The sequence below is a fragment of the Macaca mulatta genome, chromosome 16 (assembly GCF_049350105.2).
Source record: "Macaca mulatta isolate MMU2019108-1 chromosome 16, T2T-MMU8v2.0, whole genome shotgun sequence".
Classification (NCBI taxonomy): Eukaryota; Metazoa; Chordata; class Mammalia; order Primates; family Cercopithecidae; genus Macaca; species Macaca mulatta.
The window spans coordinates 44,815,750-45,058,626 of record NC_133421.1 but is presented as its reverse complement, the minus strand read 5'-3'; the positions used below and the strand labels follow the sequence as shown (position 1 = coordinate 45,058,626).

The 242,877-nt window shown below is 41.3% G+C and overlaps 6 protein-coding genes, 1 long non-coding RNA gene, 1 other non-coding gene and 6 pseudogenes across 17 annotated transcripts; 10 read left to right on the top strand and 4 right to left on the bottom strand.

Annotated features, from left to right (window-relative positions):
- The first annotated feature begins 8,340 nt into the window (after positions 1-8,340).
- PEX12 (peroxisomal biogenesis factor 12) lies at positions 8,341-12,020 on the top strand. Its single transcript, XM_015119089.3, is given in 4 exon segments — positions 8,341-8,542; positions 8,545-8,999; positions 9,302-9,855; positions 10,709-12,020. Coding segments are annotated over 4 exon segments (1,491 nt in total). The 5' UTR covers positions 8,341-8,460; the 3' UTR covers positions 11,109-12,020.
- Positions 12,021-12,572: 552 nt separating this feature from the next.
- Positions 12,573-19,369, bottom strand: LOC106993965 (uncharacterized). Its single transcript, XR_001440336.3, has 2 exons — positions 18,970-19,369; positions 12,573-13,007 (listed from the first exon to the last, which is right to left on the bottom strand). It is a non-coding gene; the product is annotated as an uncharacterized LOC106993965 (long non-coding RNA).
- LOC114673300 (Z30 small nucleolar RNA) lies at positions 13,129-13,223 on the bottom strand. The gene has a single exon (XR_003724020.1). It is a non-coding gene; the product is annotated as a Z30 small nucleolar RNA (small nucleolar RNA).
- A 9,965-nt stretch (positions 19,370-29,334) lies between the features above and the next one.
- SLFN14 (schlafen family member 14) lies at positions 29,335-38,319 on the top strand. Its single transcript, XM_001112128.5, has 4 exons — positions 29,335-30,508; positions 32,885-33,013; positions 34,075-34,789; positions 37,028-38,319. The coding sequence occupies exons 1-4, from the start codon at positions 29,449-29,451 to the stop codon at positions 37,860-37,862; spliced, it is 2,739 nt and encodes a 912-aa protein (XP_001112128.3). The 5' UTR covers positions 29,335-29,448; the 3' UTR covers positions 37,863-38,319.
- An 11,555-nt stretch (positions 38,320-49,874) lies between these two features.
- Positions 49,875-108,049, top strand: SLFN12L (schlafen family member 12 like). 2 transcript variants are annotated; one of them, XM_015119079.3, is made up of 6 exons: positions 49,875-50,150; positions 66,892-67,582; positions 96,243-97,321; positions 98,580-98,690; positions 101,932-103,229; positions 107,735-108,049. In XM_015119079.3, exons 2-5 carry the CDS (start codon positions 67,257-67,259, stop codon positions 102,480-102,482), a joined length of 2,067 nt encoding a protein of 688 aa, XP_014974565.1. In that variant the 5' UTR covers positions 49,875-50,150; positions 66,892-67,256; the 3' UTR covers positions 102,483-103,229; positions 107,735-108,049. The 2 variants fall into 2 exon arrangements, with proteins under 2 accessions (XP_014974565.1, XP_014974566.1); XM_015119080.3 differs by lacking the exons at positions 49,875-50,150; positions 66,892-67,582 and adding an exon at positions 85,512-86,289.
- On the bottom strand, positions 57,820-59,541 carry LOC715800 (serine/threonine-protein phosphatase 4 regulatory subunit 2 pseudogene; annotated as a pseudogene). The gene has a single exon (XR_013407162.1). The product of XR_013407162.1 is annotated as a serine/threonine-protein phosphatase 4 regulatory subunit 2 pseudogene (transcript).
- Positions 62,796-63,533, top strand: LOC715751 (schlafen family member 11-like; annotated as a pseudogene).
- On the top strand, positions 73,360-74,995 carry LOC106993970 (mitochondrial import receptor subunit TOM20 homolog pseudogene; annotated as a pseudogene).
- On the bottom strand, positions 76,629-77,749 carry LOC106993962 (TAF5-like RNA polymerase II p300/CBP-associated factor-associated factor 65 kDa subunit 5L pseudogene; annotated as a pseudogene).
- A 12,655-nt stretch (positions 108,050-120,704) lies between the features above and the next one.
- On the top strand, positions 120,705-130,813 carry LOC715706 (schlafen family member 13). 2 transcript variants are annotated; one of them, XM_001114211.5, is made up of 5 exons: positions 120,705-120,743; positions 124,120-125,198; positions 125,891-126,022; positions 127,517-128,240; positions 128,437-130,813. In XM_001114211.5, exons 2-5 carry the CDS (start codon positions 124,133-124,135, stop codon positions 129,206-129,208), a joined length of 2,694 nt encoding a protein of 897 aa, XP_001114211.2. In that variant the 5' UTR covers positions 120,705-120,743; positions 124,120-124,132; the 3' UTR covers positions 129,209-130,813. The 2 variants fall into 2 exon arrangements, with proteins under 2 accessions (XP_001114211.2, XP_014974564.2); XM_015119078.3 differs by lacking the exon at positions 125,891-126,022.
- A 5,281-nt stretch (positions 130,814-136,094) lies between these two features.
- Positions 136,095-165,912, top strand: SLFN12 (schlafen family member 12). Of its 2 annotated transcripts, none has more exons than XM_001114157.5 (4): positions 136,095-136,636; positions 147,240-148,318; positions 149,582-149,689; positions 164,243-165,912. In XM_001114157.5, the coding sequence occupies exons 2-4, from the start codon at positions 147,280-147,282 to the stop codon at positions 164,836-164,838; spliced, it is 1,743 nt and encodes a 580-aa protein (XP_001114157.5). In that variant the 5' UTR covers positions 136,095-136,636; positions 147,240-147,279; the 3' UTR covers positions 164,839-165,912. The 2 variants fall into 2 exon arrangements, with proteins under 2 accessions (XP_001114157.5, XP_077826927.1); XM_077970801.1 differs by lacking the exon at positions 136,095-136,636 and adding an exon at positions 137,022-137,376.
- Positions 165,913-167,944: 2,032 nt separating this feature from the next.
- On the top strand, positions 167,945-169,687 carry LOC100424598 (tRNA-uridine aminocarboxypropyltransferase 2-like; annotated as a pseudogene). The gene is made up of 2 exons (XR_013406296.1): positions 167,945-168,915; positions 169,258-169,687. The product of XR_013406296.1 is annotated as a tRNA-uridine aminocarboxypropyltransferase 2-like (transcript).
- Positions 169,688-191,831: 22,144 nt separating this feature from the next.
- On the top strand, positions 191,832-192,368 carry LOC144335913 (ubiquitin-fold modifier 1 pseudogene; annotated as a pseudogene).
- A 3,688-nt stretch (positions 192,369-196,056) lies between these two features.
- On the top strand, positions 196,057-222,387 carry SLFN11 (schlafen family member 11). Of its 5 annotated transcripts, none has more exons than XM_077970799.1 (7): positions 196,057-196,182; positions 202,325-202,482; positions 202,980-203,096; positions 206,213-207,279; positions 209,657-209,785; positions 218,906-219,629; positions 219,827-222,387. In XM_077970799.1, exons 4-7 carry the CDS (start codon positions 206,232-206,234, stop codon positions 220,596-220,598), a joined length of 2,673 nt encoding a protein of 890 aa, XP_077826925.1. In that variant the 5' UTR covers positions 196,057-196,182; positions 202,325-202,482; positions 202,980-203,096; positions 206,213-206,231; the 3' UTR covers positions 220,599-222,387. The 5 variants fall into 5 exon arrangements, with proteins under 5 accessions (XP_077826925.1, XP_028692037.2, XP_077826926.1 ...); XM_028836205.2 differs by lacking the exon at positions 196,057-196,182 and adding an exon at positions 201,923-202,052; XM_028836204.2 differs by lacking the exon at positions 202,980-203,096 and having other exon boundaries at positions 196,069-196,182.
- The last annotated feature ends 20,490 nt before the right edge of the window (positions 222,388-242,877 follow it).

Genomic DNA, 242,877 nt, shown 5'->3' with positions numbered 1-242,877 from the left:
TGAACTCTGTGAGTCAGAAAGTGTTTAAGTATTTTAAAACTTCATTCTTAAAAAAGTGATCAGAAGTACATTAAAATTTTGTATAACATACTCATGTATTATTATTTCCTGTTATTAAAATAGAGGAATAGGGGAAATTGGAAAGCCAGGTATAAAGAGAGATAATGTAAACACTTATGGTAAATCAGATAGCTGCATAATGTTATAGAATATTTTATGACAGAAAATTCATAAAGTGTTAAGTAAAAATAGGATACAAAACAATATAGTATATGGTATGACTATATATGTATAGAAAAAAAAGGCTAGGATAGGCCAGTCATGGTGGCTCACACCTGTAATCCCAGCCCTTTAGGAGACTGAGGTGGGCAGATCACCTGAGGTCAAGAGTTTGAGACCAGCCTGGCCAATGTGGTGAAACCCCGTCTCTACTGAAAAAACAAAAATTAGCTGGTGTGGTGGCACATGCCTATAATCCCGGCTACTCAGGAGGCTGAAGCAGGAGAATGACGTGATCCCAGGAGGTGGAGGTTGCAGTGAGCCAAGATCTCGCCACTGCACTCCAGCCTGGGTAACAAAACCAGACTCGTCTCAAAAAAAAAAAAAAAAAAAAAAAAAAAGCTTGGATATTCAGCACAATGTTAAAAGTGGTTATTGCGGAATAGTGAGAGTTTTACTTTTCTTCCTAATATTTTTCTGTACTTTTCAAATACAATGAACATGTATTTATTTATATGATTGGGATGTGCCTTTTAAATCATATTGTTGAAAAATATGATACAGAAAAATGCTTTGAAATGATAAGAATAAAAGAAAGATACAAAACTCTAAATCCAGAGGCGTATATATACCTATTAGTGGTTCTCTCTGGGTGCTGATTACAAATGTTATCTTCTTTATATTTGTTTTATTTTCCAATCCTTTCTCTGAAAAATGCATATATTTTAAGGAAAAATGAACCAATGCTATTTTCAAAATACAGCATCAATCGAAAAGCTTTTCCAACCTCATTCTCTTCCACTTTTAGGTGAAAGTATTGACCAATCTCCCTTCTTTTCACCTTTTGGGACCATCACGGGCTCATAATCTAATGGGAGATCACTCAAGAAACTGTTGAAATGATCCAGCCACATGATGATGGTGGTTTAAACAAGTAACTGTTGATATTTATTGAGTATGATTTTATGTCAGTTACTCTGCTAAGTACATTTTTACATCCTCACTACCTACCTGATAACCAGGCAGGTACCATTACTTCCTCTATTTTAAGAGATACAGAGAAGTTAAAAGGTAGAATTAAGATGGCCGGGCATGGTGGCTCACGCCTGTAATTCCAACACTTTGGGAGGCCAAGGCGGGCGGATCACGAGGTCAGGAAATCGAGACCATGCTGGCTAACACGGTGAAACCCCGTCTCTACTAAAAATACAAAAAAGTTAGCCAGGTGTGGTGGCAGGCAACTGTAGTCCCAGCTACTGGGGAGGCTGAGGCAGGAGAATGGCGTGAACCTGCCAGACGAAGCTTGCAGTGAGCTGAGATCGTACCACTGCACTCCAGCCTGGATGACAGAGCAAGACCCTGTCACACACACACACACACAAGGTAGAATTAAGATTTGAACCCAGGAAGTCTGACACTAGTACTGATAAGGCTTATGTTTTAGGTTTGGGCAAGGGATGAATGGTGGTACTCGTCACTGAAAATAGGAAAATATAAGAGATGGCAGAAGTTTGGGGAATGAGAGGGAGGTGATGAGTTCATTTTATATGTTAGGTTAGAGTGAAGATCTCTATCCAAGAGGTACTTAATTATATGTGTCTGAAGATAAGGAATGATCTGGAGTTAAATTTGTGAACTGTGAGCATACAGATGATAATTCAATCTGTAGGCATGAACATTATTCATGAAGAATGTGGAGAGCTTGGGGAAGAAACAGATAAACCCAAAAATGCAAAGAGAACTGAGAAGGAGCAGTCAGAGAGGTAGGAGGAAAAGCAGAATAGTATATTTTAGGATGTTTTCGGAGTTTCATGAAAGTAGGGACTATATCAATCTGTTCACTCTTACCCATGTGAGGCCTAGCCCCATCACACACACACACAAATTAATATATGTTGAATAAATGCATAAATAAGTGATCAACAATATTAGTTGCTATAGACAGGAGAAGGAAGGGGTAAAAAGTGTCTACAGGATTTAGCAACATGGAGGTATTTGATGTTATTGCTGAGAAATCAGTAGAGATACGAAGGCAAAAGTCATACTACAGATGTTTGAGGATGGATTAGAAGTGAGGAAATAAAAACAGGAATTGCAGATAATCCTAAGAAAGTATGACCAAAGAAAGAAGAGATGGTATCTGAGGAAAAGAGCAGCAAGGATTTTTTCTTTCTTGAGGCAGGGTGTTGCACTGTTGCCCAAGCTGGAGTGCAGTGGTACCATTACAACTCACTGCAGCCTCGACCTCCCAGGCTCAAGCAGTCCTCCCACCTAGCCTCCCAAGTAGCTGCGACTACAGGCGTGCGTCACTACGCCTAGCTAATTTTTTTTTTCTTTTTTGTAGAGGGGTGGGGAGGTCCTGCCATGTTGCGCAGGCTGGTCTGGAACTCCTGGGCTCAAGTGATCCTCCTGCCTTGGCCTCCCCAAATGCTGGGATTATAGGTGTGAGCCACCAAACTCAGCCAATTTTTTAAAGTTTAGTTCTATACTCGTATATTTTCTCTACACTAACACTCTAGCATACCATGGGTTTAATTATGTTTCTTACATATATGGCTCCAAAATCTCTATCTCTAGCCTAGACCTATTCCCCAAATTTCATCACCAAATCGATAACTATACTGCTGGGTAATTCTGTATTTATGGCCCACCAAAGTTAAATCATAAGGAGATGGAGGAGGTTAGAAAAACCTGGTTACAGAGTTGGACACAGCGGTTTACACCTATGATCCCAGCACTTCGGTAGGTTGAGGTGGGAGGATCACTTGAGCCCAAGAGTTTGAGGCTGTAGTGAGCCATGATCATGCCACTGCACTCCAGCCTGGGTGACAGAGTGAAACCATCTCTAAAAAAAGAAAGAGAAAGAGAGACAGGGGGAGACAGGGGGAGAAAGAGAGCGGGGACGGGGAGAGAGAGAGAGAGAGAGAGAAACCTGGTTCAAGGTACAACTCCTAGCAGATAGACATAGATTTCGTAAAGATGTCATTAGAAAAATCTTTAAGAGGCTGGCCATGGTGGCTCATGCCTGTGATCACAGCACTTTGGGAGGCCAAGGCAGGTAGATCACCTGAGGTCAGGACTTTGAACCCAGTCTGGCCAACATGGTGAAAACTTGACTCTACTAAAAATACAAAAATGAGCCAGGCATGGTGACACATGCCTGTAGTCTCAGGTACTAGGGAGGCTGAGGCAGGAGAATCACTTGAACCTGAGAGGAGGAGGTTGCAGTGACCTGAGATTGTGCCGCTACACTCCAGCCTGGGCGATAAAGCGAGCCTCCATCTCGGGGAAAAAAAAAAAAAAGAAAAAGAAAAAGAAAAAAGAAAACTTTTTAAGAGCTTTGATTCATACCTCTCTGCTGTTCAAAAACTTTCAACTTCTCATTGCCTAACATGTTTGAAAGCTATTCTTCCCCCAGTTTCCTCTATCTGTGTGCTCCTTTCTTTGCTTTTCTCATCAATAAAATGGAGGAAGATAGTAACCATAATATTGAACAATGAAATAAATTACATGTAAGGCACTTAGAACTATGGCAGGCACATAGCATGGACTATGGAACTATTTCCTATAATTGTGACTATTTTAATAAATTGCACTGAGCTGCACAAACCAGAAATCTAGGGGTCATTCCTGATTTCCCTTTCCTTCAACTGCCACATCCAATCCATCTCCAGTTGTCAATTCTACCTTTAAAACCTCAAAGCCGTGGCTGGGCACTGTGGCTCACGCCTGTAATCCCAGCACTTTGGAGGCCGAGGCGGATGGATCACAAGGTCAGGAGTTCGTAACCTGCCTGGCCAAGATGGTGAAACCCCATCTCTACTAAAATTAGCTGGGCATTGTGGCAGGTGCCTGTAATCTCAGCTACTGGGGAGGCTGAGGTACAGAATTGCTTGAACCCGGAAGGCGGAGGTTGCAGTGACCTGAGGTTGCGCCACTGCACTCCAGCCTGGGCAACACAGCAAGACTCTGTCTCAAAAAAAACAAAAACAAAAACAAAAACAAAAACAAACAAACAAACAAAAAACAAGTAACAAAAAAATCTCAAAGCCATCCAACTCCCTCTATTCAATCTCATGAATCCAAGCCACCATCACCTTTTGCCTGGACTATTAGAAGCCTATAAGTCTTCTCTCTACCATTGTCCACATAGTGGCCAGGTTGTTTAACTTTTTTGGATGTATAACATACATTTAAAAACGTGCATATCTAGCCTGATGCGGTGGCTCACACCCACAATCCCAGCACTTTGGAAGGCAGAGGCAGGGGGATCACTTGAGGCCAGGAGTTTGAGACCAGCCTGGCCAACATGGCAAAACTCTGTCTCTACTAAAAATACAAAATTTAGCTGGGCTTGATGGCACATGCATGTAGTCCCAGCTACTCGGGGGGTGTGAGGTGGGAGAATCACTTGAACCCGCGAGGCGGAGGTTGCGTGAGCCGAGATTGCACCCCTGCACTCCAGCCTCGGCTACAAAGGGAGACTCTATCTCAAGAAAACACAACAAAAACAAAAATGTGCATATATCATAAATGTAAAGCTTGATGTAAATATTGCACACCCACAAAACCATCAGAGACATCTTTAAAAAATATAAACCTGGCCAGGCACAGTGGCTCACACCTGTAATCCCAGCACTTTGGGAGGCCAAGGCGGGTGGATCACAAGGCCAGGAGTTCGAGACCAGCCTGGCCAACATGATGAAACCCCGTCTCTACTGAAAATACAAAAATTGTAAACCCGGGAGGCGGAGCTTGCAGTGAGCCGAGATCCGGCCACTGCACTCCAGCCTGGGCGACAGAGCGAGACTCCGTCTCAACAACAACAAAAAAACAAAAACAAAAACAAAAAAAACAAAAATTAGCTGGGCGTGGTGGTAGGTGCCTGTAATTCCAGCTACGTGGGAGGCTGAGGCAGGAGAATCGCTTGAACCCGGGAGGCGGAGGCTGCAGTGAGCCATCACACCATCGCATTCCAGCCTGGGCAACAAGAGCAAAACTCCGTTTCAAAAAAAAAAAAAAAAAAAATATATATATATATATGTATATATATACACACACACACTATACACACACCTGATCTCATCTCTGGTGTGTGAATCCTTGATTGGCTTGCTTCCCATTGCACTTGGACTAAAATCCAGGGTCGTTCCCATGGCCTGTGAGTCCCTGCATGGTTTGACCTGTCTACCTCTCTAACATCATTTTATGCCTTTCAGTCACTGCTCATTTCCTCATCATTTCACATTTCGCTAGCTATAATAGCCCTCAAACACACCAAGCTCTTTCCCACCTTAAGGTCTTCACAATATTGTTCCTTCTGCCTAATATTCTTTTCCCCAACTCTTCATATGGCCGGCTCCTCATAATTCAGGTTTGTTATGTCCTCAGAAGGACATTCCGATCATCCAGTCTAAAAGAGTTGGGCCTCCCAGACCTCTTATTCGACTTGCAATTTTTTTTTTTTTTGATACAGAGTCTTGCTCTGTTCCCCAGGCTGGAGTGCAGTGGTGTGATCTCAGGTCACTGCAACCTCCGCCTCCTGGGTTCAAGCGATTCTCCTGCCTCAGCCTCGAGTAGCTGGAATAACAAGCATCCGCCACCACTGCACCACTACTCCAAGCTAATTTTTGTATTTTTAGAGATGGTTTCGCCATGTTGGCTAGGCTGGTCTCAAACTCCTGACTTCAAATGATCCACCTGTCTCAGCCTCCCAAAGTGCTGGGATTACAGGTACGAGTCACTGTACCTGGCCCTACCTTTCCTTTTTCTTTTTTCTTTTCTTTTTTTTGGAGACAGAGTCTCGTTCTGTCACCCAGGCTGAAGTGCAATGGCGCAATCTCGGCTCACCACAACCTCCGCTTCCTGGGTTCAAGATTCTCCTGCCTCAGCCTCCCGAGTAGCTGGGATTACAGGCATGTGCCACTACGCCCGGCTAATTTTTTGTATTTCTAGTAGAGACGGGGTTTCTCCATGTTGGTGAGGCTGGTCACGAATTCGACCTCAGGTGATCCACCCGCCTCGGCCTCCCAAAGTGCTGGGATTATAGGCGTGAGCCACCGTGCCCGGTCTCCTTTTTCTTATGCCATTCATTTAGTTAACTTCTGGAGTACTTCCATGGGACTATCAATCAAGACATCTTGCCTTCCCCTGGCTAAGAGTAAAAGAGAGGGTGGAGAGTGAACTTGAACCAAGAGGTCAGTCGAAATTTGTATCATGAGCACAGACACAAACAGAAATTAGTGGAATCTCGTTCATTGCCAACAATGTTGCCTGGATAAGTACTTCTAATTCCTGTTAGGCAGTCCCAATAGTATTGTTACTTTCTTATTCTTTAGGGCTGGCTTTACCTATTTTTGTGAGGTATTCCATACACTTCTATAAATTCCGTTTTAGTTTAAATTAGCCTGTTTGTTTCTTTTGCTTGTAACCAAAAATCCCTAAGTGATAAAAATGTTTAATTTCCTGCTTTAGTTGATGCTACTTCTCAACTTTGTATTTTTGCTATTCACTTAAGAAAAGCTTGCACATAACAGTTACTATTAAACAAGCACCTAATATGTATCCAGGTGCTTTATATCGATAAACTATGTCCAGTCTTAAAACTCTGCAAGGTAAAAATCATGTATCAAGGCCGGGCGCGGTGGCTCAAGCCTGTAATCCCAGCACTTTGGGAGGCCGAGACGGGCGGATCACGAGGTCAGGAGATCGAGACCATCCTGGCTAACACGGTGAAACCCCGTCTCTACTAAAAAATACAAAAAACTAGCCGGGCGAGGTGGCGGGCGCCTGTAGTCCCAGCTACTCGGGAGGCTGAGGCAGGAGAATGGCGTAAACCCGGGAGGCGGAGCTTGCAGTGAGCCGAGATCGCGCCACTGCACTCCAGCCTGGGTGACAGAGCCAGACTCCGTCTCAAAAAAAAAAAAAAAAAAAAAAAAAAAAAAAAAAAAAAAAAAAAAAAATCATGTATCAATATGATGGATTTTGGTAGAGTAAAAAACACTTTTTATAACTATAATTAAGGACAATTTGCAAGACTTTCTCTCCTATTGGAATAACTAAATCCAAACCTTGTTTTTGAGGGTTCTCATTATGCAAACCAATTATTTTTATAACATAAGGGCCTCTAGGGCAGTAAACAATACTTTCTATTCCCAGTTATTTAGCCCAGAGGTGGCACTTCCCAGAGGAAGGGAGGAGAGGTGGAACTCTCATAAGCCTGTGTCAGCCAACTCCAGCGAGACAAAGCTGTACATAATGTAAAAGTACTTTACAAACCTTAAGGTAAATCACATTCGTTTTGGCATAAAAACGGCATGAAGGGAACCTTTCTGTCAAGTGTTCCCAGTGCATGCTAGTTACAATTCATAAAGCTCCCTGTTTTAGCACTGTATTCACATCGCTGGTGGTGACATATCCAACTGTGTTCAAGGACGGAGACCATTTTCTTCCAGTATAGCAAGAGCATGGAGTTATGCTTGAATATAGCCAAAACCTGGAAGACGTTAAACTACCAGCTTGGATGAAAATTAACCGTCTCAAGTACTGAGGAACAAGCATGAACCTTTCTCAATCCAATCATCCTTCCTTATAATTGGCGGCAATAAATCTAAGGCTCCTATCTCCTGCTTTGTCGCTTTAAATCCTTTCTGGAAGGCGAAGACATATAAATTAACCACCATCCCTGCCGCGCGTGTACAGCAAGGTCCTTTCCACCTCCAGATTCCCTTCCTCCCTCCGCCCCTAGCTCCATCGCCTGCAGGAGGAACACAGGGCTCAGCAACTGGCCCGAGCTCTGGCTCCCGGCGCCAGACGTCTGCGCGGTGCCCCAAACAGCTTGTCAAAAGGACCTCGCAGAGAGAGGTTCAGAGCTGTAGCTTTCAAACAGCGAGGCTACCATGCAGACCCAGCTACGAAAACTAAAGCAAACCAGCTGAATATTCATAGCCAAAACCAGACCGCAAGACCCCTCTTCTATTTCAGCGGGGCGGGAGCGGAAGTTCGGGTGGGTCATAGTTCTCTAGTTCCGGTTTCCGGGCCGCAGTCGGGACTAGAGTGCCTCTCTTCCGCCAGGCGTCCCTGAGGTCTCGGTGGTTTCTATTTCCGGGTGCGGCTTCTGTCATAAAGCGGAGACCTCCCTTCAAACGTGGCGTCGTGGGTTCTTTGCGCCTCGCGTGGGGTCAGCGAGCAAGGACGGGCGCGGGCGGCGATACTCAAAGCCAACAGCTGGAGCTAGCCTTCATGTCCCGGGCTTACAGTGACACGACTGAATCCTTAAGAGTCGGCTGGCTTTTGAGCTCTCACGATTGGAGAGGAGGGGGTTTTCTGGTTCGCAGCTCGACAGGATCGCGTCCCCCACAGTCACGCTCTGCCCTGAGGTGCAGCATTTGACAAGTTACCCCCTCGCACATACCACTTCCACCCAGATCCGAGTTAACTTTGTTATTAACCTTCTTGAGACTCCCCTCCGCCTCCAGAACAGGTCTTTTTTCCCCAGTTCATTTTTCCCCTTAAGATTGAGTTTCGAGTTTCAGATATTATGCAGAAAGTTTACCTTTAAGACTGAGCACGCATCTGATACCCTTCCTCCCGAAAAAGTTCATGCTCACGAGAGAGTTTGTGGGAAAAGTGAAAGCCAGTACACACAGGAAGCTATGGCTGAGCACGGGGCTCACATCACAACTGCTTCTGTAGCTGATGACCAGCCATCCATCTTTGAGGTGGTAGCACAGGACAGTTTAATGACAGCAGTGAGACCCGCTCTTCAGCATGTGGTCAAGGTAAGGTATTAATTCTTGGAAAGGTTTTAGGGACAACTGGGTAAAAACCAACGAATAATTTGTGCTTATTTGGTAGCCTAGCGTTTGAAATAGCCAATTTGCAAATAACTCGTATCCCATGACTTAAGAGTTATTGAGTCTGTGTTATGTGTAGAGACCTGTAGTGAATACCCAGCATTTCAGGGTCCAAAAGTGACTTAAGACAAAATGTGTAGACTTTAGAGGAAAAGGGGGAATGTAAATAGAAGGTGTAGAACTTGTGTAATGGAATGAATTTTACTTACTGCTTTATTTTGCTTTAGGTTCTTGCAGAATCAAATCCCACCCACTATGGCTTCTTGTGGAGGTGGTTTGATGAAATCTTTACTCTGCTAGATCTTCTGGTCCAGCAGCATTACCTGTCTAGAACCAGTGCCTCATTTTCTGAAAACTTTTATGGCTTAAAGAGAATTGTAATGGGGGACACTCACAAGTCTCAGAGACTGGCTAGCGCTGGTCTCCCAAAGAAGCAGCTTTGGAAATCAATTATGGTCCTGGTTCTTCTTCCCTATCTGAAAGTGAAGCTGGAGAAGCTGGTTTCTAGCCTGAGAGAAGAGGATGAATATTCTATTCATCCCCCTTCTTCCCGCTGGAAACGATTTTACAGAGCCTTCCTGGCAGCCTACCCATTTGTGAATATGGCCTGGGAAGGATGGTTTCTTGTACAACAACTTCGATACATCCTAGGAAAAGTTCAGCATCACTCACCACTGCTGAGGCTGGCTGGAGTTCGGCTAGGTCGACTGACAGTTCAGGATATACAAGCTCTGGAGCACAAACCAGCTAAGGCCAGCATGATGCAGCAGCCAGCCAGGAGGTAAGGCCTTAACATTTCCAAAAGATCTTTAGTTAGTAAATTCTAAAATCTTATCCCAGTTTTGTGAAATTCACCTGTTAACTTTGTGGTATTGCATAAAGTCACAGAAAAGCTATTCCTTGTGTCCATAAAATAAGGACTGTCATCCTGGTAACCTTTATCATACTAGGTATACTTTAGTGCATACTTGCTATGTCCCAGGTTCTGTGCTAGGTGCTTTCTTTACATACATTATCTTAATCCTCAACACAACCCAATGAAGTAAATGTATTAGCTCACAGTTGAGGAAACTAAACCCAAGCAGTTAAGTACCTTGCCAAGGTCATGTAGCTACATAGCTAGAAGGTGGCAGAGCTGGGATTCAAGCCAAATCAATACAATTCTAAAGACTGTGCTCTGTGAGCCACTGCACCCTGCCTAAGACTGTGCTCTTAATCATATTGTTGTTGTGCTCCTTCTAGTTCATATTTATGTTCTCCTACAAGTTCAAATATATACATTCCTCAATACTGCTAAGTTTTTTGTTAAGTGAATTTTTTTTTTCTGGATCACTATCTTCCACTAAAAAAAGGGAGGAGATTTATATAATCAAATTCTCTACTGATTTCTCTTTCAAAACACAAAACCAAACCCTAATCATTTGTTACTAAAAACAAAGCTTAGCTCCTATGCCCCTAAAATACTGTAAGTTAGAAAGAATAATTTAGAATAGATCCTTAAGGAGATAGTCTACCAACCATTCAGTCCCAGTGATTCTGATGAAAAATGTAAGAACTGCATTTATGTTAGTCACTTTGTAATTATACCTAAATAAAGTTTCTCTCTTTGCCTCCTTGTTCTTTTCTCCCAACAGTGTTAGTGAGAAGATAAAGTCAGCTCTGAAGAAAGCTGTGGGGGGTGTTGCCTTATCCCTGTCTACTGGCCTTTCTGTGGGTGTATTCTTCTTGCAGTTCCTTGACTGGTGGTACTCATCTGAAAATCAAGAAACCATCAAGTCATTGACTGCCCTGCCTACTCCACCACCACCTGTACACCTAGACTATAACTCTGATTCTCCCCTCTTACCCAAAATGAAGACTGTGTGCCCACTGTGTCGTAAAACCCGGGTGAATGATACTGTTCTTGCCACCTCTGGCTATGTGTTTTGTTACCGCTGTGTGTTTCATTATGTGAGGAGTCACCAAGCTTGTCCCATCACAGGTTATCCAACAGAAGTACAACATCTGATTAAACTCTACTCCCCCGAGAACTGAAAAGGAATTGTGTCTTATCCTCACAACAAAAATATTGCGCTATAATGCCACAGAGCTGGTTTCAGTATGGTACTGAGTTGACACTTCTCAGCCTCAATTCATAACTATATGAACTTTAAATGACTATATGGATTTCTTTAAAAGGATATGGCCATTTGATCCTAACCTTTTAGCCTGCTCTCCAGAACCCTACTTACAGTTGACCAAACTGCTTAAAGTAGAAGAATCAGGACTGGCAGGGGATATGAGGGCCAGTGTAGAGATTAAACAGAATAATGAGTACACAAGTTTTTGTCTATCCCTTTCCTTAAAATATAAGAAGTACAGAAGCTCTTGGGAAAAATAGACTACATAAAAAATAAAGTGAACAGTGAGTTGTTAGCAAGCCTTTTTAGAAAAGAAAGCATTTACTTGCCTGTCTGTAAGGTGGAAATTTCATCAGTTTGTAAACGATAAGAAATGTAGACCTGCTCTTGATAGAAATGCTTAGAAACACTTTAGGGGGGGAAAAAAGCTCCTTCCATATACTGTGACCCATTTGTTAAGTGACATCTATAGTTTATCAGCTTTTAAGGATAAAAAAGGACATCTTAAAAGTTGGATATTTAGGATATTTAAGGATATTCCTGTATGAGCTCTCCATATCTTTCTTGAGAAACTGGTTAAAAAAGGAATAGGGGTTGAGTGTTACAAAGAGACTAGTCTGAAGATTCCTGTATAAAAGCAAAGCTAACAAGCAATGAAGATGTGAAGCAAAATACTAATCTAATTGTGTAAAGAAAGGATATTTTAATAAGTTCTTTCTGCTTGCTGCTAAGAGTTTGCTAAACTGTCATGAATTATTCTGGTTATTACTAAAGTTTCTATGAAACACTTAAGTAGATTTTAAGAATAAATGTTTCTGGAAAAGAACTTCCATGTTGTTATGATTTTGTAGAAATGTAAAGATTACTTGAGGTGTTTAAAATAATTTTTCATTCAGACTACTGTTGACTTTTTGAGGTGTTTTTATATTGACGTTTTGCCAATTCAGTTGTTGGAACAAAAATCCTCTGCTCCAACAATAATTCAGCCTCATGCGAAATACCTTGCATCAACTTAAGAAACACTTAAGTTGCCTATGTAGAAGCATTTATGCCATTGGATTGGCAGGCTGGTGAAAACATGGTTTAAAAAAAAAATCATCACTAGAAGAGGAAGGATGAAAATGATTTTTGAGAGCCTCTGCTAACATAGGTGTTTTCCAATACTTTAACTCATTTTACCAATTCAAAGCACATTCTCTGATAGCACAGAGGTGATAAAGCTAAAACTTTAAATAGAATATCCCATGGATTTTAACATTAAGGCATTTATGATATTAGCTGAGACAATAAAAAAAATGTAAACTTTTATATGCCATAAGAAAAGTGTAATGGATTTTAAAATTCTCTTTAAACCTCAAAATTTTTACTAAAGCAAATATCATGGTTAAGTAAACATTTTTTATTTTTTATTTTTTTTACTGAGACAGAGTCTCACTCTGTTGCCACGGCTTGAGTGCAGTGGCGTGATCTCAGCTCACTGCACCCTCCACCTCCTGGTTTCAAACAATTCTCTCACCTCAGTCTCCCAAGTAGCTGTGATTACAGGTGTGCGCCACCACACCCGGATGATTTTTGTATTTTTAGTAGAGGCAGGGTTTTGCCATGTTGGCCCGGCTGGTGTTGAACTCCTGACCTCAAGTGATCCGCCCGCCTTGGCCTCCCAAAGTGCTGGGATTACAGGCATGAGCCACCGTGCCCAGCCAATTAAATGTTTTAAATACAGTAATAAGTGAATAATAGAATTGAGCCAGATTCAAGATTGAAATGATGTAGTCCTCCGTGAAGAATTCAAAGCAAGATTTTTCATCTCAACCTAAGAAGGAAAACATGAGTATCAGTAATTCAAACGAACATAAAAGAAACACCTTAAACATGATAAAACCAGTGTCCAAACAGGATATAACACACCTGTGTGGAAAAACCACAACCAGAATCAGCTCAGAGAGAAGATTAAGAGATCATACCCTGGTCAAAGCCAACACTGAAGCAATGGCAATACCAGGTCAGACTACTTCACTCATCATCGCATCGCTGCATTTCATCTTGTATTACCTAAGAGCAACCCACTGCCCTAGTTTCACATCCAAGAAAACACAGGCTTACCTATGAGAAAAATAAAGCCTTCTATTCAGGTAAGTTTCAACCATGGGTTTCTAATTAATATTTCTTTTCTTTTTTTTTTTTTTTAAAAGACAGGGTCTTACTCTGTCACCCAGGCTGGAGTGCAACGGCCTGATCATGGCTCATTGCAGTCTCAACCTCCCCAGGCTCAGGTGATCATCCCACCTTAGCCTCCCAAGTAGCTGGGCCTACAGTCACAGGCCACCACACGTGGCTAATTTTTGTACTTTTTGTAGAGACAGGGTTTTACCATGTTGGCCAGGCTGTTCTCAAACTCCTGGACTCAAGCAATCCACCCTCTTCAGCCTTCCAAAGTGCTTGGATTACAGGCGTAAGCCACCATGCCTGACTTGTTTTCAATTAATATTTATTTTTATTTTTTATTTTGAGACAAGGTTTCACTCTGTCAACCAGGCTGGAGTGCAGTGGTGTGATCATGGCTCACTGTAGTCTCAAACTCCTGGGCTCAGGCGATCCTCCCAGGTGGCTAGGATTACAGGTGCACGTCACCACCCCTGGCAAAGTCTTTTTCAATTTTTTGTAGAGACAGGGTCTTGGTATGTTTCCCAGGCTGTTTTCAAACTCCTGGCTTCAAGTGATCCTCCCACCTTGGCCTCCCAAAACCCTGGGATCACAGGCTTGAGCCTATAAGCCTACCCTTAGCCTAGTTCAAAAGCAAAAGCTTTAGAAAATATATTTTCTTTTCTTTTTTTAAAATTTATGTCCTTTTTGTAGAGACAGGATCTTGCCCTGTCACCTAACCTGGAGTGCAGTGGCATGATCATGGCTCACTGTGGCCTCAAACTGCTTGGGCTCATGCTATCCTCCCACCCCAGCCTTCTGAGTAGCTGACATCTTAGGTGAGCACCACCACACCCAGGTAATTAAAAAAAAAATGTTTGTAGAGACAGGGTCTTGCTATGTTGCCCAGGCTGGTCTCAAACTGCTGGGCTTAAGTGATCCTCCCTCTTTGGCCTTCCAAAATGCTAGATTACAGGTGTAAGCCACTGTACCTGGCCTAGAAAAGATTTTTTTTTTTTTTTTTGAGACGGAGTCTCACTGTTTCCCAGGCTGGAGTGCAGTGGCACAATCTTGGCTCACTGCAGCCTCTGCCTCCTGGGCTCAAGCAATTCTCCTGCCTCAGCCTCCCAAATAGCAGGGACTACAGGCATGTGCCACTACGCCCAGCTAATTTTTGTATTTTTAGTAGAGACAGGGTTTCACCATGTTGGCCAGGCTGGTCTTGAACTCCTGACCTCAAGTGATCTGCCAGCCTTGGCCTCCCAAAGTGCTGGAATTACAGGCATGAGCCACTACACCCGGCCTAGAAAAGATTTTCTACTAAATTTCTTTATAAATTCCAGTTCATTTAATATGCAATTTGATTTATAATTCTTCTGCCAACAAAGATTAAAATTACAGTCATAAAAGTTTTTAAACCAGAATCTTCTTTTTTTTTGTTTTTCCTGAGACAGAGTCTCACTCTGTCGCCCAGACTGAAGTGCAATGGCCCGATCTCGGCTCACTGCAAGCTCCACCTCCCGGGTTCACGCCATTCTCCTGCCTCAGCCTCCTGAGTAGCTGGGACTACTGGCACCCACCATCATGCCCGGCTAATTTTTTTTGTAATTTTAGTGGAGACGGGGTTTCACTGTGTTAGCCAGGATGGTCTCGATCTCCTGACCTCGTGATCCGCCCGCCTCGACCTCCCAAAGTGCTGGGATTACAGGCGTGAGCCACCGCGCCCGGCTAAACCAGAATCTTCTATCTGAGGAGTCGAAGAACCCAGAGAGGCTATGATTTGCCAAAGATCCATAGGAGATTAACTGCAGAGCTAGAAAGAGAACTTGAGGTATGATTACCAGATTTATAGTTTTTCAGTAACAACTAAATAAAAGGTTCAATTTCATTTCTCTTTAGGGTCCTACCTTTAGATTTACTAATGAGGAAGGACATGGAAGATAAAGAAAGCAAGGTGAAGCATGGGTAATTCACAATCTGAAAAATCAATTTGTGAATGAAAAAGCTGACCTCCACTCCACTCCACTCCACTCTCCACTCCACTCCCTCACTCTGTCGCCCAGGCTAGAGTGCAGTGGTGCAATCTTGGCTCACTGCAACCTCTGCCTCCTGGGTTCAAGTGATTCTCCTGCCTCAGCCTCCCGAGTAGCTGAGACTGCAGGTGAGCACCACCATGCCTAGCTAATTTTTGTATTTTTTAAGTAGAGATGGGCTTTCACCCTATTGGCCAGGCTGGTCTTGAACTCCTGACCTCGTGATCTGCCTGCCTCAGCCTCCCAAAGTGCTGGAATTATGAGCGTGAGCCACCACGCCCGGCCTCTTTATTTTATTTTTTGAGACAGATTCTCACTTTGTCACCCAGGCTGGAATGCAGTGGTGCTATCTCAGCTCACTTTTGCCTCTGCCTCCCGGGTTCAAGCAGTCCTACTTCAGCCTCCCAGGTAGCTGGGATTACAGGCATGCACAACCAGGCCTAACTAATTTTTGTATTTTCAGTAGAAACGGGGTTTTGCCATGTTGGCCAGGCTGGTCTTGAACTCCTCACCTCAAGTGATCTGCCCACCTCAGCATCCCAAAGTGCTGGGATTACAAGCGTGAGCCACCCCACCTGGCCTCTCCAGACTTTCAAAATGATATTGTCAGTATCTAAAAATCTTGGGGCCACCATATACTGCCTTCAGCCGTCTCTCAACATCCATAGACTGATATTCCCTAGTTAAAACTGACAGCTGTTGGTCTGTGTTCACCATTCAGCAACTAAGCTCCATAAAGAGGAAAAACTAGGTTGGGCACAGTGGTTCGCACCTGTAATCCCAGCACTTTGGGAGGCTGAGGCAGGCAGGTCACCTGAGGCCAGGAGTTCCAGACCAGCCTGTTCAATGTGGCGAAACCCCATCTCTATTAAAAATACAAAAATTAGCTGGGCATGGTGGTGGACGCCTGTAATCTCAGCTACTTGGGAGGCTGAGGCACAAGAATCACTTGAACCAGGGAGGCAGAGGTTGCACTGAGTCGAGACTGTACCACTGCATTCCAGCCTGGGCGATAGACTGAATCTCTGTCTCAAAAGAGGGAAAGTAACTTACGAAGTGCCTGTTACACAAGGGTTATGCTTGACCTTTTAACTTATCATCTACAGGTGAAATGAGTACACATTAGAAATAAGAGACCGGGCGCGGTGGCTCATGCCTGTAATCCCAGCACTTTGGGAGGCCAAGGCGGGTGAATCACCTGAGGTTAGGAGTTCGAGACCAGCCTGGCCAACATGGTGAAATCTGTCTCTACTAAAAGTACAAAAGTTAGCAGGTGCATGTAATGCCAGCTACTCAGGAGGCAGGACAATAGCTTGAACCTGGGAGGCGGAGGTTGCAGTGAGCTGAGATTGCACCACTGCACTCCAGCCTGGGCGACAAGAGCGAGACCCTGTCTCAAAAAAAAAAAAAAAAAGAAAGAAATAAGAAAACAGAGGCTGAGAGAGCTTAATAATTTAAATAAATCTGCCAGAAATAATGAAACTTGTGAGCAAAGTCAAGCTCTGAACCAATGAGTGCTTGACTCTAAAACCCACGTTCCTTTTGGCAGACAATACTGCTATCTCAATGGGCCTCCTGCCTCCAGTTTCTCTCCCATCCAATGTACTTTGAATCTTACAAACATACTAACCGTTATATATGGAGGTATGATTAAGTCATTACTCACTACTCACAAGCATTCAATTGCTCCCCATAGTCTAGGAAATAAAGTCCCACGACTTTGTTTAGCAATCAAGATGTTTCAAAACAGACCCAAATTTATCCTTAAATACACCATAAATAAAGCAAACATGTCTTTTGTTTGTTTGTTTTTCTGAGATAGAGTCTCGCTCTGTCACCCAGGCTGGAGTGCAGTGGTGCAATCTTGGTTCACTGCAACCTCCGCCTCCTGGGTTCAAGCGATTCTCCTGCCTCAGCTTCCAAAGTAGCTGGGATAACAGGCATAAGCCACCATGCCCAACTAATTTTTGTATTTTTAGTAGAGACGGGGTTTTGCCATGTTGGCCAGGCTGGTCTTACCTGACCTCAAGTGATCCACCTGCCTTGGCCTCCCAGGTGCTGGGATTACAGGCATGAGCCACCGCACCTGGCCTTCAAACATATCTTACAGTCTAATCAACCCAGATTTTCCTTAGTCCTCATATTGGCTCTATTTGACCTTATGCCCTCCATCTGCAAAGTCTTTTCCCCTCTGTAGAAATCCTTTCTATACTTCAAAATCCTATCCCTGCAGTTTGCAACCCTCCAAAATGCCATCTTTTGCATGAAGCCTTTTTTCATCAATCCAACAGGAGGTACCTGTCCTCCTTCTGAATTATGAAAGCACGTTAATATCTGTTTTCTGGTACCTATTTCACTTTGTATTTTAAGATCCAGACAGCCAGCCTACCATGTAATTCAAGATCTTTACAAGTCTAATCCCTCCCTATCTGCTCCATGGTCAGCTGGGCAAACCTCCCATGTGCTCCAGCCACATGATGGCAGGTACGCCTTCCTAGTTCCTGGAGTGCCTTCTCCACCCCTTTCGATGGGGAGAAAACCTAAGTATACTTTTTTTTTTTTTTTTAAGATTTTTAACATTTATTTGGATTCTTAGTTTGTGGGAAAAGAATAAGATAGTCACATCTAGATTGTTACATAGTTCAAGCTTTTTAAGGGGGATATTTAAACATAGAGTATATAACTTTAAAATGCTGTATAGTTACCATAAAATAACAGCAACGAGAAACTAGCACTGTTCTACCTGTCTTCTCCCCACAACCCAGGTGTGGGGAGATTTGCCTTATCACTCAAAAAACGAGTGAAGAGTAATCATCCCAAGTTTAGGTTGAAGGGGGTGAGATGACAGCCAGAGATTAAAAGCTCACATATCCATAAGCAAGGTCCCAGTCAGGCATCTGGAACCGCAAAGGGACGGCTCTGTGCTGGCTGAGTAAAAGGCGCTTTCGTGGAGGGATAAATACCCACCCTAAGTATACTTTTTAAACTTCACTCAAGACCGGGCGCGGTGGCTTTCGCCTGTGATCCCAGCACTTTGGGAGGCCGAGACGGGTGGATCACGAGGTCAGGAGTTCAAGACCAGCCTGGCCAACATGGTGAAACCCCATCTCTACTAAAGATACAAAAATTAGCCGGGCATGGTGGTGTGCGCCTGTAATCCCAGCTACTTGGAAGGCTGAGGCAGAGAACTGCTTGAACCTGGGAGGCGGAGGTTGCAGTGAGCCGAGATCGCGCCACTGCACTCCAACCTGGGAGACAGAGCGAGACTCCCGTCTCAAAAAAACAAAACAAAAATAAGCTTTACTCAAATATCACTTTCCGTTAAATGTCCCTAATTACTTCAATCATCCCCCCTTCTCTCACAGCACTTTCTTCAACCACAGCACGCATCACAGGCCAACTACTCACCAGTTCACGTTTTCCGCCCTCACTCCCACTTGCCCAATCACAGAGTTCCTAAAGAACCAGGACTATGTTCTACTGGCCTTTGTAGCCACTGCACTCGGAATGGTGCCTAGTACACAGGAATGAGCGACTGTTCCTACTAAACCCTAAGCTCCTAGATTATAAAAGCATGAACACGTTATAAATCCGACTTACCTCCAACATTTCACGTAGGTAAAGACCATACCTCAAGCACCTCCAAGCCCTCATTCTCCCAGCCTCTACCTCATGGCGCTCTGCACAGCCATCTGCGCACAACCAGTGCTTACACACAGGAGGCCCTCAAAATAATACTAAAAATCTAAGGTCCAAATCTCACGAACTCCCGGGAAGACAGAGTAAGGCCAGAGCCAAGGCTTGAACCAAACACCCAGGCAGGGGTCTGCACCCCGCTTTTTTAACTCGTAAAACTCCTACGACCTGGACTGTCTCAGGAAGCCTGTTCTGGCCTGAGGAGGATGAAGGTAGCCAAGCTCTCCAGATTTCAGTCCCAGGTCAAACATGTTTCCCGCGTCCCTCGCCTCTGCTTCTCCGCCCGGCTCTGGTCTTACAGCCTAGCGTGGCTCTCGCCGAACAACCAATCCCACGGCGGACATCGGGTCACGTGGGCGACCCTGAGGCGTGGCTGGTGCGAGGAGCAGCCAATCGAAGGTCGAGGCGAACGTCAGGGGTGGAGCGAAAGCGATGGCGGACGCATCTTTTTCGTCGTCTCTTTGCGTCGCTATTTCTACCCTGAGAGTTAAGCCAATCGCTTTCCAAGTTCTGAGCAATTCTCTCCCGCCCCCTCCACAATTCTCCGCCCTCGGCAGTCGGGGCCACTGTTAGGCAGAGTGATTTCGCCAGTACCCTATTTCGTAACTGGGAATGAGCATCTGAGGCAGGATTATAGTAGTGTGTGTGTGCCCTGGGATTGCGGGAAGAAATGGTTTTGGGTTTTTTGTTTTGTTTTGTTTTGTTTTGAGACAGGGTCTCACTCGAGTCGCCCAGGCTGGAGTGCAGTGGCGCGATCTCCTCTCACTGTCACCTCCGCCTCCCAGGCTCAAGCGATTCTCCTACTTCAGCCCTACGAGTAGCTTGGATTACAGACAGGCGTCACCACTCCCGGCTAGTTTTCTTTCTTTTTTTTTTTCCGAGATGGAGTTTCTCTCTGTCGCCCAGGCTGCAGTGTAGTGGCACGATCTCGGCTCACTGCAACCTCCCTCTCACAGGTTCAAGCGATTCTCGTGCCTCAGCCTCCCAAGTAGCTGGGATTACAGGCACCCACCATCATGCCCGGCTAATTTTTGTACTTTTGTAGAGACAGAGTTTCACCGTGTTGGCCAGGCTGGTCTTGAACTCCTGACCTCAGGTGATCCGCCCGCCTCGGCCTCCCAAAATTCTGGGATTACAGGCGTGAGCCACCGCGCCCGGCATCAACTGTATTTAGATTGGTGGGGGGCAGAGAGTGAAAGCAGAGAAAGCTATTGCAATGGTCCAAGTGAGAGCTAATAGGAGCTTAAATTAGACCGGCAGTGGAAATAGAGGAGTGGCATATGAAAGGCGAATGAGGATTGTGATGAATGTTAGATAGGGATGGGTAGAAGGACACGAAGAAATAAAATGGAGAGTCTTCAGTACCAGACCGACTCTAGGCCTCTTTCGTTCGTTAAGGATTGGAGAGATTAGACAGTGAAGACAATGTGCCTTTGCGTGTGCTATTTCTTCTACCTGGCTTATCTTTCTCCCATTTATCTCCCTTTCTCTCAACCTGTTGCCTTCTTTCTTTTTTTTTGAAATGAAAGGTCTCACATATTTTTTACTGAACCCAGCCAACCAACGCGTTCATAACAGATTCAGAGAGTAAAAATATATTCCCAATAAAAATATTCAACTCCCCAGATAGTGGTGACATTTTCAGCTTGATATGGTAATGTGATTGTGACCGTCAGACAGCATAAATATATGTGCCATTTCATGTGCAATTCCTTATAGACCCAGCTTGGTTCTTCTCCAATGTCTCCTTTTGGAGTTTTACCTGATTTTATTATCGATTTTCATCCAAATCCACTGGAGAATGGGACGATTTTGCTTTTTTTTTTTTTTTTTTTGCCAGGAATCACTTAATCCTGAAAGTCTTGTGAGAAGACATGGCAAGAAGCAGAGTCAAGCACACACCATGATGGCAGAGAAAGGAAGAGAGGGGCCAACCTGTTGCTTTCTTACTTACAGGTTCCAGCCCACAAATCATCTCATTTAGGAAATCTTTTCTGATGCTCACTCATAGTTATTGTCACTCCTAGAACACCTAGAGAACACTGCTCATACATTGCAAACTCTCCAGAGTGGCACTGGGGTGTAGTGGTCATGTATGTGGACTATTTTGGCAAGTAACTTGAATTCTTTGTTCTTCAGTATCACTATTTGTAAAAAGGAGGATAATAATAACATCTACCTGACAGAACTGTTACAAGATCAATGACAACAATGCCTAATACATAGAGTGCTCAATGTTATCGTATATGTTGTACTGTCATGAGTTGCTTAGTACATGGTTTCCCTCTTTAGGTTGTGAATGATCTCAGCTCAGCTTACTGCAACCTCCGCCTCCTGGGCTCAAGCGATTCTCCTTGCTCAGCCTCCCAAATAGCTGGGATTACAGCGTGCACTACCACACTACCACACCGGGCTGATTCTTACATTTTTAGTAGAGATGGGGTTTCGCCATGTTGGCCAGGCTGGTCTCGAACTCTTGACCTCAAGTGATCCACCCACCCACCTTGGCCTCCCAAAGTGCTGGGATTACAGTCGTGAGCCACCGAGCCCAGCTGGGATGTGTGTCTTATTCTTCCAGCTAATGCTAAGGCTATGTGGCAGGATGAGAGTAATTGGGCTTTGGATTCAGATAGATCAGTGTTCAACTCTCAGCTCTGCTACTTACGAGATGTGTAACTTTGAGCTTTACCGCAATGAACTCAGTTTTTTTCATTTATGTAATGTGAAATAATGCATGTCTTGCAAGTTATTCTGAGGATTATATTTGAGAATGAAAGTTGCATATTTGGCTCAAGGAAGGCAAGCTTTTATTTTGATGGGTAGCCCTAAATTGTAGCACCATGTTTAGAACATTGTAAGTGCTCAACAATTGGTTATCATTATTATTATTTGAGACAGAGTCTTGCTGTGTCACCCAGACTAGAATGCAGTGGTGCAATCTCGGCTCACTGCAACCTCCGCCTCCTGGGTTCAAGCAATTCTCATGCCTCAGCCTCCCAAGTAGCTGGGATTACAAGCGCGTGCCACCATGCCCCGCTAATGTTTGTATTTTTAGTAGAGATGAGATTTCACCATGTTGGTTAGGCTGGTCTTGAACTCCTGACCTCAAGTGATCTGCCTGCCTTGGCCTCCCAAAGTGTGGGATTACAGGCGTGAGCCACTGTGCTAAGCCAACAATTGATTATTGAATGAAAATGACAGTACATGCCGGGCACCATATGCTGCAAAGAGCACATGACAATACACATTTACTCTTTATGTATATCATCTCACTTCATTCTGACAAATATTCTGTGGAGGAGGCTCTGTTATTATTTCCAGTTTACACAGAAGAAATCAGAGGCTTAGGTTAGTTTAACAAAGTTCTCATAGCTAGAATGTGGCAGAGCTGGGATTTGAACACCTTAGGCGCCCCAAAATAGCTGATTGAATGAAAGAATGAATGAAAGTGAGGAAACTTACACGGAGTCAGGTAGTGGCATAATGGAGCCCTTGGTCACTATTCTATTTATACTCTTTGGATCATCTCTATGAAAGAACTGAGGTGAGATGGAGGCACCTGCGGGTAAAGAGACCAACTTTTCCCCTTTAGTTGCTATTTGACAGTTTATGTCTGATGAACATGCAGGCTTGTGTCTGGTGAACATAAGTACAACTGTTGATAAACAGAAATGCTTAGTGAATAAACACATCTTAAATAAATTTGGGGTTCTTGTTCTTAGCAATCATCAATAGCATGGCCAGATGAATTTTCCTGAGACAGGAAAAAGCATGATCTAAGTTACTAATTTCAAATTGCTTTGTATCAGGAACATTTGCTTGGGAGCTATCAAAGCCAAGATGTGAAGTCCTCCCTGGCCTGACAACCTAACTATTCATAACCAAGGGACTTGACTAAGGAACTTTGAAGAAGGAAAAGAAGTTCCCATTGCTCATTTTCCACGTTATTCCCTGCTTCTCCTGATTTGATCCCCAGTACTACCCTGCAGAAGAACAAGGAGAAAACAGTAATCTAGTTCCTAGTTCTCCTGACCAAATGATGTTATTCCTCTTGACTGGGAAGAAAATGGGGAGATACTTATAAGACTTCTGATTTTGAAGGCTTTCAAGCAATCCAGGATCCCAGACTTGAAAGAGTGGAAGAATACAAGTCTTTGAATTAGACAGACCTAGTTTTGAATCTTCACTCTTCCACTCACTGGCCATATAGTCTCAGTTTTTGTGTGATGTGTAGTGCTCCCAGCATTGTCTCTTGCATCTGGTAAGCATATTTTCAGTAAATGGTGGTCATTTTTAGCCTTTGAAATGTAAATAATATCAGAGGGATTTCAATATGAAAGTGAGGCTAAGAATTAAGGTAAACAGGAGAATTAAAAGTGAGACTGGATTCAGAAGTGACACGAATGAAAAATGAGTTAAAGTCAAAGCTGAGAGCAGGCCTTTGGAGGTTTTTATGTTGCTGTGCGAATTATACATCATAGTACCCATTCTGACTCCTCTCCTGGAAACTCCATTTAGCCAAACATGTACAAGGAGTGATGCCAGCAGAGCAGAACTTTGTAGGGCAGTGGCCTCAGCTAACGACGATGACAAAAATAGGGATGTCCAGAGACTTATTTAAGGATGTCATTTCATCATAAACGAATTGAAGTAGAGACACAGAGTAGTTTGCTGGTTTGATTTAGAGGGAGAGAGGTATATTAGTATTCTGTGGCTGCTGTAACAAATCACCACAAATTTGGTGGCTTAAGACAACAGAAACGAGGCTGGGCGCGGTGGCTCACGCCTGTAATCCCAGCACTTTGGGAGGCCGAGGTGGGCAGATCATGAGGTTAGGAGATCGAGACCATCCTGGCTGACACGGTGAAACCCCATCTCTACTAAAAATACAAAAAATTAGCCAGGCGCGATGGCGGGCGCCTGGAGTCCCAGCTACTTGGGAGGCTGAGGCAGGAGAATGGCCTGAACCCGAGAGGCGGAGCTCACAGTGAGCCGAGATCACACCACTGCAGTCCAGCCTGGGCGAAAGAGTGAGACTCCATCTCAAAACAAAACAAAACAAAACAAAAAAAACAACAGAAACGTATTGTTTTATGAAAGCTTATTTTAGGTTCAGGAGTACATGTGTAGGTTTATTATACGGGTAAACTCACATCACGGGGGTTTGTTGTACAGATAATTTAATTACCCAGGTATTAAGCCTACTACCCAATAGTTATTTCTTCTGCTCCTCTCCCTCCTCCCGCCCTCCAACCTCAGGTAGGTCCCAGTATCTGTTGTTCCCCTCTTTGTGTCTATGTGTTCTCATCATCGAGCTCCCAGTTTTAAGTGAGAACATACAGTATTTGGTTTTCTGTTCCTGTATTAGTTTGCTAAGGATAATGGCCTCTAGCTCCATTCATTTGGTTATTTTTGTTGTTTTTGTTTTTGCTTTTGTTTTTTGAACAGCTAGAAGTTCAACATCAGTTTCACTGAGTTGAAATTAAAGTGTTGGCATGGGCCAGGCATGGTGGCTCACACCTGTAATCCCAGGACGTTGGGAGGCTGAGGCAGGCAGATCACATGAGGTCAGGAGTTCGAGACCATCCTGGGCAACATGGCGAAACCCTGCTTCTATTAAACTTACATAAATTAGCCAGGCATGGTGGTGCGCACCTGTAATCCCAGCTACTCTGGAGGCTGAGGTGGGAGAATTGCTTGAACCCAGGAGGCAGAGGTTGCAGTAAGCCGAGATCACGCCACTGCACTCCAGCCTGAGCAACAGAGCAAGACTCTGTCAAAAAAAAAAAAAAAAAAGAAAAGAAAAGAAAAATAAAATAAAATAAAATAAAGTGTTGCCATGGACCTGCTGGAAGAGGGGATACTCTTCCAGCTTCTGGTAGCTGCTGGCGTTCCTTTACTTATAGCTGCATCACTCCAGTCTCTGCTTCTATGATCACATTGCCTCCTCCCCTTTTGTGTGTATCAAAGCTTGACCCAGTTTAGCCACCATCCTCAAATGAGATAACTAACTGCCTCCCATCTGTTGTTGTTTTTTTTCTTTTTTTGAGATGGAGTCTTGCTCTGTCTCGTAGGCTGGAGGCTGGAGTGCAGTGGCGCAATCCCAGCTCACTGCAACCTCCGCCTCCCAGGTTCAAGTGATTCTCCTACCTCAGCCTCCTGAGTAGCTGGGATTACAGGCGCCGGCCACCATGCCCGGCTAATTTTTGTATTTTTAGTAGAGACGGGGTTTCACCATGTTGGCCAGGCTGGTCTTGAACTCCTGACCTCGTGATCCACCTGCCTTGGCCTCCCAAAATGCTGGGATTACAAGCATGAGCCACTGTGCCCAGCATCTGTTTTTTTCTTTTTTTGTTTTGTTTTGTTTGTTTGTTTGTTTTTGAGACAGAGTCTTGCTCTGTTGCCCAGGCTGGAATGCAGTGGCACGATCTCAGCTCATTGCAACCTCTGCCTCCCGGATTCAAGCAATTCTCCTGTCCCAGCCTCCCCAGTAGCTGGAATTACAGGCGCCCACCACCATGCCCAGCTAATTTTTGTATTTCTAGTAGAGACGGGGTTTCACCGTGTCGGCCAGGCTGGTCTTGAACTCCTGACCTCAGGTGATCTTCCTGCCTCGGCCTCCCAAAATGCTGGGATTACAGGCATGAGCCACTGCCCCCAGCATCTGTTGGGTTTTCTTTTTCTTTCTTTCTTTTTTCTTTCTTTGTTTCTTTTCTTTTCTTTTTTTGAGTTGAAGTCTTGCTCTGTTGCCCAGGCTGGAATACAGTGGCACGATGTCGGCTCACTGTAACCTCTGTCTCCCAGGTTCAAGCAGTTCTCCTGTCTCAGCCTCTCCAGTAGCTGGGATTACAGGCACACAACACCATGCCAGGCTAATTTTTGTATTTTTAGTAGAGACAGGGTTTCACCATATTGGTCAGGCTGGTCTTGAACTCCTGACCTCAGGTGATCCACCCACCTTGGCCCCACAAAGTGCTGGGATTATCGGTGTGAGCCACCACGCCCAGCCCATCTGTTGGTTTTTACCATTTGTTTTTTAATTATGAAAAACAATTTATACTCATTATGAACCATTAAAAATACAGATCAGTTAAAGATAATGAAGGGAAGAAAAATAAATGGAAAAATTACCTTTAATCCTCCTATCCAGGGATAGCCAGCTCCTAATCTATGAGGATTTTTCTAGGCTGGGTCTTGTGTTTAACAAAGATGAAAAGTAGGAAAAAGAATAAAATTAAATAGAATAGAACAAACCATTTAGAAGGTAATTTAATAGGTTAATATTGCCCACAATGAGTATGTACAGGACAGCTTAATTGAAAATAAAAATAGAGCTTTGCACACAAAATTTTCCAGGGCTGAAGGTACTTGTATGATATGTGGAAATGAAGCTCAGTCTCTTAGAAGTGCTAAGTTTAACTTTTGCCTTTCACCCTTGCATTTTCTCATTACGACCTCATTCACTCCCTGAGGTCAGACCCTGGCCTGCTAATCTGCCCTGTCACAGGCTCTTCATGAGTCCTTATCAGCCTTCCTCAGTATGTCAGTGTTATGAAGAAGTGGGGAGTCTGCTCCTCCCAGGCTAATATCGAAGGGCAAAAGGGGCTGTGACAGAGGCAAACATTCAGACTACAGCCAGATGTGAAACTGAAGCAGCGAGAGGAAACACAAGAACATAGGTAAAAAAGAAAAAAAAAAAAAAAAGAAAAAAAAATTCTTTTTTTTCCCCATTTATCTAATTTTAGGTGCAGTCTACGTCTAAGGGCATGAGGGATTAGTAAAATGTATTTAAGGGAAAATTTGTGAAGGAAAATGAGTAAAAAAATTCTGGGAAGGCCGGGTATGGTGGCCCATCCCTGTAATCCCAGCACTTTGGGAGGCTCAGGTGGGTGGATCACCCGAGGTCAACAGTTCGAGACCAGCCTGGCCAACGTGGTGAAACCCCATCTCTACTAAAAATACAAAAATTTATCGAGAGTGGTGGCTCTTGCCTGTAGTCCCAGCTACTCTGGAGGTTGAGGCAGGAGAATCGCTTGAACCTGAGGGGCGGAGAGATCGTGCCACGGTACTCCAGCATGGGCACAGAGCCAAACTCTGTCTCAAAAAAAGAAAAAAAAAATTCTGGGAAATGTGGAAAGGATGTTCATCTGAAGCTAGAACCTCAGTAAATGTTGTATTTATCATAATTGTTATCAGTATTCAAATAACATTGATGAGACTTAGGAGTCACGAGACCATAGGGTCTGCTAGTTCAAAATCAATTAGATTTGTTTTGTGGGTCCCATCAGTGGAAGTTATGGGGAGACAAACTGCAGCTTAAAGTGAGGAGACCATTTCTAACACAGATGTCAGAGAACAGGAGAGACTAGAGGGACTATTTGATAGGTAGTGAGTTGCTCATCGCTGGAGGTTTGCATAGCAACTTGTTGGGAGTTGGGAATATTATAGAGGAGATTTTAGAATCCGATAGATTGTTGGACCGGAGGCTCTTTAAAGTCCTTTCTAATACTTCTGTGATTCTATGATATAAATAGAATGTTATGGGAAATTTCCCTAAGGAGCCATAAAAGACTACATTTACATGTACCTATAGAAGAGGCTCACATTCTAAAAACAATTCCCCAGGTCGACTCTGGTTTTCCTGAAGGAAGTGAGAAGGCAACCAAGAACAAACTGATGTCAGAGGAGTGCACATTTCTTGCCGGATGCCTGCTTTCTTCCTCTTGGTGAGTACGTACAACACCACAGGGCCCCTGCTTTGCAAAGATCATGCAGAAAGATGGATTCTCTTCTCCTAGGGGAATAATTTTGGTTGAGTTAGCAAATATTTTGTTTTGCAATTAACTAAAGGTAAGGGGATCTTTTCTAAAATATTTGTTTCAGAGCTCAAATTTCAGTTTAGGTGGTTGTTTTCTGGTCTAGGAAGCAAAAGAAGAGTGACAATAGTTTAGTGACCATGCCCCAAAAGCTCGTGTTCTTTTCCAAGTCTTAGGGGTTTCCGCAGCACAGGGCAGAACTATTAGAAGGAAAGGAAAATGCTGCTCTCACATCACACTATATATGAAGAAATGTACTTTTGAGATTTAGAACATGTGAAGAGTTAAAAAGGTTTCTGCATTTGGTATCAAATGACATTCTTTCAGGAGTAAAATAAAGCTTTTCAAAGTGCATGAAATACTACATAAAAATACCGAATTTTATTTATTTACTTTTATTTTCATTTTTTTAGACAGAGTCCCACTCTGCCACCCAGGCTGGAGTGCAGTTGTGCGATCATGGCTCACTGCAGCCTCAAACTCCTGGGCTCAAGAGATCCTCCCACCTCAGCCTCCTAGGTAGCTGGGACTGCAGGTGTGCACCACTATACCTGCCTAATGTTTAACATTTTAAAAATCTTTTGTAGAGATGGGGTCTTGCTATGTTGTCCATGCTGGTCTCAACTTCTGGCCGAAAGCAATCCTCTCACATCCACCTCCCAAAGTGCTGAGATTACAGATTGTGAGCTACCACACCCAGCCTATGTTTGTGTTTATAGCAAGATCTTCTACAGTACATATACTATAAAATGATACTTCCTTAGTTCTCTAGTGCCTTCCTTTCTTCCCTTTTTGAATTATAAATAAGAGCATCTTCTCACTTTGACTTCTATTTCTGCATATTCTTTAATACCTTCCTGGGCTCCTGTGCCAACCCATGCCCTTTACATCCAGGCTCAGTGTTGGTGTTTACTGATTTGAAATGCAAAACGGCTGAAAATGTTAGCAATTTAATTTTTCCATTATGACAAATATTAAGCATTCACCTTTATCTATGCCTACTTATTCTGGCAAGGCTAAGGATATTTGGCAAAATGATTAGAAAACAGCAGTACCAAAGATAATTTCCAGTTGGGTGTGGTGGCTCACATCTGTAATCCCAGCACTTTGGGAGGGAGGTCCAGGCAGGAGGATTGCAACACAGCAAGACTCCATCTCTCTCTCAAAAAAAAAAAGAAAGAAAGAAAGAAAAAGAAAAATTAGCCAGGCATGGCACGTGTCTGTAGTCTCAGCTACTAGGGAGACTAAAGTTGGAGAATCACTTGAGCTGGGAGGTTGAGGTTGCAGCCAACTATTATTGCGCCACTGCACTCCAGGCTGCACAAGAGAGCAAGATCCTGTCTCAAAAACAAACAAACAAACCCTAAAAACACAAAACAAACAAACAAACAACAACAAATATACATATATAGAGAGATGATTTCCAACATTAAAATGTATCTCCAGTAATTGATAGTTTTGAAGAAAATAATGTAATCTTTGGAATTCTTGTTAATGTAGAAACATTTCTATCCTGATTATAGGAACTCCTTTCTTTTATTGTTTGGAGCACAGAGGGGCTGCTGAAATGGAGAGTCTCAAGACTGATACTGAAATGCCCTATCCTGAGGTAATAGTAGATGTGGGCAAAGTGATTTTTGGGGAAGAAAACAGGAAGAAGATGACCAACAGCTATTTGAAAAGATCTGAGAATGCTAGAATTATCCGGGCTATATGTGCACTGTTAAATTCTGGAGGTGGTGTGATCAAAGCAGAGATTGATGATAAAACCTATAGTTACCAATGCCATGGGCTGGGACAGGATTTGGAAACTTCTTTTCAAAAGCTCCTTCCTTCAGGTTCACAGAAATACCTTGACTACATGCAGCAGGGGCACAATCTCCTCATTTTTGTGAAGTCATGGAGCCCAGATGTTTTCAGCCTTCCACTAAGGATTTGCAGCTTGCGCTCCAATTTATATCAGAGAGATGTGACTTCTGCTATCAACTTGAGTGCTAGCAGTGCCCTGGAGCTTCTCAGAGAGAAAGGTTTTAGAGCCCAAAGAGGAAGACCAAGGGTGAAGAAGTTGCATCCTCAGCAGGTTCTCGATAGATACATTCAGGAAGAGGAAGATATGAGGATATTGGCCTCAGAGTTTTTTAAAAAGGACAGACTCATGTATAAGGAGAAACTCAACTTTACTGAGTCAACACATGTCGAATTTAAAAGGTTCACCACCAAAAAGGTCATACCTCGGATTAAAGAAATGCTGCCTCATTATGTTTCTGCATTTGCCAACACTCAAGGGGGATATGTCCTCATTGGGGTGGATGATAAGAGCAAAGAAGTGGTTGGATGTAAGTGGGAAAAAGTGAATCCTGATTTATTAAAAAAAGAAATCGAAAACTGCATTGAAAAATTGCCTACATTCCACTTCTGCTGTGAGAAGCCAAAGGTAAATTTCACTACAAAAATCCTGAATGTGTACCAAAAAGATGTCCTGGATGGTTATGTCTGTGTGATTCAAGTGGAGCCCTTCTGTTGCGTGGTGTTTGCAGAGGCCCCAGATTCCTGGATCATGAAAGACAATTCTGTCACACGGCTGACAGCTGAGCAGTGGGTGGTCATGATGCTGGATACTCAGTCAGGTAAAGGGAAGTGAAGTCATTGTCCCCATCAGCAGGGAGGAACCCCTTTCTCTGCCTTTTGTGGATATTTGATCGTATATTTTAGTTAAAAAAAATAGAAATTTATATTTGCTTATAAGTGTTCTCCCATTACAGTGTTCCTTATCTAACATTTTTAGTTCTAAAGACTCAGAATATAAACCATTTGAGGTCAAGAAACGTTTGGATTCTATGGCCTAAACAACTTTTTTTTTTTTTTTTTTTTTTTTTTTTTTTTTTTTTTTTTTTTAAGACTCTGTCACCCAGGCTGGAGGGCAGTGGTGTGATCTTGGCTCACTGCAACCTCCACCTCCCAGCTGCAAGTGATTCTCCTGCCTCAGCCTCCCAAGTAGCTGGGATTACAGGCACACGCCACCATGCTGGCTAATTTTTGTATTTTTAATAGAGATGGGGTTTCGCCATGTTGCCCAGGCTGGTCTTGAACTTCTAACCTCACGTGATCCACTCACCTCAACCTCCCAAAGTGCTGGGATTACAGGTATGAGCCACCACTCCTGGCCAGCCTAAGCAACTTTTAAAGGAAAGTTACAGTATGCCATCAGCCATGAGTTAGGAAAGGTCTCCTTTTATTCTCTATAAACCTGTTGAAAAAATTGTGTAGGCTGATCATCCCAGTCAAAATTGGAATAACCTCATTTTAGAGATGATATTCTAGAGAAACACTGTTTAAGAATGACTCCGAGCCGGGCGCGGTGGCTCAAGCCTGTAATCCCAGCACTTTGGGAGGCCGAGGCGGGCGGATCACGAGGTCAGGAGATCGAGACCATCCTGGCTAACACAGTGAAACCCCGTCTCTACTAAAAAAAAAAATACAAAAAACTAGCCGGGCGAGGTGGCGGGCGCCTGTAGTCCCAGCTACTCGGGAGACTGAGGCAGGAGAATGGCGTGAATCTGGGAGGCGGAGCTTGCAGTGAGCTGAGATCTGGCCACTGCACTCCAGCCTGGGTGACAGAGCGAGACTCCGCCTCAAAAAAAAAAAAAAAAAAAAAAAAAAAAAGAATGACTCCGAGGCCAGACGCAGTCCTAGCACTTTGGGAGGCCGAGGTGGGCAGATTGCTTGAGCCCAGGAGTTTGAGACCAGCCTGGCCAACATAGTGAAGCCCCATCTCTCCCCCAAATATAAAAATTAGCCAAGCGTGGTGGTGTACCGCTGTAGTCCCAGCTACATGGGAGGGTGAGGTGGGGGGAATTGCTTGAGCCTGGGAGGTAGAGGTTGCAGTCAGCCGAGATCACCCACTGCACTCCAGCCTAAGCAACAGAGCAAGACCCTGTCTGAAAAAAAAAAAAAAAAAAAAATGACTCCACTATTCCACTAATTCTTTCAAGCAAAACATTGTTGACAAATGTGAACTGTTTCAGTAACATTAGGAGCTAATAACCTTAAGCCACTGGGCTTAGGGCACCACCAAGTGGGGGAAAATGACGCAAAAGAAGATGCGAACTAAGCCTATAGTCCTTTATGGATTATCTGCTTGCCTTCACGGCCAGTGTGTTCCAAATTTGATCAAGACTTGAGTGATTAGAGAATTTTACTGGGTCATTCTTTCTCTTGTTTTAAATTTGTTTGAGTTCACTTCTCTCCTCCTCTCCCCCAAAGATCCTGGCACTTTGGATTCCATCTAACCTTAGATGGGGACATAAATAACTGTAACAACTTTTTTTTTTTTTTTTTTTTTTGAGACAGGGTCTTGCTCTGTCACCTAGACTGGAGTGCAGTGGCACGATCTTAGTTCACTGCAGCCTCTGCCTCCCAGGTTCAAGCAATTCTCCCACCTCAGCCTCCCGAGTAGCTGGGATTACAGGCGCACCACCATGCCCAGCTAATTTTTGTATTTTTAGTAGGGACAGGGTTTCATCATGTTGGCCAGGCTGGTCTTTTACTCCTGACCTCAGGTGATCCACCCACCTCAGCCTCCCAAAGTGCTGGGATTACAGGTGTGAGCCACCACACCTGGCCAACACCATTTTTCAAATACTGTGCTTTAATCCTTGCTGATCCCCACTAGATGCTTTTTCTTCTTAGAGACAACCTGGAGTCAGAATATTGTAATTGAAATGAACCTGAGGGATTATTACTTCACTCCTGCATGAGAGAGAGGTGAAATGACTTGCCCAAGCCGAGTCACACAGTGACTTAGAATATGTATGATATGTCCCCTGCAGAAATCCCCAGACTTCCTTTCCTGACATATGTGAGCGGTCTGAGGCACAGTAAGTATGACGGCTCAGGCACCCATGCACATCACAGGTCTCCAGTAATAAGAGCCAAAAAAAGAGGCTTTTTTTTTTTTTACTTTTTATTTTTTGTTTGAAACAATTTTCCATGTAATTGTCTAGCTCCTTCCAGCTTGGCCACAGACTACAACTCTTACTTGATTTCATCAGCTTCATCTGCACGAAAAAGTCCTGGATATCCCATAAAAGTCCATGAATTTAAGGAGGGTCTGCAACGACATTTGTTTCCAGGTATTCATTCCCTCTTGATTTCAACTTAGGGGACTATTTGTTTTCTAAAATTGAGTTGGGAGGTATTAGTAGCAATGAGTTCAAGTGTTTCTCCTTAGAGAAGGTCAAATGAAGGACTTAGCAGACATAATGATCCTGAAATTTTACACACACATATATATCTATATCTTATAGATATATATGATAGATAATATCTATATATCTATATATTTGACCCTTGTTTCCAGTCATCTGATTCCCACTGTTACTATTTCTGTGTGCTTTCCAACTTCTCATAACATATGGCTTTTGTTTTCCAAATTTGAGAGTGCAGGGAATTTCTCAGGTCTCAACCATCAAAAAACTGCCCCCTGGCTTTCCAATGGAGAAGGAACTATTGGGTTATCTGAACTTCTTCTGAAGCAGGGTTTCTCAACCTTAGCACTATTGTCATTTGAGTCAGATAACTCTTTGCTGGGGGAGGGAGAGTCCTGTGAATTGTAGAATACTTAGCAGCATTCTGGCTGGTACCTACTACATACCAGTAGCTCTCCTACAATTGTGACAATAAAAAATTCTCAGGCTGGACACGGTGGCTCATGCCTGTAATCCCAGCACTTTGGGAGGCCGAGGCGGGTGACCTCACCTGAGGTCAGGAGTTCAAGACCAACCTAGCCAACATGGTGAAACCTGTCTCTATTAAAAATACAAAAATTAGCCAGGTGTGGTGGCGTGTGACTGTAATCTCAGCTACTCTGGAGGCTGAGGGAGAAGAATCGCTGGAACCAGGGATGCAGAGACTGCAGTGAGCCAAGATTATGCCACTGGACTCCAGTCTGGGTGACAGCGAGACACCATCTAAAAAAATACATATATATATATATTCTCTAGACATTGCCAAATATCCTTGGGGATGGGGGAGAGTTGGGGAGTAAAACTGCTCCTGGTTAAGAATCACAATTCTAAAGGAAAGCTCTTATTTTCCCAAGTGCACCAGGTATCACTTTTTTTCTGCAATGTTGCAGGAATACTTACCATATGCTTTTGTAAGTTTTGGTAACATCTATTCCTTGAATTTTCAGTGACACAGCAAGAGGTACAATTTAAACCGGAATCCCTCTGTAAGAAGCTGTTCTCAGATCATAAAGAACTGGAGGGATTAATGAAGACCCTGATACATCCTTGTTCTCGGGGGATTGTGATATTTTCTAGAAGCTGGGCTGGTGATGTTGGCTTCAGGAAAGAACAGAATGTCCTGTGTGATGCTCTCCTAATAGCAGTTAACAGCCCCATAGTACTCTATACAATCTTAATAGACCCCGATTGGCTTGGAGGACTTGAATATGCCCGAAACACAGCTCATCAGTTAAAGCAGAAACTGCAAGCTGTTGGTGGTTACACAGGGAAAGTGTGCATCATTCCAAGGCTGATACACCTGACCAGCACACAGAGTAGAGCTGGTGATATCCCGCTGCGCTACCCCAGGTCCTACAGTCTTGCTGATGAGGAGGAAATGGAAGACTTGCTACAGGCTCTTGTGGTGGTCTGCCTGTGCTCCAGATCTCTTCTGAGTGACCAGCTGGGCTGTGAGTTTTTCAACTTGCTCATAATGGAGCAGAGCCAGTTGCTTTCTGAGAGTCTTCAGGAGACACGTGAATTATTCATCCACTGCTTTCCAGGAATCAGGAAGACAGCCCTAGCCATAAAGATCATGGAGAAAATTAAGGACTTGTTTCACTGCAAACCAAAAGAAATCCTCTATGTTTGTGAAAGTGACTCCCTAAAGGATTTTGTGACGTAAGAGTTTTACCAACTACACACACACACAAATGTATTTAGTCAGTCTTTTCAAGAGTGTCACAAAAGTAATTTGTGTTTTTAGTTTAAGTTTTTTAGTGCCTCAGCTGCATAAGTGCAAGAGCCCAAACTATATACACATTTCCAAATAATCACAGAATTGAGCTGTAAACAGGTAATTTAGAATGTTCAACCCTAAACATCTCATTATAAATAACCCACATGTGCATAACTTAAATTTATAGAACCAGAAACTTTCTTTTTTCACAATCCTTAGCCTTAAATTTAAGAGAAGTAGAAATGAACCCATTCTGCTTTAAGTATAGTTTTTGTTTGATACGTAATGTCTTAAAGTCATAGGGTATTTCTGCTAATTAGACATTGTACCTAGCGAAACTTAAATTTAAATACAGCTTGATTTTGTTCATAAAATATTTTCATTTTTGACTTGTAAAATCAGTAATTTTAGAAAATATACAAATTCACTTCTGATTTAAATCTCTAACTTTTAATTTAGTAAAATGAATTGGTCATTATGGAATTCAGCAAATGAGGGTGAAATCATTATGATTTTTGGTTTGGTTTTGTTATTCAATACATCTTTTTGAGCACGGTTGATATGGTATCTACTGTGCTACATTTAGTGTTAGAGGAGAAAACATATTGAAGACCTTGCCATAAAAAAACCATGTGTGTATTGTATAATAATAAAGGCATGCTCATTTTAATTAATTAATTAATTAATTTATTTATTTATTTTTGAGACGGAGTCTTGCTCTGTCGCCCAGGCTGGAGTGCAGTGGCATGATCTCAGCTCGCTACAACCTCTGTCTCCTGGATTCAAGTGATTCTCCTGCCTCAGCCTCCTGAGTAGCTGGGATTACAAGTGTGCCTCACCATGCCTAGCTAATTTTTGTGTTTTTCATAGAGACGGGGTTTCACCATGTTGGCTAGGCTGGTCTTGAACTCCTGACCTCAAGTGTTCTGCCCACCTCCTTCTTGCAAAGTGCTGGGATTACAGGCGTGAGCCACTGTACCTGGTCTCATGCCCATTTTAACAGGCTAGAGGTTGGTTGGCAAATATTCCCCAGTGAAGGAGACCATTGGGCACACTGTTAAGAAGTCAGCAGGAGAAGTGAATCAAATGTGGGAGGGCCTTCTAGGAAAAGGGCATAACAAGTACAAAGACATAGAGACACTAGAGAACCAGAATGGTAGGTCCGACTAGAGTCGTGCAGAGTGTGGGTATATAGCAGGTGGTGATGTTGAAAAGGAGGCAGATGCCAGATTATGAGGGATCCTGTAGACTGTGCTGAGGACTACATTCTTTATTAAGATTTATAGCTAAGTTTAAAAATACTCCAGTAAAAAGGCTAACTCAACAAATATCTATTAAACCCTTAATGTAAGAGGGATACAAAGATGGCTAAGAATCAGTGCTTTTATTTGAGTCCACACAGTCCAAACCAGAAGAGAAGAACATAGTTATGATTCAAGGCATAGGGAGTAAAGGCCCTAGAAACTGCATATGTAAAATCATGGAATGTGTAGGGATGAGTGATGTTACTTGGATCCAAATTAAAGGAGGCAAAAACCAACCAAATTTGTTAAGAAAAAATACATACATGCTAAAGCATACTATAAAGGAAAATTGAGCTAAGTAAATGAGGTAGCTCCAAAGAGGCATAGCCCCGTAGATTTGGCACCCTACTTGATGTGTCATGGAACTCAGCATCCTCTTGATGTTTTTCTTACCCAAATCTAAAGAAGCTTTAGAGGAATTTGAACTAGTGCATGCTTTTTTGCACATAAAAGTTATGATATGCATCTAGGTAACTGTTCTCCAGCTCTAAAGAGGATAGAAAGTAAAGAAATGGTAGTGGTAGTAAGAGGTGTAACTTAACTTTGAGATTTCCTTTAGATGTAATGAACTTGTCTTCAGGATTGCCAGACAGTAGGAACAGACTGCTAATAGAAATAATACAATCTGTGACCTGGGTTCATTTCAGAAATTTCACATGCAGATTTAACTGGATAACCCCAAAGAGCAAGGTGTAAAATTATGCATTCGGTCTGTCAGGTAACTTGTAATTAGAACTGTTTTGTGATATTCACACTACTGAATCAATGACTCAGTCTGCAGAAGAGAATCAGCCTCTGATTCCATTCCAGAGAGTAATGAATGCTGATGTTCTCTTTGGTGATATGCCTCAAGCCTTGTTTTTTCCATCCTTACAGCCAACAAACCACCTGCCAAGCTGTGACCCGGAAAACTTTCATGCAAGGGGAGTTTCTAAAGATTAAACACATAGTGATGGATGAGACTGAGAATTTCTGCAGCAAATTTGGCAATTGGTACGTGAAGGCTAAGAACATCACCCATCCAAAGGCAAAGGGGGCTGGAAGTGAAAACCTTCACCATGGGGTTCTCTGGCTTTTTCTTGACCCTTTTCAAATCCATCATGCAGATGTCAGTGGCCTTCCCCCTCCATCTGCTCAGTTTCCTCGCAAAACAATCACCGGTGGGATCCACTGTGCTCTGGAAATAGCAAATGTTATGAAAGAAGAAATGAAGAGGATCAAAGAAAATCCTCCCTCCAACATATCTCCAGACACATTAGCATTGTTCAGGGAGACTGCCTATGAGGAAGCAATGTGTGCCCAGGGTCTGCCTGGAGTGTGTGAGACAAAGACTAATCTGACAACAGAACAAATAGCTAACTATGTGGCAGGAAAATGTCACAGCCTGTTCCAGTGTGGCTATCTGCCCAAAGATATAGCAATTCTGTGCAGGAGAGGGGAGGACAGAGGACGCTATAAGCTTGCACTGCTAAAAGCAATGGAATTAATTGAGACCCACAGAGCATCAGAGGTTGTATTTAGCCAGGCCACTGGTGTTTGCGGAAGCCACATTGTTTTAGACAGTATTCAGCAATTTTCAGGCCTGGAGAGGACTATCGTGTTTGGGCTTAGTCCAGAATGCGACCAGTCAGAGGAATTTCATAAGCTCTGCTTTGCTTCAAGAGCTATTAAACACCTCTACCTGCTTTATGAAAAGAGGGCAACCTTCTGAAAATTATTACAAATAATAGAGGAAGGCAGGAAGAGCAGAGTCCTTTCTCCTAGACAGGTGGCAGTGACTCCCTTTTAATATTACAAGTGAGGAAATCAAGGTACATCAGTATGGCCTGGAGCCACAGAAATGTCTCTTGGAGCTGAGCCTTCCACTCTATTTCAATGCCACTGGCCTTTTCACAGTCTCCTTCACCTCCTACCTATGCAATTACAATAGACTAAATTAGTCCCCTGTCTCTAGCTTTCCCATTCAATCCAGCTATCATCCATTAAACAGAGAAGTTCTCCTTAAATAGGGAACTGATTTTATGTAATACCTTGCTAACATATCTTCAGTGAGTCCCCACGGCCTTCAAACCTAACCAGTTTTCAAGACTTTCATTAATATGCCTTGACTTGCTCTCCCAACTACATCCCTTATTGTATCTCCATCTCCCAGTGTTTCTCATGCACCCCAGCCTATGTGGCATAGTTTTTGGGTGGTGGTATGGTGCCCTCCAGGCTGGATCTTTGACTGGATAGGTCTCAAAAGTAGCCAGTTGACTGGCACCTCATACTGGCTATGGGTCTCAAGCTTTCCAGGTCCAGAACTCGATTGCCTTTTTGTACCAAGTCTAGATCAGTTTCTTGGGGATGCTTTATGCTAATCAAGCTCACAAAGGACCAATGCATAAATGAAAATGCTACTCTGTTAATTTATACTGAGGGCCATAGTCATAAGTGGGTCAAATGCTTTTGCTAATCAATGCCCTCAACAGTAATTTAGGAAGCTAAATTATATGAACACAGCCTTACAGTAAGGGAATCTAGTAATTTGATTCAAATGTTAAAAGTCTTCAGGCCATATTAGACTATTGCAATATCTATTAGGTGGGTTCAAAAGTGCAAAAGCTGCAGTTACTTTTGCACCAACTTAATATAAAATAAGATTGCAATCATTTCTAAAATAAAGATATTTTTATCACAAGCACTAGACAAATTAGTTTACAGGTTTACAAGCTAAAGCAAATTTAGAATGCTAAGGATGACTAGTTTTTCATTATTCTCTGCCTTCAGATGAATTTTTTTTTTCTCTGTCTTGGTTTCTAAAGTTTCCAGGTTCACCACCAACCCTCTCTGTACTGCCCCCAACATTTTTTGCCTACATTTATTCTCTACGTATATGAATACACACATGTAGGCTAGAAACGCCTTATACTCTGGCCTGGAAAGTAGTCTTCCTATAAGAGGACTTTGCACATCTCTGATCTCTTCCATTATGACTTGGTGCTAATTTTTAAATCCAACTCTCAGAGTTTACCGGGACTCTGAGTGGCAACTTTACCACCGACACCACCCACACACATCCCTGACTCTTGGTCTGTGCCTGTGCCGTTTTCTCAGTCTTTAAACCCTTTTCTGTCCCCTCCACCTTTGAAATCCTTACTTGTCAATCACATCCTTGTTCAAATGCCTACTACCTCAATTAAACTTTTACTATCTCCTTAAGTGAAACTTTCCAATGTATATGATACATATGAGAAATAAAATAAAAATTCCCTTTTTCTAGTCAGCTCCTCAAATGGCTGAGCCAATTCTGTGCTCTTCAAGTTACTCTTGCTTTTGCAAGGATTTTTACATTGCTTTGGAAGTATTCCTATTTCCAAACTTTTTAACTTCTAGAAAAGTTTAGGATAACTTGATTGACTCTAGGTAGGCTTGAATCCAGGAGAACACGTGGAAATTTTGGTTATGATTTTAGATAAAGCCCCTCAGCCTCCCAAGAGGTGGAAGAGCAGGCAGGGTTTTGAGAAGCTCTCTTAGCTGCCTTTCTGAATTGCTTAGGCCCGTTAGAAGGGCTAGTCTGCACCTAGGCACGGATTGAAAAGAAAAAGCTCTCCCTTGCTTCCCACTGCTCTAATTACCTGCTGTTTCTTCCTTTTGACCTTTCCTTGGGGGCTTTAAGGTATTTTTGGGTAGGAGGAAATGAAGTTCAGCAATCGGTTTTGCAAAAGATGCCAGTGCATTGACATTCTGATGTAAGGAGATGTATGAATTCTATAAAAATAATTTAAAGAGTCAAAGTCAACAGGGTATGAAGGAGTATGAGTGGGACAGGGAATTGTTATATTTTAGTCATAAGCCTTAGTGCCATTTGACTTTTTAAAATATATGCATGCATCACATAATTTTTAATAACATAATTGATTTGTAAAGAATCGTTTCAAATATTGAATTTGAGAGTCTTTGTCAGTTCTTAGTCTAGTGAAACAACTCAATCAGGATGAAAGTAGAATAACTAACTCAGTGATTCTCAACCCTGGATGCTCATTACAATTTCCTAGGGAACGTAAAAAAAAAAATTCAGTGATCAGGCCAGACATCAGACTAATTGACCTTAGCAAGTCTGGATACAGGCTCGGGCATTGGTATTTATTAAATGTTGTCCAGGCAGGGTGCAGTGGCTTGTGCCTGTAATACCAGAACTTTGAGAGGCTGAGGTCGGGGGCAATCCCTTGAGGCCAGGAGACCAGCCTGGGCAACATAACAAGACCCCATCTCTACAAAAATGTTTTTTAAAAACTTAGCTGGGCATGGTAGTGCATGCTTTTAGTCCTAGCTACTCCAGAGGCCAAGGTGGGAGGATCACTTGAGCCCAGGAGTTTGAGGCTACAGTGAGCTATGATTACTCCACTACACTCCAGCCTGGGTTAGAGAGCAAGACTCTATCTCTTAAAAAAAAAGTCCAAATGATTCTAATATGTTACAAGGGTTGAGAACCATTGAACCCTTCTCCTAGTTTCTTATTTCTGTCCTCAAAAAATGTGTGCACATTTCTCTTCCTATTAAGACTGTGAGCTCCATGAGAGTAAGAGGATGAGTAGAGCAACTAGTACGGTGCCTGACACACGGCAGGTGCTCAGTAAATATTTGCTGAACTGTACTTGTAGCTTTTAGAAAACTAGAATCTACAATGATTCTATTCAATAGTATGAATTTCTAATGTTAGCGATTTCAAAGAAGTCAGTGTGGAGAATAATCTTTAACACTGTAATAATGAAGAATAAGGGAACAATAAAGGCAACTCAATTGTTTTTAGGCAACAGGTCAAATTAAGGATCTATGATGATAGTTCGTTAGATTCAAATGTAAGATTAGGAACTGGTGGGGACTAAGAATAATTGACTAACTGGGTTGTACTTAGAATTCTCAATGTTTTCTACAAAGTCTTAATATGGATGGATAAAGCAATTAACTAAATGAAATAACTAAGATAAAAGAGGAGCTTTAGAAGCTGTGAGAAGCTTCTAAAACTTACTCTTAAAAAGGGTAATATAATATTATTATGGAAATGGAGAAAAGCAAAATTAAAAGTTCTTAAATCAGGCTGGGTGCAGTGGCTCATGCTGGTAATCCTAGCACTTTGGGAGGCTGAGGCGGGTGGATCACCTGAGGTCAGGAGTTCGAGACCAGCCTGACCAACATAGAGAAACCCTGTCTTCACTAAAAGTACAAAATTAGCTGGGTGTGGTGGCGCATGCCTGTAATCCCAGCTACTCCGGAGGCTGAGGCAGGAGAATTGCTTGAACCTGGGAGGCGGAGGTTGCGGTGAGCTGAGATCGCACCACTGCACTTCAGCCTGGGCAACAAAGGGTGAAACTCTGTCTCAAAAAAAAAAAAAAAACATCTTGTTATCCGGGTGTAACTTTTTTTCATTTTTGCTTCTTTATTTCTATTCTTTGTTGATATGGAAAAATATTTTCACATAGTTATGATCAAGTTGTGCTGTCAACTTTATATCCTATATGTGTGCTTTTTCCATTTAATTGTTGTGTGAGGTATTGCTGTAGACTACATTATTGTTCCCAATATTTCATACCTGGCTATATCTATACCCTTTGTAGTTACTAATGTTAGAGGTAGAGATATTTTCCAGCCCTATAATATGGCCTTGGTCATGTGACTTGGAATGTTAGTAGTTGTGATGTGCACTGAGGCTGCACCTGGACTTCCAGCATTGGGTTTACTCTCTCGGGTTTCTGCTATTTCCATACAAAGAATGTACCCTGGATGGTGCTCCAGCCACTGAGATATGTGAATCCAACTCCAACTCAACTCATGGCCTGGAGCCAAGTTCCACCAGTCCTAACTAGCTCCACCAAAATCCAGCTGATCTGAAAGTGCATGAATGAGAAATAAAAGCTTATTATTTAATGACTGAGATTTCAAGGTTGTTTGTTTTGTAGCTGTAGCCGACTAATGCAGGCATTTCCTTATGTTGTAGCAGTCTTCAATATAATCATTTTTAATGGGTGCACCATATCCTAGCCAGATCATATGAAATTTCAATGATCATTCCCTTGTTATTTGTGTCACTAGCAATTTTACACCAATTAAAATTAAGCCAGGCACATACTCAGGCATACAACCTTTTCTTTTTCTGGTATAGTTATAAATCCCTGGAGATGGGTTTACTGGATGAAAAGGTGACCTGGATGAAAGAATCACCTTATTCAGATTAGTTCTGATGGGAAGTGAATAGAAAACCCCAATCACTGCATCTGATAACATATACATTTTGCTGCATTAACTAAGAGAACAAAATGCTGACATCAGGTTCTGATGACAAAAAAGGCAATGATATCTTGGAAACGGGTGACTCTAAAAGGGCTGCAAGGGAGCACAGAGAGTGAAACTAAGGCTCACCACCCTAACCCAGAGCTGCAGAGGAAGCACTTAACTTGGAGAACTATGGGTAGAAACATGAATTATATAAGTTCGACACTGTATTAAAAAAAAAAAATCTGTGGTCACTTAAAACTGACATAGGGTACAAAGAGAAAAGAAAAGATGCCTCTGACTATGAACAGAACCTTTTAATATATTTTTAATTAAATTTTTTTTTGAGACAGGGTCTGATTCTTTTTGCTCACATTGGGGTGCAGTAGCGCAATCACAGCTCTCTGCAGCCTCGACTTCCCAGGATCAGGCGATCCTCCCACCTCAGCTTCTGAGTAGCTGGGACTACAGGTGTGCGCCACCACGCCTGGATAATTTTGGCACTTTTTGTAGAGACAGGATTTTGCCATCTTGCCCAGGCTGGTCTCAAACTCCTGAGCTCAAGCAACCACTTGCCTCAGCCTCCCAAAGTGCTGGGATTACAGGTGTGAGCCACTGTGCCCAGCCGAAAGAGGACTTTTTAAAAGGAGAAACTCTGACATGGAGAAACTCATTTGAGAAACGAGGAGAAACTGCAGAGGTCAACTCGATCTTCTATGAAGCTGACTTGCCTCCGTTTCCCCAAGGTTTTGGGCAAGCTGAACATAAAATTATTTTCAAGAAGCTTCAATCTGAAATAAATACAAAGTTTATAATAAATGCATGCTACTATTTATTGAAATCTTACTATAATCAGCTACAATTTGCTAAATGCTTTGCATACATTCTCACAACAACTCTATGAAATATCTACACATTATCTCTACTTCGTAAATGATACAGCTGAAGCACAGAGAATTTCACTTTCTCAAAGTCACATATCAACTAAGTGGCCAAGCTTGTTAAATGTGACATTTAAATAGAATCCTTATTCTCATAATCCAAACTCTGAGAAGTTATAAATACTCTGAAAATATTCTCCAGTGTATGCTGGAATATTCAGAGTGAACAAGAATACTTATGTTTTCCATCAGGGTCCTCTGTCAAGCTCTTGTCTCTGGAAAGTTTTAGCCTTTATTGTAAGCACACAGCTGACTAGCCTATTCTGTTTCCTACACTTAATATCTGCAGTCATCACAGAGCCTCTTGATCATTCTGGAAAAATCGGAATTTCTTGATCTGCAAAGCTCAGGATCAGACTCTGGTCATCTTCCTGATCCATCCAAGGTCAGACCCTACTGACATGAACTGCCAGATCCCCTCTAAGACTGCTGCATCTTACCTTCTCCCCTTGCAACCTTGCAGGCATTTCCTGGTGATGTAGAATTATGATGTCCCCACCTTCCTTCCCTTAAAATCCCAGACAAATATAGGTACAACGTCAGAGCAGATATTGCTGATTATCAAAGGAAATGGGCATTTAGAAAGTTCCAGGGACAGTGTTTTCTCTCTGAATCTACCTCATTCACAAAGGGAAGTAGGGCCCTTAGCTGCCCCATTCAATATCTTCAGTTAACAGAAGGCAAACATGATTTTGAAAGAAACAGGATCAGTTTTCACTTTTGTTCCTTCTTTCATTCTCAATTTAAAATAGGTGTGAATGAGAAATTAAGACATAGCCACTATGTATTTTCTCTTGTTATTGTTTACTACTTCAGAGTTCTCTTGGACCAATTGCAGATAAAGTCCCTCATCCCTGCTTTAATCAGGGAAGGCTGTCTTTGCCCAGTTGTATAGCTTGAAAGAGGCGTGTGGTAGAGGGGGAGACAATGAAGGAAGCAGGTGCTTCCTTCCTAGCCAGCCAAATATGACAAACCCCACCAGCCAAAGGCTAATACATCAAAATACCTTTACAGTCCCATTGATGTCTCCTCTGACACATACAGTTACAACAAACATATATTAAGTGCTTAGTATGTGCTAGACATGGTGCAAATTGTTTTAAAAATATATCTTTTAAACCCCCAGCCAGTCTTTGAATTATGTATAGCAGTAAGGTAGGATAAGGCAGTGTAAGTGTTAAGAGCTTGAGTCCAGGGGTCAGATCAACTCTGGCATGGAATTCCAATTCTATTCTTAATTGGCTGGATGACCTTGAGCAAGTTACTTTACCTCTTTAAGATTCAGTTTTCTCATCTATAAAACAGAGATAAAATTCATACCTATGTCTTAAGGTAAATATGAAGATTGAAAGCTAATAGTACATTTAGGTTGACCATGGTGGCTGACACCTGTAATCCCAGCATTTTGCGAAGCCGAGGCAGGTGGATCACTTCAGCCCAAGAGTTTGAGACCAGCCTGGGTAACATGGTGAAACCCCATCTCCACAAAACAAACAAACGAACAAGCCCCCAAAATTTGTCAGGCATGGTGATGCGTGCCAGTAGTCTCAGCTACTTTGGGGGCTGAGGTGGGAGGACCACTTGATCAACCAGGAGGTTGAGGCTACAGAAAGCCGCTACACTGTAGCCTGGGGGACAGAGCATGATACTGCCTGAAAAAGTAAAAATAATAAATAAATATGACATTGGCTGGGCACGGTGGCTCATGCCTGAAATTCTAGCACTTTGAGAGGCTGAGGCAAGAAGATCACTTTAGGTCAAGAGTTCAAGACCAGCCTGGCCACCATGGTGAAACTCTGTGTCTACTAAAAATACAAAACAATTAGCTGGGTGTGGTGGCACGCACCTGTAATCCCAGATACTTGGGAGGCTGAGGCAGAAGAATCACTTGAGCCCGGGAGGCAGAGGTTGCAGTGAGCCAAGATCATGCTACTGCATTCCAGCCTGGACGACAGAGTGAGACTCCGTCTCAAAAAATAAACAAACAAACAAATAAATAAGACATTTAAATAAAGCATAGTATGTGGAAAGCTCTCAATAAATTTTAGATCTTAATAGTTCCAATTGACAGCTGAGAAGACTCTGACTTAAAAGATAAATACTTAGGGCCAGTTTTGATGGCTCACACCTGTGATCCCAGCACCTTAGGAGGCCAAAGCTGGAGGATTACTTGAGGCCAGGAGTTTGAGACCAGCCTGGGCAATATAGAGAGACCCTATCTCTATAAAAATCTTTTTTAAATTAGCAGGGTGTGGTGGCACGCTCCTGTAGTCCAGCTACTTGGGAGACTGAGGTGGAAGGATTGTCTAAGCCCGAGAGTTCAAGGTTACAGTGAGCCATGATCATACTACTGTACTCCAACCTGGAGAACACCACAAGACTCTAGCTCTAAAAATAAATAAATAAGTAAATAAATAAACAAATAAATCATAAATACCTTACCCAAGATCACAGCACTAGCAAGTTCTGAGTCTGAGATCTGAACCCGTGTCTGTCCGACTCCAAAGTCCATGTTAGCTTCTATGTTCTTCTGTTTGTACTTCAAAGTTAAAGGCATAAGTCTCCTTCTGTGTTGACAGTAATTCATTTGATTTTATGTTGAGACTTGGATCAAATACACTTAGAATACTGATGGCATTCTTAGCCTCTAAATTTTTCTACAAAATCAATATGATTACGTAAATGACTTACATAATAGGAAAATGTTCAGAGGATAGCATTTTGTATACTAAGAAACATAAAAGATATATCTGTCATTACAAGTTCTATATAATTACATTATAGAAAGATTAGAAAATAGAGAACCACAAAAGAAAATTCAATCCCTATTATTACCGCCGAATCATGCAACTGCTTTCACTTTTGCTTGTTCATTTCCTGGGCTAGTCTACTGGCAGATATATTTTAGCAGAGTTGTAATCATAGCATACATTCCATTTTATATCCTGTTTGGGTTGATTGTTCCAGTGACCCATTTCTTCTCTGCAGTCTCCCATATAGTATGTGAGGCATTTCCCACATTGCAGCCTAGGGAGAGGTGGTTCTCAGTGCCTTTGAGTAAGGAGCCAAGATTATCAGTGCAGTAGTGCTCCTTACGTTCCAACTGGTTTCATGAGCAGCCGGAACTCATGCCTATAGGGAAGAAGATGATGGGCAAGTAAAGGAGGAGAAAGCTCTTCACCTAACTCCATAAAATATGGGGTAGAGTGGGGTAGGGTGGGGTGGGGGCAGACATTTTAGGGAACTGCGCAACAGAGCAACACAATTAGGACAGAAGCAACCTTCTTTCCTTGCTTCCCCATGGGTCATTGTGGGAAGATGGTAAGTGAGTGTGCCCTCCTTGTGCAGTTGCCAGGCACAGAAATCAGGAGGTCTGTAAAGCAAACCTCTGTTTGGCTAAAGGTACTGAAGGGTGGCAGAATCGGTTGTCCCCAAATATGCCATTTTGGCACAAGGATTATTTTGAGCTAAAGGCACTTGAAAGTAGCAGATGCATATGAAGACACAAAGGCATAAAAATAATATAACGGACTTTGAGGACTCGGGGGAAGGGTGGGAGAAGGGTGAGGGATAAAAGGCTACACATTGGGTGCAGTGTACACTGCTCGGGTGATGGGTGCACCAAAATCTCAGCAATTACGACTGAAGAATTATCCATGTAACCAACACCACCTGTTCCCCCAAAACTGTTGAAATAATAATAATAATAAAAAGAAAATAGGCCGGGCGCGGTGGCTCAAGCCTGTAATCCCAGCACTTTGGGAGGCCGAGACGGGCGGATCACGAGGTCAGGAGATCGAGACCATCCTGGCTAACACGGTGAAACCCCGTCTCTACTAAAAAATACAAAAAACTAGCAGGGCAAGGTAGCGGGCGCCTGTAGTCCCAGCTACTTGGGAGGCTGAGGCAGGAGAATGGTGTGAACCCGGGAGTCAGAGCTTGCAGTGAGCTGAGATCCGGCCACTGCACTCCAGCCCAGGCGACAGAGCGAGACTCCGTCTCAAAAAAAAAAAAAAAAAAAAAAAAAAAAAAAAAAAAAAAAAAAAAAGAAGGTGCAAAAAGGGAATCTTAATCTTTTTTTCTTCCTGAAAACAGGAGATAAAAGTCCCATGTGAAAGATGCCGTCTCTGTACCAGGAGAAGAAAAAGCATTATTTGACAGGGGTCATAATCCTCTATAAACAGACCTTGCTAAAATAACCCTTATCCTCCTTTGCCTCCACACATAATTTAATGTAATTACTTTTCTACAGTTGCACTCTTTGCTCATCCTACTACACAAGCATTTAGGTTTCGGCACTTCTTCAATTTTCTGTAGGGGCTCCTATATGTAAAAATCTGTATGTTTTTCTCTTGTTAATCTGTCATAGGCCAATTTAATCCTCAGGCCTAGCCAAAATCCCTAAGAGAACAGAAGTAAAGTTTTGCCTCCCCTATAGTTTCTGGTAGTGAAAATGGGACCCTAGAAGGCTGGGATGCGCCAGTCACTTCAGAGCCTGTGGGTGGGATCCCGGAAGAGCTGACAGAACCTGCAAAAGGTAAAAATTCTTACCAAAGTCAGCTCCCCCACATATCTACCTGCAGTGCCCTGTAGAGAGGAGAACGTTAAACATTTTCCTTGTCTTTTCCTTTCCAAATTCAGATCGGCAGGAGAAAAACATTTGTAAGAATGAGTTCTTTGAATTGTAACTTTTATAAATTTGGTCTGGGTATGATCCACAGCCTCCCAGGAATAATAAAAAGTCCTTGTGTGCATTGTCGATGTCGTTTGTGCTGTTTGTCACAAGGAAGAAAATCATAAGATGAGATTCTTCTTTTTATGTCCCGAGAGCCTGGTTTTAAAATAGTCTCTCTGGTCTTCGCCGCCAGGGGGCGCAAGTGTTGCTGGTTTGCATCGGGGGGCCAGCCTGGAACCCAAGTTCTAAGATAAGCAGCATTTTCGTCCAACTGTGCCAGCTCTCAGAGAAGTTTGTCTTAATAAAAGGTCCCAGTCCATAAGAGGCGTTTGTCATCTGAACCTTCATTGTCTTTTTTATTTTTGAGACACGGTTTCACTCTGTCGCCCACGCTGGAGTGCAGTGGCGTGATCTCAGTCACTATAACCTCCACCTCAACAGGCTCAAGTGATTCTCCTGCCTCAGTCTCCCGAGTATCTGGAATTTCAGACGTGCGCCACCACGCCCGGCTAATTTTTGTATTTTTTGTAGAGACGGGGTTTCACCGTATTAGCCAGGCTGGTCTCGAACTCCTGACCTCAAGTGATCCGCCCACTGCAGCCTCCCAAAATACTGGGATTACAGGCGTGAGCCACCGCGCCCGGCAAAAGGGCTGCATGGCTTGCATCCTCCTTGGGGATGCCTCTTGCATCCGTGGTTAAGTGATAAAAGCCTTATTGATTTTAAGCTATAAAAACTTACTGGTTTTGAGTCATAATTAAGATAGGTACAGCTTTGAAGATTTGAACTTTTATATCTAAAAGGATTTTGTTTTTAAAGAAAGCTGTCATCCTAAACAAATATCTATGGAAAGATGAGATCGAAAGAAAATATTAATAGGCAAAAATGAGAACTTTTACCAAAAGTATTAAATTTTGTGTTTATGTATACCTAATTCATGGCTAAGATTTTAAATGAAAATTTTAAGATCTGCTTGTGTCAGTCTCTTTATGCTTATGTATGTGTGTTGTGTATATGTGATATTTCTCTATCTCCTGATGATATTGCACCGCTACTTGATAGTCTAATTCAGAATGTCTGGGGAAGGACCTTAGCATCTGAATTTTTAAAAAGCATGCCAAAGGATTTGGACAAGCAGCCAAGATTGGGAACTAATTATCTGATTAATGAATGACATCTCTAATTCAATTACCTCTAGTGCACAGCACCTTTTCTTATACCTAAAAATGATTGCTAAATCCACACTGTAATAATTTTTTCAATGTATAAAGATAGACACCCAAAAGAAATGGAACAAGAAACCAACAAGAGCTCAAGGGAATTGTGACTCCTGTGGGCTGTTGAGGGAGACAGCAGGTCAAAAATTAGCAGGAACTTGATTAGAACGATAGCAACAGTATTGGCAGCTAAATTAATAACAGTGAATCCAGCAGGAATTTCATCTCGGCTGCAGTTACAACTATTAGGATTATGTAGGCTACTATAAAAATTAAAAGAGAAAGTCAGTGAGATGCACCGTTTAATTTCCTTTCTGGCTCTTTCACTGTTTCTTTTCATTTTGTTTTTTCCCTTTTCCTTGCCAACAGAAAAATATTTCTTGAGTAACTCAGGCCTACTGTACGAGGTAACAATTCTCTCCTCCCTTTCCATCTTCTTCCTCTCCAGTTCCACTCCTGAGAGAGTAATCCTTAATAACAGTTTGGTGTGTATCCAAAAAAAACTTTTTTGTAGCATTGTTCTCCAGAGTGTTTGAAGGATTTCTTCTGATAAAGTTTCTTTAGTCTTTAGCCAGAACTAGTCTTTAACCCACTTACTCTACTGATAAGCAGGAAATAGCACTTTTTTTCCCCCTTGAAGCTAGAAAGGCAGGCCTAAAGTGAGTAGGAGCATTCTGAGAAATGGAAACTTAAAAAAGGCGGCAACCTTCCAGTTTCAGTCTCAGAAATACCAAAGCAGTCTTTTTCCTGGGCTTGTTTTTCTGCAGAGAGCTCAGATTTGAGAGCCATTTCTAGCCTTTGAGGGTTACCACTGTCCTCAGCCACAACTGCAGGGACTCCTAAGTATATCAGAACTCGTGGAACTTTCTCATCTTTTCAGCATCTCAACCCTGTGGAATCTTTTAATTCGCAAGGTAAGTACAGATTGTCCGGAGAGATCTAAGCCATGCCTATTCAATGGAATGCAGAGTCTCTCAAAGAGACCTCATAACTCTCAGATGAAAATCCCCTCTGTGGCTGTAGACCCTTCGAGACATACCCACTTTAAGCAAGAGAGGACGAAGTAGACACTTCACGTCTACACTTTTAATAAATAAATGAAATAGACAATGAGAGGAGCTGGCCCTTAGACTGGACTCACCTTGTAGCTGAGGCCTGGGATGTAGGACTCCAGCCCAGAGAGTCCCGCATCTTGGCTGGGCTGAGAAAGAGAGATGTAGAGGGTTCTCATAGTTCTGGGGAGCAAACCTTCAGATGAGACAAGGGAGGAGCCTTGGGAGGAAGGGATGCTTGTGAAGATTCTTTTTTTTTTGAGACAGGGTCTTGCTCTTTCACCCAGGCTGGCGTGCAGTGGCGCAATCACAACTCACTGCAGCCTCGACCTTCCAAGGCTCAAAGCATCTTCCCGCTTCAGCCTTTGAAAGTGCTGGGACTACAGGCACTGAGCACGAGGGTACCTGGCTAATTTTTTTTGTTTCTGTAGAGAGGAAGTCTTGCTAGATTGACCAGGCTGGTTTCAAACTCCTGACCTCAAGCAATCGTCCTGCCGTGGCCTCCCAATGTGCTGGGATTACAGGCGTGATCCACTGTACCCGGCCGTGCCTGTGAAGATTCTTTAGCAGTTAGCTGATTGCTTCATCGCTATGAAAAGGGTTTTCTTATTTTGATTTTTCTTTTTTTTGAGACAGGATCTCACTCTGTCACCCAGGCTGGAGTGCGGTGATGCAATCGTGGCTCACTGCAGTCTCGACCTCCCCAGGCTCAAGTGATCCTCCCATCTCAGACTCTCTGGAGGAGCTGAGACTATAGACCAGGCACCACCACACCCAGCTAATTTTTTTGTATTTTGTAGAGACTGGATTTCCCTGCTCAGACTGGTCTCAACCTCCTGGGCTCAAGCAATCTGCCCACCTTAGCCTCCCAAAGTGCTGGGATTACAGGCATGAGCCACTGAGCCCAACTGTGTTTTCTTGTTTTTCATAATATATATACTGTTTTGTTTTCAGAGAAACTTAAGCTGTGTTGACTGGGAAACTATGATCTAGTTGGATTGAGATGTAATTTTTGCAAGTGCGTCACTGCATTGGGTTATGTTGTTTACTGACATTAATTAAAGTAGATACTTGTGAAAGCCCTATGTGTTCTGTCTAGCTATGTTTTTACGTATGACTTTTGCTTGCCTGTGTTTAACAGAAATAGACCCATGTTGTTCTTGTTATCAAATGTGTTTTATAAAATAAATGCTATCACAAATACTAGGGAGATTATTCCAGAACGGTTATTCTTACCAGAGTAATGAAAACTCTCTTGTCTTCCAAGAGGCCTAATAATTTGGGAGACCAGTTTGCACAATGATTAAGAGTCTAGATTTTGGGCCGGGTGTGGTCGCTTATGCCTGTAATCCCAGCACTTTGGGAGGTCAAGGTGGGAGGATTGCTTGAGCCCAGAAGTTTGAGAACAGCCTGGGTAACATAGCAAGACCCCATCTCCACAAAACAAAAAAACAGAAAAACTAGCCAGGGCCGGGTGCGGTGGCTCACGCCTGTAATCCCAGCACTCTGGGAGGCCGAGGAAGGTGGATCATTTGAAGTCAGGGGTTTAAGACCAGACTGGCCAACATGGTAAAACACTGTCTCTACTAAAAATACAAAAATTACCTGGGAGTAGTGGTGCGTGCCGGTCATTCCAGCTACTCAGGAGGCTGAGGTGGAAGGATCACTTGAACCCAGGAGGTGGAGGGTGCAGTGAGCCGAGATCCCACCACTGCCTTCAAGCCTGGGCAGCAGAGCGAGAATCTGTCTCAAAAAGAAAAACAAGAAAACTAGCCAGGCATGGTGGCATACACCTGTAGTCCCAGCTACTTGGGAGGCTGAGGTGGGAGGACTGCTTGAGTTCAGGAGCTGAAGGCTGCAATGAGCTATGACTGCACCACTGCACTCCAGTCTGGATGACAGCGAGACCCTGTTGCTAAAAAAAAAAAAAAAAAAAAAAAAAAAAAAAAAAAAAAAGAGAGAGAGAGAGAGAGAGAGACAGAGTCTAGGTTTTAATTAGAAGCACTAGCATTTAGAATCAAATACTCCTGGATTTGAGCCTCACTCATATGACTCTGAATATGTCCCCCAACCTCCGCTTCCTCATTGATAAAATAAAGGTAACAGTATTTGTTGTGAGGAATCAATGAGATTATGTATATAAAGGTTTTGGTACAGTTCCTGGCTCAATAAATGTTAGCTCTTTCAGCTCATGAGGAGCACAAACATCAATCTTCCTACTATGCCCTTTGTTTTTAATCTGGACTTGATTGATTTGATCTTCTTATATCAGAATTCTTGATCCCAGGCCTTGGTAGAGATTTCTGCTTCTGGCTGCTTAAGCTTTGGCATATATCCGGGTTCTCTCTCCACATTTGGATCCTTTCTCCCTTTCAGTGTTTGGCTAAGCTACGGTTTTTAATCTGGGGTGAGAAGCCGTATCTCATAAACAGCTCCCACCAGTGACTGGGCCCATTCTGGTTCTTATCCATTGGATTGAGATGGAAGAGGAGCAATGAAAATAATAGACACGAATTGCCATCAATCGCCAGGCCCCTCGGCTTACTTCTAAATCTCTCTCAACTCTGCCGGCTTAATTCTAAATCTCTCTCAACTCTGCCTACTTCTCCATTGTCACCACCTTAGTCTACGTCACCATCTGTTCTCATTTGGGCTGCTGAAACCATATCCTGAAAGGTCTTTTCCATGACTGCTCTAGCCTGCTTCAGCTAGAAAGAACTTTAAAAAATGTTCGTCTGATGCCGTGTCTGCCTGCCTAACATCCTCCAATTTTTTTATCAAACAAGTTTTGTTTTTGCGCCTTTTATTTTTTTGAAATGGAGTCTCACCCCCTTTTGTGCAGGGGAGTGCAGTGGTACCATCTTGGCTCACCGCAACCTCCACCTCCCGGGTTCAAGCGATTCTCCTTCCTCAACCTCCCAAATACCTGGGATTACAGGCATGCGCCACCACGCCCAGCTAATTTTTGTATTTTTAGTAGAGTTGGGGTTTCACTATGTTGATCCACCTGCCTCAGCCTCCCAAAGTGTTAGGATTACAGGCGTGAGCCATCGTGCCTGACCTGTGCCTATTTTTTTTTTTTTTTGAGAGGGAGTCTGGCTCTGCCGCCCAGGCTGGAGTGCAGTGGCCAGATCTCAGCTCACTGCAAGCTCCGCCTCCCGGGTTTACGCCATTCTCTTGCCTCAGCCTCCCGAGTAGCTGGGACTACAGGCGCCCGCCACCTCGCCCGGCTAGTTTTTTTTTGTATTTTTTAGTAGAGACGGGGTTTCACCGTGTTAGCCAGGATGGTCTTGATCTCCTGACCTCGTGATCCGCCTGTCTCGGCCTCCCAAAGTGCTGGGATTACAGGCTTGAGCCACCGCGCCCGGCCATCTGTGCCTATTTTTAAAAACTATTCATTTATGTTTTCAAATTTCTTTTTTCTTTTTTTTTTTTTTTTTGAGACGGAGTCTGGCTCTGTCGCCCAGGGTGGAGTGCAGTGGCCGGATCTCAGCTCACTGCAAGCTCTGCCTCCCGGGTTTGCGCCATTCTCCTGCCTCAGCCTCCCGAGTAGCTGGGACTACAGGCGCCTGCCACCTCGCCCGGCTAGTTTTTTGTATTTTTTTTAGTAGCGACAGGGTTTCACCGTGTTAGCCAGGATGGTCTCGATCTCCTGACCTTGTGATCCTCCCGTCTCGGCCTCCCAAAGTGCTGGGATTACAGGCTTGAGCCACCGCGCCCGGCCCTCAAATTTCTTAATACATATTTTGATGGAAACAAATCTTTCTCAGGTATTATTTTAGAGGAAGAAATCTACTAGAGTTTTCTGTGTATTTATTTTTTTCTTTAGGTCTTAAAGGGAGAAGAATAGATGAGCAGTTCTTGAGGTTTCTATTTCATACAAAATAATTCAGACTTTTCGATTTCTATTTCTATTATTTTCTATTTGATACAAAATAATTTTAGATATAGAAGAGAGTTGCCAGACCGGGCCCGGTGGCTCACACCTATAATCCTAGCACTTTGGGAGGCCGAGGTGAGTGGATCACCTGAGGTCAGGATTTCACGACGATCCTGGCCAACATGATGAAACCCCGTCTAAAATAAATAAATAAATAATAAATAAATAAATATTAAAATAAATAAATAAATATTTAAAAATAAATAAATAAATAAATAAATAAATATTAGCCAGGCATGGTGGTGGGCACCTGTAATTCCAGTACTTGGGAGGCTAAGGCAGGAGACTCACTTGAACCTGGGAGATGGAGGTTGCAGTGAACCGAGATCGTGCCACTGCACTCCAGCCTGGGCAACAAGAGCGAAACTCCATCTCAAAAATAAATAAATAAATAAATAAATAAATAAAATAAAAGAAGAGAGCTGCCAATATGAAAATTTTATCCAAGGAAACCAATGGCATGCTATACTTGAAAGAATATGTCCATAGGAATAAACATTAAAACTTTAAAGCTTATATGTCACAAATGGCACTTTGCATAAATAATCTGACAAGGTTGTTTTAATGGTCATAAAATATAGAAGAAGACAGTTGTAAGTTTTATTACAAGGAGCATATCAGACATATGAGTAAGATTGTGAAAGATTTCACCTTCTACATAATTTCCTGCTTAGAAGTCTATTTCCTTTTTGCACCTGCATCAACCACCATTTTATTTGTTCATTTTTAAAAAATAATAAAGATGCTAGTGAAAAAAATAAAGACATTAGTGAGTTGTCTAAAAAGATGGAAAACTAGACAAAAAAGCAAAACAAGGAAAAACAAAACTTTTAATCTTATTAAGTAATCAAATAAATTGCTTTCTGATTTTTCAATTTCCTCCTGCCCTTACACTTATTATTCCCTTTATTTTGTATTCCTCTGTGATCTAGTTCTTATTCTAAGTTCTGTAAATGTTGATACAATTCACTCTACTTTTATCTTTCTCTTTAACCAATACAGGCATTTGGGGCTATGGATTTTTCTCCAGATATGTTTAAGCCATGTCATGGCAATTTGATGTGACCTAAACCATTTGTCCCCAGCAGGCAGATTCTTTGTATCTCTCACAGCACTGTGTTTAGTGTGAGCTTTCATTGAATGTTTCCTGCATGACTGAATCAAATAATGAAATGTTTTCATGGCATGCACGAATGCATAGTCAAGCAAAAGAGAAAGTGACTGTGCAGGTTGTGGCACAATTCCGAGAGTCTTAAGAGCCCCCTTCTCACTACAGCATGGCTAAGTTTTATTGATTTGCACAACCACTCTCAAATACAAGTTCTTTGAAATAAAAAAGACTAAGAATCATTGATCTTTCTTTTACTTCATTTGTCAGATTTACCACCTCCCTCAACCATCTTCATTTCCCCCACTATCCACCTAAGAATGTATAGTCCAAAAGTTTAACTTCTCTCTTCTTTCTGTTTTCCTTCTTTCTCTTTCTTTCTTTCTTTCTTTCTTTCTTTCTTTCTTTCTTTCTTTCTTTCTTTCTTTCTTTCTTTCTTTCTTTCTTTCTTTCTTTCTTTCTTTTTCTTTCTTTCTTTCTTTCTTTCTTTCTTTTTCTTTCTTTCCTTCCTTCCTTCTTTCTCTCTCTTTCTCTCTCTCTTTCTTTCTTCTCTCTCTCTCTCTCTCCCTCCCCACCCCTCCCCTCCCTCCCTCTCTCCCTCCCTTCCTTCCTTCTTTCTTTTTTTTGAAAAAGAGCGGGAGTCTCGCTCTGTCGCCACGCTGGAGTGCAGTGGCACAATCTCGGCTCACTGCAACCTCCACCTCCCGGGTTCAAGTGATTCTCCTGCCTCAGCCTCCCGAGTAGCTGGGACTACAGGAGCTTGCCACCATGCCCGGCTAATTTTTCGTATTTTTAGTAGAGACGGTGTTTCACCATGTTGGCCAAGATAGTCTTGATTTCTTGACCATGTGATCCACCTGCCTTGGCCTCCCAAAGAGTTTAACTACTTTCTTACCAATATTCTAAATGCCTATGTCCCACTCCCCTTCAAATTTTTTGGAGGTAAAGGATTTTTTAAAATTTTAAATAACATTAATATTTATTGCTTTATTTGAATATTAGTATTGAAAGCCCAAGCACTCAGTTTATACACAGAAATTATACAATTATATACCACTTCACAAAGGCAGTGAACACATTACATTCTACAAAATCTACTTTACAGAAATTTTAAAACTCTAAATATAAAAAGGTACAGCTGAAGAAACAGGTATAAATTTGGCAGCCAGTAATTTTGACAGGGAAGTTGCAGCTTCCATGACTTTAAATATGTAAATTTGAAAATATTGAATTTAGAGTAATCATTGTGCTTTGTGTTGATCTGAAAAATATAACACTGGCTGTCAAAGAAGCATGTTCAAAAATATTTAATTCACTTCAAAATGTCATACAAATTATGGTGGTTTCTATGCACCCCTAAAGCTTCAGTCATTTAGTTCAGGTGCATACTAAAGTAATATGTTAATTCTTCCAGTACAGTGGTGTTTCATACCATTCACATTTGCATACACTAGAATAATTTAGAAAGACGTGTAATATTCACAATGTTCAGAAAGCAAGCAAAAGATCAAGGAACCTGCTTGGTTCTTCTGACACGGTCTCATATCAGCTTCATAAACATTCATTCTACAAAATAGTAAGCTAACATTTGAACACAATTTCCAAGATAAAGCATATTTTCTCATAAATAATGAAGTCTTTTTCTCAGGCACCTCAGAAGTATACAAAAGAATTTGAGTTTGAACAGCTTTCTTGGAATGTGTTTAACACATTCCATTCAACAGACTCAAGACTTCCAGGGTTTCACAAGGGCCAGATTTTTTTTTTTTTCTGAGACAGAGTCTTGCTCTGTCACCCAGGCTGAAGTGCAGTGGCACCATCTTGGCTCACTGCAAGCTCCACCTCCTGAGTTCACGCCATTCTCCTGCCTCAGCCTCCCAAGTAGCTGGGACTACAGGTGCCTGCCACCACACCCAGCTATTTTTTTTTATTTTTCGTAGAGACGGGGTTTCACTGTGTTAGCCAGGATGGTCTCGATCTCCTGACCTCATGATCAGCTCGCCTTGGCCTCCCAAAGTGCTGGGATTATAGCATAAGGACCAGATTTTATTTCAGTTACTCAGAAGAGAAATAAAATGTCTTCTGAAAGAGGTGAACTCAATCATTACCAATAGAAAAAGTATCCACTGTTTTCATCTCTTATAGAAACAGAAAAATATAACATTCCCCCCTTAGATTAATTATATATATATATATAAAATATATGTATATATGACTTAAAGTTCCATTGTATGTAGCCAAACAATAAAATCTGGAAACCAGCATGAAACCCTATAATTCACACGTTAAAATGTTGAAACTATAACCAAAATATGCAAACTGCTAGAGCTATCAGAAAGAGACAAAAAGCTTCTTGCATATGTATAAACTAAATGTGATAATCTCAAAAAAGTTTTCAAAATTATAATTACCTTCCAGTTTCAAAACTTTAATCCTAAATTAAAAAAAAAAATCTATACACAAACCACTGATTTGCCCAGACCAAGAAAAGAAAGAAAGAAAGAAAGAAAGAAAGAAAGAAGGAAAGAAAGTCAGTGGGAAAGTAAGCAGGACCCAGAGGAGCTGATGTTCACAGTTCTTACATGTACAACTCTTTCAGGAATTATCCATAAAGTACTTCATTTTACAACCTGCTTCTTTTGTAAAACTAAAGGTCCACTTTATTCCATAAAAGTTTTATACAGTGTTAAAACCAGAACTGTATGTAAAATACTGCATCTAAATGTTTCTAAATAGTTAGTCTTGTTCCATTGGTTCATCGGTAACTTCTGTGGCTTCGTCATCATTTTCCATGGATGATTCTGAAAGAATCTCTCCAGTTTTACTGGGATTGGATCCAACTAATTCTTCTGTTTCACGACAGTCAGAAGAACCACTACTTTCAAGGCCTTCGTTTTCACTACCTTCCGAATGTAGTAAATCTTTCTCAGCTTGAGACACATCAGATTCCTCCATTTGATTATTTTCCTCAGAAGTCTCTTCGTTCACAGTTAAGGCATCATCAGATTCTTTTTCTTGATTTTTTTCTTTCTGGGATCATTTGTCTTGATGACATAAAAGACTCTTCTTCCTCTTCATCCTCTTCTTCATCCTCTTCTGGACAGTGCTGCTGGGTACAAGGGCTTTCTTTGTCTTTATCCTGAGATGATGATGCTTCTGTTTTTTCTACCATAGCTGAAGAAATTTCGCTGGAAGTCGTTTGACTGGCTGTTTCTCCGACTTCACCTTCTTTGTCAAACTTGAGTCTTTTTACCTTATGCCCCTCAGCTTCCACAGCATATTCATCTGGATGTTTATTTTTCAAAGGGCTCACCGAGGAAACTTCTGATTCAGATGTCAAAGAGTCACTGTGATTTTTCTCCTCATTTTGCTGCAAACTTGCCTCTTTGCTGTCTGTGCTCTCAGGCAAGCCATTTCTTGTCACGGGGGCTGACAAAGAAATCTTTGATCGATTAAGTGGCCTGGGTGTCCCAGGCCCATTTATATTAGACCTCTCAGTATAGCTTGGTGAATTTCCAGGAAACATAACACCATTCATTCGATTTAAACTATTGGAATTGTTTTTCTCTGAAGAAGGATAAACACAGCTAATAACCATCACATTCTTTTCTACTCCTCTAAGAAATTTGTCTGTTCCTGTATAGTTTCTCCTTGGATCTGTTAACAATTCACACAGTCGCTGAACAGTAAAAGGGATACCATTAAATCCAGCGACAATTTTCAGTATTCTTTCCTTCATTTTGTCAAAGGCAATATATTGGACATTAGGGTTGGGAGGACCTCTTGGCTCAGGAGCTGAAGTTCTGAAATCATCCATCACTTTCTCCAGTTTGAAAATAAAATAGCCTTTAAATTGGGACCCCTAAATCATTGTTTTTCCAGTCTTGGCTACGTGACAAACTGATCCAGGATAGGACAAACTTCCTTTCCCCGCCTCTTCTCAAAATCTCTCAGCGCCTCCTGGAGCCTCTCGACGTCCATGGCTTCCGGCGTCCCTCACAATCTCCGCCTCCCTCCGCGGGTCTCTCGGGACCGGAACGCCTCTCCCGATCCCCCCGACGCCCGCCCCCTCCCTCGCACACACTAGGCACGCAGGTGACGGGGGAGGGGGCCGGGGAACGAAGGGAGCCGGGGAAGCGTGCGAGAGAGCGAGACCCACAGAGCGCAGAGCGAGCACCTCCCCAAGCCGCTACCACCAACCCTCCCTTTTATTTTTTAATGTTATGAATTATTTCAAACTTACAAAGAATTAAAGAGAACAATGTAATAAACACCAATGTGTCTGCCACCCAAATTTAATAGATGAGGTCAGTTTGATGACTTATGGAAACTTTAAAAATATGCACAAAAGTAGAGAGAATGGGATAGTGAATTCCCACTTATCCCACTTATACTTATTAGTGAATTACCCACTTTCAATAATCATTGATATTTTGCCAATAAGTGATATCACTTATTGGCAAATTTTAACCCTTTCTCCCTATTTCTATCTAGTCAATCACAGCACCATTTCTAAATATCTCCCAGATGTGCTCAATTCTTTTCATCCCCACTGCTACCACTCAGGCCCCGGCCACCATCATACTCACAGGATTACTGCAGAACCTCCCTACTGGTTTCCTCCTCTTTAATTGGTTCTCCACCCTGGATTAATAATGTGCCTCTACCCCTTAAAAAATTAGAATACGGTAAAATTAACTTTTTTGATGTACAGTTCTATGAGTTTTAACACTTTTTTTCTTTTTCTTTTCTTTTCTTTTTTTTTTTTTTTGAGACAGAGTCTCACTCTGTCACCCAGGATGGAGTGCAGTGGCACGATCTCGGCTCACTGCAACCTCCACCTCCCAGGATCAAGTGATTCTCCTGCCTCAGCCTCCTGGGTAGCTGGGACTACAGGCGCGCGCCACCACGCTTGGCTAATTTTCTTATTTTCAGTAGAGATGGTGTTTCACCATGTTGATCAGGCTGATCTCCAACTCCTGACCTTGTGAGAGGTCTGCCTGCCTCGGCCTCACAAAGTGCTGTGATTACAGGCGTGAGCCGCCGCACCTGGCCCTAACACATTTTTTAGAGCTGTTAAGTCTTGCGATGTTGTCAGGATACAGAACAGTTCTATAACCATAAATAACTTATTTGTGCTACTCCTTTGTAATCGTATCCTCCCCCTTCTCATAACCTTTGGCAACCGCAGGTCTGTTTTTCGTCCATCACGTGTTTTTTAAAAACTTCTGTGTGTTCATGCCACTCCCATCCTTAAAACTCTTCTTTGGTTTTCCACTTTTGTAAGTAGTGGCCCTTTTCTAATTCCCTAGCCTCCTCTTTCACCATCTGTCACGTCACCACCCGCCCCCTATTGCTCTTTTTTTTTTCTTGAGACAGGGTCTCACTCTGTCACCCAGTCTGGAGTGCGGTGGCACAGTCTCAGCTTACTGCAACCTCTACCTCTCGGGTTCAAGCGATTCTCCTGCCCCAGCCTCCCGAGTAGCTGGGATTACAGAAGCCCACTACCACACCTGGCTAATTTTTTATATTTTTAGTAGAAACAGGGTTTTGCCATGTTGGCCAGGCTGGTCTCTAACTCCTGACCTCAGGTGATCTGCCTGCCTCAGCCTCCCAAAGTGCTGGGATTACAGATGTGAGCCACCGTGCCTGGCCCCCCATCACTCTTAAGTTCTGGCCGGACTGAGCATTTCCCTCCCTCCCTCCCTTCTCTCTCTCTCTCCTTTCCTTTTCTTTCTTTCTTTTCTCTCTTTCTTTCCTTCCTTCCTCTCTTTCCTTCCTTCCTTCCTTCCTCTTTCTTTCTTTCTTTCTTTCTTTCTTTCTTTCTTTCTTTCTTTCTTTCTTTCTTTCTTTCTTTCTTTCTTTCTTTCTTCTTTTCTTTCTTTCTTTCTCTTTCTTTTCTTTCTTTCCTTCTTTCTTTCTTTTTCTTTCTTTCTCTCCTTTCTTCCTTCCTTCCTTCTTTCCTTCCTTCCTTCCTTCCTTCCTTCCTTCCTTCCTTCCTTCCTTCCTTCCTTCCTTCCTTCCTTCCTTCTTTCCTTCCTTCCTTCCTTCCTTCCTTCTTTCTTTCTTTCCTCTTTCTTCTCTGTCTGTCTGTTGTTCTTTTCTGTTAAGACGGGGTCTTTCTCTGTCACCTAGACTGGAATGCAGTGGTGCAATCACAGGCTCACATGATCCTCCCGCCTCAGCCTCCTGAGTAGCTGGGACTACAGATGTTCACCACCACTCCTGGCTAATTTTTTAATTTTTACTTTTTAGAGATGGAGTCTTATTATGTTGTCCAGGCTAGTCTCAAACTCCTTGGCTCAAATGATCCTCCCACCTTGGCCTCCCAAAGTGCTAGGATTGAAGGCGAGAGCCATTGCACTGGCCTGAGTATTTCTTTATTGCTTTAATACACTATTTTCTTTGCTGATTTCAGGCCTTCTCACATACTATTCACTCTGATTTCATTGCTTTAATTCCTTCTCCTAATCATCGATTCCTTTACTGGGCTAATTTAGATCTTAGCTTAGATGCCTTTTTCTCCTGGAAGGTTTCCGTATTCATATTAGGTTGATGGTTGCTATTAAGTGCTTCCCCTTTCAGAGTACTTATTGTGCATTACTACAGTTGTTTTATTCAACCATATTTCCTCCAGACTATAAGCTCTGAGAGGTGGGGGGTATGTCCACCCTTGATTTGCTGCTGAATCTCCAGCCCCCAGCACTTAGCAGGAACTCAGTAAATATTTTTGCATAAATTAATAAATGTATTTTGTGTTTACCTACAGTCTACTTCTTTTTTTTTTTTTTTTTTTGAGAGAAAGTTTCCGTCTGTTGCCCAGGCTGGAGTGTACTGGCATGATGTTGGCTCACTGCAACCTCCACCTCCCAGGTTCAAGCAATTCTCCTGCCTCAGCCTCCCAAGTAGCTGGGATTACAGGCGCCCACCACCACGCCCAGCTAATTCACCACGCCTGGCTAATTTTTGTATTTTTAGTAGAGACGAGGTTTCACCCTGTTGGCCAGGCTGGTCTCGAACTCCTGACCTCAAGTGATCTGCCTGCCTTGGCCTCCCAAAGTGCTAGTATTACAGGTGTGAGCCACTGTGCCCAGCCAAAATCTACCAGGCTGCAGTGCAGTGGCGCGATCTCAGCTCACTGTAATCTTCTCCTCCTGGGTTCAAGCAATTCTCTTCCTCAGCCTCCTGAGTAGCTAGGACTACAGGCGCCCACCACCACGCCCAGCTAATTTTTGTATTTTTCTTGGAGACAGGGTTTTACCATGTTGGCCAGGCTGGTCTTGAACTCCTGACCTCAAGTGATCTGCCTGCCTTGGCCTCACAAAGTGCTGGAATTATAGGTGTGAGCCACAACGCCTAGCTGAGATTCGTGTTTTAATCGTTTTATTTGCAGAATGAACATAAATCATCTTTGATGGTAGAATTATCTTACCCAGGCTTATTCATCCATGTAGGAGAAATGACTGTTGGAGAAGTAAATAGTAAAAAATTGCAGAAAACTCAGAAAGACCAAGAAAGGGTATGAGTTATATGGGCCGCATGAAGTTTCTTAAACTCAGGGGAAGGAGTGATTCAGATGGCCAAGAAGGATGAGTGTCTCATGGAGATGGGACTGGATTTAGTACAGTCTCTGAGAGAGCTTATTCAGTCTTCAGATTTGCAAGCCTTTGTCGAGCCCAAGCAACAAGGAAGGTCTTATAACATTTTTGTTAAACGTTGGAGTAGTGATCCTTTCCCGGAAGACAGTTCCTTCAAGCCCCACAGTTGCAGCCTGAGATCTTCACTATACTGTAGATCTGGGACCTCTGTGCTTTTCATGGATTCAAGAAAGGCGTTCTATTCCCTAAAAACGAAGAAAAGGAATGCAAAAATCTTGGGGAAAGAATCTTCTGGTAAAAGTCTCGAGGTTATACATCAAGACCTCAATAACTTGGATCCTGCTGACTCAGTTTTCTAAAAAGACCATCTGGTATATGGTGAAATCTTGCCTTTTCCCGTATTTCAATTTGTAGAGTTTAAACAGTTTTCTGCCAAAACTGCCCAAGAACATGTAAAAAACACAATTCCAGAGTATGTGTCTGCATTTGCAAACACTGGGGGAGGCTATCTTTTTATTGGAGTGCAAGACAATTTGGCAATATCTATTGGAATTAAAAAATACATTTACCCTTTAGGACTTACATATACTTTTATATAATACACACACACACACACACACACATGCACACACATGTGCCTGCATACATACCAAATATACAAGGTTATTCATAACAGCAAAAGATTGGGGGAAAAATCCCAAGTGTCCATCAATAGGGACTAGCTGAATATAATACATCCATAAAAGAGCATGTTCGATGTTAAAAAAAAAAAAAAGAATAAGGAAGTTCTTTGTGTATTGATATGGAAAGGTATCCAATGTATATTGCTAAGTTATTCTCATGTCACGTAATTGTTCTTTGTTTGCCTGTGGCAAGCAGAAGATTTGTGTAATGGAGGGAGCCTCATACTGATCTGTAAGTGATGCAAGAATTCTGCTTCAGGACAGGTAGCTCTAAGGGTCTCTCAGTCCAAGATGGCTGAAAATTCACTGTTGAAAAAGTGGGTACTTACTGTATAAGAAAGGAGAAAATATTTGTTTGTATTTGAGTAAAGAAATTTTGGAAGCATAGGCAAGAAACTTTAAAAAAGTGTCTGTAGTAAGTGAGAAGGGTGAGACTGGGAAGGCAGGAAATGGGAAGATGGGAGTAGGAGTGCTTTGGTATTTGGCATGGAATATGTTCTAAAATTATTATTATTATTATGTGAGACAGAATTTCATTTTTGTCTCCCAGGCTGGAATGCAATGGCGCAATCTTGCACCAAAATTACGGGCCAAAGTACCGGTAATTCCTGCACTTTGGGAAGCCAAGGCGGGCAGATCACTTGAGATCAGGAGTTTGAGATCAGCCTGGCCAACATGGTGAAACCCTGTCTCTATTAAAAATACAAAAATTAGCCAGGCATGGTGGCATATGCCTGTAATCCCAGCTATCCAGGTAGCTGAGACACAAGAATTGCTTGAACCCAGGAGGCAGAAGTTACACTGAGCCAAGATCGCATTACTGTACTCCAGCCTGGGTGACAGAGTTCAAAAGAAAAGAATAGAGATGTTCTTAGTGCACTAATTGTTAGAATTGATTGACAATAATTTGGCTTCAGATTCAACATTGTCAGTGCTTCTCTTAGAAGAAAGATAATGACTGTCTCAAACAAATTTTGTCTATAACTGGGGTTATTGGTACTGAAGAAAGTCGGGCCTGGGGTGGTAGGTCTGAATCAAGTAGCCCCAAAGACCTTCCTCTTTTTTTTTTTTTTTTTTTGAGACAGAGTCTTACTCTAATCTTGTCTGCTTTATTTCATTAAGTTGATCTTTAATCTCTGATATCCTTTCTTTTGCTGGATCGATTTGGCTATTGATACTTGTGTATGCTTCACGAAGTTCTCGTGCTGTGTTTTTCAGCTCCGTCAGGTCATTTATGTTCTTCTCTAAACTGACTATTCTAGTTAGCAATTCGTCTTACCTTTTTTCAAGTTCTTAGCTTCCTTGTGTTGGATTAGAACATGCTCCTTTAGCTCGGAGGAGTTTGTTATTACCCACCTTCTGAAGCCTACGTCTGTCAATTCATCAAACTCATTATCTGCCCAGTTTTCTTCCCTTGCTGGCGAGGAGTTGTGAACCTCTGGAGGAGAGGAGGCATTTTGGTTTTTGGAATTTTCAGCCTTTTTGCGCTGGTTTCTCCCCATCTTCATGGATTTATCTATGTTTTGTCTTTGATGTTGGTGACTTTCGGATGGGTTGTCTGAGTGGATGTGCTGTTCCTTTCTGCTTGTTAGTTTTCCTTCTAACAGTCAGGCCTCTCTACTGCAGGTCTGCTGGATTTTGCTGGAGGTCTACTCCAGACCCTGTTTGCCTGGGTGTCACCAGTGGGGGCTGCCTGTTCATTCCTTTGGAAACTTCATCCCAGAGGGGCACATGCCAGATGCCAGCCAGAGTTTTCCTGTATGAGGTTTTTGTTGGCCCCTACTGGGAGGTGTCTCCCAGTCGGGATACACAGGGGCCAGGGAGGCCATCCTCCCTGGAGGCCATCTGACCCTTAGCAAGCTCGAACGCTGTGCTAGGAGATCTGCTGCTCTCTTCAGAGCTGTCAGGCAGGTACACTTAAGTCTTCTGACACTGCACCCACAGCCGCCTCTTCCCCTAGGTGCTCTGTCCCAGGGAGATGGGGGTTTTATTTATCTCCCCCAACTTCTTAACATCTCTAAAATCTGGATGTGTCTCATAATAGATACCATCTCCTACTCACTGTCATCCAGGTTGCAGGCATAATCAAGTTGTGTGAACGCCTGATACGAATGAGAAAGCACCGGCAACAATGAACAATAAACAATTACCAATAAAATTTGAGTAATTTCATTTGAAATTACCACTTACAAATCTTGATTCTGGTTTGTATTCTGACACTGCCACAACAGGGTAAAAACATTCTTGTTTTTCTCCCTTTGGACCCCATGATCATTGAAATATATATATATATTTTTCAAAACAAGATCTGGCTGTATCTCCTAGGCTGGAGTGCAGTGGCATAATCTCAGCTCACTGCAACCTCTGCCTCCTGGGCTCAAGCAATCCTCCCACCTCAGCCTCCTGGGGAGCTGGGACTATAGGCTTGCACCGTTGCGTCTAGCTCATTTTTGTATTTTTTCTAGAGACAGGGTTTCACCATGATGCCCAGGCTGGTCTTGAACTCCTGGGCTCAAGTGATCACCCATCTTGGCCTCTCAAAGTGCTAGGATTACAAGAGTGAGTCACCATACCAAGCCTAAAATAAGTTTATAACTCTGTAGCACAAGTATATTCTCATGTCATGTAATTGTTCCTTGTTTGCCCATGACAAAGAGAAGACCTTTTGTAATGGGGGGAGCCTCAGATTGATCTGTATATGATGCAAGAATGTTTCAGGAAAGATGGCTTCAAGGGTCTCCCAGTCGAGGACTGCAGACAATTAACTACCAATAAAAGCTTTTTACATGACTCCTTCTTCTCTGCAAATATCGTGCTAATGAGTACCTTCTTCCTGGGAAGGCTCCTGCTACCCCCATCAGTGGGGACTGTTCAGGGACATTTGGAGATTCATACACTTTGAGAGTAGGATGGGGAACAGGACTCATCTTTTTCAAGCAGCTGCAATGAGCCAGACACTTTATGTTACTTCATTTATTCCTCTCTATAGGAAATGCGCTATTCTTAGTTTTGTTTTACAAATGAGAGAGCAAAGTCTCAGAGAGGTTAGGGAATTTCCCAAGGTCAAAGGCATAATAAACACATGGGTTTAGATGAGGTTTACCAGATATTTCAAAGCTTCTTTTCCTTTATAATTGTAACATAATGTTTATAGAAGAATATTTGAAATATCTGTAATTAATAATCAAATATATTAATCAATTAATTATAACTAATTGTCATAATCTGTATGATTCTTCTGCTTCCCCTAATTTATCATTCTTTTCACATCTAGTGCCATCAGGACATTTGCGATGTACTCTGGAATCCCTCTGGAAGGAGCTGTCCTCACGGCATGAAGGATTAGAGGAGTTAATAAATAAGCAAACACAACCTTTCTCCTGGGGAATTATGATCCTCTCTAGAAGCTGGGCTGTGGACCTGAATTTGCAGGAGAAGCCAGGAGTCATCTGTGATGCTCTGCTGATAGCATGGAACAGCCCTGGCAGGGCCAGGACTACCGCACTTGCACTGCTCTTACTTGGAAGCAGAACCTGGTGAACCTGGGGGGGCTACACCAGGAAGGTGTGTGTCAGGGCCAAGGTCCTCTGCCTGAGTCCTGAGAGCAGCACAGAGGCCTTGGAGGCTGCAGTGTCTCCGATGGATTACCCCACGTCCTATAGCCTTGCGGGCACCCAGCACATGGAAGCCCTGCTGCAGTCCCTCGTGATTGTCTTGCTCGGCTTCAGGTCTCTCTTGAGTGACCAGCTCGGCTGTGAGGTTTTAAACCTGCTCACAGCCCAGCAGTATGAGATATTCTCCAAAAACCTCCGCAAGAACCGAGAATTGTTTGTCCATGGCTTACCTGGCTCAGGGAAGACCATCATGGCCATGAAGATCATGGAGAAGATCAGGAATGTGTTTCACTGTGAGGCACACAGAATTCTCTACGTTTGTGAAAGTCAGTCTCTGAGGAACTTCATCAGGTAAGCAATTGGACTTATGTCTCTAAGCATTATTTAATCTGGGTTTAATTTTCTCTGCTAAGTAACCTTGTTCCTTGAAAATTAAGTGGTAAAATTATCTGCGACAACAAACTGTGTTTAGGAGAGCAGAATGGGGTAATTTTTTCTACCTTTTTTAGCTAAAGAAAACCGACTCAGGTCGTTTTTCATTTTTTTGAGACAGAGTCTTGCTCTGTCACCCAGGCTGGAGTACAGTGGTGCCATCATGACTCACTGCAGCCTCAACCTCCTGAGGTCAAGCATTCCTCCCACTTCAGGCTCCTGAGAAGCTAGAACCCAGTTGCATGCCATCATGCCTGGATAATTTAAAAATATTTTTTGTAAAAACACTATGTAGCCCAGGCTGGAGTGATCATAGTTCAGTGTATCCCTGAACTCCTGGGCTGAAGTGATCCTCCTGCCTCAGCCTCCCCAATTGCTGGGATTATAGGCATGAGCCACTGTGCCAGGCTCAATTGGGTTTTGATGGTGCCTGCCTACCTCTGCAATCTGGCTTTAGCTAGCTGGGACTTACTTCATTAAAGATCTCAAAATCCACCCAGCCATGGTAAAATAAAACAAAATGCTTTTAAAATTTAAGTTAACTTTTTATTTTAGAATATTCATAGACTTACAGAAAAGTTGCAAAGATAGTACAGAAAGTTCCTGTGTACCCCTCACTCAGTTCCCTCTTTCATTACTACATTACTGTGGTTCACTTGTCACAACCATGGTACAGTGCTGTGAACTAAACTCCACAATTTATCTGGATTTCCCAGTTTTCTCCTATTGTGCTTTGTCTGTTCCAGGATCCCATCCAGGACACCATATGACATTTAGCAGTTATGTCTCCTTAGCTTCCTTGGATCTATGATAATTTTTCAGACTTTATTTTTGAAGATCTGGATAGTTTTGAGAAGCACTGTTCAGGCATTTTGTAGAATGTTCCTTTTGGGTTTGTCTCATGTTTTTCTCATAGTTAGGCTGGAGTTACAGGTTGTCAACTTAAAAATCACACAATTTATACGTTTAGAAAGGAGATTTTATTTATTATAAAGTGTTACAACCTGCAGGCTGGCCATCCTGATTGGGAGGAAGCTTAGGCAGAAAGGCAGCACTTTGAGAGAGGGGAGGATGGAACAGGGATTTGTGCTGAATGGCTTGGGAAACTATACATATTCATCAGGTTATAGGAGGAGCTATGAATACTCCTGAGAGGGGGTTGTGCATATGCATGGAGAGTAAACATGCTTATCGTGTGTATTGTTCCACGTTCACTTTTTAGTAGAGACAACTTTTTTGTTTTTTTGAGACGGAGTTTTGCTCTGTCACCCAGGCTGGAGTGCAATGGTATGATCTCAGCTCACTGCAACTGCTGCCTCCTGTGTTCAAGGAAATTCTCCTGCCTCAACCTCCCGAGTAGCTGGGACTACAGGCGTGTGTCACCATACCTGTCTAATTTTTGTGTTTTTAGTAGAGACGGGGTTTCGTCATGTTGGCCAGGCTGGTCTTGAACTCCTGACCTCAGGTGATCCACCTGTCTCAGCCTCCCAAAGTGTTGGGATTACAGGCGTGAGCCTCCGCGCCCAGCCAATAGAGACTTAACTTTTATATGTATTACAATTGGACCCTATATGTTTTGACTTTTATATCTATTACAATTAGACCCTATACATCAAAAGTCTTTTCAGGACAAGAAGGCACTCAAGTGCTCAGACTCGAAACCAGCCAGAACCTGTCCACGGTTGGTGGTCTTGTTATTAGGAGAAAGTTACAAAATCAGTCTCTTGTCCAGTCAAAAGCTGTAGTTATGACTGGTGGAGCAGGGGGTCAGTTGGTTCATGTCTGGCAGTGGATGAGCTGCAGTTGTTTTAATATTGCTTATCTCCAGGCCAGTGCTTGTTTAGCTGATAGAAGAAAAGAAAAAGCTTGTGGCCATTAGAACATAGTTTATTCTTTAAGTGTAGGGATGTGTGACTTAACTTGGTCCTATTTATAACTTGGTATCTTATTGCCACAAAGAGACTGTTTCATCAGTCTTATAATGTTTATTTTAATCTGAGTGCTGGTCAGTTGTTGTGTCTAAACTGCAAAAGAGAGCGGTTATAATGAGGTGCAGCTGACCGGCCATCCCATCATGCTTGCAAATTCAGCTTTTAAGGTTTTTCTGGGGTCCCCTTGGCCAAGAGGGGTTCTGTTCAGTGGTTAGGGGGCTTAGGATTTTATTTTTCATACTCAAGGTTTTCAAGAGGAGAACCACAGGGGTGAACTGTAATTGTCATCATATCATATCAAGCTTGTATGCGATCAACATGTCTTATCATGTTGATATTAACCTTGACCACATAAGTCAGGAAGTGTTTGCCAGGTTAATCCACTGTAGTTACTTTCCTCCCTCAAATGTCATAAGTGCAGTTCACACTCAAAGGGTGGGGATTGAAGTGCCACTTCCTTCATGTGGGGAGAGAGGATGAAGCTATTATACATACGTTATTTGGAAGTCTTCTGTATAGGAGACCATTTACTCATTCATTCAATCCTTTACTCATATGAATGAACTTATAGGTACTTATTTAATATTTTGTGTTATATTTGAATACTACATTATTTATTTAGTTGCTCAAATTGTTCTAGTATTAGCCATTGGAAGTTCTTTCTTTTTTAATTTATTTTATTTTGCTTTAAGTTCTGGGATACATGTGCAGAACATGCAGGTTTGTTACATAGGTATATATGTACCATGGTGGTTTGCTGCACCAATCAACCTGTCATCTAGGCTTTAAGCCCTGCATGCATTAAGTATTTGTCCTAATGCTCTCCCTCTCCTTGCCCCCCTACCCTCTGACAGGCCCCAGTGTGTGATGTTCCCCTTTGTGTGTCCGTGTGTTCTCATTGTTCAACTCCCATTCATGAGTGAGAACATGCGGTGTTTGGTTTTCTGTTCCTGTGTTAGTTTGCTGAGAATGATGGCTTCCAGCTTCATCCATGTCTTTGCAGAGGACATGAACTCATTCTTTTGTATGGTTGCATAGTGTGTATGTGCCACATTTTCTTAATCCAGTCTATCATTGATGGGCATTTGGGTTGGTTCCAAGTCTTTGCTATTGTAAATAGTCTGACAAAGGTCTAATATCCAGGGTCTACAAGGAACTTAAACAAATTTACAAGGACAAAAAAAAAAAAACATCAAAAAGTGGGCAAAGGATATGAAGAGACACTTCTCAATAAACATATGTGTGCATGTGTCTTTATAATAGAATGATTTATAATCCTTTGGGTATATACCCAGTAATGGGATTGCTGGGTCAAGTGGTGTTTCTGGTTCTAGGTCCTTGAGGAATTGCCACACTGTCTTCCACAATGGTTGAATTAATTTACACTCCCACTGACATTGTAAAAGCATTCCTATTTCTCCACATCCTCTCCAGCATCTGTTATTTTCTGACTTTTAATAATCGTCATTCTAACTGGCATGAAATGGTATCTCATTGTGGTTTTAATTTGCTTTTCTTTAATGACCAGCGATGATGAGCTTTTTTGCATATGTTTTTTGGGTGCATAAATGTCTTTTTATTTGAGACAGAGTCTTACTCTGTCACCCAGGCTGGAGGGCAGTGGTGCGATCTCGGCTTACTGAAACCTCTGCCTCCCGGGTTCAAGCAATTCTCCTCCCTCAGCCTCCTGAGTAGCTGGGATTAAGGGCACCCGCCATGGCACCTAGCTAATTTTTGTATTTTTATAGAGATGGGGTTTCACCATGTTGTCCAGGGTGGTCTCGAATTCCTGACCTCAAGTGATCCGCCCGCCTCAGCCTCCCAAAGTGCTGGGATTACAGACATGAGCCACTGCACCTGGTCATAAATGTCTTCTTTTGAGAAGTGTCTCTTCATATCCTTTGCCCACTTTTTGATGTTTTTTTTTTCCTTGTAAATTTGCTTAAGTTCCTTGTAGACCCTGGATATTAGACCTTTGTCAGATGGGTAGATTGCAAACATTTTCTCCCATTCTGTAGGTTGCCTGTTCAGTCTGATGATAGTTTCTTTTGCTGTGCAGAAGCTCTTTAGTTTGATTAGATTCCATTTGTCAATTTTAGCTTTTGGTGCAATTGCTTTTGTTTTAGTCATGAAGTCTTTGCCCATGCCTATGTCCTGAATGATATTGCCTAGGTTTTCTTCTAGTGTTTTTATGGTTTTGAGCTTTACATTCAAGTCTTTAATCCGTCTTGAGTTAATTTTTGTGTATGGTGTAAGGAAGGAGTATAGTTTCTGTTTTCTGCATATGGCTAGCCAGTTTTCCCAGCATAATTTATTAAATAGGGAATCCTTTCCCCATTGTTTGTTTTGTCAGTTTTGTTGAAGATCAGATGGTTGTAGATGTGTGGTGTTATTTCTTAGGTCTCTGTTCTGTTTCATTGGTTGATGTATCTGTTTTGGTACCAGTACCATGCTGTTTTGGTTACTGTAGGCTTGTAGTATAGTTTGAAGTTAGGTAGTGTGATGCCTCCAGATTTTTTCTTTTTGCTTAGGATTGTCTTGGCTATGTGGGCTCTTTTTATGTTTACAGTAGTTTTTTTCTAATTCTGCGAAGAAAGTCACTGGTAGTTTGATGGGAATGGCATTGAATCTATAAATTACTTTGGCAGTATGGCCATTTTCACAATATTGATTCTTCCTATCCATGAGCATGGAATGTTTTTCCATTTATTTGTGTCCTCTCTTATTTCCTTAAGGAGTGGTTTGTAGTTCTTGAAGAGGTCCTTCATGTCCCTTGTAAGTTGTGTTCCTAGGTATTTTATTCTCTTTGTAGCAATTGTGAATGGGAGTTCACTCATGATTTGGCTCTCTGCTTGTATACTGTTGGTGTATAGGAATGCTTGTGATTTTTTTTTCTCTGCCCCAGCCCTAAAATCAGCCATTTCTCCATGAAGCTCTGGTTCCTTTTATTGAAGAGTGGCAAAACCAAGATCTGTGCCCTCACTGCTATTTGTTTGTTTGCTTAATTTGTTGATGTTGACTATTCTGGCTTTTGCCAGATGTCACTGTATATGGCTGCAGTGCCCATGGCACACATTAGCCATGTGTAGCAAATTAGTGCTTGCTATGTGGCTGGTCCAAATTGAGATGATATGTAAGTGTAAAATATACACTGGGATTCAAAAACTTAGTGTGATAAAGAATGAAAAATTACATGAATCATTTTAAATGGATTACATGTCAAAATGATAATATTTTGGAAATATTTAGTTGAATAAAATATTTTATTAAAAGTAATGCTGCCTATTTATTTTTACCTTTAAAAAATGTGCTTACTATATTAAAATCACATTTATGTATTGCATGATATTTCTGTTGGATGGCACTAGTATATGGATCATTAAAATAGGTCTGCTAATTGTTAAAATTAATCTGCTCTTCATTAGACTAGACCAGTGGCTCTTAATAGAGTGGGGGTGGGGGTGGGGGTGGTGGATTTTGCCCTCCAAGGGACATAATATCTGGAGATACTTCCGATTGTCACCACTTGAGGGGAGTGTGTTAATGGTACCTAATGGGTGGAGGCCAGGGATACTGCTGAACATCCTAGAAGGTACAGGATAGCCCCCTACAAGAAAGAATTTTCCACCCCCTAATCTCAATAGTGCCAAGGCTGACAAATCCTGTACTATAAGAAGAAGGAGTATATTTCTACCCTCCTTAAATATGTATTCCAGAATGGAAGGGCAGAACTGGTTAGAGTTTTAATCTGATCACAGTGACGGAATGTTTTGCTTTAGGACAATTAATGCTGATGCACTGAGGTTCTTATATGCTGGGGAGCTGGAAAACGGAATGAAGAATCTTAGGGGATTCCATGCCCCCAGTAAGGACCCCAGTCTTTTTGATGCTGAAGTAATAGAGTTGCAAAAACTGTTCTTGTGAAGTGGTAGTGATATGTCGAAGACAACTAAGGGAAGTAGTTTCCTCAGAAAAGTAGACTATCTTCAGTGGATATTAGAAATAAGGACATTAATGTCTCTCAAATTCTATGGTCCTATGTTGATCAGTTTCAAGATGTTACTAAGTATTTATATAAATCTAGTAGAGGGGGTCTCTAAGAATCCCAGGGAAAAATTAAGAAATTAAGCCCAAAACATCTAATTCTTTAAATATGCGAACTCTTTAAGAAACAGTGGCGGGGTGCAGTGGCTCACGCCTGTAATCCCAGCACTTTGGGAGGCAGAGGCTGGTAGATCATGAGGTCAGGAGTTCGAGACCAGCCTGGCCAACATGATGAAACCCCGTCTGTACTAAAAATACAAAAATTAGCTGGGTGTGGTGGCAGGCGCCTGTAATCCCAACTACTTGGGAGGCTGAGTCAGGAGAATCGCTTGAACCCGGGAGATGGAGGTTGCAGTGAGCCGAGATGGTGCCACTACACCCCAGCCTGGGCAACAAAGAGCGAAACTCTCTCTCAAAAAAAAAAAAAAAAAAAAAAAAAAAAAAAAAAAAAAAAATTGCTGGGCGTGGTGGCTGTGCCTGTAATCCCAGCTATGCGGAAGGCTGCGGTGAAAGGATCATTTGAGTCTGGGAGGCGCAGGTTGTAGTGAGTTGAGATCAAGCCACTGCACTCCAACCTGGAGTGACAGAACAAGAATGTGTCTCAAAAACAAACAAGCAAAAAATCAAAACAGACAAATAAACAAAAACAAAAACACTCTCCAGGCATGGAGAAAATAATATAAACTCAGTGGTAATCCTATACGCATGACTCTCTCTGAAACTTGCACAAATATAATAAATGCATTAACGATTTTAATCTTCAGAACCCTGAATCTTGCTTTCGGAGTGCCTGTCCTGCAGGCGTCGGGTCTGCGCGGCTCCCTGTGCTCAGATGGTTCGTGAGCATCAGCTCCTTTCCCCCACCGCCGCAGTCCACACTCCGTGTTCTGGGGAAAAGGCTGGGTCGGAACGGAGCTGTCGCCGCTGAGGTATGCGGAGCCCTCTTCATCGGGTACTGCATCTACTTCGACCGCAGAAGACGAAGTGACCCAACTTAAAGAACAGGCTTCCAGAGGAAAGAAAGAAACAGAAGCTGGCCGAGGAGAGAGTTGAGCTTTCCAAGTTTGCTGACCTTAAAGATGCTGAAGCTGCTCAGAAATTCTGCCTTGAAGAGACACAGCTTTGGTGAAGAGATCCTAGCTCAAGGTGTAGGCCACCTGACAAATCCAAGTGCTGTGTGTGGACAGCCACAGCAGTTACTGCAAGTGCTACAACAAACTCCTCCACCACCAGTGATCCAGATGCTTCTGACAAAGCCCGTACCAGTTAATCAGACACTTCAGCGCTTGGCTGAAGACAATGTGGAATGAGAAACAAATGTCAACATAATAAAATCTCAGTTAAAATACTTTAAAAATTCTTTTTTTTTTTTTTAATTATACTTTAAGTTCTAGGGTACATGTGGATAACGTGCAGGTTTGTTACATATGTATACTTGTGCCATGTTGGCGTGCTGTATACATGACGACCCATCAACTCGTCAGCACCCATCAACTCGTCATTTACATCAGGTATAACACCCAATGCAATCCCTTCCCCCTCCCCCCTCCCCGTGATAGGCCCCCGTGTGTGATGTTCCCCTTCCCGAGTCCAAGTGATCTCATTGTTCAGTTCCCACCTATGAGTGAGAACACGCGGTGTTTGGTTTTCTGTTCTTGCGATAGTTTGCTGAGAATGATGGTTTCCAGCTGCATCCATGTCCAAAAATTCTTAACTTGGTAGTTGAGCATAAGGGCAAATATGCTTGTTATGAGCTATTCTATGCTGAAATCTACCAAAGTTAATGTTTACTTTGTGTAAATCCATTTGGTCTATTTTTTCCAGTGAAAAGCATATTTTGATGGAGATCTTTTCACTTTATAAGTACACTATGAGTTACTGAAATATCACAGATTTTGTTCATTTCTAAAACATGCGATTATAATGTACATATGGCCTTGCTTATGTTAAAAACACCCAGTGGTCAGTGTTGAAAAACAATATGAGGGGTGGTCTCCTCCCTTAATCTAAAAAAAAAAATTTTTCTAGAAATTAAAGTTTCCACATGGGAATCAGACTCTTTACTCATCATAATGAAATCCTTGAATTATACTGTTTCTGTTGCAATAATCAAAAATTCAAAGGCCATACTAACTGGAAGCAGACTCAGAAAATAGAAACAGGAAAACAATGGCTTAATTTAGTACATTCAATATTCTTGATATCCTTATCATTAACCATAATTTAATTAGAGTAATATTTTTGCTCCTTAATTTGTCAACATTGTATAAAGAATTTTCCATCCAAAGTAACGTGAGGCGGAGCTACCTGAATTTCAGTGGCGATAAGACAAAAATATTTTGACCCACAGCTTTTGCAGGACCACTCTGAAGGAAAGTTAACCCTGTGAGGTTTAATTTCTATCTTCCTTGGCCTACATTTTTTCTAAGGTAGTGATTTTTGGTGACCTGAAACCCAAGCTGCGCCTGTCCTTTTCAATGACTAAGTGGTTACAAACCAAAAAAGATTGAACACTGACTGACGAGGGAGAGCTGGCAACTCTACTTCCTGTGTTACTTCTCAAAGTGGGGTCTGGGAACACCCTGGGGTACTTGGATCCACAGGATATGCACTGGCCTCAGAAAGGCAATACCATCCAGTGTGGTGAGGGTGCAGGGACACCAGTGTTCTCACTACTGCTGCTGAGACTGTGAAATGGTACAACTTTCTGTGGGAAAAGTAATATTCATTACAGTTTACAATGCAGGCCCTTCGACTCAGTAATCCTACTTCTAATTATTTATACCCGAGCAATTGTGCACACACATAAGTGCATATTTGCTGCAAATCTCAGCTAAAGTCATATTAGCTAAAGGTCTTTAATTAGGCTTAGGGTTGTTATCCACATTTCAGAGAGTATAAATACTACCATTCATTATTAATGTTAAGGCAATGTTGCTAAAAATTGTTTTTACACCTTAGGTTAGGCATGTGCAGGAATTCAATGGCTACAAGTTACATGGCATTAGTCTGGCTTTAGCTATATGATGAAGAAAATTAGGAAGTCCTTTCTAAGATATGTCATGTTTGGTAAGGACATTCTAAGCAAATTAGGAAGGCAGGTGCATGGAAGAAAAAATGGTATTCATACCTCCTCCTCCAGAATATCACAAGCCAAATAGATGTGGGACATGACTACTTGATGGGACTCTGATTTTAACTTCTTGGATTGTAAGCTCCAAAGTTTCATACAGGAGTTGTCAAATCCAGCAGCAAGCGGCTTGCTATTGGGGGAGATTTCTGCAGTGTTCAACAGCTGCTAGGTGTTATAGACAGCATAGAAGCAGATGGTAGTGAGGGAGGGAGGCCCATCCTTGACTTGCTTAATGCTCTCCTGTAAGACCTCCAGGGCAGCCTCCTTCTGCAGAATAGGGCTGGGCGTGTCAGGGGCGTCCAAATCGTTATTCTCACTTGGGGAGGAGCTGCTACTTGCATACAGCTGGTAGTCTGTTGTCTTGGCAGGCTGCACGTCCAGATGAATATGTAAGGTGAGGACTTTGCACAGGGCGATATTGTTGTCACTTTGGAGGTAGCAGATAAGGTAGTTGTAGCTGTCTTCTTGGAGACGGACCACCTACTTTTAATCTAGGAATACTCGAAGCTTGAAGTTAGATAGGATGTCCTGGATAGTTTGAGTGGTCTGTAGCTGCTCAATGACCTCCTTCTGGCTAGTGTTCTGCAGAAACATTCCATGGAAGCGGCTGTAAAAACTTTCCACTGTGCTCTTTGGACCGTTCTGGACCAGGTTGAGATGAAGGTAGACAAAGAGAGGGTAGAGGAGAGGCTTCACTTCGTGGCTATGCTGTGAATCGGAATCGATGAGAAAAAATTCCGCTGTCGTCCAAACTGTACTTTATATTGCTGGGATTCTGCCTGGGGGCAGACAAGGGGCTGCAGACATTATGTTGGCACAACGAGATTCTGATTGTACTGTGAGATTGGCCACTATCTCTTCAGCAGTCTGTGGCAGCCGCGGTCCTTGCTTCAGGGGACCCTCTGAGTCCATGTACTGCCAGCGTTTGAGGTAGCAAGACACTACCATCTGGATCTGCTCTGTACGCACTCATTTCATGACTGAACATCCCAGGCGGCTCCGGCTCCTCCCACCGCGGCCCCCCGCAGCCTCCACCTCCCGGATCGAGTTGCTTCCGCCTCCGTTGTCTCTGCTCCGACTGCCGGCTCAGCTGGGCCTCCGAGCCCCGCGCCCCTCTGCCCCCGCCGCCGCTCTGGGCGACCGCTCCCTGACTCTTTCTTTTAATTATTATTATTTTTTAGAGGGTCTCGTTATGTTGTACAGGCTGATCTCAGACTCTTGGCCGAAGCGATCTTTCCACCTTGGCCTCCCAAAGTGCTGGGATTACAGGCATGAGCCACCTCGCCTGGCCCAAGAATCCTTTCTTTACTAAGATTTTTCATGAAGATTTAGAGGGTCTTAGTATTATTTAGTAACAAAAATACAAGAAAATCAAATGTAATGCTTCTAAAGTTATACCCTTTGTTAAAATTGTTTCATGAATCCAAGGTTTACACAATGCTTATGAATCTTCTCCCTGATTCTCCCTGGGGTGAAATAAACATTTTCTTTGAAAATCCAAAGAAGGCATTTTCAAGACTGTCGGATTGCTTTGGAACTTCTAAAATAACTACACTTAGTTACCAAGTCAGACCAGTGTATTCCCTGCACTAAATAGAACAGTATGAGAATATAAACGTGGCCTTCCACTAAATGGGGTTATAATGGAAAGAATATTAGCATGCTATCTTCCCTGCTCAGCCTCCTGAGTAGCTAGTACTACAGACAGTGCTGCTAAGCCTAGGTGGCTAGTTTTGTTTGTTTTTGTTTTTTGATGGAGTTTTACTCTTGTCGCCCAGGCTGGAGTGCAGTGGTGCATCTCGGCTCACTGCAACCTCCGCTTCCCGGGTTCAAGCGATTCTCCTGCCTCAGCCTCCCTAGTAGCTGGGATTATAGGTGTGTGCCACCACGCCCAACTAATTTTTGTATTTTTGGTAGAGACGGGGTTTCGCTATTTTACCCAGCGCTAGTCTTGAACTCCTGACCTCAGGCGATCCGCCCATCTCGGCCTCCCCAAGTGCTGGGATTACAGGCGTGAGCCACCGCGTCCAGCCTAGTTTTGTTTTTTGTAGAGACAGGAGTCTAGCTTTGTTGCCCAGGCTGCCTAGGCTCAACCAATCCTCCCGCTTTGGCCTCCCAAATTATTGGGATTACCGGCGTGAGCCACTGTGCCCAGCCTACAGTGGCTTTTGATACCCTGGGAAAACACAGCTAATTACGTGCGCCTACAGAGTTATTCCATTTGTACCGTCAGAGTAACGTTTTCAGCCGTTCTATTTCTCTGGCAAAACATTTTGGGCCCTCGGTGACTTTTTGCTGAATGGGTGACCCGCTCCCTGCACAAAGCCAAAAGAATCACTTGAGAGCTGAGGGTCTGGGGAGGCGCAAAGAGAAGGCTGAGAAGGCGATCTTGCTTTCATACACCTGCAAAGGGAAAGAGGAGCGCTGCACTCTCTCATTCCTGGGGAGGACAGGAAAATGCTGCCACCGTGGAGACAGACGACTACTGCGTGGACTTTAAATCCAGGGTGGGCGTGGGGCAGCGCTGGGGCTGGATCTTCCGCCCCGCTCCTTCCAGGGAGAAGGGAAGGGAGTCGAGGTCATGAGGGGAGGGAAGGGAAAGGAGGCGCCGGAGGGACGATGGGGCGGTGGGAAGTCGGAAGAAGGAAGGGTCGCGAGGGAGGGAAACAGGTCCAGGAGGAAATGCGGGGCTTCATTTTTTAAGGTGGTAGTGGATGCGCTGGTGGTTGTACACTTTTTTGTACGTCTGAAATATTTCATAATTAACATTTAAGAAATCTTTTTTTTTTTTTTTGAGACGGAGTCTTGCTCTGTCACCCAGGCTGGAGTGCAGTGGCCGGATCTCAGCTCACTGCAAGCTCCGCCTCTCGGGTTCACGCCATTCTCCTGCCTCAGCCTCCCGAGTAGCTGTGACTACAGGCACCCGCCACTTCGCCCGGCTAGTTTTTTGTATTTTTTAGTAGGACAGGGTTTCACCGTGTTAGCCAGGATGGTCTCGACCTCGTGATCCGCCCGTCTCGGCCTCCCAAAGTGCTGGGATTACAGGCTTGAGCCACCGCGCCCGGCCAAAATCATTGTTTTTTGAGTGGGTCTCACTCTTATCGCCAAAGCTGAAGTGCGGTGGTGCGATCACGGCCGATGCAGCCTTGATTTCCTGGGCTCGTAAGATTCACCCACCTTGGCCTCCCAAAGTGTCGGGATTACAGGCGTGAGCCACCGTGCCTGGACTAAGGAATAGTTCTGAACCTCATTCCCCAGGGATGGCCACAGGTGGTGTCGCCAGGATGTTTCCCTGGTAACTGGTCACGTCCTTAGTTCCCAGGGCTGCTCTCCTGCGTGCTGTGACAGCCATTTCGGGGGTGGGGGCGACCTCACTGCGCACCCAGGAATAGGCGAGACCTCAGCATCGGTCTGGTCTCGGTTTCCTGGTGGGGAATTTAATGCTCCTGAAGGCGCTGTAGACACTGTCATGTCTTGGCGTATTTGTTTTGTTTTGGTTTGTTTGTTTTTGTCTTTTTTTTCGAACCAGCTTTCTCCAGTCTCTTTCGCTCACGCTGCGCGCTTCAGATTCTGCCCTCATCCCAGCGGGTCTGGGGGTCCTCACCCTGACCAGTTGTTAGTGGGTGCAAAGGCCAGCGCCCGTTGGTGTCAGATCTCGGTCTAATCCTTGCCTGCCCCGAAAAGTGTTGGGTGGGCACCAATCTCTGCCGCTCGCAAGCAGAAGCGGACTGGTGGGGGTGGGATGGGGTTAGGAGGTGGGCGCGGGCCTAAGCTTCTGAGCGTAGCACCCCACCCCGGGCAGAGTCAAAGAAGGCGCCGGGAGTGGAGACACCTGCAGCAGGAGTCTCAAGTCCCACGCCATTGCCCTGGGGGATTGTTTTGGCCTGTGTTCTGGAGATGTCACAAACTGGGCGGGAGACCACAGCTGCAGGAAAAGGCGGCCAGTGCACAGAGCCTGCACTCTATTGCTTTATATGTTACTCTAAAAATAGCTATATTGAGCTATAATCGACATACTTGAAACTGCATGTATTCGAAGTGTACAATATGAAGGATATCGACCTACCTAGAAACCCTTGAAACCATCAGGGCACTTAAGACAATGAACCTACGGGGAGGACTGGGTAAGGAGAGTGAAGCACTTGCTAGTCCAAAATTGAAGGGAACACCAAAGAAACACCACCTCTCAGTGAACAAGATAAACAACATTTAAAAAATCAAAATTAATGTGGCCAGGCGTGGTGGCTCATGCCTGTAATCCCATCACTTTGAAAGGCCAAGGCGGGCGAATTGCATGAACCCAGGAGTTTGAGACCAATCTGGGCAACATAGCAAAGCCCCATCTCTACAGAAAACAAACAAAAATGAGTCAGTGTGGTGGGGCGCCCCTGTAGTCCCAGCTACTCCAGTGGCTCAGGATCATCTGAACCTGGGAGGTGAAGGCTGCCTTGAGCAGAGATCAGGCCACTGCACTCCAGCCTGGGTAACAAAGGGATACCGTCTCAAAAAATAAAAATAACTAAATAAATACATCAAAATTAACGCAAAAATTGGTGATGAATAAAACATAAAAATGTTAAATAAACACAGGCTCCAACCCTGCCTTTGCCTGGCCATGTGTCACTTTCCTCACCCCCGTCCTGGCCCTGAACTAGTCCTCCTCCCACCACAGAAGCCCTCCCTCCCCTGCTCCAGCATGCTCCCTTCCTGCATCCTAAATCAGGTGCCTGTACATTGCCTGCTTCTGGATCCTCCCGACTGTCCCATTGGTTTGCTGGTCTATTTGTGTGCCCAGGCACATTGCTGTCGTATTAGAGCTTTATTGTTTTTCAGGGTTGTTCAGCTATGTGTGCCTTATTGCACTGCCCAAGGCCTCCAGCACAAGCCGCAATGGAAGTGAAAGTAAAGAGTATCCTTGCCTCATTCCTAAAACTCCTGGGAGAGTGTTTAATATTTCCTCATTGAGTGTGATTTTTAAAAGTTTGTGTTTTATCAATAACCTTTAACAGATTAAGGATATTTCTTTTTTTCTAAGAAATAATTTTCTTGATCCTTTACTATACAAAATTTATTCAGATTATACCCATTTGAAGTGGTAAGATCACAGCTAGAGAACAGGTCACCCTGTAACAAATCTATTTACAAAATCCGTCATAAAAGCTTTTTTTGTTGTTTTTTACATTATATTACATATTTTCTTTTTTAAACTAGCATACAGCACAAAGCTAAACTGATTAGTAGTTCGCCCACTCCCAGTTTTGGGAGAAATACTATCTTTTTACAAAATCACGTACCCCGTAGGAAAAGAAATTCCCACACCCTGACAATTGCCACCCGACTTACTCTGCAAGCCATCTTCCTTCAAATCCCTCCTTCTCATACACACAAGTTGTCATGCACACATTGAATTCTTATTTTCTTTTTCCAGAAAGCTTAAGCTTTAAATACTACAATTTTATTTACAGATCTACACGTACAACAAAAACGAAAACAAGAACCACAACAAAGACACAGAAAAAAAAAAAAAAAGAAAACAAAATAACACTCTCAAAACATTACAAACCAGCTAGAAAGTATTCTGGTAATGTTTACAAATTAATTGCTATTTTTGTACAAAATTACTAAATAATGAAAATGTGAGTAGACTACATATCAACTTAAATAAAACGATTGCTATGCCCAACTCTCATATAAACACATACCTAACACTGTTTGACAGCTCATGTGTTGCCCTTTATACATTTTATGTTCTAAGGTTCATGCAATCATAATCTGCACACTTGTAACTTTTAGCCATTTTGTGTGTGAGCTTTAATAGCAGCAACTCAATGGTACCAGGAAACCTGCATACTTAGTACTTAAAGTAATGCAAATACTGTAGTACTAACCCACTTTGTGTGCCGGATACTAAGTCAAAAAGAAAATTACTTAATGCAAACAAAATACAGTATGGACATCTAATTAATGTACACCAGTTAAGCCCAGTAACTGGAAAAAAATCTTATGCGTGAAGGAACTTTTAAGACTTATTAGTATTCCTTTCATTTTTAAAACAATAAATACAGCATTACATTATGAAAAATTTCAACAAAACACACAACAACCTGGCCAGGTGAGCTCAGACTTTAGACTTTGGAAAAAAATCAGCTTTCTGCAGCTGGCAAAGAGAATTACACTAAGCTGGAAGCAGAGGCAGTTAACCAGATGAGATAAATATGGGAAATGGGGAAAAGTTTGTCATAAATGGTTTCCTATACAGGAAAAAACCCCACAGTGCATTTCCAGTAGGCACTTGACACAAAGCTCCCTCTCCCTCCCCCACCCCAATGCTTCATCTAGAACCATACCGACATTTTCTACCAAGTCCAGTGTGTGTGAGGGGAGGAAGCCAGGGATGGAAGCTGAAGAAGAAAAAAGGAAGATAGTCTGCACCTTTGTTTTTCTTCCCAAACGTACACCCACGCATACGCACACACAGAGTTTAGAGTGCTGGTGTCATCTACCTTGACCCCACCACCACTTTGCATATTGTGGAAATCTACCTGGGGTAAACTGGCTGGGGCTCCTGTGGTTTTGTGTGTGTGTGTGTGTGTTTTTCCTAAGGGGTATATTCAATTCAATTAAACATATGAATTGAGTGCCTACTACATGTCTACCATTGGGTCAGGCACATAGCATTTCAATTTAATTGTTCGTTTTGAGGTTTGTTCTTTATCTGACCCCCTCATCCCGCAGTCCTTAGCATCCAAGGAATGGACCCGAGATACCACCCCATATTCCCAGTGGGAGATGACCACTGCCACCTGCCTGAGGGAAAGCCATTCTTGGACATAACTGGTAGGATTTGCAGCTGACACAAAGCCTCCAACTTGGGACACCATTCCTGAAGAGTAAAGTAGGAGACGCCCTGGCATTGTTTTGGTTCATTTTCTACGTCCCCGACTTACCTTGGTCCAACTTATTCCTTCATAGAGGAAGGGGAACAGGGTCTGCCCAGAACTATTTCACCCCCCGACACAGTGGGAGCTCCCTGTTCCTGCCAGCTTAAGGAAATGCCACTCACACAACGGGGATGTCTTTCTCCCTAGAGGTCTCTCCATCAGACCCCACCCTGAGAAATGGTTTCCCTGAGTGCGGTGTTAAGAGAGCCCTTTCTCCCATCACAGGGGTCCGGGAAGCCCAAGGGTGGAGGGACTCATGCCTGCTGCTTCACCTCACCTGGTTCTCCTTTCCAATGGGCCACCCGTGTCAGCAAGCCACAGGACTGACTCGCTTCAAGCTCCTCCTCCTGGGAATGGAAGGACAATGGAACAAAGCTCCTTGCAGAGGCTGACAAACCTTAGATCACACAGGTTTACATGTTCTGATCAGTACAGGTTCTCTCCCTCTGCTTAAGTAATGTGAATTTGCAAAAACCGCTTCAAAGTAAACAATTAAATTGAAATGACGATGGGTACCACAGGAATGCTTAAATGTCCCCCATTGCTGGGGGCACTGGGGAGGAGGGGGCCGGTGGCTACGGAGCCCTTTGGAGGAAGGAGGAACAGGAAATGGTGGAAGTGTTGGTGGTGAGGATCTGGATGTCGGATATTTCTTTCTATTCCTAATTTGCTAAGGGTTCTTTTTAAAAATCATGACTGGTTGTGGGATTTTTGTCCCACTTGGAGCATAAGATGCTGTGCTGTATAAACTGTAATAATGTTCCACAGCTTGGTGTTCCTCTCTGGAAGTGGATGATAGTTTTCTGCCCCATTGATATTAGGCTTGGCAAGGTGACTTGTTTTGACCTATGGAATAAGTGCAAACGTCAGGTGTACTCTTTCTGAGCGTAACTTTCAAGAGTCAAATGCTTTTCTGGCATCTATTGAAATAATCGTGTGGTGCTCCTTTTTTCATTAATGCAGTGAATAGGCTGATTGATTTTCACATCTAAATCACTCTTGGATACCTGGAGTAAACCTCTGTTGGTCTTAATACAATTTTGGGGGTACATTGCTGCATTCATTTTACATATATATGTGTGTGTGTGTATATATATATAGACAGGGTTTCACTCTGTCACTCAGGCTGGAGTGCAGTAGCCTGATCACAGCTCACTGCAGCCTCAACAGCCGAAGTTCAAGTGGTCCTCCCATGATAGCCTCCTTAGTAGCTGGGACCACAAGTGCACTGCCACCACGCCCGGTTATTTTTAAAAATTATTTGTAGAGATGACGTCTCCTTATATTGCCAGGCTAGTCCTGAATTCCTGGGGTCAAGCGACCTTTCTGTCTCCTCCGCTCAAAGTGCTGGGATTATAGGGGTGAGTCACTGCGACGGCATAGGAACAACATCGTAATCTTTTTGCTTACTTCTTGGACGCCTTCTTGGTGCTCTGGGAAAATCCCTGCACTAAATTTTTTAAGTCAGTGACTGAAGAAGAGTTTCCTTACTTCAGTGAAACTGTTTCCTTAGAGCTGGCATGAGAATCAGATGAAATGAAGAAAAGCACAGCTATGTACTTTGTTTTGTTTTGTTTTGCTTTTGAGACAAAGTTTCGCTCTGTCGCCCAGGCTGGAATGCAGTGGCGCAATCTAGGCTCACTGCAACCTCTGCCTCCCAGGCTCAAGAGATTCTCCTGCCTCAGCTTCCCGAGTAACTGGGATTACAGGCGCGTGCCACCACGCCCGGCTAATTTTTGTATTTTTAGTAGAGACGGGGTTTCTTCATGTTGGCCAGGCTGGTCTTAAACTCCTGACCTCAGGTGATTCGCCCACCTCGGCCTCCCAAAGTGCTGGGATTACAGTCGTGAGCCACCGGGCCCTGCCAGCTATATACTTTCAATGTATGTGCTCATTCAATGTGAAGAAGTACTCTGCCTCTACCTTGAGATTCTAGATGGGACTTTCAATGGCAGGCCCTTAATTGAGTCCGGAGTGGGATGGAGCTAGGGAGAAAGGGCAATTCAGACTGGTGAACTCCTCAGTTAGTGAGTCACTTTGGTCTGTGTGCATTTCAAAAGGTATGGGTTTTCGCAACAATTCTTAGACGTGTTGCCTGGAGAATTCTGTATTATCGTAATTATCATAATTACCCACGAAAGCAATGTGGCAGGAGGGCTGTATCCAGTTGGAGGAGCCACTGGAATGTCCGAAGCCAACTAATGGGCCTAGATGGCCGCAATATACTCCCTACACCGCAAGGGGTCCCAATCTGTCTGTCTGGGAGCAACCCGCTCCTCGCACCTCCCTCCTCCCCTGTACAGTAGCAGCTGCTCTCCCCGCGTTTCTGGCGTCAATTGCGCTTTCAAGCAAGCGGATAGCAGTGCTGCGTCAATTTTGAGGACACAATTTTGCAAAGGCGCAGAGTCCCTAAAAGCGCGTGCGGCCACCACTTCCGGAGCGTCGGAGCATGGACTGCCCAATAGAAATGCAGCTGAGGGAGGGGCTAGCCGCTCATCAGACGCCGACAGCGGGAAAGTGGATAAGAACTCAGGTCCCCTTACTCGGTGAAGAGTGCACAGAAGTGGACGTCTCCAGGTTCGTTCTTTCTTTGTTCTCTTTAAATGACTTTTTTTTTTTTCCGCTTAGAAAATACAAATAGGTACAGACGAAACGGGAATTTCCGTTGATCCCGCAGAGCTATTCACGTGGGCGTTTAACTTTCAGTTGCTCAAGGGAAGGGCGCTGGCACCTGCGGTGCACTCGCGCCTGCAAGGTATCCTGTTTCCAGGGAATTGTGCGGAGATAAATTCGTCCCGTTCCATTGCCAAACCTTCCAGCCTCCGTTTCTTATTCCCAGGGGGGTCTGTTGGCTCCGGGACGAGGTGGGGTGCTGCCAGCGCAAAAAAAACAAAACAAAACAAAACAAAACAAAAAAAAACCTGCCGGGGCTGCTTTCTCTCCTTTCTGAGCATTTTGGCTCCTTGGCTCCTGTCTCTGTAGCAACGTCTGTCAAAACCGCAGGCTGTGGTGGACTTAGCAATGTCAGACTTGAAAGCTGTGGGTGACAAAACTTCTGCCCCTGCGTGGGCTGGGGAGCGCCTTAAAAAGCCGCAGGGCGGGCGAGGGGAGCCGCAGGGAGAGCCGCGGGGATCTGCGGTGTTGGAGCAGAGCTAGAGAAGCGGGGAGTGCTGTATGGACAGGCCAGACTTGGCAGGTATCCGTCGGATGGGGGTTGCCCATCCTCCTGGAGTCCTGAGCATTCAGGGAGTTGGGGAATGGGTTATTTAGGGAAATGTGACCGGGCACTGACGAACTGCGTCGCTAGATCCTGAAAGAAAAAAACCAGTCACCCTCTTGCGCTGCTGGTTTATCATCTAGAAGAGGGGAAGGGTGAGAGCAGTGCTGTCCCGAACTAAATGCAAAATGGTATCCGAGGAGGGCAAATCACAAATCACGCTCCATGCTTTTTGTTCCCCAGGAGGTAGCTCTTATGCTTCCTGTTCCGCCCTTGGGGGTTGTAGTTCTTTCCAACCTGCTGTTCTGGCATAACTCTAAGGAGATATGTATGCCACCCCCATTCCCATTAAAGATAGCCAACAATATAGCCTAAATCGTGAGTTCTGATAGAATTCTGATAGAATTTCCCCTATAGTCAAAAGTATAAAGGATTTCAGTGGAAACATCTAACCTGTAAACCTAGACCCAAGGTTTAAGGGAGGCCAGTGAATTTTAGGCCCTAGGGATTTGGTCGGCTCAGTCCCCAGCTCATTTTTATTTATTTTAATTAATTAATTAATTAATGAATTTTTAGCATTGTGTTCCAGATGTATGCCTGAAGCCAGAGGTTTTGAACCATGGAAAGTTTTACATGGCTGCAGGTGTTGGACTGGAGTGGCCAGGATCCCAGGCTAGTCCACGAGTGCTGAGTCCTCTATAAGATGGCTCAACTGAGCTCCCATGGGTTCCAAGTTTCCGAGGGGTATGGGCACCCTCCTTAAGCAATCTGAGGGTGAGATGTGATTTCTGTCCCCTTCTGTGTATGGTGGGTAAACCAAAAGGGTTCATCCAGAGCAAGGCCTGATGCAGACAGTGCAGGAAGGTGGGCAGGGAGGAAAGGGGACAGGACTCCAGTTACAGAGGCTGCAGGAAGAATTGGAGAGCAGGGGCTGCTTGGCCAGGCATTACCGGAAAATGGTAGGGCTGGGGCTGTGTGACTGGGCAGATGTGGAACCGATTCCCCTGCTGCTTTTGTGGGAGTAAAAAGATTAAAAAAGTTAGCCAGGTATGGTGGCACATGCCTGTAGTCCCAGCTACTCAGGAGGCTGAGGGTGGAGAATCATTTGAGCCCAGGAGTTCGAGGCTACAGTGAACCTTGATTGTACCACAGCACTCCAGCCTACGTGATAGAGTGAGACCCTGTTAAAAAAAAAAAAAAAGAAGAAAGCAAGAAAGAAAGAAAGAAGGAAATAAAGAAAAGAAAAGAAAATCTAGAGAAAATGGATAAATTCCTGGAAACTCACAACCTCTAAGAATGAACCAGGAAGAAGCAGCAATCCTGTACAGATAGATAATGAGTAAGGAAATTCAATGAGTAATAAAAAATCGACCAACCAAAAAAAGCCCTAGACAAGATGGATACACAGACAAATTCTACCAGAGGTACAAAACGACCTGGCACCAATCCAACTGAAACTGTTCTAAAAAATTGAGTAGGAGGACTCCTCCCTAAATCATATTCTATGAAATCAGTATATCCTGATACCACAATCTGACAAGGACACAAGAAAAAATAAAACTACAGGTCAATATCTCTGATAAACATAGATGCACAAACCCTCAGCAAAATTCTAGAAAACTGATTCCAGCAGCACATCAAAAAGCTAATTCACCACAATCAAGTGGGCTTTATTCCTGGGATGCAAGAATGGTTCAACATACGCAGATCAATAAATGTGATTCACCACAGAAACAGAATTAAAAGAAAAACTATGTGATCATCTCAATAGACACAGAAAAAGCATTCAATAAAATCCAACATCCCTTTGTGATTAACAACTCTCAACAAACCAGACATTGAAGGAACAGCCCTCAAAATAACAACAGCCATCTATGAGAAAATCCACAGCTAACATTATACTAAACAGGAAAAATGCTGGAAGCATTTCCCTTATGAACTAGAATAGTATCATGACATCTACTCTCACCATTCCTATTCAACATAATACTGGAAGTCCTAGCCAGAGCAATCCGGCAAGAAAAAGAAATAAAAGTAATCCAAATAGGAAAAGAGGGAGTCAAATTATCTGTCTTTGCTGATGATATGATTGTAGACCTAGAAAATCCTGAAGATTCTGCCAAAAACTCCTAGACCTGATGAATGACTTCAGCAAATTCTCAGGATAAAAAATAAATGTACAGGCCGGGCACGGTGGCTCATGCCTGTAATCCCAGCACTTTGGGAGGCCTAGTTGGGCAGATCACGAGGTCAGGAGATTGAGACCATCTTGGCTAACACAGTGAGACTCCGTCTCTACTAAAAAATACAAAAAAAAAAAAAAAAAAAAAAAAATTGGCCGGGCATGATAGTGGGCGCCTGTAGTCCCAGCTACTCAGGAGGCTGAGGCAGGAGAATGGCGTGAACTCAGGAGGTGGAGTTGGCAGTGAGCCGAGATTGCGCCACTGCACCCCAGCCTAGGTGACAGAGCAAGACTCCATCTCAAAATAAAATAAATAAATAAATAAATACATAAATGTACAAAATCAGTGGCATTTCTATACAACAATAATGTTCAAGCGGAGAACCAGATAAAAAACATAATCCCATTTATAGTAGCCAAAGGAAAATAAACTTAAGAATACACCTAATCAAGGAGGTGAAAGAACTTTACGAGGAGAGCTATCAAACACTGCTGAAAGAAATCACAGATAACACAAACAAATGCAAAAGCATTCCATGCTCATGGGTTAGAAGAATCAATAACATTAAAATGTTCACACTCCCCAAAACAATCTACAGATTCAATGCTATTCCTATGAAATTACCAATGTTATTTTCACAGAATTAGAAAAAATGATTTTAAAATGTGTATGCAACCAAAAAAGAGCCTGAATAGCCAAGGCAATCCTAAACAAAAAGAACAAAATGGGTAGGGAGCCTTACATCACATTACTGCATTTCAAACTACACTTCAAGGCTACAGTAACCAAAACATAGTACTAATACAAAAATAGACACGTAGACCAATGGAACAGAATAGAGCCCCCTGAAATAAAGCTTCACACCTACAACCAACTCATCTTTGATAAAGTCCACCAAAATAACCAATGGAGAAAGGACACCCTATTCAATAAATGGCTAACCATATGCAGAAGAATGAAACTGAATCCCTATCTCTCACCATATACAAAAATTAACTCAAAATTAAGACTTAAATGTAAGACCACAAACTATAAAAGTTCTAGAAGAAAACCTAGGAAATACTCTTCTAGACATTGCCTTAGGCAAATAATTTATAATAAAGATGTCAAAAGCAAATGCCACAAAATCAAAGATAGACAAATGAGACCTAATTAAACTAAACAGCTTCTGCACAGCAAAAGTCTCAACAGAGTAAACAGAGAACCTGTAGAATGGGAGACAATGTTTGCAAATCATGCATCCAACAAAAGACTAATATCCAGAATCTATAAGGAACTTAAATGAATCAGGAAAAAACCAAACAACTTCATTTAAAAAATGAGCAAAGGGCATGAACAGAAACTTCTCAAAAGAAGACATACAAGTTGCTAACAAACGTGAAAAATGTCAACATCACTAGTCACCAGAGAGCTGCAAAGTGAAATCACAATGAAATACCATCTCATACTAGTCAGAATGACTATACTAAAAAGTCAAAATATGTAGGAAAAATTAATGAAAAATCAAGAGTTGGTTTTTTGAAAAGATCAAGATTGACAAACCTTTAGCTAGACTAATGAAAGAAAAATCTCAACTAAAATCAGAAATGAAAGAAGGGACATTACTATTGATTTTATAGAAATCAAAAGGATTATAAGAGTGTACTGTGAAAAGTTGTATGCCAACAAATCAAATAACCTAGATGAAATGGACAAATTCCTAGAAACACATCACCTACCAACACTGAATCAGGAAAAGCCAAAAAATCCGAATAGACCTATGTCTAGTAAGGAGATAGAATCAGTAATCAAAAACCCAACCAAGAAAAGCCATGGACCAGATGGCTTCAGTAATAAATTTTACCTGAGTAAATATTTTTTTGTGCGCCTCTGTCAATATAAACAATTTGAATCAACCCAAATTAGCATTATCAGCACCATCCTGGCAATCCAATCTGACTTGATCCTGTGAAAGAAATCCTGCTCCAGGTGGTGAGAGCAATGCACTTGCCAGGCTATTCTCCTGGAATAGGACCTAGCCATGAGGTCCTAGGACAACCTCACAGGCACAAGTCCCAGGGTTTCTTGGGTGAAGGGCCATTGAGTTTCCCAAATGGAAGGAATGGGGATGTGGGTAGTTCTGTCCAGTCTGGGGCACCCTGCCAGGATGACACTGCTGGTGCTGATTGGTACCTGGCACTGAAAATGGCTTAGATAATTTCAAGGAGGGCATTCCAGAACACAGAAAGTGCTTTGAACCCCCTGAGGTTCAATGTCTAAGGTAGGAACTGAACCAAAGCTTCTCCTTCTGGTATCTTAAATGATTAGGACTCCTTGCTTGATTTCCTGCAGTTTGAAAACAACTGAAAAGATAAAGAAGATAGAAGGACTAATATTTTAAAATTTTACACAAACCTTAGATTTAGTAACTTATTAAATAGGACAATTTTTATTAGGTAATGGGAAAAAATAGATATATGAACAAAAATGAGGAAGTTTTACAATCAACATTTATGTAACTATATTATAAAGTAAATTATATTTGGATAACTATGAAATTTTTGATTATACAAAGTGTGAGTCTGATTACCTCTTATATTTTTAACTCCCACATAAAGTAATATCTATGAATAGTTAACCCATTTATGCTGGAGGTTGCGAACTATTCAAGCAGTCATAGAAAGACATTTAACTCAAAGTTGAAAGAAACTATGTTGCTGCAGTTTTAGGAAATCTTATTAAAATTGGGAAAAAATGATGTTCACTAACCTGAATATCCAAAATGTTATCAATAGCACTATAGGACTATAAAGTTACTACTTTAAACACATTCCAGTGAGAATTATTATGAGGTCAAACTTTATGTTTCTAAAGTTTCCATATAAAATTTATTTAATTTCTAAAATTAAATTAATATTTGAGCTCATTCATTTCTGTATAGAAGTTAAATCCTAATTATTTGCTATGTTTTCATTAACTATGAATTTTATGTAATTCTGAAATTATTTATTAGAATAAAATAATTGCTTGAGTGAAAAAAAAAAAAAAAAGAAAAGAAAACAACTGCTCTGGCCACTTCACTGCTTTGTTTCTAAATATTTCCCTAGATCTATGGTGAAATTAGTGCCAAGTACAAGTACAAAGCTCAGTGGGAGTAGCAGAGAGTGAAGGACAAATATGGGAGTTCTGGGATGGATGATAAAGAGTTTATCAGGCGACAAAGGTGGAGGAAAACGTTAGTCTCAGAGCACACCTATGCAAAAGCACAGAGTCCCCAAATCACATGTGGAGTGGTGACTACTCTGGTGCACAAGGAGTTGTGTCATTTATTGAACATCTAGTCTGGTCCCTGTAAATTGTTAAATGTTATATGGAATAGATGGTACTTTTTCCCTCTGTATGTTACTACCATGATTTGCATATAAATTCTCTTGATGTAACCCCAGTTGTCCAAATGATCTGGGGCCTCAATTTTATTATTGTTTACACATGATCAGAAATTTATAGAGACACAGGTGGTATCCACAACCTTAGCTGAGTATCTGCATGATATTGGTCTAGCAGTGGACAGGAATATTCTGACCCCTTTATAGCCCTTTCCTAGTGTAGTGATTACTACCTATGATGGACTTTACTCTCAACTGTCTCTAGGCCACTTGAAAAACCTACAATATTTTTAGATTTTCGTCTATAGCAATACAGTGATCCCAATAGATTTTAAAGGAAAAGAGCTAATGGATTAGGTATACATAGACTAAAGCACACTGTCTTAGTCTAGTCAGCCTGCCATAACAAAATACCATAAACTGAGTGGCTTTTAAATACCAGAAATTTATTACTCACAGTTCTGGAGGCTGGGAAGTCCAAGATCAAGATACCAGCATCATTGGATTCTAGTAAGGACCCTCTTCCAATTGCAGACTGTCAACTTCTTCTGTGTTTTTCGTATGGCAGAAGGGGTGAACTAGTGTTACGGGATCTTTGGGGTGTCGATTTTCTGGCCAGAAACCTCTGTGGCTGGTGGCACCTTTGCCAGAGTTCTTGTCCTGTGTCCAGGAAGAATGAGGTATGCAGACAAATGAAGGGTAAACAAGACTAAGATGAATTTTATTAAGTGTTAGGACAGCTCAACGGAGACCTGCAGTGAGTAACTCCTCTCTCTGCAGGCAGGTCATCCTGTGGAATGTTCAGCTGTCAGCAGAGGGGAGGCCCTGGGGAGGGTAGCTTCTCTCTGCTACTGGTCCTTCCTACGTCTGCTGCTCTCAGCAGAGAGGAGGCCCTGGGGACAGTTGCTCCTCTCTGCAGCTGTAGTCCCAACGTCTCTGCAGGTCTCTGAAGCTCTCAGCAGAGAGGATAGTTCCTCTCTGCAGCTTGTTGTCCTGTCCTCTCCTGCTATCAGCAGAGAGGGTAGTTCCTCTCTGAAGTTGGTCCTCTCTTCGTCTCTTCCTCCTCTGACCCTGCTCTGGCTGAGCCCAAGGCTTTTATGGACCTCAGAGTGGAGAAAGTGTGTGCCATCAGTCCACATGCAGCCCCAGAAGAGGCACCACAAGCCCCCACAGTCCACAGGACTGGCAGCCCGGTCCCCAGCCTTCAGGCCCTGAAGATGTGGCCCTACCAGGGACTACTTCCTTTGACCCAGGAATCTGTCTGCCTCCCACTACCATTTATGTCTCTGGAATTTGGCCAGTCTTTGCTCTCAGACCAGAGTGGGCATTGGTAGCAGGGAGAAGGAGAAGCCAGGCAGTGGGAGCAGCCACTTCTGAGCCTGCGAGGGCAGGGGAGTCTTCCCAGGCCCCAAGATTGCAGGGATGCCTGAATCTGCAATCTCGACTTGGGTGACTGCAGCTGCATGGGGCAGGGTTGTGGGGCAGGATTCCAGCATGCTCCTTAGAGCGGAAGGCCTGGGTCTACAGTGGTGGTCTGGGTGGCTGCAGAAGCACCTGGGAAGCTCACATCCCGGCTTGGAAGAGGCAGGGCTCCCATGGGCTCCAGAAAGTGTGCAACCCTAACTGCACCTCCCTGCTTCTGCCTTTGTGATGGCAGGCTGCCATTGCTAGCTTTCTAAGGTCCCTTTTAGAAGAGTACTAATCTCATTCATGAGGGATCCACCCTTTAATCTAATCACTTCCCAAAGGCCCCATCATGTTGGACATTAGAATTTCAACATATGAATTTTGGGAAGACACAAACATTCAAGGTAGGGCACAGGTGTTTTGTATATAAGAATATTACCTTGACTGGGCATGGTGGCTCACACCTGTAATCCCAGAATTTTGGGAGGCTGAGGCAGGCGGATCATCTGAGGTCAGGAGTTGGAGACCAGCCTGGCCAACATGGTGAAACCCTGTCTTTACTAAAAATACAAAAAAAAAAAAAAAAAAAAAAAAAAAAAAAAAATTAGCCAGGTGTGGTGGCAGGTGCCTGTAATCCTAGCTACTTGGGAGGCTGAGGCAGGAGAATCCCTTGAACCCAGGAGGCGGAGGTTGCAGTGACCTGAGATTGTGCCATTGCACTCCAGCCTGGGCAACAAGAGCAAAACTCCGTCACAAAACAAAACAAAACAAAACAAAACAAACAAACAAAAAACCCAATATTACCTGTAGGGTCCAGTCCTACAGGGTCTGTGGGTTTTTCTCCTCATGTGTGGAGATGAGACATCATAGAAATAAAGACACAGGACAAAGAGATAGAACAAAAACAACTGGGCCAGGTGGACACTACCACCAAGGTGTGGAGACCAGTAGTGGCCCCGAATGCCAGGCTGCACTGTTATTTATTGGATACAAGACAAAGGGGCAGGGTAAGGGGTGTGAGCCATCGCCAATGATAGGTAAGGTCATGTGAGTCACGTGTCGAGAGGACAGCTCATGCCATTATTTTTTCTATGCATTTCAAAGACTTTTAGTACTTTCACTAATTCTGCTACTGCTATCTAGAAGGCAGAGCCAGGTGTACAGCGTGGAACATGAAAGTGGACCAGGAACGTGACTGCTGAGGCATAGCATCACAGGGAGATGGTTAGGCCTCCAGATGGCTGCTCCACAAGAGGTGGTGGAGCAGTCTTCTCTAACTCCCCTGGGGAAGGCAGACTCCCTTTCCCGGTCTGCTGAGTAATGGGTGCCTTCCCCAGGCACTGACGCTACCACTAGACCAAGGTCCGCTAGGTAACAGGTGCCTTCCCAGGTGCTGGCGTTACCAGTAGACCAGGCAGCCCTCTAATGGCCCTGTCAGGGCGTGACAGAGGCTCACACTCTTGTCTTCTGGTCACTTCTCACTGTGTCCCTTCAGCTCCTATCTCTGTATGGCCTGTTTTTTTCTAGGTTATAATTGTAGAACAAAGATTATTATAGTATTGGAATAAAGAATAATACTACAAACTAATGATTAATGATAATCATATAGAATCATATCTATAATCTATTTTTAGTATACCTATTCTTAATTCTATATTTTTTCTTTATTATACTGGAACAGCTAGTGCCCTTGGTCTCTTGCCTTGGCACCTGGGTGGCTTGCCGCCCACAATTACCTCATTTAAAACATGGATGTTTGATAGGGAAAGGGCACAGTGAGTTGTTCTACTTTGCTTGAGATCAATGCCCAACATTTGTGAATCTAATTCATTCTTATAAGAATAAAAAATAATTAAGATTTTTTATTGCTGGACTCTCTTAGACCCTATCTGGCAGTTTTCCAAAAGGATTTCCCATAAAAGGAGATAATCAATGAAGGTAAAAGCTGAAATTACTAAAATAAAAAGTAAAGCAGAAATAATATGTATGACTAAAACCTGGTCCACTGGGAAGATAAAAACGTAGAATCCCTCCAGGGATTTACTTAAAGAAAGAAAAGAGAAAACAAATTGTACAATATTAGTGATGAGAAAGGACACAAGGACATATAAAGACAAAATTAAAATTATTAGAATAAGATCATATAAAACAGTTGTAACAAATTTGAAAATTCAGTAGGCATATAAATTATGACCGCCTGAGCTCAAAATTTGTCAGAAATTAGTTATCTCAGACTCATATACTTACCAGTCTAGTGGAAAATATACAGTAAAGGATTTTTCTGTGTTTGCCTCATAATGCAGAATGTGTTGTCTGTCTGGTTTAGCTCCTATTCTAACGACTCTGTCTATTTTACAGAAAAGAACTTCTGCTTGGAAACTGCTTAACTGCTGGGAAAATGAACATCAGTATTGATTTAGACACAAATTATGCTGAGCTGGTTCTAAATGTGGGAAGAGTCACTCTTGGAGAGAACAATAGAAACAAAATGAAGGATCGTCAACTGAGTAAACAGCAGAATGAAAATATCTCACGAGCTGTGTGTGCTCTGCTGAATTCTGGAGGGGGAGTGATCAAGGCTGAAGTTGAGAATGAAGACTACAGTTACAAAAAAGATGGAATAGGACTAGATTTGGAAAATTCTTTTAGTAATATGCTGCCATTTGTTCCTAATTTCCTGGACTTCATGCAGAATGGTAACTACTTTCACATTTTTGTGAAATCATGGAGCCTGGACACCTCTAGTCTGCAGATTGCCACGTTGAGCTCCAGTTTGTACAAGAGAGATGTAACGTCTGCAAAAGTCATGAATGCTTCTGCTGCACTGGAGTTCCTCAAAGACAAGGAAAAAACTGGAGGGAGAGCATATTTAAGACCAGAATTGCCCGCAAAGAGGGCCTGTGTTGATGTACAAGAAGAAAGTAACATGGAAGCCTTGGCTGCTGATTTTTTTAACAGAACAGAACTTAATTATAAAGAAAAATTGACCTTTACTGAATCCACACACGTTGAAATTAAAAACTTCTCAACAGAAAAGTTGTTACAACGAATTAGAGAGATTCTCCCTCAATATGTTTCTGCATTTGCAAATACTGATGGAGGATATTTATTCGTTGGTCTAAATAAAGATAAAGAAATAATTGGCTTTAAATCAGAGAAGAGTTACCTTACTAAGTTAGAAGAAGTAACAAAAAATTCCATTGGGAAACTGCCTGTGCATCACTTCTGTATGGAGAAGGGGACGATAAATTACTTATGCAAATTCCTTGGAGTATATGATAAAGGAAGTCTTTGTGGATATGTGTATGCACTCAGAGTGGAGCGCTTCTGCTGTGCAGTGTTTGCTAAAAAGCCTGATTCCTGGCACGTGAAAGATAACAGAGTGAAGCAGCTGACCGAGAAGGAATGGATCCAGTTCATGGTGGATTCAGAACGAGGTTGAGGAAGGAGGATTGGCAATAAGGACACACTTGGCTTGGGTGGCAGGAAGGTTTTATTGTATCTTTGGGATTAGGGACGAGATTAAAAGTCTTCAAATTTCCGCCGGGCGCAGTGGCTCACGCCTGTAATCCCAGCACTTTGGGAGGCCGAGACGGGCGGATCACGAGGTCAGGAGATCGAGACCATCCTGGCTAACACGGTGAAACCCCGTCTCTACTAAAAAATACAAAAAACTAGCCGGGCGAAGTGGCGGGCGCCTATAGTCCCAGCTACTCGGGAGGCTGAGGCAGGAGAATGGCGTGAACCTGGGAGGCGGAGCTTGCAGTGAGCCGAGATCCGGCCACTGCACTCCAGCCTGGGAGACACAGCGAGACTCCGTCTCAAAAAAAAAAAAAAAAAAAAAAAAAAAAGTCTTCAAATTTCAACATCTAATTTACTAATCTCTGGTGGATATAATCAATACTTCCCTGCCTCTTGTTTTCTTCTACACACTTAGAAGACAGATATTTCATACAATAAGTAAATATCTACTCTTAGTAGCCTTATCTGATGCAAAGATCTAGATGTTTCTTCTCTACCACATCTTTGCTCACTTTCAAGGAAAGCCTGTTCAATTCTTTTCCTTTTCCTTTCAGAGCTTAGTTTCTATAACTAACCATTGCTTTCTTTCGGGAACACTTACTCTTTTACTTACTTGCTCTTTCATCTTTCTTTACCCCCTTTCCATTTATTTCCTGTAAAGCCTTTTCCCTCTTCCTCTCACATTTATGAGCCAAAGAGTAACCCTAAGTTGTACCAATGAGCGAAGAATAATGCTGAGATTTTATCTGGTTTTGGAAAAGGAAAGACTCCAGTGAAATTAGACCAGAACTAGCAATTTAACAAAAATCTCTGAAAATGCAAGCTTGTCCCTCAGAATCTGCATAAAACCCAGCTTTCCTTCACTAGCCATCACATTCTTCTAATTTTAACTTCTTTTAAAATAAAGTCAGTTATATGGCAATGTATTAAGTTGCTATCAAAGCATTTTTACTGTTAATTTTCATTCCAAGTATAGAGTGTTTCAGCAGCATCAAGGGTTAATTTTACAATTTGTATCTGACCTAGGAATCTAACCACAATATGTAACCACAATATCTAATATTTTGTATTGGGAATGCAGGGTCAGTTCTAAGTAGAGTTTTCATTACTTAGGTTGAATCTCTCTTGTGCCAAATTAAGAGTGTGATTTTGTTTTCTAATATTGTTCCATAGTATATGAAGAACTGCCCTCTCCAGCGAGTACATCATCACCTGTCTCCCAGAGTTGTCCTCTTCGTGAATATATTAACTTCAAAATTCAGCCACGGAGATATCACCTTCCAGGTAGTTTAATTCTGGCTTCCATGGAGTTGTTGGTGCGACTATGTTTAAACCTCCTTCTCTTCAAACTAGCTCTGTCTTGACATTTGTTATGGAAGCACATTCTTGTGTTTATGGAAATTCTTTGGTGTTTTTAGTCATTGAATTTGTCAAATTCTATTTCTTTAGCTTTGGATTATAATTTTCTTGGTGTAATAGAAACTTCTTTACTTGAAAATAAGAGCAACCCAATTCAGCTTAGTTTAAGCAGAAAAGGAAGAATATACATCATGTCACTGAGCAGTCTGGACTGGCACCCAGCTTCAGGCAGGCTATATTCAGTTACTGAAGAAATACTCAGCATCTCTGATTTATTCACCTGTTGTTGTTGATAGGCAATGAGTTATTTCCTGTTTTCTGCTATGTGAACAGTGTTACCTTTAATATTCTTATTCAGTCTTTTGATGCATACATGCAAGAGTTTCTCTTGGGTGCCTAAGTAGGGGTAGAATTGTTGGTTCAGGCAGTGTGTGAATATTTAAGTAATAAGATAATGCCAATAAGATAATTTCCAAAATAGGTGGCTCACTTTACTCCCACCAGCAATATATTGGAAATGCCACATCTCTTCCAATGCCAGACTTCTCTCTTCATCTTTCTGCTTGTTCACCTCTTGAACTTCTTTTCTCCCTCAGTCAAATGGGTATAAAATGCTATCTCTTTTTGGTATGCCTTTACCTGGTTATTGATTGGGTTGAGCACCTCTCCATATGCTTATTGCCATAGAAGATATTGTATCTTCTATGAAGTGGCGATTCTGTCTTTTGCTCATTTTTGTAACAGGTTTTGTCTTTTACTTACTGATTTCTAGGAGCAATTCACATATTCTAACATAAAATTCTCATTTAGTCACAGATATTATGGATTTCAGATGTCTTCTCCAAGTTCATGACTTGCATCTTTTCTTTTTGCAAGGCATATTCTCCTTAGTAGTTTTAAATTGGATATAGTCAAACTTACCATTTGAAAATTTTGTGATTTAGTGCTCTTTGTGCCTTGTATAAGAGATCTTTCCCTACCCTGGGGTTATCAAGATATTTCTGTTTATTTTCTTTTAAAAATTTTAAAATTTTGCACTTAACATTTAAATATGTAATCCACATCCATAAGCAGTGATGTAGGGGGCTATTTCATTTTATCCCATGTGGATAACCACTTTTCCTAGATCCAGTTACTGAAAACTCAGTTTCACCCACTGATCTGTCACGCTACCTCTGGGATATTACTACATACAATTGACCCTTGAACAAAGCGGGGCTTAAGGGTATCAAACCCCTGATGATTTTTATCCATTGATTTCAATTTTCTGAGCCTGTAAGAGAATCAGGATATCTTTATCTTTTCATCTATTTTTTCTTTTGGGGGCTTTTAAAAAAGATATTATAGTAATTTTAAAGTCCCTCTTTGATGACTCCAGTATCTGAAGCACTTGCCAGTCTTTTTCTCTCATCCAGTTTTTCTCTTATTTTCTAGTAATTTGTTCTGATTTTTATCCTGTCTCTTAATTTTGTATAGTATCATGGATTACAAATTGTAGAGACTTCAGTAGATGTTGCATTTCTCCAGATAGGGTTACACATTTTTTTTTTTTTGGCAGGCAGGTAGAGCACCAGTGATTACTTTTATTCTTTTGAAGTTTTGTTTTATGCTTTTCTAGGTATAGTAGCTTTTAATTTTGCACAATTACTAGGTCATGGCTCTTCTGGGGTCTTAAAGTCTGGGATATTTACCAAGACCCCTCTACTTGGCTGGGAGTTGAATTCCAATTTGTGTCTCCTGAGCACCATGAAGCTGATGAAATTGATGTTCAGCTCTTTAATCTCCCAGTTGATCAGTTGATATTTTCTCCTTCCCTTTCCTTTCCTTTCCTTCCCTTTCCTTTCCTTTCCTTTCCTTTCCTTTCCTTTCCTTTCCTTTCCTTTCCTTTCCTTTCCTTTCCTTTCCTCCCCTCCCCTCCCCTCCCCTCCCCTTCCCTTCCCTTCCCTTCCCTTCCCTTCCCTTCCCTTTCCTTTCCTTTCCTTTCCTTCCCCTTCCCTTCCCCTTCCCTTCCCCTTCCCTTCCCCTTCCCTTCCCTTCCCCTTCCCTTCCCCTTCCCTTCCCTTCCCCTTCCCTTCCCCTTCCCTTCCCCTTCCCTTCCCCTCCCCTCCCTCCCCTCCCTTCCCTTCCCTTCCCTTCTTTTTGTGACAGGTTCTCACACTGTTGCCCAGGCTGGAATGCAGTAGCATGATTACAGTTAACTGCAGCTAATTTTTGTATTTTTTGTAGAGACAGGATTTTACCATGTTGCCCAGGCTGGTCTCAAACTCCTGGGCTCAAGCAATCCACCTGCCTCTGTCTCCTAAGTACTGGGATTACAGGCATGAGCCACTGCACCCAGCCCCAGTTTATATTTTCTTCTGTGTTTCATCTCACCTGTATTAGCCAGTGAGTTGAGGGAAATTTGTAGGTAGATTTTGGCTTCTCTGCAGTTTCATCTTCTCTGGGATTTTGCTTCTGAAATCCCAGCTCCTCTGGCCACCCTGAATTCTGACCTCTTTTTTCTTTAGCCTAGTAAAACTGCTGATTTCTGTGTGGGCTCTATTTACCAATGCTGTGATATGGAAAATCTCCTTAGGGAAAAAGCAGAGGTGAATGTGAAGCTACTTCCTGTGCTTCTTCTCTATTAAAGATTGTAGACCTTTAAGTCCTGCTTGTATTGGTTGCTCTCCAGTCCTTTAAATTATAGTTTTATGTTATATATACACATATATATATAAAATTTAAAAAATATATATAAATGTATATATTTTTTGAGACAGGGTCTTACCCTGTTGCCCAGGTTGGAGTGCAGTGGCATGATCTCAGCTCACTGCAGCCTCAACTTCCTGGGCTCAAGTGATCCTCCCACCTCAGCCTCCTGAGTAGCTGGGACTACCAACATGCACTACCGTGCTTGGCTAACTTTTTAAACTTTTTGTAGAGAAGAGGTCTTACAATGTTGCCCAGACTGGTGTTGAACACCTGGGCACAAGTGATCCTCCTGCCTCTGCCTCCCAAAGTGTTGTTATTACAAGTGTGAGCAACCATGCTTGGCCCTGATACACTTTTACACAGCTTTTATAGTTGCTTTTGGTGGGAGAATTAATCTGATACAAGCTGCTTTGTATTCATGGCTTAAGTTGGAAGTTCTCAATCTTTTATAATTTATCATTATTTCCCCATCTAGGGCTATCAGAAAAGATAACTTGTACTCCAGAAACCCTCTGCAGAAATTTGTTCTCACAGCATGAAGGACTTGAGCAATTAATATGTGAAGAAATGGGCTCTGTCAGTAAGGGCTCACTAATCTTCTCCAGGAGCTGGTCTTTGGATCTGGGCTTGCAAGAGAACCACAAAGTCCTCTGTGATGCTCTTCTGATTTCCCAGGACAAGCCTCCAGTCCTATACACCTTCCACACGGTACAGGATGAGGAGTTTAAAGGCTATTCTACACAAACTGCCCTAACCTTAAAGCAGAAACTGGCAAAAATTGGTGGTTACACTGAAAAAGTGTGTGTCATGACAAAGATCTTCTACTTGAGTCCTGAAGGCAAGACAAGCTGCCAGTATGATTTAAACTTGCAAGTAATTTACCCTGAATCCTACTATCGGACAACAACTCGAACAGTGAAAGACTTGGAAGAGGCTCTTTCAAATATCTTACCTGAGGAGAATCAAATCTTTTTGTTTGTTTGTTTGTTCATTTTGTTTTTGTTTGTTTGCTTTTTCTTAAGATGAATCTCGTTCTGTTGCCCAGACTGGAGTGCAGTGGCATGATCTTGGCTCACTGCAACCTCTGCCTCCTGGATTCAAGCAATTCCCTGCCTCAGCCTCCTGAGTAGCTGGGATTACAGGTGCCCGCCTCCACACCCAGCTATTTTGTTTTGTATTTTTAGTAGAGATGGGGTTTCACCATCTTGACCAGGCTGGTCTTGAACTCCTGACATCGTGATCCACCCGCCTCAGCCACCCAAAGTGCTAGGAGTACAGACGTGAGTCACCGCGCCCGGCCAGAGAATCAATTCTTTTACAGACCAATTCGCCTTTGACATTTTCCAGTGTCTCCCAGATAATCAGTATAGATAAGGATGTTTAAATCTTGTCCAATGCTCACTTGGATCATGGAAGATGGACTGGGCTACAGAAATATTTTTCATTATATATTTGATAACATTCTCTAATTCTCTAAAAATACGTCTTTGAAAACTTTGCAAGTTAAGCAACTTGACGTGATGTTGGAAAACTGGGATTAGCCTATGTTCACTTCTTCATAAGTTCTTTATAGATATTCCTTAAGGGATATTAGGAAAATTAATTATCTACACATGTTTTGCCATACCAAGATGTCATTTGACTATAAAGGAAATATCCGACATTCTTATCCAATGGACATGGAAAACATAGTTCTCTAATATCTTCTTGAAAACTACATTGCAATGAAATTCAGCCAATGAAGAGATTAATCAAAATGGAGAACTTGCGGAGGTAGGTAGATCACTTGAGGTCAAGAGTTGTCACAGGCTGGAGTGCAGTGGTGTGGTCACAGCTCATTGCAGCCTTGACCTCCCGACATCAAGAGATTCCCCTGCCTCAGACTCTTGAGTAGCTGGGACTACAGGCATACACCACCATGCCCAGCCAACTGTTATATGTTTTGTAGAGATGGGGTTTCCCCGTGTTGCCCAGGCTGGCTTGGAACTCCTGGAATTAAGCAATCCTCCTGCCTCAGCCTCCCAAAGTGCTGGAATTATAGGCACAAGTCATTGTGCTTGGCCCTCCATTAATTTTTAGAATGGCATAGGTAGTGGTAACTACTGTTAAATTTTCCTTCAGGCATGGGAGTGTGGGGTGTATGTTTTGGCTGAGACAAGGAGTATGCCAGGATGATAGGCTAAGCAGACAGTACACTCAGAAACATAATAGAATCCCTGATATCAGAGGAAAAAAGGCCAAATGTTCTGTGTCCAGTTTGTGCCTGAGAAGAGACAGTCCATGGATGTCACTGGGGCGAAGGTTTTTGTGTCAAGGGTGATGCCATGTCTGGTGCAGGAGTAAATTCATCTCTGATGGTAAGCTGGATCGGTGTCATCTGAGGCAGCATCATCTCCAGTCCTTTCTCTAAACACCACAAAATTTACATGAAGACTGGAATCACATCTTGCTGTTTCTCTGCTTAAAATTGAGCTCCAATGCAGGAAAATGTCATCTAGGATATAGGTCTTGAGTGTTTCTTTTAAGTGGATACAGACTCAGGTTGATGTGGGGCTTAGCATTTGCCATGATTGATTGAAACAATGGCTTGTATGGAGGGTTGGTGCCTCTAGATGGTAAAACAACAAAAGCACCCACATCAATAGTAAGATCAGCAGGCTGAGCATGACAGCTCATGCTTGTAATCCCAGCACTTTGGGATGCCAAGGAAGGTGGATTGCTTGAGCTCAGGCATTCAAGACCAGCCTGGGCAACATGGTAAAACCCTGTCTCTACAAAAACCATAAAAAATTAGCTGGGTGTGGTGGCGTGTGCCTGTGGTTGCAGCTACTCGGGAGGCTGAGGTGAGAGGATTGCCTGAACCCAGGAGGTAGAGGAGGGGAGTGATTCATGATCATGCCACTGCACTCCAGCCTGGGTAACAGAGTGAGACCCTGTCTCAGACGAAAACAAAAAGCAAGAACAAACAAACAAAACCAAAAAGATAAACAAAACAGAATGGTGTGCAGCTGCATTTGACAGAGTTTTGGTTTTTCTTGCTTGCTTGTTTTATGGTTGAAGTTTAGGCTCAAATGGGTCTCATATCAGATAAGCAGCTGCCTAGCCCATTGGACAATCACTATTAATTGGTCCCCAGAGAATATACACACTTGCTGTGTCCCCCTGATGGGAGGGGTTTGATATTGAAAATCTATAAAATTAAGTTAAAGCCTGGGGCAAGATAAAGACACATTGAGAGGTCCGTTTGTTGGACTGGAACTTTAAAAGAAGTTGTTTGGAGAGACTCTTATGTTTCTCAGTTAAAATGGTTATTTGGGACCTATTAGAGTCATGAAAGTTTCATTGAATGCCTCTTTCAGGAGCCCATTCAGGGTGTATTTTGCAATGTGAAATGTCTGCCTTGGTTATCACCTCGGTAATTGTAAGGCCTCATATGGTGGCCTTAATATACACAGGCATGTGATTTTGGATATCTAAGAGGAAAGAGGTTCTTAGTGTTCCTTAATCTAAAAGGGACAATTCATTAGGCAATGGCTCAACTCTTCATAAAGAATGTGGAGATGGGGCCATTTGTTGGCCAGGGCATCCAGCATTCAGTAATATTCCACCTAGCTCCATCACGTATGGTGGTGGGCAGTGGCATTCATATAGTTTGTGAACTTCTACTGCTCTTCACTCAGTCAATCCAAAGGAGCTTCCCAGGTAGCCAAGGGGTCTGGGGGAGAGGTGACCTCCTCCAGCACTATGGCATCTGGCAAGGGACCAAGGACACGGGACGTCACTCCCTTCTGCGTGTGAATATGCTAGAGACCCCAGGACTTGGTAGCCTCCTTGAGACAGGATAGAGACAAACCTGGGCCCTCTGAGGGGCTGAGCTTACAGGGTGCTGTTTCCATGACCGAAAGCATAACAGGTAGCCAGGTATGCAGGGTCACGGACTCAGAATCTGTGAGAGCCTCTATGTCCAAGAGAGCCCAGTATAGAGCTAGTCATTTGTGGTTTTAATGGCATATAGCATGAGGCTGAGAGCACTCAGGCAATTCGTAGCCATCACAGGTGGTCTAGACTTTAGGAGGCATGAGTAGAGCTTGTTAAAGTCTCCTCAGTAAAGGAATCTCTGCAGGCACCAATGGGTGTGTCTGTTGGTATTAATTTGGATAGCTTGTAGAGCCTTTTTTTTGAGGGGGCCACATTTAAAGTGGGTTGATTTATAAGTTACAGTATCAATGAGATTAAGTAAAATTTGTAAGTGAAGAATATTTTGCCATGAGAACACAAAAAGGATGAAAAGATGTTGCACTTTTATGTCCATATGAGTAGACTAAATGACATCTCCTTGGAGGAGGTTATTAATGTAATATCATATCTGTGCTCCCAGAGGAAGATGCATGCATTTAAGATCTTGTCTGTCCCTGTCTCTTTAAAAAGAAGGCCATCTGAAAAAGCCATATACTGTATGATTCCAACTATATGACATTTTGTAAAAGGCAAGATTATGGAGACAGTAAAATGATCAGTGGTTTCCAAGGATTAAGGGAGTGGGAGGAATGAATAGTTGACCCACAGAGGATTCTTAAGGCAATGAAAATTCTGTGTTTGATACTATATAATGGATATATGTCATTATACATTTTTCCGAACCCATAAAATGTACAAGAAGAATGAATGCTAATGTAGAAGTTCCAATGGATTTTGAGTGATTATGATGTATTAATTTAGATTAATTGATTGTAACAAATGTACCACGCTAATGGGAGATATTGCTAATGGGGGAGGCTATGCATGAATGCGGGCAGTGGGTATATGGAAAATCTTTGTACTTTCTGCTCAATGTTGCTGTGAACCTACTCTAGAAAAATTAAGTATTAAAAAGGATCTTGTTTGTAAGATGTGTGCATCAATGCAAAATTATGAAGGTACCGAAGTGTAGCCTGCAAGAGGTATATTGTGTCTCTTCCACAATAGAGGCAAACTACAGTGGAGTCTGTTGAAATTGGCATGGAATTGAACATATTGAACATATTAGCCAAGTCTGTAAGAACAGAGTATTTAGCAGTTATTGACTGGATAGAGTTAGTAATTTTAGTCATATTAGATACTGGATATGAGGCCCTAGTAGATAAGTCCACAGCATTAATGTTGTAGTTCTCCACCGTGAGGTGCCTGCTGCTTATTATCTTCCAGGTTTAAGAACAGGCAACACTGGGCTGTTAAATGGACAAGCAGCAGGGAATAATTATCCCCTTTATCCCTTTTATGTTATATAAATGAGGTTTTAGGTAACAACTTTCAGTCCTTCAAGGGCCTATTTTAACTTACCTTGAATGATATTAACTATTTTAACGGGATTTATATGATCCTATTTTATCAAGCCAATTTTGAGTGCCAAAAATTTAATTTTAATTTATTACTTATTGTGTCATGGAGTCTATGTTCAATGTGAGATACTTTAAGGCACTGAGTACAACAACTATGGGCAATTCAATCAAGATATAAAATAAGGCATAGCTATTTTTAAAAAGTGATTTAGCTATCTTTTAAATTTATTTGGGGTATAATGTTTAAATTTGTTGGAATCTCAGGCATAAGCATAATTTGAGTATTTATTAAGTCCATGAGGTTTCTCAATTGGTGCATTTTGGCAAATGTTAAAGTTAATTTAGAGCTTTCAGTTCTGGCCAGGCATGGTGGCTCATGCCTGTAATCCCAGCACTTTGGGAGGCCGAGACAGGCAGATCACTTGAGGCCAGGAGTTCAAGACCAATCTGGCCAACACATAGTGAAATCTTGTCTCTACTAAAAATTCCAAAAATTAGCTGGATGTGGTGGTGCACTCCTGTAGTCCAAGCTACTTGGGAAGCTGAGGCAGGAGAATCACTTGAACCTGGGAGGCGGAGGTTGCAGTGAGCCGAGATCACGCCACTGCACTCCAGCCTGGGTGACAGAGCAAGACTCCATCTCTAAAAACAAAAAACAAAAAACAAACAAACAAAAAAAACCCTTACAGTTCTAAATGCAATCACAACCTTATCTATCTTTTTGTTATATAAATTCTTTGGTATATAAATTTTGGATTTCCAATTGGGTGAAATTATGGATGTTTGTTTTAATTTAGATATACGTTTGATATCTATATCTATGTACATGTACAATCTATTCATTATGTCTATATTAACCTAAAAGCTCATCAATGACAGATTAGATAAAGAAAATGTGGTACATATACACCATGGACTACTATGCAGCCATCAAAAAGAATAAGATCATGTCTTTTGCAGGAACATGGATGGAACTGGAGGCCATTACCCTTAGCAAACTAACTCAGGAACAGAAAACCAAGTCCAGCATCTTCTCACTGATAAGTGGGAGCTAAATGAAAGAACTTATGAACACAAAAAGGAAACAACAGACACTGGGGTCTATTTGAGGGAGGAGGGAGAGAAGCAGAAAAGTTAACTATTGGGTATGGGCTTAATACCTGGGTGATGAAGTAATATGTATTAAAAAAACCCATGACACATGTTTACCTGTGTAATGAGCCTTCACATGTGCCCCCAAACCTAAAATAAAAATTGACAAAAATTATATCTACATATAATTCAGTTGGTTATTTTTTTTTCTCTCCCTGTGCTATAGTTTGGATGTTTGATCCCCTCCAAACCTCATGTTCAAATTTGATCCTCAGTGTTGGAGAGGGAGCCCAGTGGAAGGTGTTTGGGTCATGGGGGAAGATGTCTCATGAATAGATTAATGCCCTTTCTTGGGGTGAGTGAGTTCTGACTTTATTAGTTCCCATAAGAGCTGGTTGTTAAAAAGACTCTGGCACCTCTCCCTACTTTTGTTTCCTCTCTTGCCTTGTGATCTCTGCACACACTGGCTCCTCTTTGACTCCCGCCACGAGTGGAAGCAGCCTGAGGACATAACCGGATGCAGATGCCCAATGTTGAACTTTTCTAGACATCAGAATTGTGAGCCAAATGCATCCTTTTTCTTTATAAATTACGCAGCTTCAGGAATTCCTTATAACAACACAAAATAGACTAAGGCACCCTGAATTCAGGTTATTATGATTTTTTTTTTCTATTCCTCTCCCTCAGGCTGTTACAAAAAAACAAAAACAAAAACAAAAAACAAAACTGGGACTGCAACATACTCCCAAACTGAGAAAGTGCCAAGAAACCAAAGAATGGCTGAGACAAATCTAGGTTTGTGAGTAGATGAATTTATTAGGACTTACATACAAGGTATTCCTGGGTGGCAGCAGGACAGCTCCAGAGATCTGCCCCATCATCCAGCCCTAAGCTTCTTTTAAGCAAATATTCTGGCTCTTTGCCTACTGTTTGCAATGAGACTGTTTTCCTTGGTATGTTCCCAGACACATTCTGGGATGTTTGGGTTCTTAGGGATACCTACTCCTCAGGTAGGCATCATGGCCTTTGCTCAGTGCTCAGCCTTCAGGGTGCGAGCAGCAGATATGAACCCTTAAGTAATCTGGTCGGGGATCCATCACAAACAACCCCCTAGTTTTAGGTTGTTTTAGTTTCTATCTTTGGCTCATAAGAGGAAAGAATGGAGGAGAAATGGACACGGTGCTTCTTGACAGTAGCCTTTCCCTGCAGTCCCCTTTCTCCCACGTTTTCATTAAACAAAATATTTTAGAGTGGCTTGTATCTCTAGGGTAAAATTTTCCTTCTCTCTTTTACTCCTTTTGGTCTCCTTTATCCCAATCATTTTTTTCCTCTTTTGTTCTCTTGGATATTTACCTGATAACTCAGGTAAACACAGATTCAAGGAGCTAAGCAAATCCCAAACAAGACAAACTCAAAGAAATTTGTACCAAGACAAATTTTAATTAAATTTCTGAAAACTAAGGACATAAAATATATTTAAAGCAGCCAGTGAAAACACCTTCTTTATAGAGAATAACAATTTGAATGACGGTGGAATCACGGAGAACAGAAGGAAATGTCATAACATTTTTCAAGTACTGAATAAAAGGAACTCTCAACTCAGAATCCTACGCACAGAGAATGTTTTCTTTAGGAATGAAAGGAAAACCAAGGCATTCTCAGATGAAGAAAAATAAGAGAATTAATCGCCATCACGAAAAGACCTACTCTAACAGAACAGCTAAAAAAAGTTATCTAAACAGAGAGGCAATGAAAAAAAAAGAAGGAGTTACGGAACATAAGAAAAGAAGAAAGAACACAATAAATAAAAATATGGGTAAATGCAATAGGCTTGCTTTCTCTGCTTGAGTCTTCTAAATTATGTTTGACAGTTGGAGTAAAAATTATAACATTCTCTGATGTGGTTTTACATGTTTTTAGAGGAAATATTTAATATAATTTTATTATAAATAAGGAAATGTGGCTAAAAAGACATGACTGGAGGTAAAATTTCTATATTTCAGTAGAACTAGTAAAATGACACCAGTTCACTGTGAAAAATTATGTATGTATAATATAATACCTATTACAGCTTTTATAATTACTATAAAAGCTATACAAGGAGATACACTAAAAACGTAATAGATAACTCAGAATTCTGCGCAACATTCATAACCCATAAGAAGGCCGGGAAAAGAAAAATATTAAAAACACAGAGAAGAAATAGAAATCAAAAAATAAAATGGCATACTTAAGCCCAAACATATCAATAATTATATAATATATAAAAGGTCTAAATATACCAATTAAAGAACCATTTGGCAGAGTGGATTAACAATCATGACCCACTGTATGCTGTCTATAAGGAACTCACTTCAAATGTATGAAAGTTGAAAATAAAATGATGGAAAAAGACATATGTAGGACCAGGCATGGTGGCTCACACCTGTAATTCCAGCACTCTGGGAGGCCAAGGTGGTGGATCAATTGAGGCCAAGAGTTCAAGACCAGCCTAGCCAACATGGTGAAACCCCATCTCTACTAAAAATACAAAAATTAGGTGGGCTTGGTGGTGGGCGCCTGTAAGCTCAGCTACTTGGGAGGCTGAGGTGGGAGGATCACTTGAACCTGGGATGCTGAGGCTGCAGTGAGCCAAGATTGTGCCACTGCACTCCAGCCTGGGTGACAGAGCAAGGCTTCGTCTAAAAAACAAAACAAAGGCGAGCAGGCATGGCTATACTAATATCAGATAAAGTCAAGAAAATTACCAGAGACAGATAGGGACAGTATAATAATGATGAAAAGATCAGTTAACCAAGAAGATATGGCAATCTAAATGTATGTATATCGAACAACAGAGCTGCAAAATATGTGACACAAAAAGTGATAGCACTGAAAGGAGAAACAGACTTCGTAATTGTAGTTAGGGACGTCAACACCTTTGTACAGTACCTTGTAGTAGAAGTAGACCAAAAAATCTATAAGGCAGATTTGAGAGCAGCCTGCACAACACAGCAAGACCCCATCCTTAAAAAAAAATTGGGGGCGGGCGTGTTGGTGCACGCTTGTAGTTCTAGCTACTTGAGAGGCTGAAGTGGGAGGCTTGCTTGAGTCCAGGAAATGAGGTCACAGTGAACTATGATCATGCCACTGCACTCCAGCTTCAGTGACAGAGTGAGACCCCATCTTAAAGAAAATCTACAAGGATACAGAAGAACTTAACATCACCAGTCAACAGGATCTAACGACATATATAGAACATGCTACCCAACAACAGGAAAACATATATTCTTCTCAAATGCCTATGGAACATTTATCAAGATAGAACAGAACCTGAGCCATAAAACAAAGCTAAACAAATGTTAAAGAATTGAAATTATACTTAGAGTGTGTTCTATGACCAAAATGGAACCAAACTACAAATAAGTCAGGCGAACAAGATTAGAGGAAAAAAGAAGTAAAAAGAATGAACAAAACCTCCAAGAAATATGGGATAATGTAAAAAGACCAAACCTACAATTGATTGGGGTACCTGAAAGAGGTGGGGAGAATGGAACCAGGTTGGAAAACATACTTTAGGATATCATCCAAGAGAACTTCCCCATCCTAGCAAGACAGGCCAACATTCAAATTCAGGAAATGCAGTGAACCCCAGTAAGATATTCCATGAGAAGATAAACCCCAAGACACATAATCGTTCAGATTCTCCAAGGTCAAAATGAAAGAAAAAATGTTAAGGGTAGCCACAGAGAAAGGCCAGGTCACCTACAAAAAGAAGCCCATGAGACTAACAGCAGACTTCTCAACAGAAGCCGGAAGAGATTGGGGGGCAATATTCAACATTCTTAAGTAAAGAATTTCCAGCCCAGAATTTCATTTCCGGGCAAACTAAGTTTCATAAGCAAAGGAGAAAAAAGATCCTTTTTAGATAAAAAAAAAAAAAAAAAAAAAAAAAAAAAAAAAAAAAAAAAAAAAAAAGGCTGAGGGAATTCACAACCACCAGGCCTGCCTTTGCAAGAGCTCCTGAAGCAAGCACTAAATATGGAAAGGAAAAACCATCACCAGCCACTACAAAAACACACTGAAGTACTCAGACCAGTGACACTATGAAGCAACCATATAAACAAGTCTGCAAAATAACCAGCTAGCATCATGATGACAGGATCAAATTAACACATAAGAATATTAACCTTAAATGTAAATGGGCTAAATGCCCCAATTAAAGACAGAATGGTAAGCTGGATAGAGTCAAGACTCATTGGTATGCTGTATTCAACTCGTGTACAGACAAACATAGGCTCAAAAGAAAGAGATGGAGGAATATTTACCAAGCAGATGGAGAGCAGAAAAAAGCAGGGGTTGCAATCCTAGTCTCCGATAAAACTTTAAACCAATAAAGATAAAAAAAGACAAAGAAAGGCATTACATAATGGTAAAGGGATCAATGTAACAAGAAGAGCTAACTATCCTAAGTATATATACATCCAATACAGGAGCACCCAGATTCATAAAGCCAGTTCTTAGAGACCTGCAAAGAGACTTAGACTCCCACACAATAATAGTGGGAGACTTTAACACCCCACTGACGATATTAGACAGAACATTGAGACAGAAAATTAACAAAGATATTCAAGACTGGAACTCAACTCTGGATCAAGAGGAGCTGACAAATATCTACAGAACTCTCCATCCCAAAACAACAGAATATACATTCTTCTCATCACCACATGGCACTCACTCTAAAATCGATCACATAATTGGAAGTAAAACACTCCTCAGCAAGTGCAAAGCAACTGAAATCATAACAGTCTCTCAGATCACAGCACAATCAAATGAGAACTCAAGATTAAGAAATTTACTTAAAAATCACACAACTACATGGAAATTGAACAACCTGCTCCTGAATGACTCCTGAGTAAATAATGAAATTAAGGCAGGAATCAAGAAGATCTTTGAAACTAATGAGAACAAAGAGACGATGTACCAGAATCTCTGGGACGCAGCTTGATTAGGGTTCTCTTAGAGGGACAGAACTAATAGGGACAGAACTATTATATATATATCCTAATATATATAACTCGTGTATATATATATGAGTTTATTAAGTATTAACTTTCACAATCACAACGTCCCACAATAGCTTATCTGCAAGCTGAGGAGCAAGGAGAGACAGTCCGAGTACCCAAACTGAAGAATCCGAAGATGTAGGCCGGGAGGCTAGGCCTGTCTCTCCTTTTAACATTTTCCTGCCTGCTTTATATTCACTGGAAGCTGATTAGATTGTGTCCACCAGATTAAGAGTGGATCTGCCTTCCCCAGCCCACTGACTGAAATTTTAATCTCTTTTGGCAACACCCACACAGATACACCCAGGATTAATACTTTGTATCCCTCAATCCAATCAAGTTGACACTCAGTATTAACCATCACAAGTCCCCTCTTGTCAACTTGAACCCATACACATCTCCATTTGAGATTATACATAATCTTCAAATAAAGACAATAATGAAGTCATAATTCTGATTAGCATAATACAACTATCCTTCGTACAACCAGAAATGCACCAATCCCTAACCCAAATACTATTACATAAAGTTAACAATACTTAAATGCTGATATGAAGTAAATAAATCTTATGTCACGTGATAAAGGAAAAGGAAATAAAATGAAGATATTTTCTTAGTACAAGTGTATACATGCACAAACATGTTTTTAACAAAAGAAGGAGGAAATACTCATGACAATTACAGCCTTCATTTCTGCAGCTGGTTGTGGCCATAGCTGGTATTGATGACTGCTTTCTTCTACTACCCATTCTATATCTCTTTGTCTTCTGCAAGCACCTCAGCAGGTCATGGTTTTTGTTTTTTTTTTTTTCTCCCTGGTGGAGTGACCCAAACTTTCATTCCTGAAGGGTCTGGACCATTTGTAGTCCTGCCTGGATTGGGCTGTTGTAGTTTCCCATTGACCTTAATCACAGGGCATGGTAATACTAAGAGACTCCTTAGTGGATCTCCTGTATTCCATGAGTACTCTTCCTTACCTCCATTGTGGAGTGGTAGACTGATTTCATCTTGATAGTTTGGGCCAATCACCCCAGCCAACACTGCAAGTCCCTTCTTAGTCTGACTTAAAGGTAGGAGGAGCCCAAAGTGTCCAGGTGGCAATCTTAACTTCCAGTTTAATGGAATCATTGTGTCTCCCGGTAGCAGCATTCATCCCTCTGTAGCTAGGACGTCTAGGCCAGTATAACCTAATGTTGCGGGAACAGAAAGCAAAAATTTTGCTAGTGGATCACTAGGGGTGATGGTGAGTGTGCCGCTTCCACTTTCACCCCTTGATTCCTGGACCAGTGAATCCTGGCTATTGGAGAAACAGTACCATATATCGGATGCTGATTCAGAGCATACACAGCCTTTTGGAGAACTCTGCCCCAGCGCTGCAAAGTATTGTCACCTAGCTGGCATTTTAATTGTGACCTTAAAAGGCCATTCCACCGTTCTATCAATCCAGCTGCCTTAGGACGATGGGGAACATGTTAAAATCAGTGAATTCCATGAGCATGAGCCCACTGCTGCACTTCTTTAGCTGTGAAGTGAGTGCCTTGGTCAGAGGCAATGCTGTGTGGAATACTACAATGGTGGACAAGGCATTCTGTGAGTCTATCGATGGTAGTCTTGGCAGAAGCATTGCATACAGGATAGGCAAACCCATATCTGGAGTAAGTGTCTATTCCAGTGAGGACAAACCTCTGCCCTTTCCATGATGGAAGAGGTCCAATATAATTAACCTGCCACCAGGTGGCTGGCTGATCACCCCAAGGAATGGTGCTATATTGAGTGCTCGGTGTTGGTCTCTGCTGCTGACAAATTGGGCACTCAGCAGTGGCCATAGCCAGGTCAGCTTTGGTGAGTGGAAGTCCATGTTCCTGAGCCCATGCATAACCTCCATCCCTGCCACTACGGCAACTTTGGTTGCCCAGATCAATAAATTCAACCTGATCCAACTTTATGTTCCTTCCACCATTATCCCATGCCCTTAATACCCATTTCCATGCCTGTTCTCCAGATTGCTGTTTATATAAAGTAGGGAACTCAAATAGTTCTTTTTGAGTGTATCGCATCTCCTCATGGGTCACACTCTCAACCTCACCTCCAGGGGCCTGAAGGGACTTTAGTCTAGTTATAGGTCTAGAAGCAAACAGCAGTGTTGGGGTGGCTCCTGAGGAGGATCAACATTATCTTGCCTGGCAACTGCCTCAGGGAAGGCCATCACTGTTGCCTCAGGTAGCACAGGGTTTATCTCCTCAGACAAAGGAGGAAAGGCTGATGGCAGCATGGGTCGAGGAGGGGATGTTGCCACTACTTGGGATGGGGAAGCTGCTCCTTCTCACAAGGTTCATCAGAGTTTACAAACTCAGTGTCCCCAGCTTCATCAGGGTCGTCCCACACGTCCCCATTCCAAGTTGCAGGGTCCCATTCTTTTCCAATCAATGCCCTCACTTTAACAGTAGATACCTGGCGAGGCTGTGCATGTACCTTTTGTTGCAGGTCAGCCACTCGCACCAGAGCTTTGTTTTTCCACAATTTCAGCTCTTTCTCTGCAGGAGATAAGGCTGTCACTCAGGGCAATCTTAGGAGATTTGAGGCTCAGTATCTGCTTCTGAAGCCGGGAGACAGAATCCCTGAGCTCATCATTTTCTTTCATCACTTTATCTACTGAACTTAGGAGCAACCAATCCACTTCATTATGTTCCTTGGTTCTCCACATATGGTCAAAGGTATTATGTATAGAGTCACTAAACTCCTTGCCTCTCACGAGCGGTGACTCAAGAGTGCCAAATGCATTTACTTTGCACAACTCTCTAAACAGTTCATGGCAAGGACTGTCAGTGTTCTCCATATTATTAGAAGCAGAGTCCTTAGCATTTTTGGGTCTAATCGTATTAAGCAGCCAACTCCAGAAACCCCTAAATCAATGAAAAAATTCCATCCTTAATATTCTGTTCCTTTAGAACTACTCCTGGTACCAAAATCTGTATTAGTCAGGGTTCTCTTAGAGGGACAAAATTAATAGGATATATATATATATGTGTGTGTGTGTATGTGTGTGTGTGTGTGTGTGTGTGTGTATATATATATATATATATATATATATATATATATATATATAAAGGGAAGTTTATTAAGTGTTAACTTACACTATCATAAGGTCCCACAATAGGCTGTCTGCAAGCTGAGGAGCAAGGAGGGCTAGTCCAAGTTCCAGAACTGAAGAACTTGGAGTTCGATGTTCAAGGTCAGGATGCATCCAGCACAGGAGAAAGGTGGAGGCTGGGAGGATAGGCCCGTCTCGTCTTTTCACGTTTTTCTGCCTGCTTTATAGTCACTGAAAGCTGGTTAGACTGTGCCCACCAGATTAAGAGTGGATCTGCCTTACCCAGCCCACTGACTCAAAAGCAAATCTCTTTTGGCAACACCCTCACAGACACACCCAGGATCAATACTTTGTATCCTTTAATCCAATCAAGTTGACACTCAGTATTAACCATCACAGCTATACGTGGCTATTTATAGCGGTTCTATTTATAATTAACAAACCCAGGAAACAACCTGAATGTCTTTCAATGGGTTAGTGGTTAAACAAAAAGTGGTACATCCAAACAATGGAATACCACTCAGCGATCAAAAGAAATGAAAAATTAATAGACACAGCAGGGAAGAAACTCAAAGATATTATGCAAAGAAGCCAATCCCAAATGGTTACGTACTATTTGATTACAGTTATACAACATCCTGGAAAAGACAAAACTAGGGATAGAGAACAAATCTGTGCTTTGCAGGGACTGGAATTGGGGGAAAGCATTAGTGTGTGTGTGTGCGCGCACATGCACGTGTGTTGGTGGCTGTATTTTTTTTTTTGTGGTGCTTACATGATTCTAAGCATGTATTAATAGAACTATACATAAAAGGTAAATTTTACTGTACATGAAAAAGTAAATTCTACTGTATTTATGTTAATACTAAAAAAGGCATGCGAATGTGAAATGTGAGCTGGGAAAAAGAAGGCATCTCATATAAGATGAAAAAGAAAGTGAGTAACCTAATTTGCAAAGGCATAATTTCTACTTATGGAATCTGTGCTTAAGAAGGGTTCCTATGTAATTGGTCAGGCCTTGGATATATTGGTCATATCACCACTGCCTAGTCATTTTCCAGCTGTCTGTAAGGGAGAGGTTTGTTAACACCCATAACAGAGTGGGAACATCATGGTTTTGCCTTTTTTTTTTGGAAGACAGGGTCTTGCTTTGTTACCCAGGCTGAAGTGCAGTGGTGTGCTGGGTTTAAGTGATCCTCCTGCCTCAGCCTCCTGAGTAGCTGGGACCACAGGCGTGCACCACCATGCCTGGCTAATTTTTGTATTTTTGGTAGAGACGGGGCTTCACTATGTTTCCCAGCCTGGTCTCGAACTCTTGGATTCAAGTGGTCAGCCCACCTTGACCCCCACAAAGTGCTGGGATTACAGGTGTGAGCCACTGCACCTGGTCCCTATATTATCTTTAAAAATTTACTGATTTTGTATTTTTGTATTTATGTTTTTATTTTAGCAGAATAGATTTTGGAGGACAGAATGCAAATTAATATTTTTTCTCTAGGGATAGCAGATATCTCAACACAATTTATAAAATAGTCTCTCCTTTCCCCACTTAACTGCAATGCCACCTCTGTCATAGATTTTTCCATCAATATGTGAATTTTAGGCTCTGTCATTTATTCCATGCTCTATTTTTTCTAATTATTATTGCTATATAAGAAAATTTGATGTCTGCCCACAACGTGCTTTTTCTTTTGAAGAGTGTTTCGGGTCTTATATATAAATCTATAATCAGCATGTAATGTTCTAGGAAAATACTGCTGGGATTTAAAATGGAATCTTAATGGATCTACTCATCAATTGAGTGAGAATTAATTTTTTTTGTTTGTTTTTGAGATGGAGTTTCTCTCTTGTTGCCCAGGCTGGAGTGCAATGGCATGATCTTGGCTCACTGCAACCTCCGACTCCCAGGTTCAAGCGATTCTCCTATCTCAGCCTCTCAGCCTCCTGAGTAGCCGGGTTTACAGGCTAATTTTTTGTGTTTTTAGTAGAAACAGGGTTTACTCATGTTGGTCAGGCTGGTCTTGAACTCTTGACCTCAGCTGATCCACCCGCCTCAGCCTCCCAAAGTGGTCTTTAACATATTGGGTTTTCCAATCCATGGACATGGTATATGATTTAATGTATTTATATATTTATTATTTTTCAATAAGGGTTTATAAACTTTCCCATAAACACCTTTCAGATGTTTTTTAAAAAATTTCTCAACACTCACAGTGGCTGCCTTATGCTCCCTCAAAGATCTTTTCCATTTGTTCTCCTAGCTTCAGGGGTGATGGCTCTTTTCCATAGTCACCTGCATAATACTGTGGTGTTACTTTTTTGCCTTTTCCGTGATTGAGTTAAAAAGTCTTTATATCTAGTGAATAGTTCTTCATTTTAAAACCTCTCTGTTCAAAATAACTGGTCTTCTGACAGGACCCTGACTAACACAGAAACTGTTCTTTAAGGCGATCCCAGTTAACAGATCTCCAAAGATGGAATTTTAGTATTGTTAGGTTGTGTCTTTAGGTACTAGTTCTTTCATCTAACATTGTGCTGAAAGTCCTGGCCAATGCATTATACAAGAAAAGGAAACAAGAAAAGTATCCAGATTACAAAGGAAGAAATAAAACTCTCATTATGCACACTTAATATTATTGTATTCTTAGATGACCTAAAAGAACAGAGATTGATCATCAAAATTAACTACAAAGTTTAGCAAAGTTGGTTAAAAAAAAAAAAAAAGCATACAAAGTCAATTGCTCCTCATTCTTTTATGTAGATCTGAGTTTCATCCTAGTATCATTTTCCTTCAAAATAAAGAACTTTGTTAGGCCGGGGGCGGTGGCTCAGGTCTGTAATCCTAGCACTTTGGGAGGCCGAGACGGGTGGATCACCTGAGGTCAGGAGTTCAAGACCAGCCTGGCCAACATGGTGAATCCCCGTCTCTACTAAAAGGGCAAAAATTAGCTGGGCCTGGTGGCGGGAGCCTGTAATCCCAGCTACTCGGGAAGCTGAGGAAGGAGAATCGCTTGAACCTGGGGGGTGGAGGTTGCAGTGAACGGAGATCAGGCCATTGCACTCCAGCCTGGGCAACAAAAGCAAGACAACAAACAAAACAAAAAAACAAACAAAAACAAACAAGACAAAACAAACAAACAAAAAAACACGTTAATGGTTTTTGTAAAGATCTGCTGGTGACAAATAAGTTTTTTTTCTTGGGGCGAGGGGGTTCTGAATAGGTCATTATTTTGCCTCCATTTTGGAGGACTTGTTTTGTTTTTGGTGGTCATAGAATTCTAGATTGACAGTCTTTTTTTTCCCAGCGCTTTACAGATGCATAGTTCTGGATTCAGCACAGGTTTGCACAATGTATAAATCACATTTTAAAGAAAAATGGAAAAACTGGAATATGATAATATGAAGATTTATTGAAATAGAAAGGTGGAAGTCATTGAAAAAAGCAGGTTAAGAACAGTATGTACAGTGTGACTTTAATAAAAATGTATTACATATACGTTTGTGTAATATATATGTATGATCCGTGAAGATATATACAATAAGGTGTTAATAGTAATCAGTGGTAATCTCTGGGGCGGAGGGCGAGGGGATAGGAGTACGTTTTATTTTCTCACTTTAGCCTCCACTGGAGCTTATATTAATCAGCCTGGTGTTAACCGCCGCTTCCACTCTTGGGCTACTCCGCATCAGTGAGAACTGTGCCGGTGCGCGGTGCTTGGTCAACCCCGGTAACCGTCACGCTCGCGTTACAAGAAAACCAGCCAGGGTTCTGCTGGTTCTGTGCCTTTAGCACCTGCCGGAGTCCAGAGTATTTGGATTTCGTAGTCCTCCTCTCCAAGGGGTTGACCGAGCACAGCGCACCGGCCGCCGCCACATCCCACTCTGCAGAGCCACAAATCCAGCCAGGAAGCGAGCGCCGCCCGATCCGCGCATCCTTCGCATTTTGACCTTGGGTTCCCGGGTCTCAAGGCCCACTTTCTGGGGCAGACGGTGGGGAGAGAAGCCCAGGTTGGGGTCTGGGCAATTCCAGTGCCGTGGAAGGGGAAAACCCGGGCGAAAGCTTGGCTGGACCCTCAGAGGAGGGATCCGGGGAAGGCGGGACCTCAGGCTGCGGGAGAGGAGAGAGAGATAGGGACGCAGCCGGGCGGAGTGGGAGTAAGAAAGAACTAAGAACCACCGAAAGCATCAGAAAACTTGGCGCTTCCGGACAATTTCTTTCTTTCTTTTCTTTTTTGTGACAGGCGCTCACTCTGTCGCCCAAGCTGGAGTGCAGTGGTGCGATCTCATCTCACTTTACCCTCTACCTCCTTGGGCTCAAGTGATCCTCCCGCCTCAGCCTTCCGGGCATTTGAGACTACATATGAGCCCACAGACGCGCGCCACTAAGCCCGAGTAATTTGTTGTTGTTGTTGTTGTTGTTGCAGAAACGGGGGTCCCACTGTGCTGCCCAGGCTGGTCTCGAACTTCTTGGCTCAAGCCATCAACCCGCTTAGGCCTCCCAAAGTGCTGGAATTTCATAGGCCCGAGCCACCCACCAGGCCTTCTAGGCAGCGTGGCAAAGTGTTGCTGGACTTTGCAGACACTCCCATTGGCGCCTCCATGCCCTGCGTGGGACCCACTGGTTCGTTCATCCCCTGAGTGGGGCGTGCTCAGGGAGGAGCCAACCGTTGGTTATAAGGACCGGACCTTGGCGCCTCCAGGGAAACGCGGTGTGGCCTTCCGACGCGTTGGAGCTTGAGAGGTAAGAGACGGTCCCTGCTCCTACCGGGACTGCGGTGCTCCCGCTTGTACCCAAGCCCCGGGGTATAGTCCAGCACGACCCTGGACTGGCAATGACTCGGATGGGGAGCAAGCTAGGAGAGCCACCCCCGGCCCCCAGCTCCAGCCAGGGGATGGAATGGGGGCATTTGTGTGCTTCTCCCCTGCCTTTGGAGTCCAGCTAGTTTGCTGAGCAAATTCCCTAAAAGGCTGACTATGAGGACTTGATCGCGGGTGGAGGCGGGGCGGTGGGGAGGGACGGTGCGGGGAGCGAAAGGGGTTGGAAGGCGTCGCCGGCGGCTTGGCGGGCCTTACCTGCGTTCCTGTTCCGGCTGCAAAACAGAAAGACCCTGCCCAGCAAGCAGCGGTTTCCTCGGGGGCGGAGCAAACAGGCAGAGCCGAGTGCGTCCTGGAGGCTTCCACCGTCGCGAAGTTGGGCCCTTTGTTTCAGGGTTCTTGGCATTGACTCACTAACCACCGTAAATTATTGTTCTTAATCTAAGAGTTAAAAAACAGAATTAGGCCTGGTGCGGTGGCTCATGCCTGTAGTCTCAGCACTTTGAAAGGCCAAGTGGGAGGATTACTTGAGCCCAGGATTTCGAGACCAGCCTGGGCAATGTAGGGAGACCCTATCGCTGTGAATAATAATAATAATAATAATAATAATAATAATAATAAATTAACCGGGCCTGGTGGCGCGCACCTGTGGTTCCAGCTTTTCCAGAGGCTGAGGTAAAAATCGTCTGAGCCTGTGATCGCGCCACTGCACTCCAGCCTGGGCAACACAAGAAGACATTGTATCAAAACAAAAACAAAACAAAACAACAAAACAGAATTAGAATTGCCATTATCCTGTACCGCTGGCAATTAGAATTGCAAAACCCATTACCCTGTGATTACCCTGTAATCTAGAAAGGGTACAAATGAGAAAAATGAGAAAATGTCTCCTTCCCAACAACGTCTGTAAAATACAGAGACGCTATCTGAGAAGGACAAAGAGCTCCGTGTTTCAGTTTCCCAAGAGGGGGCTTCTGTCGCAGCTGTTTCCTTCAGTTTCGTTTCTGCCTGAAACTAGCTAGTTCCCACCCAGTTTTCCTCAGTGGATTGGGGCGGGGGCTTGGGAGTGGATGGGAGGATTTGTGTTGTTCTGATTTTACCTACAGTATACCTGTGTAGGAAGTGAAACTTTCCATCAATTTCCACAGAGAAGCAAGGGCAAGAATTATCTCGAATTACTCCGATCGACGCATGTGTGCAGGCTGTTACCCAACAGCCATCCATTGCCCCCAGGGGCTTCTCATAGGCCCCTCTCCACCTCCCCCCTCCCCCCACCTCCTGTTTCTTGGATTCTAGGGTATTATTTCTACGTTTAACTAACAAACTCTAGTACTGTATGTTTACTTTGTGTCGAGTAGCATTTTAAATGCTGTACATATATTACCTCATTTACTTCTCACTATAACTCTGTGAGGCAGCTTTTATGGCTATCATTGTTTTGCTTAGGTACAGAGAGGTCAAGTAAATATCCCCAAACCACACAGCTAATAAATGGCAGAGCCGGTATGTGAACTGGGGGGGTTCAAAGAAGTCTGAATCGACCCCTGAACTGTGCTGCCTCTCTCTACATGTTTCTGCACACAGGTCCTTCATTCAGGACTGATTTTGGTGGAAGAAGACAGCAGGTGGCGGGCATTCACTGTGCTGGTGGGAAGTCTGGTTATATTAAGAAAGGGATTCTGGCAAAGTTATTCTGTAAATAAAACAGAATCCGTTGTTTTTGTTAAATATATTGGTAAACTTCCTGATTTTTTTTTCCCCCTGAATTCTCAATTTGTTATTGAATAGTTCAATTTTATTTAGGGTTTCAATTTTATTTAGGAAACAATATCTCTATCTTACAAAGAATCTGCAAGTGGCACTGATTATAATACCTTTATACCCAAAGGAAGAGCTGGGATAGAGTTCCCTAAGACTTTTCTGCCTGCAAAAGATATGGGTGGGGTTGCCATTTGAATACAGTTACCAATGAGAAACTATCAGCGTATCTAGGCTTTAACAATAAAGTTCATGGGGGTAAAGAGAAAAGATTTAACTTTGAAGTCCCCATATATCAAAAAGAATATTTTACAAGTAACTTGACAAAGATGCTTCGGTGGTCTTGGAATGCAAGACAGAATCCTGACAGTAGAAATTTCTAGGCAAGGGTCTTAATTAGGCAAAGTGGTAAGATTGTGAATGTCCCAGCCTTTATTTCTGAATCTTGACCTCTGAACTCTGCTGCCTCTCTCTACACATGTTTCTGTGTACAGGTACTTCAGGACTGATTTTGGTGTAAGAAGACAGCAGGTGTATACTTAATGCTATTTCCTTACCTCTCATTCATTCCTCAACCCATCGTAAAATAATGTCAATTAATATAGATTACCTTACTGAACACCTGTGAACTAAAGCATAGTTTTAAATGCTTGTTGTAAATTATCTGAGTTAATCTTCATAATAACAGTCACAGGTGGCTGCACCATGTTTTATAGTAAGAAAATAGAGTTAGAAAGAGTAAATATCTAGACTAATAACAGTACTAAATGACAGAACTGGAATTCAAGCCATCTTCATTGACTCTATTCTCCAAGACCTTAGCCCCTGGTTTATTGTCTCCTGATGCCCATTTCCCAGGTGTCTGAACAGCATTTTTCAAAGTTACTGTTAACCTTAATTTTACTAAACCTAATAACACTTTCCAGTCATTACCTAGCTGTATCTGTCAGCAGTATTAGACATCTTAAAACCTCAGCAGGTGACCTTGTTCCGGGCTTTGTTAATACCAAATGCCCTTGATTTTTTTTCCTACTTCTTTGATTTCTCATACTCAGACCTTTCTACAGTCTCCTTTTCAATGTGTTCTTCTTTTACTTATCTTCTAAAGTTGATGTTCATGGAGAATCTGTTCCAAACCTAGATGTTCTCATGCCATGGTACACATGCCCCTCAGGTGATCCACTACCTCCATGTTTCAATGCTGATGACTTCACCTGGCCAGTTCTAGTGCATCCTTTAGGTCTTGGCTTAAATGGAACCTACTCCCGGAAGTCTTACTGAACCATGGTCTCCAGATTAGTTCAGATACCCTATTCAATGTGTTTTCTCTCTTAGAGCCCATATCACACATGATGGTAAAGGCTAATTTTGTTAGTTCCCTTCCCTGCCAGCCAGTCAGATCCTGAAAAGACTATACCTGTCTTTCTTGCTATTGTCTTCTACCAGCATATATTAGACAGGTTTTAAATATTTTCTAGTAAGTGAATTGCAGGCCTGTAACAATTTTTTAATCAAAAATGAAACAACTTTTCTAATACTTTAAGGTGCAAGTTCAACATGGAGGCAAATCACTGCTCCCTGGGTGTGGATCTATCTTACCCAGACCTGGTCATCGATGTCGGAGAAGTGACTCTTGGAGAAGAAAACAGAAAAAAGTTGCAGAAAACTCAGAGAAACCAAGAGAAGGCGAGAGTTATACGGGCTGCATGTGCTTTATTAAACTCAGGAGGAGGAGTGATTCGGATGGAAATGGCCAACAAGGATGAGCGTCCCGTAGAGATGGGACTGGATTTAGAAGAATCCTTGAGAAATCTTATTCAGTATCGATATTTGCAGGCTTTCTTTGAGACTAAGCAACAAGGAAGGCGTTTTTACATTTTTGTTAAATCTTGGAGCGGTGACCCTTTCCCTAAAGATGGTTCTTTCAATTCCCGCATTTGCAGCCTTAGTACTTCATTATACTGTAGATCTGGCACCTCTGTGCTTCCCATGAATTCAAGACAAGCATTCGATTTCCTGAAGACCAAAGAAGGACAGTCCAAATATAATCTGATTAATGAAGGGTCTCCACCTACTAAAATTATGAAAGCTGTATACCAGAACATATCTGACTCAAATCCTGCGTATAAAGTTTTCCAAACCGACACTATTGAATATGATGAAATCCTATCTTTTCCTGAGTCTCCATCCATCGAGTTTAAACAGTTCTCTACAGAACACATCCAACAATATGTAGAAAATATAATTCCAGAGTACATCCCTGCATTTGCAAACACTGAGGGAGGTTATCTTTTCATTGGAGTGGATGATAAGAGTAGGAAAGTCCTGGGATGTGCCAAAAACAAAGTTGACCCTAACTCTTTGAAAAATGTAATTGCAAGAGCAATTTCTAAGTTGCCCATTGTCCATTTTTGCTCTTCCAAACCTCCGGTAGAGTGCAGCACCAAAATCATAGAAGTGTTTCGCGGGAAAGAGTTGTACGGTTATCTCTGTGTGATTAAAGTGAAGGCATTCTGTTGTGTGGTGTTCTCGGAAGCTCCCAGGTCATGGATGGTGAAGGAGAAGTATGTCTGTCCCCTGACAACTGAGGAATGGGTAGAGAAAATGATGGACGCAGATCCAGGTAAGAGGGAAGCAGATTCTCCCTCCCTGACCTTTCTACCTCTTCCCCAATATCACTTCCTTCTTTATTCTCTAAGCTTGACCTTCTCACACCCACTGAAATTTACTTTCTCTAAATGTCCATGCTTTTCATAGATGGTAAGTTTTATTGTGTGAGAAAAAACCAAAATGAGATATTTTGTGAATGGTGATTTTCCACAAAAGAAGAAGTAAAGGAAAAACTTAGAAATTGGTTCCTTTAATAAAATCATTGAATTGGAATTTGCTGGAGCCTCATAATAATGATTAGCTTGTACCTCAATTTAGCATAAAATCAACTCTGGGAGACAAGGGCTAGTGTTGGTTGAGGTTTGTTTAAGTGGGATTAGTGGAGGTGCGTGCACAGGGATGTAAAAACCTGATGATTAGAACTTAAAGAGAGTGTTTTTTTTTCACTGCAATTCAAGCAAAGAACTTCAAACATGGAAGAGGGAGCATTATATTGCATGGGGAAACACCATTCAAGGTTCGGAAAAGGGCTTTTAATGATGAGTCTTTGGGAACCTGGACAGAGAGTCAAGAAAGAGTAAAGCATCTGACTTTGTGGCCTGACTTGTACCATGTTAGATGAAATTTAGACACAGCCTTGTACAGCCTATTGCAGTAGTGAGACATGAAATCATATAGTGTAAATTAAAATGTTCTTTCTTTCAGAGTTTCCTCCAGACTTTGCTGAGGCCTTTGAGTCTCAGTTGAGTCTATCTGACAGTCCTTCACTTTGCAGACCAGTGTATTCTAAGAAAGGTCTGGAACACAAAGCAGATCTACAACGACATTTATTTCCAGGTACTAACTGCCAGTTTTTACATCAGGACAGAGGGAAGTCATTTAATACATTTCGTGGAAAACAAATCCATGAAAGATTGTGTCCTGCAGATCCAGGTGTATACAGTGACAATGCCACAAGCCTCTCAGGGATGAGTTTCAGGTACCTTTAGAAATCATCAGGCCCATTGGTTGCCACATCTGGCTGATTATTAGAAATGCCATAGGAGGTAGTTAAACATGCAGATGTCCAGGCCCACACCAAGAACTTATAAATGCTTAATTTCCAGAGATAAGGCCTGGCCACGTGCATTTGTGCAAGCTTCCCAAATTATTCTGATGCCCTGCTGGGTTTGGAAACCAGTGATCTAGTACAACTACAGGGGCACAATGGAATAATCAGCCACTTCTGGTCTACTTTTCTAGGATGGAGGAATTATGTCTGTAAAAGGAATAAAAATGTTCACCTGGTAGAATATAAGAATACAGAAAAACCACAAATAATTTTCCTTTGGAAGAGGCTAGAGGAAACAGCTCACTAATGCTTCAGAGGTAGCACCAAATAATAATTCAAGCCCATAGACAATGTTAGGTAACCCCTCTCCCTGCTGCCCAAACATTGTTTTAGCAAGCTTTTTTTTCTCAGAGTTCCTACTTGCAAAATGAAACTTAAATTTCTCAAGGAGGGAAATGGCTTAACTTCACAAATTGAATATATTAAGTATGAGATTTGACAGAAGAATATGATACACAAATATCCTATGTATGTCCAAACATTTATCAAGGGCAAGGTAATTCATATATTGGACCTGCCTTAGGTCTGTTTACCACCAAATAGTTTCTTTACTTACCTGAGATCTTTATAGTCATTAGCTTATCAGAAAGGTTTTTAAACATTCCACATAAGAATCCAAGATGCAAGAGTAATTGAATATACGGCTTTCACTTTCTCAGGCTCAGTAAATTACATTTCAGTTGACATGCTCCACTGTCCATGAGATACATAGAAGGGTGACATCATTCGTTTTACCAGATTTGTAGGGTGTGGGCTAAAGAGAGATACACCAGGCCGGGCGCGGTGGCTCACACCTGTAATCCCAGCACTTCGGGAGGCCGAAGTGGGCGGATCATGAGGTCAGGAGATCGAGATCATCCTGGCCAACATGGCGAAACGCTGTCTCTACTAAAAATACAAATAACAGTTGGGCGTGGTGGCGGGCACCTGTAGTCCCAGCTACTCAGGAGGCTGAGGCAGGAGAATGGCGTGAACCCAGGAGGCGGAGCTTGCAGTGAGCCGAGATCGGGCCACTGTACTCCTGCCTGGGTGACAGAGCGAGACTCCATCTCAAAAAAAAAAAAAAAAAAAAAAAAAAAAAAAGAGATGCACCAGAAGGAATTTCTGTTAAAGCGTACGATTCTTTGGGGGGCTTTCCTCTCCCTTTTAAACATAACATGTGATTCATACAAAATCACACAAACACAGTGAAAACATCTTTCTGTTTTCTTCATGTCTAGTCCCACCAGGACATTTGCAATATACTCCAGAGTCCCTCTGGAAGGAACTGTCCTCACAGCATGAAGGACTAGAGGAGTTAATAAACAAGCAAGTGCAACCTTTCTCCCAGGGAATTGTGATCCTCTCTAGAAGCTGGGCTGTGGACCTGAACTTGCAGGAGAAGCCAGGAGTCATCTGTGATGCTCTGCTGATAGCACGGAACAGCACCCCCATTCTCTACACTGTTCTCAGGGAGCAGGATGCAGAGGGCCAGGACTACTGCACTCGCACCGCCTTTACTTTGAAGCAGAACCTGGTGAATGTGGGGGGCTACACCGGGAAGGTGTGTGTCAGGGCCAAGGTCCTCTGCCTGAGTCCTGAGAGCAGCGCAGAGGCCTTGGAGGCTGCAGTGTCTCCGATGGATTACCCCGCGTCCTATAGCCTTGCAGGCACCCGGCACATGGAAGCCCTGCTGCAGTCCCTCGTGATTGTCTTGCTCGGCTTCAGGTCTCTCTTGAGTGACCAGCTCGGCTGTGAGGTTTTAAATCTGCTCACAGCCCAGCAGTATGAGATATTCTCCAAAAACCTCCGCAAGAACAGAGAATTGTTTGTCCACGGCTTACCTGGCTCAGGGAAGACCATCATGGCCATGAAGATCATGGAGAAGATCAGGAATGTGTTTCACTGTGAGGCAGAGAGAATTCTCTATGTTTGCGAAAACCAGCCTCTGAGGAACTTTATCAGGTAAGCAGTTGGATCTTCCGTCTTTAAGTATTGTTTAATCTGGATTTAATATTCTCTGCTAAGTCACCTTCTTCCTTGACAATTGAGTGGTTAAATGATCTGTGATAACATACTGTGCTCAGAGAAACATGATACAATCATTTTCTCCCCTTGTTTTTTTAGAGAAAACCTGAGTGTGTTCTTTTAATTTTTACAGTGATAAAAAAATCTGCCAAGCAGAGACCCGGAAAACTTTCATGAGAGAATACTTTGATCACATTCAACACATCATCATTGATGAAGCTCAGAATTTCCGTACTGAAGATGGGTACTGGTATTGGAAGGCAAAAACCATCACTCAGAGAGAAAAGGATTGTCCAGGAGTTCTCTGGATCTTTCTGGACTACTTTCAGACCAGCCACTTAGGTCATAGTGGCCTTCCCCTTCTCTCAGCACAGTATCCAAGGGAAGAGCTCACCAGAGTAGTCCGCAATGCAGATGAAATAGCCGAGTACATACAACAAGAAATGCAACGAATCATAGAAAATCCTCCAGTTAATATCCCCCATGGGTATCTGGCAATTCTCAGTGAAGCTAAATGGGCTCCAGGTGTTTCAGGCAACAAAAAGATTATTAAAAACTGGACTATGGAGCAAATAGTGACCTTTGTGGCAGACACCTGCAGGTTCTTCTTTGAAAGGGGCTATTCTCCGAAGGATGTTGCTGTGCTTGTCAGCACCACGAGAGAAGTGGAGCACTATTGGCATGAGCTCTCGAAAGCACTGAGGAAGAAAAGGGTTGTGGGTCTCAGTGATGCGTCTGATATGTCGGGTGATCGCATTGTTTTGGACAGTGTCCGGCGATTCTCAGGCCTGGAAAGGAACATAGTGTTTGGGATCCATCCAAGGACAACTGATCCAGCTATCTTACCCAATATTCTGATCTGTCTGGCTTCCAGGGCAAAACAACACCTATATATTTTTCTGTGAAGTGACTATTAGGAAGAGCTCCAAACCAAAATGCTATGTAAATGTCTATGGGTGATAGTCTGCTGATGGTAGAAACCTTTCTTTTTAGTTCACAAGTCGGTTAGAGATTTGGACAGAGCTGACACAAAGAGTTTGGAGCTCCCCCATTTCTGGCTCTCCTTTCGGGGATTCCTCCCCCAGCTCTTTTCACCAGCGGTGGTTGCCCCCCATTCTGACCCCTGACTCTTCCAGCCAGAAAGATGGTGGTTTTCTAAAGGAACTTTAGCTGCCCTGCACAATGCAGATCTGTGTCTTGCACTCTGGGTAAAAGCCATAAAAATAAGAAACTCAGCCTGTGACCTTTCCTCCAAGGCTGGAGTTCTTTTTTTACGTGACTTCATGTAGTTTGTTGCTTTTAAAAATTTGTGCAGAATCGTTTTCTGCAGAAGCATGATCTGTTAGTAGCTTACAGGCCTAGCAGAAGCGATTGTTTCCTGAATTCTTGACATTTATCTTTGCTGTATTCATTTAGGGCTTGGGGGAGTCCCAAGATAATTCAGTCACTGTCAGATTAATAATTTTGTCAGAACAAAGAATATCGTTATGATTACTTAATCCTTAAAATTGTAATCTCCAGAGCTTGTTCTCAGAATGGCCCAGACCCAGGCTTAATTGTAATAGTGAACATTAATGATACATTTACAGAGAAATTATAGGCCAAGAGAAAATCCTGGCTTTTAGTAGAAGTTAATATTAGAGACCAAAATCTGGTTCTGAAGGTGTATATCAGCCCTAAGGTGAACGAACTTGGGAAAGATTGTCTTTAAAAATCAATGAATGTTAGCCGGGCACGGTGGCTCACACCTGTAATCCCAGCACTTTGGGTGGCTGAGGCAGGTGGATCACCTGAGGTTGGGAATTCAAGACCAGCCTGGCCCACGTGGAGAAACCCCGTCTCTACTAAAAATACAAAAAGTATCTGGGCGTGGTGGTGCATGCCTGTATCCCAGCTACTCGGGAGGCTGAAGCATGAGAATCACTTGAATCTTGGAGGCAGAGGTTGCAATGAGCTGAGATCATGACACTGCACTCCAGCTGGGGCAACAGAGTGAGACTCTGTCTCAAAAAGAAGAAGAAGAAAAAAAGCAGTGAGTTTATGTTATTAAGTTGTAACATCTCAGCTTAGCTCTATGCATTAATCTATAGCATACCTACTTAAGTTTTATGTCATTCTTGAATTGTGATTTTTTTTTTTCTATCTGCTCTCATAGTTTGGTGGGCCACTGTTATGGACTGAATGTGTCCCACTGTCACCCCTAAATTCCCATGTTGAAGCCCCAACTTTCAGTGTGTAGCTGGGGCTGCTAAGGAAGTAATTAAGGTTACACATAGTCACAGTGGAGAATCTGATCTGCCAAGATTGGTGTCCTTATAGGGAGAGACCCCAGATAACTTGTTCCCTTCCTCCCTGTGCACACAGACAAGAGGGCATGGGAGCACACAGAGAGATGGCAACCACCTACAAGCTAGGAGGGGAAGCCTTATAATGAACCACCCCCCGCTGGCACCTCTGTCTTGGACTTCCAGCCTCCAGACTGTGAGAAATAAATTTCTGTTGGCTCAGCCGCCCAGTCTGTAGTGTTTTGTTATTGCAGCCTGAGAACACAGCTGTGCGATCATTCATCAAACTAAAAACACTGATACTTAACAATGCTAATGCAATTACTTATTTGCTTTTCAGTCTCTACAAAACATTCTAAAACACTAATCTAAATACTAACAATAAAATATTTGCATAACTAATGAAAATTAAGAAACTACATGCCCAGTATTCCATTTATGAGTAATCCTATTTGACTGATTTCCCTCCATATTATAAGTGTTGAACTCTTCTGCCGGTCTTCCTCTTATTTGTGTTAACTCATGGAATTCCAGTTATCTAGCCTTGAAATTGTAGGCTCTTCTAACTTGAGCAAAAACTGACAGATCAGCAAAATAAGGAGAAAAATATTTCTTTCTTCTGGCTGCATTAAATGAGATATAGCCCAGCACCAAAACTCTATCTTTGTAAATGTTCTTAGTAAACTCCCTGGTCTTTGGAGTTATTTCAGCCTTTGAGAGTAATTCTTTAAAAGTCTAATTCTGACTGGTTGAGTCTATATGATTTATTGGCCTAGTAATATTTGAAACAGTATCATATTTTAAAATGTATAAACACTTTTGAATTTTTGTTTAGACCAAAGAGGATTACTGATGCTTTCTTTTTTCATATTAATGAGGAAATGTTTAGCTTATATGTTTATTGCATTTCTGTTTTAAATAAAAAATTGAGAGTTTGTGTCTCATTAAACTGAAAAAAAACGGTTCTGTAAAATAAATGATTAAATGGAGGAAAAGGAGAAGACTGAGGCCAGCAACTCCATGACATAGCCAAAAATGAGCCAGTAATAGGTTAAGCAAGATTAACTTTAAATTTTTTTTAAAGAGAAAAGGTCTCACTATGTTGCCCAGGCTGGAGGGTAGTGGTGTGATCATAGTTCACTATAGCCCTGAACTCCTGGGTTCAAGTGATCCTCTTGCCTCAGCCTCCCATTGCTGGGATTATAGGCATGAGCCACTATGTCAGGTTAGGTTTTGATGGGTGCTTGCCTATCTCTGTAATCTGGCTCTCATCATACAGGACCTGCTTCATTAAAGATCTGAAAATCTACCCAGCCATTGTAAAATGAAACAAAATGCTTTTAAAATTTAAATTAGCCTTTTATTTTAGTTTAGAAGAACAGAAAAGTTGCAAGCATAGTACAGAAAGTTCCTGTATACCCTCACTTAGCTCCCTCCTTTTTAAAACAAACAAACAAACAAACAAACCTAGATTATTTCCATTAAGATTTCTGAGAATTCCAGGAATGCTTCCATGTTTCACAGATCTGTCCTTGTAGTCTCCGGCCACTTCTTGCTATGGAGTGCTGTACCAAGACCTCTGCTAGTTTCTAGTTGGCTTGACATAATGACTTTACTAAACTACTTCTGCTCCTCTGAATCTCAAGCGTGGAAAGAGGTCACATCTTTTGTTTCACAAGTTAACAGTCAACACCTGGGCCTACTTTCAACAAAGCTTAGTAAAGCCTTGAGAATAGTGAAAGACAAATATTGAAGTTATAAATTAGTAGGAGACTGAGGTGGGAGGATCATAGAGGCCAGCCTGGGCAGCATAGCATGACTGCCCCCCCCCCGCCCACTCCGGAAGACAACAACAAAAAATTATCTGGGTGTGGTGGTGTGCTCCTGCAGTCCTAGCTATTCCAGAGGCTGAGGTGAGAGGATCGCTTGATTCCTGGAGTCCAAGGTTGTAGTGAGCGATAATCATGTCACTGCATCCTAGCCTGGGCATTAGAGTAAGACCCCATCTCTAACAAAATAATGATAAAACAATCAAAAATTTAAAATTAGTTATTAGATGCCAGTGTGCCCAGAGGCCTTTGACCACAGATGATCTTGATGCGGCCTTCTCTTGCCTTGTCCCTGTGCCTCCTTCTACCATTTTTCTTCCTGAGATATTTGAAAGTAAGTAGCGGACAGGGCTCCCATTGACCTCTAAATACTTCAGTGGGTATTTCCTAGAAGGATATTTATAGTACCATCATCAAAATCAGTAAATTAACACTATTATCTAATCTATAGACCTTATTGAATTATATCAGTTGTGCCACAAGTGTCTTTATGGCACAAGAGAAAAAATTCTGGTCCGGGATTTGATCTAAGATGATGCGTTGTATTGAGCTTTTATTTCTTTTAAGTCTCATTTAATCTGGAGATGTTAATCAGTCTTTGTCATATCCTTGACACTATTGAAGAGGATTGGCCTATTATTTTGCAGAGTATCTGATTTTGGGTCATTCCATGTGTTCTCATGATTAGATTCAGGTTATGCATTTTTGGTACGAATACCATAGAAGGGCTGTTATGGTTCTCAGTCCATGGTATTAGAAGGCATTCGATAGTGATTAGTTCCATTCCTGATGATGTTAACTCTAATCATTTGGATAAAGTGGCATCTGCCAGGTTTCCCTACTGTGCAGTTACAATTTGCTTTTTGTAATTAGTAACTTGTGTGTGTGTGCGTGTGTGTGTGTGTGTATGTGTGTGTGTGTATGTGTGTGGGGTGTTTTTGCTTCTGAATGCATAATATTTGAGATTTTCTTCTAATTAAAGAGTAATTATTCAAAGAGTTCAAAGAACTGATACCGATCACATTCTTTGACCCCACATGCAAATACATTAGAAACTAGTAATAAAACAGTAACTAGAAAAATGTTCATATCTTTTGGAATTAAAAAAGTGTTTAACTCATGGATCAAAGCAGAAACTCTGTAACCATTGTCACAGCGAGTTCTAACTAGCAAGTTTAAGGAGGAGAGAATTTCAGTCTCACTCAAATGTTTTCCTAGAAAGAGGAAACAGTTCCTAACTAATTTCGTGAGGCTGGCATAATCTTGATAACAAGTTTGGTAGGTAAGTATGAAGGGAAAATTGCAGGTCATTGTCACTCAAATATCTACATGAAAAATTCTAAACAAAGTTTTAGTAAAGGAAATCCAACAATATGTAAAAGTGATAATACATCATGACCAAGGTGGTTTAAGTCAGGAATTCAATGTTGATTTTGGCATTAAAAAATCAATCATCAGGCCCAGAGAAGTGGCTCACTCCTGTAATCCCAGACTTTCTGGAGGCTGAAGGAGGAGAGATCCTTCAGGCCAGGAGTTTGAGTCTGAAGTGAGCTATGACTGCATCACCGCACTCCAGCCTGGGTGCCAGATTGACACCCTGTCTCAAAGAAAAAAAAATTAATCAGTGTTATTCACCACAGATTAAGAGTTCAAAAGAGAAAAATCACATGATCATCTGAATAGACGAAAAAGCTTTTGATAAAGTTCAGCATCCATTCATGATAAAGGCTCTTAGCAAATTAGAAGTATAAAACACTTTTGGAAATCAACAAAGGGAATTTACGGCATAAACAAACAGCAGGCCAGCATGGTGGCTCACACCTGTAATCTCAGCACTTCCAGAGGCCAAGGCAGGAGAATCACCTGAGCCCAGGGGCCTTGGCAACATAGCAAGATCCTGGCTCTACAAAATAAAATAAAATTTAAAAATTAGCTGGGTTTGGTGGTGTGTGCCTGTAGTCCCAGCAATTGGGAGGCTGAGGTGAGAGGATCACTGGAACCCAGGGGGCTAAGGCTGCAGTGGGTTAAAAAAACCCAACTCCTCCGCCCCTCCAAAAAATAACTATAAAGAATAGCAACACAATGTTCAATGTAAACTTTGATATGGTGTTTTACCTCTGAGGAGAGGCTTATTGTTAATATTCTTTAGCCATGTAAGGGGTTGACAGACGTTCATGCTTTTGTTCTTTATACCTTATATGTATTCTATAAATATTATCTTGTTTCTACTCAATAGTTAATAAAAACATAATTTAAAAGTTCTGTGAATGGTTTTACTCTTCTCACTTCTGAGGGGTCTTTTGGGATATGCATTTTCCATTCCAAGTTGATCTGATATGTCATGCCTGCCACACACATTCTCATGGGAACAACTTCTTAATCTTTTTTGTTTCTGCCTTGGAAGCCATCCTGGTATTCTGGGAAAATCCCTGCACTAGCATTTTCTTTTTTCTTTTCTCTCTCTCTCTTTTTTTTTTTTTTGAGATAGAATCCCTTGCTCTGGGATGGAGTACAGCCCTGTGATCTTGGCTCATTGCAACCTCTGCCTCCTGGGGTCCAAGCGATTCTCATGCCTCAGTGCTCCCACCCACTCCTCAATCCACCACAGTAGTTGGGACTACCGGACGCGCACCACTATGCCCTCTCACCATATTTTTCAGGCTGGTCTCAAACTCCTGAGCTCGGGCAATCCACCCACTTCGGCCTCCCAAAGTGCTGGGATTATAGACGTGAGCCACCGCACCTGGCCTGCTCTAGCTTTTTCTTTTTTCTTTCTTTTTTTCTTTTTTCTTTTTTTTCCCCAAGACAGAATTTTGCTCTTGTTGCCCAGGCTGGAGTGCGGTGGTGTGATCTTGGCTCACTGCAACCTTCGCCTCTCGGGTTCAAGTGATTATCCTGCCTTAGCCTCCCGTGTAGCTGGCATTACAGGGGTCCACCACCACGCCCGGCTACTTTTCTTGTATTTTTACTAGAAACGGGGTTTCACCATGTTGGCCGGGCTGGTCTCGAACTCTTGACTTCAGGTGATCCACCCACCTCGGCCTCCCAAAGTCCTGGAATTATAGGCATGAGCCACTGCCCCCAGCAGTCATGGCTTAGCATTTTCTAAGCCAATGACTGAAGAAGAGTTTTTTCTCTTCGGTAAGACTGTATCCGTAGAGCTGGTGTCTAGATCAGATGAGATGAAGAAAAGCACAGCTATGTGCTTTCAATGTTTACGTTATTTAATGTGAATAGGTACTCTTCCTAGGTACCTTAAGATTTTAGAATAGGCAGTAGGGAGTTAATGCAGTCCAGAGTGGGGTAGGTGGAGCTTGCGGAGAAGGAGCAACTCAGCCTTGCAAATTCCCCTGTGATGAGTCATTTTGGCCTGTGTACATTTCAAAAGCTATGTATTGAAACACCAATTCTTAGACAAGTGAGCAGAAAAAACATGTATTACCATAATTACCATAATAAGGGGACTAAAGGAAAGCAAAGTGGCAGGAGGTCTGTATCCAGCGAGACCAACCCTTGGAGCATCCCAACTAAAGGAATCTCCCAAATGACCTCAAAATGCTCCCTACACTGCCAGGGTTAGGTATTTGAATCTGTCTCTCCTGGAGCAATCCGCTCCTTGCACCTTTGTCTTCTTCTGTTCATCCACAGCTGGTCTGACTTGGTTCCCGGTGGCCACCGTGCTTTTAAAAAAGCAAGAGGGCGTCAGGGCTGCTCTGGGAATGCGAGGAAAGCTGGAAAGGTTGAGTCACCCCTTTAAGGGCATGGTAAGAAAGCCTGGTATTTCTTCAATTTTGATGAACCAAAATAGTGACAATTGCGCAAAGGTGCAGAGTCGATAATAAAGAATGTGGACACTTCCGGAGCGCCAACTGCCCAATAGAAATGCAGGCCACTCTGGGAAATGGGCAGCCGGAGGGCGGGACGAGGAGGGCTGGAAAACAGAAAAGGATTCACATTCTTTACACTCTGTGGAGAGTGAGCCGACGGACTGTAGCCTGCGCCTTGACAAGTTCCTTTGTTCTTTGTTTTCTTTAAATTACCTTTTTTCCTTTTTGTCTTAGAAAATACTCATGGAAGAAAATGAAACGAGAGCGCCCTAGAGATCACTCAGAGCTGTTCTCGTAGGTTTTTAACTTCCCGTTGCTCAAGGGCCCACGCTGGCATCTGGGGTGTGCTTGCACCTGCAAAGAATCCAGCTTCTAGGGAGCAGCGCGAGCTGGTAAGTTGATCCTGCTCCATCGCTAAACCTTCCAGCCTTAGTTTTTCATTTCTGGGGCGTCTGCTGGCTCTGGAGGAGGTGGGGCACCGGTAACACAGCCCCACCACTCCCGGGAAGACCCCCCACCCCTATCCCGGGCTGCTTTCTCTCCCTTCTGGGGCAGGAGAATAAGGGTCTGGAGGAAAACCCCAACTTTCCACACTCAAGTAACAAAAGGACCAGAGGCTACTTCCTTTGCGACCCCTCCCTTCCTAAGTGACAGATGAAAAACTGAAAATATCTCTGATTGGTCCCCTCCCACAACCAATCAGGCTACTCTCCAGGGCCAAGTCTTCATTTGCATAGGAGTGTAACTTTGTAACTTCGCTTTCTGCAACCAATCAGATGTTTGCACAGGGCATAACTTTGTAACTTCACTTCAACTTGCGATTGATCGTTTTCTGCAACCATTCAGACTGATCTCGGGCTCCTACTTCATTTACATTGTGTGCACACCAAGTAACCAGCGGGAAACCTTTAGAGGGTATTAAACCCCGGGAAATTCTGAAACTGGGCTCTTGAGAGCCCCTATCCTCCGGCCTGCTCCCACCCCGTGGAATGCACTTTCGTTTTCAATAAATCTCTGCTTTTGTTGCTTCATTCTTTCCTTGCTTTGTTTGTGTTTGTCCAATTCTTTGTTCAACACGCCAAGAACCTGGACGCTCTTCACTGGTAACATATTTTGGCAAGCCAGCCAGGAGGTAAGCCCGAAGTCTGGGATTTATTTTTCTTCTTTCCCTTTTCCTTTCTGCTCCATACAGGGGAATCTCTCTCTTTTTCTTTTCCTTTCCAACTTGGGATCCTTGGTGGGCAGCGCCTAGACACGCAGGCGACTGCAGGTTTCTGGCCAGGGGCTACTCTCCAGTGCTGCCTTGAAGGCCAAGGTGTGAATGGGGATAGTTGCCCTGCCCAGAAGCAGGAAGGACTTTTAAAATTTATTTATTTATTTATTTATTTATTTATTTATTATACTTTAAGTTCTAGGGTACACGTGCACCACATGCAGGTTTGTTACATATGTATACATGTGCCATGTTGGTGTGCTGCATTTACATTAGGTATATCTCCTAATGCCATCCCTCTCCACCCCCCCTCCCCACAATAGGCCCCGGTGTGTGATGTTCCCCTTCCTGTGTCCAAGTGATCTCATTGTTCAATTCCCACCTATGAGTGAGAACATGTGGTGTTTGATTTTCTGTTCTTGCGATAGTTTGCTGAGAATGATGGTTTCCAGCTGCACCCATGTCCCTGCAAAGGACTCGAACTCATCCTGTTTTATGGCTGCATAGTATTTCATGGTGTATATGTGCCACATTTTCTTAATCCAGTCTGTCATTGATGGACATTTGGGTTGATTCCAAGTCTTTGCTATTGTGAATAGTGCTGCAATAAACATATGTGTGCATGTGTCTTTTCTGTCTTTTCTGGTTGTGGTCCCTGATCCCTATGTGTGACACAGCTTCTCCAGGGCGAACTCACACGTGTTTCAGGTGACTTAAACCTTCTTTCCTTGTGTTAAATTCTTCCCTTCCCCTACTCTACTGGCTAAGGACAAAAGAAACCCACCTAGCCTCCATTTCCTATTATTAAAGTTCATGGCTATCACTCTAGTGGAATGGGAACCATGGGAAAGCCCGGGCTTATCAAATTATAAGGATGCTAGAAGTCAAGGCCTTCATCCAGAGACAAAAGGAAATCTCATAGTAGGCCATTGCCTCTGGAGGGAAAACATGTAAAGTGGCACTGGTGCTCACCTAAGGTCAGAGACATCTGATGCTCTAAGATTGGACCCTAAAGGGGGATGCTCTGGGGGATCCTCTGGACCTCAGCCTCTCCAAGGGGGATTCCTTTGGTAGAGGTTCTTAGGCCTAGTACTAAGCCCTCCTTAGAATTTTCTCTTGCAGTTGTAATACTGTTTGGCCCCAATATTGTTTGGAATCTGGAGTTTGCAGTTGAATAGGAAAGTGAGAGGGGTTTGCATGTGTGCAGGCTCTTGTGCTGCTGTTCTTAAGCAGGGGGTCTGGTTGGCGCTATTTGGCCCCAGTGTTCTTTGAAGTCTGAGGAAGTTTGACCTTTAAAAATCAAGCTACCATGGAAACTGTTGACTTATAAATTGCAAAAGTAGTTTATAACCAATGTTTGGTTTTTCAAATTCATATTCCTGGGAAGACAATCAAAGCTTCAGGTACATTTGGCTACCCGATGGGCCATTTAAGCATTTACAAAGGGGTTTTATTCAATGTCATTTTCAATGCATGTTTTCTTGTTGCATAAAAATTTTTCCCATGATTATGCTACAGTGTACTTTCACCAGGTAAAGAAAGTTTTTTATGGTTCACTGAGAACAATTAACCCCTTCATGATGTAAAACCCATAGGTTAGATGTTCTCAGAACATCTACTGTTAAGGCCGTAGTTACACAATAGACTTTAAATTCTTTTGAGAAAGTTATGATAGAATTGACCGAACAGAGAAGTATCTGTGCAACTGCTGGCACTTGGAGTCTATGGAGAAATACATTAAATGAAGATTAAGAGATTCAGTTGTAGGGGATTAATGAAGAGATTGTTTACTTAAGTTAGTAGATTCTTTATTTAGTTCATTATTTGATCTATTTAATTTTAGATGGTTTGGTTTATGGGGACCCTGGGCAAGGAGCATCCTCCAGACTCTCAGTATTATCCTCCCAATAGTCATCATAATAATAGGCTCCCTGGTGCGCTGTATTCTCTCAAAGGTTTTCAATGTTTGCATGCAGCCATCTCTAGAATGTCAAATGGTCTCTCTTCAACTGGAATGGTAAGAAGTGAAATAAATATGCGATCATGAGGACACCGTAACCTATGAATGATATGCTGAGACTGGAAACCCAAAATGATGGTAACTGAGAGCAGCGCTAAGGCCTTACGTTTTGGTTACACGCTCGCCTAAGTGAGAACCTGAACAAAAAGGGGGAATTTTTAAAAACAAAATTATGAGAGGCCAGTGTTTTGGACTGAGCTCATGTGCTAGGCCCCAACGGATCAAACCAAACCAAAATGGAGTTGCTCATTCTAAGACTTTAAGGAAACACACAGATCCTAGAACAGACCAAGTTTTTGTTTTTCTCCTGCAAACAGAATGTTTCAGTGACCAGCACAACCTCCACCGGTAACATTTTCCTGTCTCTGTAGCAACTTCTGTCAAAACTGCAGGCTGTTGAGGACTTAGGAATGGTGGACTTGGAAGCTATAGGTTGGGTGGAACTTTTGCTCCTGCATGGGCTGGGGAGCACCTGAAAGAGCTGTGGGACCAGTGAGCCGGGGATCTGCAGTGTTCGAGCAGAGCTAGAGAGGCAGGGAGGGCAGAGTGCTCTATGGTCAGGCCGGGCTTGGTGGGTGTCCAGAGCTCCCAGGGTTGCCCATCCTCCTGGAGTCCTGAACATGCGGGGAGTTGGGGAATAGGTTCTTTAGATGAAACGTGACCAGGCACTGACGAACTTCATTGCTAGATCCTAAAAGAAAAACCAAGCACCCTCATACTCTGCTGGTTTATCATCTAGAAGGTGGGAAGGATGAGAGCAGTGCTGTCCTGAACTCAATGCAAAGTGACATCCTAGGAGGGCAAAGAGTTCTTACAACTTCTGTCCCACCCTGTGTGCAGTTCCTACTAACCTGCTGTTCTGACATAACTCTAAGGAGATCTGAATGCCGTCTCCTTTCCCATTAAAGAGAGTCAACAACATAGCCTAAATAGTGAGTGCAGGTCTGATAGAATTTCCCCTATAGTCAAAAGTATAAAGGATTTCAGTGGAAACATCTAACCTGTAAACCTAGACCCAAAGTTTAAGAGAGGCCAGTAAGTTTTAGGCCCTAGGGATTTGGTAAGCTCAATCCCCAGCTAATTTTTTAAGGAGTGTGTTCCAGATGTATGCTTGAAGGCAGTGATTTTGAACTATGGAAAGTTTTACACAGCTGCAGGTGTTGGACTGGGGTGGCCAGGATCCCAGCCTAGTCCATAAGCACTGGGTCCTCTATAAGGTGGCTCAACTGCAGCTCCCATGGGTTCCAAGTTTCCCAGTGGTATGGGCACCCTCCTTAATCAATCTGAGGGTGAGATGTGATTTCTGTCCCCTTCTGTGTCTGGTGGGTTAGCCAAAAAAGTTCACACAGAGCTGGGCCTGATGTAGACAGTGCAAAAACGTGGGTTGGGAGGAAAGGGGACAGGATTCTAGTTACAGAGGCTGCAAAAAGAATTGGGGAGCAGAGGCTGCTTGGTGAGGCATTACCAGAAAATTGTAGGACTGGGGCTGTGTGCCTGGCTAGAAGCAGAACTGATTCTCCTGCAGCCTTTATGGGTAGAGATGGAGAATCTCTTCTGTCTGATCAACAGGGAAGGGACTTGCCTTTGGGGCAGCCTCGTGTGTAAGAAATGTGAAGAAATTGGGTCTAAAGAACACAAATTGTGCTATAATACTATGGAGAAAGCTCAGCATGGCAGAGATATACATCTTCCTCTGCTTTCTTGCGTAATTATGCCATATTGAGACTATTATTGAGTTTTAAATTTAAACTTCAATGATTGTGCTTACCTGGCTTCACTGTTGTTCAACTACCAGGAGTCAAGTCCTCCTCCCTTAGATTCTCTTTTTTTGGAATCTCTCTGGGTCATGTTCAAATGCTTTCTTCTATGGACCCAGGCCCAGGGAGCCTATTTGAATGAATGCTAGGTCCAATATCTCTTAGAAGGCAGCCCTCTCTTGGTTCCCTCTGAGTTTTCAGGAAACACTGAGGGAAAGATGCTGCTTTCTAATAGCTTTTATACCACATCCTCTTCCCCCTAAAAGGTACAGGGCAAAGTGCTGTAATCACCACTAAGATAAATTTGCTAGAGAAAAATCTGACACAATTATTTGGGAAAATATTTGACAATATATATCAAAATCTTTAAACTTTTTGTCACTTAATACAGTAATTTAACTTTTACGAACTTCTGTCTCTCTCTGTGTGTATATATACACTCTATATACTTACATAATTTCAGGTTAATTATGTACCTAAGCCACAAGTTCAAGTATAACCTTATGTTTCACCATGAACCTTTATTTCCACAGATTCAGACTCTTTCTTCTCTTACATAATTTTTCCCCTTCAAGGTTCTATTTCTTATATCCTGAAATCTGGCTTCTTTTCTGTCTGCCTCTTCTGGCCTCCCATACTCGATTTAACCATCTTTATATATATCTGAACCGTATCTGTATATATAATTGAAGCGCTTTGCCAGGGCACTCTTAGACTCAATGAAAATTAGACTATGTGATTAGCATACCCAAGCATTGAAATAACAGAGTCAAGATTCTAGTACAATTATATTGAATGATTGAAAGCAACTTCAATGTTCAGTTGTAGGGTAGTAGTTAAATAATGGTACATTAATACCATGCACGAAATTATGCAGTTAATAAGGTTTTTAAATAATAGCTAATTATTATTTTGCAAAACTGATTGTATATACTATATTGATATATGGAAAAGCAAGATTCAAATTGTATATTTTAGTTTTGGGCAGTATGGCCTACCATGACCAACTCTCTCACTGCAAAAAGGTCCTCATACTGCTAAAATGTGAAATAATAGAAATGCAGCTTACATCCCCAACTTATTTTATGAAGCTACTTGATTTGCATTACCTGTCAACAAGAATAGGAGAAAGGGACATCGTGGGTACAAAATCTTAAAAATATTATCTAATTGCATTTAATATAAAGAAATGGTGACAGGAATGATGCCAGAAAAATAGTGGATTAGGAAGCTTCAACTCTGTTTCTCCATGGAAACATCAAAAGCAACCCAAAACTGACTGAACTAACAACAAAGATCTGTTGCAACTAAATGAATGCCCGAGCAAGAAAAAGCAACATTCAAAGCTGTAGGCAATTTCATGATGTTTTTATTCACCCTTACCCAACCTTTTGCCCTGCGTGGCAAGGTCTTAGTCTTGAGGAGGCAGCATCACTGCTCCTAGTTTCCTCCCTGGAACTGATGGGGCATAGTAAAACTTATTTTCAATGTTGTAACCTGTCTGGGGACTGCCTGAGGGATTCATTTCTGTATCCCCTAACTCAGATCTCAAGTGAGGAGAAGTGACAGCCACTGCTCAGGAAAGCTGCAAGGAGACTATGGACCCCCATAGGCAAGAGATTATAGCTAGAGACATAGAATAACCATCTAAGGCTCACAAGAGGAGCTGGGGTGAGATTCTTTGGGAAATTAAGACATTCAAAAGCAGCCATGTATGTAGAGGAATCAAGAAAGCCCCACTCAATCCAGGCAGGACAAATGCTCAGAAAAGACCTGAGAAGACCTTAAACTTTTTCCTCAAGCTGATCCCTAAGATCAGAGTATACTTAGCCAATCATTGAAGGTTTGCCTTGCCATAGCATTTGTCTGCAAAGACTATGAGAGATCACTGTTTTTTCAAATACCCAGTTTCCAACAAAAATTCATAAAGCATACACACAACAGAAAAATATGATCTATCCAAAAGAAGAAAGTAAATTGGCAGAACACGTCTCTGAGGAAGGCCAGATACCACACATATTAGACAAAGATTTTAAAACAACGTTCTTAATATCCACATGCAGAAAATGAAATTAGACCCTCATCTCACACCAAATACAAAAATCAACTCAAAATCGATTAAAGACTTAGATGTAAGAGTTGAAACTATAAAACTACTAGAAGAAAATATATTAAAAAGATCCAAGACGTTGGCCTGGGCAGTGATGTTTTGGATGTCATCCCAATGGCGCACAGGCAATGAAAGCAAATGTAGACAAATGGGATTACATCACACTAAAAAGCTTCTGCATAACAAAGCAAAAACATCAACAGAGTAAAACAATAAGCTATAGAATGAAAGAAAATATTTGTAAACCATAGATCTGATAAGAGGTTAATATCCAAAATATATAAGAAACTCAAACAACTCAATAGTAAGAAAAAAACAGATTAAAAAATGGGCAAAGGATCTGAATGACATTTCTCAAGAGAAGACATTCTAATGGACAACAGATATACGAAATAATGCTCAACATTACTAATCATCAGGAAAATGCAAATTAAAACCACAATTGGAAATCACCTCACACATGTTAAAATGGCTATTACAAAAAAGACAAGAGATAAAAAGAGATGGCGAAGATGTAGAGAAAAGAGAACCCTTGCACACTATTGGTAGGAATTTAAACTAGCATAGCCATTATGGAAAATAGTATGGAGGTTTCTGAAGAAAAAAAAGAAAGAAAGAAAAAGAAGGAAAATAACCACCATACGATTCAGCAACCTCACTCCTGATAAATATCCAGAGGGAATGAAATCAATCTATCAAAGAGATATCTGTACTCTCATGTCTATTGCAGCATTATTCACAATAGGCAAAATATGGAAGCAACCTAAGTGTTCACCAACAGATGAACGGATAAAGAAAAAGTGGTACATAGAGATAATAAAATACTGGTTAGCCTTGGCCGGGCGCGGTGGCTCAAGCCTGTAATCCCAGCACTTTGGGAGGCCGAGACGGGCGGATCACGAGGTCAGGAGATCGAGACCATCCTGACTGACACGGTGAAACCCCGTCTCTACTAAAAAATACAAAAAACTAGCCGGGCGAGGTGGCGGGCGCCTGTAGTCCCAGCTACTCAGGAGGCTGAGGCAGGAGAATGGCGTGAACCCGGGAGGCAGAGCTTGCAGTGAGCCGAGATCTGGCCACTGCACTCCAGCCTGGGCGGCAGAGCGAGACTCCGTCTCAAAAAAAAAAAAAAAAAAAAAAAAAAAAAAAAAAAAAAATACTGGTTAGCCTTAAGAAAAAGAAGGAAATCCTGTCATTTTTGATAACGTGGATGAATCTGGAGGACATTATGTTAAGTGAAATAAGCCAAGCAGAGAAAGACAAATACTGCATGATTTCACTTATTTGTAGAATCTATCAAAGTTAAACTCATAGAAATATACAGTAGAATAGTGGTTACTGGGGAAAGATGGGCTTTGGGGAAATGTTGGTTAAAGGATACAAAATGTCAGTTAGATAGGAGGAATAAGTTCAAGAGCTCTATTGTACAATATGATAACTATAGTTAACAATATATTGTATTCTTTATTATTTATTTATTTATTTATTTATTTATTTGGAGATAGGGTCTTTCTCTGTTGCCCAAGCTGGAGTGCAGTGCCATGATCATAGCTTACTGCAGCCTTGAACTCCTGGATTCAAGTGATCCTCCCACCTCAGCCTTTTAAGTAGCTGGGACCATAGGCACAAATCACTGTGCCCAGCCAATTCTGATTTTATTTTATTTTACTTTTCTGTAGAGATGTGGTCTTGTTTTGTTGTCCAGGCTGGTCTTGAACTCTTGGCTTCAAGCAATCCTCCCACCTCAGTCTCCCAAAGTGCTTAGATTATAGGCATGCGCCACTGTGCTAGGCCTGTATTCTTGAAAGTTGCTAAAACAGTAGCAATATTCACCAGAAAAATGATAAGTCTGTGAAGTAGTGCATATGGTAGTTAGCTCAACATAGCCATTCCACGGTATATACATGTTTCAAAAAAACACATTGTAAATGATCAATATATAGGATTTTATTTATAAATTAATAAAACAAAAAACAAACACTGTCTTAAATATCTTCAAAGAGCTAAGAGAAAACATGGACAAAGAACTAAAGGATTCAACCCCAACTGTCCAAATAGTTTGGGGCTCCAATGTTAACATTGTTTACATGTGATCAGGAATTTATATGGACACAGGTGGTATCCACAACCTTAGCTGAGTATCTGCATGATATTGGTCTAGCAGTGGACAGGAATATTCTGATCCCCTTTACATTCCTTTTCTAGTATAGTAATTACAACCTATGATGGACTTTATTCTTAATTGTCTCTATGCCACTTGGAAAACCTACACTTCTTAAGTTAAACTTCTTAACTTAAAAGTTATACTTAAGTTACACTTAAAAAAAGTTAAACTTAAGTTATGCTTCTTAACTTAAAAGTTACACTTAAGTTACACTTTAAAAAAGTTATAAAAAAGTTACACTTTGGCTGGGCACAGTGGCTCACGCCTGTAATCCCAGCACTTTGGGAGGCTGAGGGGGGCGGATCATGAGGTCAGGAGATCAAGACCATTCTGGTTGACACGGTGAAACCCCGTCTCTACCAAAAATACAAAAAATTAGCTGCGCATGGTGGCAGGCGCCTGTAGTCCCAGCTACTTGGGAGGCTGAGGCAGGAGAATGGAGTGAACCCTGGAGGCAGAGCTTGCAGTGAGCCAAGATCGCGCCACTGCACTCCAGCCTGGGCAACACAGCCAGACTCCATCTCAAAAAAAAAAAAAAAAAAAAACCAAAAACAAACAAACAAACAAACCAAAAAAACTTCTTAACCTAAAAGTGACACTTAAGTTACACTTAAAAAAAAGTTGAACTTAAGTTACACTTCTTAACCTAAAACTTTCCATTTAGAGCAACGCAGTGATCCCAATAGATTTTAAGGGAACAGAGCTAATGGATTAGGGATACACAGACTAAAGCACACTGTCTTAATTTGTTTAGGCTGCCATAACAAAATACCACAAACTGGGTGGCTTACAAGTAACAGAAATTTATGACTCACAGTTCTGGAGGCTGAGAAGTTCAAGATTAAGATGCCGGCACTGCTGGGTTCTGGTGAGGGCCCTTTTCGTGTCGCAGACTGCCTACTTTCTTGCTATGTTCTCACATAGTGGAAGGGATGAGCTAGTGTTCTGGGGTCCTTTTTAGGAGAGCACTAATCTCATTCATGAGGGCTTCACCCTCGTAACTTGATCACCTCCCAAAAACCTCATCACCTTGGGAGTTAGAATTTCAACATACGAATTTTGGGGGAACACAAACATTCAAAGCGTAGCACAGGTGTTTTGTATATAAGAATTTTCCTTATTGAAAATATGCGAATATTAGATTTTAAAAAGGCACAATGACTTAGCCCACTTTGCTTAAGATCAATGGCCAAAATTTGTAAATCTAATTCATTCTTACAAGAAGGAAAAATAATTAACATGACATATTGCTGGATGTCGTTAGACCTTAACTGGAAATCTTCCAAAAGATTTATCACCATAAGTGGAGATAATTAAGGTAAAAGCTGAAATTGTTAAAATAAAAAGAAAAGTAGAAATAATATGTATAACTAAAGCCTGGTTCACTGAGAAGATAAAAACATAGACTCACTCCAGGTGTTGTTTAAGAAAAGGAGAGAGAAAACAGGTTGTACAATATTAGGGACTAGAAAGGAGAAAAAGGCAGATAAAGAGATTACATAATTAGAATACATTATATAAAACTATAGTAACAAATATGAAAATTCAGTAGGAGTACAATTATAGTCTTAGCTCAAAATTTGTCAGTTTTCAGTTTCTTCATACCCATATACTTACCAGTCTAGTGGAATATATACTGCACAGGATTTTTTTTTTGCATTTGCCTCATAATACAGAATTTGCTATCTTTCTAGTTCAGGTCCTATTCTAATGGCTCTGTCTATTTTACAGAAAAGGATTTCTGCTTGGACACTGCACAGCTGCTGGGAAAATGAACGTCAGTATTGATTTGGAAACGAATTATGCCGAATGGGTTCTAGATGTGGGAAGAGTCACTCTTGGAGAGAACAACAGGAAGAAAATGAAGGACAGTAAACTGAGAAAAAAGCAGAATGAAAGTGTCTCACGAGCTGTGTGTGCTCTGCTGAATTCTGGAGGGGGAGTGATCAAGGCTGAAATTGAGAATGAAGACTATAGTTATACAAAAGATGGAATAGGACTAGATTTGGAACATTCTTTTAGTAACATGCTGTTATTTGTTCCTGAGTACTTAGACTTCATGCAGAATGGTAATTACTTTCTGATTTTTGTGAAGTCATGGAGCGTGAACACCTCTGGTCTGCGGATTACCACCTTGAGCTCCAATTTGTACAAAAGAGATATAACGTCTACAAAAGTCATGAATGCTGCTGCTGCACTGCAGTTCCTCAAAGACACGAAAAAGACTAGAGGGAGATTGTACTTAAGACCGGAATTGGTGGTAAGGAGGCCCCGTGTTGATATACAAGAAGAAAGTAACATGAAGGCCTTGGCTGGGGTCTTTTTTGACAGAACAGAACTTGATCGGGAAGAAAAATTGACCTTTACCGAATCCACACATGTTGAAATTAAAAACTTCTCGACAGAAAAGTTGTTACAACGAATTAAAGAGATTCTCCCTCAGTATGTTTCTGCATTTGCAAATACTGATGGAGGATATTTGTTCATTGGTGTAAATGAAGATAAAGAAATAATTGGCTTTAAAGCAGAGATGAGTGACCTCGATAAGTTAGAAAGAGAAATTGAAAAGTCCATTAAGAAGATGCCTGTGCATCACTTCTGTATGGAGAAGAAGAACATAAATTATTCATGCAAATTCCTTGAAGTATATGATAAAGGAAGTCTTTGTGGATATGTCTGTGCACTCAGAGTGGAGCGCTTCTGCTGTGCAGTGTTTGCTAAAGAGCCTGATTCCTGGCATGTGAAAGATAACCGTGTGATGCAGTTGACCAGGAAGGAATGGATCCAGTTCATGGTGGAGGCTGAACCAAGTTGAGAGCGGGGGATTCGCAACAGAAATGCATTTGGCTTGGGTGGCAGGGAGGTTTTCTCTTTGGGATTTGGGGCAAGATCAATAGTCCTCAAATTTCAGCACCTAATCTATTAATCTCTGGTGGATACGGTCAATAGTTCCCTGCCTCGGCCGGGTGCAGTGGCTCACGCCTGTAATCCCAGCACTTTGGGAAGCCGAGGCGGGCAGATGACCGGGTCAGGAGACACAGACCATCCTGGCTAACATGGTGAAACCCCGTTTCTACTAAAAATACAAAAAATTAGCAGGGTGTGATGGCACGTGCCTGTAGTCCCAGCTACTCAGGAGGCTGAGGCAGGAAAATCGCTTGAAGCCAGGTGGCGGAGGTTGCAGTGAGCCGAGATTGCGCCACTGCACTCCAGCCTGGGCAACAGAGCAAGACTCTGTCTCAAAAAAAAAAAAAAAAAAAAAAGCTTCCCTACCTCTCGTTTTCTTCTACACCCTTAGAAGAAGATAGATATTTCATAAAATAAGCACATGATCTACTTTTAGTAGCCCTACCTGGTGCAAAGATCCAGTTAAACCCGGAAGTTTCTTCCCTACCACGTCTTTACTAGCTTTGAAGGAAAACCCGTTTAATCCTTTTCCTTTTTGTTTCTGAGCTCTATTTCAGTAAGTAACCATTGCTTTCTTTCAGGAACACTTGCCTCTTTTACTTACTTGCTCCTTCATGTTTCTTGTTCCCTTTCTGTTTATTTCCTATAAAATTGCTTCCTTTTTCTTCTCACATTTGTGAGCCAAATGGTAGCCCTAATTTGTACCAATAAGGAAGGAATCATGCTGGTATTTTTATCTGGTTTTGGAAAAAGAAACCCTCAAATGAAATTGTACCAGTACTAGCAACTTATAAAATGTCTGAAAATGTAAACTTCTTCCTCAGAATCTGCACAAAAGTCCGCTTTCCTTCACTAGCCATCACGTCTCATTTTAACTGCTTTAAAAATAAACCCAATTATATGGTAATGTATTAAATACTATTAATGCATTTTTACTGTGAATTTTCATTCGAAATATACAGTGTGTCAGTGGCAACAAAAGTTAATTTTGCAATTTGTATCTGACCTAAGAATCTAACCACAATATCTAACGTTAATATTTTGTTTTTTTTTCCAAAAACAAAATCAGTTACAAATAGACTTTTAATATATAATACTATGCATTCGTTAGTTGGGGTCTCCCTTCTGCCAAATTAAGCATGTGATTTTCTTTTTTGTTTTCTAAGAATTTTCCAGGTCATATGAAGAGCTGATCTCTCAAATAAATATGTCATCACCTACTCCCCACAGTTGGCCTCATTTGGAAAGGCAACGGCAGAGACATCACCGTCCAGGTAGTTTCATTCTGGCTTCTTTGGATTTGTTGGTGTGGCTGTATTCAAACCTCTTTCTCTTCAAACCAGCTCAGTCTTGAAATTTGCTCTGAAAGCACATTCTTGTGTTTATGGGAATTCTTTGTTGTTTTAAGTCATTGAATCTGTACAATTCTATTTCTTTATATTTGGGTTAGAATTTTCTTGGTGCAATACAAACTCATTTACTTGAAAGTAAGAGCAACCCAAGTCAGTTTAGTTTAAACAAACAAAAAAAGGAAGCATATATATAATGTCACTGAACAGTCTAGATTGAGGCCCACCTTCAGGCATGGCTATGTTCAGTTACTGAAGAAATGCCATCAGCACTCAGGATCTCTGACTGATCTTTTTTTTTATCGTTGTTGATGATGGGCAATTGAGCTATTTCCTGCTTTCTGCTACATGAACACTGTTACCTTGAACATTCTTAGTCTTCTAGCGCATATGTGCAAGATTTTCTCTTGGGTGCCTAAGTAGGAGTAGAATTGCTGGCTCAGGAGGTGTGTGAATATTCGAGTAATAAGATAATGCCAAATTGTTTTGAAAGTAGATAGGTCATGTTACTGCCATCAGCAATATATTAGAAATGCCACATCTTCTCCAATTGTCAAATTTTTCTTATTTACGCTTCTCCTTCTCTTAACCTCCGTCTTCTCAATCAAATGTGTATAAAATGGTATCTCTTTGTAATGTGTGTTTCCCTGTTATTGATTAGGTTGAGCATCTCTCCATACACTTACTGGCCATATGTATTTCATCTTTGTGCAGTGTCTGTTTTGTCTTTGCCCATTTTTCTAATAAGCTTTGTCTTTTTCCTATTGATTTATAGGAGTAATTTAGAGATTCTAGAATGAAATCCTCTTTTAGTCATAGGTATTAACGATTACCAATGTCTTCTCCAAGCTGGTGGCTTGCATTTTTTCTTTTCTTAAGGTATACTCTCATAAGTAGTCATTTTAAATTTTAATGTAGGCAAAACTATCATTTAAAATGTTGTGGTTTACTGCTCTTTGCGCCTTGCTTAGGAGATCCTTCGATACCCCAGGATTATAAAGATATTTCTTTTAATTTTCTCCTAAAAATTTTAAAGTTTTGCACTCAACATGTAATATGTAAATACACAATCCAGAGGTGGGTGGATAACTTGAGGCCAAGAGACCAGCCTGGCCAACATGGTGAAGCTGTGTCTCTACTAAAATACAAAAATTAGCCAGGGGTGGTGGTATACACCTGTAGACCCAGCTACTCAGGAGACTGAGGCATAAGAATCGCTTGAATCCAGGAGGCGGAGGTTGTAGTGGGCTGAGATCACACCACTGCACTCCAACCTGGGCAACAGTGTGAGACCTTGTCTAAAATAAATAAATAAATAAATAAATAAATAAATAAATAAATACACAATTCATCTATTCAATAGACAGTAATGTAGCATGCTATTTCATTTTATTCCATGTGGATAACCACTTTCCCAGCTGCAATACTGAAAAGTCTCACTTTCACCATGATATGCCATGCCACCCTCAGCATATTACTAAGTACAATTCACCTTTGAACAAACCTGTATGCAGTCGAAAGTCTGTGTATAGCTTTTGACTTTCCAAAAAGTTAACTACTAATAGCCTACTTTTGACCCAAAGCCTTACCAATAATGTAGTCAATTAACACATATTTTGTGTATGTATCATACACTATATTCTTACAAAGTAAGCTAGAGAAAAGAAAATGTTATTAAGAAAGTCATAAGAAAGAGGAAATATATTTTCTATCCATTAGGTGTAAGAAGATCATTTAAAGGTCTTCATACTCAATGTCTTCACGTTGTGTAGGCTGAGGAAGAGAAGGGTTGGTCTTGCTATCTCAGGGTGGCAGAGGTGGAAGAAGATCCCGGCATAAGTGGATCCATGCAGTTCAAACCCATGTTGTTCAAGGATCAACTGTATATCTATAGATAACCCTCTTTTTAGAATCTTTATTATGTTTCCTTGACCAAGTCGTCTGTCCCTGCCATTGTAATGTTATACTAAGTATTGACATCTGGTAGGGTAAGCCCTTTAGGTTTTCTTTGAGCGTGTCTTGGCAATTTTTAGTCATTTAATCTTCTATACACATTATAGAATATGCTCAAGTGCCAAAAAAAAATTCTTTTGGGATTTTGATTTGCATTTACAGTGCATCTCTAGATAGATTTGGGAAGAAATGGCATATTTATATCAGTAAGTTGTATCCTTGAGCATAGGAAATCTTTCTACTTATTTATATCTTCTTTATTGCCTTTATAGTTTCATAAATTTCTGTGTACACGTTTTGTACACCTTTTATTACACTCATGTCTAGGTTCCTTAATTTTTGTTGTAAAGATATTTTTCTTTAAAAGTTACATTTTCTTGTTTATTGCTGATGTGTAGAAATGCAGTTGATTTTTACATAATGAGTTGATATAAGGCCACATTGTTAGGTTTCCTTATTATTTTAAATAATTTGTCCACAGATTATTTACATTTCGTATAAACAAATATGCAGATCATAAAATGTTTTGTCTTTTCCTTTCCAGCCTTTATGCCTTTAATGTCTTTTTTTCTTGTCCTAATGAACTGATGAAGACTTTTAGACAATTCTTAATGCAAGTAGTCTTAGTTCAGATTTTAAAGAGAGTATGTCTATGGCTTTCCCATTTAAAGTGAGGTTTGCCCAACATGGAACATGTGTACCTATGTAACAAACCTGCACATTGTGCACATGTACCCCAGAACTTAAAGTATAATAAAAAATAAAAATAAATTGAGGTTTGCCTTAAGTACTTTGAATATACTATTATCAGCCTAAGGAAGTTTAATGATATTTCTAGTTTACTAAATGTTTTTTCTTTTTTTACATGGATGAATACTGAATTTTATCGAACGCATTTTCTACTTCTGTTGACATGATTATATGTTTTTCCCTTTAATATGTTGATTGGCAAATGATGTTTAATATTTTCTATTAAGCCATTTTTGCATTCCGGGAACCAACTCAGTTGGGTCTTGCAGTATTATCTTTTTTACTCATTTTTATTTAGCTGCTAATTCTTAATTTAGAATTTCTGCATCTAAATCCATGAGTGACAAGGTCTAAGGGTAGTTTTCTCTCTTTGTCTAGTATTTGTATTAAAATTGTGCTGAACTCAGAATGAGTTGGGGATTATTTCCTCTTTTTCAATCCTTTGAAAAAATTTATATGAGATTAGAATGATATGCTTGATATTGTGGTGGAATTTGCCTGTACAATAGTTTGTCTTCCCTATGTGGGAAGACTCCTAGTTCTTTTTTGAATCAGGAACTGGCTCTGTCACCCAGGCTGAAGTGTAGTGGTGTGATCATGGCTCACTGTAGCTTCAAGTTCTTGGGCTCAAGTGATCCACCTGCCTCAGCCTATCAAGGCGCTAGGATTACAGGCGTGAGCCATTGTGCCTGACATATTTCTGGTTTTTTAATAAAAGGATTGCCTACACTTTCTGTTTCCTTTGGTGTTAATTTTGGTAAGATATTTTTAAGGAATCCTAAATTCAATAGCTGGCATCTCAATATTAGTCTGACTTATATTTCAGATACTTATTTCAGGCTATTTTTATTTTCTTGTGAGAACAAAGCAGATTGGTTTCAAAAATTTATTTATTTTGTGTAGTGAGTGCTTTTCCTAGGTATCTTATATGTTAATTTTTAAAATATTTATTTCACTAGTTTTTGGGGAATAGGTGGTTTATGGTTACATGAATAAGTTCTTTAGTGGTGACTTCTGAAATTTTGGTGCAGCTATCACCCGAGCAATGTACACTGTACCCAATGTGTAGTCTTTTGTCCCTCATTCCCCTCCCACTCTTCCCCTTGAGTCCCCAAAGTCTGTTGTATCATTCTTAGTCTTTGTGTCCTCATGACCTAGCTCCCACTTATAAGTAAGAATATTTGATATTTGGTTTTCCATTCCTGAGTTACTTCACTTAGAATGATGGTCTCCAATCCCATTCAGGTTGCTGCGAATGCCATTATTTCATTCCTTTATATGACTGATAATATTCCATGGTGTATATATACCACATTTTCTTTATCCACTTGATGGTTGATGGGCATAGGCCGGTTCCATATTTTTGGAATTGGAAATTGTGCTGCTATAAATGTGTGTATAAAGGTCTTTTTCATATAATGACTTATCTTCCTCTGGGTAGATACCCAGCAGTGGGACTGCTGGAGCAAATGGTAGTTCTACTTTTAATTCCTTAATGAACCTCCATACTTTTTTCCATAGTGGTTGTAATAGCTTACATTCACATTAGCAGTATAAAAGATTTCCCTTTTCAGTGCACACGTGCCAACATCTATTATTTTTTGACTTTTAATTACGGCCATTCTTGCAGGTGTAAGATAGTCTCATTGTGGTCTTAATTTTCATTTCCCTGATCATTAGTGATGTCGAGCATATTTTCATGTTTGTTGGCCATTTGTATATCTTCTTTTGAGAATTGTCTATTCATATCCGTTGCCCACTTTTTGATGGGATTCTTTGTCTTTTTCTTGCTGATTTGTTTGAGTTCCTCATAGATTCTGGATATCAGTCATTTGTCAGATGCATAGGTTGCAAATATTTTCTCCCATTCTGTGGATTGTCTTTTTACCCTGCTATTTCTTTTGCTGTGCAGAAGACTTTTAGTTTAATTATGTCTCATCTATTTATTTTTGTTTTTGTTATATTTGCTTTTGGGTTCTCGGTTATGAACTCTTTGCCTATGACTAGAATTGTTTTTCTGATGTTATCTTCTAGAATTTTTATGGTTTCAGGTCTTAGATTTAAGTATTTGATTCATGTTGAGTTGGTTTTTGTGTAAGGTGAGAGATGAGGATCTGGTTTCATTCTTCTACATGTGGCTTGCCAATTATCCCAGCACCATTTTTTGCATGGGGTGTCATTTCCCCACTTTGTTTTTGCTTGCTTTGTTGAAGATCCAATTGAACTGCAAGCATTAGGCTTTCTTTCAGAGTTCCCTATTCTATTCCATTGGTCTACATGTCTATTTTTATACCAGAACCATGCTGTTATGGTAACTATAACTTTGTAGTATAGTTTGAAATCAGGTAATGTGATGCCTCCAGATTTGTTCTTTTTGCTTAGTCTTGCTTTTGCTATGTGCACTCTTTTTTGGTGCCATAGAAATTTTAGGATTGTTTTTTCTAGTTCTGTGAATGATTATGGTATTTTGATGGGAATTGCATTGATGTAGATTGCTTTTGTCAGTATGGTCATTTTCACAATATTGATTCTACCTATCCATGAGCATGGGATGTGTTTCCATTTGTTTGTTTCATCTATGATTTCTTTTAGCACGGTTTTGTAGTTTTCCGTTTAGAGATCTTTCACCTCCTTGGCTAGGTATATTGCTAAGTATTTTATTTTATTTTGCAGCTGTTGTAGTAGGGATTGAGTTTTTGATTTGATTCTCAGCTTGATCACTGTTGCTGTATAGCAGTGCTAATTTGTGTACATTGGTTTTGTATCTTGAAACTTAATTGAATTCATTTATCAGATCTAGGAGCTTTTTGGATGAGTCTTTAGGGTTTTCTAGGTATACAATCATTTTTCTATCAAAAATGACATGGGAATTTTGATAGGGTTTTCATTGAATCTGTAGCTTACTTTGGGTAGTTTGGGCATTTTAACAGTATGATTTTTTCAATCCATGAACACAAGCTATCTTTCCATTTATTTGTGTCTTTTCCAATTTCCTTCATCAGCATTTTATAGATATCAGCATAGAGATCTTTCATCTCCTTGATAACATTTATTATCAAGTATTTTTTGTAGCTATTATAAATGGGAGTATGTTCTTGATTTCTTTTTAGGATAATTTTTTGTTAGTGTATGGAAATGCTACTGATTTTTGTATTCTGAAAATTTACTGAATTCTTTTATTTGTTCTGATTATTTTTTTGGTGGCATCTTTAAGGTTTTCTATATATAAGTTCACATTGTGGGCAAACTGTGACAATTTAATTTCCTATTTTCCAATTTGGATCCTTTTTATTTCTTTTTCTTCCCTAATTGCCCTGGCTAGGACTTCCATATTGAATAGAAGTGGTGAAATGGGCATCCTTGTTTTGTTCCTGATCTTAGATGAAAAGCTTTCAACATTTCACCACTGGGTATGAAGTTAGCTGTAGGTTTTTTATATATGGTCTTTGCTGTGTTGAGGTGCATTCCTTCTACATCTAATTGGTTGAGAGGTTTTTTAAAATTACAGAATGCTGAATTTTGTCAAATGCTTTTTCTGTATCCATTAATATGAACATACAGTTTTTGCCCTTCATTTTATTAATGTGGTATATCACATTTATTGATTTTCACATGTTATACCGTGCTTGCATCCCAAGGATAAATCCCACTTATTATGGGATTTTCTTTTCTTTTTCTCTTTCTTTCTTTCTTTCTTTCTTTCTTTCTTTCTTTCTTTCTTTCTTTCTTTCTTTCTTTCTTTCTTTCTTTCTTTTTTTTAGACATGGTTTTGCTCTTGTTACCCAGGTTGCAGTGCAATGGCACTATCTTGGTACCCTGCAACCTCCACCTCCTGAGTTCAAGCGATTCTCTTACTTCAGCCTCCTGAGTAGCTGGGATTATAGGTGCCTGCCACCATCTCTGGCTAATTTTATGTATTTTTAGTAGAGACAGGGTTTCACCATGTTGGCCAGGCTGGTCTTGAACCCCTGACCTCAGGTGATCCACCCGCCTCGGCCTCCCAAAGTACTGGGATTACAGGTGTGAGCCACTGCACCCAGCTGAATGATCCTTTATTTATTTATTTATTTTTTATTATACTTTAAGTTCTAGGGTACATGTGCACAATGTGCAAGTTTGTTACATATGTATACATGTGCCATGCTGGTGTGCTGCCCATCAACTCATCAGCACCCATCAACTCGTCATTTATATCAGTTATAACTCCCAATGCCATCCCTCCAGCCTCCCCTCTCCCCATAATAGGCACCGGTGTGTGATGTTCCCCTTCCCATGTCCAAGTGATCTCATTGTTCAATTCCTTCCTATAAGTGAGAATATGCGGTGCTTGATTTTCTGTTCTTGCCAAAGTTTGCTCAGAATGATGGTTTCCAGCTTCATCCATGTCCCTACAAAGGACACGAACTCATCCTTTTTTATGGCTGCATAGTATTCCATGGTGTATATGTACCACATTTTCTTAATCCAGTCTGTCACTGATGGACATTTGGGTTGATTCCAAGTCTTTGCTGTTGTGAATACTGCCGCAATAAACATACGTGTGCATGTGTCTTTATAGCAGCATGATTTATAATCCTTTGTGTATATACCCAGTAATGCAATGGCTGGGTCATATGGTATTTCTAGTTCTAGATCCTTGAGGAATCACCATACTGTTTTCCACAATGACTGAACTAGTTTATAATCCCACCAACAGTGTAAAAGTGTTCCTATTTCTCCACATCCTCTCCAGCACCTGTTGTTTCCTGACTTTTTAATGATTGCCATTCTAACTGCTGTGAGATGGTCTCTCATTGTGGTTTTGATTTGCATTTCTCTGATGGCCAGTGATGACAAACATTTTTTCATGTGTCTGTTGGCTGTATGAATGTCTTCTTTTGGGAAATGTCTGTTCATATCCTTTGCCCACTTTTTGATGGGGTTGTTTGTTTTTTTCTTGTAAATTTGTTTGGGTTCTTTGTAGGTTCTGGATATTAGCCCTTTGTCAGATGAGTAGATTGCAAAAATTTTCTCCCATTCTGTAGGTTGCCTGTTCACTCTGATGGTAGTTTCTTTTGCTGTGCAGAAGCGTTTTAGTTTAATTAGATCCCATTTGTCAATTTTGGCTTTTGTTGCCATTGCTTTTGGTGTTTTAGACATGAAGTCCTTGCCCATGCCTATGTCCTGAATGGTATTACCTAGGTTTTCTTCTAAGGTTTTTGATGGTATTAGGTCTAACATTTAAGTCTCTAATCCATCTTGAATTAATTTTCATATAAGGAGTAAGGAAAGTATCCAGTTTCAGCTTTCTGCTTATGGCTAGCCAATTTTCCCAGCACCATTTATTAAATAGGTAATCCTCTCCCCATTTCCTGTTTTTGTCAGGTTTGTCAAAGATCAGATGGCTATAGATGTGTGGTATTATTTCTGAGGGCTCTGTTGTGTTCCATTGGTCTATATCTCTGTTTTGGTACCAGTACCATGCGGTTTTGGTTACTGTAGCCTTGTAATATAGTTTGAAGTTAGGTAGTGTGATGTGTCCAGCTTTGTTCTTTTGACTTAGGATTATCTTGGCAATGCGGGCTCTTTTTTGGTTCCATATGAACTTTAAAGCAGTTTTTTTCCAATTCTGTGAAGAAAGTCATTGGTAGCTTAATGGGGATGGCATTGAATCTATAAATTACCTTGGGCAGTATGGCCTTTTTCATGATATTGAGTCTTCCTATCCATGAGCATGGTATGTTCTTCCATTTGTTTGTGTCCTCTTTTATTTCACTGAGCCGTGGTTTGTAGTTCTCCTTGAAGAGGTCCTTTACATCCCTTGTAAGTTGGATTCCTAGGTATTTTATTCTCTTTGAAGCAACTGTGAATGGAAGTTCATTCATGATTTGGCTCTCTGTTTGTCTGTTACTGGTGTATAAGAATGCTTGTGATTTTTGCACATTAATTTTGTATCCTGAGACTTTGCTGAAGTTGCTTACCAGCTTAAGGAGATTTGGGACTGAGATGATGGGTTTTTCTAAATATACAATCATGTCATCTGCGAACAGGGACAATTTGACTTCTTTTCCTAACTGAATACCCTTGATTTCTTTCTCTTGCCTGATTGCCCTGGCCAGAACATTCAACACTATGTTGAATAGGAGTGGTGAGAGAGGGCATCCCTGTCTTGTGCCAGTTTTCAAAGGGAATGCTTCCAGTTTTTGCCCATTCAGTATGATATTGGCTGTGGGTTTGTCATAAATAGCTCTTATTATTTTGAGATACGTTCCATCAATACCGAATTTATTGAGAGTTTTTAGCATGAAGGGCTGTTGCATTTTGTCAAAGGCCTTTTCTGCATCTATTGAGATAATCATGTGGTTTTTGTCTTTGCTTTTGTTTATTGGCTGGATTACATTTATTGATTTGCATATGTTGAACCAGCCTTGCATCCCAGGGATGAAGCCCACTTGATCATGGTGGATAAGCTTTTTGATGTGCTGCTGGATTCAGTTTGCCAGTATTTTATTGAGGATTTTTGCATCGATGTTCATCAGGGATATTTGGTCTAAAATTCTCTTTTTTTGTTGTGTCTCTGCCAGGTTTTGGTATCAGGATGATGTTGGCCTCATAAAATGAGTTAGGGAGGATTCCCTCTTTTTCTATTGATTGGAATAGTTTCAGAAGGAATGATACCAGCTCCTCCTTGTACCTCTGGTAGAATTCGGCTGTGAATCCGTTTGGTCCTGGACTTTTTTGGTTGGTAGACTATTAATTATTGCCTCAGTTTCAGAGCCTGCTATTGGTCTATTCAGGGATTCAACTTCTTCCTGGTTTAGTCTTGGGAGAGTGTAAGTGTTCAGGAAATTATCCATTTCTTCTAGGTTTTCTAGTTTATTTGCATAGAGGTGTTTACAGTATTCTCTGATGGTAGTTTGTATTTCTGTGGGGTCAGTGGTGATATCCCCTTTATCATTTTTTATTGCATCTATTTGATTCTTCTCTCTTTTCTTCTTTATTAGTCTTGCTAGCAGTCTATCAATTTTGTTGATCTTTTCAAAATACCAACTCCTCGATTCATTGATTTTTTGGAGGGTTTTTTGTGTGTCTCTATCTCCTTCAGTTCTGCTCTGATCTTAGTTATTTCTTGCCTTCTGCTAGCTTTTGAATGTGTTTGCTCTTGCTTCTCTAGTTCTTTTAATTGTGATGTTAGGGTGTCAATTTTAGATCTTTCCAGCTTTCTCTCATGTGCATTTAGTGCTATAAATTTCCCTCCTCACACCGTTTAAATGTGTCCCAGAGATTCTGGTATGTTGTATCGTTGTTCTCATTGGTTTCAAAGAACATCTTTATCTCTGCCTTCATTTTGTTATGTACCCACTAGTCATTAAGGAGCAGGTTGTTCAGTTTCCATGTAGTTGAGCAGTTTTTATTGAGTTTCTTAGTCCTGAGTTCTAGTTTGATTGCACTGTGGTCTGAGAGACAGTTTGTTATAATTTCTGTTCTTTTACATTTGCTGAGGAGTGCTTTACTTCCAACCATGTGGTCAATTTTGGAATAAGTGTGATGTGGTGCTGAGAAGAATGTATATTCTGTTGATTTGGGGTGGAGAGTTCTGTAGATGTCTATTAGGTCCGCTTGGTGCAGAGTTGAGTTCAATTCCTGGATATCCTTGTTAACTTTCTGTCTCGTTGATCTGTCTAATGTTGACAGTGGGGTGTTGAAGTCTTCCATTATTATTGTGTGGGAGTCTAAGTCTCTTTGTAGGTCTCTAAGGACTTGCTTTATGAATCTGGGTGCTCCTGTATTGGGTGCATATATATTTAGGATAGTTAGCTCTTCCTGTTGAATTGATCCCTTTACCATTATGTAATGACCTTCTTTCTCTCTTTTGATCTTTGTTGGTTTAAAGTCTGTTTTATCAGAGACTAGAATTGCAACCCCTGCTTTTTTTTGTTCTCCATTTGCTTGGTAGATCTTCCTCCATCCCTTTATTTTGAGCCTATGTGTGTCTCTGCATGTGAGATGGGTCTCCTGAATACAGCAGACTGATGGGTCTTGACTCTTTATCCAATTTGCCGGTCTGTGTCTTTTAATTGGACCATTTAGTCCATTTACATTTAAGGTTAATATTGTTATGTGTGAACTTGATCCTGTCATTGTGATATTAGCTGGTTATTTTGCTCGTTAGTTGATGCAGTTTTTTCCTAGCATCGATGGTCTTTACATTTTGGCATGTTTTTGCAATGGCTGGTACCAGTTGTTCCTTTCCATGTTTAGTGCTTTCTTCAGGGTCTCTTGTAGGGCAAGCCTGGTGGTGACAAAATCTCTAAGCAGTGGCTTGTCTGTAAGGATTTTGTTTCTCCTTCACTTATGAAACTTAGTTTGGCTGGATATGAAATTCTGGGTTGAAAATTCTTTTCTTTAAGAATGTTGAATATTGGCCCCCACTCTCTTCTGGCTTGGAGAGTTTCTGCTGAGAGATCTGCTGTTAGTCTGATGGACTTCCCTTTGTGGGTAACCCGACCTTTCTCTCTGGCTGCCCTTAACATTTTTTCCTTCATTTCAACTTTGGTGAATCTGACAATTATGTGTCTTGGAGTTGCTGTTCTTGAGGAGTATCTTTGTGGCGTTCTCTGTATTTCCTGAATTTGAATGTTGGCCTGCCTTACTAGGTTGGGGAAGTTCTCCTGGATGATATCCTGAAGAGTGTTTTGCAACTTGGTTCCATTTTCCCCCTCACTTTCAGGCACCCCAATCAGACATAGATTTGGTCTTTTCACATAATCCCATATTTCTTGGAGGCTTTGTTCTTTTCTTTTTCCTCTTTTTTCTCTAGACTTCTCTTCTGACTTCATTTCGTTCACTTGATCTTCAATCATTGATACTCTTTCTTCCAGTTGATCGAGTCGGTTACTGAAGCTTGTGCGTTTGTCATGTATTTCTCGTGTCATGTTTTTTTATCTCTGTCAGTTCGTTTATGGTCTTCTCTGCATTGATTATTCTAGTTATCCGTTCTTCCATTCTTTTTTCAAGATTTTTAGTTTCTTTGCACGGGTTACATAGTTCCTTCTTTAGCTCTGAGAAGTTTGATCGACCAAAGCCTTCTTCTCTCAACTTGTCAAAGTCATTCTCCATCCAGCTTTGATCCATTGCTGGCGATGAGCTGCATTCCTCTGAAGGGGGAGATGCGCTCTGATTTTTTGAATTTCCAGCTTTTCTGCACTGCTTTTTTCCCATCTTTGTGGTTTTATCTACTTTTGGTCTTTGATGACAGTGATGAACTGATGGGGTTTTGGTGTGGGTGTCCTTTCTGTTTGTTAGTTTTCCTTCTAACTGTCAGGACCCTCAGCTGTAGGTCTGTTGGAGATTGCTTGAGGTCAACTCCAGACTCTGTTTGTCTGGTTATCAGCAGCAGAGGCTGCAGAAGATAGAATATTGCTGAACAGTGAGTGTTGCTGTCTGATTCTTGCTCTGGAAGCTTTGTCTCAGGGATGTACCCCACCATGTGAGGTGTGAGGTGTCTGTCTGCACCTAGTGGGGGATGTCTCCCAGTTAGGCTACTCAGGGATCAGGGACCCACTTGAGCAGGCAGTCTGTCGGTTCTCAGATCTCATCCTCCATGCTGGAAGATCCACTGCTCTCCTCAAAGCTGTCAGACAGGGTCATTTACCTCTGCTGAGGTTTCTGCTGCTGTTTGTTTAACTATGCCCTGTCCCCAGAGATGGAGTCTACAGAGACAGGCAGGCCCCCTTGAGCTGCGGTGGGCTCCACCCAGTTTGAGCTTCCTGGCAGCTTTGTTTACCTACTTAAGCCTCAGCAATGGTGGGCGCCCTTCCCCGAGCCTTGCTGCCGCCTTGCAGTTAGATCTCAGGCTGCTGTGCTAGCAATGAGGGAGGCTCTGTGGGCATGGGACCCGCCCAACCAGGTGTGGGATATAATCTCCTGGTGTGCCGTTTGCTAAGACCCTTGGTAAAGTGCAGTATTTGGGTGGGAGTTACCTGATTTTCCAGGTGTTGTGTGTCTCAGTTTCCCTTGGCTAGAAAAAGGGATTCCCTTCCCCCTTGCACTTCCCAGGTGAGGCGATGGCTCGCCCTACTTCAGCTCTCGCTGGTTGGGCTGCACCAGCTGACCACTACCGATTGTCCGGCACTCCCCAGTGAGATGAACCTGGTACCTCCGTTGAAAATGCAGAAATCACCTGTCCTCTGTGTCACTCGCGCTGGGGGCTGGAGGCTGGAGCTGCTCCTATTCGGCCACCTTGCTCCAGGATCCTGAATGATCCTTTTAATGTGCTGTTGTATTTGGTTTGCTAGTATTTTGTTGAGAATTTTTGCATCTAGTTTCATCAGTGATATCGGCCTGTAATTTTCTTTTTTATGTGGTGTCCTTGCCTGACTTCATGATCAGGGTAACGTTAACCTCATAAAATGAGTTTGGAAGTATGTCCTCCTCTTCAATTTTTTGGAAGAGTTTGAGAAGGATTGGTATACTCTTGTATTTGTGAGCCATATCTTTAATCAACTTTGAAAAAACTATAATTGTTTATCTCTTCAAATATTGCTTATCTTAGTTTTCTCTCCTTTCTCTTTGTGGGACTCATATTATAAATTTTCTAGAATTTTGACAGTTTCTGACATGTCTCTTATCTTCTGTTTTTACCTTTTTTTTTTTTTTTTTTCATTGAGTTTGAGTTCGGACTTTTGCTACCATCCTGTCTTCCTATTGATTAGTCCTGTTTTCTGCTATGCTCTGTCTGCTGTTAAACATTATCAAACAAGTTCTTAATACCACATACTGTGTTTTTCAGTTAAGGAATATCCACACAATTTTTATTCATCAATTTTAGTTTTTCTAAGCCTGTAAAAGAATAAAGACGTCTTCATCTTTTTGTCTTTTTATTATTTTTTTTGTTTTTAAATATATTACAGTTATTTTAAAGTCTCTTTTTGATAATGACAATATCTGAAGCACTTGTCAGTCTTTTTCTCTGATCTGATTTTTCTCCTGTTTTCTAGTAATTCATTCTGATTTTTATTGTCTCTCAATTTTTCATTGTATCATGGATTACAAATTGTAGAGACTTTGATAGATATTACATCTCTCCAAAAACGGCTATATTTACTTCTGGCAGGTCGATAGAGTACCACCCATTGCTTTTATTCCTTTGAAGATTTTTAAAATGCTTTTCTAGGTATAATAGTTTTTAATTTTGCCCTTACTACCAGATCATGGCTTTTCTAGTGCCGTAATGTCTCTGGTGTTTACCAAGATCCCTCCATTCTTTTGGGACTGGAATTTTTGTCTGTGGTTCCTGAGCATCATGAGGCTGAAGAAACTTACATTCAGCTCTTTAGTCTCCCAGTTGATATTTTCTTCTGTGTTTCCAGCATCTCACCTGTATTAGCCAATGAGTTCAGGGAAATTAGTGCATAGACTTTGGCTTCTCTGCAGTTTCATTTTCTCTGAGATTTTACTTCTCATATTCCAGCTCTTCTTACTTCTTTTCCTCAGAAATAATAAGACTGATTATTTCCCCTTGGACTTTATTTACCTATGCCATGATATGGAAAATCTACTTAGGGAAAAAGCAGGAGTGAATGTGAAGCGACTTCCTGTGTTTCACATCTATTAAAGACTGTGGCACTTCAAATCCTGCTTTTATTTGCGCTTTCTAGTTCTTTAAATTATTGTTTGATATATTTTATACAACGTTTACAGTGTTTTTGATGGTCTTTTACAAGCTACTTTGCTATGGCTTAAACGGGAAGTTCCTACTGTTTTATAATTTATTATCATTATTTCCTTATTTAGGGCTATCAGGAAGGATAACATACACTCCAGAAAACCTTTGCAGAAAACTGTTCTTACAACATGAAGGACTTCAGCAATTAATATATGAAGAAATGGGCTCTGTCAGTAAGGGCTCACTAATTTTCTCTAGGAGCTGGTCTTTGGATCTGGGCTTGCAAGAGAACAACAAAGTCCTCTGTGATGCTCTTCTGATTTCCCAGGACAAGCCTCCAGTCCTATACACCTTCCACATGGTACAGGATGAGGAGTTTAAAGGCTATTCTACACAAACTGCCCTAACCTTAAAGCAGAAGCTGGGACAAATTGGTGGTTACACAAAAAAAGTGTGTGTCATGACAAAGATCTTCTACTTGAGCCCTGAAGGCAAGACAAGCTGCCAGTATGATTTAAGGTTGCAAGTAATTTACCCTGAATCCTACTATTTTACAAGCACTCAAACAAGGAAAGACTTGCTGAAAGCCCTTTTTAAAGCCTTAAAGAGACTTGAGTCTGTGAGAGACCAGTTTGCCTTTGCCAGTGTCTCCCAGATAATCAGTATAGATTGCTTTCAGAAGAATGATAAAAAGATGTTTAAATATTGTCGAATGCTCACCTGATGGAAGATGGACTGGGCTACTGAGATATTTTTCATTATATATTTGATAACATTCTCTAATTCTGTGAAAATAGTCTTTGAAAACTTTGCAAGTTAAGCAACTTGATGTGATGTTGGAAAATTGGGTTTAGCCTATCTTCACTTCTCAGATATTGTTTGAGGGATATTAGGAAAATTAATTTGTTAACTAGTCTGTGCACAGTATTACTCTGAATGTAGTTCCTGAATAAATTTTCTTCCATGCTTGAACTGGGAAAAATTGCAACACTTTTATTCTTAATGACGACAGTGAAAATCTCCTAGCATATGTCTAGAAAACAATGATAACTTACAAAAGATTATCCTTGATGAAACTCAGAATTTCCACAGTGGGAATGAATAAGAAGGCAAAACTCATTTCCTCAAAACAAAAACCCCAGGAATTCTCTGGATCTTCTTGAGCTACCTTCACACTATTTTCTTGGAAGGATTGCGGATTTTCTAATTGGTCAGCTAGCACCTTTAAAGAACTCACAAGAATGGTTACTTGATTTTTCTACAAGCAGTTCTGAATAAAGAAGGTAAGTTGACAAAATGTGGAAAATCCTCTCTAACTAAGATTTGAAGGAAAGCAGCCAAAGTATAAGTAGAAACTCTTTTAGACAATGAGAGTTTACATCAACAAGAGGAAGGAGCACCAGGGTTTGGCATTTCCCACTCATCTAAGATGAGCTAAGGGACCGAGACGAAGCTCAGTGGAGTGGGATACACCCTTGACTGGGTGTTGTGAATTCATGCCTAAGATGTTCAGTGGGATCTTGGAACAGAGACGTTCAGTGGGATCTTGGAACAGAGAATAGAGCCTAAATTACCCATCAGGGCCTCTGCCTTCTCCACCACTGTGCCCAATGCCAGACAAAGTGGATCAATGCATTCAGCATTCTGAGAAAAGTTTTACTAACACATATTTTGCCAAACTGAGATGATGTTTGACTATAAAGGAAACAGGCAGACATTCTTATCAAAGGATATAGGGAACATAGTTCTCGTCTACCTTCTTGAAAACTATGCTGCAATGAAATCCAGCCAATGAAAAGAATCAAAACGAAGAACTTAAAACGAGAGCATACTTGCACTCCTGGAGTCTCTCTCCAGCCCTGAACTGTGGCCAGCACAGTGTGTCAGTCTGTACCAGCTGCTGGTATGGGTGACCTGGGCACAGGCAAGACCATCATCATCACACACTGTGTGCACCAGAACTCCTCCTGGCATCTCCAAGCCAGTTCACCATTGTGTGAATTGTGCACTGAAGGAGCTCCACTGGGACTCAGAGGCCTTGGCGCACCTGCAGCTGTGGAACATTGCAATGAGGAAAGATTGGGGAAATGACAAGAACCTGTTGTCTGGAATTTATAGGTGCATTGATTGTCTTCAGTATCACCAGGCCGGCCCCATTTGAAGCAAGTCAAAGTGGAAAAATGATTTGGACTAAATGTTAACTCATGGCAGATCAGTTTCTGTGGTTCTGTTGGCCAAGAAATGTGACCGTGGGAGGGTGAATGCAGAAACAGTAGCCTCAAGATAGGCCAGATCTACATGGAACATAGTTTTGTAGGATGAGTTGAAACATCAGCAAAGGAAAATGTGAACTTGATGAAGCCTCCAGGTGCCTGGATGCCAAATAGACAAATACAGAATCTAAGAAAACACAGTTAAGAGCCGTTGGCCCCGTTCCTATTTGGCATCATTGTAAGAAACCTGAGGTAGTGATAGTGGATGTATTTAGAGAGTGAAGCATAAGCTGACCTAAACAGCCTAGAAAATGTTTTACTATGAGAGTAAGAAGGAAGAACACAAGTGGATATATGAGGAGTCCTTGCAGGCTGGCCCATCAGTAAGTTTTTCATTTGTATGTCATTAGTCAAGAAAGTAGATCTGAAATTTTGGGGGGTCTTTAGTATAATCTTGGGGGAGTTGTAAAGTGGGTTAAAAGTCTGAATTATACATACATCAAGGTGGCAGGTCTGGCAGTCATATCGTTGAAGGGTATGGCTAATACATTAATAATGTATGTGTAGATTAGCATATGTGTGTATAACCAAGGGCAAGGGGTGGTCATGGTCAGAGACATAAGACAAGAGGTCGGCAGGGGGGAAGCTTGAGGGAGTGGTAGGGGAGGGCACTGGGGAGTGAGTGGGTCAAGGAGTTGACTAATAGGAAACAACTACCTCCAGGAGAAGGCAATAATCTCCATTAATTATTATTATTATTTTCAGGGACAATGTCTTGCTCTGTCGGCTGGGCTGGATTGCAGTGGTGTGATCATAGCTTACTGCAGCACTGAACTCCTGGGCTCAAAAGATTCTCTCACCTAAGCCTCCTGAGTAGCTAGGACTACAGACACATACCAACTCATCTGACTAATTTTTAAAATTTTTGTAGAGATAGGGTTTCACTATGTTGCTCAGGCCAGTCTCAACTTCTGGGATTAAGCAATCTTCCTATCTTGGCCTCCCAGAGGGCTCAAATAGGCAAAATTGAGCCATTAATTGGAGAAGCAGTAAGGATAATTATCCCTTTTCATAATGAGGTTCTATATAACAAGTCTTAATCCTTGAAGGGCCTATTCTAACTTAAATTGTGCCATATTAACTATTTTAAAGAGGGATTTATAGGGTTCCATTTTATCAAGCCATTTTTTAAGTCCCAAAATTTTAACTTTAATTTATTATTTGTTATGTCAGAGTCTGTGTCCAATATGAGATACTTTAAAGCAATGGGTACAAAACTATGGGAAATTCAACCAAGGCAGTAAAGTGAGGGATATTCATTTTTTTTTTTTTTTTTACTTAGTTACCTTTTTAAGATTAGAGGGGGTACAATATTTAAATTTAGTGAGAACCCCAAGTATAATATATATTTTTTTGAGAAGGAGTTTCGCTCTTGTTGCCTGGGCTGGAGTGCAATGGTGCTATCTCAGCTCACGACAACCTCCGCTTCCCAGGTTCAAGCGACTCTCCTGCCTCAGCCTCCCTAGTAGCTGGGATTACAGGCACCTGCCACCATGCCTGGCTAATTTTTGTATTTTTAGTAGAGACAGGGTTTCACCATGTTGGCCAGGCTGGTTTTGAACTCCTGACCTCAGGTGATCCACTGGCCTTGGCCTCCCAAAGTGCTGGGCCCCAAGTATAATTTGAGCCCCAGTATTGATTGAGTCCATGAAGTGTGTCAGTTTGTATATTTTAGCAAATACTAAAGTTAATTTTAGATCTTATGTTGTAGAGACAAAAAACCCAATCAGTGTCCTATTTATCTTTTTGTAATATAAATTCTTTGGTATATACATTCTGGATTTATAATTGGGCCAAATTATGGACCTTTGTTTTAATTTAGTTATATATGTTATATCCGTATCTATATGTACATATACGATCTATTCCTTATGTCTATATTAAAATATTATATTGATGGCCTGACCAAAGTGTCCGCCATGGAGTCGCAGAGAGAGGCGCGAACACTCCAGGAACCCGTCGCTCGGCCGGCTGGGGCCTCAAGGTCTCAGACGCCAAACGACTAGGAGCTGCGGGAGGGCGGCGCAGTGCTGGCCAAGGCTGCCCTGGGCACAGAGGCGGACGACGCTGGTGCGGACTGGCTATGGGAGCCGCAGGTGCAGCCGGCCGAGCGGAGGCCCGAGTGCAGCCGCTGCAGCTGGCCTCAGAAAGTGTGTTTGTGTCCATTTCTCCCAGCGCACCCTTTGCATATCTCTACCCACTTGTACATAATTCAGCATCCAGCAGAGGAAAACAAAATGTTGTAGACAGTTCCTCTACTAGCAGCATGCCTCCCTCAGGACAAGTGCAAAGTAAAGATTGGTCGTCGCTTCAGTGAAGAAAAAGATCCTGAACTTTCAACTGTTTGCCGGAAATTTGGTACATTAATATTATATCCAGGGGCTGAAGCTGCTAATTTGGAAGAATTTATGTTAGATTTTCCTGTTTATCCTTCACAATCATCATCATTGATGGTACACGGAGCCAGGCTAAGGACATTTTCTGTAAGAATTCCTTGTTCTGACACCCCAAACAGGTGCAGTTAAAAACTAGCATTTCGGCTCGCACGGTGGCTCACGCCTGTAATCCCAGCACTTTGGGAGGCCGAGGCGGGCGGATCACGAGGTCAGGAGATCGAGACCATCCTGGCTAACACGGTGAAACCCCGTCTCTATCAAAAATACAAAAAATTAGCCGGGCGTGGTGGCGGGCACCTGTAGTCCCAGCTATTCGGGAGGCTGAGGCAGGAGAATGGTGTGAACCTGGGAGGCGGAGCTTGCAGTGAGCCTAGATCGGGCCACTGCATTCCAGCCTGGGCGACAGGGCGAGACTCCGTCTCAAACAACCACCACCACCACCACCACCACCACCACCACCACCACCACCACCACCTAGCATTTCTAGTCAATATGTAATTCGGATGCAGCCAACTAATAGAGGTCTTTCTACACTGGAATGTGCAGCTGTTGCTCTTTCCCTCTTGGAGAAAAATAATTACATACAAGAGACTTTGTTTCGCCCTCTTGAAGCTTTATGCTCTTTCCAACGTTAGCATGGTGCCCAAATTCACCTCAGGAAGGAACACCTTCTGAAAAATGGATTATATCCAAAACCAGTGCCAAAGAACAAACACAAACTCAGGAAAATGTAACTGTTAAAGAATAGCGTTAAAATTTAGTACAGTTGTTCTTTTGGTGCTAGCTTACCTGTCTTCATCTAACAATACCAAGTTAAGTTTTCATATAGTTTAGGTCTGTAGGTTTCTGACTTGCTAAAGTAGAATGAGAATTGCATACTAATCTTGCCCAGAAGAAGGAAGTAAACCCAATATCCATAGAAACAAATAAACAAACGAAAATTCACTGACTCACTGAAAAGCAAGATTTCATACTGTACTTGTTTTTAAAAATGTGCCTCTAATAATACATGTTTTCAAACTCAAATTTAAAATGTGATTTGTTGTTGAGCTGGGTTAGAAGTTCTTGCTTGTAAAATAGAAGGAAATCGTTGTGGTAGATTGAAACAGTATTGTTTTCATTAATGTTTATAAATAAGTAGGTGTAGACCAATAGTATAAGATACCTACATCGATTTGCAGTCCTAACTTTATAGTTTGAAATAAGTAGCAAAAGAAAATTATGATAATCAAGTAATTCATTATTTTGTAAAATAGTATAAAGGGATAAGAAAACTTTATTGTTAAGGGCTAAATTTGAATTCAGCTAATATGATTTAAGTATTCTATTAATTGTCCTGCTTTTTAAAGAAGTACATGTAATTTTGAAACAGCACACATTTTCATTTGCAATTGCTCTGGATAAATTTTTATTTTTCAGTGTTGATTGAACAGGCTTATTGACTATGGTAAACTTATTTTATTGAAGTTTTCAAATGGAAAATAGTAAGTGGAATATTATACAACTGTTATTTTCAGAACATATTTCTTTAGGGCTATTTAAAATAGCCTTTTTAATGGGCAAAAACTTTCAACTTGAGAGAACAAATTCCTCTCCTCTGTGGGAAAATATTTGCTGAGATTTTGTATAGAATAAGAGACATGTAGGTAACATATATTTATATTCAGCATAAGTCTACTGCAATCATGAACACCTCTTGGCAAGAAGAGGGGATTTTGTTTTCAGTCTTTGTTTATGACTTCTAGAGTTTCCTGCATCATACGTGTTAAGTTGTAAGGAAAAACTAAACATGCAATTTAAAGGTAAACTTGATAACTATTTATGGAACATAAGCATACACTGATGGTTATTTCTCACAGTTTTCATGCTCATTTGTTTATTATTTACTTGGATTAGACTCATTAAAAACCAAAATGGTGGTCACAATTAGAATGCTAATATTTGGGGAAACTATGCAGAAAATATTTTAAAATATTAAAAGTTAGAGTGCTATCTTCTGTTGTTGATTTATTTTTGGATTTAAAAACAAATTAGGGCTGGGCCCAATAGCTCACACCTGTAATCCCAGCACTTTGGGAGGCTGAGATGTGAGAATTGCTTGAGTCCAAGAGTTTGAGACCAGCCTGGGCAACATGGTGAGACCTCATCGCCACACAATTTTTTTTTTTTAAAATAATTATCCAGACGTGGTGGTGTGCACCTGTGGTCCCAGTTGCTTGGGAGGCTGAGGCAGAAGGATTGCTTGGGCCCAAGAGGTCGAGGCTGCAAGAAGCTGTGTTCATTCCACTGCACTCCCGCCTGGGTTACAGAGTGAGACCTGTCTCCAAAAATAAATAAATAAATAAGCTCATTTACAATGTAAAACACCTAATATCAGATGATTATTTGGTGTACTAGAAAAGAAATAGCATATAATAATATATAATAGTTTCTTAACAAGTGGGGCTAAAATCATTTTATAGTAATTTTTCACATTGATGTTAAACTTCATGAGTTTCCTTTAGTCACTAGTATTTTTTAAAAAGAAAACTCCCCCATCCCTAATATACCATTTTGTATCTCAAAATTTTACTTTGTTGATTTTTAAAGAGTAATTTCTACTTTTATCTTTTAAATAAAACATTTTTGAGTATTTTTGAAGACTTAAAAAGCTTAACATTTAGTATTTTTGGAAATGTATAACATTTTCTTGAAGTATGTAGTTTTCCAAATTATTTTAATGACCTGTTAACTCACTTTACTTGTTTTTTACCTATATTTTCCTGACCTCTTTACAAGGCAAGTCCATTTAATCATCTGTGGTACAAAGTGCTTCTCTAGTCACCTGTTCTCATTAAACAGTTTTAAGTAAGTTTTAAAGCCATTATTTTAATTACTAAAAGTTCTCAAAGTGGGTAGTATTATGTGAGTATTTTAACTGAAAATTTAATCAGGGTTTTAAAAAGTACTTTTTTATTGTATTAGTTGGCTTTTAAATTCAGATTCTTTATATTTGCTTGATTTTCCTGGAAGTTCCAGGCTTTATGAATTTGTAGCTGATAGTAGGTTTTGCTTGTGTACCCCAGCTGCACTTTGATGTGGGGTAGATGGTTTTGTGAGTTATTTGAACCATGTAACTCAGAGAATAGTATTTCCTTATACATAAAGTGACTTCAGTTTTAATCAGCCCATTATAGTATGTTGAAATCACTGTGTGTAATGGGAGATATTGAGAGTTTCTAGCATAAAGGGTTGAGAACTATATTATACAAAGTAAGTCACAGTGCATGGCAACTTTCTACAGGTTGGATTACAAGACTTCTTATGTGGAGTAGGATAATTATATTGGGAAAAATTATTTTCGCTAACTTTAAGACTCCAGAGACACTTTTCTCAGCCATGACCAGTAATGTTTTAAAAAGATTTTGGAAGGAATAAACTCCTCACTATACCACCAGTTCGTGATTTTAAGGGAGGAGACCACCCTTCATATTGTCTTATGCCCAATTTCTGCCTCCAGAGAAAGAAGAAGTAAAAACTAAAAGGCAGAAATGAAATCCACAAGCAGACAGCCCAGCGCCACACCCTGGGCCTGGCAGTTAAAGATCGACCCCTGACCTTTAACATAACATCAGTTATGTTATCTATAGATTACAGACATTGTATAGAAAAGTACTGTGAAAATCCCTGTCCTGTTCTGTTCTGTTCTAATTACCGGTGTATGCAGCTCCCCGTCATGTACCCCCTGCTTGATCATGACCCTCTCATGAGGAGCCCCTTAGAGCTGTGAGCCCTTAAAGGGACAGGAGTTGCTCACTCGGGGAGCTCAGTTGTTGGAGATGTGAGCCTTGCCGAAGCTCCCGGCTGAATAAAGCCCTTTCTTCTTTAACTTAGTGTCCGAGGGGTTTTGTCTGCGGCTTGTCCTGCTACAATTTATTTATTTTAAAGAGACAGAGTCTCCTTCTGTCACCCAGTTTGGAGTGCAGTGGGATAATCATGGCTCACTGCGGCCGCGAACTTCTGGGCTTGAGTGTTCCTCCCGCCTCAGTCTCCCAAGTAACTAGAACCTCAGCCCCATGCCACCACACTCAGCTAATTTAAAATTTTTGTGGAGCTGGGGGTCTGACTATGTTGTTTAGATGGGTTCTGAACTCCTGACCTCAAGAGATCCTTCTGCCTTGGCCTCTCAGTTAGTAAATTATATAGAACACTTCTGTATAATTTATTCAGCTTATTCATCACATATTTCCAACTGTTGCCCAAATAAGTTTAAAAATGTGATCATGTTATTAGAAAATCCTCTCCACTGAATTTCAGGGATGCTGAATTTTAGGGAGCTAAATCATTGACCCTTGTATGTAATTGCTGTTGGTACAGAAGTAAATTTTATTGATGCTACAAGTAAAAAATTAGATCTGACTTAGTAAACTCAGAAGTTTTACATAACTATATTTTACTATGTAGATGTATTTCTTTAACATAGCTACAGATGGGCATTTTTATGAATAAATAATATTGCATTATAGATGGAAAAATTGTATCTACATATGATTTAGTTGGTTATTATTTTCTCCCTGTGCTACAATTTTGATGTTTGTCTCCTCCAAACCTCATGTTGAAATTTAATCCTCAATATCGGTGGTGGGGCCTAATGGGAGGTGTTTGGATCAAGGAGGAGGATCCTTCATGAACAGATTAATGGCTTTCCTTGGGTGGGAGTGAGTTCTGACTTTACCAGTTCCCGTGAGAGCTGGTTGTGAAAAAGAGCCTGGCACCACCCCCACTTTGCACGCATTGGCTCCTCTTTGTCTCTCTTCAGGAAGCAGCCTGAGGCTGCAACCAGATGTAGGTGCTCAATCTTGAACTTTTCTAGACAACAGAATAGTGTGCCAAATAAACCTTTTTTTCTGTGTAAATTATTTAGCCTCAGGTATTGGTATACAGCAACACAAAATGGACTAACACACTAGAATTCAGGGTTTCTTTTTCCTCTTCCTCCCCCTGCCTCATTACAAGAAAAACCTGGGACTGTAATGCCCCTCGAAACTGGGCCTCCAAACTGGGAAGGAGCTGAGAAACGAAAGAATGGCACAGACAAGTAAAGCCTGGTGAGTAGATGAGTTTACTAGGACTTACATACAGGGGGCTCCTGTGTGGCAGCAGGACAGCTCCGGAGATCTGTCCAGCTACCCGTCTTTAAGATGCTTTTAGTTAATTTTCTGGCTTGTTGACTACTGCATGTAATGAGACTGTTTTCCTTAATATGTTCCCAGATACATTCCAGGATATTTGGGTTCTCAGGGATACCTGCTCCTTGGCTGGGCACCATGGTCTTGGCTTACTGCTTGGCCTTCGGGGTTCAAGCAGTGGATATACACTGGAGGAGGATGGATCACACTACCCCTCCATGCCATTTTAGGCTGTTTTGGTTTTTGTCTCTGGATGACGAGAAGAAAGGACTGTAGAAGAAAGGGGCCCAGTTTCTCTAGGCAGTGCCTTTCCGTGGACAATCCCCTCCAGTCCCCTTTCTCCCTTTCTTTTTTCTTTATTAAACAAAATCTTTTAGAATGGCTGGTATCTCTAGGGTAAAATTTTCCTCGTCTCTCACACCCTTTTTGTCTCCTCTTTCCCAACCATTTTTTTTTTCCTTTTTCTCATTTGAATATTTATCCGATACCTCAGGTATCAGATCCAAGAAGCTGATGAAATCCCAATTAGGATAAACCCAACAAAATTTGTGCCAAGACACATTGTAATTGAATTTCTAAAACTAAATTTAAATGCCAAAAATCTTTAATGCTACCAGTGAAAAATAACACCTTCTTAATAGGGAACAACAATTTGAATAACAGTGGAACCATGGAGACCAAAAGGAAGTGGTACAATATTTTTCAAATGCTGAAAGATAAGGACTCTCAACCTGGAATCCTATGCACAGAGAATATATTCTTCAGAAATGAAAGGGAAATCAAGACATTCTCATATGAAGGAAAAACAAGAGAATTCATCACCAGAGGACCTACCCTAACAGAACAGCTAAAAGAAGTTAGCTAAAGAGAAAAAAAAATGCAAAAAGAAGGAGTCACGGAACATCAGGAAGGAAAAAGAACACAGTAACTACAAAAAAAAGTACACTTTCCTTCTCTGCTTAAGTCTTTTAAATTATGTTTGACAGTTGAAACAAAAATTACAATACTATCTGATGTGATTCTACATGTTTATAGAGGAAATAGTTAACACAATATTATAAACAAGTGAAAATGATTAAAGAGACATAACTGGAGGTAAGATTTCTATATCCTACTAGGACTGGTAAAATGATGACACCAGTACACTGTGAAAAATTATATATACATAATGCAATATCTAGAGCAACTGCTATAAAAACTATACAAACAGATACACTAAAAACATAATAGAGACATCATAATGGAATTCTAAATAATATTCACATAACCCACAGGAAGACAGGAAAAAGTAAAGAAAAACAGAAAGAAGAAATATAAATCAAAAAATAAAAGGGGATACTTAAGCCCAAACATATAAATAATTACAGAAAGTGTAAATGGTCTAAATACACTAATTAAAAAATATATTGGTAGAGTATATTTAAAAACATGACCCAACTAGATGCGGTCTAAAGAAACTCACTTCAAATGTATGGAAATTGAAAGTAAATGGAAAAAGAATTATGCAAGCAAAGGAAAGCAGGAGTGGCTATACTAATATCAGATAAAGTTATATCTGATATTACTTTAGGTAAGATTTTACTTTTAGTAAAATTGCCAGAGACAGAGAGGGACATTATATAATGATGAACATCAGTCCATCAAGAAGATATAGTGATTATATGTGTATGTGTTTCAAATAACAGAGCTGCAAAATATGTGACACAAAGAGTGTTAGAACTGAAATGAGAAACAGACTCTACGATTATAGTTGGGGACTTTAACACCCTTCTATCAATACCTGCTAGAAAAAGTAGACAAAAAATATGCAAAGGGAGCCTGGGCAACATAGCAACACCCCATCTCTACAACAACAAAATTAGCTGGGGAAGATGGTGTGCACCTGCAGTCCTGGCTACTTGGAAGGCTGAAGCAGGAGGATCACTTGAGCCCAAGAGGACGAGGTTGCAGTGAGCTCTGATTATGCCACTGCTCTCCAGCCTGTGTGAGAACCTGTCTCTAAAAAAAAAAAGAAAAATATATAAGGATATAGAAGAACGTAACACCACCAGTCAACAGAAGTCAACATGATCTAATCGACATATACAGAACACTCTACCTAACAGCAACAGAATATACATTCTTTTCAAATGCCATGGAACGTATACCAAGATAGACCATAACCTGAGCCATAAAAGAAACCTAAACAAATTGTAAAGATTAAAATTTTAAAGATTAAAATTAAACTCAAAGGGTGTTCTATGGCCTAAATGGAATCAAACTACAAATCAATAACAGAAAGATAACAGTAAACTCTCCAAACACTTAGAAACTAAAAACACACTTCTAAGTAATCCATAGATCAAAGAGGAAGTCTCATGGGAAAATTTAAAAATGCACTTAAGTGAGTGAAAATGGAAATACAGTATATCAAAATTTGTGAGACATAGGTAGTGACAGTAAGGAGATTCAGTGATGAGAGTGAAATTTAAGCACCAAATGCACAGATTAGTGTGGTAGGCTGAATTATAGGCCCCCTAATGATGTAAATCTCCTAATCTCTAGTACCTGTGAATGTGTTGCCTTAACACAGTAAAAGGGACTTTGTAGATGTGACTAAATTCACACTTTTGTGATAAGATTATCTTGGATTATCTAGGTGGATCCAGTATTATCACAAGGGTCCTTATAAGAGGGAGTCAAGAGAATCAGCCACAGAAAGAGGAAATATATAAGGATGGAAGCACAGGACAGAGCCAAGAGAAAGTGCTATGCACTTCTGGCTTTGAAGATACAGGAAGGGGCTACAAATCAAGGCATGCAGTCAGCCTCTAGAAGCTGGAAAAAGCAAGGAAATGGATTTTCCCCTACAGCTCCAGAAGGAATACAAGCCAGCTGATACCTTGATTTCAGCTCAGCGAAACTGATTTTGGACTTCTGATTTCCAGAACTGTACGATAAATTCATGTTGTTTTAAGCTGCTAAATTTGTGGTAATTCGTTGCAGCAGCAATACGAAACTAATACAATTAGAAAGCAAGAGGCCGGGTGCGGTGGCTCACACCTGTAATCCCAGTATTTTGGGAGGCTGAGGCAGGCAGATCACTTGAGGTCAGGAGTTTGAGACCAGCCTGACCAACATGGTGAAATCCTGTCTCTACTAAAAATACAAAAAGATTAGCCAGGTATGGTGGCGCGTGCCTGTAGTCCCAGCTAGTCAGGAGGCTGAGGCAGGAGAATGGCTTGAACCCGGGAGGCAGAGGTTGCAGTGAGTTGAGATCACACCACTGCACTCCAGCCTGGATAACAGAGCGAGACTTTGTCAAAACAAAAAAGAAAAGAAAAGAAAAGAAAAGAATAGTTGCTATGCTGCCCCTTTAAGATCATAGAAAAAGTAGAGCAGAATAAACCCAAAGCAAGCAGAAAAGAAGGAAATAAACAGCAAAAATCAATAAAACTGGAAACAGAAAAATAGGAAAATCAATAGAACAAACAGCCAGTTATTTGAAAAAAGACCCATAAGACTGGCAAATATCTTGGGAGATTTACAATGAAGGAAAATAGCATATAAACTACCAATATCAGGAATGAAGTGGGGAATATCAATACAGACTGTTAGTCTAAACAGCACCATTTTGTAAGTCCCCCTCCATTTCGCAGACCTTGGTGAAAGTGAAATATTCCATGGGGGTTGGAGCCATGAGACACAGCCTGCCTCATATTCTGCTGGGAGCAAGTGCAAGGAACACCATATTCTGCCGGTACAAGGGCCAGAACCACCTCATCCTGGGAACACATTATCGATGTTCTCCATGGCAGCAAGCCGTACTGCCCAGACCCCTTCCACCCATACCTATAAGTAACCCAACCTGTAAGCAACAGTGGCCACTGGCATTATGCTGGTTCCCCACTTCTGTAGGTCTTATGCTGGACATAAAGCCTGCATTTGCTGTAGAGCCGCCACTTTCTCTGTGTCTTTCTTTAACCCTTGCCTTCCCTTCAAAACCTAACACAGACCATGTAGACATCCAAAGGATAATGAGGGAATACACAAACAACTCTGCATTCATAAGTGAGACAACATGAAATGAACTACTTCCTCAAATTGAATTTGTCTTTTACAAGCTCCCAAAAAAGAAGTATCTGTGCCTGAGTGATTTCACTAGAGAAGTCTGCCAGACATTTAAAATAAGTTAACATCAATTATACATATTCTTTTCCAGAAGACAGAAGAGAGACCACTTCTCAATTCATTTTGTGAATTCATTTATGGTATTACCTAATATCAAAATCAGACAAAGACAGTACAAGAAAAGAAAACCACAGGCCAATAGCCCTTATAAATATGAATGTAACAACACTTTTTTGTTGTTATTTTTTTGAGGCAGGGTCTCACTCTGTCACCCAGGATGGAATGCAGTGACATGATCACGGCTCACTGTAGCCTCAATCTCCCAGACTCAAGCCATCCTCCCACCTCAGCCTCCCAAGTAGCATGGGTCACCATCCCTGGATGTTTCTTTTCTTTTTTTTTTTGGTAGAGACAAAATCTCACTATGTTGCCCAGGCTGGTCTCAAACTCCTGGGCTCAAGTGAGCTTCCCACCATAGCCTCCCAAAGTGCTGGGAATTCAGACATGAGACGCCATGCCTGGCCAAAAACTCTTGATAAAATACTAGCAAATACTATCAGCAATACATAAAATGACTTATATACCAGGATTTATTCCAGGAATGCAAGGTTGGCTCTATTATTTGAAAATTGATCAATGTAATCCACCATATATTACCAGGCTAAAGAAGAAAAATCTACATGACCTTGCATTTGGTGATTACTGTTCAGATGCAACACCAAAAGCATAATTCATGAAAAAAAAATAAGCCATTGGGTTTCATTAAAATTAAAAATTTCTGCCCTGAGAAAGACACTATTAAGATAATGAAAAGATAAACCACAGATTGGGACAAAGTATTTGGTAAACACACATCTAATAAAGACTTGTATCCCAAATACACAAAGAGCTCTAAAAACTCAATAACAAGAAAACAATTCAACTGAAATGGGCAAAAGATCTGAATAGACACCTCATCAAAGTGATTTATGGATGGCAATTAAGCATAGGAATAAATGGCCAACATTATGTGTTGGTAATTTTTAAAATTTATTTATTTATTTATTTTTGAGATGGAGTCCCACTGTTGTCAGCCCAGACTGGAGTGTAATAGCGTGGTCTCAGCTCACTGCAACCTCTGCCTCCTGGGTTCCAGCAATTCTCCTGCCTCAGTCTCCGGAGTAGCTGAGATTACAGGCACCTACCACCACGCCCGGCTAATTTTTGTATGTTTTAGTAGAGACGGGGTTTCACCATGTTGGCCAGGCTTGTCTGGAACTTCTGACCTCAGGTGATCCACCCGCCTCAGCCTCCCAAAGTGTTGGGATTACAGGCATGAGCCAACACACCCGGCTGGTAATTTTACATTAAAACAGTGAGTTACTACTATACAACTCTATGGCTAAAATCCAAAAAAATAAATAAACAAAACCTCACAAAAAACCTGGCAATACCAAATGCTGGTGAGGATGTAGAGTAACAGAAACTCTCACTCATTGCTGCTTGGTGGCTTCTTACAAAAATAAACACAGTCTTACCATATGATTTAGCAATCACACTCCTAGGTACTTACATAAAAGAGTTGAAAATATATATCCACATGCAAACCTGCATGTGGATGTTTATAGCTGCCTTATTCATAATTGCCAAAAACTAGAAGCACTCAAGATGTCCCTCAATAGGTGAATGAACAAACAAACTGTGCAATATCCAATGGAATATTATTTCTGAGATGACCGGATAGCAGCTGCCACCTCTCAGCCTGGACCCTGTCAGGACCCTGCCAGGACTCTGCCAGGTGCAGATTTTCAGGCCCAACACTGCTGGGCCTAGAGGAAGCCCCATGTGCCACCTGGATGCAGCGCCTCTGGGTGGCACCGGGTATGGTGGGCGCGAAATATTGTGGCCGCTGGAAGGTTGCAGAGGCCATTTATAGGGTGTGAAGCGTCCAAGAAGGCAGGTCTACGGACACAGGCTCGGCAGCCTGTTTAGGTCATGGAGCCACACAGATCAGGGTCCTGGGGTGACCACCTTGTCCCAGTTGGGCTAGACCTACTTAGTCCTGATGACACTGGACAAAGGCCTTAACCACAGGAAGGTGAGTGGAGTCCTCCAAGCATGATGGGTGGAACGGGTGGCACCCATTGGTGAGGGCTGGTCTTGGTTCTACCTACCAGATGTTGAAGCTGGAAGAATGGTAGAATAACATGGTAGAATAACATGCCACATTTGACCCACTGAAAGGCCCATCACACTTTGGGAAGATTTACTGGCCATTTATAGAAGTCCTGTGTATTTAGATGAAAAAGCTGTTCTCAACTTTCCTCCCAACCTTTTATAAGAAAACATTTGCTAAATCTGGCCCTCCTAGATGTAAAGAGGTTCCCAAGGTATGACAGAGTTAGAAATCACACATCTTGCATATTCCCATTTGTTTAAAAAGAAATCATAGAAAATAAATGTCTTTTGTAGATGACTTTTTGAAATGGAGTTGTCAGACCACCTCTGGAAGCAACACCAAGAGTGACAAGTCCACATTTATTCAGGGGCTTAGAGGACATGGAGTGGAAGACCTGAGAAGGAAGAGAAGGTTCTATGCCTGACTGGTTATATTTAGAAGACATTTTCATATTCTAACCATTGTTATGTGTGTGTGTGTTTTATTCACCACTACTGTATACATAGCTGACAATGCTAAGAACTTTTTTGAAATATTAATATCTAGTCTTTCTAGATGTTCTGAAGTGCCTGACATTTGTTAAAATTATAGGTACTAAAATAACACATTTTGGTAAACGTCTCTGGTGTTAAAATTCATGTGAAATGTTGTTTTTGAGAGGAATGGCCAAACCACATCTTGTGTAATACACATTGTGTTTGTGTACTACTTTGGTGGGGAGGGAGAAGGAGAAGTGTATGAGCTCTATGCCAGGGTGCTTACAGTGAGGCAAGATTAATCATCGTCTCTTATGTCTGTGCATTTTGTTTTATTTATCTCTGTATGTAAAAGACAAATGACTCCTAATTTACAACATATAGTCTTTCTTGAGAGTTGAAGAGGTTGCCAGGGTATGAAAAACATAGAGTTAGTAAACTAACATATTTAGTTTACATTTACATTTTATGATTTACATTTTGTAATTTACATTTGCATTTTGTTTTAAAATTCCTAAGAAAGATTGTCTTCTGAAAAGTTCAGCATTATTGCTCACTGGGTTGATGGAGATGGGAAGGGTTTTAAGTCCAAATGTTCATGTTTGGAAGGTTCTATCAAATTATAAAGGGAACTGCCCTTTATAAAACCCTACAAGCCACTCTCCTTTATAAAACCTCTACAGCCACCCCCCATTGGGGCTATCAAGCCAGTAGCAGCTTGGCAGCTCTCTGGGACAGAGCTCCAAGTGGGAGGGGTAGGTTGCTGTCTTGCAGCCCTTGCCCTTGCTGTCTCCAGGATCTGGAGACTCCTTGGTGGTCAGGGGCCGGTCTAGACCCCCAGCACAGAGCACCCACCTCATGGAAAAGTGGCCGTATTGTTCTCCATGCAGGTCCTGGTCCTCACTTCTCCTCAATGGGCAGGGCCACCTGACCTGGGACTCCAGCACAACCACCCTGCCCCTGCCTGGTCACTTCAATCAGAGGCATCTCAACATTCTTTTGAGGAGGAAATCCCAGAGTCAACCTGCAATTCCTCTACCACTGCAGTTGCAGTGTTACCGACCTAGCAAGACCTTAGGCTGGAGAAAGAAAAAAGCACCTAGTCACTATGCTGGCAAGACCCAATGGTACTCTGTCTCCAAGACAACCATTTCTCAAGCATCCATTGGCTAAAAAAAAAAAAAAAAAAAAAAAAAGGGATGGAGGAAAATCTACCAAGCAAATAGAAATCAGAAAAAAGTGGGAGTTGCAGCCCTAAGATCAGACAAAACAGACTTCAAGCCAAAAAAGATAAAAAAGACAAAGAAGGGCATTACATAATGGTAAATGGTTCAATTTAACCAGAAGACCTAACCATCCTAATATATATGCAACCAACATAGAAGCATCCAGATTCATAAAGCAAGTTCTTAGAGACATGCAAAGAGACTTAGACTCCCACACAATAATATTGGGAGACTTCAACATTCCACTGACAGTATTAGAAGATCCTCAAGGCAGAAAATGAACAAAAATATTCAGGACCTGAACTCAATATTGGACCAAATGGATCTGATAGACCTCCACAGAACTCTCTACCCCCAAAAACAGAATATACACTTTTCTCATTGCTACATGGCACATACTCTAAAACTGACCACACAATCAGACATAAAACAATCCTCAACAAATGCAAAAGAACCCAAATCATACCAAACACAATCTTAGACCACAGTGCAATACACATAGAAATCAAGACTTAAAAAAATTACTCAAAACTATGCCATTACATGGAAATTAAATGACCTGCTCCTGAATGACTTTTGTTAAATAAGAAATCAAAGCAGAAATCCATCAGTTATTTGAAACTAATGAGAACAAAGATACAATATACCAGAATCTCTGGGACACAGTTAAGGCAGTGTTAAGAGGGAAACTTATGGCCGGGTGCGGTGGCTCATGCCTGTAATCCCAGCACTTTGGGAGGCCGAGGTGGGCGGATCACAAGGTCAGGAGATCGAGACCATGCTGGCTAACACGGTGAAATCCTCTCTCTACTAAAAATAGTGAAACCCCATCTCTACTAAAAATACAAAAAGAATTAGCCAGGTGTGGTAGTGTGTGCCTGTAGTTCCAGCTGCTGGGGAGGCTGAGGCAGGAGAATGGCATGAGGCGGAGCTTGCGGTGAGCCGAGATTGTGCCACTGCACTCCAGCCTGGGTGACAGAGCAAAGCAAGACTCCATCTCAAAAAAAAAAAAAAAAAAAAAAAAAGAGGGAAATTTATAGCACTAAAATCCCACATCCAAAAGTTTGAAAGATGGCAAATTAACAACTTACTGTGAGAACTAAAAGAACTAGAGAAGCAAGAGCAAACCAACCCTAAAGCTAGCAGAAGATAAGAAATAACCAAAATCAGAGCTGAACTGAAGGAGATTCAAGACATGAAAAACCATTCGAAAGGTCAATGAATCCAGGGGTTGTTTTTTGAAAAAAAATTAAAAGATAGGCTGCTAGCTAGACTAATAAAGAAAAGAAGTTGGGCACGGTGGCTCATGCCTAATCCCAGCACTTTGGGAGGCTGAGGCAGGCGGATTACCTGAGGTCGGGAGTTCGAAACCAGCCTGACCAACATGGAGAAACCCCGTCTGTACTAAAAATACAAAAATTAACCGGGTGTGGTGGCGCTTACCTGTAATCCCAGCTACTTGGGAAGCTGAGGCGGGAGAATCACTTGAACTGGGGAGGCGGAGGTTGTGGTGAGCTGAGATCATACCATTGCACTCAAGCCTGGGCAACAACAGTGAAACTCCATCTCAAAAAAGCAAACAAACAAACAAAAAAACCCGAGAAGAAAAGATAGAAGACCCAAACAAACACAATCAGAAATTACAAAGGGGATGTTACCCCTGATCCCACAGAAATGTAAATAACCATCAGAGACTAACCTATATGCACAAAAACTAGCAAACCTAGAAGAGATGGATAAATCCTGGACACATACAGCCTTCAAGACTGAACCAGGAAGAAGTTGATTCCCTGAACTGACAAATAACGAGCACTGAAACTGAATCAGTAATAAATAGTCTGCCAACCAAAAAAAGCCCAGGACCAAATTCACAACCAAATAATACCAGATGTACAAAGAAGAGCTGGTACCATTCCTAATTAAATTATTCCAAAAAAATTGAGGAGGAGGGACTTCTCACCAACTAATTCTATGAGGCCAGCATCATCCTGATACCAAAACCTGGCAGAGACACAACGACAAAAATGGAAGCTTCAGGCCAATATGCTTGCCAACACTAATGTGAAAATACTTTACAAAACACTTGCAAACCAAATCCAGCAGCACATCAAAAAGCTAACCCACCATGATCAAGTAGACTTTATATCTGGAATGTTAGGTTTGGTTAACCTATGGAAATCAATATATGCGATTCATCACATAAACAGAACTAAAGACAACAATTACATTATTGTCTTAATAGAAGCAGAAAAGGCTTTTGATAAAATTCAACATCCTTCATGTTAAAAACTCTCAATAAACTAGGTATTGAAGGAATATACCTCAACACAATAAGAGCCATCTATGACAAACCCACAACCAATATCATAATATTGATATTGATATGAATGGGCAAAAGCTGGAAGCATTCTCCTTGAAAACTAGCACAAGACAAGAAAGCCCTCTCTCACCATTCTTCTTCAAGATGGTATAGGAAGTTCTGGCCAGAGCAATCAGGCAAAGGAAAGAAATAAAGGCATCCCAATCGCAAGAGAGGAAGTTAAACTATCCCTGTTTGCAGATGACATAATTCTATACCTAGAAAACCCCATAGTCTTGGCCTAAAAGCTCTCTTAGCTGATAAACAACTTCAGCAAAGTTTCAGGATACAAAATCAATGCACAAAAATCACTAGCATTTCAATACACCAACGACAGCCAAGATGAGAGGCACAACAGGAATGAAATCTCATTCACAATTGCCACAAAAAAATAAAATACCTAGGAATACACCTAACCAGGGAGGTGAAAGAGCTCTACAATGAGAATTCCAAAAAAACTGCTTGAAGAAATCAGAGATGACACAAATGGAAAAACATTCCATGCTCATGAATTGAAAGAATCAGTATGATTAAAATGGCCATACTGCCCAAAGCAATTTACAGATTCAATGCAATTCCTGTCAAACTACCAATGACATTTTTCACAGGACTAGAAAAAAAAAAAAAGAGGGAATCCTCCCTAACTCATTTATGAGGCCAACATCATCCTGATACCAAAGCCTGGCAGAGATACAACAAAAAAAGAGAATTTTAGACCAATATCCCTGATGAACATCGATGCAAAAATCCTCCATGAAATACTGGCAAACCGAATCCAGCAGCACATCAAAAAGCTTATCCACCATGATCAAGTGGGCTTCATCCCTGGGATGCAAGTCTGGTTCAACATATGCAAATCAATAAATGTAATCCAGCATATAAACAGATCCAAAGACAAAAATCACATGATTATCTCAGTAGATGCAAAAAAGGCCTTCATGCTAAAAAGTTTCAATAAATTAGGTATTGATGGGACATATCTCAAAATAATAAGAGTTATTTATGACAAACCCACAGCCAATATCATACCGAATGGGCAAAAACTGGAAGCATTCCCTTTGAAAACTGGCACCAGATTGGGATGCCCTCTCTCACTACTCCTATTCAACATAGTGTTGGAAGTTCTGGCCAGGGCAATCAGGCAGGAGAAAGAAATAAAGGGTATTCAATGAGGAAAAGAGGAAGTCAAATTGTCCCTGTTTGCAGATGACATGATTGTATATTTAGAAAACCCCACCGTCTCAGCCCCAAATCTCCTTAAGCTGATAAGCAACTTCAGCAAAGTCTCAGGATACAAAATCAATGTGCTAAAATCACAAGCATTCTGATACAGCAATAACACACAGAGAGTCAAATCATGAGTGAACTCCCATTCACAATTTCTTTGAAGAGAATAAAATACCTAGGAATCCAATTTACAAGGGATGTGAAGGACCTCTTCAAGGAGAACTACAAACCAGTGCTCAATGAAATAAAAGAGGACACAAACAAATGGAAGAGCATTCCATGCTCATGGATAGGAAGAATCAATATTGTGAAAATGGCCATACTTCCCAAGGCAATTTATAGATTCAGTGCCATCCCCATCAAGCTACCAATGACTTTCTTCAGAGAATTGGAAAAAACTACTTTAAAGTTCATATGGAACCCAAAAAGAGCCCACATTGCCAAGACAATCCTAAGCCAAAAGAACAAAGCTGGAGGCATCACGCTACCTGACTTCAAACTATACTAAAAGGCTACGGTAACCAAAAGAGCGTGGTACTGGTACCAAAACAGAGATGTAGACCAATAGAACAGAACAGAGCCCTCAGAAATAATACCACACATCTACAATCATCTGATCTTTGACAAACCTGACAAAAACAAGAAATGGGGAAAGGATTCCCTATTTAATAAGTGGTGCTTGGAAAACTGGCTAGCCCTATGTAGTAAGCTGAAACTGGATCCCTTCCTTTCACTTTATAGAAAAATTAATTCAAGATGGATTAGACTTAAATGTTAGACCTAACACCATAGAAATCCTAGAAGAAAACCTAGGCAATACCATTCAGGATATAGGCATGGGCAAGGACTTCATGTCTAAAACACTAAAAGCAATGGCAACAAAAGCCAAAATTGAGAAATTGGATCTAGTTCAACTAAAGAGCTTCTGCACAGCAAAAGAAACTACCATCAGAGTGAACAGGCAACCTACAGAATGGGAGAAAATTTTTGCAATCTACTCATCTGACAAACAGCTAATATCCAGAATCTACAAAGAACTCAAACAAATTTACAAGAAAAAAAAAAAAAAAAGAACCCCATCATCAAGTGGGCAAAGGATATAAACAGACACTTCTCAAAAGAAGACATTTATGCAGCCAACAGACACATGAAAAAATGCTCATCATCACTGGTCATCAGAGAAATGCAAATCAAAACCACAATGAGATACCATCTCATGCCAGTTAGAATGGCGATCATTAAAAAGTCAGGAAACAACAGTTGCTGGAGATGATGTGGAGAAACAGGAACACTTTTACACTGTTGGTGGGGCTGTAAACTGGTTCAACCATTGTGGAAGACAGTGTGGTGATTCCTCGAGGATCTAGAACTAGAAATACCATTTGACCCAGCCATCCCATTACTGGGTATATACTCAAAGGATTATAAATCATGCTGCTATAAAGACACATGCACATGTATGTTTATTGTGGTACTATTCCCAATAGAAAAGACTTGAAACCAACCCAAATGTCCATCAATGATAGACTGGATTAAGAAAATGTGGCACATATACACCGTGGAATACTATGCAGCCATAAAAAAGGATGAGTTAATGTCGTTTGTAGGTACATGGATGAAGCTGGAAACCATCATTCTCAGCAAAGTATCACAAGAACAGAAAACCAAACACTACATGTTCTCACTCATAGGTGGGAATTGAACAGCGAGAACACTTGGACACAGGAAGGGGCACATCACACATCGGGTCCTGTCGTGGAGTAGGGGGAGAGGGGAGGGATAGCATTAGGAGACACACCTAATCTAAATGACGAGTTAATGGGTACAGCACACCAACATGCCACATGTATACATATGTAACAAATCTGCACGTTGTGCACATGTACCCTAGAACTTAAAGTATATATATTAAAAAAAAAAAATCCAAACCAAGTCAAAACCAAAACCAAAGTATCAAGCAATCCAAGTCAAGTCAAAAACAAAAACCAAAGTGCTGGTACAGACATGCTGTGGGTGAACAGGTCACGCTTCCACTCAAATGGAGTGGTTAAGTCTTACCAAGTTTCAGATGTCTGGACTCCAAGTGCCAGTTCCTTCCTGGTGTTCAGCCACCGTGTTGATCCTTCATGGGGACCTGCCACACACTGCTCTGGCAAGGCGTCCCACCAGGGCAATTGCCTATCCCGGAGTGCTCTCAGGACCCGGGTCACTCAAGCTGGCCGGATTCCCCCACAGGGATGCTCCACAGGGCAGGCCTAAGCTGCCTAAGGGGCTGCCTTGACTGTCCGTTAATCACCTCACTTCCTAGTCAGGGAACCAAGAAATGTATCAGGACAAGCCGCAGACAAAACCCCTCAGACACTGAGTTAAAGGTGGTAGGGCTTTATTCACCTGGGAGCTTCGGCAAGACTCATGTCTCCAAAAACCGAGCTCCCTGAGTGAGCAATTCCTGTCTCTTTTAAGGGCTCACAACTCTAAGGGAGACTGCGTGAGAGGGTCGTGATCAATTGAGCAAGCACAGGGTAAGTGACGGGGGGCTGCATGCACCAGTAATTACAATGGAACAGAACAGGACAGGGATTTTCACAGTACTTTTCTATACAATGCCTGTAATCTATAGATAACATAATCGATTAGGTCAGGGGTCGATCTTTAACTGCCAGGTCCAGGGTGTGGCGCTGGGTTGTCTGCTTGTGGATTTCATTTCTGCCTTTTAGTTTTTACTTCTTCTTTCTTTGGAGGCAGAAATTGGGCATAAGACAATATGAGGGGTGGTCTCCTCCCTTACTATGAACACATTTACACACATAAACTAGAAAACCTGGAAGAGATGGATAAATTCCTGGAAAAATACAAGTCTCCTAAATCAGGAAGAATTTGATACCCTGAGCAGACCAATAACAAGTAGCAAAATTGAAATGGTAATTTACAAATTACCAACAATAAAAAAGTCCAGGACCAGATGGATTCACAGCAGAATTCTACCAGACATTCAAAAAAGAATTGGTACTAATCCTTTTGACACGATTCCACAAGATAAAGAAAGAAGGAACCCTCCCTAATTCATTCTATGAAGCCAGCATCACCCTAATACCAAAAGCAGGAAATGACATAACAAAAAAGAAAGCTACAGACCAATATCCTTAATGACCATAGATGCTAAAATCCTTAACAAAATACTAGCTAACCAAATCCAACAACATATCAAAAAGATAATCCACCATGGTCAAGTGGGTTTCATACCAGGGATGCAGGGATGGTTTAACATATGCAGGTCAATAAATGTGATACACCACATAAACATAATTAAAAACAAAAATCACATGATCATCTCAATAGATGCAGAAAAAGCATTCTGCACAATCCAGTGTCATTTTACAATAAAAAATATCAGCAAAATCGGCATACAAGGGATGAACCTTAATGTAATAAAAGCCATGTATAACAAACCCACAGCCAACATAATACTGAATGGGGAAAAGTTGAGAGCATTCCCTCTGAGAACTGGAACAAGACAAGGAGGCCCACTCTCACTACTCCTCTTCAACATAGTACTGGAAGTCCTGGCCAGAGCAATCAGACAAAAGAAAGAAATAAAGGACATCCAAATCGGTAAAGAGGATGTCAAACTGTCACTGCTGATGATATAATCATTTACTTTGAAAACCCTAAGGACTCTTCCAGAAAGCTCCTAGAACTGATAAGAGAATTCAGCAAAGTTTCTGGATACAAGATTAATGTACTCAAATCAGTGGCACTTCTATATACCAACAGCGACCAAGCAGAGAATCAAATCAAGAACTCAACGCCTTTTACAATAGTTGCAAAAATAAATAAATAAATAAACAAACAAAATACTTATGAATATACCTAACCAAGGAGTAGAAAGACTTCCATAAGGAAAACTATAAAATACTGCTGAAAGAAATCATAGACAACACAAACAAATGGAAACACATCACATGCTTATCGATGGGTAGAATCAATATTGTAAAAATGACCATATTGACAAAAGCAATCTACAAATTCAGTGCAATTCCCATCAAAACACCACCATCATTATTCATGGAATTAGAACAAAACAATTCTAAAATTCATATGGAACCAAAAAAAGAGCCTGCATAGCCAAAGTAAGACTAAACAAAAAGAACAAATCTGGAGGCATCACATTACCTGATTTCAAACTATACTATAAGGCTATAGTCACCAAAACAGCATAGTACTGGTATAAAAATAGGCACATAGACCAATGGAACAGAATAGAGAACCCAGAAATAAATCCAAATACTTACAGCCAACTGATCTTTGACAAAGCCAACAAAAACATAAAGTGGGGAAAGGACACCCTTTTCAACAAATGGTGCTAGGATGATTGGCTAGCCCCATGTAGGAGAATGAAACTGGATCCTCAGCTCTCGCCTTATACAAAAATCAACTCAAGATGGATTAAGAACTTAAACCTAAGACATGAAACTATAAAAATTCTAGAAGTTAACATTGGAACAACCCTTCCAGACACTGGCTTAGCCAAGGATTTCATGACCAAGAACTCAAAAAGCAAATGCAATAAAAACAAAGATAAATAGCTGGGACCTAATTAAACTAAAGAGCTTTAGCACAGCAGAAAGAACAGTCAGCAGAGTAAACAGACAACACACAGAGCGGGAAAAAAATCTTCAAAATCTATAAATCTGACAAAAGGCTAATATCCGGAGTCTACAATGAACACAAACAAATCAGAAAGAAAACAACAACAACAACAACAACAACAACAAAAAACTCCATCAGAAAGTGGGCTAAGGATATGAATAGACAATTCTCAAGGAAAGATATACAAATGGTGAATGAACATATGAAAAAATACTCAACATCACTAACGATCAGGGAAATGCAAATCAAAACCAAAGTGCAATACCACCTTACTCCTGCAAGAATGGCCATAATAAAAGAGTCAAAAAACTCTTTAGATGTTGGTGTGGATGCGGTGAACAGGAAACACTTCTACACTGCTGGTGGGAATGTAAACTAGTACAGCCACTATGGAAAACAGTGTGGAGATTTCCTAAAGAACTAAAAGTAGAACTACCATTGGATCCAGCAGTCTCACTCCTGGGTGTCTATCCAGAGGAGAAGTCAATTATTCGAAAAAGATACTTGCACACGCATGTTTATAGCAGCAAAATTCACAATTGCAAAATCATGAAACCAACCCAAATGCCCATCAATCAATGAGTGGATAAAGGAACTGTGATATCTATAGATATACATATAACAGTAGTATTCCATTGTGTGTGTGTGTATATATATAATATGTGATATGTATATATATGATTATTCCACATATATACGGATATATATATGATATATGATATATATTCCATATATATTATGTGGAATTATATATGTGGAATAATATATGTGGATAATATATGTGGAATAATCATATATATGAATATTCATATATATCACATATAATGTGTGATATGTATATATGATGGAATATATGTGATATGTATATATATGATGGAATAGATATATCATATAGCACATATTATATATATACACACACATGATGGAATACTACACGGCCACAAAAGGAATGAATTAACAGCATTTGCAGTGACCTGGATGAGACTGGAGACTTATTCCAAGTGAAGTAACTCAGGAGTGGAAAACCAAACATCGTATGTTCTCACTGATACGTGGAAGCTAAGCTATGAGGAGCAAAGGCATAATAATAATGCAGTGGACTTTGGGGACTCTGGGGGAAGCGTGGGAAGGGGACAAGGGATTAAAAGACAACAAATATGGCGCAGTGTGTACTGCTTGGATGGTATGTGCACCAAAATCTCACAAATCACTGCTAAAGAACTTACTCATATAACCAAATACCACCTGTACTGCAATAACTTATGGGGAAAAAGTCTATCGCATGTTTATAAAGCAAAAACAGGTAGGAAAAATAATATTTTTATAAAAACAGGAAGAATATAGGAGTCATAAGGAAAAGTCCTTTTTTGGTTTATTATCTATATGCTTTTGTTCCCATTTCTTCAGTGGTAGCTCTAGGGCTTACAATATGCACCTTCAACTTACCACAGTTTAGTCATAGTATATGACTTTGTGAATTACGTAAGAGCTTTACAACAATACACACCCATTTCCTCTATTTCTAAAAATAAAATATTTCTATTATAAGCACCACAATACATAGCTTTATTCCTTTAAAAAATTAATTATTTTAAGAATAATTTTCAGCACAGTGGAGGAAGTCATGCTACCCCGCAGAGCTGGCGTGTGTTCTAGATTCATCCTGGCACCACCATGTAGAAGGTTTCCTTTAAGATCATGCTGACATCTGTCCCGATGTCTGATACCATACAAAGTACTCTGTGTTCCTGAAAGTACACCTTTCACCGCAGTCTTAAAGTTTGCAGCTGAAGAATTTAAAGTTCATGCTGCAACATGTGCAGTTATTACCAATGATAGAATAGGAATAAATCTTGCACAGACTGCTGGAAATGTTTTTCTAAAACAGGGTTTAGAACTGCGGATTATTCCTAGAGATCATGCTGGAAGTTGTTAATATCTACTACTTGGGCCGGGCGCGGTGGCTCACGCCTGCAATCCCAGTACTTTGGGAGGCCGAGGTGGGTGGATCACGAGGTCAGGAGTTCAAGACCAGCCTGGCCAAGATGGTAAAACCCCATCTCTACTAAAAATACAAAAAAATTAGCTGGGCATGGTGGCACGTGCCTGTAATCCCAGCTACTCCGGAGGCTGAGGCAGACAATTGCTTAAACCTGGAGGGCCGGAGGTTGCACTGAGCCGAGATCGCGCCACTGCACTCCAGCCTGGGTGACAGAGCGAGACTCTGTCTCAAAAAAAAAAAAAAAAAAATCTGCTACTTGGAACATACGATTTGGAACTTACGATTACCTTTCAGAATAAATATTGGTATTTTTGTGGAAATCAGGCATTTAACATACTATGAAAACACCAAGAGTCAATGAATGATGAAAGGTGACTCATCTGTTTTTTTTTTTTTGTCCATACTCTTCATATGAAGAGGTAATGCATAAGAATTAAGGCTCCTACCCTCACAGAAGATCATAGTCTTTGATTGCTACCTCACAACACAAACAGGTAGTTCACTGCGGGGCGGGGGAATGAATTAGCGGAACTGTGTTAACTGGAAGCTTCTGCTAATTTTATTTTTTAGAACAATTTGGAACATTAAAATGTACTGAGTCTTATATATTCATCTGAGTTAAAAATATAAAAAGAATTACGGATCTTGGATGGCAATTTGCTTGATAGCATCTGATTTGCACACTCATAGTTTGATTTTTAATTAAATATATAGGTTATGATGAAGTCAATAGACGTATCAGTGAACAGTTAACTATATTAAATTTTTATAATTTACTTTTTTAAAGATTCAAACCTCACATATTATATAAATTTCAGTTTAATATCCATCAAAAAAATTAAAATTATAATCTAACTCTTATATGTATAAATTGATGTCTCATACCAGGTTTTAATGTTGGACTTGCAGAATCCAGTACTTGTAATGGTGGGAATTCACAATAAAGTAGAAGCATCCTTTGCTGAGTTATAGATTCCTTTATCAATCTCTTTTGACACAACTTTTAAAACAAGTATCTTCAAGAAACCACTGGTGTTTTGAGGATAATATTTCTAAATAGCATTCAGGAAGATAATATTATTGCACAGAAGATCTGATGATTAAAAAAGCAACAACAAAAGCTCAAGGAAATGCAGATCGAAAGTGCTGACGAGTTATATTTACTGAAGATACAACTTTTAAGGAAGTTCTGAGATTAGTCACCCATGTGAATAAGAAGCCAGGAAAGGAAAGATGGGGAAGTCCAGATGACCAGGCTTCTGTTAAGGAGGAAAGCAACAGAGGAAAACAGTGAAGGGGAACAGAAAAGTGTAGCAAAGTGTTACAGAAAAGCCGACTGGATAGGCAAAACTGCAGAAGGTAGAGGTTGGGGAGAACTGAAAGGGAAAACAAAATACTTGACATGGTCTGAAGTAGTAGAAGGCAATTAGAGAAAACTAAGTATCTACTGGCCTTGTCAACATACAGACTTCAAACTACCCCTTATGAGAATCCAAAGAATGATGTAAGGGAAGATTTTATTTGCCCTTCCAGAAGAAATCAGTATCTATGTAAATACTGAAAGATGAAATCAAAGCTCATAATGATTCAGAATCAGTGCTTGCCCTGCTGTATTCTGAATGGTGAACTCTGGAAGCAGGGATTGTGTCTGTCTGGCTCTTTTTTAGAGCTGGAAATGTAGTGGCTTTCATTAAACACTTGCTGTGAAGTCTCTCTAAGACCAATTGTTACCTTAGTATGTTTCAATAGCTTCTCTATCATAGGCCCTAGGTTCATTGGGGGAAAAATATATAAGAAAATTCAACAGAATCAGCATTTGAAGTGTGCCATTGGTAGTTGTTTATGAAGTTACCAGATATTCATAAAAGTGACAAATGAACAGCAGGATTATGAATTATCAAAGGAAAAAACATTTGCTGAGGTGAAAAAATCTGACGTTTGGGGAAGTTTTTATTTTTATAAACAAAATCTGATGTTCAAAGGCTCCTGTTTCTTACAATAACTATTGAGCCTCAGTTAAGCAGAAATTTATGAACACTCATTTCCTGACTTTTTGCTTTAAATTTTTTCTCCACTCTGCAAACACAACAGTTTGCCTGCTGTGTTGCAGAAATAAATTTATGTTGTCCTCTGCCATAAAGTGATGTATTTAATATTTTTATTCTTTGTTTTTGAAAATTATGAGTTTCTAAAAACGTTTTATTAAACTAGACATTTTGTTATTAAATAAATGTGATCTGTAATTTGTGCAGAATGATTTGAGGTATTGTATTTAGTTTACATGCATTATGGGTTCATAATTAATATCCGATGAAAATACATTTTGTCGTATTGAAAGAAGAATAATTTTAAGTGCAAAAGGATTTTTTATATTTATCTACATATTTACTATCTTCTGGGCTCTTCACTGTTTTTTGTAGGGCTGAGTTTCATTCAGGTATCATTTTCCTTCCACCTAAAACACTTCCTTTAATATTTTTTCATAAGAAAGATCGGCTGGTGACAAATTCCCTCAGATTTTCAGAATTCCTTTTTTTTTTTTGTCTGAAGTCATTACTTTGCCTCCATTTAGGTAGGTCTCTTTTTTCTGTGGTTGTTATAGGTTGTTATAGGATCCTAGGTTGACAATCTTTTAGCACGTTGTAGATGCATAGTTCCGGATTCGGTACAGGTTTGCACAAACTATCTGTAAATAACATGTTTAAGAAAAATGGAGAAGCTGGAATGTGAGAATACGAAGATTTACTGAAATGAAAAGGTGGTCATTGAAAGAAAGTGGGTTATGAAACAGCATGAACATTATGACCTCATTGTAACAAACGTGCGTTACATACACATATGTGTAATATATACGTACGCGTATCCAAATACACATTGTGTATATATACTGCAATTCGTTTTACTTACTTACTTTCGCCTCCACTGGAGCCTGTATTAATCAGCCCAGCATTAACCGCTGCTCGCACCTTTGGGCCACTCAGCATCAGTGAGAACTGGGCCTCAGACAGAGCCGCCCGGGACATATGCGAGGGTCCCGCAAGGCTGGCAGCACGGAGCCCGGCCAAGGGCGAGCTCTCGGCCAAGGATGGGGAGTTGACCAAAGGGAGGAGGATTACAAAATCCAAATACTCGGACAGGTGCTAAATACTCGGGCGGGTGCTAAAGACTGCAGTAGGGCAGAAAAGCAGAACGCTGGCTGGTTTTTTTCGTATCACGAGCAGTGTGACGGTTACCGGGGTTGACCAAACACAGCGCACCGGCCGCCGTTAAATCCTACTCTGGCTCGGGGTCTGCGGAGCCTGCCCCGGCCGCAGGCTCCATAAACCCAGCCAGGAACCAAGAGTGGACCAATCTGCACACCTGCCGCATTTGGCAAGGGAACAGAAGCGGAGGCCCGAAACAGAAGCGGAGGCCCAAATTTTTGCCCAGGTCTCCAAGACCCACTTTCTGGGGCGTTGGGGAGAGAAGCTCAGCTTGGGTGTCTGGGCAATTCGAGCGGGTTGGAAGGGGAAAGCTCTAGCGAGAGCTCAGGTGGACTCTCCGAGGGGTACCTGGAAGGTGGGACCGCAGGCACCGGGATAGAAGAGGGTGCGAGGAAGGAACCCGCCTACCCCGTTGGAAGCGCAGGAGCAGACGGCTGCGAGGGCCTGGGAAGCTCTTCTCTTTCTTCATAATGTTTATTCTTTGTTTTAGTGTAATCCAGATAGATGAATAGACAGATGTTAGGGAGGGAGGGTTGGATGGAGGGAGCGAGGAGACGGAGGAAGGGTGGCAAGAAGGGGGAGGAAAAAAATCCCCAAATTTCCCGAAACTAAGACACGTGGTAACAACCAGGAAGTTGGGAGCTTCCAGAAAATCAAACGCTGCAAAGAGTTCGCGGGCTTAGTAGACCCGCCCATTGGCGCGTGCATCCTCTGCGTGGGACGTACACAGGATGGCGCCAACCCGCTGGTATATAAGGACCCGACCTGGACGCTTCCAGGGAAACGCGAAGGTGGTTTCGGACGCGCTGGAGCTTGAGAGGTCAGAGAGGGTCCCGGCCCCTAGCCTGGGACTCCGGAGTTCCGTTTCTACCCGTGCTTCAGGGTCTAGTCCAGCTGAATCCCCGTCGGGCTGTAACTCGAATGCCAGGTTCGAGAAGAGAGCAGCACCCGTCCCATCTCACCCCAGCCAGGGTGTGGGGTGTTGGGGGTGTGGGGGGCGGGGGCTGGAGGGGTGCGGAGGGTCTGGGGGTGAAGTGGAGTGGGGGTATCTGTGCTTTTCTCCCCTGCCTCGGGGCCCAGCTAGTTTGCTCAGCAGGTTGCCTGAAAAGCGGGCTATGAAGGACTGGGAGGCGGGGCGGGGGTGGATAATGGCTGCGGAAGGCATTGGGGGCCGGGCGGGCCTGACCTGTGCACCTGCTCCCGCTAGAAGTTGGAAGAGCCCCTGGCCAGCGAGCAGCGGTTTCTGGGGGGCGCGGAGCAGGAACCGAAGCCTGGGAGGTCACAGGGTCAAGTGCACCTTGGTGGCTCCCAGGGCTGCAGGTCTCAGGCTTCAGAGTTCTTGGTATTGTAGACTTGAGAAACTAGTTCTACAGGTTTCGTGTGACCGACCAACCACTCTATTTTCCTTAATATAGAAACTTACAGCAGAATTAGAATTGCCATTACCCTGCGGGGAGGTTTATAATCTAGAGAGGGGAGAAATGAGAAAAATGTCTCCCTGTGGACAAGATCTGTAGAATACACGTGCTACCCGAGAAGGACAAAGAGCTCTATGTTTTAGTTTTCCAAGAGGGCACGTCTGTCGCAGCCCACTTTCCTTTCTTTTCTTTTTTTTTTAAATTAATTTTTAATTTCTGTGGGTACATAGTAGATCTATATGTTTATGGGTTACATGAGATATTTTAATACAGGCATGTCATGTTTAATAATCACATCAGGGTAAATGGGGGTATCCATCACCTCAAGCATGTGTCCTTTGTGTTACCAACAATCCAATTATGCTCTTTAGTTTTTTATCTTATTTTATTTTTGTAGGTACATAGTTGATGTATATATTTATGGGGTACATGAGGTGTTTTGATACAGACATGCAATGTGAAATAAGCACACCATGGAGAATGGGGTATCCATCCCCTCAAGCATTTATCCTTTGAGTTGCAAACGATGCAGTTACACTCTTTAAGTTATTTTAAAACATACGATCAAGTTATTATTGACTGTAATAACTGTTGTGCTATCAAACAGTAGGTCTTATTCATTCTTTCTTTCTTTTTTTTTTTTTTTTTTCGAGACAGAGTCTAGCTCTGTCACCCAGGCTGGAGTGCAGTGGTGCGATCTTGGCGCACTGCAAGCTCAGTCTCCCGGGTTCAGGCCATTCTCCTGCCTCAGCCTCCCGAGTAGCTGGGACTACAGGCGCCCACCACCACGCCCGGCTAAGTTTTTGTGTTTTTTAGTAGAGACGGGGTTTTACCGTGTTAGCCAGGATGGTCTCGATCTCCTGATCTCGTGATCCGCCCGCCTTGGCCTCCCAAAGTGCTGGGATTACAGGCGTGAGCCACCACGCTCGGCCATTCTTTCTAATTTTTTTGTACCCATTAACGCTCCCCACCTCATCCCTTCCCCTCTACCACCCTTCCTCAGGTAGTCATCCTTCTGCTCTTAGAATAAAATTGTTTTGATTTTTAGATGCCACAAATAAGTGAGAACATGCGATGTTTGTCTTTCTGTGCCTGGCTTATTGCATTTAACCTAATGATTTCCAGTTCCATTCGTGTAGTTGCAAATGATTGGATCTCATTCTTTTCTATGGCTGAATAGTACTCCACTATGTATATGCACATCATTTTCTTGATCCATTCATCTGGTGATGGATGCTTAGGGTGCTTCCAAATCTTAGCTATTGTAAACAGTGCTGCAAGAAACATAGGAGTGCAGATGTCTCTTGGATATATGATTTCCTTTCTTTTGGGTCAATACTTATGAGTAGAATTGCTGAATTTTGTGCTAACTCTTTTTTTAGTTTTCTGAGGAACCTCCAAACTGTTATCCATAATAGTTGTACTAATTTACACTCCCACCAACACTGTATGAGTGTTCCCTTTTCTTCACATCCTTGCCAACATTTGTTATTGCCTGTCTTTTGGATAAAAACCATTTTAACTTGGATGAGATGATACCTCATTGTAGTTTGGATTTGCATTTTTCTGATGATCAGTGATGTTGAGCACCTTTTCACGTGCCTGTTTGACATTTGTCTTCTTTTGAGAAATGTCTATTCAAATCTTTTGCCCATTTTTCAACAGGATTATAGCATTTTTCCTATAGAGTTGTTGGAGCTCCTGTTATATTCAGGTTATTACTCCCTTGTTGGATGTGTAGTTTGCAAATATTTCCTCCCATTTTGTGGGTTGTCTTTTCACTTTGTTGATTGTGTTCTTTGCTGTGCAGAAGCTTTTTAACTTGATGTGATCCCATTTGTCCATTTTTGTCCATTTTTGTTTTGGTTGCCTATGCTTATGGGGTATTGCTTAATGAATTTTTGCCCAGATCAATGTCCTGGAGATCTTCCCCAATGTTTACTTGTAGTAGTTTCACAGTGTGAGGTCTTAGATTTAAGTCTTTAACCCATTTTGATTTGATTTTTGTATGTGACAAGAGTTAGGAGTCTAGTTTCATTCTTCTGCAGATAGATACCCAGTTTTCCCAGTGCCATTTATTGAAGAGAATGTCTTTTCCCCACTGTATGTTCTTGGCACCTTTGTGAAAAATGAGTTCACTGTAGGTGTGTGTATTTGTGTCTGAGTTCTCTACTCTGTTCCATCGGTCTGTGTGTCTGTTTTTATGTCAGTATCATGCCATTTTGGTTACTACAGTTCTGTAGTATAATTTGAAGTCAGGTAATGTGATTCCTCCAGTTTTGTTCTTTTTGCTTAGGATAGCTTTTGCTATTATAGGTCTTTTGTGGTTCTATATAAATTTTAGTATTGTTTTTTCTGTTTCTGTGAAGAATGTCATTGGTATTTTAATAGAGATTGCAGTGAATCTGTAGATTGCTTTGAGAAGCATGGATATTTTAACAATATTGATTCTTCCAGTCCATGAACATGGACTACCTTTCCATATTTTGGCTCTTCAATTTCTTTCATCATGATTTCACAGTTTTTATTGTAGAAATCTTTAATTTATTTGGTTAATTCCTAGGTATTTAATTTTATTTGTGGCTATTGTAAGTGGGATTACTTTTTTTATTTCTTTTTCAGATCGTTCACTGTTGGCATATAGAGATGCTATTGATTTTTGTAAGTTGATTTTGTATCCTGCAACTTTACTGAATTTATCAGTTCTAATAGTTATCTGGTGTAGTCTTTAGGTTTCTTCCAAATATAAGATCATATCATTTGCAAACAGGGATAATTTGACTTCTTCCTTTCCAATTTAGATGCCCTTTATTTCTTTCTCTTGTCTAAGTGCTCTAGCTAGGATTTCTATGTTGAATAACAATGGTGAAAGTGAGGATCCTTATAGTGTTCCAGATCTTAGAAGAAAGGCTTTCAGTGTTTCCCCATTCAGTATGCTACTAGCTGTAGGTCTGTCGTATGTGGATTTTATTATGTTGTGGTATGTTCCTTCTATACCCAGTTTTTTGAGGGATTTTCCATGAAGGGGTAATGAGTTTTATTAAGTGCTTTTTCAGCATCAGTTGAAATCATATGGCTTTTGTCCTTCATTCTGTTGATATGATGTATCACATTGACTGATTTGCATATGTTGAACCATCCTTGCATCCCTGGAATAAATAGCGCTTAGTCATGATAAATGATCTTTTAAATGTATTGTTGAATTCAGTTTGCTAGTATTTTGCTGTAGTGTTTTTTTCTTTGATATGTCTTTGGTTTTGGTATCAGTAATACTGGCCTCATAGAATGAGTTTGGAAGTCTTCCCTCCTTCTCTATTTTTTGAATAGTTTGATAAGGTTGGTATTAGTTCTTCTTTAAATGTATGGTAGAATTCAGTGGTGAAGCCATCGGGTCCCAGGCTTTTCTTTGCTGGAAACTTTTTATTATGGCTTTATTCTCATTACTTCTTATTGGTTTGTTCAGGTTTTGGATTTCTTCATGGTTCAATCTTGGTAGGTTGTATGTGTCTAAGAATTTATTTTCTCTAGATTTTACAATTTATTGGCATACAGTTGCTCATAGTAGCCACTAATGATCCTTTGAATTTCTGCAGTATCAGTTGTATTGTCTCCTTTTTCATTTCTGATTTGGTTTATTTGGGTGTTCACCTTATTTTCTCAGGTAACCTGGGTAAAGGTTTGTCAATTTTGTTTGTCTTTTCAAACAATAAACAGGTAGTGAAGCCAGCCAAGCTGTGTTCTTTTCTTCAGAGTGGCAAGTTCCCTCAGGACCTAGGTGAGTTCACGGATGCTATCCAGGAGTCAGGAACTGGAGTAAGAAAACCTTAGAAATCTACCTGGTGTTCCATTCTACTGTGGCTGAGATGGCCCTCAAATCGTGAGACACAGTTCTTCCCACTCTTCCCTCCTTTTTCCACAGGCAGAGGAGATTACCCTGTGGCCATCATGACCATGGGTCCACAGGGAGTACTGTTAGCTATTGCTGATATTCACTTAAAGCCCAAGGGCTCTTTAGTCAGCTTGTGGTGAATGCTACCAGGTCTGGGACTCACTCTTCAGGACAGTGGACTACCCTCTGACCCAGGGCAGGTCCAGAAATGCTGTCCAAGAGCCTACTTGGTGCTCTACCCCTGTGGCTAAGCTGGTATCTACAGTGCAAGACAAAGTCCCCTTTACTTTTCCCTCTGCTTTTCTCAAGCAAAGGTGTCTCTGCCTGTATGTGCCACAGCTGGGATTGTGCTGAGTCTCACCTGAAGCCAGCAGATTCTCACCCAAGACCCACGGCATATTACCTGGGTATCATTGCTGATTACCCAGGGACCAAGGGCTCTTTAGTCAGCAGGTGATAGATCCTGCCAGGACTGGGTCCTTCCCTTTAAGGCAGCAGTTTCCCTTCTGGCTCAGAGTGTGTCTAGAAGTGTACAGGAGATAGGGTCTGGAATGGGTGTCTCATGACCCTGACCAGTGTCCTATCCTACTGTGCCTGAGCTGACATCCAAGATGCAAGACAGAAGTCCTATTTAGTCTTCTCTCTTCTCTTCTCTCCTCAAGTGGAAGGAAGTGATCTTTTTGGAGCTGAGAGCTGCACTATCTGGGGTTGGGAGAGGTGTGGTGCAAGCACTCTCTTAGTTGCCGCAGCTGGTATCTCAGTAGGTTGTGTGCCCTCCAAGCCTACTGGCTCTGAGCTCAGCTCAGCACTAGGACTTGCCTAGGAGTTTCAGTCCTTATGGCCTAGAATGCCTTTCAAGTTTATTTAGAGCACCATAGCACTTCAGCTACAGTGGCGAGGCTTGCTGGAACTCAGGTTTCAATTGCTGGGATGGACAATTTCGATCTCACTAGGGCTGGTCCAAATTCTGCCTTCATGGGCAGGTATAAGCTGGATTCAGCCTGGTTTTGCTTTTCACTGTAACAGGGCAGCACTGAGTTCAATGCAAAGTCTTAAAATCGCTGTGCCCTCCCTTCCCAAGCACACAGATTTCTCTGCACCACGTGGTCACTGTAGGAGAAGGGGGATGGTGGGTGGAGCCTTCTATTACACAACCTTGTTCTGCCCTCCCATTTCCCTTTCTGTTCAGTTTCTATCTGAGGCTAGCCAATCCCCTGTGATCTAGGGGAGATGGGTGGGAGGATGGAAGGAAAGGGGAAGTAAAACAAAAAATAAGAACCATCCAGAAGCATACAGAAAATTGGGCACCACTAGACAATTTGACATTGCAAAGTTTTCCCAGGCTAATTCCTCACCTTTTAGGGAGTTTGCTGAGCAAATTAGGTAAGCCTTCCTGGCAGGGGAGAAATGCACAGATGCTACCCACTCAGCCCCCTGCTTGGGGGTGGTTGTCCCCGCGTGTTCATGTCAGACTGACTGTTCCATCAGGGGTCCTACAGGACCCCTGGGGCATGGGGAGAAATGAGGACAGCTAATAAATGGAAATCATACGGCTAATAAATGGAAACCGTACAGCTAATAAATGGTGGAACTGGGATTTGAACCTAGGAAATCTGAGTCTTAATCCTTGAACTCTGCTACCTCTGTCTACGTAGGTTTCTGTATACAGAGCCTTCAGGACTGCTTTTGGTGGAAAGAGAGCATGTGGTGCTAATTCACTGTGTTGGTGGGAACACTGGCTGCGCTGAAAGGTTTGAGAAAGTTATCCTGTAAACCGACTAGAATCAGGTGCTTTTGTTTCTGAAGTGCTTTGGTAAGTGTCCTGAGTTTCTTTTCTGAATTCTTAATTTCTTATTAACTTAGTTTAATTTTATTTAGGATTTCAAATTTGTATGGGACAATATCTCTACCTTACAAAGAATGTGCAAGTGATGCTGATTATAATTCCTTTAATCCTAAGGAAAGAGCTAGGGATAGAGCTCCCTAAGCCTTTTTTGCCTGCAAAAGAATCTGAGCAGATGGTGGGGTTGCTGTTTAAATACAGTTGCCAGTGAAAAACTATCAGCATCTATTGGCTTTGACAATAAAGTTTATGGGGCAGAGAAAGTATTTAACTATGAAATCCCTATATATCAAAAGGAGTATTTTACAAATAACTTGATAAAAATGTTTCAATGGTCTTGGAATGCAGAATGGAATTTTGAGAAATATAAATTTGTAGGCAAGGGTTTAAAGTAGGTAAGAATGTGGATGTGCCAGCCTTCCTTTTTTTTTTTTTTTTTTTTTTTTTTTTTTTTTTTTTTGAGACAGATTCTTACTTTGACTCCCAGGCTGGAGTACAGTGGCACGATCTTGGTTCACCACAATCTCATCTCGAGGGCTCAGGTGATTCTACCACCTCAGCCTCCTGAGTAGCTGGGACCACAGGTGAGCACCACCACACCTGGCTAATTTTTGTATTTTTTGAGGAGACAGGATTTCACCATGATGCCCAGACTGGTCTCAAACTCCTAGGCTCAAGTGATCTGCCTGCCTCAGCCTCCCAAAGTGCTGGGATTATAGGCGTGAGCCACCGAACCTGGCCCAGCCTTCACTTTTATCTAACAAATTTCTTCTAAATGTCTTCATACCTCAGTCATCTCATTCCTTCTGTCACCTGCGTCAACATCCACCTTATCTGTTCAGAGTTACTAGCACCCACTCAGACTTGTAATTTCAAGTCTTTAGTGTAGGATGGATTTTTGTAGGAAGGGAAAATAAGGCTGTGATAGTCTGCTTCTACATATTGTATATATCCTTGATGACTTCAAAATAGGTTATGAATATACTGATTGCTTTAAGTTTTATTTTATTTTAATAATTTTCCAACAATGATGCAAGGTATTTGTTGATTATATTTAAAATATTTATTAAAAAAATTTTCAAATAATGATGTGAAGTATTTGTTGATTGTACTGGTTTTTTACAATTTCATTTTAAATAATAATTTTAAAATAATGATATCAGTTATTTGTTGATTATATTGATCTTTTTGAACAATTCTTAATCTTGATTATTCGTAATTTTTATTTCAAAGTTCACTCTCCTTCTTTTTTATTTCCCTTATTGAGACCTACAATCCATTCACCTTTTTACTTTGTTCCTATCAATGAGATCCCTGCCACCCTCACTCCCTGACCTATTTGTCTTAGAATGTGTAGTCCAGATTTCAGTTACTTCCGTGATAAAATCCTACCCTTCCCCCGACTACCGTTTTAATTCGAAAGAGGATGACTTTTAAAAAATGTTGTAATAACTCAGAATTCCAGAAATGCAAAGAGAAGAAAACAACAAAAATTTATGTCCCACTCACCTCTGAGATGTATTTAGTACAGGTGCTTTTTCTTCTGAACTTATAGCATTGTATGTACAGCTAAAGGTTTCTTAATTCTCTAATCTCATTCTTTTCCATACTTATTTGTAACCTCTGTAAAAAAAAAAGTGCATTTTTATTCACGATGTTTTTCTCCTTTTACGAAACATAAACATATTTATTATGGTTTTTAAAATATTTTAATCTAAATGCTATTCTATTGTGTGTTATCTTCTGCAAACCTGCTTTTAAAATTTATCATGCTTTGTGAGTTTATCTATATTTATGCTTGAAGATATGATTTACTTATTTTGTCTGCTGTATTAATCTTTCATTGTAAGTTGTTTGTTTCCCATGTCAAATATCTATCTTGTTCTTTATAATGTCTGTTTCAAACTGTCTCTGTTCTGTTATTAAAATGTTTTTGTCAGCTGGGCATTGTGGCTCACGCCTATAATCCCTAGCACTTTGGGAGGCCAAGGCAGGGGTATTGCTTGAGCCGGAGTTTGAGACCCACCTGGGCAACATGGGGAGACCCCCATCTCTACAAAAAAAAAATTTTTTTTAAGAATTAGCTGGGTATAGTTGCTGTGCGCCTGTAGTCCCAGCTACTCGGGAGGCTGAGGTGAGAGCATTGCTTGAGCCCCAGAGTTTGAGGCTGCAGTAAGCTGTGACTGCACTCCAGCCTGGATGACAGAGTGAGACCCCATCTCACACACACAAAATGTTTTTGTCTTGTTTTTATACCAAGTGCCTCTGTCTCAGGGAGTCACTTTATTTTCTACCTCAAAGAGAAAAGTGAAGCTATCAGAAGGGGACTCTTTCAGCTTCCTCCCACCAAAGCGATACGCCTACCTTTCGCCCATGCCAATTATCTCCGTTTCTCCTCCTCCTGACCTTCTTCTGCATCCTGGATCACCTTCCTTCCTTACCTCCCTTTTCAGGGCCTTCACTGTCTCAATCATCCTAACTTCCTTCTATCTCTTTAAATTTTCACTTCCCTACTAGCTTCTTCCCATCTAAATATGTTTAGACCTTTCCCATCTTAATAAAATTCTTTAGCTTCTTCTTTTCCTCCAGCTACATTTCTTTTTACCTCTCTCCTTTATAGCTTCATATAGTGAACAAGTTGTATATATGTGGTGATACTATTTCCTAACCTCGCATTCATTCTTTGACTCATTGTGAAATGGACAGTTAATATAGATTCCTTTACTAAACACCTGTGAACCAAAGCATAGTGTTAAATCCTTTTTGAGAATTATTCTCAATTAATCCTCATAATAACAGGCATATTAAGGTGGATGCACCATGTTTTATAGGTAAGAAAACAGAGTTAGAAAGATTAAATATCTAGGTTAATGTTACAATACGTTTAATGACAAGTGGAATTCAAGCCATCTCCATTAACTCTAGTCTCTAAGACCTTAGCCTGTGATTTATTGCCTCCTGGTGCCCACTGCCCAGGTGTCTGAACAGCATTTTTCAAAGTCACCAATAACCTTAATTTTACTAAACCTAATAACATGTTCGAGTCATCACCTAGCTGTACCTGTCAGCAGTATTAGACACCTTGGCTCTGTCACGCCCCACCTTTGCAGCCTCCGTTTTTCATTATATCATAGATCTGAGACCTCTGCGCAGGTGATTTTGTTTTGGGCTTCCTTAATACCATATACCCTTGGTTTTTCTCCTACCTCTGGTTTTTCACAGTCAGTCCTTTCTACAGTCTCCTTTTCAATGTTGTCTTCTTTTACTCATTCCCTAAAGTCAATGTTCACTGGAACATCAACAATCTAAACTGAGATAGTCTCATTCCATTGTACACATGCCCTTCATGTGATCCACCGCTTCCATTCTTCAATGCTGATAACTTCACCCGGCCAATTCAAAGGCATCCTTCAGGTCTTGATTAAATGTCACCTTTGCCTTGGAAGTCTTGTTGAACCATCGTCTCCAGATTCGTTTAGATACCCCTTTAGTGTATTTTTCTTCTCATAACTCATATAATACATGATGTTAAATGCTAATTTCATTAGCACCCTTCCTTGCCAACCATTCTCCTCCTAAAGAGAAAGAATTGCTCCTGTTTTGCTTGCTAGTTTATTGCCTTCTCTCAGCACATATTAGACAGAAAATAATATATTAATAAATGAATTGCATGCATGTAACAATTCATGTCTTCTAATAGTTTCAGCTGTGAGTTCAACATGGAGGCAAATCAGTGCTCCCTGGTGGTGGAACCATCTTACCCAGACCTGGTCATCAATGTAGGAGAAGTGACCCTTGGAGAAGAAAACAGAAACAATCTGCAGAAAGTTCAGAGAGACCAAGAGAAGGAGAGAGTTTTACGGGCTGCATGTGCTTTATTAAACTCAGGAGGAGGAGTGATTCGGATGGCCAAGAAGGATGAGCATCTCGTGGACATGGGGCTGGATTTAGAAATGTCTTTGAGAGACCTTATTCAGTCTTCAGATTTGCAGGCTTTCTTTGAGACCAAGCAACAAGGAAGGTGTTTTTACATTTTTGTTAAATCTTGGAGCAGTGGCCTTTTATCTGAAGATGGCTCTGTCAAGCCCCGCCTTTGCAGCCTCTGTTCTTCATTACGCCGTAGATCTCAGACATCTATACTTCTCATGAACTCAAGAGAGGCATTCTGTTTCCTGAAGAAAAAGAAAAATGCAAAAATCTTGGAAGAAGGACCTTTTCACAAAGTTCACAAGGGTATACACCAAGAGCTCCGTAACTCAGATCCTGCTGACCCAATTTTCCAAAAAGACTATCTCGAATATGGTGAAATCCTACCTTTTCCTGAGTCTCAATCAGTAGAGTTTAAACAGTTCTCTACAAAACGCATCCAAGAATATGTAAAAAAGATAATTCCAGAATACGTCCCTGCATTTGCAAACACTGATGGAGGCTATCTTTTTATTGGAGTGGATGATAAGAGTAAGAAAGTTCTGGGATGTGCAAAAAAAAATGTTAACCCTGACTCTTTGAGAAGTGAAATAGTAAAAACAATACACAAACTACCTTGTGTTCATTTTTGCAAAGCCCAGTGCCAGATAACCTTCACACTCAAAATTGTGGATGTGTTAGCTAAGGGAGAGCTACATGGTTATGCTTGTATGATCAGAGTAGAGCCATTTTGCTGTGCAGTGTTCTCTGAAGCTCCCAATTCATGGATAGTGGAGGACAAGTACGTCTGCAGCTTGACAACTGAGAAATGGGTAGGCATGATGACAGACACAGACCCAGGTAAGAGGGAGAAAGCTCCTCCCTCCCTGTCCTTTCTACATCCTTGGGACCTCCCATATTAAATTTTCCTTTGCTGCCTATGACTTTGAATATCTTACATCCACCAAACACTTTATTTTGAATCCCCAAGTATCCTACTTTTCATACATGAGAAAATTTTGTTGGGTGATTAGAAACCTAACTCACATGTCTATAAGTGGTGATTTTCTACATTCGTAACTGAACAGAAAATTATTTGAGAATGGCCACCCTTGCAGTGGTGTACTGGAATGGCTCTTACTGGCTTTAGAATCAATTATTAAATTTTCAGGAATTTTTGAGGTAGTTGTTAAACACAGTTATTACTAAAAATTAGGTTTTATATTCTTGCACCTAAATAAATTGTATCAGAAACAAATGTAATAAATTCAAACTCACCACTTCCTAATTATTTGCTACATTTTACCATTATCTTTGCTTGAGAGATAATTTACATCTATTGTATCTTTGTGTTGGTAATACTATAAAATGGAGTGCTACTGTGCATTGCTTTCCAACGCTGTATTTAGTGATAATCCATCAGGAGCTTGAAATTGTCTGTGGTGGGAAGATTTATAACACCGAAACTGGCAGTTGGCTATGAACGAGGGATCTCTTCTCAACTAGATCTGTTTATCAAACCATCACCAGCATAGTACTACTTTCTGGGGTTGCTTGTTTGAAGTATTAAAAGTCCTTTGGGCTGGGCTCGGTGCTCACGCCTCTAATCCCAGCATTTTGGGAGGCCGAGGTGGGTGGATCACCTGAGCAGGAGTTCAAGACCAACATGGCGAAAGCCTGTCTCTACTGAAAACAGAAAAGTTAGTCAAACGTGGTGGTGCGTGCCTGTGGTCCCAGCTACTTGGGAGGCTGAAGCAGGAGAATTGCTTGAACCTGGGAGGAGGAGGTTGCAGTGAGCCGAGATTGTGCCACTGCACTGCACTCTAGGTGATAGAGGGAGACTCTGTCTAAAAAAAAAAAATCCCTTTAGATTGAAGTTTGCTATCACTTCATAATAGTACCCTGCCTAAATTAAGATGTAGTTTATCTCTTGATCCTTGAGGACATTGTTGATTTTGTAGCTCAGGAAAATTTGAAAGCAGCTCAGAGCCAAGTGTGGTGACTGACGCTTATAATTCCAGCACTTTGGGAGGCCGAGGTGGGAGGATCACTTGAGCCCCAGAGTTTGAGGCTGCAGTGAGCCATGATTACACCAATGCACCCCAGCGTGGGTGAGAGTGAGACCCTGTCTCAAAACCAAAAGAACAGAAAGTATTTCAGGGTGAGGAGGGTCATGGGGATAGAGGTGTATTCAAGGTTTGTCCTCAGCACCCTTTCATATTGTTCTGTGTCTCTGTTTATCCTGTTGATATTTTGCCTTTTCTTCCACTCATCACCATGTACCCATTATGCTCTATGCCAGCAGCTATAATCTGCTCTACCCCTCTGCTCCTAACAGTTTGAAATATTTCTTGCCTTGCATCACTACTGCTTCCCAAACATATTTCTGTATATACCCCATCATGCTATAATTTGGCAGGCTGGTGGGCTATCTCAGTGTCTCTGGAACACCTGAGAACACCCTAAGCCTGTAGAAATACAGAGAGAACATAAAAACTGGGACACAGTCTTCTGAGTAAAGTGGATGTGTACTTGGAAAGGAGATGTTATAAAGCCGATTCCAATCTCCAAAGCACATGAAAAAGTTAATGCACTCTATAACGTCCTTTGATTTCACACAGTGTCTCATTTTAACATCAGGAATAAGCATAGGTGTCAGAATGTCGCCCAGGCTGGAGTGCAGTGGCACGATCATAGTCCACTGCAGCCTTGAACTCCTGGGCTCAAGTGGTCCTCTCACTTCAGTCTCTTGAGTAGCTGAGACTACAGGCATGAGCTACTGTGCCCAAGCTCTAAGCTATTTTTTAAGTGTGAGTAACGGTGATTGCAAATCAGTGATGAGATGATATTTAACAGGGATGAGAGTTGGGTTCAGGAGAGGTGGTAACGGTTGGAGAGGGGATGTAAAATAAGATACATGCACAGACAGCAGTACTAAAAGAATGTGCTAGGTATCATAAGAGGTGTGCAAACAAAATGCTGTCCTGATACAGAGAACGAAGAATTATACTGAATGGAAAAATACATTTAAACTTCCAAATAATGGCTTTTCAGGGTGGGTTTTGGCAACCTTGATATGCAATAAAGGCACTTATCTAGACAGAGTGAGTGGAGAGTTATTTTGATATTATCTCTCAAGTCACACTATTTAGAAAGTCACACATTCCACCTACTGATAAGGCCTCTTTCAGTATGAAGAGATTAACATGTCAGAATAATGTGAATTTTCTTTCTTAAGATCTTCTACAGTTGTCTGAAGATTTTGAATGTCAGCTGAGTCTATCTAGTGGGCCTCCCCTTAGCAGACCGGTGTACTCCAAGAAAGGCCTTCAACATAAAAAGGAACTCCAGCAACTTTTATTTTCAGGTAATTATGGTTTGTCTTCTCAACACCAGCCAGTTTCTATGTCAGGATAAAGGGAGATTAAACTGTTTTATTTGTTTTGTAAAGTCCTGAAAGTGCTCTGCAAACCCATAGATAAGACGTGATGATGTTACAATCTTCTTGGTGATAAGTGGTTTAGAAATGAACCCTCACTGACCCCAGTGGCTAAGGCAGTACCACACATAGAATCCAGGAACATTATTTCCCTTAAAGATTATTTGTTCTTGTAGTTCCCAACTCTGGCTGATCATCAGTGTTTCTGGTCATTTTTAAAAGGACACATATCTGAGTTCCTCCTCCACTCATAACAAGTTGGAATACCTGGGAAGAGTGGCTTGCAATATGCACTTTTCTCAAACTACCCTCATGATTTTATGCTAATCTAGATTGGAAAACTTTTATCTAGTCAAACTAGTTATACACTGCACCAGAGAGCAGCCAAAAAACTGCCTACCCTTGCCAGATTTTCCAGAGGAGTGGTGGTTGTAAATATGAGAAAAGAATATAAATCTAGGTCAAGATGGAAAACAAAACATTTAAAATGGAGATGGATTATGCATTTCTTCCCATGTTTTGGGTTTAGGACAATCATGTAGCAGCACAAACACAATAATTCAGGACCAAGGTCAATGCCTTTTCTCTACTCTTATCCCTTGCTCCCATGATAGGCTTTGCTTAGGAATCCATTGCTGTCTCCTTTGTAGAATCCCAGAGAGGGAAAACCACTTGCTTAAATCTGTGCAGTAAGTCAGTGGTTTATCTGGCACTATAATTGATACATAAGTGTCCTATATATGTGTAAATATCTGTCAAGGATCATTAAATTAATAGATAATGACTGCTCCCATTACAATTTCATTTTTTCCCTTATCCAAGGTCCTTGCATTCATTTACATATCAAACTTATATTTTAGAAACTGTCCACAATAAACAATGTAATCTAAGAGTAAACCTATTAAGCACTGCTAATCATTTTTTAAGCTCAATAGATTCATTTTAGTAGAGCTTATTACCATGGAATAAATTATAACTAAGACAAAATAATAAGCTATATGCCCATAGAGGAGCAGCCTATTATTCTGGTATTTAAAAAATCAATTTTCTAAAACTTCTACCAAACTTTTGAAGAATAGGCATATTTTAGACTATTTGCATTGTTCTAGATTCATAGAAAAATAACAAAAATTCCCAAGTCATTGTTTTTTGAGACAGGGTCTTGCTCTGTCACCCAGGTTGAAGTGCAGTGGTGTGATCATAGCTCACTGCAACCTTAAACTCCTGAGCTCAAGTGATCCTCTAACCTCAGTCTCTTGAGAAGCTGAGACTATAGGCATGAGTTATGGTGCCCAACCCTAAGCTATTTTTTAAGTGTGAGAAATAGTAATTATAAAACTTGTTAAAGATAGAAAAAAAAGAAAAAGGAAAACTCAGACTAATCTTACTTATTAATGAGGATGCAAAGACAGAATTCCAGAAATACAAGGATGTATCAGCATTTGGAGAGTTAATGTAATTCATCATTTCTATGTATCTATGCAGATAAATTATATATTTGTCTTCTAATACATCAAAAAGGCATTTGTAAAGCTCAACACATGTTGTTTTTTTAAAGGTCCTCAACAAAACAGTAACCTATAAATAGTGCTTTAATATTATATTTATATTTACATATATATATGTATATATATCCACCAAGAACATCATGTTAATTGGGAGAGATTATAGGCATTCTATTAAATTCAGGAACAAAACAGCCACTTGCATATTACAAGTACAATGTCATATTAATTGACCAATACAGTTAGATAAGAGAAAGAAATTAGAGGGATTAAATGGAAGAAGATAGGACTATATATCTGGAGAACTCATGAGAATCAAATGAAAAGCTACTGTAAACAGTAAAAGAATTCAGAATGAATATAAGTACTTATATTAGTATTATAAGAAACAACTATAAAAACTAATATGCAGAATTCAGTATCTTTAATATAACGTATAATGAAAGAAAACACCCAATTTCCAATAACAACAAAAAGGTAAAATATCTGCAATAAACCTATCTAAAGCAAAAGTTAAATTAATATTGAAGGACACAGAAGCATAAGTGAATCAGGGAATGTTATGTACTTTGAAGGAAGAATCATCATCACAAAGTTGTCAATTCTGAAATTATTTTATATATCAATTTTAAAAGAGATTATTTAAATCTAAACATAAAAACTAAATTAGCAAGAACAGGTGGAAAATTAAAACCTGAAAAACAAGAGAGGCTATCTATAAATAACATATATTATTTATAGATATATAAATACATATAATATATAATTATATAACTATAATATATAGATATAAAAATATATTATATATCTATATATTATGTAAATAAGTATACATTTTTATTTTATTATTTCATATTTATATGTTATATACTTATATTATTTATGTATAATATATATTATTTATATATATTTAAATATATAGTATATATATATAAATAATAAAAAGAGTTGTATTGGCATGTAATTAGTATATATATATAAGTAATAAAAAGAGTTGTATTGGCATGTAATTAGACCAAAGTTATGGAATGTAGGATCTGGAAATACACAGAAACATAAATTAAAATTTAGTTTATCATGAAACTGGCCTTGCAAATAAGTAGAGAAAAACAGAAATGTTCATAAATATATAGGGTAGCTTGGTGGCAATTAACTTTTTAAAAGACGAATTCATACTTTACTTCATATACTAATATAAACTCCAAATGGATCAAGAATTTAAAACAAAAAGCCAGAAAAGTTCTAGAAGAAAACATAGGCAAACATCTTTATAATTTTTGCGTTAGACTTAAAAATATCAAGATTCAAAATCTGTGAACCATAAAAGACTGATATATATCACTGCATACAAATAAGTATTGTGCATGGCTAAAGCCACTAAGAACAAAGTCAAGTGACCATGACCAAGTAGAAAAAATATTTGCAACCCATATCACAACCAAAGGGCCAGTGTCTCTAATATATAAAGAGCTTCCAGAAGTTGATAAGGACACACACACACACAGACACACACACACACACACAAACAGAAAAATCAACAAAGATAGTCCAGAGAAAATAAAATTCATACAGCTCTGAAACATTTGAAAAGATGCTAAATATTAATCAAAATAAGAGACATGTAAATTAAAAGGAGATATTATTTCCATCTACTAGATTGTTAAAAAATGAAAAAACCTGACATTATCTCTTATTTGCTAGATTGTGGGGAAACACACCTTCTTGTACATTGCTAGTGGGAGTCCATATTCGTACAACTCCATTGGAGGACAATTTGGCAATATATTAATATATTGGAATCACAAATGTATTTAACTTTTGGGATTTTATTTTGTGTGTGTGTGTGTGTGTGTGTGTATGCTACATATGCTTGCATACATACCAGACATACAAGGTTACTCGCTGTAGTGTTAACATAATAGCAAAAGATTGGGGGGAAAACTAAAGGGCCCATCAATAGGGACTGGTCAAGCAACATATGGTACATCCATATCTGTGTTAGATAGCTGTAAGAAAAGAATAAGAAATTGTGCATTGATACAGAAAGATCTCCACAATACATTGCTAAGTGAAGAAAAGTAGTTGCTGAGTGGTTTGCTACCTGTTGGGAAAGAAAGGGCAGAATATTTGTTTGTATTTGCATAAAGCAATTTCGGAAGAGTAGGCAAGAAACTTAAAAGTGTCTGTGATAAGGGAGAAGGGTGAGATTGGGAAGGCAGGAAATTAAGAAAATGGGAGTAGGAGTGTTTGGGTATTTGGTATAGGAATATATTAACCAAAGTTTTTTTTTTAAATGACATTTTTCACTTTTGGAACATTGTTATTGTTATTAGATTTTGAACATTAATAGTGGTAAACAAATTATGTTTAGTTTTACAAATAGATTCCAGATATTAAGAATAAAGATGTTCTGGTTTTTTGAAAAGATCAACAAAATTGATAGGCCACTAGCAAGACTAATAAAAAAGAAAAGAGAGATCAAATAGACGCAATGAAAAATCATAAAGGGGATATCACCACTGACCCCAGAGAAATACAAACTACCATCAGAGAATACTGTAAACATCTCTATGCAAATAAACTAGAAAACCTAGAAGAAATGGATAATTTCCTGGACACTTACACTCTCCCAAGACTAAACCAGGAAGAAATTGAATCCCTGAATAGACCAATAGTAGGCTCTGAAATTGAGGCAACAATTAATAGCCTACCAACCAAAAAAAGTCCAGGACCAGACGGATTCACAGCCGAATTCTACCAGAGGTACAAGGAAGAGCTGGTACCATTCCTTCTGAAACTATTCCAATCAATAGAAAAAGAGGGAATCCTCCCTAACTCATTTTATGAGACCAACATCATCCTGATACCAAAGCCTGGCAGAGACAAAACAAAAAAAGAATTTTAGACCAATATCCCTGATGAACATCGATGCAAAAATCCTCAATAAAATACTGGCAAACCGAATCCAGCAGCACATCAAAAAGCTTACCCACCATGATCAAGTGGGCTTCATCCCTGGGATGCAAGGCTGGTTCAACATACGCAAATTAATAAACATAATCCAGCCTATAAACAGAAGCAAAGACAAAACCCACATGATTATCTCAATAGATGCAGAAGAGGCCTTTGATAAAATTCAACAGCCCTTCATGCTAAAAACTCTCAATAAATTCGGTATTGATGGAATGTATCTCAAAATAATAAGAGCTATTTATGACAAACCCACAGCCAATATCATACTGAATGGGCAAAAACTGGAAAAATTCCCTTTGAAAACTGGCATAAGACAGGGATGCCCTCTCTCACCACTCCTATTCAACATAGTGTTGGAAGTTCTGGCTAGGGCAATCAGGCAAGAGAAAGAAATCAAGGGTACTCAGTTAGGAAAAGAAGAAGTCAAATTGTCACTGTTTGCAGATGACATGATCGTATATTTAGAAAACCCCATTGTCTCAGCCCAAAATCTCCTTAAGCTGATAAGCAACTTCAGCAAAGTCTCAGGATACAAAATTAATGTGCAAAAATCACAAGCATTCTTATACACTAGTAACAGACAAACAGAGAGCCAAATAATGAATGAACTCCCTTTCACAATAGCCTCAAAGAGAATAAAATACCTAGGAATCCAACTTACAAGGGATGTAAAGGACCTCTTCAAGGAGAACTACAAACCACTGCTCAGTGAAATAAAAGGGGACACAAACAAATGGAAGAACATACCATGCTCATGGATAGGAAGAATCAATATGGTGAAAATGGCCATACTGCCCAAAGTAATTTATAGATTCAATGCCATCCCCATTAAGCTACCAATGACTTTCTTCACAGAAATGGAAAAAACTGCTTTAAAGTTCATATGGAACCAAAAAAGAACCCGCATTGCCAAGACAATCCTAAGCCAAAAGAACAAAGCTGGAGGCATCATGCTACCTGACTTCAAACTATACTACAAAGCTACAGTAACCAAAACAACATGGTACTGGTACCAAAACAGCATGGTACTGGTACCAAAACAGAGATATAGACCAATGGAACAGAACAGAGCCCTCAGAAATAATACCACGCATCTACAGCCATCTGATCTTTGACAAACCTGACAAAAACAAGAAGAAATGGGGAAAGGATTCCCTATTTAATAAGTGGTGCTGGGAAAATTGGCTAGCCATAAGTAGAAAGCTGAAACTGGATCCTTTCCTTACTCCTTATATGAAAATTAATTCAAGATGGATTAGAGACTTAAATGTTAGACCTAAAACCATAAAAACCCTAGAAGAAAACCTAGGTAATACCATTCAGGACATAGGCATGGGCAAGGACTTCACATCTAAAACACCAAAAGCAACGGCAGCAAAAGCCAAAATTGACAAATGGGATCTAATTAAACTAAAGAGCTTCTGCACAGCAAAAGAAACTACCATCAAAGTGAACAGGCAACCTACAGAATGGGAGAAAATTTTTCCAATCTACTCATCTGACAAAGGGCTAATATCCAGAACCTACAAAGAACTCAAACAAATTTACAAGAAAAAGCAAATAACTCCATCAAAAAGTGGGCAAAGTATATGAGCAGACACTTCTCAAAAGAAGACATTCATACAGCCAACAGACACATGAAAAAATGCTCTTCATCACTCGCCATCAGAGAAATGCAAATCAAAACCACAATGAGATACCGCCTCACACCAGTTAGAATGGCAATCATTAAAAAATCAGGAAACGACAGGTGCTGGAGAGGATGTGGAGAAATAGGAACACTTTTACACTGTTGTTGGGACTGTAAACTAGTTCAACCATTGTGGAAAACAGTGTGGTGATTCCTCAAGGATCTAGAACTAGAAATACCATTTGACCCAGCCATCTCATTACTGGGTATATACCCAAAAGATTATAAATCACGCTGCTATAAAGACACATGCACACGTATGTTTATTGCAGCACTATTCACAATAGCAAAGACTTGGAATCAACCCAAATGTCCATCAGTGACAGACTGGATTAAGAAAATGTGGCACAATACACCATGGAATACTATGCAGTCATAAAAAATGATGAGTTTGTGTCCTTTGTAGGGACATGGATGCAGCTGGAAACCATCATTCTCAGCAAACTATTGCAAGAACAGAAAACCAAACACCGCATGTTCTCACTCATAGGTGGGAATTGAACAATGAGATCACTTGGACACAGGAAGGGGAACATCACACACCGGGGCCTATTGTGGGGAGGGGACAAGTGGGAGGGATAGTATTAGGATATATACCTAATGTAAATGACAAGTTAATGGGTACAGCACACTAACATGGCACACGTATACATATGTAACAAACCTGCACGTTGTGCACATATACCCTAGAACTTAAAGTATAATAATAAAAAAATTAAAAAAACAATAAAGATGTTCTTAGCACATTAATTAGCAGCATTGATTGACAATAAATTAGGTTCGGATTCAATGCTGTCAGTGCTTCTCTTGGAAGAAATGCAATGATTGTCTCAAATAGAAATTTTGTCTGTAATGGGGTTACTGGCACTAAAGATATTCAGGGCCTGGTGTAGCAGATCAGAATCAGCCAGCCCCAGTGTTCTTCCTCTTGGTGTCCTAAACCTTTAGGCTCCCTCACCTGATTGATTTCTTATGGTTTGAGAACAACTGCCCTGGACCCTTAACTGTTGTTTCTAAAGATTTCCTAGATCCATGGTTGAAATTAGTTCCCAGAATGGATACGAGGTGGGAGCTCCAAGGACAGAAGGATGAATATGGGAGTTCTGGGGAGGATGAGGAGTTTATCAAGTGATCAAGGTGGAAGAAGACATCAGAGTTTCAGAGCAAACCTGTGCAAAGGCACAGAGTCCTCAAATCACATGGAGAGTGATGACTACTCTGGTGAACCTGGAATGGTGGCATTAATTGAACATCTAGTCTGGTCCCTATCATTACTGTTATGTGGAATATCAAAGAAATGAAAGAGACACTTCTGATCTTCCCATAATTTCCTTCAGAAGCATGTTCCATTATACAATTAAAGAAAAAGAAGACCTATGCAATAATGAGGTAAATAAATATCAAGTGTTTTAGTGACTTTTACCATTTATCAGGCAGGAGTAGTCTGTGACTTGCCGGGCAGGGCAAAAACAGTAGAGGATCTGATGTCCAAGAGACTTGGGTTCAGACTCTGGCCCTGCCTTTTCCTAGTGGTGTGATGTTGGGCAAGTCACTTGATCTCTTTTATTTTTTATTTTTTGAGACACTATCTTGCTCTGTCGCCCGGGATGGAGTGCAGTGGTATAGTCATAGCTCACTGCAGCCTTAAATTCCCTGGCTCAAGCAATCCTCCTACCTCAGCCTCCTGAGTAGCTGCACCCAGCTCTCACTTGACCTCTTTGAGTCCTTATCTACTCATATGAAGATGGGAATAAATATATATTCCTTGGAAAATTTGTGAGGACCAGAGATATGTGCAAATTCCCTGGTACAATCAACAAATGGTGTATTTTCTTATTTTACATTTCTTTGGTTTCCAAAGCTTCATTTTAAACATATGCTCAGTTATCCTATTTTATCCATTCTAAGATGTGTGTTTCCCCCTATATTTTAACATCTCTAAAATCTGGATGTGTCTCATGATAGATGCCATCTCCTACTCACTGTCATCCAGGTTGCAGGCATAATCAAGTTGTATGAGCACCTGGTACGAAAGAGAAAGCACCAGCAACAATGAACAATAAACAATTACCAATAAAATCTGGGTAATTTCATTTGAAATTACCACTGCAAATCTTGATTTGGGTTTGTACTCTAACACTACCACAACAGGACAATAGTTATCTTCCCCCCAACTTTGGAACCCATGATCATTGAAATAAGTTCATAATCCTCCAATGCAAGTATATTCTCATGTCACAGAATTATTTCTTGTTTGTGTGTGACAAAGGGAAGACTTTTGTGATAGTGGGGAGCCATATGTTGATCTTTAAGTGATGCAAGAATTCTGCTTCAGGAGAGATAGCTTTAAGGATCTTCTAGGCCAGGACTGCAGGAAATTCGCTGCCAATAAAGGCTTTAATATGACTCCCTCTGCCCCGCAAATATGGAGTTAATGAATACCTTCTTCCTGGGGCCGGGGGAGGGGCTCCTGCTACTCCCAGCAATGGGGCATTTTGAGATTCAGGTACCTCGAAAGTAGAAAGGGGAGGAAGAGAACCAACATTTCTCAAGCAGCTACAATGAACCAAACATTTTATGTTATTTCATTTATTCCTCCTCATAGGAAATGTGCTATTCTTAGTTCTGTTTTACAGATGAGACAGCAAAGTCTTAGGTTAAGGAATTTCCCAAGGTTGTAACTTTTAAAAAACACATGGATTTAGATGAAGTATACCAGGTATTCCAAGCGTTCTTTTCCTTTATAATTAATATTTATAAAATAATATTTGAAACTTTCATAAGTAATAATCCAGTTAATCAATTAGTTAATTATAATTAGTCATCATAATCAATAGGGTTATTTCTCTTCCCTTAATTTATCATTCTTTTCACATACAGTCCCACCAGGACATTTGCGATATACTCCGGAGTCCCTCTGGAGGGACCTGACCTCAGAGCACGAAGGACTACAGGAGTTAATAAACAAGCAAATGCAACCTTTCTCCCAGGGAATTGTGATCCTCTCTAGAAGCTGGGCTGTGGACCTGAACTTGCAGGAGAAGCCAGGAGTCATCTGTGATGCTCTGCTGATAGCACAGAACAGCACCCCCATTCTCTACACTGTTCTCAGGGAGCAGGATGCAGAGGGCCAGGACTACTGCACTCGCACCGCCTTTACTTTGAAGCAGAACCTGGTGAACGTGGGGGGCTACACCGGGAAGGTGTGTGTCAGGGCCAAGGTCCTCTGCCTGAGTCCTGAGAACAGTGCAGAGGCCTTGGAGGCTGCAGTGTCTCCGATGGATTACCCCACGTCCTATAGACTTGCAGGCACCCAGCACATGGAAGCCCTGCTGCAGTCCCTCGTGATTGTCTTGCTCGGCTTCAGGTCTCTCTTGAGTGACCAGCTCGGCTGTGAGGTTTTAAATCTGCTCACAGCCCAGCAGTATGAGATATTCTCCAGAAGCCTCCGCAAGAACAGAGAATTGTTTGTCCACGGCTTACCTGGCTCAGGGAAGACCATCATGGCCATGAAGATCATGGAGAAGATCAGGAATGTGTTTCACTGTGAGGAAAAGAGAATTCTTTACATTTGTGAAAACCAGCCTCTGAGGAACTTTATCAGGTAAGCAGTTGGATCTTCCGTCTCTAAGTATTATTTAATCTGGGTTTAATTTTTTCTGCTAAGTCACCTTCCTTCTTGAGAATTGAGTGGTAAAATCATCTGTGATAACATACTGTGCTCAGAGGAACATGATACATTCATTTTCTCCCCTTGCTTTTTTTGGATAAAACTTGAGTGTGTTCTTTTAATTTTTACAGTGATAAAAATATCTGCCAAGCAGAGACCCGGAAAACTTTCATAAAAGGAAAGTTTGGACACATTCAACACATCGTCATTGACGAAGCTCAGAATTTCCGTTCTGAGGATGGGGACTGGTATGGGAAGGCAAAAACCATCACTCGGAGAGCAAAGGATGGCCCAGGAATTCTCTGGATCTTTCTGGACTACTTTCAGACCAGCCACTTGAATTGCAGTGGCCTCCCCCTTCTCTCAGACCAGTATCCAAGAGAAGAGCTCACCAGAATAGTTCGCAATGCAGATCCAATAGCCAAGTACTTACAAAAAGAAATGCAAGTAATTAGAAATAATCCTTCATTTAACATCCCCCCTGGTTCCCTTGAGGTACTTCTTGAAGCTGAATGGTCCCAGGGTGTTCAGGGAACCTTACAAATTAAGAAACACTTGACTGTGGAGCAAATAGTGACCTTTGTGGCAGACACCTGCAGGTTCTTCTTTGAAAGGGGCTATTCTCCAAAGGATGTTGCTGTGCTTGTCAGCACTGCAAAAGAAGTGGAACGCTATAAGTATGAGCTCTTGAAAGCAATGAGGAAGAAAAGGGTTGTGCAGCTCAGAGATGCATGTGATATGTTGGGTGATCACATTGTTTTGGACAGTGTCCGGCGATTCTCAGGCCTGGAAAGGAACATAGTGTTTGGGATCCATCCAAGGACAACTGACCCAGCTATCTTACCCAATATTCTGATCTGTCTGGCTTCCAGGGCAAAACAACACCTATATATTTTTCTGTAGGGTGGCCATTAGGAAGAACTCCAACCCAAAATGCTCTGTAAATGTCTATGGGTGACGGTCTGCTGATGGTAGAAACCTTTCTTTTTAGTTTACAAGTCAGAGATTTGGACAGAGCTGACACAAAGAGTTTGGAGCTCCCCCATTTCTGGCTCTCCTTTCAGGGTTCCTCACCCAACTCTTTTCGGCAGTGGTGGTTGCCCCCGTTCTGACCCCTGACTTTTTCAGCCAGAAAGATGGTGGCTTTCTAAAGGAACTTTAGCTGCCCTGCACAACACAGATCTGTGTCTTGCACTTTGGGTAAAAGCCATAAAAATAAGAAACTCAGTGTGTGGCCTTTCTTTCTTCCAAGGCTGGGCTTCTTTTTTTAAGTCCCTTCATGTAGTTTGTTGTTTTTAAAAATTTGTCCAGAATTGTTTTCTGCAGAAGCCTGGTCTGTTAGGAGCTTACAGGCCATAGCAGAAGCAATTGTTCCTGAATTCTTCACATTCATCTTTGCTGTATCCATTTAGTGCTTGGGAGAGTCCGAAGATAATTCAGTCACTGTCAGATTAATAATTTTGTCAGAACAAAGAACACCGTTGTGAATATTTAATCCTTTAAAATTGTGATCTTCAGAGCTTGTTCTCAGAATGGCGCAGACGAAGCCTTAATTGTGATAGTGAACATTAATGGTCACTTTAAAGAGAAATTATAGGCCAAAATGAAATGAACAGAAACCTGTTTGCCCTGGCTTTCAGTGGAAGATAATATTAGAGACCAAAATCTGGTTCTGAAGGTGTGTATCAGCCCTAACGTGAACCGAACTTGGGAAAGATTGTCTTTAAAAACCAATGAGCTTATGTTTTTAACTTCTCAGTTTAGTTCTATGCATTGCTCTGTAACACACCTAGTGAAGTTTTATGTCATTCTTGAACTATGATTTTTTTTTCCATTTACTTTCATGGTTTGGTGGGCCATTGTTATGGACTGAATGTTTGCATCCCACCCTTCATCCCCAAATTCCCATATTGAAGCCCCAACCTATAGTGTGGAGCTGGGGCTGTTAAAAAAGTAACGAAGGTTACATGAAGTGATGGTGGGGCTGTGATCTGCTAAGGTTGGTGTCTTTATAGGAGGAGACCCCAGAGAGCTTGTTCCCTCCCTCCTTGTGCATGCAAACAAGAGGGCATGGGAGTACACAGAGAGATGGCAGCCACCTACAAGCCAAGAGGAGAACCCTCACAATGAAACTCTTGCTGCTGGCACCTCTGTCTTGGACTTCCAGCCTCCAGACTGTGAGAAACAAATTTCTGTTGTTTCAGCTGCTCAGTCTCTGCTGTTTTGTTATTGCAGCCCGAGAACACAGCTGTATGATTATTTGTCAAACAGAAAACACTGATACTTAATAATACTAATGCAATTATTTATTTGCTTTTCAGTCTCTACAAAACATTCTAAAACACTAATCTAAATACTAACAATAAAAAATTTGCGTAACTAATGGAAATTAAGAAATCATATGCCCAACATTTCACTTATTAATAATCTTACTCTGCTGATTTCCCCCCAGATTGTGAGTTTTGAACTTCCCTGCCTTTCTCCTGTCTTTCTGTGTTAACTCATGGAATTCCAGTTATCTAGCCTTGAAATTGTAGGTTCTCCTAACTTAAGCAAAATCTGACAGATCAGCAAAGTAAGGAGAAAAATGCTGCTTCTTTCTTTCTGACTGCACTAAATCAGGTACAACTCAGCATTAAAAAGCTATCTTTGTAAATGTTGTTCCTAATAAATTAGTCTTATAAGATCCCTGGACTTTGGAGTTGTTGTAATGTCGTTGAGAGTAATTCTTTAAAAGTCTAATTTTGACTGGTTGTATCTCTTTATGATTTATTGCCCCACTAACAATATTTGAAACAATATATATTTTTAAATGTATAAATAATTATGAAATTTTGTTTAGACCAAAGAGGATTACTGATATTTGTTTCCATATGAATGGCAAAAGATTTAGCTTACAGATCTACTGCATTTCTGTTTTAAATAAAAAGTTGAGAGTTTGTGTCTCATTAAACTGGAAAAAAAATGGTCTTGTAAAATAAATGATTAAATGGGGGAAAAGGAGAAGACTGAGGCCAGTGACTCCATGCGAGAGCCAAAACGAGCCAGTAAAAGATTAAGCAACATTAACTTTCCATTTTTTTTTGAGAGACAAGATCTCACTATGTTGCCCAGTTTGGAATGCAGTAGTGCAATCATAGCTCACTATAGCCTCAAACTCCTGGGCTCAAGTGATCCTCCTGCCTCAGCCTCCCAAATTGCTGGGATTATAGGCGTGAGCCAGTGCACCAGGCTCAATTGGGTGCCTGCCTGTCTCTGGACTCTGCCTCTAGACATCTGGGACGTACTTCATTAAAGATCTGAAAACCTACCCAGCCATTATAAAGTGAAACAAAGTGTTTTTATATTTTAAATTAACTTATTATTTTAGAATAGTTGTAGAATTACAGAAAAAGTTACAAAGATAGTACAGAAAGTTCCTGTGTCCCCTTCATTTAGTTTCCTCTTTATTTTATTTTATTTTATTTTGACAAGGTCTTGCTCTCTCACCCAGGCTGGAGTACAGTTGGGTGATCACAGCTCACTGCAGCCTTTAACTCCTGGACTCCAGTGATCCTCTCACCCCAACTAGCTGAGAAGCTGGAACTGCAGGTACATGCCACTACACCTAGCTAATTTTTAGAAACTTTTTTTGTAGAGGACGGGGTCTTATTATGTTGCCCAGGCTGGTCTCAAACTCCCAGGCTCAAGCAATCCTCCTGCGTGGGCTTCCTACAGTGCTGGGATTAGGTGTGAGCCATTGCAGTGGCTAGTTCCCTTTTTTATTACCGTATTGTTGTGATTCACTCATCATAACTAAGGAACAAACCTTACTTAGTACATGACTATTAACTAAACCCCACATTGTGTTTGGATTCTCTAGTTTTTTGTTTGTTTGTTTGTTTTTGAGACAGAGTCTCGCTCTGTCGCCCAGGCTGGAGCTGGAGTGCAGTGTCGCGATCTCGGCTCACTGCAAGCTCCGCCTCCCGGGTTCACGCCATTCTCCTGCCTCAGCCTCCCGAGCAGCTGGGACTACAGGCGCCGGCCACCACGCCCGGCTAATTTTTTGTATTTTTTTTTTTTTAGTAGAGACAGGGTTTCACCATGTTAGCCAGGATGATCTTGTTCTCCTGACCTCGTGATCCGCCCGCCTCGGCCTCCCAAAGTGCTGGGATTACAGGCGTGAGCTGCCGCGCCCGGCCTGGATTCTCCAGTTTTTCTCTAGTGTCTTTATTCCAGGATCCCATCCAGGACACCATACTACATTTAGTGGTCATGTTTCCTTACCCTCCTCTGACCTGTGATGCTTTATTTTTGATGACCTGGACAGTTCTGAGGAGTATTGGTCAGGTATCTACAAATAAAATGTCCTTCAGTTTGGGTTTGTCTGATTTTTTTCTCAGACTGGGATTATAGGTTTTCAAGAGGAAGACCACAGAAATGAAGAGTTATTCTCATCACATCACATCAAGCGTATATGCTATCAACATGCCTTATCACTGATGATATTAACCTTGGCCAGCTGACAGAGGAAGTGTTTGCCAGGTTTCTCTACAGTGAAGTTACTTTCCCTTCCTCCCATGTTGCTAAGGGCAGCTCACACTCAAAAGGGTGGGAATTGAAGCTCCACTTTCTTGAGGGGGCCAATATCTGCATATCCTGCAAAATAATTTATCCACATAAATGATATTTTATCATTTATATATATTTTTTCTATTTACTCGATTTTCTCTCTGTGTGCTCCCAGGCCCTCTTGTTTGCATGCACAGGGAGGGAAGGAACAAGCTTTCTGGGGTCTCTCCCTATAAGGACACCAAGAGCAGATCAGAGCCCTACCACGACTTCATGTAACCTTAATTGCTTTTTTAGCAGCCCCAGCTCCACATTACCGGTTGGGGCTTCAACATGGGAATTTGGGGGTGAAGGGTGGGATGCAAGCATTCAGTCCATTACAATGGCCCACCAAACCATGAAAGTATATAGAAAAAAAAATCAAGTAAATCAGGACACACACACACACACACACATACATATATATATATATATATATATATAATCATTTATCAATTATGTAGATAATTTATCTACATAAATTATTTGGAATTATTCCTTTACTTGTAAGAATGGACTTATAGATATTTATTTAATACTTTGCATTATATTCCAATGCTACATTGTTTATTTAGTTGCTCAGATTGTTCTAGTATTAGACGTATACAGGATATCTGGCAAAAACCACAACAGATCAAATATGGTGGCTCATGCTTGTAATTCCAGCACTTTGAGGGCTGAGGTGGGCAGATCACTTGAGGCTAGGAGTTTGAGACCAACCTGACCAATATAGTGAAATCCCACCTCTACCAAAAATACAAAAAAATTCAGCTGGGCATGGTGGCACAAGCCTGTAGTCCCAGCTACTTGGGAGGCTGAGGCATGAGAAAAGCTTGAACCTGGGAGGCGAAGGTTGCAGTGAGCTGAGATTGCACAATTGCACTCCAGCCTGGGTGACAAAGCAAGACACTCTCTCAAAAAAAAAAAAAAAAAAAAAAAAAAATCCACAACAGTCAACATCAACAAATTAAACAAATAAATAACAATGAGGATCCAGATCTTGCTTTCTAATACCCTTAAGTATACAATACATTATTATTCTCTATACTCACCATGCTGTGCAATTGATCTCAAGAACTTATTCATCCTAACTGAAACCTTGTATCTTTTGACCAACATCTCCTCATTCCCTGACCTCTGTCCCCCATCCAGCCCCTGGCATTTTTCTACTCTCTGCTTCCATTAATTCAACTATTTTAGATTCCACATATAATTGGAATAATGCAGTATTTGTCCTTCTGTGCCTAGATTATTCCACTTAGCATAATGTCCTCTGAGTTCATCCTTATTGTTGCAAATGACAGGATTTCCTTCTTTTCTCAGGCTGAAGAGTATTTCATTTTGTGTGGTGTGTGCTTGAGAGAGAGAGTGTGTGTGTGTGCATATGTAACACATTTTCTGTATCCATTCATGCATAGATGGACAGTTTAATTGCATATCTTGGTAATTATTAATAATACTGCAATGAACACGGGAGTGTAGATACCTCTTTGACATACTGATTTCATATCTTTTAGATATATACTCAGAAAAGGGTGCTAGAAAATTGAAATTTAATATAAAACAAGATATACATCCAGAAATGGGATTGCTGGATCATATGATAGTTATTTTATAACTATGGTTGCTACTTCAGGAGAACATGGTTACTTCCTTGACTCACCAGCAGTATGCATTGACTTTTCTTTTCTTTCTTTCTCTCTCTTCCTTTCCTTTCCTTTTTCTTTTTCTTTTTTTTGAGACAGGGTCTTGCTCTTTTGCCCAGGCTGGAGTGCAGTCACTACAGCCTGGAAACTCTGGGCTCAAGGGATCCTCCCACCTCAGCCTTCTGAGTAGTTAGGACTACAGGCGCAGGCCACCAGGCCTGGTTAGTTTTGTTTCTCTTTTTTGTAGAGAGGAGGTCTCCCTTTGTTGCCCAGGCTGGTCTCAAACTCCTGGGATCATGTGATCTTCTCACCTCAGGCTCCTCAGTAGATGAGACTACAGGCCTGCTCACCATATTCGGCTAATTTTTTTTTTTTTTTTTTTTTTTTTTGTAGCTATGGGATCTCTCTGAATTGTCCACGCTCGTCTTAAACTCCCCTCAAGCGATCCTCTCACCTTGGCCTCCCAAAGTGCTGGGATTACAGGCATGAGCCACTCCACCCATAGTGGCTTTCTATACCCTCAGAAAACAGCTAATTATGTGCGCCTACGGAGTTATTCCGTTTGTACCATCAGGGTAACATTTTCAGCCGTCCTAGTTCTCTGGCAAAACATTTTGGGCCCTCGGTGACTTTTTGCTGAATGGGTGACCCCCTCCCAGTGCAGAGCCATCAGAATCACTGGAGAGCTGAGGGTCTGGGGAGGCGCAGAGAGAAGGCTGAAGGCGGTCTCGCTTTCCTGCAGCAGGAAAGGGAAAGAGGAGCGCTGCCCTCTCCCAGTCCCGGGGAGGACAAGAAAACGCTGCCACGGCGGAGACAGACGCCTACTGCGTGGGCTTTAAATCCAGCGTGGGTGTGAGGCAGCGCTGAGGCTCGATCTTCCGCCCTGCCCCTTAGACAGAGAAGGGAAGGAAGTCGAGGTCAGGAGGGGAGGGAGGGGAAAGGAGGGGAAGGAGGGAAATCGGAAGAGGGAAGGGCCTGGGAGGGAGGGAAAGAGGCCCGGGAGGATACGCCTGACGCTTCGATTGTAGTGGGGCTTCACTTGCTACGGTGGAAGTGGTTGCGCCGGTGGGTACACTTTTTTGTACGTCTGAAATATTTCATAATTAACATTTGAGGAATTGTTTCTTTTTTGAAACAGGAACTAGCTCTGTTGCCCAGGCTGGAGTGCAGTGGCGCGACCACGGCTCACTGCGGCCTCCAACTCTTGAGCTAAAGGGATCCTCCTGCCTTAGTTTCCTAAGTAGTTATCACTACAGGTTAGGGCCACCACGCCTGGCTAATTAAAAAAAAAAAAAAAAAAAAAAAAAAAAAAAAAAAATCCTCCCGCCTCTGCCTTTGCCCGTGAATTTGCTGGGATTGCAGGACTTAACCGCAGTGCCTGACCTAAGGAATCACTCAACCTCATTCCCGCAGGGATGACCACACGTGTCCAGGACGTTTCCCTGGTAACTGGACGCATCTTTAGTTCCCTGGGCTGCTCTCCTCCCGCGGTGACAGCCATTCCCGGATTGACCTCACTGTGCGCCCTGGAAAGGGTGAGACCGACCTCGGTACCCGCCTCGGTTTCCTTGCGGAGAATTTAAACCACATCTGAGGGCCCTGTAGACACTTGTACGTCTTTTTTTTTTTTTTTTTTCCCCCAAATGAGCTTTCTCCAGCCTCTTTCGCAGACCCTGCGAACTTCAGATTCTCCCCTCATCCCGGCGGGTCTGGGGGTCCTCACCCTGACCAGTTGTTGGTGGGCGTGAAGGCCAGCGTCCCCTGGGGCTGGACCCCGTCTAATCCTCGCCTGCCCGGAAAAGGAGTGGGTGGGCATCAATCTCTGCAGCGCGCGAGTAGCAGGGGGTTGGGGAGGCGCGTAGGGTAGGGAGGTGGGTGCGGGCCTAAGCTTCTGAGCGCAGCACCCCGCCTCAGGAGGAGCCAAAGAAGATGCCTGCAGCAGGAGTCTCAGGTCCCGCGCCAAGGGCGTTGCCTTGGGGGATTGTCTTGGCCTCTGGGTTCTGGAGATGCGACAAACTAGGCCTGAGACCACAGCTGCAGGGAAAGGCGACCAGTGCACAGAGCCTGTGCCCTATTGCTTTATATATTACTATAAAAATAGCTGTATTGAGCTGTAATCGACATACATGAAATTGCACTTGTTTAAAGTGTACAAAATGATGGATAGCCACCTATGTAGAATCCCTTGAAATCATCACCGCACTTAAGACAATGAGCCTATGGGGAGGGCTGGGTAAGGAGAGAGAGGCAGGAGAGTGAGGCACCTGCTAGTGCAAAATGGAAGGGGGCACCAAAGAAGCACCACCTCTCAGTGACCAAGATGCACAATATTTTAAAATCAAAATTAATGCAAACATTTTTGATGAATAAAATATAAAAATGTTAAATGAAGAACGGATCCAACTTTGCATTTGCCAGGCCCTGTGTCACTCCTCTCACCCTAGTCACACCTGTTGGGATTATAGGCAATGAGCCACCATACCCTGCCAATTCTGGGTTTTAAACTGTACTTTATTTATTACTATTCTCTTTTTTAAAACCTGATCAACCATAAGCATGCAGAAGTTCTCTGAATGAATGGAACTGTTTTCATAACACACTGTATATTAATAGGCAAATTTTGAAGGTCATTCGATTTGGAATTTTCTTTTTTATAGCACTTCTAATCAGTGTGTGTGACACACCACAGGTAGGAAAGACCATTTTTAGTAAATTATCTTCTTAATTGTAGAGAATTTCTGAAAATAAAACTGATGAAATTGTAAATTCTGCCTTTGAGGAGTTCCAAAAGACAGATCCATGGCATCCTATTTGAAGAATTAATGCCCTGGAATGTTCCAGCCTTTGTTGGACACTTGATAACAAGATCCACCAGGGGTCAGGACAAGTGCACTAAGAAAGCCTTCTATTACTCTCCATCTCTGATTCTTTGGACCACCCAGTCTTACTGGCAGAGAGGTCAGTGATGGCTCTGTTGTACCCATAGGGACATGCAACAGTTGTGGAAGGAGTGATTACATTCTCCTCAGATGAGAACACAGTTCTCTTGCTTGTTTTCAGTTTGACACCCAATAAAGGCATCCATCACCTGGACCCTGTAGATGGCAGTTGTGTGGCACTCCATGTTCCAGCTCTACATGCCCACTGTGTTTCAGATCTGGAGACAGAACATTTTTGTTGCCGTTCTAACTCACAGCCTGTGTTCCCAGAGTGAGAAGACAAGGCACAGGGCTCCTTGCCATCTTCCACGTTAGCGTTGGCAGCTGTGCAGAGCCTATAGTGGAGACTGGATTGTTGTTATTTATTCAATAGTGTTGAGACTAAATTCCAAGTAAGACATAATTATTGGACCAGATTAAAGAAAAAAAAAAAAAAACAGAACAAAACAAAAAACCCACTATCGGGGTGCCCAGGTAAGAACTGTGTGATTTTGGGGGTAGTAGGGAAGATAGACCAAAAAAAAATACCCCAAAACAAAAAAACCACAAACTATATTTCCTATGCTCCAAAGCAGATAGATATAGCTTGTTCCCAAGGCCTGGCCAATGGAATATTGGAAGGTAATGTGTGTAATTTTCATATTGTGCCCTTGGAAAGAGTGTGAATTCTTTTCTGCTGGCTTGAAATGTGGACAAGATGCCAGAATCTGGTACAGTCATCTTGGAGCAAAAGATGGTGTGGTAAATTGAAATGTTGTTTGGTAAGGTTGATGTCCCTATGCAGAAGTAGATCATATTCTGTGTCCCATTGGTGTCAGGCTTGGCAATGTGACATGTTATGATCAATGAAATGTAAGCAGGCGTAACGTGTGTTACTTCCAAGAAGAATTCTGAAGAGCCATTGAGTGTTTCTGCCATGTTCTTTTTTCTTCCTGGTATAAGATAGGCAATGACCCAGATGTGGCCACTTTGTCTGGGTCCTGGAATGAAAACAATGAAGAGTAGAGCCAAATGGGATCCACAACAGACATGTCGTTTAAGAAAGAAATTAACATTTGTTATTTTTAAACAGTCACAGAAACTTTGGGGATAATTTGTTACCACGGCAAAATCTGGCTAGTTCTGATTTATACAGAAATTGGTGCTTAGAGGGGGATACTGCATAACAAAATAACTTAAATTGTGGCTTTTGTTCCAGGGCTGAGTGGTGAGCAATGAGGAAAATATTATTGGAGGCTGGGAAGACAGCAACCCCTGTTTTGTAGTAGTGAAAGACTGGACAAAGCAGTCACCTTTAATAAGTTAGAATGAAGATAATGTATTAAATGAGCCTGTGGATTTGAGTGAAGAAGTAAGGAAACAGATTCTAGTAGTATAGTTTGATTGCTAATAGGTAGGGTAATACAAAAGGTGGGAGGAACAATAAGCTTGGAAAAGCACTAAACTCTCTGCAAGCAGGAAGGGAAGAAAATGGTCTACACATTTTTGGACTTTTAGAATAAGAAGTTGCAAATATTTCTTTTCTTCAACTAATAAAAAATCTGAGAATGTCTTTGGGTAACAAAGACAGAAATTCAAACTCAGTCTTTGGCAAAGAGGCAGTTAATAAGTAGCTATTAAACCTATGGTGGAAACCTCTGAATCAACTAAGATGCCAGTCAATAAATCCTTTCAGTGGACAAAATTGCTCAGAGAAAAGAGCTTGAGTGCATTGCTTTCTGATGAAAGCCTGCTAATTCAAGGTAATATAATTAAATATAAAGAGAAAAGCACGTCTCAAAAATATTGAATTGTATTAGCACACAGAGTTAACTGGGACCATAAAGATTTGAAAAAAAACCAACAAGATGTTTTTGATAAAGTTAAATTGCCAAGGAGCCAGACCTAGATTTTTAAAATCCAGAAAGCAAAAACTGTGATGCTTTGGGACCTAACACAGCCCTTGGACTCCAACATTCTTTGGGCAAGCAGTAGATTGAGAAAGATGGTGAGCTCTAAAGGAAGGTATAGTCCCCAGTTCCTGCTTTAAATGTGGTTGAAGAAAATAATAGAAAAGGGAAACCTTCCACTTTAAAAGTGGAAGAAGGGCAACTGAGTGAGACTCTGTCTCAAAAAAAAAAAAAAAAAAAAAAGGAAAAAGTTAATGACACCCTCCTGAGAGTGAAAGCAGGAACCATGGGTTCTATTCAAGAGATACTGAATTCCTAGCCAGAGCAATTAGGCAAGAAAAAGAAATAAAAGGCACCCAAATTGGAAAGGACAAAATAAAATTATCTGTGTTTGCAGATGTCATGATATTATATATAGAAAATATTGTGGGATCGGGCCAGCAGCCCGCATTGCAATGGGGCTCTTTCTTTGTTCCCAGACAGATCAGCAGGTCGAGAAATAAAAGACACACATGAGATAGTGAAAGCTGGGTCCAGGGGAGTCACTGCTTTCTGGTCCTGCGATGCTGCCAATGCACTGGATATGCCAGCATTTATTATTAAGTTTAGTGAGGGCAGGGGTAGGTTAGTGAGGGATTTAGGTCATTTGATTATGAGGTGAGATGGTCACATGGGGATGAAGTAATTCTTTAACAGTATGCAGAAGTGCAATATACAGAGATAAGAAGTTACAATATAGTGTGTGCATCAGCAATTTTTAATAGAGCCTTAAAACAGAAACACAGTCTATTCATAACCTATGTTTAGCAAGATATTAATCAGCACTAACAGTTGCAGCAAAAGCCAGCCACAGAAGGACGACTGCCACGTGATTCCACTTATATGTGGAATCTAAAAAAGTAGAATTCATAGAAGCAAAGAAAGAATGCCAGGGGCTGGATGGTGGACAGAGGCTGGAGCATGGGGAAATGTTGGTCAAATGGTCAAAAGTTTCAGTTACACAAAATGAATAAGTTCTGGAGATCTATTGTGCAGCATGGCAACTACAAGGAATAATAATGTATTGTATACTTAAAAATTCCCAAGAGAGTAGAAATTAATTGTTCTTATCACAAAACATACCTATGTGAGGTGATTAGCTGGGTTTAATCATTCCACAGTGTATAAATGTATCAAAACATCATGTTGTACACTGTGAAGATACACAATTTTATTTGTCAATCATACCTCAGTAAAGCTGGAGTGAAATGGAGGAAAAAGCCATCGGGAACTACTGACTAGAATCAGAACCACTTAGGAAACAGTCCCCACCCCTGGGTAACAGTGCGTCACAGTGTCTGCCCAGCAACATTTCAAAATTTCTATGGACCAGAGACTATTCTGTGCCTCCCATTCTTCCCCTTCCCAGATGAGAGGTGATTTTTTTTTTTGAGGCGGGGTCTCATTCTATCGCCCAGGCTGGAGTGCCATTGTGCAATATCCATCCCACCTCAGCTTCCTGAGTAGCTGTGATCATAGGCATACACAACCATGCCTGATAATTTTTGTAGTATTTTTTAGAGACAAGATTTCACCATGTTGCCCAGGCTGGTCTCAACTTCCCATACTTAAGGGATCCATCTGCCTTGGCCTCCCAAAGTGCCGAGATTATAGGCATAAGCCACCACTCCTGGCCTATCAAATGAGAGGATTATTAAATGTTATTCTGTTATTTATTTCACTATTGTATAATGTGTGTGTATGCGTGATAACTTGTATTTTAAGTCATACATCTCCAAAGGAGTCATACCCAGGCCTGATAGAAGGACCACCACATGATCTGGACTTTGTCTATGATGGGACATCGCATTGGAATGGAATTTTTGTTATTTCTCTAAGGAAGGAAAGGTATATAAAAGGAATAAAAGTGAATATTTATGAGTAAATATTCTTGATAGTTTTTTTTTTTTTCTTAAGAGACATGTTGCCCAGGCTGGACTTAAACTCTTGGGCTCAAGCAATCTTCCTGCCTCAGTCTTCTGAGTAGCTGGGACTATAGGCATGGGCCACTATGCCTGGCTGACTGTATTCGTTTCCAAAATATTTTCTTACACTCTTAGGATTACACTTCCTACTCCACTGCAATCAAGCTGGGCCATGTGATTTGTTTTGGCCAAATAAATGTGAGTAGAAATGATGTGTGCTACCCTGAACAAGAGCTTTCAGAGCCACTATTTAGATTCTCCATACACTTGTTTCTTTCTGCCTCAAGACTGACAATGTCTCAGACAGGGACCTTCTGTCAACCTGGATCCCCATGTGAGGAGGAATGTAGCCCTGCTCAGGGCCCAGTTGTGAACTTTCTGGGAAGGGATTGTGACCCCAGGCAAGGTGGCTCTGCAGTTGAGGCAGATTTCAAAGGAACTGACACTTTCAGGCTGTTTGCTGAGCGCCCTCTCCATATCTGGGTAGCAAGTACTTTAAAAGGGGATCTGGGGAGGGCATCCCCATGTCTATCACACCCCACTCTCCTACAGCCTTTTATTTTCTTTTGCATAAGGCTGTAAATACCTCATTCCCCAAAATGTACTTCTTAGCTATTTCCCTGTTCAAGGCATTGATCACATTTACATGTATATGATTTGGTTCTGAACACCAGGATGAACTTCTCCTTGTTTTTTTGGGAATCTATATGACCAACAACTCCACAGCACCTGTTTCCTGTTTCTCTTACTTCTAGATTTGACACAAGGGGCAATGGAGGGAGGGTCAAGACATTTGTTTAACTTATTCTACTTCATAGGAGAAAAAATTAGTTATTTGAAATTGGAATGTATCTAAATTCTCCAGGTATCAGTGTCACTGAGATATTTAGTACCCACTAATATTGTCTGAGCTCTCATTATGTGTAAATAGACAAAGGTTTTTGTTTTTTAAACCTAGCTTCTTTCTATTAAGATTTCTGAGAATTCCAGGAACACTTCTACGTTCCACAGATCTGTCCTGGTAGTCTCCAGCCACTTCTTGCAATAAAGTGCTGTACCAATGCCTCTGATAGTTTCTAGTTGGCTTGACATAATGACTTTTCTAAGCTTCTGCTCCTCTATGCTCCTCTGTATCCCAAGCATGGAAAGAAGTCACATCTTTCATTTCACAAATTAACAGTCAACGCCTGGCCCAACAAAGCTAAGTAAAGCTTTGAGCATAGTGAAAGGCAAATATTTACATTATATATTAGCAGGAGGCTGAGGTGGGAGGATCATATGAGGCCAGCCTGGGCAGCATAGCAATACCCACCCCCCAGAAGACAAAAACAAAATATTATCTGGGTGTGGTGGTGTGCTCCTGCAGTCCTAGCTATTCTAGAGGCTGAGGCAAGAGGATCGCTTGATTCTTGGAGTTCAAGGTTGTAGTGAGTGATAATCGTGTCACTGCATCCTAGCCTGGGCATTAGAGTAAGACCCCATCTCTAACAAAATAATAATAAAACAATCAAAAGTTTAAAATTGGGTATTGGATGTCAGTGTGCCCAGAGTCCTTTGACAACAGATGATCCTGATGGCCTTCTCTTGCCTTGTCCCTGTGCCTCCTTCTACCATTTTTCTTCCTGAGACATTTGAAAATAAGTAGCAGACAGGGTTCCCATTTACCTCTAAATATTTCAGTAGGCATTTCCTTAAAAGACATTTATAGTACCATCATCAAAATCAGTAAATTAGCCCCGATAGTATTATCTAATCTATAGACTTCATTGAATTTTATCAGTTGTGCCACAAATGTCTTATGGCAAATAAGAAAAAATTCTGGTCCGGGATTTGATCTAAGATGATGCGTTGTATTGAGCTTTCTTTTCTTTTAAGTCTCATTTAATCTGGAGATGTTAATCAGTCTTTGTCATATGTTTGCTGCTATTGAAGAGGATTGGCCTATTATTTTGCAGAGTATCTGATTTGGGGTCATTTCATGTGTTCTTATGATTAGATTCAGGTTATGCATTTTTGGCAAGAATTCCATAGAAGGGCAGTTATGGTTCTCAGTTCATGGTATTAGAAGGCATTTGATAGTGATTAGTTCCATTCCTGATGATGTTAACTCTGATCATTTGGATAAAGTGGCGTCTGCCAGGTTTCCCCCCTGTGCAGTTACAATTTGCTCTTTGCAATCAATAGATTTCTTTTTTATTCTCATTTAAGAAAGAGTTTCTTTAACACATTGAAAAAATCACACAAGCTCACCAGCAATGAACCCAAACCAAGAAGTAATACCTGATGTATCCAAAAAAGAATTCAGGAGGTTAGTTATCAAGCTAATCAGGAGGCACCAGAAAAAGGCAAAGCCCAATGCAAGGAAATCCAAAAAATGATACAAGAAGTGAAGGGAGAAATATTTAAGGAAAAATGTAAATAAAAAACAATAAAAGCTTCAGGAAACGACGTTCCTGAAACACTTCTAGAAATGCAAAGTGCTCTGGAAAGTCTCAGCAATGGAATTGAACAAGTGGAAGAAAGAAATTCAGAGCTCGAATACAAAGTCTTTGAATTAACCCAATCCAACAAAGACAAAAAAAAGAAAATATGAACAAAGCCTCCAAGAAGTCTAGGATTATGTTAATCCCAGCACTTTGGGAGGCTGAGGTGGGCGGATCATGAGGTCAGGAGACTGAGATCATCCTGGCTAATATAGTGAAAACCTGTCTGTACTAAAAATACAAAAAATTAGCTGGGGGTGGTGGCGTGTGCCTGTGGTCCCAGCTACTAGGGAGGCTGAAGCAGGAGAATGGTGTGAACCCGTGAGGCGGAACTTGCAGTGAGCCGAGATCGCACCACTGCATTCCAGCCTGGGAGACAGAGGGAGACTCTGTCTCCAAAAAAAAAAAAAAAAAAAAAAAAAAAAAGAAGCTCCTAGATCTTATAAATGAATTCAGTAAAGTTTCAGGATACAAAGTCAATGTACATAAACCTGTAGCACTGCTGCACACCAACGGTGACCAAGCTGAGAATCAAATCAAGAACTCAACCCCCTTTAAAACAGTTGCCAAAAAAAAAAAAAAAAAGTTAAATACTTAGGAATATACCTAACCAAAGAAGTGAAAGATCTCTACAAGGAAAACTATATAACACTGCTGAAAGTAATCATCGATGATACAAACAAATGGAAACACATTCCATGCTCATGGATGGGTATCATTCAATATTATGAAAATGATTACTTTACCTAAAGCAATCTACAGATTCAATGCAATTCTCTTCAAAATACCATCATCGTCCTTCACAGAACTAGAAAAAACAATCCTAAAATTCATATGAAATAAAAAAAGAGCACACATAGCCAAAGCAAAACTAAGCAAGAAGAACAAATCTGGAGGCACCACATTACCCGACTTCAAACTATACTGGTATAAAAATAGGAACGTACACCAATGGAACAGAATAGAGAACCCAGAAATAAAGCCAAATACTTACAGCCAACCAATCTTTGACAAAGCAAACAAAACATGAAGTAGGGAAAGGACACCCTATTCAAGAGATGAGGCCAGGATAATTGGCAAGCCACACGCAGAAGAAAGAAACTGGGTCCTCATCTCTCACCTTATATAAAAATCAACTAACGATGGATCAAAGACCTAAATCTAGGACCTGAAACCATAAGAATTCTAGAAGATAACATCAGAAAAACTCTTCTATACATTGGCTTAGGCAAATAACTTATGACCAAGAACCCAAAAACAAATGCAACAAAATAAAAAATAGATGGGACTTAAAGTAAAAGGCTTCTGCACAGCAAAAGAAATAATCATCAGAGTAAACAGACAACCCAGAGTTGGAGAAAACATTTGCAAACTATGCATCCAACAAAGGACTAATATCCAGAATCTACAAGGAACTCAAAAAAATTAGCAAGAAAAAATATCCCATCGAAAAGTGGGCAAAGGACATAAACAATTCTCAAAAGAAGATATATAATGAACAACAAACATATGAAAAAATGCTCAACATCACTAATGATCAGGGAAATGCAAGTCAAAACCACAATGTGATCCCACCTTACCATTCTTATTTCTGCAAGAATGGCCATAATTTAAAAATAAAAAAAAAATAGATGTTGGTATGGATGTGGTGAAAAGGGAACACTTTTACATTTCCAATGGGAATATAAACTAGTACAACCACTATGAAAACAGTATGGAGGTTCCCTAAAAAACTAAAAGGATAGATATACCATTTGATCCAGCAATCCCACTACCTAATATCTGTCCAGAGAAAAATAAATCATTATATGAAAAAGACACTTGCGCACACATGTTTCTAGCAGGAGAACTTGAAATTGCAAAAATATCGAACCAGCCTAAATGCCCATCAACCAACAAGTGAATAAAGAAAATGTGGTATATATATCCCATTGAAAAGTGGGAAAAGGACATAAATATACAATTCTCAAAAGAAGATATACAATGGCCAAGAAACGTATGAAAAAATGCTCAACATCACTAACGATCAGGGAAATGCACATCAAAACCACAATGTGATACCAGCTCACCATTCTTAGTCCTGCAAGAATGGCCATAATTTAAAAATTTTAAAAAAAGTAGATGTTGGCATATATATACACATGTGTATATATATGAGTTACATATATATTATATACATACTATGGAATATGACTCAGCCATAAAAAGGAACAAAATAATGGCCTTTGCAGCAACCTGGATGGAGTTGGAGACCATTATTCTATGTGCAATAACTCAAGAATGAAAAGCCAAATATCATATGTTTTCACTTATAAATAGGAGCTAAGCTATTAGGACACAAAGGCACAAGAATGTTACAATGGAATTTGGGGACTTGTGGGGAAGAATGAGGGTGGTGAGGGATAAAAGGCTCCACACTGGGTACAATGAACACTGCCCGGATGATGGCTGCACCAGTAATTCAGAAATCACCACTAAAGAACTTATCCATGTAACCAAAAACCACAATAGTTCCGTAGAAAACTATTGAAATGAAATTAAAAAAAATAATTTGTCCAAATCCATAGAACGTACAACACTGAGAGAGAAACCTAATGTAAAGTATGGACTTTGGGTGATAATGATATGTCAATGTAGGTTCATCAATTGTAACAAATGTATCACTCTGGTAAAGATGTTGACTAAGAAGCAGAGGGTTGGCGGCAGAGTCTGCATGTGCTGGGCAGGGTGTGTACTGGAACTCTGTACTTCCCCTCAATTTTGCTGGGAATCTAAGATTGCTCTAAAAAATAAAAGTCTATTTTTTAAAAAATGAAAAATAATAAAAGATTAATGAGAAGATAGTTAATGGATTTTCAGTGTATATATAATTGGAGTCTGTCAAAGAGTCCATCAAAATAAAGCACTAGAATGGAGAAAAAATTTAAAGTGGTAATTGAATAAAATGTGTTCAAACTAAAAGAACACCCGAATCTATATATCCTAGAGCCCTACCATGTGTCTGAGAAGCTTAACACTGAGTAGTCAACACTGGGACATAACCCAAAATATACTTGTCGGAATGTAAAAACAGACTCCATTGGCAGTCACACAAAAAGACTGAGTCATTTATAAGAAAAAGAGCATCAGCCCCTCTCTGTAATCCCAGCAATTTGGGAGGCTGAGGTGGGTGAATCACTTGAGCCCAGAAGTTTGAGCCCAGCCTGGGCAACATGGGGAGACCTCATCTCTACAATAAGTACAAAAATTAGCGGGGGATGGTGGTGTCTGCCTGTAGTCTCAGCTACTCAGGAGGCCGGGGTGGGAGGATCATTTGAGCCTGGGAAGTTGAGGCTGCAGTGAGCTGAGATCACACCACTGTACTCCAGCCTGGGTTACAGAGCAAGACCCTGCCTCAAAAGAAAAAAAAGAAGAGCATCAGCTTCTGGCTGAAGACGACTGAGTAGAAGCAACTAGTGCCAGCCTCTCTCTCAGAGAGGAACACAAAGCAGTGAGAAAATACTAACTCTACAAGTGAATAGGCTGAAATCATGCTAGGATTTTCACCAAGGAAGTGATGGGACCTACAGAGAACAGAGAGAAGTGAAGCTGGAGCAGGGAGAAGCTTCCTAAGGCAGAGAAAGAGTCCCTGGGGAATCCACACTTACCACAGATCTTTGCAATTCGGGGTATGGGAGAGTCCCTTGACCAACCCCCGCCCCACTGTGTAGGCCTCCAGACCTACAGAGAGTCTGTGCAGAGGCACACTTAAGCCCACGTGGAACCCCATGGGCCTTTGATCCCCAAGCAGCCCTGCCAACAAGTGGGGCCAGGCTCTTCTGCACAACCCTAGGATAGATGCTGCAGCTGTGATGCTGAGGAGAGGCAAAACTGCACACTGCACAATGCCCGCATCGCCACTGCTCCTCACCAGACAGGGTCCCCGGCTTGGGCTCCCAGCACAGCTGCCCTGACCCCGCCTGAACACTGTGGCTCCTAACGGCTGTGTGTTCCTCCAGGATCAAGTTCCCCAGAGGTAACTGTCAAGCCCTCCATCGTCGCCACTGCCACTGCCTCCGCTTTTGCTGCCCTCAGGCCAAGGAGGGAACAAGAAGACTGGACACATTTGAGTGTACCTCCAGCATGGATGCCACAGCCAAGATATGGAGGAGTAGTGGACAGACTGCACACCAGGCAACTCTCCGCATACACTGTGACGCTCACCACCTTCTGGCACCCAGCGCACCCGCCCCTTTCCTGCTGGAACACCGAGGTGGAGACTGGGTGTTCCTCTGCGTGAGAACTCATCCAGGTAGCTGACAGGCCCTTTTCTATTTCTGCTGCCTCTGCCTCCCCCTCCACCCCTGTTGCTCCCGGGTTTGGGAGGGAACGAGGAGGCTGGACACCTTCGTGTGCCTTCAGCACTGATGCCTCAGCTGAGATAAGAAGGAGCAGACGGTGTAACCGAGGACTCCCCGCGTCTGCTGTTCCCTGCCAAATGGGGCTCGCTGGCTTCCGGCCCACAAAGGCCTTCCTGTCCCCACCTGAAATTATGGCCATGGCTCGGTTCCTTTGAGAGCCCAATTCCCTGAGGCCAGCAACAAGCTTTTTGGCTCCATCCCTACCACCCAGGCCAGGATGGGAAGAGGAAGCTATGCACCTCTGTGTGCTCGCAACAGTGAAATCCAGCATTGCTTGTGTGGGAGGGAAGTGCAAGAGTGCCCTGTCCCCATTGCCCCAGCTGAGGGGTCCTGCCCTCCCCGGTGGAAGACCCACAGCACAGCCACCCTGCTCCATCTGAACATTTTCAGCTGCAGCCTAGAGCCCTTCTGAAAACCTAACCCCTCAAGCTTTTGATCTTCCCTTGGGATTCCACCGCCCAAATGTTCTGCCTGCCCTCACCTGCGAGGTCAGCTGGTGACCGACCAGGGGACTAGACCACTCCTCCTCATCACAGCCAGTACCTGAAGTCTGGGCTAGTCTGACCCTGGTCCAGCCCTTTCTGGACTCATACACACTGTCCCAGCAGGCCGTCTAGGGTCCTGGAAACTGGGGAACTACCTATCCCATTCCATTTCTGCTGCCACCGGACAACTTCCTTCGGGGCCCAAGGTCAGGTCGACCCAATCAGCGGACACCGCCATAACCAACCACGTAAGGGGTTGGGGTGGAGCGCCCCCGGCCCCACCCTTCAGGTGAAGCAGCAGTGCTACCACATCGGAAAACAGAGGAGCCACAACGCTACCTCTATTGGGCTGAGTTATAAGGTTCTGCCCCAAACCACTCCCATGGAGACTCACGTAACAGTTTCCTGTGGCCCTCAACCACATAGGGGTCCAGAGATTGACTATGTGCGTCTGAACTAGGAGTCACCAACCCCGCCCAGAACAGGGGTGTGATAGGGAAACAGATCATGTTCCTGCCTATGTAGGATGGGGAGCCAGTACAGCCCCCTAACCTCCTCACCCCACAGAGACCTCAGCGCATTTCACCAGGAGCCACCCAGCCACTCTCATCAGGGCTGGTGCCTGCACTCACTCTTGGGGCCGTCATAGGCAAGCCAGGGGCTCCAGCTACCCTCCAAGAACAGTAAAGCTTAGGGTAGGGGGCTCTTCACTGCCCAGCCCACCTCCTGAGACAATAGAGAGAACTTCACTGTAAAGAAAGATCAGATACACACTCATCTGCTCGTGCCGCAGCTGAAAATTACACTTAAGCGCCATCTACTGGCCTGTAGATCAAATCTCACAGCCCAATATAAAACCTGCCAACGGAAGTGCATAGGGTTACAGAAGCAAAGCCAAAAGGCCGTACTCAACATACTCTACAGCTATACCCTCCTAGAGACGGGGTGGCGGGGAAAGGGAAAGACAAAAAATTATTTCCGCATGAAAATAATTACAAAAATTGTAAGTGCTAGCCTCTCCAGATAAGAAGGAAACAGTGTAAGAATTCTAGCACCATGAAAAATCTGAATGTTGTGACACCACCAAAAGATTACACTAGTTCTCCAACAATGGACCCTAACAAAAGAGGAAGCTCAGAAATGACAGAGAATTCGAAGTATGGATTGCAAGGCAGCTCAACGAGATCCAAGACAAGGATGAAAATCAACACAAGGAAACTACTAAAGCAACCCGGAAAATGAAGGGAGAGATAAGAATCTTTTTTTTTTTTTTAATTATACTTTAAGTTCTCGGGTGCATGTGCACAACGTGCAGGTTTGTTACATATGTATACATGTGCCATGTTGGTGTGCTGCACCCGTTAACTCGTCATTTACATCAGGTATATCTCCTACTGGTATCCCTCCTCCCTCCTCCACCAAACGACAGGCCCCGGTGTGTGATGTTCCCTTTCCTGTGTCCAAGTTATCTCATTGTTCAATTCCCACCTATGAGTGAGAACATGCGGTGTTTAGTATTCTGTCCTTGTGACAGTTTGCTGAGAATGATGGTTTCCAGCTTCATCCATGTCCCTACAAATGACATGAACTCATAATTTTCTTATGGCTGCATAGTATTCCATGGTGTATATGTGCCACATTTTCTTAATCCAGTCTGTCATTGATGGACTTTTGGGTTGGTTTCAAGTGTTCGCTATTATGAATAGTGCTGCAATAAACATATGTGTGCATGTGTCTTTATAGCAGCATAATTTATAATCCTTTGGGTATATCCCCAGTAATGGGATGGCTGGGTCAAATGGTATTTCTAGTTCCAGATCCTTGAAGAATCGCCACACTGTCTTCCACAATGGTTGAACTAGTTAACAGCCCCAACAACAGTGTGAAAGCCTTCCTATTTCTCCACATCCTCTCCAGCATCTGTTGTTTCCTGACATTTTAATGATTGCTATTCTTTTTTTTTTTTTTTTTTTTTTTTTGAGACGAGTCTTGCTCTGTCCCTGGAGTGCAGTGGCGCGATCTCGGCTCACTGCAAGCTCCACCCCCCGGGTTCACGCCATTCTCCTGCCTCAGTCTCCCGTGTAGCTGGGACTACAGGTGCCCGCCACCACGTCCGGCTAATTTTTTTTTGTATTTTTAGTAGAGACCGGGTTTCACCGTGTTAGCCAGGATGGTCTCGATCTCCTGACCTCCTGATCCGCCAGTCTGGGCCTCCCAAAGTGCTGGGATTACAGGAGTGAGCCACCGCGCCCGGCCATGATCGCTATTCTAACTGGTGTGAGATGGTATCTCATTGTGGTTTTGATTTACATTTCTCTGATGGCCAGTGATGATGAGCATTTTTTCATGTGTCGGTTGGCTGCATAAATGTCTTCTTTTGAGACGTGTCTCCTCATATCCTTTGCCCACTTTTTGATGAGGTTGTTTGATTTTTTCTTGTAAATTTGTTTAAGTTCTTTGTAGATTCTGAATGTTAGAGCTTTGTCAGATGGGTACATTGCAAAAATTTTCTACTATTCTGTAGGTTGCCTATTCACTCTGATGGTAGTTTCTTTTGCTGTGCAGAAGCTCTTTAGTTTAATTAGATCCCATTTGTCAATTTTGGCTTTGGTTGCCATTGCTTTTGGTGTTTTAGTCATGAAGTCCTTGCCCATGCCTACGGCCTGAATGGTAGTGCCTAGGTTTTCTTCTAGGGTTTTTATGGTTTTAGGTCTAACATTTAAGTCTCTAATCCATCTTGAATTAATTTTTGTATAAGATGTAAGGAAGGGATCCAGTTTCAGCTT

Coding starts and splice junctions, on each gene's coding strand:
- SLFN14 (XM_001112128.5), top strand. CDS start 29,449: ATGGAGAGTCTCAAGACTGATACTGAAATGCCCTATCCTGAGGTAATA. Junction 33,014..34,074: donor GCAACGACATTTGTTTCCAG/GTATTCATTCCC, acceptor TTGAATTTTCAG/TGACACAGCAAGAGGTACAA. Junction 34,790..37,027: donor TCCCTAAAGGATTTTGTGAC/GTAAGAGTTTTA, acceptor CCATCCTTACAG/CCAACAAACCACCTGCCAAG.
- SLFN12L (XM_015119079.3), top strand. CDS start 67,257: ATGGATTACCCCACGTCCTATAGCCTTGCGGGCACCCAGCACATGGAA. Junction 97,322..98,579: donor CATGGTGGATTCAGAACGAG/GTTGAGGAAGGA, acceptor ATTGTTCCATAG/TATATGAAGAACTGCCCTCT. Junction 98,691..101,931: donor ACGGAGATATCACCTTCCAG/GTAGTTTAATTC, acceptor TTCCCCATCTAG/GGCTATCAGAAAAGATAACT.
- LOC715706 (XM_001114211.5), top strand. CDS start 124,133: ATGGAGGCAAATCACTGCTCCCTGGGTGTGGATCTATCTTACCCAGAC. Junction 126,023..127,516: donor ACAACGACATTTATTTCCAG/GTACTAACTGCC, acceptor CTTCATGTCTAG/TCCCACCAGGACATTTGCAA. Junction 128,241..128,436: donor CCTCTGAGGAACTTTATCAG/GTAAGCAGTTGG, acceptor TAATTTTTACAG/TGATAAAAAAATCTGCCAAG.
- SLFN12 (XM_001114157.5), top strand. CDS start 147,280: ATGAACGTCAGTATTGATTTGGAAACGAATTATGCCGAATGGGTTCTA. Junction 148,319..149,581: donor CATGGTGGAGGCTGAACCAA/GTTGAGAGCGGG, acceptor TTGTTTTCTAAG/AATTTTCCAGGTCATATGAA. Junction 149,690..164,242: donor GCAGAGACATCACCGTCCAG/GTAGTTTCATTC, acceptor TTCCTTATTTAG/GGCTATCAGGAAGGATAACA.
- SLFN11 (XM_077970799.1), top strand. CDS start 206,232: ATGGAGGCAAATCAGTGCTCCCTGGTGGTGGAACCATCTTACCCAGAC. Junction 207,280..209,656: donor GATGACAGACACAGACCCAG/GTAAGAGGGAGA, acceptor TTCTTTCTTAAG/ATCTTCTACAGTTGTCTGAA. Junction 219,630..219,826: donor CCTCTGAGGAACTTTATCAG/GTAAGCAGTTGG, acceptor TAATTTTTACAG/TGATAAAAATATCTGCCAAG.